Source organism: Chrysemys picta, chromosome 15, assembly GCF_011386835.1.
Source record: "Chrysemys picta bellii isolate R12L10 chromosome 15, ASM1138683v2, whole genome shotgun sequence".
Taxonomy (NCBI): Eukaryota; Metazoa; Chordata; order Testudines; family Emydidae; genus Chrysemys; species Chrysemys picta.
This window is the reverse complement of record NC_088805.1, coordinates 599,360-882,384: the sequence shown is the minus strand read 5'-3', so window position 1 is coordinate 882,384 and position 283,025 is coordinate 599,360. Positions and strand designations below refer to the sequence as shown.

General features: G+C 51.6%; 6 protein-coding genes, 1 long non-coding RNA gene and 1 pseudogene across 19 annotated transcripts; 4 read left to right on the top strand and 4 right to left on the bottom strand.

The window, feature by feature from the left end:
* The first annotated feature begins 17,254 nt into the window (after window positions 1–17,254).
* On the top strand, window positions 17,255–19,169 carry LOC135975828 (olfactory receptor-like protein COR8; annotated as a pseudogene).
* A 37,561-nt stretch (window positions 19,170–56,730) lies between these two features.
* LOC101938039 (TBC1 domain family member 10A) lies at window positions 56,731–108,226 on the bottom strand. Of its 2 annotated transcripts, XM_065568411.1 has the most exons (9): window positions 107,898–108,226; window positions 82,823–82,922; window positions 73,503–73,610; window positions 70,384–70,490; window positions 68,706–68,820; window positions 66,265–66,330; window positions 64,034–64,223; window positions 59,878–60,032; window positions 56,731–58,827 (listed from the first exon to the last, which is right to left on the bottom strand). In XM_065568411.1, exons 1-9 carry the CDS (start codon window positions 108,089–108,091, stop codon window positions 58,447–58,449), a joined length of 1,416 nt encoding a protein of 471 aa, XP_065424483.1. In that variant the 5' UTR covers window positions 108,092–108,226; the 3' UTR covers window positions 56,731–58,446. The 2 variants fall into 2 exon arrangements, with proteins under 2 accessions (XP_065424483.1, XP_065424482.1); XM_065568410.1 differs by lacking the exon at window positions 73,503–73,610 and having other exon boundaries at window positions 107,898–108,219.
* Window positions 108,227–128,562: 20,336 nt separating this feature from the next.
* Window positions 128,563–152,268, bottom strand: SF3A1 (splicing factor 3a subunit 1). Its single transcript, XM_005278800.5, has 16 exons — window positions 152,126–152,268; window positions 142,119–142,231; window positions 141,481–141,685; window positions 140,308–140,565; window positions 139,774–139,848; window positions 138,144–138,294; window positions 137,382–137,575; window positions 135,128–135,245; window positions 134,821–135,006; window positions 134,130–134,251; window positions 133,725–133,967; window positions 132,712–132,922; window positions 131,813–131,964; window positions 130,768–130,869; window positions 130,469–130,540; window positions 128,563–129,345 (listed from the first exon to the last, which is right to left on the bottom strand). Exons 1-16 carry the CDS (start codon window positions 152,186–152,188, stop codon window positions 129,244–129,246), a joined length of 2,367 nt encoding a protein of 788 aa, XP_005278857.1. The 5' UTR covers window positions 152,189–152,268; the 3' UTR covers window positions 128,563–129,243.
* Window positions 147,102–152,126, bottom strand: LOC135975821 (uncharacterized). The gene is made up of 2 exons (XM_065568412.1): window positions 148,530–152,126; window positions 147,102–147,723 (listed from the first exon to the last, which is right to left on the bottom strand). Exons 1-2 carry the CDS (start codon window positions 149,065–149,067, stop codon window positions 147,221–147,223), a joined length of 1,041 nt encoding a protein of 346 aa, XP_065424484.1. The 5' UTR covers window positions 149,068–152,126; the 3' UTR covers window positions 147,102–147,220.
* CCDC157 (coiled-coil domain containing 157) lies at window positions 152,216–179,260 on the top strand. Of its 7 annotated transcripts, none has more exons than XM_065568408.1 (11): window positions 152,643–152,784; window positions 153,531–153,839; window positions 157,821–157,992; window positions 160,923–161,631; window positions 162,661–162,738; window positions 163,661–163,851; window positions 165,513–165,689; window positions 166,411–166,579; window positions 170,317–170,456; window positions 177,370–177,458; window positions 178,679–179,019. In XM_065568408.1, exons 2-11 carry the CDS (start codon window positions 153,592–153,594, stop codon window positions 178,947–178,949), a joined length of 2,244 nt encoding a protein of 747 aa, XP_065424480.1. In that variant the 5' UTR covers window positions 152,643–152,784; window positions 153,531–153,591; the 3' UTR covers window positions 178,950–179,019. The 7 variants fall into 7 exon arrangements, with proteins under 7 accessions (XP_065424478.1, XP_065424480.1, XP_065424477.1 ...); XM_065568404.1 differs by having other exon boundaries at window positions 152,652–152,784; window positions 153,485–153,839; XM_065568409.1 differs by having other exon boundaries at window positions 152,662–152,784; window positions 153,513–153,839.
* Window positions 179,261–181,939: 2,679 nt separating this feature from the next.
* Window positions 181,940–190,676, bottom strand: RNF215 (ring finger protein 215). Of its 3 annotated transcripts, XM_005278839.4 has the most exons (10): window positions 190,343–190,676; window positions 189,574–189,702; window positions 188,393–188,464; window positions 188,207–188,292; window positions 185,995–186,049; window positions 185,035–185,139; window positions 184,535–184,651; window positions 184,313–184,450; window positions 183,699–183,801; window positions 181,940–183,132 (listed from the first exon to the last, which is right to left on the bottom strand). In XM_005278839.4, the coding sequence occupies exons 1-10, from the start codon at window positions 190,577–190,579 to the stop codon at window positions 183,110–183,112; spliced, it is 1,065 nt and encodes a 354-aa protein (XP_005278896.2). In that variant the 5' UTR covers window positions 190,580–190,676; the 3' UTR covers window positions 181,940–183,109. The 3 variants fall into 3 exon arrangements, with proteins under 3 accessions (XP_005278896.2, XP_042711981.2, XP_065424485.1); XM_042856047.2 differs by lacking the exon at window positions 188,393–188,464 and having other exon boundaries at window positions 190,343–190,674; XM_065568413.1 differs by lacking the exon at window positions 183,699–183,801 and having other exon boundaries at window positions 182,939–183,132; window positions 190,343–190,674.
* Window positions 190,677–217,483: 26,807 nt separating this feature from the next.
* Window positions 217,484–228,745, top strand: LOC135975824 (uncharacterized). 2 transcript variants are annotated; one of them, XR_010592873.1, is made up of 4 exons: window positions 217,516–217,590; window positions 219,126–219,238; window positions 225,737–225,894; window positions 227,599–228,743. It is a non-coding gene; the product is annotated as an uncharacterized LOC135975824 (long non-coding RNA). The 2 variants fall into 2 exon arrangements; XR_010592874.1 differs by lacking the exon at window positions 219,126–219,238 and having other exon boundaries at window positions 217,484–217,590; window positions 227,599–228,745.
* A 4,403-nt stretch (window positions 228,746–233,148) lies between these two features.
* Window positions 233,149–282,389, top strand: SEC14L2 (SEC14 like lipid binding 2). 3 transcript variants are annotated; one of them, XM_065568047.1, is made up of 13 exons: window positions 233,425–233,486; window positions 242,053–242,128; window positions 255,258–255,328; window positions 255,920–255,963; window positions 265,656–265,715; window positions 265,840–266,028; window positions 266,756–266,851; window positions 269,491–269,551; window positions 270,086–270,169; window positions 274,441–274,547; window positions 274,805–274,944; window positions 275,450–275,619; window positions 279,634–282,389. In XM_065568047.1, the coding sequence occupies exons 4-13, from the start codon at window positions 255,952–255,954 to the stop codon at window positions 279,786–279,788; spliced, it is 1,074 nt and encodes a 357-aa protein (XP_065424119.1). In that variant the 5' UTR covers window positions 233,425–233,486; window positions 242,053–242,128; window positions 255,258–255,328; window positions 255,920–255,951; the 3' UTR covers window positions 279,789–282,389. The 3 variants fall into 3 exon arrangements, 2 of the variants coding, with proteins under 2 accessions (XP_005278854.3, XP_065424119.1); XM_005278797.5 differs by lacking the exon at window positions 255,258–255,328 and having other exon boundaries at window positions 233,149–233,486; XR_010592799.1 differs by lacking the exons at window positions 255,258–255,328; window positions 279,634–282,389 and having other exon boundaries at window positions 233,149–233,486; window positions 274,805–275,006; window positions 275,450–275,582.
* Window positions 282,390–283,025: the final 636 nt, after the last annotated feature.

Sequence of the window (283,025 nt, the reverse complement as noted above, 5' to 3'; positions counted from 1 at the left end):
GTGCTCCAGACCCCTAATCATGTTTTGTTGCCCTCCGTTGGACTCTTTCCAATTTTTCCACATCCTTCTTGTAGTGTGGGGCCCAAAACTGGACACAGTATTCCAGATGAGGCCTCACCAATGTGGAATAAAGGGGAACGATTCACGTTCCTCGATCTGCTGGCAATACCCCTACTTATACAGCCCAAAATGCCAATAGCCTTCTTGGCAACAAGAGCACACTGTTGACTCATATCCAGCTTCTCGTCCACTGTGACCTCTAGGTCCTTTTCTGCAGAACTGCTACCTAGCCATTCGGTCCCTAGTCTGTAGCAGTGAATGGGATTCTTCCGTCCTAAGTGCAGGACTCTGCACTTGTCCTTGTTGAACCTCATCAGGTTTTTTTTGGCCCAATCCTCTAATTTGTCTAGGTCCCTCTGTATCCGATCCCTACCCTCTAGTGTATCTACCACACCCCCTAGTTTAGTGTCATCTGCAAACTTGCTGAGAGTGCAGTCCACACCATCCTCCAGATCATTAATAAAGGTATTAAACAAAACCGGCCCCAGGACCGACCCTTGGGGCACTCCGCTTGAAACCGGCTGCCAACTAGACATGGAGCCATTGATCACTACCCGTTGAGCCCGACGATCTAGCCAGCTTTCTATCCACCTTACAGTCCATTCATCCAGCCCATACTTCTTTAACTTGGCGGCAAGTATACTGTGGGAGACCGTATCAAAAGCTTTGCTAAAGTCAAGGAATAACACATTCACTGCTTTTCCCTCATCCACAGAGCCAGTTATCTCATCATAGAAGGCAATTAGGTTAGTCAGGCACGACTTCCCCTTCGTGAATCCATGCTGACTCTTCCTGATCACTTTCCTCTCCTCTAAGTTTTTCATAATTGATTCCTTGAGGACCTGCTCCATGATTTTTCCATTGCACAACTCCAGTAGGGGCAGAACCGGGCCAGGATCATGTAGTGAGGCCATGGTTCACACCTGGAGTGATCTGGCTACTTACTTGCAGAGAGCCTGCTTTTATGCAAAAAGTTGCACAACCTGATGTCACATGCTGCATCTGATAATTAGGTCCAGTGGTAGGAGCCTAGGTCGCAGCGAGGTGCAGGATGGCACCTAGGCTAAGACTGGTTTCAGAGTAGCAGCCGTGTTAGTCTGTATCCGCAAAAAGAAGAACAGGAGTACTTGTGGCACCTTAGAGACTAACAAATTTATTAGAGCATAAGCTTTCGTGGACTACAGCCCACTTCTTCGGATGCATATAGAATGGAACATATATTGAGGATATATATATATACACACATACAGAGAGCATAAACAGGTGGGAGTTGTCTTACCAACTCTGAGAGGCCAATTAATTAAGAGAAAAAAAACTTTTGAAGTGATAATCAAGCTAGCCCAGTACAGACAGTTTGATAAGAAGTGTGAGAGTGAGGCTAAGACTGGTGCTAGAATCAAGATCCAGGGACACACCAGGATCAAAACCGAGATCAGAGTCCATCAACAAAGCAGAAGCAGAAGCAGAGCCAGTGTCCAAGTCCAGGCTATTACCCCATGCTGTGAATCTCACAATTGTTGGCTCCCAGGAAATCTGCAAAGGTTTTCCTCAAACTTCATCTGCGAGGATTTCCAATCTAACACTCATTTGGGCACGGGACAAATGGAAGACAGATTTCAAAACACACTATGGACATTTTAACTGTCTGATATGCTATTGGAGCTAACTAACAGTCACCGGACCTTGCAACCCTTCATCAGTGATGTATCTGGGAACAGTGTCATCTATTCAGGTGACATACTCCTCTTTTCGGAGAACCCAGAGCAGCACACACACCTCATCCGGACCTGGAGAGGTTTCGGCAGCGTGGTCTCAACACAGAATTGGTAAAGCCTATCTCCAGCGAACTCTCCACAGAGTTTAGGGGGTACATCCTCTCCCCAGAAGGTGTTACGATTGATGCAAATAAGGTGGAAGCCATTCATAAATGGGACAAAGTTTGAAGTCCTCAGCGCTTCCTAGACTTCACCAGCTTTACTGCTGCATCGGCCCAGGGTTCTCAGAGCCAGTAAACCCCGAGAGCTTCCTCCACAAAATGGCCACATTCGTTTGGTCATCCAAGTTCCAACAAGCCTGCAAACAGCTCAGAATTGCCTTCACCACTGCATCTATTCTGACGCACAGCATTCATCATGGAAGTAGACGCATCTACTATGACCACCAGGGCCTGCTTTGTTTGGTGCTGCCAGAGGTGGACTGAAATTCAGACTTAGCTTGACACACGTGACTTCTGCGCTTTCACCAAGGCACCACGCACCTAACTTCTTGGCATCTCAGGCCTCTGAAGACCCTGCTCCGTCCATGGCAGCCATTGCCAAGAATTTCACTCATTCAAATGGCCACATGATGGAACTGACTCTCATAGATCACCTGACCAAGATGGCGAGCTTCATCCCTCTGTGCACGAGTACCTTCGGCTAAGAGGACAGATCAGCTCCAAATTTCCAAAGGCCAATGACACCTTTGTTTTGCTAATTATAGATTTCCCACTGATTTCATGCCACACTACGAATAGTCACTCCGCACTTCCCAGCTATCGAGCTGGGTCAACGAATCCACCACATTCAAGAAGAACGAAGGGAGCCCCTCGAGGACACTAGGAAGGAGTCAGATATTATACGGACTGCTGATGACAAGAGGGAAGCCATTTGCTGAAGGGAGGTAGCAAGTCCCTGGCACTGACCGAATCCCTAAGCCCCGTCTGTTGCAGCAGTTCCTGACCCATCCCCCTTGGATGACCTTCTGATCCCATCCTCCTCCCCTGGCTCTAGGGAGCAAACTCTGGGTCCCTTCCCTCACTCTGGCACAATCCGTGCCCAGAGGGACCGAGCCCCTCACAGACAATGGGACTGTCCTACCTTCTCCTCCTTGTGGGGGGGACTACTACCCCCATTTTACAGACAGGGAATGAAGATGATGAAATGACCTCTCCAAAGTCACACCTGGAAATGTGGAGGAGATCTGGGAACTGGACTGGGTTTTACAGGAGTGCCCTCCCCACAGAGGCAGCTTCACTTTCTGCCCTTCGTTCTCTCCTCCCCCCTTGGCCCGTCTTCGATGGGGATCTCTGAACCGGGAATGAGCAGGGGCTTCCTCCTCCTCTGTCTTTGAATGTCTGGGATCTGTCCCCAGCAATGCAGCCTGCAGCTGGCCCAGCTTGGGGAGCCATGACCTCATCCTGTGAAATCGAGACGTGCTGGCTCTCAGTCATGCTTCGACGGAAAACCACGCACCCCACACAGAGGTAGGAACCGCCCATTCCCAGGTTGTTCTGAGGAGCCAGGATTCCTCCAGGAGCTGGGGAAGGGCACAGTGAGCAGTCTGTCAGAGGTAGGGGAGGATCGTGTAAGGGGAGGGTCTAAGAGAGGAGGAGGGTGAGCTAGGCTCTGTATTTGGGCTTGGCAGGGATCAAGAGAAGGGACGGGGCTATTAGAGGCAATGCGAGGTGCAAGGGGTGTCGGAGATGGGGGCAAGGCCTGAAAAGTTCAGCTACTTTAGATGAGTTGTGCCAGAGAATCACCGGTTGAGGTGACTGAAAGCTCTGAACTGGGGCTGGCCGAAAGCATCCTCCTCAGATGGGAACATCCCAAAAGTCTGCAGAAGCTCAGCCTCTGAGGTGAACGTTGTGGCCCAAACCTCTCTCTGCTCTGTACCTCGCAGGATTCCAGCCGGCTGTTCCAATCCAGGAGGAAAACTCTGCCACTGAAATCTCACAGCCCCTGTGCAGTGAAGTGCCACTTAAACCCGCTGTGATGCACAGACCTTGCCCTGGCTGTCTGCACAGGCCTGAATTTCACCCCTTCAGAGTGTAAGGAAATAATTGGCTGAAGGCCTTTTTTTCTTTTTGGATGGCTGTCTAGTGGGGAAAAACTATGGGGATTTTTAACCTGTTTGGCTCCCATGACTGGTGCTTCAATGATGCAGACAAGTGCTGATGCATTGGTTGATTTCCCCACCTTGTAATCTACTCTCTTCTTCTCTTTTAACAGGTATTCTAAGGGCACCCCGTGCTTCATATGGGCATTCTTGGGTGGGCAGATTGCATCAGACCTGCACTTGAATAAATAATAGTGAATGAAATATGCAGACACTAAAGTTCTGCAGCCAAATTCTCAGAAACCTTCCTCTTCAATGGAGGATCAGGATTTTGTTTCTAATTGATTTGTTTAAAAAGTGCTAAGCAGATGCTACACTGTAATAAGAGGAAACAGAAGCAAAAACTGAAAGAATGTTACTGAAACCAATGAACAGATGCGGAGAGTGGAAACACGGCAAAGCAAACAAATGACTACTATGAGTAAATAACCTGAAAGCAAATGGAGAAGAAAAGCTCATCTGGGTAATTGTGGCTCTTGGGACAAAAATCAGGTTCCTGGTATGTAGCCTGGCTGAGATCATACCTTTTCCCTGGATCCCAGACCTGGGCTACAGACGTCATTCTCTGTGTGATGTCCTTATTTTATTCCTAGGGAAAGGATCCCCAACAGAGATGTAAGGATACTGAACTCTAATGTCTGCAAGAAGCTTCAGCCACCTTCACAGGTAGAAGTCACTGTCTTTCCTACAATGCCACTAGTGCTCTTTCTGCTCTCCAGATCTGCTCCCTCCAGCAGGACAGAGACGCCCCTTAACTCCCCGAGTCCTGATTTCCTACAATTCAAGGGGCTGAGGGTTTGCATTGCCTCCACCATCAGAGACTTTTTCCTATGGGAATCTCCCTAGAGCAGGGGAGAAATCTGTTCTTCCATTAGAATGAGACTGCTCAGTAAATCCACTCACACTGACCTCATCTCAGCTGCTTTGTTTATCCGAGATTAGTGGTATCTTTGGAAAACACTTAGGGTGCCGGGGTGCGAGGTGGAGCAGGGGAGACGGGCGCTCCAGCAGATTCCCCTGAAGAACACCACCCTGTCTTTCTCTGGTCAAGCTCAGACTCGCCGTCCATTGTGGAAGTGAAGACCGGATGGGTGCTGCTGGATTGACCTTGATGTGCCATGTCCTTGTGTGGATGAAGGACCTACATCTCAGGGATGGCCAGCAGCAGATGTAACACATGTTTCCAGGAATAGGCTAAACAACCTACACTGATAGGTAAGTAAAATCATGGCCATGTGTAGACATCACAGGAATTGGTGGGGATTGAACCAGGGTCCTTCAGCACAAGCCCCTCTCACTCAGTGTCAACCAATCCAGCTCCACCCACTAGATTACATCCCTGTCCATTGTCACAGAACCCAGGAGCCCTGATTCTCAGACCCGGGCCTTACATCACCAGGCCAAACCGCCTCCCATTATGGGCGTTGTAGAAGGGACCATTGGCAAAAACCCCTCTTCATTCCCCCTGTCAGAGACTGCAGCCATGGGTGACAAGAGAATGAGCTGAGATCTCCCCTGTGGGAATCCGAGGGGCTGCACATTTGGGGTTTCACAGGGAAGGCCTCTGGCAGCCGTTGACAGAGTGTTCCTGGGAGGAGATTTTCCGTCTCTAACAAAGGGTTTCTGTTCCCCCAGATCTCAGCCGCTCAGCAGAATGCAGGAGAGCCGAGTGCTGATGGGCTAGAGGGGTCCCAGGAGTCGCTGTGCGGCAGGTGCAGTGTCTGCAGTCACCATGGGCCAAACCCTGCGCTCCAGACAACCCAGGCTGTTTCCCTGGATTGCGAAGGGGACTTTGGCTTGGGGAATCAGTTCTGGTGCCTGTGTCTACAACTGGGATGTTTTCACGAGGCTACTCAATGGTCCATGAAGCACCATGCGAGCAAGGGGAGAATGGACATTAGAGAGCGAGGCTGGGACCTCTGCAGAGCTGCTGCAGTCGAGCATCCACAGCCAGAAGAGAGACGACGGGAAACTCGCTTAGATGGGGGCCACAGCCGCAGCAGCTGTCTCATCAAGCTCTGCTCACGCTCTAGACAGCAGAGGCAGGACAAAGAGCCACACAATGAGAGCCTGGGTTGCAATTAGCAATACGCCATTTTTTCAGTGGATTATGCTGTCCTGACTGTCTATTTCCTGTAAAGTCCACATCCAGCCTCCCTGGCTGACCTCAGTGGGAGTTAGGTTCTCCGTGCCCACAGGACAGGGCTGGCCTTACCATGAGGCGAATTGAGGCAGCTGCCTAAGGTGACAGACTGTGAGGGGCGCCACTAGGACCCAGAGTGTAGAAAATTGTGTCTGCTCCTGGTACATATGTATCCTCTCTGCTCTAGACGCACAGAGATGGTGGCGTGCTGGGCTGGAGGAAGGAGGGCACAAGAGATATAACAGGCAGGCAGGAGAAAAGGTGAGATGGAATAACAGAAAGCAACAGGAGCTGCAGGAAGAGAGAGGAGGAGGAGCCTCTTATGTACCTCTCCAGCACCCCCAGGAGCCTGGACTGATTCACACCAGCTTCTCAGGGAGCTTCCTGTTTCCTGCTGCTTCCCTGAACCCACTTGAAGAGAACAGGCAGTGAATTGAGATAGTAGGAGCCAGTTAGGCCCTTAAGACGCTGATATCTTCCCTCACTCAGGTCCTGCTACCAGCCTGCTTATTTGTCCCCTTCAACTGAGTGTTGAGAGCCACTCTAGCTGGCACAGAACAGCAGTCATGAGTGAAAGAAGAAAACGCCCCTCTGGGGCAGCATTCAGAAAAAGAAAGAAAGCAAAAGAAGCTTTTCTATCTAAGCAGGAAGGAGCTCTCCTGAGATGCATAGACCCAAATGTTCACGGTGAGCCTTCCGGCCCCAGTGAGGATGTGAGTGGTGAGGAGATGCCTGATCGTCCAGTTAGTCAGAGTGCAGGTGACCTGGCAGCTACTGCAGCATCCATATCTCCATCTCCAATGGATGTAACCCTAAACATTCCTGAAGAAAAGTGTAGATCAGAGAAGAGTGTGGTGGAGGTGCAAGAAACAGCTGCTGCTGAGTTTAGTTCCTTAAATCTAGATGATCCAGGACGGTGGACCCACTTGAGCAGTAGCCTGAGGGACTTCCTTGTACTGCATGGGCCACAGCAGGTGAAAAACGTCATGTTCCCCAAAGACAATGAAAATAGAAGTTTCCATCCAACACATTACTGGTGTGAAATCCCCAATGGTGACAAAGTGGAGAGGCCATGGCTTATGTACTCAAAAACCCAGAATGCTGCATACTGTTTTTGTTGCAAACTCTTCCAGTTTAATGTTCCAGCCACATTGGGTTCTACAGGAGCAAAGGACTGGAAAAATCTGGCTAGAAATCTGGCATGCCATGAGAAGGCAGCAAATCAAGCGAGAGCATTCCATAGGTGGAAAGAACTTGAGATGAGACTAAGGTTAAAGGCCACCATAGATGATCAGCATCAAGAGAAGATTGCATCAGAGTCTCTTTACTGGCAAAATGTTCTGAAAAGGCTCATTGCCATTGTGAGAATGCTTGCTACCCAAAACCTAGCACTGCGTGGCACTTCAGATCAGCTGTATGTGCCAAACAATGGAAACTTCCTTAAAATTGTGGAGCTGATGGCTGAGTTTGATGCTGTACTGCAGGAGCATCTAAGAAGAGTCACCACCCAAGAAATGGACACACCCCACAATCTTGGAAAAATAATTCAAAATGAGATCATACAATTACTGGCAACAAAAGTCAAAGAGAAGATTGTGGCAGATCTGAAGTCAGCAAGATATTACTCTGTTATTCTGGACTGCACACCGACATCAGCCGTACGGAACAAATGACTTTAATGGTGCGTGTTGTAACAACAACAGAACCTAGTGAAAATGTCCCTGCAATGGTGGCTGTCAGAGAGCATTTTCTAGAATGTACTGACATTGATGATACTACAGGAGCTGGAATGGCAAATATGCTTCTTAAAAAGCTGGAAGATATGGGAATTGCGATAGCTGACTTGAGAAGTCAGGTCTACGATAATGGTGCCAACATGAGAGGAAAGAAGAGAGGAGTGCAGACACTGATCTGAGTGTTAAACCTTTTTTTGTCCCATGCAGTTCTCATTCATTGAACTTGGTGGTCAGTGATGCAGCATCAGCTTCTAGCGAGGAGCTGAATTTTTTAATAAAAGAACAGGAGTACTTGTGGCACCTTAGAGACTAACAAATTTATTTGAGCATAAGCTTTCGTGAACTACAGCCCACTTCATCGGATGCATAGAATGGAACATATAGTAAGGAGATATATATACAAACAGAGAATATGAAAAGGTGGGGGTTGTATCACAGGCTGTAGGTGCTCTTCCTAATTTGAAACAGGTACGTCAAAACTGAAGATCTGAAAAACAAGTCCTAGGTTAGAGAATTGTCTTTTGTAACTATAAAAGTAACCTACAAGCTTCAACCAAAGACATGCTGGAGGCATCAGCTCATCCACACATCTTCCCAAATCTAGCCTGGGAAAGAAGATGTGCTTGACCACATTCCCAGAATGTTAACACATCCAAGGGATTGTGGACCAAAGTAGAAGCGAGTTTGAAAGCTGGTGACTCTCTGTCCCCAAAAGATGCTCTGTCCCTAGCCCTCAATTTGAATCAAAATATTTCCAGAGTAAAATTCTTCTTCAGAAGATACCAAGAGGAACGGCCCTCTTTCAAAACAGCTTGCATCTTCTATTCTCAAGGACGGCTCTCTGTGCGGACATGGACTACCAGCTTCTGTGAGGGCAGCTTGACTTTACTGCTTTGGAAATAATGGCAGAGGTGTTCATATTGAAAGAGGATGTCTTTCCTTAAAGGCAGCTTTAGCCGCATTCCTGTCAACAATTATGAGAGCTGGTGGCCATTTTGAAAGGCTGCAATTCTCTGAAGAAGAACGATTCACCATTAAAACTTTTGGAACATGTTCCCCTTGCCTATGGAGTTTTTACACACATACACATAAATTCTTATGCATTAACCATTTTAGCAGAAAATTTCAGCTTTTTCTCAAAAAAAAATAAAGCTTGAATGCTGGACATTTTTATTTCGCTTCTCTGGACTTTTTCAATTCTAATATATCTTTTTTTTTAAGATAGGGCAACCAGAACTGCACAAAGTATTCAGGGACTGAGGATACAATGTATTTATATACAGGCAATATGATCTTTTCTTTCTTATTATTTATCCCTTTCCTAATGGTTCCTAACATTAAGTTGGCTTTTTGAACCACCACGTCACTTAGTTTTCAGAGAACTGTCCACATTACCACTCAAGAAAGAGATCTTGGGAGTCAGTGTGGACAGTTCTCTGAAAACTTTCTTGAGTGGTAACAGCTAATTTAGACCCATCATTTTGTATGTCTAGTTAGGATTATGTTTTCTAATGTGCATTACTTTGCATTATCAACACTGAATTTCATCTGTCATTTCCTTGGCTCATCATCCAGTTTTGTGAGGTCCCTCTTTAACTCTCTGCAATCAGGTTTGGACTTAACTATCTTGAGTAGTTTTGTATCATCTGCGAGCTTTGAAACGTCCCTCTTTGCCCCTTTTCCCAGATAATTTATTAATATGTTTAATACAGTTCTTTATGGAGCCCCGTTGTTTACCTCTCACCATTGTGAAAGCTGGCCATTTATTCCTACCCTTTGTTTCCTGTCTTTTAACCAGCTACTGATCCATGACAGAACCTTCCCTCCTACCCCATGACTGCTTAGTTCGCTTAAGAGCCTTTGGTGATGGGCTTAATCAAAGGTTTTTGGAAAGTCCGGGTACACTATATCCATTGGATCACCCTTGTCTACAGGTTTGCTGACCCCGCTCCAAGAATCCTAATAGATTGGTGAGGCATGATTTCCCTTTATGAAAACCATGTTGACTCTTCCCTCACAAATCATGTTCATCTATGTATCTGATAATTCTGTTCTTTGCTATAGTTTCAACCAATTTGCCTGGTAATGAAATTAAACTTACTGTTGTAATTGCTAGGATCATCTCTATCATTTTTTGAAATCAGGGTTATATTAATTTTCCTGCAGTCATCTGGTACAGAGGCTGATTTCAGGGATAGGTTACATACCACAGTTAGTAGTTGTGCAAATTTCATATTTGAGTTCCTTCAGAACTTGTGCGTGAATACCATCTGGTCCTGCAGTAAAGACCAATGCAAAAAGTTCATTGAGATTCTTCACAATGACCTTATCTTCCTTGAGTGCTCCTTTAGCACCTCAATTGTCCATTGGTTGTTTAACAGGCTTCCTGCTGCTGAGGTACTTAAAAACAACTTTCTGTTTTTGTGTCTTTTGCTAATTGCTCTTCAAATCCTTTTATGGCCTGCCGGATTTTATTATTACACTTCACTTTCTCTTAAGCTTAGTTTTCCTCTGCTAGCCTTGGGACTTGCTCATGCAAAACTCCAGGTGACTATGAAATGCTACCTTGCTTTGAAAAGGCTGCCCCGGGTCACTGTAAACACTTGCTGGGTTGCATCACCCCATAGGAAGGTAAAATCTCCCCGGGAGTCTGAACTAAGGTGGAGTTGCTATAGGAGCTCACAACGGGACACAGTGGGTGCTGGAGCTCCACCAGCCAGTCCCAGAGCATTTGAGGCTGTGTGTCCTGCCCTTGGGAAAAGTGGCGACCCTTTAGACAGTACTAATGAAAACGAGCTTGCATGCACAGTGATTTAGAAATAAATTACTATGGGAATTGTTTCAAAGACTATAACACTATCAATAGTGGTTTGTTAATACATCTTGCTGTGAAGGGGACATTTTCAGTTAAGTAAAATAACAGGGAAAAAGACCTAAAAAGTTCTTTTCAAAAACCACCCACTGCCCCAGATCCACCCAAGACTTAGTTCTTTGGTCATTTCCATTGAAATAGGGAGGACCTGGGTTGGGTTATTTAGGGAGAAATAAATGGATTGACACTCTGTTAAATTTTTAAAGGACATATTTTTAAAATTAATTTTAACTCAGAAATTAATTAACAGATTCACTAGCAAATTCTCAGAAAATTTATTCTTTAGTCAGGGCGTAGTGCTGTAAATACAAGGAGGACATGGCTTAAATATGTCAAGAGGGAACAGCTGGACACAGACAGATTAATAGGGGAGTACAAGGAAACAAGGAGTTAATATTATCAGCATGAAAGGCAGTGACCTCAGCACACCACCATCAGATCTCTTGATGACAGAATCGCACAATTAAGTAACTAAGACTCATGTTGCAGACAGACATTTTGGGTACAGAATAATTGCCCTCCGATCTATTGTTCTGTTGGGAGCGGGGGTGCGAGAAGAGATTTTTACTCACATGCCCACTATTTCTATTCCCGTTTTCTTGCACAAGGATCATTGATCTTCCACATTTGGGTGGAAGGAGGCCCAAAATAAAGCTCCAATTTCTGATTCTAGTCTATATAGACTTACATCACCATAATATCTGAGCATCGACCAGCAGTGTATTAAGTGACATGATTATTTGTTCTCACTTCTTCTCCCCATTGTTCCTGGGGGAATTCTGTACCATTGCACAGTGCAGAATTCACACCACATTAATATTCTGTGCAGAATTTCCGCCCTTTCCCCCAGATTTGGCATTGCAGAGCTGCTGGCTGCCACTAGGGGCCTCTGGACCCAGCAGAGTCCAGCTCCCAGCTTGCACATAGGAGATGCTGCCAGGGTAGGGAGATGGAGATGAAGGGCTCCTGGCACACCCTGAAAGGAGGAGGTGACATGCAGGAAACTCCATACAAGCACAGGGCCCAGCATCAGGTTGTTTCTCCCTCTGGCTCCCTGGACTTTGGAAAGGGAGGGGTGTGAGGGTCTGGGCTTGGAAGGCTGCAGCTGGGCTCTGGGGGATGGGAGGGGGTGCAGGTGTCTGGGCCAGGGGGGCCCTGTGGCTGGCAGGTATTTTGAAAAATTACCAAAATAATTGAAACCGGTGTGATTATATAGTGTTATTTTGACAAATTAAATACGCAGAATTTAAAAATATTGTTTTGTTGCAGAATTCCCCCAGGAGTACCCCATGGAGAAAGCTCTGTACAGTGGAGTATATTGTTGTGGTTGAGGTTTTTATTATTATTATGATTATTATGATCTGGTTTGCACAGGTTTTACATAGATGGAACTCCAGGGGATTTCAATGCAGTTCCTCTTGATTTGCATCTGTTTATAGCTGTTTAAGAGAGACCTGAATCAAATCTGACTTCAGATTTCAGTTTTCAGTGTAACGGCCTCGACACCCGCCTGTCACGAGCACCCCCTCTCTGGCCGATAAGTGCCTACGGTCACTCCGTTTGGAATGGGGCAGCACCCACTGGTTCAGATTCTCTCTTTAGAAGGAATTTGGTCTGCAGAAGCATTTGGATTCACCGGTCTTTTTATGAAATCCTGGATAAACACATAGAAATTGCCAGATTGGATCAGACCTGAGCTCCATCTAGTGCAGTATCATGTCTCTGATAGTGGCTAGTATCAGAGGTTTCAAAAGAAGGTTTAATAGCCTTCAATAGGCAGATGTGGAATAATCAGCCCTTCCCCACATCCTGCCATGATCTCTAATAATTAGAGATTGGTTTACGCCCTGAAGTGTGATGTTTAGTATCCCTTAAGCAACCGCATCCACACACTGTGCCATATAAAGCTGTCAAATCCCTCCAGTTTCTTTGCAGTTCTGCTTTAACAGCTCTCCTAGGATCTACAGACATTTCCCAACTTCTCAGCTCACCCAGAATAAGAGCTCAGACCAGCAAGGTACTGAGCTCGCTAACCCCAATCCAAGGAAACGTAAGCACATGCTTAACATGCTTTAGACTGTAAGAAGCCCCATTGAAATCAAGGACTCTGGGGCTCTGGTCTCAGTTTGCACCTCCAGTCGCTACTGTAAAACTAATAACATTGAGCTACGGGCAAGTTTCAACCACATGCCAGGCTCCTTCTAGGATCCTTTGGTTTTATATGTATGACCCAACAGGGCTCTCCTCAGGAATGGAGAGATTGAAGTGGTCTGAGGTATCACAGCCTAACCCCTAGGCCCGCTGCCTTTCAGACCCATGACGCCCAGTCAAACATTTCCCCTCTTTTCCATGCAATTTGCTCCCTTCTGCCTCCTGCTGCTGCCACTCCCTTTCTGCCCTCACCCAAACACCGTGGAGTTTTCATCTCACTCCCCTGCCCCCAACACAGCTCAGACCCAGGGCAGGGGGAAAAGCAATTCTAAAGGCTGGGGAGCCTGCTGCGTGGCCTATAGAAGCAGCGGTATCCGAGAGCTGAGAACTGTGCTGGCAGAGGAAGGGGGCAAAAAACAGAGCCATACCCAGCTACTAGCACCAGCCATCTTAACAAAAAGCATCACTTAACCCATGACAGAATCATAGGACTGGAAGGGACCTCGAGATGTCATCAAGTGCAGGCCCCTGCACTCATGGCAGGACCAAGCACCATCAAGAACATCCCTGACAGGTGTTTCTCTAACCTGCTCTGAACAATCTCCAATGATGGAGATTCCACAACCTCCCCAGGCAATTTATTCCAGTGCCTAACCACCCTGACGATTAGGATTTTTTCCTAATGTCCAACCTAAACCTCCCTTGCTGCAATTTAAGCCCATTGCTTCTTGTCCTATCATCAGAGGTTAAGGAGAATAATTTTTCTCCTTCCTCCTTGTAACAACCTGTTAGGTATTTGAAAACTGTTATGTCTCCTCTCAGTCTTTTCTTTTCCACACTAAACAAACCTAATTCTTTCAATCTTCCCTCATAGGTCATGTTTTCTAGACCTTTAATCATTTTTGTTGCTCTTCTCTGGACTCTCTCCAATTTGTTCCCATGTTTCCTGAAATGTGGCACCCAGAACTGGACACAATACTGCAGTTGAGGCCTTATTGCAGCTGTGTAGAGTGGAAGAATTACTTCTCCTGTCTTGCTTACAACACTCCTGCTAATGGTGGATTGTCTGTCACTTGAAGTCTTTCCAACTGGATATCTAGCTAAAAGATGTGTGAGAGCTAAAAAAAAATAATAATTATGGGCTTGATACATAAATTATTGGGCAAGGTGTTGTTATGCAGGAGGTCAGATTAGATGATCACATTGACCTCTTCTGGCCTTAAACTGTATGAAAAATCAGTTTGACCCAATCAGGGGCGGTAAATTGTAAGGCACTATTAGGCACTAATTGTAAGGGTAGGGTGATTTCTTGGCATCTACACAGAACAAAGTTACAGTTGTTTGTTTGCTGTAACTGCGCTTTTTCCATAGTTTAACATGTCTGGATTTCTTTTAAGCCTAACGTTGACGCTGAATTCACTGAGTGCTCCCTACGGAAAGAAAGACTGAGCCATTCCTTTGCAGTTACACTGCTCTTGAGAGTTCTTCCTGTGGCTTAGCAAAACAGCGAGAGCTTTCCGTAAAACTAAGCAAAGGCAAATAAACAAATCTACGTAGCATGTTAGGGCACCAAGGAGGGCATTGTAATGAGCCCCTCTGTGCCTGGCTTGAGACTGTAATTGGAGGTGTGACTTCAGAGACGTGATCTCTAAATGACACAGAGATGAATATATAAAGGTATTTGGTGCCCTAACATGATCCCTTAGGGATGAAGAGTGATTGAACTCTCTCTTCCACCAGTAGCTATGATACAATACTTCTTTCCTTCAGTGGAGGTGGGATAGCTATTTTCCTTCTGTTCTGATTCCTGGACATAACTTTCCATTTTCTCCATTTACTTGGAAATGTGCTGTTTTTGCAACATTTTTGCAACTTGAGACAGACATTGTTCATTTTTCTGTCTCAGGATAAATTACAGGGGCAATGGATATGGTTCATGGAAGACCCTGAAAGGTCCAGTTGGATATTAGGTAAGAATCCGGTATTATACATAGAGATGAATCTGACTTACACACTTCAGATCTGGAATCAGATTCAGATCCGACTTCTGCAACCTTTGAGGATTTTCAGATTCTGGGCTTTGGCTACAGCCAATTATAGAGATAAGTCAGGGCTGTAATTTATTGTTGTTGTGTTATCAATTAGAGGTCAATGCCCCACTGTACTAGGTTCTCTGGAAACACACAGTAAGGGAGAGTTCCCCCCCTCAAGAGCTTACAGTCTATTAAACAAGACAGAAGAGGGTGGGCGAAAGGAAGGATTATTACCCAAATTTTACAAAGAGGGAATTGAGGCAAAGAGGAAATCTTTGCTTTGTCCAGAATCACATAGGAAGCCTGTAGCAGAGCCAGGAATTAATGGCCGATCTCAGAATCGTGCCCCTAGTGCCAGTCTGACCATTATCCAGTGTCGTGTATGCGTGTGAGTGGGGGAGGGGGGAAGATGGACACTGGGATCCGGTGGGCTCTGGTGTGGCTGATCTCTAACCATAAGGGGGAAATAACAATAATTATTTGCACTGCGGCAGCCCCAGTCATGGCCGTGTTTGTTTGAAAAATGGAACCAATGGGTAGCATTGGAAGGGCGGAGGTGGTAGATGACACTGCAATAGCAGATGAGCCTCACGGTGTTGATAGCCTGTGAAGGGCCTTGGATTGAAAACAAGCTGGTTGTGTTTGATAAAATGGGGAAGGGGGAGCCAGAAGAAGGAAACAAATGGAGAAAGTCTCACTTTTGAGGCGTTACATAGTTTTGCCTTCATGTCTCTTCAGCCTTATTTCTTCTTTCTTTCTCTCTCCACTCTCCTCACACTCCTCTTCTATACAGCAATTTCTCCTTTTATCTCATTCTCTCACCTGTGGCTTCATGCAACCCCCTATGCTCCCTCTTCAAGCATCCTCCCTCCCCCTCCTTCAGATCCTTGCCTTGCACATTGCTTTCCATTGTCGCTTCTGTGCCAAAATTATTTCTTCACCATTTCCCACCTGTATCATATTCCTGTGTCACGGCGAATGACCTAGAGAGATGAAGGACCTGGCAGTGTGTACCACTAGTAGGCATAAGAAATTGGGACTGGAGTCAAGTGGCCAGAAATCTCCTAGAGCAAGGATAGCATAGATTGAAGGCACAGTTGCCAATTCTCATGATATTTGGTGCTTCTCTTAAAGCCCCAGGTCCTTCAGTCATGTGATCAGTTAAGAATCTCCGATTTTTTTTAAGTATGTTTCTAGCCCTAAGGGTTGCTAAGAAAAGCTTGAAAACGTGACTCTCTCCAGGGCCCAGAAACATTGTTCCATTGCAATTTGCTGACTGAGTGAAATTGGGACATTTTGTGAAGAAGGGCCAATTTCACTGCAGCACCATGGAATTGAGGAAACTCTGCCTGCATCCAAATCCTGCCTGGTTTCTGCTAGTTCACCTGCCCAGCTCCTTTGCAACCTGCCCAGTGGCCTGCTAGCAACCTCAGAGCTTCCAGAGTCCATGGCCTTGGAGCAGACACACATGCCGATTGCTCTGGGGGCTGGGAACATCCAAAATTGTCAGTGTCCATGACTCCAGGGATCCGTTCCCTTTTTCAGAAACTTTTCAAAAACTGTGGGTTTGTTCCTAAACCAAATTCTGAAAAATAAAAATCTTGCACAAAACAGAATTATCCTTCCCTGCCCCATCTCTAAACCCCGTGTGTATTATTTTTTAAAGATCTCAAGATTTTAAGCCAATTGCATGATGTTTGGAAGCCTGATTCATGGTTTCCAAATGCTTGAGATTAGCAACACTGCCAGGGGATGTGTTACAAAGCAGTAGTAACCAAGTGACTGGGACATAACAGACATTGTAGTCATCTAAAAGGATTATCTGGAATAGGGTGACCAGATGTCCCGATTTTATAGGGGACAGTTCCGATTTCTGGGTCTTTTTCTTCTATAGGTTCCTATTACCCCCACCCCCGTCCCGATTTTTCACATTTACTGTCTGGTCACCCTAATCTGGAAGGATTTAAAGTATGAGTGCTTTCTAATTTACCCTCAGTGAGCAGACAATATAAAGTACCTAGCTCAAACTCAAACACATGCCAGGTATATTTCATTGAAGAACATTTGTGATAATGGACATGAATCTGGAAACTCCCTATGGGGAACTTGATGCCTAATTCCAGTCAATTTTATGGAGACTTGGATGTCTAAATCTCCTAGACAGCCTTGAAAATCTCAGCCCTATTAAAAAGTGAGTGTAAATCTAAAGGTCCATCCCAACTCTTCCCAGACATCATGGCAGTTGGTTTCCTGTAAGATATTCACTACCCACATTCAAGCCCGGCGGTGTCATTCAGATTTAATTCATGCCATGAAATTTCCTTCTTCCATGCAGCTCACTCTTGTTATCCCAGCAGGTATGGTTTCATGCACCCCTGTATAAATGGCTGAGGGCAATCACAGCATGGTGACCCAGTTCATACTCCTGGGGCTGACGGATCGTCAGGAGCTGCAGATACCCCTCTTCGCGGCGTTCCTGGCGATCTACATTCTTACGCTGGTTGGGAATCTTGGGATGATTGTGTTGATCAGGGTTGATCCCCGACTCCATTCCCCCATGTACTTCTTCCTCAGTAACCTGTCTGTGGTTGACCTCTGCTACTCCTCAGTCTTCGCTCCAAGGATGCTGGTGAATTTCTTAGTGGGGAGTAAAAGCATTTCTTACTCTGCCTGTATTGCCCAACACTTCTCTTTTGTCGTGTTTGTGACCACAGAAGGGTTCCTGCTGGCCGTGATGGCATACGACCGCTATGTAGCCATTTGTAACCCTCTGCTCTACACCGCTGTTATGTCTAAGAGAGTCTGTATTCATCTAGTGGCCAGCTCATATGTAGGGGGGCTCGTGAACTCACTGACCCACACATGTGGCTTGCTGAGGTTGTCGTTCTGTGGGCCCAACATCATCAATCATTACTTTTGTGACACTAACCCATTGCTGAAGCTTGCCTGCTCTGATAACCACATCAATGAGATTTTGCTTGTAACGTTCTCTGGAGTTATTGCCATGTCCACCCTTCTGTTTGTCATAATCTCTTATCTGTACATCCTCTTCTCTATCCTGAGGATCCGCTCCGCCAAGGGCAGGCTCAAAGCCTTCTCCACCTGTGCCTCTCATCTGACAGCTGTCACCATGTTCTATGGACCTGTGAGCTTAAGCCACATATAACCCAGTTCCAGCTACTCACTGGAACAGGAGAAAATCTCTGCTGTGTTTTATACCCTGGTGGTCCCCATGTTGAACCCCTTGATCTACAGCCTGAGGAACAAGGAGGTTAAGGATGCTCTTAAGAGGGTGATAGACTGGAAAAACATTCCCAGCTAATTTGTCACCATGACAATTCCAGTCAATTGAGAAGAACAATTGGAAGAAGGGTAGGAGTATGCTCTATGTGTTACTGCCTTGATTTGTGTATCACAAATGTTGTACAAGAATTAAATGAAACTCAAAGAACTGATGTAGCATGTGGAAATTATGTTTTACAATTGCTTGAGAGGAACAATGTTACCTAAGGTCCTGTCATTATGTGGCTGTTGGAATATAGACACCTTTCCTTGTTTCTTGACCATTAATCTATTTGAAATGGTGCCCTGCAAGGTTATCTGAGATTAAAAATAAAATAAACTTGCTTCTAGGTTTAATTTCTTAATGTGATGCTTTAATTAATGCTCAGTATGTAACTTGCACTATGAGAATTCAACGCTTTTGCTCTCTTTAGTGTCTGGGCCTCATACGGGCTGCCACAATTGATCTCTATCCCCTTTATAGCAGCCCTTAACCTAGTTGAAGACTGTTATCAGGTCCCTCCTCGGTCGTCTTGTCTCAAAACAAAACATGCCCAATTTTTTTAAAACTTTCCTAATAGATCAGGTTTTGTAAACCCTTTTTGTCATTTTTGTTTTTCCCCTCTGGACTCTCTCCTATTTGCCCACGTCCTTTCTAAAGCGTGGCTCCCAAACCTAGACACAGAACTTCAACTGAGGCCTCACCAGTGCCAAGCAGAGCCATACAATCACTGCCTTGGTCTTACACACAACACACCTGGTAATACACCCCAGACAGCCCTTTTCACAACTGCAGCTCATTGTTGGCTCATACTCAACTTGTGACCCACTTGAACTCCCAGATCCATCTCAGCAGCACTTCTCCTAGCCAGTTATTCCCCACATTGTATTATGCATTTGATTTTTCCTTCTAGAGTGAAGTACTATGCAGTTGTCTTTATATTGATCACATCTGTATTCATACTAGTGCTATATCCATCTATTCTTAACCAGTGTTATCGTATATACTTAGGCTTGGAAGGAATAGATTTTTCTCAATAAATGTTGGTCATTATTGATTTCACCATATGCCCACAAACCAATGAAAAAATTATTGCCATCAATAATAATTGAAATTTACAGATAGGCAGAATGAGAAAAACTGCAGCTTGAGAATGTATTAGCGTTTGATTTAAGGATATTTATTTTGTATATTTTGACATGTGATGTTGACAATTTGTGTTTTAACATTTATAAAGCTTTAACTTTTTGAATCTCAGTGTCAGCTGTCATTAACAAAATTATGTCTGACCTCCCATTGTCTGATCCCCCATAATTTCCCGCAATTGTAAAGATTTAAACATTTAAAATAAAAAAGGCTTAAAAATAAAACATTGATATTATCAATTAAAATTATAAAAAACTTAAAAATCAAATTCTGACAAGGCTCTAGCAACTTGTTATTCAGCTTTATTCTCAATCATCTTGTTGTCACCTTGTGTTGCTCCCCATCTGTTTGTCATCTGTACCGTTGTCTCTTATTTTCAGCTTACATTACAAGCTCCTTTGGCCAGAGGTTGTTTTTTTGTTATATGTTGGTACAGCACCTAAAAGAATGGGGTTGGGATTAAGCCCAATACTAATGAATTAATGAAGTAGTATCAATAATAATGGTCATGTAATGTTACTCCCACCAATGCTATATATTTCAGAGGGGTAGTCGTGTTAGTCTGTTTCAGCAAAGACAACAAGGAGTCCTGTGGCACCTTAAAGACTAACAAATTTATTTGGGCATAAGCTATGGTGGGCCAGAACCCAGAAGATTCCAACCCACGATAGCTTATGCCCAAATAAATTTGTTAGTCTTTAAGGTGCCAAAGGACTCCTTGTTGTCAATGCCAAATAGTGATTTTATAGGTTTACTTACAGCAATGCTATAAATTGATAATATATATTTAAGGGCTAAAAAGGACAATGACATCGTTTAGTCTGACTGTATAACTCAGGTCACAATTCTATACAGTTATCCTCTGTATTAAGCCCATTAACTGGCATTTTATTAAGTGTATCTTCCAGAGAGCCATCGGGTCTTGATTTCACAGCAGCTGTAGCTGGATAAACCATCACTTCCCATGGTAGTTCATTCCAGCCATTAACCACCCTCACTGTTGAAAATGTGAGCCTCACGACTAATTTGAATTGGGATAGTTTTACTCTGAGCAACACGATATATTGTTCATTAGAACTGGGGGGAGAGGGGAGTTGGACCAAAATACTTTTTTTCTGAGGAACGCAGATTTGGGTTAACTGAAATATTTTATGAATCTGTGTCAAATGAGATGAATTGTTTTGCTTTGATCTAAAATCTCAGAAAAATCTAAAAGGTCTCAATATTTTAAGTTTCCCATTTAAAAGACTTTTTGTTTCAAAATTTACTTCAATTTTATTAAAAAAAATAACAATTGCAAAAACAGCAACTGATCAAACAAAACATTTCATTCAACTTGTCAGTCAGCCAAAAAAATTGAAATTTTTGAAAAAAAAAATCAATTTGGATCAACCAGAAACTAAATTTTTCATTTATGTTTCAGACTAGCCAGCAACCCAAGAAATCAGCTATTCACAGAGCTCTTTTGATCATACAATTTTTTTTCTCATCATTGCTATACACTGATTAGCCCTATTCTCACCAATGATACAATTCTATTGCGTTAGGAACCGGACTCTACAGCTAGCTAATGTGACTCCCTACATGACCGCATAGAAGAATGCCATTTTCCGGTTTAGTTTAATCCAGTAAATGAAGAGTGTCCATACCAGGAGCTATTCAGGAATAGCTCTAGTGCCTTAAATTCACATATTACCTTGCTCAGGAATAGCTTCCCAATGCAAACAAGCCCCTGTTCTCACCAACACTGATTTAGAGCTTTACTTTCACCCCTCCATGCAGAGGTGGGACACTGAACAGCAAGGTTTAGCAGTGGGGAAATGAATTTATTTGATGTTTTTCCATCCCGAAGAACCCAATACAATTGGGCAAACATTCTGGTGTAGCTGAATGTGCATTTTTCTCTGAAAAAAAGTTTCAGCCAAAGAATTTTGGCCAGCTGTAGTTAGGATACTTTCTACCCCATGGAAATGCCTTACACTTAAACTCTGCGAGGTAGACTTGAGCCAAGGGATAATAGAGTTTAGCCCATTGTGATTAATGGTGAGGGGACATAAATCCACTGAAGCACACTCAGATGCAACTTCCTCCGGGATTCAAGAGTTGACCCGCTACCCAACCCCATTCACGGGGGTTCTTTTTATCTTGCATTAATAAAGTTTCAATGAAAAATATTAGAGCGCAATATTGGATCAATCATAGAATCATAGGATTGGAAGGGACCTCAAGAGGTCATAAGTCAGTCCCCTGCACTCATAGAAGGACAAAGCACCATCTAGAACAACCCTGACAGGTGTTTGTCTAACCTGCTCTGAAAAATCTCCAATGATGGAGATTCCACAACATCCCTAGGCAATTTATTCCAGTGGTTAACCACCCGGACAGTTAGTAAACTTTTCCTAATGTCCAACCTAAACCGCCCTTGCGGCAATTTAAGCCCAATGCTTTCTGCACTGGAAAATACTGATTCATCAAAAATGAAATATTCTTGTGGGAAAATTCCAGTTTCAATGAATTACTCATTTAAAAAAAATTGAAAGAAAAAAGAAGCTTAAAATTGTCTAAATGTTCATTTTTGACATTTTCAAAACGAAAAGTTGCCTTTTTTTAGTTCAAAATTAATGTTTCAAAATGTTAATTAGTTCATTATTTTGTTTAATGTTCATATAATTTGAACTATTGGAACAAAATATTTTGATTGATCAAAATCAACTTTCCCCCAGCTTTTTGGTTTGTGGAAAAAAGGAAAATATCAGCTTTGGGGATGGGACATTTTTAAAATCTCCAAAATTTTCATGGGACAGGAAAACCATTTCCTGCCCAGGTTTAATCTTTGGTTCCAAACTAAAATAATCCACTCAGTGAATAAACAAGCATCTCCCCCAGCCTCCACTAGTAGAGGTTTTATACTGTATTCAAACCTGAAGCCAATTCCTTATGGAAAATTTCCATATAATTTTATTAGAAAAATATGTCAACGTTCTATAATATTCTTACACCGACTGTAACTGAGCATGCGGCTGTATCCAGTCAATGAGTGTTATGTATTGCGGTATTAATGTTAATGGAATACATGGGCCAAGCAGCTAGCTACATTTCAGGGCCCTGGGGATGTTCCAGTTGGAAGTAGAAACTGATGGGCTCTGGTATTTTGTTTTAATGCAGTCTCCTGTTTCCCTGAACTCAGGAGGTCCTAAGAAAGAAAGGACCAATTTTTTACTTTACCACCCCCAGCTTATGTAGCCGCAGTGACAGAAGCTCTCTCTAGCTTTTTCCGGGGTTATGCTGTGCTCATGCCTACTGCATGGCTCTCTCACTTTTTAGTTAGTTGAGATGGTCTGGAACTGTTATTAATGCTGCTGTTGTTGAAGTCTGATCCTGCTTTTTAGAAGACAAAACAAGAAAAGACTCCGATTGACTTCAGTCAATATTGGTTCAGACTGCAGGAGTTTAAGTGGGGATATAAAGGCACCAAACTCCCATTCCAGGGAGTTGTCCAGGGAACTGGATGTCTAACTGCTCATTGAAAATGTGTATTTGCTCATGGGCAGTGGTTGATTGCACGATGGGGTTTCCAATCCTGTACAGGTATTAAAGTGTTGAAAGGAAAATAGTCCTTTTATGTTATGGCACTATAGCGTCATTCCATTTTGTACATATATGGAAAAATCATAAGCAGTATTCCTAGGAGCACAAGAAGTGGATTTAAGTGATCGATGATTCAGACAAAACTTCCCTGGACTAACCAGAGCATATCCAGTATGAATATTCAAATGTCACCGTGTGTAGGAAGCTTGCTGGTGCTATGAATATTGATAGCCGCATCACACTAGTACTTCATAATGTGTACTAGTACATCACAATCGTACATCATTATAAATTGATTGGACTACATTCATTCTTGATCTGTCCCCATATCATTCTCTCAAGACAAGGGAGTTACTTCAGGGACGAACCTGTCTCACTGTTTACAAAGTCCAAAGAAAGCCAAAGAAAGCAGACCATTGATATACACCTCTACCCCGATATAATGCGACCCGATGTAACACGAATTCAGATATAACGCGGTAAAGCAGTGCTCCGGGGGGGGGGGGGGGGGCAGGGCTGCACGTTTCGATGGATCAAAGCAAGTTCAATATAATGCGGTTTCACCTATAACGCGGTAAGATTTTTCGTCTCCCGCGGACAGCGTTATATTGGGGTAGAGGTGTAATTTCAGGATTGCCAGAGAAACTCTTTCATAGGTTGGAGAGAAGATAAATAAACAAAAGCCCTACATAAAACGGCAACAGTTTTCAATGAGTAAAACCAGTGGTTCTCAACATTCTCCAGCCTGTGACCCCATGTTAAACAGAAAAAAAGGTTTGAGATCCCTCTTAAGTTTTGGGATGCTCCCCTTCCATCTAACCGTGAAGACAGGGAGGCTAGTTGTGATGACTGGAAACAACCTCCTCTGTTGAGAACTCAGGAGTAAAACAACGTCCTCTTCATGTCGGCATGATGCAGCGGTGAGAGAAGATACTCTGATTTGGTGCAGGCTAGCTCTGCATGACGAAGGTCAACTCTGCATTATTCAGACTAAGTCCCTAAGCTCACCAGAGAGGACTTTTCTGGGGAATTTATCATTACACATTCCGAGAACATGGCCGATCGACCTAAGCTGAGCTTTGATAATCGTTACCTCAGTTCTGGTTGCTTTGATTCAGTATGTTTAACAGTGCCCTCCACTGGATGAAATCTCAGAACCGAGGAAGGATACATACAATCTTCTCATCCTCTCACCTGAACTCCAACCTGGCCTAAAACATAACAGGCAACGGCAATTGTCCTTTAAGCCAAATATCAGAGCATCTTGCTGATTCTGCATAGTGTCACAGACCCTCATTCATGGATCTTAAAAAAGCATTGATGGGCTCCATTTGCCCTGATAGCGTTCCTCTATTGTTGCAATGTCCTGGTGAAATTGCTCGCCGTGCTCGTCGCTCACTGCTCCGCAGTTCGGTGGAAAAAAATCTAGATGAGAGTGCAAAAAATTTATCTTTAGTGACATGTTACAACCAAGGCTTTTGTATGCCTTGAGGAGGTTTTCCACCAACAACCTGTAGTTGTCTGCCTTGTTGTTTCCGAGAAAATTTATTGCCACTAACTGGAAGGCTTTCCATGCCGTCTTTTCCTTGCCACGCAGTGCATGGTCAAATGCATCATCTCGAAGAAGTTCACGAATCTGAGGACCAACAAAGACACCTTCCTTTATCTTAGCTTCACTTAACCTTGGAAATTTTCCACGGAGGTACTTGAAAGCTGCTTGTGTTTTGTCAATGGCCTTGACAAAGTTCTTCATCAGACCCAGCTTGATGTGTAAGGGTGGTAACAAAATCTTCCTTGATTCAACAAGTGGTGGATCCTGAACACTTTTCCTCCCAGGCTCCAATGACAGTAGGAGTGGCCAATCTTTCTTGATGTAGTGGGAATCTCTTGCACAACTATCCCATTCGCAGAGAAAACAGAAGTACTTTGTGTATCCAGTCTGCAGACCAAGCAAGAGAGCAACAACCTTCAAATCACCACAAAGCTGCCACTGATGTTGGTCATAGTTTATGCACCTCAAAAGTTGTTTCATGTTGTCCTAGGTTTCCTTCATATGGACTGCATGACCAACTGGAATGGATGGCAAAACATTGCCATTATGCAATAAAACAGCTTTAAGACTCGTCTTTGATGAATCAATGAACAGTCTCCACTCATCTGGATCGTGAACGATGTTGAGGGCTGCCATCACACCATCGATGTTGTTGCAGGCTACAAGATCACCTTCCATGAAGAAGAATGGGACAAGATCCTTTTGACGGTCACGGAACATGGAAACCCTAACGTCACCTGCCAGGAGATTCCACTGCTGTAGTCTGGAGCCCAACAGCTCTGCCTTACTCTTGGGTAGTTCCAAATCCCTGACAAGGTCATTCAGTTCACCTTGTGTTATGAGGTGTGGTTCAGAGGAGGAGGATGGGAGAAAATGTGGGTCCTGTGACATTGATGGTTCAGGACCAAAAGTTTCATCCTCTTCCTCTTCCTCATCTGACTCAAGTGAGAATGATTCTGGTGCATCAGGAACCGGCAGTCCTTCTCCGTGGGGTACTGGGCGTATAGCTGATGGAATGTTTGGATAATGCACAGTCCACTTTTTCTTCTTTGACACACCTTTCCCAACTGGAGGCACCATGCAGAACTAACAATTGCTGGTATGATCTGTTGGCTCTCTCCAAATCATTGGCACTGCAAAAGGCATAGATTTCCTTTTCCTGTTCAACCACTGGTGAAGATCTGTTGCACAAGTGTTGCAGCATATGTGTGGGGCCCACCTCTTGTCCTGATCTCCAATTTTGCAGCCAAAATAAAGGTGTTAGGCTTTCTTAACCATAGTGGTTATACTGCGCTTTTGTGATGCAAAAGTCACTTCACCACAAACATAGCAGAAGTTATCTGCACTGTTCACACGAGTACGAGGCATCTCTGCTCACTTTGGCTAAACAGAAATGTGTCCCTTTGCAAAATCAAACAATGACAAATAAGAGAGCACAACACTGTATGATTTCTAGAGCTGATATAGGGCAGTTTGTTCAGCAGAGCGATGTAAGCTTCGTTATGATTGCATCATCCATGACCTCTAGGAATAACATGATGCAATTCATATCATGTATGACGCAATACCAGCTTCAGATTGCATCATTCATTGTTTTGCCTAAAAAGCAAGTACTGTCCAAACCCAGTCATAGATTTATTCATAGATCCAGTCAAAGATGTATTTTAGTCATTTCTGGTTTAAATTGAGATCCCTTCCCTTTATAACTCACTTATCCTCCGCCATTCCCAAGTCAAGGGTTGTATAGACTGACCCAATAGCATATCTTGAAAACTAGAGCCAATCAACAATTTTAAGCATCATTTTCGTTCTCAGTGACCCAGAATTAGTAAAGTTTGACTACATTTATTTCAGAAGCATTTTGGCTGTAGAGCAGTGTAATGGCCAATGGCTCTGCAATCACATCAGCCAACTCCCTCAGCACCTTTGGATGCATTAGATCTGGACCCATGGACTTGTGCATGTCCAGCTTTTCTAAATAGTCCTTAACCTGTTCTTTCACCACTGAGGGCTGCTCACCTCCTCCCCATACTGTGTTGCCCAGTGCAGCAGTCTGGGAGCTGACCTTGTCTATGAAGACCAAGGCAAAAAAAGCATTGAGTACTTCAGCTTTTTCCACATCATCTGTCACTAAGTTGCTTCCCCCATTCAGTAAGGGTCCCACACTTTTTCCTTTCCCTTTCTTCTTGTTGCTAACATAGCTGTAGAAACCCTTCTTGTTACCCTTCACATCCCTTGCTCGCTGCAACTCCAATTATGCCTTGGCCTTTCTGCATGCTCTAGCAATATTTTTATACTCCTTCCTAGTCATTTCCACTTCTTGTAAGCTTCCTTTTTGTGTTTAAGCTCACCGAAGATTTTACTGTTAAGCCAAGCTGGTCGCCTGCCATATTTGCTATTCTGTCTGCACTTCGGGATGGTTTGTTCCTGTGCCCTCAATAAGGCTTCTTTAAAATACAGCCAGCTCTCCTGGACTCCTTTCCCCCTCCCCTAAGGAAGTCGAAGTCTGCTTTTCTGAAGTCCAGGGTCCGTATTTTGCTACTCTCCTTTATTCCTTTTGTCAGGATCCTGAACTCAACCATCTCATGGTCACTGCTGCCTAGGCGGTTCGGTTTTGTGCAAGAAGAAAGTTGGCAACGCTAGCCTCCACTGCAGGAATCCCTTGATGAAATACCATGGCCTGAACTATGCAGGACATCAGATCACAGTGGTTCTTTTGGATCTTAAAATCTGTGGGCCTGATTCTCATATACAGCAAGGCCCCTGTCAACCAGTTTGGCACAGTGAAGTGGGGACTTTAGTGTAAAGAGTTTCAGGCCTTTTGAAACATACAGTCTCCTCTCCTGGTCTAGAAAATTTCAAAATGTAATTTTTAATTTTATTTTATTCTATTTTTTCATGTTTATATTATATTATTTTTACATTATTTCATAGCATGTCAATGGTAGTGGTGCATAACTATGTCTGACATGTCATAATACAACACAATAGTTGCGATAGTCTATTATTATTTTTGTTTTTAAAATCATTAAGTGTCTAAAAGTTTCACAAAGTGTCAAATAGTTTAATTACAACACAGACATTTGTTACCTTCCTTAGAGGTTTTTTAAGGTCAGGCTTGACAAAGCCCTGGCTGGGATGATTTAGTTGGGGATTGGTCCTGCTTTGAGCAGGGGGTTGGACTAGATGACCTCCTGAGGTCCCTTCCAACCCTGAGATTCTATGATTCTTCCAGATTTGCCTGTTACTTTGGGGTACGCTCATTTATTAGGGTTACTCTTCTGGGAGGGAGGTTCTGTAATTCTATCAATGTACTGCTTGTGTCACTTGTGTTTTCATATGGAGCTCTGCTTCTCACTTCTGCAAGTCCCCTCCCAACGGACCTATCCTGCAGAACCTAGGTTCCCCAGGGCTGGGTTCCTCCAGCCCCAGAACCAGATGAACACACACACACACAGAGTCTGAACTTTCAAGCTGACCCCTTATATGCCCCTGGACTCTGGTCTGGGTCGAGCAGCACTTTCAAGCTATCACAGGTTCAGCACATCCCTATCCCCACTTTCATGTTACAAGTGTTCTGGCAGTAACCCATTTGATGAGCAAATCCCACAGGATTTTTGGGCGCTACAGGGATCTTTAGCTTAGGTAGGAGAAGCGTTGCTGTAGAGTAAATGGGGAAGCTAAAAACACAAATGAGTAAAGTTCAGAGAGAGAGAGAGAGGGTAGCAACCAGCCTAACCATAAAAGTTATTTATTGAATAATAGTGATAAGTATACAAGGAGCCTAAACCAACATAACATACATTATTAAAGGTTACAAAAGTCATATATAGAAAACTATACCTGCCTGAGGTAGAAAAGAAAACAGAGAGAGAGAGAGCTGGGATCTCACCAATCCATGAAGCTTGAACTGGTCGGGGTTCCCAGGTGAAGGTCGTAGCTCAGGGTCCTGAGTGCTGGAGATAGTTCAGAGCCCTCAGCACGATCAGTCATGAGAAGATGAAATTCCAGTGGAACTGATGCAGAGTTGTATCCAAACAACAATGGTTCAAGGGAGAACACTAGATTTGTTTATGGGTAAACTGATGCCTCAAGGGTTTTCTTTAGGCAAGACAATAGGAACTGCTCATTCCTGGCTGTGGATGGTGTTCCTTCGAGGGAGCTCACAATGCAATTAGGCTGCTTCAGTATTTTGGATCTCAATCAAAGATTTATTACTAGAATTGGTCTGATAACTGCTGAGCTGGATGTGTGCAGGAGTAGGTTCATTAACATCTGGAGCAGAGATCCCCCAGCATGCAGTGCATCCCTCTTTACTGGTCTGGGAGTTCAGTGCGGTTCTTGCCTTGGAATCTCTGCTCTCCATTCTGTGTGCTAATGGAGATGCCTCCCTGTCCTATCTTTGATGCAGATGAGGCTAGGGGAGTTGCGTTAATCTTGTCACCCTTGTCAGGAGGGGTCAAGGTGTGTCTCCCACCACCCTTCACTGCTCTCTGCAAGTCTTTTCTCTGATCAGTTTTGGTTCAAGCAGAGGATGGGGGAGGGGGTGTCCTTTCATGAGTCAGACAGGCTGGATACTGCACCCTGGTTCCCCAAGAACACAGAGCTGACTGGTATCACGTGAGACACTTTGATCCAGAAAAGCAGATAAGATGTTTCCATCAGAACTAAGTAGCAAGCTGCCCTTAATGATTTTAAAAATAAAAGAATATTTCAGCTATCATAGTATGCTGTGGCAGTAGTAGAAGTGCATATCATGCACTACCACTATTGATATGTCATAATGTAATGTAAAAAATAATACAAATAATATAAAAATGAAAAATAAAATAAAATAAAATTCAAAGAAAATTGGAATTAAAAAATAATTTTGAAATGTCCTCCCACCCCTCCACCCCCAAAAATGTAATCAAAATCAGTACAATTTGGGGGGAAAATTGGTTTGGTTGAAATAGCTTTTTCTGCCAAAAAACTCTTTCAATGAAAATTTTCCAACCAGCGCTATCAATATACCGCTCTGTGCCTCAGTTTCCCCATCTGCAAAATGGGGTTAATACCCCTCTCGTGCACAGTGCTAGGAGATCGAGAGAGAAAGAGAGATGCTAAGGTCAGAGGGGACCACTGTGATCATCTCGTCTGACCTCCTGCATAGCACAGGCCAGAGAACTGCCCCCCAAATAATTCCCAGAGAAGAGCTTTTAGAAAACCTCCCATCTTGATTTAAAAATGTCATTGATGGAAACTCTACCATGCCCCTTGGTAAACTGTTCCAGTGGTTAACGACTCTTACTGTTGACAAAAAGAGAGTGCGAGCGCTAGCTTAGGGGATTTCTTCCTAATTTAAAGAGATGAGCCAAAATCAGGGTACATCTCTCTGAGCCCCAGACCCATCTTTCACTTAACTTTGAGAATTCAGCTAAAGTGGGATCTGAATCTTAATGATCCCTGGTTTGCTCAGCTCTCATTCAAATGTTTCCAATGACCGGTGGGGGTTTGAGGCTAAGAAGACCAGTATCCAAACCACCAAAACCACACCCAGTTTAAAACTGTGCCAAATAGGCCCTTTACTGAACATTTCTCAGTGCATTTGGACTCAGGCCCTGCTGGAGGGCACCAGAGACTGCTCCATGCCTTTTCCCAAACTGCCTAGCTGTCTCCTTGGTTTAGGGTGACCAGACAGCAAATGTGAAACATTGGGATGGGGGGGGGGCTTAATAGGAGCCTGTATAAGAAAAAGACCCAAAAATCGGGACTGTTCCTATAAAATTGGGACATCTGGTTACCCTACCTTGGTTGAACTGAGATGACCCCAATCAACTAGCCCAAATATCTTAAGGCATTAGTGGCAACAAATTTTCCTTCAAGATCTGGATCCAGCGCTGATTGTGCCCTCCTAGTTCTGGGGGTGTTTGGATCTGGGGTTCTGAACCAGGCCCATCTTCAGTTCAACCTTTTCCAATCCTCTTATCTGATTTGTTCCTTCCCAGAATATCACAGGATCTGTCTGGTTCATTAGACAGGGCTGTTGCAATCCTTATCTGTGCCTTGGTTCTTTGGAGGACTTATGATTGCCATTCTTTTTGTTTTTGCTAATGGCCTTCCTGATACGGTTACGTCAAGACAGAAGCATGTTGCAAATCTAGCAGCTCACATTTGGGCTTACCCTGATAGGAGAGAGTTCTCGGATTTTTTCTGGCCATTGCCTCTTGGGCTGATGCCAGGACTGCTCCCCTCCCCACGGGACAGTAGTGGCAGTGTTTAAGTAGCGCATGGCCTTTCTCTTGCTTATCTCTCCACTCTTTCATAGTGAAAAGTGTTTGGGTTGTCATCGCTGTTCACTGGGTAGTGAACCACCAGTTTGGGGTCCTGCACAGGGAAAGTGCTGTCATTAGAGCTTTGCATTGATATACACTGGGCAGCTGTAACAAACCCGACACTGACCGTCCATGCCAATTGCATTCCATCGCCCAGCTTCGGACCCTGTTGTTCTTTCACTCCAAAGCTCCCTTTGTGTGTCCTTAGCCTCTGCCCCAGCACTCCCCAGCTCCTACTGCCCCAGGGAGTGAGACAGTCCCAGGTCTCTCATTATTCAGCTCCTACTGCCAGAGTTTTCTGATTATTACCAGACAACAGGTACAACACTGGCCATGTTGGTGCAAGCTCCTCCTGTCTCGCCCTGCCTGTCCAAAGTGCCTGAATGCTCACCCAAAGAGATCCCTGCCAGCAGTGAGAGGGGAATTGACTCTTCCTGGTCCTTTCTGTCCTGGGCTGCTACACTGAGGGTACCAATTGGCATCAGGGCCAATTGTGGTGAAGTCTTTCGTGATGTCACCACCTGTCCGTGAGGCCCTGGATTGGGAACTGCTGGACTCGTTTCACAAGTCACTACATCGCCACCAGATGGTAGTGACTGTCAGTCACTAACCTCAGCTGGACTCCGTAGAATCTAGACAATGACACACTAGGGCAGGGCCAGTCATGCCAGCCATCCTCCAAATGTGCTGTGAGCTGGACATTCAGAGGTGAAAGGGTTTGTAGCTCGTCCAGCCCCCCCGCGATGCCTAAAGTCTGGGAGTAACACGTGAGTTGGATTAGGAACAATGGGCATCACTGAATAGTAACCATTTACTGCAGCTCAGGAAAGAGCCTTCAGTACAGGCCCCAGTCTAAGCCCAGGTGACTCTCGGCTGCTATGCACCCGCCGCAGAACTGTCATTTTCAAGGGGTGAAAGGGTAATGCCACAGAACTTGCCTGAAGTCTCTGCAGCCTGGTCCCTCCTCACATGTCTGTGCATTTGCTTTTAAAAATGGCCCAAACCCTCAATTGGTGTAAATCCTCCCAAGTATCTACCTCCTGAAACTTATGCCCCATGAAATGGCCCAGCAGGCCAAAGGAAGCAGTCCAGACTCTGCCCACTTTCCACGGTTGGGGAGATCCCAGGTGAGCCAGATTCCCCCCTCCCACCATAGGCGCCGACTCCATGGGTGCTCCGGGGCTGGAGCACCCACGGGGAAAAATTGCTCTGCACCCACCGGCAGCTCCCCGTCATGCCCCCCCGCCCCAGCTCACCTCTGCCTCTGCTCCGCCTCCTCCCCTGAGCATGCTGCATCCTGCTTTTCCCCCCTCCCTCCCAGCGCTTGCCACTGCGAACCAGCTGGTTCGCGTGGCAAGCGCTGGGAGGGAGGGGGGAGGAGCAGGAACACGGCGCGGGGGGGAGGCGGGGCCGGGGTGGGGATTTGGGGCAGGGGTCCAATAGGGGCAAGGAGGGGGCAAAGTTGGGGTGGAGACTTTGGGGAATGGGGGCGGGGCAGGAAGAGATAGGGCAGGGGTGGAGTTGGGGCAGGGCCGGGGGTGGGAGGGCAGACCCACCGGCGCTGGGAAAAGTTGGTGCCTATGCCTCCCATTCTGGATTAGGGATTAAACTGGTTGGGAATGAACTCCATTAAAAGCACTGCAGCAGCAAAAGTGACAAGAGGGTAGAGGAGGAAACAGCCCATGTACAAAGGAGACTTTCCTGGATGGACAGAAGCTGTTCTGTCTCTGCTGTGGCTGCTCGGTTTGTGTTGTGTTCCTGGGATTATGTGCTAATTTCATTCCCCCCCCATAATCCCAATATATCAAACCATTTGGGCAAATTTCTCTGTAGATTCTGCTACAATGCCCCTTCCCCCACCCCCCGGTTCCTGGAGTCCATTGTATAAGGGTCACTCCTGTTCCTCCTGAGGCTCTGTCACCTGGCAAGTTGATTTGTCATGGATGGAGGAAGGACATGCGATGTTGCCAGGGCCGGGACTGCAAGGTCTCTGCTGGATCCATATCTGCTTCTGGGATAAATATTTACACAGTGGAGAGGGAGAGCTGCCATCATTATTGCCAATAGGAAACCACATTGTGTAAATAATGTCGGCAAGTTTGGGTCTGTCGGACTGTTATTTTGGGGAGAGTAAATTAAGTGCTCATAAAAGTGACAGATTGTCCATGCTAGCCAGAGCTGGGAATAGGGCAGGAAGGGTTCCCCCCCATGTTAGGGGGCTTATTCCTTCACCCGCTCGCTTCCCTGGCCCTTCTCGCATGAACAGAGAGCAACAATACCCGAAGTCCAAAGGTGCAAACAATTCGATGTTTATTGGGGTGAACTTCCAGCAAGCATGATTCCAGTTTCCTTTCTCAATGTCCCTTTTCCCAGCTTTGACACCACAGAGCCTTGCCTGTGTCCCTATTCCCATTTCCCTAGCAAAACATGATTCCAATTCCCCCACCCCCATTCCCTGTTCCCATTCCCCACTTACTTCCTGATTGACTGCAGACTATATAGTAAAACTTGAGTTTTGCTTAGCTATACCTTAACCAATCATTTTACAAAATTTAACTAACCAACTCTAACATATTGTAACATGATTATTTAACCAATTATATCCTACCTCCTTAATTGGTTTACACCCAACAAAATTAATTATACAGCAGACAGAAACAATCCCAGAACCAGACAGAGATTATACAGACAAACAATAGGGAAGTGGAGACTACAGTGATAGAACAATACAGAAATGAGGATTTCACATCCCAGCTATTGATAAGTGAGCTCTTGCCAGGCAGGATGCTATCAAACTAAGTTTCCTTTTACATCTTCTAGGCTCTTCCCTTTCTCTGGAGGTGATAGATCGGATCTCCTTCCTAACAGCCCCAGATTGACTTATTTCAATGTGACTAGTTTGTAGGGTTACCATATTTTAATTTAAAAAAAGGAGGACACTCCACGGGGCCCCGGCCCCGCCCCAACTCCGCCCCTTCCCCAAAGTCCCTGCCCCAACTCTGCCCCCTCCCCTGAATGCTCCGCCTCCTGCTCCTCCCCCTCCCCTGCTTCCCACGAATCAAATGTTCACGGGAAGCCTGAAACAGGAAGGCAGCAGGTAAGCTGGGGCAGGGGCGGGGTGCGGCACGGTCCAGTCCGGCCTCCCTGGCCGAGCGGCTCCCTCTGGCGGCTGGCCGGCCCAGGCCAAGAGGCTCTGGCCCTGGCGTCTCCCGCCCGGCTCGGCTCGGGCCCTGGGGCGCCGGCCCCCGGCCGAGCACCCCTGGCCCCGGCCCGGCCCCCGGCCGAGCATCCCCAGATGAGCATCGCCAGCCCCGGCCCCAGCCCGGCCCCTGGCTGAGCACCCCCGGCCGAGCACCGCTGGCCCCGGCCCTGGCCCCCGGCCAAGCACCCCCAGCCGAGCACCACCGGCCCCGGCCCCGACCCCGGCCCGGCCCTGGCCGAGCACCGCCGGCCCCGGCCCCAGCCCTGGCCCCGGCCCTGGCCGAGCACCGCCGGCCCCGGCCCCAGCCCTGGCCCCGGCCGAGCACCACCGGCCCCGGCCCCAGCCGAGCACCACCAGCCTGGGCCCCGGCCCCGGCCGAGCACCGCCGGCCCCGGCCCCGGCCCCCGGCCCCCGGCCGAGCATTGCTGGCTCCGGCCCAGCCCCAGCCCCAGCCCCCTGCCCTGCACCACCGGCCCCGGCCCCCAGCCCCGCACTGCCGGGCCCTCCCTCCCTATTTTCCCGGACATATCCGGCTTTTTGGGATTTCCTCCCAGATGGGGATTTGAGGCCCAAAAAGCCGGACATGTCCGGGAAAATCCGGACGTATGATAACCCTACTGGTTTGGAATGTGAGGATGTGACTGTCCACTTCCCAGCTTATGGCTGCCTCTGCTGCTTAGCCAAAGGCCTTGGCCTAAGAACAGGGCCTCAGACTGTCCCAGTGGGAGACGGCCCTATCACAGATTCTTTCCTTTATACCTCTAGAACTAGCTAAGTGATCACAATACACGTAAATTCCTAAAGTATAGGCCTTTGCAGACAGGCCTGAATATCTATATCCTAACACCCCACACCTCTGATGATGGACCTCAGTCCTGACCTGGCCAAACTCTGCCATTCATCCTGGGAACCCCTTACATCTTTGGTAACACACCCTAGTTATGTCCTGTAGCAAGCCCTGCTATTTCAGTCCTTAGCAGAAACTATATGCAATGTCGTAGCCGTGTCGGTCCCAGAACCAGAATAATAGAGAGACAAAGTGGGTGAGATAATATCTTTTATTGGAACAACTTCTGTTGGTGAGAGAGACAAGCTCCCTGTAAGCTTGAAAGCTTGTCTCTCTCACCAACAAAAACAACAAGGAGTCTGGTGGCACCTTAAAGACTAACAGATTTATTTGGGCATAAGCTTTTGTGAGTAAAAATCTCACTTCTTCGGATGCATCCGAAGAAGTGAGGTTTTTACTCACGAAAGCTTATGCCCAAATAAATCTGTTAGTCTTTAAGGTGCCACCAGACTCCTTGTTGTTTTTGTAGATACAGACTAACACGGCTACCCCCTGATACTTCTCACCAACAGACATTGCTCCAATAAAAGCTATTACCTCACCCACCTTGTCTCTCTTAACAGAAGCTGTCGGTTAAGTCAGATCATGCAGCGAAATAAGTAGGAAGTAAAACAACAGTGGTAGGTTGATCTGGGGAAGCACTAGTCCACCTAAAACTTTGCATAGGCTCCCGCTGCTTCAATGAATGATGCCCCTGGGAAACAATATAACAATCACAGGGATGCTAAAGTACTGCTCAGCAGCACGGTTAGAGAAATGCTAATCAAAGTATATCTATTTCTGCCACTCATGCAGTGTGGTTGACTAGATAAGGTTTGTGTTAGAGATCCCTTCACCCTCTCCCTGGGATCTTGTCATGCAGACAGGAAGCAGAAGACCAGAAGTCCGGAGTGCAGACAATGCAATGTTGTTTGGGGTTAGTTCCAAGCAAGCATATCCAGAGCTTTATACACCAGCAGAGTCTGTTTCCAGTGTTCAGGTCCAGCTCTGACACCACAGAGCATTTACCCCATGCCTCTTTCCCAGCTCTGACACCACAGAGCATTTACCCCGTATCCACCTTCCCAGCTCTGACACTGCAGAGCGTTTACCTCGTGTTCCCCTTTCCCAGCTCTGACACTGCAGAGCATTTACCCCGTGTCCACCTTCCTAGCTCTGACACTGCAGAGCATTTACCCCATGCCTCTTTCCCAGCTCTGACACTGCAGAGTGTTTACCTCGTGTTCCCCCTTCCCAGTTCTGACACTGCAGAGCATTTACCTCGTGTTCCCCCTTTCCAGCTCTGACACTGCAGAGCGTTTACCCCGTGCCCCTTTCCCAGCTCTGACACTGCAGAGCGTTTACCCCGTGCCCCTTTCCCAGCTCTGACACTGCAGAGCGTTTACCCCGTGCCCCTTTCCCAGCTCTGACACCACAGAGCATTTACCCCGTGCCCCTTTCCCAGCTCTGACACTGCAGAGCGTTTACCCCGTGTCCACCTTCCCAGCTCTGACACTGCAGAGCGTTTACCTCATGTTCGCCCTTCCCAGCTCTGACACCGCAGAGCCTTTACCCCATTTCCCCCTTCCCAGCTCTGACATCTCAGACCCTTGCCTGTGTCCCCGTTCCCCATTCTCATTCCCCATTCTCATTCCCCATTCCCTATTTCCCACCTCCTCCTTCTTAGTAGGCCCAAATACATTGCCATGCATGCCCACAGTCCCACCCCTTACAACTTAGGGTCATGTTCCATTTTGGGTCTGGGGTCTTCGTTCCACCTCTTTTGTATCCCATGGGAGGGGTAAGGAGTGAGGTTGTGCTGCAATCAGGGATGGGCATTTCTTTGGTCTTTTAGTATTTTATACATTCCCCCGAGCCTCTTTGCCCCTCCCGACTGGTTGTTTGACTTGCCTTGAGATAGGGATTGAGACAATCTTAAAGTGTGCTCAGAGTAACACTTTAACCACTCTTATCCTATCTAACAAATTCAGCTGGCTAGGCAGACGCAACATCACAGTGTCTTTGTCCTTTGTATACACATATAAGAGTATCAAAAAGTCAAACCCAAAATTCTATCCCAGGCTAACAAACAGATCTCTATACTAACAGTTTGTATCTGTCATAGTAAAGACCTGGGTTCCATACCCAAGCAGCTTGAAGTTACCTAGTGTAACCTTTCTGTTCAGGTTTCAGTGATAGCAGTGTTAGTCTGTATCAGCAAAAAAAATGAGGCGCCCTTGTGGCACCTTAGAGACTAACACATTTATTTGGGCATAAGCTTTCATGGGCTAGAACCCACTTCATCAGATGTATGAAGTAAAAAATACAGGAGCAGGTATAAATATATGAAAGGATGGGGGTTGCTTTACCAAGTGTGAGGTCAGTCTAACGAGATAAATCAATTAACAGCAGGATACCAAGGGAGGAAAAATAACTTTTGAAGTGGTAAGAGAGTGGCCCATTTCAGACAGTTGACAAGAAGGTGTGAGTAACAGTAGGGGGAAATTAGTATTGGGGAAATTAAGTTTAGGTTTTGTAATGACCCAAACACTCCCAGTCTTTATTCAGGCCTAAGCTGATGAATTGGGTTTGGGTTAGGGTTAGGTTCTAGCCCACGAAAGCTTATGTCCAAATAAATTTGTTAATCTCTAAGGTGCCACAAGGACTCCTCGTTTTCTTTCTGTTCACTTATTTGTAAAATGGGAGGAGGTAATGTCTGATCACTGTCTAGGGCTGCGATATGAGGCCTTGATCAGTAATAAGGGCTGTGAAATGCATGGAAATATAAACAGTGGTCAATAGAGATTAGCTCTGAATTCATGATCTCTTGCTTCCCAGCTCAGTGCACTTTCCTCTAGACTATGGTGCGAAAGTAGAATGAATTATATTGTAGAAGTAGAATGAATTAAAGAAATGCTGTATGTTCCTTTAAGCAGGAATGAGGAATGTTGAAATAAAGTTGTCAGGAAGAGGAACATTAAGGTATTAAACAATGGGTCCACTTAAGCTGATGGTGGGACATTAACAGGAGATTGGTGAGAGTTAATAAGGACATGAGATATGTGTCTAGTCCCAGGTAAATTTATCAGTTCTGCTCCCTTTGTAATCTTGTTAATCTCACGCCCTTTTATCTGTATAAATAAGGTGGTTTGAGCCTTGTATGGCGCTCACATTTTCTGGGTGTATTAGCAGAGCGCTTTTCCTAATAAACAGAGTGGTCTGACAAATTGTGAATCCTGAGTCTGACTTTGACAATTTGGAGGTCCCACTGAGCTGGCAACCATCTTCGCTGGAGCTGTGTGATTCCTGACCATTTTTGCAGGCTGACCGTGGCAGCCGGCACCTGGGCATTTGGCCCGAGCAGTCCTCCGCCGGAACGGAAAGGTGCACGACCACAGTGAAGTCTATGCCATTGAAGCTGTTGGTTCCCATTCTGTTCTGGTAGGGATCCCGGGATCTGACATCAGGAATCTGGTCAGGTAATTATTTCTGTGTTTTGTCCAGACTGAGGACTGTCCTGTCTCTGTGTCTATCCATCCTCCCTGTGGAGTGTTTGAGTCTGGGTGCCATCTCCATCCGGGGATCGGCCGACCAAGGGGTTCCTGTCCCCTGCCTGAGTGAGTGAAACTGCACAATCGCAGCCGCACTGCGCCTTGGGTAAAACCCTTGGTGTGAAAGCAAGGGTGCTTGAGGCAGTAGCCTGTGGGCTCCTTTTGTGTGTTGCACCAGGCATCGCTCTGACGAACCCGAATTTCCTTCTTGTGCGATTGGTGTGTGTGAAGTCCTCCTGTATGGGTAACCAGACGTCTAAGTCGGGACAGTTCCCTAAAGGAACGCCGGCTCATTTTATGCATTTTAGGAAGGGTCCGGACTCCTGTACATTTCTGGAAAAATGGTCTAGGTTAACTCAGGGGAAATCCAAAAACTCAGTGGCCACTGTTAGGATCTTGGGACAAAGACCGAGTGGACGTCTTAAAAGACAAACTCGGCCAACCTAAAGCTAAATTGGCTAGAAGAGAGGTTGATTGTTTCATGCAGTGGTGGGAAGAGGCAAATCGTAGGTGGACAGAATCGAAACTCGCCTCTCTCAAAGATTCTAATAATAAGTTAAAAGTTTTATTGGAAGCCTCCTCTCCCACCACCAGACCGAGCGCTCCTCTTTACCCCGTTCTCCGAGAAGACTCGGATCGATCCCAACCCCCTTCTCATTGTGGAAGAGGACGAAGAAAGCCCCTTGTTAAATTCTGGAGACGACGATGCAGAAGACGTATTAATTGGCTTAGCAGCCCTGCGTCGGATCAATAGACGGTCACCAACCTCCCCAGTTCAGGAACAACTCTCAGAGGTCTCCAGTTCAGGCCAGTCCGGATCATCCGATACCACCCAGACCCATTCCTCTGGTACCGCTCAGACCCGTAAAGAAAAACCCCCCGTTCTCCCAAAATCCTCCAGTTTGCCTGACTCCTCTGTTTCCCTCATACATACGAAGATAGCCTGGATAACGATTGGGCCCACCGCTTGTGCTCTGGCTCTAAAACTATCCAGGCTCCCCTCTGAATCCTGCATACTGGGGGCCAACAAGGGGGTCCCACTTGGAGCTATAAATCCTGGACTCATACAGAGCTCCATTCAATTGTAAAAGGCTTTCCGAAGCCCCTGGAAAATCCTACCAAATTCACAGAGGAATTTTTGTTAGTGTGCAACACCTATGAACCCTCTGAGGCAGACCTCCTGCAGCTGTGCAAGCTACTTGTAACCCTTAGCGAGCATGAAAAATGGCTCACAGCAGCAAATTGGCCCGCCAGTGAGCGCCACTCTAATTTGCCAGACACGGGTCCTGACGCTGCCTACCAGAACAAATGTAAAGGCCGAGCTAAACACCTGCATGAGGCCATTCCTCGAGTATGGACTCCTAAAACCAACTGGACAGCCATACATTGCTGTAAACAGCGACAGGGAGAAAGCCCGGGCGACTATCGCACCCGGCTGACTGAGGTTTTTCTGCAACATTCTGGTATACAGCAACCGGGTGAAAATGGACAGGGCGCCCTGGCTCATGCACTGCCACCGCACTCTAAAAGGAAAGGAGGAACAGTCCTCCCAAAAGTTAATGGCCCTGCAAATACAGCATTATTCAGGGCAGGGCAGACAGTACCGGGGATGGGGAGGGTTCCCAAGGATGGGGACGTGGTTGCGGGAGGGGCCGTGGAACTGGATTTTTGGGTTATGGGGATGTTTGTAATTACTGTAAGCAGCCCGGATATTGGAAGAACGAGTGTCCGAGCCGGCCTGATAGCTCTGTAAATAACCAGTTAGACCCCCTGTCGGCACAGCCAGTCAGTCCCCAGCCTTACTTTGTCCCACAGCAATGACGGGACGCCAGGGAACCTCAGGAAATTTTAGCTCCTTTACTACCTCTCACTCCCACGGGTGAGTGTGTTTTGACTATCAATGATCTTTCTCTCCCTTTCCTTGTTGATACGGGAGCTTCACTCTGTGCAGTTCGTAGTACCGACCTGCCTGCGGTTCCCCGCTCCGGAAAAACCATGTCCGCTCTGGGCAATACGGGAGTCCCAACCCCTTATCCTCTTTCAAAACCTCTACCGGTCCAGGTTGATCCCCTTTCCGTGGATCATGCCTTCCTTCTCTCTGATTCCACTCCGGTAAACCTTTTGGGTCGGGATCTGTTGTGTAAACTTGGCTGTACCATCTACTGTTCCCTGGATGGGGTCTACTTACAAATTCCCCAGTCCTCTCTGAGTGATTCTGTGGCCTCCCTGCTGTCTGAAACTTCCCTTTCCACTCCGGTCCCCTGTTGCCCATTGATCCCATCCCTTGAACACCTAATTTCACAGGTCCCATCCTCTCTGTGGCCAACCCACCCATCTGAAGTGGGCCGCTTAAATACTGACCCCGTCTGCATTACTGTTGATTCCTCCAAACCCCTGCCTTGACTGTCTCAATACCCTTTAAATCCCGAAGCAGAGGCTGGCATTGCTCCGGTCATGACTACCCTGCGGGAACAAGGCATTATTATTCCCTGCTTCAGCCCCTGTAACACCCCTATCCTCCCATTTCGAAAAGCTGATGATGAATCGTGGGAGTTTGTTTAGGGAGGAGGGATAGCTCAGTGGTTTGAGCATTGGCCTGCTAAACCAAGGATTGTGAGTTCAATCCTTGAGGGGGCCATTTAGGGAACTGGGGTAAAAATCTGTCTGGGGATTGGTCCTGCTTTGAGCAGTGGGATGGACTAGATGACCCCCTGAGGTCCCTTCCAACTATGATATTCTAGGATCTTTGAGCCATTAACCACATTGTCATACCCACCTTTCCTGTTGTCCCTAACCCAGCAATGATTCTGGTTCTGTCCCACCAGATGCAACTCATATTACTGTTGTTGATTTGTGCTCTGCTTTCTTTTCTGTCCCGGTTCACCCTGACTCCCAGTATCTTTTTGCCTTTTCTTACAAGGGGCAGCAGTACACATGGACCACACTCCCTCAGGGGTATACTGAAAGCCTATCTTACTTTTCCCAAGCATTAGCCCAAGACCTCACTGACCTTGTTTTCCCATCTGGGTCCACACTGGTCCAATATGTAGCTGATCTACTCCTCTGTTCCCCTTCGTTATCTGTCTCAGAAACTGATTCTTTAGTGCTCCTTACTGCCCTAGCAAACAAGGGTCACAAGGTGTCTCGCTCTAAGCTATGAGCCTGTCAAGCCTCTGTCACATACCTTGGCTTTCTCCCCTCCTAGGGTTCCCATACACTTTCTCCCACCTGCATCCAAGCTATCCTTAGCTTTCCCCGACCCCGCTCCCCATGCCAGGTCCAAAAGTTTTGGGGGCATGGCTGGATTTTGCAGGCAATATGCCTCCCTTGCAAAACCTCTCCAGGAGCTCACTTGGTTCTCTGTGCCTGACCCCATGCCGTGGCCCCCTGAGGCCGACTCTGCCTTTGTTTCCCTCAAACAGGGTTTGGCTTCTGCCCCCGCATTAGGGCTGCCTAACTATTCTAAGTCTTTTACCCTTTTCTGCCACGAACAATCTAGGTGTGCACTTGGAGTTCTCACTCAGGTGCACGGAGGCAAGAACCGCCCAGTGGCTTATTTCTCTGCCACTTTGGACCCTGTTGCCCAAGGCTTGCCCTCTGCCTGCGCGCTGTGGCTGCCGCGGCTCGCCTAGTCGAAATGTCTGAATCCCTTGTCCTCCACTCTCCTCTTACCCTCATGGTCCCTCACTCTGTGGAAACTCTGCTGCCACAACGTAACACAACCCACCTCTCCTCTGTCCGCCTCACCAGGTACGAATTTTACTGCTGTCGGCATCGCATATTACTGTGAAGCATTGTTCTCAGTTAAACCCTGCCACTCCCCTTCCTTTGTCTGACGACGGTGAACCCCATGACTGCCTTGCAACTGTCTCTGCTGTCACCGTCCCGCTCCCAGACCTTTCTGATGTCCCTCTCCCTAATTCTGACCTTGTTTTGTTCACTGATGGTTCCTGTTTTCGAGACAACCAAGATCATCCCCTTGCAGGATACACTGTGGTGTCATTCTCTGAAACCATAGAAATCCTTTACCTTCTGTGAACTCAGCGCAAGTCGCCGAATTAGTTGCCCTCACGCCTGCTTTTTGGCGGAGGAACGCTCCGCCACCATTTACACTGACTCCCGCTACACTTTTGGGGTTGTACATGTCAAAGTTAGACTCAGGACTCATAGTTTGTCAGACCACTCTGTTTTATTAGCACAGCGCTCTGCTAATACATTAAGATAATGTGAGCCCCCATGCAAGATTTAACAGCCATCTGGATAGTAAGCAGTACCTGATGATTCTTTGATGTCCTTTAAGTCTCTTTACTTCTTCTTCTTTGATTCTGGCTATAACAATGGTCTTCACACCTTATCTTTTCCTGATGCATACATTTCTTATTCACACAGATTGAGAATACAAACAGTAGTATTTTATATCGAGTAAAAAGACATTGCAAATTAAACCTTGCTAAGTTTTACAATCAATAACCAAGACAATTTACATTGAGACCCAGGCCTTCAATATTCCTCTAATCTACTTAACATAGACACAATAGAGAATCCTGTTTCTTACTTACTAAACCTTAAAACAAAGAAATGTATATATAACTAGAGTGCCTACTTTGTAATACATATAGGAAACCATAGTAGACATTATAACTTATTCTAAAACAAAAGGGTGACCATAATCAGTCATAAGGATTGTTCTGGTCTGTCATTCCTTTCTGCTATTCAAAAGGGGTGGCTGACAGGATGAAATCAAATCATACATTAATTCTCATAGTATATTATAAAATCCAGCTCCTACATATCCCCCTTTTGACACTAAGATTATTAATCGCCAGTGTCACTTCTTATTTAGTCCACATAATAGAAAATACTGGGAGGTGATTTGGGCCTGTGGCTCTAGCTTTGCATACATTTGTCTTATGCAACAACACATTTCAAACATTACAATTAAACACATACAATTTAAAACCAAAACCAATTAGGGTTAGTAACATTAGTACGCCAGTAGTTGTGGGAGACCATTCAGAAAATATGTTATACCAATGGTAAGCTGTTATGTCTTTCTGCAGTGGCAATTCTTAACATGGCCCCATTTGTGTGTATAATATGAATGGTTCGGTTTCCCACATTGCCTTTTAACAGATGATTGGTAACTTTCTGCCATTCAATGCCAAGATTGAGAGAGAACTCAGCTAAATCAATGTTTACAGTAAGCTGAGACTTTTTGTTTGTTTCTGTATTAGGTTGTCCTGTAGCTGGTATTAGCTTTTTCTGAAAGACAAAAATAATATTTTTCTACCCCTTTTGGGGTGGCATTTATTATTGCTTAAAATATTCCTTTCTTTTATAAATACCCTTGCTGATTTCAGGCAAAACAAGAGGAATTATCTCCATATTTTCCTGTGTTTTTGTTTTATAGGCAGGCCAGGTTTTAATGGCTTCTATCTTTTAAGGGTTATGGGGAAATTATTTTACTGTTCAGTCATTAAATCCATGAGGTGGTGTACCTCAGTTTTTCCTCTACAGCAGACCAAGTTTACAATGTCTTTCCAGCTGTGTTAAGCTTTAAGTTTGTTCACAGGTAACACTGGTCTACAATTTTTGAGAAGTCGTCTGCTTCAGAGTTAAAATGTGCTATTTATTATGTATTTTGATGTGCTGAAATCAAATATGACAATTAAAACAATTGATTGGCTACTGTTTCTAAGATATTTAAGTTTTTACATTTTATGTCTATGTATATTGTGTAGATAGTAGAGTTTTAATCATAAATTGTAAACCTAAGTCTTTTCATGTGTTTATGGTTGCTTTACATGATAATATTTCACCTGTCCTGTTTATGTAACACTTTAAAAATCAGCAAAAGGGTTACATAAATAAAATTTATTATAAAACAAAAGGCAAAAAACTATTCTGTAAATAGTTTATTCCTATTCAGTGTCTACTCGGTGCTTCTTGGCTTGTCTCTTGTATTCATTAAATGGAGCATCTCTTGTCACTATCCAGCAACAGTCTGCAAGCATTGATGGGCTCCATTTGCCCTGATAGCATTTCTCCATTGTTGCAATGTCCTGGTGAAATCGCTCGCCGTGCTCGTCGCTCACTGCTCCGCAGTTCGGCGGAAAAAAATCTAGATGAGAGTGCAAAAAATGTATCTTTAGTGACATGTTGCAACCAAGGCTTTTGTATGCCTTGAGGAGGTTTTCCACCAACAACCTGTAGTTGTCTGCCTTGTTGTTTCCGAGAAAATTTATTGACACTAACTGGAAGGCTTTCCATGCCGTCTTTTCCTTGCCATGCAGTGCAGGGTCAAATGCATCATCTCGAAGAAAGTTCACGAATCTGAGGACCAACAAAGACACCTTCCTTTATCTTAGCTTCACTTAACCCTGGAAATTTTCCACGGAGGTACTTGAAAGCTGCTTGTGTTTTGTCAATGGTCTTGACAAAGTTCTCCATCAGACCCAGCTTGATGTGTAAGGGTGGTAACAAAATCTTCCTTGATTCAACAAGTGGTGGATGCTGAACACTTTTCCTCCCAGGCTCCAATGACAGTAGGAGTGGCCAATCTTTCTTGATGTAGTGGGAATCTCTTGCACGACTATCCCATTCGCAGAGAAAACAGCAGTACTTTGTGTATCCAGTCTGCAGACCAAGCAAGAGAGCAACAACCTTCAAATCGCCACAAATCTGCCACTGATGTTGGTCATAGTTTATGCACTTCAAAAGTTGTTTCTTGTTGTCCTAGGTTTCCTTCATATGGACTGCATGACCAACTGGAATGGATGGCAAAACATTGCCATTATGCAGTAAAACAGCTTTAAGACTCGTCTTCGATGAATCAATGAACAGTCTCCACTCATCTGGATCGTGAACGATGTTGAGGGCTGCCATCACACCATCGATGTTGTTGCAGGCTACAAGATCACCTTCCATGAAGAAGAATGGGACAAGATCCTTTTGACGGTCACGGAACATGGAAACCCTAACGTCACCTGCCAGGAGATTCCACTGCTGTAGTCTGGAGCCCAACAGCTCTGCCTTACTCTTGGATAGTTCCAAATCCCTGACAAGGTCATTCAGTTCACTTTGTGTTATGAGGTGTGGTTTAGAGGAGGAGGATGGGAGAAACTGTGGGTCCTGTGACATTGATGGTTCAGGACCAGAAGTTTCATCCTCTTCCTCTTCCTCGTCTGACTCAAGTGAGAATGATTCTGGTGCATCAGGAACCGGCAGTCCTTCTCCGTGGGGTACTGGGCGTATAGCTGATGGAATGTTTGGATAATGCACAGTCCACTTTTTCTTCTTTGACACACCTTTCCCAACTGGAGGCACCATGCAGAAGTAACAATTGCTGGTATGATCTGTTGGCTCCCTCCAAATCACTGGCACTGCAAAAGGCATAGATTTCCTTTTCCTGTTCAACCATGGCGAAGATTTGTTGCACAAGTGTTGCAGCAGATGTGTGGGGCCCACCTCTTGTCCTGATCTCCAATTTTGCAGCCAAAATAAAGGTGATAGGCTTTCTTAACCATAGTGGTTATACTGCGCTTTTGTGATGCAAAAGTCACTTCACCACAAACATAGCAGAAGTTATCTGCACTGTTCACACAAGTATGAGGCATCTCTGCTCACTTTGGCTAAACAGAAATGTGTCCCTTTGCAAAATCAAACACTGACAAATAAGAGAGCACGACACTGTATGATTTCTAGAGTTGATATAGGGCAGTTTGTTCAGCAGAGTGATGTAAGCTTCGTTATGATTGCATCATCCATGACTTCTAGGAATAACATGATGCAATTCATATCATGTATGACGCAATACCAGCTTCAGATTGCATCATTCATTGTTTTGCCTAAAAAGCAAGTACTGTCCAAACCCAGTCATAGATTTATTCATAGATCCAGTCAAAGATGTATTTTAGTCATTTCTGGTTTAAATTGAGATCCTTTCCCTTTATAACTCACTTATCCTCCGCCATTCCCAAGTCAAGGGTCGTATATAATGACCCAATAGCATACCTTGAAAACTAGAGCCAATCAACAATTTTAAGCATCATTTTCGTTCTCAGTGACCCAGAATTAGTAAAGTTTGACTACATTTATTTCAGAAGCATTTTGGCTGTAGAGCAGTGTAATAGCTGAAAAGCATCATTACAATAAAGGATTTTTCCAAAAATCATACACACTATACATTGTTACAGGGGTACTTATTAACATTACATTTATTTTAACTAAAGGTATCTTGTTATACCATGCCTTTTATTTAGACAATTTGTTTGCTGATGAGGTATGTCCTTTATTTGCAGTTTCTTTGTGCTGGCAGTTTTCTCCTTCCTTTACCAGTTAGGTAATTTGCATCAACACAGGCTTGGCTTTTGGATTCAAAGCCATCAGCAGAGCTCAGAGACTCTGGCCTTGGCTACACTTGGGACTTCCCAGCGCTGTGAAGTGCGAGTGTAGTCGCGCCGCCAGTGCTGTGAGAGCTCTCTCTCAGCGCTGTATGTACTCCACCTCTCCGAGGGGAATAGCGTGCAGCGCTGCAGGCTCTGATTACACTGCCGCTTTACAGCGCTGTACTCGCTGCGCTCGGGGGGGGGCGGCGTTTTCACACCCCCGAGCGCAGCAAGTTGCAGCGCTGTACAGCGCCAGTGTAGCCAAGGCCTCTGTCTTAAAAGGAACACAATTAACTTTTACCAGAGTTTTGATTACTTTTAACTCTTGCTTCCAAAACACACAGAGACCTGAAAAAGAAAACACAATCTATTGTGGCTCCTTTGGAGCCCTAATAGGATTTTAATTAAGTAGCATGTTTCGTTTGCATTTCTTTTACCCCCTCTATAATATACACTGCACACGTCTGCACATTCCTTCTATACTTTAACTTTTAAAACATTAGCCATATTAGTTTTTACATAAGGTGTAACTGTTTCTTTTGTTCTTACAGAGTTTTATGTACCCTTATCAAAGTGACAGTCTGATTACACAGAGCCATTTTAAGGCTCAGTGTTTCTAACATTGCTTCTTTTTGTTTTGTGCACCTCACCCATGCTGTTGCTTCAGAGGGGCACTGTCTTTATTCTTTTACTACAGCTCATCTGCTATTTTGTTACAAAAACAAACTAAACAAACAAAAAGAATCCAGAATCTCTCCCTATTCTTCTGATTTTGACTGCCCTGCTGCAGTCATGACTTGGTCTTTATTTAAAAACATTTAAATTTTGTAAAGAATCAAGTTACCCCTTAAGGGTTAAATACCAAATCTCAAAGCCAACCAACACTGAGTATCTGTGTCTGGCAAAAAGGTCTGTCAGTTTTGCAACTTTGAATTAAAGAGTCAAATGGATTTTTAGTGGCATTATAAACAAAACAAAACAAATTTATCTTAAACTTACAAAACAGGAGTTTACAAACCTCACATATTTCCACTTTATTTATTTGATAGACAGATACATACACATTTTCTTTTCCTTAACATCCCTTTTATACTGCTCTGTTTTTACATAGCTGTACATAGATTACATTCCCTTTATACATTTGGGGCAGTTAAGTTCCAATAGAACCCTCCCCCCTTATGTTCTTTTAGCAAATTAGACTAAATTGTTCATAGTCAAATGATTTTAATTAGATAGTCTCTTTACCTGGATTATTTACAGACATTCCCGGAAAAGGGCCCATTTTTAGGGTTACCATATTTAGCAAATAAAAAAAGAGGACCCTCCACGGGCCCTGGACCCGCCCATTTCCCCACCCCAGCCCCGCCGCAACTCCGCCCCTTCCCGCCCCAACTCCACCCTAACTCCGCCCCCTCCTCCCTCCCACTCCCAGCCACGCGAAAAGGGCTGCCCGAGCACTACCAGCTTCACGGTTTGCCGGGCAGCCCCCAGACCCTGCGCCCCCGGCCGGCGCTTCCCCATCACAGCTGGAGCCCGGGAGGGGAAGCGCCCAGCCGGGGGTGCAGGGTCTGGAGGCTGCCCAGCAAACCGTGAAGCCGGTAGCGCTCGGGCTTCGGGCAGCCCCTATGCCTCCGGACCCTGCGCCCCCGACCAGGCACTTCCCCTCCTGGGCTCCGGCGGCGCAGGGTCCGGAGGTATGGGGGCTGCCCAAAGCCCATAGCGCTCGGCTCTTAAACAGAGCCGAAGAGTCAGGGGAGGAGCAGAGCCGCCGCAGCCGGAGGCTCTGCTCCTCCCCTGACTCTTCGGCTCTGTTTAAGAGCCGAGCTGCCCGAGCACTACCGGCTTTGGGCAGCCCCCATGCCTCCGGACCCTGCGCCGCCGGAGCCCGGGAGGGGAAGTGCCCGGCCGGCGGCTGGGGTCCGGAGGCAAGGGGGCTGCCTGAAGCCCATAGCGCTCGGGCAGCTCGGCTCTTAAACAGAGCCGAAGAGTCCGGGGAGGAACAGAGCCGCCGCGGGAGGGGAAGTGCCCGGCCGGCATTTTCCCGGACATGTTCGGCTTTTTGGCAATTCCCCCCGGACGGGGGTTTGATTGCCGAAAGGCTGGACATGTCCGGGAAAAACCGGACGTATGGTAACCCTACCATTTTCCCTTTAGAATGGCTGCAAAGAAACCAAGAATTTTTTTAACAAGGTCCTTTTAACATTTTCACAAAGTTTAACTGTTTAATTCTCTCCAGCCTCTGTAGAGTTAACTTTTCACTCTCTTTCCTTAAATCACTTGTTAATCTTCCAAAATGACACCATTATCAACTCAGATTTCACCATTTTAAGTATTGTTCCAGGGGTTCATACTTGCACTTATTCCTGACACTATGCCCTTAGGGCTTCCAACCTGTTTTTCAGTTTCTTTATCTGTTGCTTGCCTGCTTGTCTGGGCCCGATCCTGCTTTTTCCAATGAACCGTTTTTGGTTTTTTGTGTGAATGATATTGTGGTCATTTCACAATTTTGAAAGAAATGTTTAAGGAAAGGGACCAGGAAGGGTGGGGGCTAATTGAGGAGCCCATCCTCCTTGCTGAATTGGTAATGGAACACTAAAGAATCAGTTTCTGAAGCAGACAACGAAGGGGAACAGAACAAGGGGCGTTTTATCCTTTTTACAATGAGAGGGGAGTATGAAGGGGGTTGGGATTGATCCGCGGTTGTTGTTTTTTTCTTTCGGAGAACGGGGTAAAGAGGAGCTCTCGGTCTGGTGGTGGGAGAGGAGGCTTTTAATAAAGCTTTTAACTTATTATTTGAATATTTGAGAGAGGCGAGTTTTGATTTTGTCCACCTAGGATTTGCCTCTTCCCACCACTGCATGAAACAATTAACCTCTCCTTTTCCAATTTAGTTTTAGGTTGGGCGAGTTTGTCTTTTAAGACGACCACTCAGTCTTTGTTCCAAGATCTCAACAGTGGTCACTGAGTTTTGGGATTCCCCTGAGTTAGCCTAGACCATTTTTCCAGAAATTTACAGGAGTCCGGACCCTTCCTAAAATACAGAAAATGCAGAGCCGGCGTTCCTTTAGGGAACTGTCCCAACTTAGACGTCTGGTTACCCATACAGGAGGACTTTACACACACCAATCATACAAGAAGGAAATTCGGGTTTGTCAGAGCGATGCCCGGTGCAACACACAAAAGGAGCCCACAGGCTACTGCCTCAATCGCCCTTGCTTTCACACCAAGGGTTTTACCCAAGGTGCGGTGCAGCTGCGATTGTGCAGATTTCGCTCACTCATACCGTGGGGACAGGAAACCCTTGGTCGACCGATCCCCGGACAGAGACAGCACCCAGACTCAAACACTCCACAGGAGGATGGATAGACACAGAGACAGGACAGTCCTCAGTCCGGACAAAACACAGAAATAATTACCTGACCAGATTCCTGATGTCAGATCCCGGGATCCCTACCAGAACAGAATGGGAACCAACAGCTTCAATGGCATAGACTTCACTGTGATCATGCACCTTTCCGTTCCAGCGGAGGACCGCTCGGGCCAAATGCCCAGGTGCCGGCTGCCACGGTCGTCCTACAAAAACGGTCAGGAATCATATGGCCCCAGTGAAGACGGTTGCCATCTCAGTGGGACCTCCAAATTGTCAAAGTTAGACTCAGGACTCATAGTTTGTCAGACCACTCTGTTTTATTAGCACAGCGTTCTGCTAATACATTCAGATAATGTGACCCCCATGCAAGACCCAAACAGTCTTATTTATACAGATAAAAGGGCGCGAACTAAACAAAGGGACAAAGAGAGCAAAATTGTAAAATTTGCCTGGGTACAATATGCATATCTTGCTTCCTTATTAACTCTTATTGATCTAAGGCTAATGCTTCACCAATCGCCCTTAAATGGAGCAATTGATTAACAGTTAATGTCTGCTTTCCTGACACCTGGATCGCAGCATTTCTCATTTCTACTTAAAGGTACATACAACATTCTTTAATTCATTGTATTTCTTTAATATAATTCATTTCACTTTCACATACATTACTTTAGCACCCTCTGGCAAGCTCGGGGTTTCCTTTCCTCCCCCAGTACCCCTATCAAAAATGGCCCCTACATCGCTGCTCTCCTGTATGCAGTTTTACTTCCGTCTGCCCTAGCTATTGTTAAGCACCCTGGCCACTCGATGGCGGATACTGATGTTGCTAAGGGTAACGCATTTGCTGACGCCTCTGCTAAACATGCTGCTGCCATAGAACCTTCCCCAGATGCGTTTCTAGGTTCCCTTTCTGTTTCTATACCACCACCGTCCCTCACTGACCTCACCCTGCTCCAAGACTGCCCCAGAAGCCGAAAAAGACTCCTGGGTTGCCCAAGGTTGCGCTCTACATCCTGATTCCCTTTAGCATTCACCTACTGGTGCCTTCGTGGCCCCCTTTTCACTCTACCCGTCTCTGGCTGCCCTGCTACACGGTGTTTCACATGCTGGAAAGGAGGGGGATGATCTCTGCTCTAACTAAGGCAGGATGGTGGCCCCACCATTTCAGCTCTTTTGCAGCCCACCACTGTGCTGCCTGTACCACTTGCCAAAGCCACAATATTGGTAAACCTGTAAAAGTGGCTCAGGGGTTCCGGGGCCTGCCCCAGGCACCATTCTTGCATTGGCAACTTGATTTTGTACAAATGCCTAAGTGTCAACGATAGGAATTTATTTTGGTTACGGTATGTTTATTTTCTGGTTGGATTGAAGCCTTTCCTTGTCGCAAGGCTGACTCACGGTCTGTTGCTAAATGTTTGTTAAATCATTATGCCTGCCAAGGGAATTCCTGCCACTCTGTCCAGTGATCGGGGTACACATTTTACCGGACAACTTGTTCAACACCTGGATCGTGTGTTACATATCACACACCTGCTGCACTGTCCCTACCACCCACAGAGCGCAGGTGCTGTGGAAAGGCGAAATGGTGTACTTAAGAATAAGCTTGCTAAAATTTGTGACTCTACAGGGTTAAGCTGGCCAGCAGCCCTACCACTGGCCCTTATGGAAATGCGATCCACTCCATGCCAAAGGCATAAATTGAGTCCCTTTGAAATTGTTATGGAACGCCCTATGCGAGCTATGGCTACCATTACTCCAGTCCCAGACTTGAACTTGACTCACAGTACACTCCTTCAATATTGCAAGGGACTAATGCAAGCCGTAAGTCACTTCCATTCACAGGTTTGAGCCGCCTGGCCGACGGAACCCACTTCTGACGCTTGCCACGACCTCGAGTCAGGTGACTGGGTCTACGTACGACATGGCCATTGAAAACACGCCTTGGAGCCCCGGTGGAAGGGTCCTCATCAGGTACTGCTTACTACCCAGACGGCTGTTAAACTATCTGGCATCGCAGCATGGATACATGCTTCGCAATGTAAAAAGGCACCACCCCCAGCGAACCAATCATCACCTCAGGACCACGCAGGGTCAATTTTGACTCCAGAAGAAGACATAGAGGAACAGCCTGCAATACCTTACTATCTACGCTCTCGTAAGGGTTCCCAGAAGCAGACGACGACCTAAAGCAAGGCCCGAGAAGGAGCAGTAGCGAACCTGGCACCTGCTGCCTGGTGGACGTAAAACCGTGACTGTGGTTCCTTCAGTTGAGGTTGTCAGAACCAGAAGGGCCTTGCCTCCAACATGCGGCTCTGGTGGTGCCTGTTCTTCAGCTGCTGGTGTCTTAAGGTCTGGAGAGTCCACAATGACAATTCTTTTATCCAGCAGCAAGTGTGGATCGCTCAGACCCTTAATATCTCTAATTGCTGGGTCTGCAGCCACATCCGAGCCCACTCTCAAGCTGGTGTTCCTGTCCTGACAATCCCACTCAATTCCCCAGACCTCACTGGAGGACCTCGTCCGTTTAACAAAACATGGAACAGCAATGACACTTGGGAAGCAGTGGGAATAAATGTATCTAAATGGATAAGTGTGGTGGAGGGAAAAGTTCATTGGTGTTGGGTGTGTAATGGGACAGGGCTGGATCTGGGAAGGAGCAGTTGCCTTCAGCATATTGTGGCCACTTGTGTATGGGATTATTCGAACAAAACTGAAGAGTGGTGGGCTGGGTATGGAAATATGACTTTTTCTCAACCTGGGATCAAACAGAGAAATCAATCTCATGTTCCCCATACAGTAACCGTAGTGAGAACAATACAGTCTTTCAATGCCATGCAAATAACACCACTCCTCATAAGGAGAATTACTATGTGCCCTTTGGGAGATATTATTCCTCCTTTGCAGGCACCTACATGGCAAATGGGTGCAACCAACACTTTCCGGCCGTGATAGGGCATCATTGGGTTTGTGGGACCAAAGCTTATACCGTGTTACCAACTAACTGGTCAGGTATTTGTTATCCTGCCCAGCTCGTCCCACAATTCCGAGTGCTAGAGTCCTTCCCACAAGAACGCCTCCGTAATTTCAGGCGGAAAAGAAGGGACTTATCAGATGCACAATGGTATGTAAATAACATAAGCCTCTTAACCTGGGAAGAGGCTATTGGCAGTTCCTTTATCACATTTGGGGGAGTAATACACCATGCAAAAAGGCTCCTGAGGTTACAAGCAGTAGTTGAAATTGTGGCAAATGAAACCAGAGAAAGTTTAAGAGCCCTGGCCAAAGAAACAGGGGCGATCCGACAGATGGCCCTCCAAAACCGTCAGGCATTCGACATAGTGCTGACGGCCAATGGAGGGACCTGTGCTCTCATTGGAAAAGAATGTTGTGTGTATATACCTGACAACGCCAATGAGGTAATAGATCGCCCTAGCCACTTAGAACAGATCGCATATCTTCCCCATGAAGAGCCAAGTTCTTTATGGAAGTGGCTAAGTAACCTGTTCAATTTCTCTGGCACAGGAGGCTGGTTGTTTCAGGGAGCCTAGACTATCCTGTTTGGAATCCTAATGATTTTTGTATGTTTTCAGTTAATCTCCTGTTGTATCCAAAATTGTGTAAGACATGCCACGCAGGTAGCTGCCCCAAACCAGAGTGCTAATATGATGATTCTAAATACCGCTGATGAACAAAAAGACAAAGAACGGTTGATATGTGGAACCCAGTAATTGTTGGTCATCATGTAGCTTGACCAAAAGGAAGGATTGTGAAAGTAGAATGAATTATATTGTAGAAATAGAATGAATTAAAGAAATGCTGTATGTTCCTTTAAGCAGGAATGAGGAATGTTGAAATAAAGTTGTCAGGAAGAGGAACATTAAGGTATTGAACAATGGGTCCACTTAAGCTGATGGTGGGACATTAACAGGAGATTGGTGAGAGTTAATAAGGACATGAGATATGTGTCTAGCTCCAGGTAAATTTATCAGTTCTGCTCCCTTTGTAATCTTGTTAATCTCACGCCCTTTTATCTGTATAAATAAGGTAGTTTGAGCCTTGTATGGCTCTCACATTTTCTGGGTGTATTAGCAGAGCGCTTTTGCTAATAAACAGAGTGGTCTGACAAATTGTGAGTCCTGAATCTGACTTTGACAATGGGCAGGGGAGTTGCTCTAGGTAGCATGTCTGGATGTGCCTTTGCAGTGAAGTGGAAAAGGCAACCTAACTCAGCTAAAGAGTGGAATGACCCACAAGCTCCAGTACATGTGTGAGGTACATTCTGACCACCCTTACCCTGTATCAGATGAAGGTGGAAAGTGTGGTTGAAGTACTTGGCTGGGATGATTTAGCTGGGAATTGGTCCTGCTTTGAGCAGGGGGTTGGACTAGATGACCTCTTGAGGTCCCTTCCAACTCTGATATTCTATGATTCTATGATTCTACTTTGTTAAATGTAAGGAGCAGGAGCTGGAGGAAAAGAGGGACTGTATTCACACAGTACAGAACTAACATTGTTGAATTGCTCATCAGCTGCTCCCTTGAGGCAGCTGGCCCCGCCTGGAGTATTGCGGAGTGTAGGAGCACCACATCCCATAACAGAGCTGGCTATGTAGAAGCACCAACTTCTTTCTTCCTGACGCAGGAGAGGGATCTCCCCCACCCTCCTGTTGGCGCTCTCTCTTCTGCTGTAGGTTCATCCCCACCCTGTGGGTCAGGTCTCATTAGTGGGGTGCAGCTTGTGAGTTGTTCCCTAGGGCTATGCTGGAAAATACCCAAGGTGGCCCTGGCTGGGTCTCTGAGCCCAGCTCCTTTACTGATCAGTGCTTACGGTCATGGCCCTGGCCTCACTGTGGTGACACTGGCCAGCATCCAGGTAGGGCTTTAGCCTAGCATCACGCAGGACAAAGCTGTTCCCATCCAGGGCAGGAGCTGGTTTACAGAGTACCTGGGCCCTGGCCCATGTTACAGTTTAGCCTCTTCGGTGCCAGATTCCTGCCAATCCCCAGCCCAGTCCTGCCAGCCTCTAGTTCGGAAGCACAAGCCAGGTCCAGAAACTGCCCTCACAGGAGTCTGGCTGCTGACTGAGCTCAGGGGGTGCTGCCTATAGCGCTGCAGCAGAAAAGCACATGCTCTTGCCCCCTCCAACCCCAGCTTCCCAAGCAGCAGCCAGGCTGCAGGACCACCCTGCTTTTGCTGACACACCTGGCTGGTGGCTCCTCCTGGGAATCCCTCCTGCCTCCCCGCCAGCCTCCCTCAGAGACCTTTGCCCTGAATTTATCCCCAGCAGAGGAGCTGGGGCCAGTGGCCAGGAGCTACAGGCAGCACTAGATCCTGCTTGCTGAGGCAGTGGAGTGGAGGCCTGTGGTGGCCAAAGCATACTGCAGCCACTGGAATTTAGGAAGCCTCCAGAAAGTGCTTGGGGAACCAGTTGGTTGAAGAGCCCAGAGCAGCTGGGTTTGGAGCATGCACTCGAGCACCAAGCTGCCTGCTCTGCCCAGGACAGGCTAGTTAGAATTGCCCAGTGATTAGGGCACTAGCCTAGACCTTGGGTACCAGTTCCTGTTCTGCCAGAGTCTCCACTGCCTTGCTGGGGGCCCTGGCTGACTCAGTCTCTGCGTAATGGCCCAGCTGTATCAGCAGGCCAGCAGTGACCGACCTCACCAGGGAAAGGACAGAGGGAGAGTGATGTCTAGAGTAACAAGGAAAATAATCAATTCTCCCCCCGCACCCCCCAGTCTTTCATGCCTTCAGTCAGAGAGCAGCAAGGGACACAAAGGGTACGTCTTCACTACCCGCCGTATCAGCGGGTAGCAATCGATTTATCCGGGATCAATATATCACGTCTCGTTAAGACGCGATATATCGATCCCCGAACACGCTCGCCGTCGACTCCGGAACTCCACCAGAGCGAGCAGCGGTAGCGCAGTTGGTGGCAGAGCCGCGGCCATCGATCCTGCGCCGTCTGGACACCAGGTAATTCGATCCAAGATACTTAGACTTCAGCTAGGCACGTATCTTGGATCGATCCCCCCCAGCATAGACCAGCCCAAAGCTCCAACCGACCCTCTGTTCCCAGATCAGCACCCTCCCCCCGTTTCTGACAGAGGCAGGAATTACCCTTGAAGTGATAGCGCCCCAGCGTGGCTCCGACACAACACTACCCTTCTGGCCCTGGCTGCTCTCCCGTAACATTGCTCCTGCCTTGCACAGCCCCAGAGGTAGCCGCATTCAAGTGGGACATGAGGCTTTAATAAATGGAAGATCATGGGGACAAGGGACCTCTAGGGCAGTCAGTTGGTCTGGAGCATTTGAAATGTGAGGTCCAAACATGGAGCAGCCATGAAATTGCTGGGGAGTCCTGGCTAGGCCCATGTCCCTGCTGGGCTCTGACATACCCCCTGGTGCAACAATTAACTAGTGTAAGTACCCAAGACTTGCAACAAGTTCATCCTGCTGGGGCTTAAGGATGGACTTTATGCAGAGAAGTCGTGGCCAGTGGTTTGAGCTCTTACGAAGCTGAAGTGAAAGCAGTCACTGGGCCAGGTGAATTAATGCCCCTGGATCCCAAGATGGGGGATGGACTGCACCCCAGGCTCCTCACTCGAGGGAGGCAGAGAACCCCACTCCCAGCAGCACACGCCTTCTTTACACAATCTGCTTTATTGATTCTCTGTACAAAAACATTGCAACTTCATTCACTGATTTATTTTACAGAGTCTCACCCACACGGGCACATTGTCCAGCATTGTTGGGATGGGCAAGGAGAAGCCCCTCCAGTCAGATCCCTTCCACCCCCAGGAGGCAGTCTGCAGAGAGGCTAAGACTGAGTGAAGAAGAAGAAGAAGAAGAGGGAAGGATTCCTAACAGACCCCTCGCCCCCGGACTCAATGATGCAAGCTGGAAAATAGATCCGCCTTCCCTTTCACCTTTGCCATCAATATCTGGGGTTCCCCAACTTCAGTCCACCCGAGGCTGCACCAGAATCAGCTAACACTGCCCTCTTCAGTGTGGAAGTGCAACCTGCAGTGACTAATGCAATATGCCAGAGACTTCCTGGATCGAGAGAGCACTACAGTCTGGGATCTGCAGGCTGCATCCCCATTTAGGAGGCAGTGGTTGTTGCCCTTCCACATCTGGATTAATCCCTGAATATACCTGTTCTCTCCCAGCATTCGGGGCTGAGATGCCAGGCCTAGCACTAGCTTTAATCAGACAACACGTGCTCCAGGTGGCCTCACTTACCTTGCCAAACAACCCCAGGAAGGGCTTCCCCTGCAAACCCAAAGCAGCAGGCTCAACTCAGTCCCCTGCAAGCAGTGCTTTCACCCAGGTCCTGAGCAACCAGTGCCAGCCCTGCCTCATGCAGACCTTGTCCCCAGCCCCTTGCATCCTGCCCAGAATTTGCAGGCGCCCACTGAGGCGGATCTAACCTTTCCTATATATTGGCAAGGCTCCTTTTGAACAGTTATGCTACACAAATAAATAGGCTCGCTGCAGTAGAGAAAGTCCAAATAAATGCTCAGGTGCAGCTCTATAGAAATGGAGGAGCAGGGTGGGTGGGAATGTCAGGTCATTTCCTCCTTAACCCCCTGCCCCAACCAGATACAGCCTCAGTTTGGAATCCGCCGAGCTCAGGCCAACAGAGCCACCCCTGTTGGGCAATACAGAGACACTCCTGCAGCACTGGCTGGGGCAGGACAGAACAACTCAACTCTTCCTCCACAGCTCAGGCCAAGCATGTGCAGCAGCTGAGCCTAGGATGCACCTCCACGACTGCTGGGTACACACTCCTCCAACCCACTCAGCGACGGAGGATTGGCCCAGCCAAGACAGCAGCTGGGATCCTTAGAGGGAACTTCAGCATGGAAAGAAGCCACCTGGGCTGGGAGGAGATAGATTCTGCCCCCTGCTCTGCCTCAGGTCAATTCATCAGCTTATTTCAAACATCAGCCAGCCCCCGTTGGAGCAGCCAGCCAGGCTCCAGACCTTTCTTGGGAACAGGGCTTTGAACCTCCCAATGGAAGGAAGAGACGCATTCAGACCTCGGGCAGACGCACGATCACAGCCCTTTGCCTACAGGTCTGAATGATCACCCCAGGCAAAGCCCGGCTCCCTTGGTCTCTGCTCTGCAAATCAGCTGCAGCCAAACAATAAATAAAAACTTAACTCCCACAGATAAGGCTCCTCCCCCCAGCACCCAGAGTGACAGGCGAGAGGCCCCCAGACACACCCTACTCCCCACTTGGCTGCAGCAGGGAATCAATCCTGAGTCTAGGCCCAGCTGGCTGGCCCTCTGGTGCAGAGGTGGCAGCCCTGGGCGCTCTGCCACCGTGGAGTCAGAATGTGCTGTGACCCCATTACAAGTAGGTGTCCTCGCTCTCGCGGGAGCTCAGGCTGTCCTTGGACTGGTGATGCGGGGAAGCCCCAGGCTCAACGAAGGCCTGGTCTCTGGTCTCCTCAGGGATGGGGCCATTGGCCGGCCTGACTTTTCCTTGGTCTCGTTTCTTGTCCTTGTTCTTGCGGCCCTTGGGTGGGAGCGCCTGGCCGGGGGGCAGGATAATGGAGGGCGAAGGGTCCAGCGCCTTGCGGGAATGTGGCTCCGAGTCGCTGATGGCTTTGGCGCCATGCAGGCGTGGGGGAGACCTGCACTGCAGCTCCCCACGGGTCTCCTTCCACTTTTTCAGCTGGATCAAGTGCTCCCGCTCAATGTGCCGCTCCGTCACCGGCAGCTCTATGATCTGTGGGGACAGCACATGCTCCTCAGGCCCCTGCCCAGCAGGCTAGGCCAGAACTGGGGGCTGCCAACACAGCTGTCTCCCCAGGGAGCAGTCACAGCCACATGTGACATGGGTGGGGTGGGGCGGGACCTTAGGGAGAAGGGCAGCATGAGGGCAGGGGCACAGTTCGGGTACTGGTGGCCCCCCCCCCACACTTTTAGGGACCTTCCGTTGCTCCTGGACCAGCATCCACATAGTTCATGGTTTCCCTGGAAGGCCTGCAGTACCCTGATAGAGGACCTGCTTGTTATCCAAGCCTTCACCAGCAGAGGGCAGCACTGCACTGAACACAGCTGCTTCACTCAGTGCCCGGAGAGAGGGGGGAGGGGGGTAGCCCTTGGATTTGAACTTGCTTCTAAGTCTGGGGTTCCTGAAAGCCCTTCACAGCAGAGCCCAGGGCCCCTTCCCCAGCCAGGGCTCTCCCACACTGAGCACCTGCCTCCTGCACAGGGCCCCTCCAGAAGGGGCTCTGCAGGAAGCTGATGATCTTGCCCCCAAAGCTACTTTCCCAGGGCTGGGGGATCTGAGCCAAGTGCCCACCCCAAGGAGTGTTTAGCTATTGACAGCCCCTCCTGGGAAATGCCACAGAGCAGCCTGGGGCAGCAGCATAGTCACTGTCCCCAGGAACTGGTAGATCCCCCAAGCCAGGAGCTGCCCATCTGCCAGGGCGGGATGTGGGCTGTTTGCCCCCATTAGGGAGCTCCCTCGCCTGCTGAAGCAGCAGACTGGGGGGGGGGGGGGGGAGAGCAGCAGCAAGGTGCACTGGGAGGGAGAGACCCCAGCCCCCTTAGGCCCTCTCCACACCCCAGCTCACTTCCATTAGAGGGAATGTGAGTGCCGAGCGCCAGCCAGGCGGTGCCAGGCTTTGATCCCTGGATGAAAGGCTCAGGCCATGGTTCCCATCCAGTCACCGCTGTGAGGGGGGAGAGGGCTGGTGAGCTGCCAATTGTGGACATGTCTGTCGGGGGAGAGGTGGGATCCCAGGCTGCCCTGGCACACGCATCTCCTCACCTCCTGCACCAGGAAGGCCTCTTGCATGATCTTGGGGTTCAGCGCCCTCAGCCTCTCCATGGTCTCGTATTGCCCCTGGCAGGACTTGAGCTTCTCGGAGGAGCCGAGCGTGTGTTTCAGCAGCACCAGGCCGACCCGGAACAGGATCTTCACCCCTGGAAGAGCAGAGCCGCCAGCTGGTTAGCACCCGCACAGCCCCAGGGCTCGGCCACATGCCAGCCCGCTCCAGCCACAGGGACTGGAAAGATTCTTTGCCCTGCTCTTCCCCATTGGTACGTGACCTAAAACAGGGACCCCCACCCCCATGTAGGCCAGCTGGGAGTCAGCAGCCCTCAGCCTCTATTAGACTCCACACGCTGCAGCATGGCATACTGGGACGGGACGCTCTGAAGAGGACAGTGAGTGCAACAGTGATAGTTTAGGACAGTGACCCTCGGAGCTGTCCCCACGCTCTCCACTGGGCAGTCTGGGGTTAAAGGATGGCGGGAAGTTTCTCAGAGCCAGAGACACAAAGGCTCAGATAGGAGGGGAAGATCCAATGACTGCTCCCCTCCCCTCCCCCACCAACTCCCAAACCTAAAATTTACCCGGCCTGCTGCCCCATTTGCCTTTGGGGCAAAGTGTGGGCCCCTTAGTCCCAAACCAATGTCTTGCTTGTGACCCGACACCAGTCTGGTCCCAGGCAGAGACAAGGAATTACCAGCACCTGCTTCATGGACACAATCCCCCAAGAGCAGGCTGCAAGGCAGCACCGGGATCAGCACCGTCCTTCCAATGGCTCCCCTGCCCTGTGCTACATTAACCCAATTATCAACCAGATCGCTTGGCAGCCTGGAGCCCGGTGCCCGACGCATCTTCCCCGGCAATGCTGCCAGGAAAATCATCTCTTCTCAGAAACTTGATCTGCAGAGGTGCAAGAGACAAGCACCCCCGGGGCCCAGCTGAGGTTACACTGGAGCTGCCCCCAAACTTCGCTCCAGCTTGAAGTAGCCATCCAGTGGTATGCTTTGAAATGCTGTTTGTCGGAGAGCTGGCTCCTTGGCTGCCTTCTCTACACCCGCCAGCGCTCTCCTCCCGGTAGCTCCTTTGGGCGCAGTCTGAAGCCAGCCTGCGCAGAGACCCCAGCTGAGATCAGGGCCCCACGGTGCTGGCATGAGACACAGCCAGAGACAATCCCTGCCCTGGAGAACTGATGATCTGAACAGGCGAGGCAGGCAGAGGATCCAGGGAAACCAGAGACCGTGAGGGGAAACGAAGCGCCTCTGTGCTGGGACTGCCTTTCAGATCCATCCATCCCACAGCATGACCCCCCACCTCCCTACCAACCCTAGGCCACAATCCGGTCTTGCTGCACATCCCTTCCAGAAATGAGCAGGGAAGCTGCAGCACCTCCGCCCAGCAATTAGCACTCAGAGGCAGAAAGCACCAGCAGGTGCTAAGAGCTGGTTGTTTTCCTGGGCTCTGACAGACTGAGAACCCTCCTGCAGTGACAATGCCCTTGAACAGGGGCAGCCCTGGCCCCTTCCTTGGCAATAAGGCAGGGTTTTTAGGTACACAGAGAGGATAATGAACCAGCACGACTCATCCAGGGCCGGGGCAGATCCGCCATCACAGGTGATGTTTGCCAGCCAGACTGGACGTGTAGCTACGAAACCTGCTCTAGTTCAAACAGGCATTACTTCGGGGGAGTTCTCTGGCCCGTGTTCCACAGGAGGGCACTGGTCATTGACTCAGCTCAGGCGTGAACACCCCACCCTCCTGTCCTAACAGGGGGAGGGGCCCTCCACTGACGTTGCCCCGACGGAGGCGAAGGAGGGTCAGGGCCCCCCAAGCCTAGCCCAGGGGCACAGCTTAGCAGCAGCAGCGTGGAGACAAAGGGGGCATATTCAGAGCCCTCTCTGGAGGGGTTGCGCAGCTAGAGCCCTCAGCAGAGGGAGGGAGACTGAGACTTGCGACCGTCTATGTAATTCTCAAGCTTCAGCTCCAAGTGAAGAGGGGGCAGTGTGGAGAGCCCAGTGAACCTGGTGCAGGGAGACAGGCTGCCAGCAGGGGGCAGGAGGGAGTGGAGCGAGTTTGGACATGCATCACTGCTAGGGTGACCAGATCACCCAGGTCAAATATCGGGACAAGGGGGTGGGGGTGACGGGCGTGGCAGGGTGGGGAAGATGGCAGAGAAAAAAAAAAAAAAAAAAAACACACCCTTCCTCCACAAGTGCTGGAGGGAGGCCCGGGAGACGCAGGGGGAGCGCGCGGCCAGGGTGAGTGAGAGTCCGGCCTGGCCTCGAGCGCAAGCAGGACTCAGTCGGGCGGTAGGGAGAGTAGGGAGGTGGCCCGCAGGGCCAGGCGGTGGCTGTTCTCCTGCCCTGGACAGCGGGACTTGGGAGCAGCCGCTGATGCAGCTCCCACTGCCGGAGGAAGTGGCCATGGCGCTTGGCCCCCCGGGCTCTGGTCTGTTGCGGGGACCCAGCAGTGCGCACACTGCGCCCAGCCCCTGGCCAGTTGCGTCTGTGCTGCTGCCCAGCTGGTGCTATCCCACGGCGGCCCCGGAGTGGGGGCAGCAGGCTCCAGCCCCCCTCGTCCCACTCGGGTCCCGCAGGGGAATGAATGGGGCTGGGCTGCCGATGCCTCCGCCCTGGGGCCACTGCGGGATTGCACCCAGACGCGACTGGCCAGGGGCTGGGCGCGCGCAGCATGCGCGCTGCTGGGTCCCCGCAACAGGCCCAAGCCCAGGGGGTTCGGGCCCGGGCGCCAGAGCCGCAGCCGCCGAGCGCCACGGTCGCTTCCTCCCCCCGCGGCAGTGGAAGCTGCAGCAGCGGCTGCTCCCGAATCCTGCTGTCTGGGGGGAGAACAGCCAGCGCCTGGCCCCGCGGGCCGCCCCCATACTCTCCCTACCACCCAACTGAGTCCTGCCTGCGCTCGGGGCCAGGCCAGACTCTCACTCACCCTGGCCCCGCGCTCCCCCTGCGTCTCCCGGGCCTCCCTCCAGCACTTGCGGAGGGAGGAGGAATGGTGAGCCTGGGGAAGAGGCGGGGATTCGGGAAAGGAGGGGACGGAGTCGGGGGGGGGGGAAAACGAGCACTTCCGGGCTCCGGAGTATTTGCTTGTTTGTCCAGTGTCCCGACCTAACGTTGGTCGGGACGTGGAACAAACAAGGAAATATCGGGACAGCCCCGATAAAATCGGGACGCCTGGTCACCCTACATCACTGCCCAGTGCAGACACTTGAGGGAGGCCATGCAACCCCAACCTTTTACCCAAGGATTGAGTCCAGTCAGACCCTAGCCACAGTGAATGTCAGACCCTATCCTCCCTGGGGAGCCCTTTGAGGGTGAGGGGCCCTGCATCTCTTACCCAGCGGCCAGACTCGGGGCCACTGCCTCCAGAGAGACGGCTCTCCACAGCTGCCCGTGAGCACCAGGGCTGGGGGATGTGGCCAGAACAAGCCGGAGCTCCCAAGCAGCCCCACCGATGAGCCAACCCCAGCAGGGATGAGTTCCCAAGACAGCTCAGCCAGGCCACAGTACCAGCTCCAGGGACCCCGAGGAGGGACCCCTCTGCTCAGGATGATGGGGGAAGCAGCACAGGGAAGGCGAGAGCCCAGCCCTTTGGAACAAAGATCCTCAGTGTCATGGGGACAGGAAGGGCCTGGGATGCTGGTAGATGGAGTACATAGGATTCTGCTCTTGCCCTGGCCCTGTTCAGCACAGGGAGACGCCCAGCACTAGTGATCTGTATCCCCACGTTAAACGGCCAATCCAGTTTGTTCCTGAGACGCACAGAGGCTCCTGTCCTTCCAGGAGCGAGACCAAAGAGCTGCTGTAGCCCAGCTGAACCTGACAGAAAGCAGCTCCCACTGCACTGTTACCTGCCAGCACAGGCAAGCTGAGCAGGTGTGTTGGTTTGATCATTTCCACTTCTGTAGCCAAAGATCTCGGAGTACTTGGTTACAGATGGGGAAACTGAGGCAGAGAGGCAGCCAGTGGCAGAGGCAGGAATAGAACCAGGCCCCATGGGTTAGAATTCTACGTCGGGGCCATGAGAACATGGCTCCCCTCGGTGCAGACAGCTGAACTGGGGGCCAGGCTGGCAAGTCCCCCAGATGTCCCCAAGCTAGGTCCCAGTCTGAGCACAGAGCAGCCGGGGACCCATGTGCTACCTTCACAGAAGAACATGTCCCAGACACGCAGCACGGAGCTCCACGGCAGGGTCCTGGAGAAGGCGCACATGAACCACTCAGTCATGTACAGGATGGGGTCGATCTTTTGCTTGCTCAAGTGCTTGTAAGCCATGGGTGCGAATCTGTGCAGCAGTGAGAAGAGGATCTCCCCATCCAGCTGGATGGCCTCCTGCAGGGAGAGCAGCAGATTACGAGAGGGGAGAGGCGCTGCTGGGGAGGGCTGATAGAGCACTGGATTGCAAGGAGCAAGGTAGTTTCTGCTCCTGCCTTGCTGTGACCTTGGGCACTTCATTTCCCCAAACAGTGCCCACCCGCCATCCACACACTTATAGTCACCAAGAAACAGCCAAACAGCTGCCGTCTACCAGCAACAACCCAACGGGAGAGGCAGGGCCAACTGCACCAACTCCCGGCTGGCTACGGTGGTGCTACTATGCTCCAAGTTACAGGGCTTTCCATTTATCATCCTCTCCAGCTGGGATCCTGACAGGCTGCTGAGGCAGAGGCTGGGTATTTGGGGCTGACCCCATGTGCCAAGAGGAAGGTGTGAACAGCTGTGAAGGCAGCGTGCCACCAGCAGCAGCACAGAAGTAAGGGTGGCAATGGGGCGCTAAGTCTGCTGGGAAAAGTGATACTAACAAAGTTTCTTTGCGTCCCTCCAGTATTAAAACAGTAACTAGTTACAAAATAATTTTTTGCTTATAACAATTCAATAAAAATGTATTTTAGTCTTGATTTAAAAGTGGTGAGAAAAGGTAAATTCAGTTTAAACAACAAGGTTATAAGTTTAGCATGTAAAATAGTGTTAAATATAAAAATGAGTTTTTAATTTAGAAGGGGGGGCGGACGCACTCAGAGGCTTGCTGTGTGAAATGGGCTGCCAAGACGTTTGAGAACCACTGGTCCAGGTTCACATGCGCCCCGCAGCTGGGTCAGCATCACCCCCATTGTACAGGAGGGAACAGAGGCAGGGGGTGAGCAACTTGCTAAGGTCGGCAGGCGTCTGGCAGAGCCAGAAATTGGACCCAGAGCCACAGAGTCCCAGTTCATGGTCGTCCTTCCTAGTCCACTCTGCATGGCTGCTGGAGCTCAGTCTCTAGGGCTGCCAAGCCAGAGGCACGTCCTACCAGTGCAGAAACACACTGGGAAACCCCAGTCCCCCTGCAACTCCCCCCTCCCTTCCTCGGAGTGACCCACTCCCGATGCATTATGGGAACACGCTGCCCTCCTAGTGGGAGCAGATACTGCAGAATGGGGGGGGGGGGGGAAGGAAGAGAGGAAGAGAAGGGGTTTGTCCTCCAGAGGACGAGCCAGTCCTTGCTAAGAGTCTGGTGCAAGCCAGTGGCCCCGCCCACAGTGGCAATGCAGTCTAAGTGGGGTGCCCAGGGCCATGTGCGGTGGGAGGGGACTGGCAGGACTTCTGTTTGGGGAGGGGGAGAAATGGAGCCTGTGAACAGAGCCTTTTGCTGTGTCAGATAAAGATCTCAATATGTGAGCGGGATTCACACTCTGCTGCGACTACACAGCTACTGCAAGCACAGGGTCAGCTCACGGCACTCGGCTCCCCCCTCTCTCTCTCTCTCTCCCCCCCCCCCCCCCCCCCCCCCCGGCATGAGCAGTCACTGCCCCAGGCTGGACAAAAGAAACCCAAAGCAGCTCCCCATGGGTGCTCTAGACATCCCTGTGATGGGCATGGAGCAGCTGCTCCCGGCCTAGCCACAGAGCTGCTTTTGGAAGGCTGGAGCATCCACCTGCCTCTCTGATCTATCCAGGACAGGCCCTTTCTGGACTAACCCGACACATAGCTCAGAAGCACCCGAGGCGCCCAGGAACCCATTGGGCCAGGGGCAGAACAGCCTCTGCACCCAGCCAGCGAGGCAGGGCCAAGGAAGCAGCATCCCCAGGACCCAGCAACACAGTCCCGCAGAGCTGGGGACTGAACCCCCATCTCCCAGCCCAGAGCCTAACCCTGTGGCTACCCTCCCTCTGGAGCAGGTGGCCCAACAGGCCCTTTGCTACAGAGCCTCCACACTCGACCCTCTCCGGGATCTGCTCTGGTAGAGGTGTCCACCTGCAGCCCCTGGTGACTATCGCAGGCAGAGGAAGCCAATTGTCCTCCTACTACTGACCCAGGCAGCTACCAGCTGCTTTCTGGGGGGAAGGCTCAGAGGTGTCAGAGGGACCTCTCCCTCCCGCCCACCCTCACTCACCAGCTTCTCGCTGTAGTAGCCGGGGAGGTACTTCTCGCAGATCTGCACCAGGCACCAGAAGGCTTGCTGCAGGAGGGAACAGGCCGTCAGTGCAGGACAGGGTGGCATGTGCTGCAGCCCTGCTGGAGATGCCCTCCATGCGCTCACTGCTGTCAGTGCAGCCCCAGGCCCCCCCACTTGCCAGTGCTGCTCCTCCCAAGCCACGGGGCCCAGCAAGGGGAAACGCAGCCCTATGGGCACCCTGCTTCTGTGTAGCGGTACTGCTGTGCCTAAAAACAGGGCCAGCCTGCGCCCAAAGGGCCTGCCCCCTTCCCTGCGGCCATGCAGCAAGCTTCCCCCTGGGCCCTCACCATCCCTTTCCCAGGCCTGCCCAGAGGCACCTCATTCCTGATTTTCAGAGGGCTGGGCACCCAGCTCCTACCCATCAGTGGGAGCCCAGGTTGAGCACACCGGAAAGCCAGGCTGGTCAATGCTGGTGGCGGGGACCCATGTCTGAGATGGGAAGGGCTCAGGGGACAGAGCCCCAGGAAGTTCGAGACCGTGCCCCGTGCTGTGCAGCCCAGACACAAACGTGGCTGCGCTCCAGGAGGAGTTTATTAATCCCAGCTCTCTGCTAGCGCTCATTACCAGCCGATCCCCAGCGCCTCACGGAGGTCAGGCTCACTATCCCCATTCTACAGATGGGGAAACAGGCACAGAGTGGTGAAAGGTCTTGCTCAAGGTCACCCAGCAGCAGAGCTGGGCACAGAACCCAGGTCTGAGTCCCAGGCCAGCACATTAGCCATTATGCCACACTGCCATAACCCAGAGTGGGGGCGGGAATCCCCACAGCAGGCAGCTCTGGCAGTTACGATGTCTCGGGTGCAGGGAAGCCCCATCCCCCGGAGGGCAGACAAAGTCCCTGGCATTCTCAGGAGGGGGGAAGATGTGGCAGAGCATAAGCCAGAACCAATGCCAGTGGGATGCCTGCTTTAGTGTTTCCCTAGGCTGACTCCATACCCTCCAGGGCCTGGAGCACACAGCACTTCCGATACCTTTGGGGGGGGGGGGTGCGGCAGCCCAGTGCAAGGGGCAGTTGGCTGTCTGTCTGCCCGTCTGAATGAGCACTGCCCAGGCCGCCCGCTTAACAAGCAGGAGGAATGGGGGGGGTCCTTTCTGCGGAGAAAGGAACACGCCCTACACGCTGCCTCCTTAGCTCAGCCTGAGCAGGCACCAGCCAGCCCTGGCACACATTACTGGGGAGAGGAGAGGCTCTACAGCCAGCACCCAGTGAGATAACCGCTGCTCGCTGGTGCCCCTGGCTGGCTGGCTGCAGGCCAATCCACATGCGAGCAAGGTTGTCTGCAGGGGCCAGACATGTTTGGGTTTCCACCCGCTGAGAATTGAGACAAGGCAGCAACAGCAGCTCCTCCACCACAATCAAAAGTTGGGGAGACCCAACAGCCCATCCCCTGCCGGCACAGGGTCCTGCAGTCCCTGGCGAACCCCCTAGGAAGCTACTCCACCCCTTGGGCTGAAAATGAGGGTAACCCCCCATTACGAGAGCTCCTTTCCCCTGCAACTCCTACTTCTAGGCACAACCAGCACACCCCAGGAAAGGCCCCACTCGCTGGGGTTTGCTGCCACGGCCCCTTGCCCTGCCTCTCCTCCTTGGGGGGTGTCAGCCCTGCAGTCTCCAAACACAGCCGAGTCCTCGGTCCCTTCCCAGCCACCTAACTGGAGGACTGGGAGTCTCCCGAGAGGACTAGAGATTCCCTCTCCTTAGCACGGGTCAGATCCCGCTGGAGCCATTACACCGGACACCAGCCAAACCAGCCCTCGGGACAATCTGTGCAGGGAGCACGCAAGGAGGGCCAGCTCTGTTGACAGAACAAGGAGCAATGATCTCAAGTTGCAGTGGGGGAGGTCCACCTTGGATATTAGGAAACATTATTTCACTAGGAGGGTGGTGAAACACTGGAATGCGTTACCTATGGATGTGGTGGAGTCTCCTTCCTTGGAGGTTTTTAAGGTCCGGCTTGACAAAGCCCTGGCTGGGATGATTTAGTTGGGAATTGGTTCTGCTTTGAGCAGGGGGTTGGACTAGATGACCTCTTGAGGTCCCTTCCAACCCTGATATTCTATGATTCTGTTGTGCTAGAAGATGCCCTCCCCGGGATCCGAGATCACTGCAAGCAGGAGCAAATCATCCGTGGGACAGAAAGAAAGCAGGGACCTCTCCTCACTCTCTCACAGCTGCTCCACCCCCAGCCTCCTCGACCACCTCCAGGGAACTAACTGGGCTCTTCCCAGTGCAAGGGCCAATCCAGGTGGAACCGGTACCAACAAGGCAGGGGGATGGGCCATGATCTGGGCCAGAGGTGGGTGGGTGGGGGGTGTGTCTGTGTCAGAGCCCTCCCCTGGCCCCAATGGTCCTGTCCGAGGTGTTGTGCAGTCAGTACCTCCACAGGCATATGCATGAGCAGCACTGCTGCGACGGGAGCCTGGGCCTGGCAGTAGCCCTCCTCCGGCCGGTACAGCGTGTAGGCCTTCAGCACCCGGAACAAGTCTTGCTGCCTGCAGAGAAACAGCACCCACTGAGCAACAGGGAGCAGGGACATGGACAGGAGGCACATGAGGGTGGTGTCTGATCTCCCACCTTTAGGCTCTCGAGCCCCAGAAGGACACCATGCCCCAGCACCTATAGGTGGGCAGTCACACAGTACCGGGAACACAGAGATCTACTTAGAACCTCACCACTAGAGTCCCAGGAGCTAGAGGCAAACACTGGTTGGGGCCCTGCAAGGGGACACCTCCCAGTCCACAGCAGCAAATCAAGTAGACGCCGACCTCAGTACAAAATCACTTTTCATTCAGTCGGACACCAGGCACTAGTCTACCAGTTCCATGCTGCTGAGGGCCTGAGTTCGCCCAGCCAGATGACTCCAGCCCATCTCAGCATGGTTCCTGTACCAGGAGGGCAGGACACAGGCCAATGCAGTTTGAGTTGGCTGTGGCACGGAGCCTTCCAGGCACAGCAGATCGCAGCCCAACGAGGCTCTGCACTGGGTTCTGCTCCACCACTCTTCTCAGAACCTGCCCAAGCCCTGACACCTGTAACGTCCTGCCCCAGACAGGCAGCTGGTTACGGCGGTCACCTCACCGGGGCCTGACATTTCCCCACCAAGATTAAACTCTTTGGACGGGGCTCTTACGCACACACACAACAGGGCCATGCAAGCACTACTGCAATGCAGATAACCAGACTGAGGCTCTGATCTCATCAGCAACACTCCCCAGGGAGCTCTGGTGTCTTATTCTCACTGGGTGCATGCAAGGCTGTTAGCCCCGTCATCCTCTCAGACCTGGAGCCCTTCAACAAGGTTAGTCATGTTTCATCAAGGGGCTTACAACCAGCCTCCGCCTCCCACCCTCACTGATCTGGCTGGAGATGCTGACTCAGCAGCTGACTCCGGCGCCTCTCCAGATGGGAGAGGGAGAATCTGCCTTGCACTGGGAGCCTGGCACTGGTGTGATGGAGACCTGGGCTGGCGCGTGCAGCACTCACAGCATGGGAGATGACTCAGCCAGCTACTCAGTCACGCTCTATTGGCCGACGTGCCCAGGCCTGCAGCTATCCGCACAGAGGGACACAGCTCAGGACATACCTGGTTACCAGGTAACCCGGAGAGGCCTCTCCCATTGCTACATACACATCTCCCTTTCACTCCATGCTTCGTGTGAATAGCCAGCTCCCCCTCCCTCTGGTGTTTGATCACGTGTCCACATCCTCCCACCCCATAGCGTCCCTCTTGCAAGACCCTTCCCCAGGCCTGTCAAGGGGCTCTAGTGCAACCTGCACAAAGACTGAGTGCCAACATGGAGCTAGACAGCCAGCAACAGGTGATGAGCAACAGAGGGAGCCGGCCCACCTAAACTCTCAGCCCATGTCCATTACTGCTGGGTCTGAGTACCAGGGTGGGCTGGCTGCTAGAGGCAGATGCGACATTGGAGAAGGGAGTAAACAAGACTCTACTGAGCTGATCTGCAGGTAACCTGGCTCAGCCCAGAGCCTCAGCTACCAGGCCCTATGGATGCTGCAAACAACCAAGTCACATGGCAGAGAGTGGGAGCTCTTACCCGTGTCCTCCCCGAGACACAAACATTTCATGGAATGGGAACTGCCTGTGGAGATCCCGCTCAATCACATCCAGCCACTTGGGGTCCCCCGCCGAGAGATCCAGCTCCTAGGAAGGAGAGAGCACATGAGTAACCACAGTATGCTGGGGGAGCTCACCACACACTGGCCTCAAACATCACGTTCACCTCTCAGCAAGGCCTTAGTTCGGCTTGGAAGGATGAAGCCGACGAAAAACATTTCCATGGATGATAAAATTTACAGCTAGGCAAGTAAAAAAAACACTGTTTGAAACCAAAGTAAAAACCCAGCGTTTTTGACTTTTGAATGAGGCTTGTTACAAATGAATAGTGCAAACAGGTGTGATCTCTTGATCAAGGGTAATAACTTTGTCAACATCACATGTCAAAATATACAATGTGTGTTTTAACCGTTTATAAAATTTAACTTTCTGAATCTCAGTGCCTGTCACTAAATAACTGTCAAATGCTCCCATAATTCCCTGCAACTGTGAAATTTAAAAATCAACAAACATTGAAAAAGAGGCTCAAAACCAAACACTGATATCCACCAAAATCAGACAATGTTAAAAACTCAATTCTGCCAGCCCTAATCTTAGTGCAGCTATGACCCGCCAGCGGCAGTATGAACCGGGGCAGCCTGTGCATGCACCAGGACCTACGGTCAATGGCTCATCTCAGCCCCAGCCAGCAATACCACATTATTTGGTGGCCGCCTGTTCTGAAACTTCGAGTGCAACCTCAGTAGGGAGAGGCTCCTGGCGCCCTGCAGTCATTGCTCACAGCATGGCCTGAATGAGCTCCAACTTATGGTGAAGCAGCTTCTGTCTCCCTAGATCATCCCAAAACAGGGTCAGAGGACAAGAACCCCAAGTGCCTTGCCCTGCACCTGCGCGGGGAGCCACGAGAGAAGAGATTCCAGCTGCACAATCCAAGGGACTCCCCCTAGCCCTTATCAGCTGGGATGGGACAAGGTTTCAGATCCACATTCACTCTCCCACACCTCAGACACCTGGGTCCCTTCCCTGCAGCCCCTACGGGTGGGTGACAGAGTCTGAGTCAGATGGCGGCTATGGAAACCTGAATCCATGAGGAGGTGAGGTTTGGCATTTCTCACTCCCAGCTGTGGTGTCAGCTCTGCCTTCAGGCCATGTCCCACACGCAAGCCCTGGCAAGTCAAGGGCTGTGACTCCGAGGGCTGTGGGAATGGCTCCAAGCAGGTGAGCCATAAACAAGAACTGCCCTGCGTGGCCAGACTGGGACAGCCAGCTCAGGTTGCATCCGCTCCACTTGGGAGTTCCTCTGCTCTTGTCAGCCCCCGGAACCGCACTACCAGCATCCCCACTGCTGCCATACTTCTCCCCTTGTCATCAGATCAGCTGCCACTCCCTAGTGACGGGTGAGGGCTTCCCCAACAGAGCCACCAATCTGGTGAATTGGAGGCCAGCAGCAGGAAACTTGACAGAAGGCCTCTCCGTAAGGCTGGCTGGAGCTCACCTGTCCTGTCAAAGCAGGTGGCCACAGGAGCCACAGCTACACCTAGACCCAGCACTTGCTCTTCTGAGATGGTGAGAGGGAGTGGAGGATGAAGTCCTAGCTAGCCTCGGCCCAAGTACAGCACACAGCAAGGGCCTCCTCCTGCCCCCCAGCCTGAAATGTGGACCTCAGCCCTGACCTAGAGGGATCAGTCTCATCTTCTACAGTAGCACCCACCTGTCCACACTACAAGAGTCACCCAGCACAGACTGGCAGCTGAACGTGTTCAGTTGCTCCCCAATAGGTAATCTCTGTAGCAGACACAGCTGCAGTGTGGATTCCATTTAGAGCAGCTCTGACCTCTTTGTTTCACTCCATTCAATTCAATTTCTTGTGCTAATCCCCCTGGAATGTGTTTATCACCGGCTGATCAGGGTTAAGTGATCCATACCCAGGGATTAGCACAGCCCAGCAGGAGGGCAGCTGGCATTATGGGGAAGTGGGGGGAAGAAGAGCCCTGGCTTTCAGGTTTGCTTCAGCAGTTCCCAGCAAAGAGCGGAGGGGAGACCAAAAATCCCCCTCCCCCACCTCTTCTTCGAAGTGGTGGGGCTTGTTTGCCAGTTAGCCCCTTCTCCCGAGCAACATTCACTGCATAGAGGGAGTGCCGGGGAGCACTTGTGGGTGGCTAGTCGCACTGAGTTCTTTGAGGCAGGGCCCCTCGGAGCGGTGTCTGTACAGCACCTGGCACAGTCCTGGGCCACAACTGGGGCTGCTATGGGCGACGGTACTAAAAATAGATCTAGTTTGCGCTGGCTCTCCTTGTGTCCAGCTGCACATGCTAAGCAACCCCTAGCTTTACTGATGCCAGGGCAGCAGTTGCTGGAGGTGCCTGTAGGACATGATGGCTGGGGCAATGGGGTGGGATTGGGGCGATGGCCACAAGACACTAGCACTACCAAGCCCTGATTTTGGGATTGCCCCTTTGTGTTTCGGGCCATGTGGGGGGGAGTGCAGAAAGCTCTGGGACAGGAGGGGCAGTCGGCCACCTGATCGGAAACAGACACTATTCTACAGCGTCTACCCCATTGCTACTGCTATACCGGCACTAGCCTCGGTACCTGCCTCGACTGTAGCCACACGTGTCTATACCCAACATTTAATACTGAACTATGGAGCTGCCACAGAGCCATTCACCTCGGTGAGATCAGGCATGTGCATTCTGCATTCTTACCAGAGAGCATTAGCAGGGAAGGGGGAACCGACCGCTGCACCGATACAAGATGGGACGCTCACACTGCATCTGGTGGGGTTAGTGTCTGCCGGATACAGGATCACGGCCACCAGGGGTTTAAAACAGGAGATCAATGCAGCTTTTCAGCCCTGCACAGCAGTAGCTGGGCGAGCAGCGATCCAGTCCCAGTGGTGCGAAGGGCAATGTGGAAGCGAGAGCTGCTATGACCTGGTGCTGCAGGCAACGGGCAGGTCATCCCAGTTCGGGTGGCCTTCCTAGATGTCAGCAGCGTCCCACATGGGCACATCCTTTGGGCTCATTTTGCAGTCAGCACCAGCTAACCTCTGGGAAGCTGCAGATCATACAGGAAGAGGAGAAAACGAGAACTGCTTACATCAAACCTGCCAGTGTTCTGTTCCAGCTTGACCTTGCCCCCTGAGAGGTACTGCCAGGCCCGGCCCCGCAGGGAGGGCGGGATTCCCTTCTGGCAGCGCAGCCGGATCTGAAAGGCAAAGGGGGACAGGCACTGAAACCCAGCGGGGCAGATATGAACGTGGGGGCTAGCCACAGATAGGAGAGCAGCAATCTAACATGCATCCAGCAACTGGCACCCCAGAGTGATTCACTAGCTAGATGCTCACAGACTTGCTTCACCCAAAGAGCAGCCACTAATGGGCGAGAGACAGCAGCTGATTGAACAGAGCACTGCAGGACAGCGAGTGAGGCACACTGCAGGGCGACTGGAAAGCAGCAGAAGGCAATTTGGCGCAGAGGCCGAGGCTGGCTCCCCAGCTCTGTGGGAAGCACCACAGGCTTGGGTTTACATCCAGCTCCAAGTTCTGGCCAGGCTGGGCTAGCACCTGACAGAGGCAATGGGACGAGCATGCAGACACAATGCTGGCCGGCACTATGGCATCTTGCCAACACTGGCACTGTACAGCTCGGAGCACGCTATGGGGTGACCCTCAGGCACACTGAGAACCAGAGCACTCCCGCCCTCCTGCACCAACACTCAGACTGGGGATCAAACTCACAGCTTGGGGCAGCTGCAGTCAAGGCTTCGAGTTGCTCGGGAAGCTCAGAGGAAAATTCCTGCAGCACCAGGAACCAGTTCACATTAGGAACCCTCACATTGTGCGAATGATCAGCCCAGCTCCATGCTGGGATCTTGGGGGCGGCAGCCCCAGGGTGCCAGCAGAGATGCCAGGCTGCCTGCAGGGGTTGAGGGCTTGCAACTGCTTTGGTGGCTCTTCTGTCCCCCCAGCCCTGCTCCTGAATGCGGCCTCAGCTTTGGGAGAGGGACCTGGCTGCTGCAAGCCCAGGTAATCCGAGGGAGCTGCCATTTCACGCCAGGAACCAGAGGAACAAGATTGTGTTGCAGTTTTGTTTTTGCAGCCAGCTGAGCTGTGGCCAAAGAGCTGCTCGAGCCCTCTTAGTCCAGGAGGTGGGGATCTGGAATCTGCATTTTGGAAGCGTCCATGGGGGGGAAGTGTCAGGGCGGATAACGAGCCACTTCCCTGCTCCCTGAGCAAAACTAACAGGAAACCCCAGGAATTCAATTAGGCCATTCACCGGTAGAATGGAGCCACCAGGGCTTCCTTAATGATTTCAAGGGAACCATGCAAATATGCTAACTCCCAGAGCCGGCTCTAGCTTTTTTGCTGCCCCCCCCCCAGCCGAGCGCCGCCCACCCCCCCAGCCGAGCGCTGCCAGAACCCCCCGCCGAGTGCTGCCAGAACCCGCCCCCCTGCCGAGCGCCGCCAGAACCCGCTCCCCTGCCGAGCGCCGCCAGAACCCGCCCCCCTGCCGAGCGCCGGAGCCCCCGAGCTGGCTGTCTCCCCCCACCCCCGAGCGCCGCCGGAGCCCGCCGAGCACCGCCGGAGCCACCCCCCCTCAGAGCGCCGCCGAGCGCCGGAGCCCGCCCCCCCCGCCGAGCGCCGCGCCACCGGAGCGCCCACCCCTGCGGAATGCCGCACCGCGCTCCCCCCGCCGCCCCTTACCAGGTGCCGCCCCAAGCATGTGCTTGGGTGCCTGGAGCCAGCCCTGCTAACTCCTCAACCTCAACTGCTCCCTGCAGCTCCGGGGAGGGGCGGCTGCCTCTGGGCAGCACAGGGGAAAGTTTAAAGGTTCAGAGACAGCAGCCGGAGCTGGGGATGGTTGCAGTTTCATAGTCCACGTCAGCAGCAAGACAAAGCAGGGTATATACCAGGATCAGCCCTCCCCAGGACTCAGCCACAACACAGACTAGGCTGGGGATTTGTATTATGAAACAAAACAGAGCCCTTCCCGGCTCCTGGGGCGCACTGATCCTCGCAGCCTTCATACAAGCTCTGCAATGACAGAGAACAGCTGAGTGCCTGCACACAGAGGAAGAGTGGAAGGCAGCCAGACATATGGAAGCTGCTTCCTCCTTGCAGCCCTGGTGCTGAGCCAGGGCTAGGCTGCTGGGCACGAGGTGGCACACTCCAGGGAGGAGAGGCAGCAGTGTTGCAGGAGGCGTCTCCCCCATTAGGGGAGGGGAAGCTTGACTCTACTATAGCTTTGGTGCATCCAAACCAACATAGTGTTTGAGTGAGCTCAAATGATCAGCCCCACTCCCCCACTGACAGCAGTGCGAGCTGGCTTCCCACCACAATGCCGACCTTCGCAGCCAGGAAGTGGAGGGCCCCAGTGACCCTTTCTTAGGAGCCTAGGAATTGCCACAGCACATCAGACTTGAGACCCATCTAGGCCAATACCCTGTCTCACAGCAGACAGCTCCAGCTACTTCAGATGCAGGTGCAAAAACCCACCAGCTGGTAGTTCAGGAATAACCTGTCTCCCCAGGAAGTTTGTTCCCAACCTCCATCAATTAGTAGTTGGAATGAGGGTTTCTCTCTCTGACCCTGTGTACTGCAATAGTAGATAAGGATTGGACACTTGCCCCAATAAGTGTCTGAATCTAAGCAGCTCTTGGCCACATCTTGTGGCAGTGAATTCCACAGGTTAACTGGGCATGGTGTATCAAAAAAGACTCTGCTGAGCTGGACCATCTTGTAGGAGCCAGACAACTCTCAGTAGCTCTGTGCAAGAGGAACAAGGGAGCGCTTCCATCAGAACATCCTTTGGCTAAGTCAAGGCTGCAGTATAATGGCAGTGGCTGGAGCCAGGCAAGAGCAGTGACAGATACCTTCCCATGCCAGCGCATTCCAATCTAACCAGCTGCAACACCCCCTGCTACCCACAGGCCGGGCCAGGCCTGAGGGGTAGCAGCAGCCCCCGCAGCTGCCAACTGTGTCAAACGTCCACAACCTGCAATAGTTTTTGGATGCACGTGTTCAGTTGGGACCAAAGTCCAAATCACGAGGCAGCTGCCTGCCTCCCCACAAAGGGGAGAATCAGTAGAGCTCTCTGGCTGCCAGGAAACAGGCTGAGGCAGAGACCACTGCCCAATGAGCTATTCAGCCAGATGAATTTAGAGCCCAAGAATGATTGCAGTGTTAGAAAACACCTTAGAGCAACAGATCCCAGGAGCTCTGTGTTTAGCTTAGAGAAGGGCAAGGGGTGACGTGATCAGTCTAAGTCCCTACATGGGGAACAGATATTGTCAGTGCGCTCCGCAGGCTAGCAGAGGAAGGGATAACACGATCCAATGGCTGGAAGCTGAAGCTAGACAAATTCAGACGGGAAAATAAGGCACAATTCTTTAACAGCGAGAGTAACTAACCACTGCAACGATCCACCAACGGGCATGGTGGATTCTCTATCGTGGGCAGTTTTTAAACCGGCGTCGGAAGCATCTCCAACAGCCACTCCAGGTCAGACAGGAATTCATTCAGGGCAGTTCTCGGCATGTGTTAGGTCATAGGGTCCCAGGGGTCCCTTCGGATCAAGGAAGTGGATCGCAGTGGGGCTGCTCCAGTCGCCCTGCCACATGGAGGCAGCTCTGGCAACGCAGGAAGACGCCCTGAGGTTTCCTTACGCAGCCCTCCCACAGTACAGGGTCTGGCCGGGAACCTGCCACACATCTGCCACTAGGGCTACCAAAGCCGACCTGTCAGCCTCTCCAGTGCCCTAGAAGCACCCACTGCTCCCAGCCAGGACTTACTCCCCAAAACCCTGAGCTGCCACTCAGATCTTGACACTTAATGATGCTAGAAACAGCTTCTCTGTACACAACAGCGAGATTAGGAGGAGACGGGGGTGGCGGTAGGGGGAGCGCAACCCCGGGCTATGGCCCAGCCGGGGGCAGAGGGTAGATTTAGGGGCACCTCTCAGCATGGCCCAGTCACTTTGTAGCAGCTGCTTCCGTCAGGAGTCCAGCTGTTTGAGGCTGTGCTGATCAGCCCAGCAGACACCTCCTCTACCAAAGACCCCAATGCGCCACTGACCAGGCAGGGGGACATGTCCAATAGGGGGAAAGGCAGCTAATGCTGGAATCGCAGCCCCACCCACAGCCCCACTGGTACTGGGGAGACTGGAGGGGTGCAGTCAGCTATGTGAGAGCAAGAATCCAAACCCAGTGACCCCTCTATATAATCAGAAACCTCTCATCCCATACAGGGTTCTAGACCCTGCTCTGCCATTGACTTGTGACACCTTGGGCAAGTCAGTATAAATAGGGAAACTGAGGCACAGAAGTTGACCACTGACCCCTTGGAGAGTTCTGATATGGGACATTATCCAGCAGGCTGCCCAGACCCCAGACAAGAGGAAAGCACAGTCCTGCAATCCTCAGCTGGCTGTGCTCCAGCTGCATCCCCATAGGCTCTGCTTCTACTCCCTGATGGGCGAAGCTCTGGTCAGCTGTCATAGAATCACAGAATCTCAGGGTTGGAAGGGACCTCAGGAGGTCATCTAGTCCAACCCCCTGCTCAAAGCAGGGCCAATCCCCAGACAGATTTTTACCCCAGTTCCCTAAATGGCCCCCTCAAGGATTGAACTCACAACCCTGGGTTTAGCAGGCCAATGCTCAAACCACTGAGCTATCCCTCCCCCTCCCCCCCATAAAAATTTTTTTTAAATAAAATTTTGGGATCTGTCAGGAAAGCTCAGGAGGCAGATTGTCACCAGAACGAGCTGGAACTGGGCTTGTTTGCTCTCGCTCTAAGAACTGCAGTGATCTGTCCACCCAGCACCCGCCATTCTGTTTTGCCACTGAGCTACTGACCAGTCACATCTAGCCTAGCAGAAGCTGCTTTGGCTTAAGGCAGCATGGCGGAGACTCCTCAACAATGGGCAGTAACTGCATGTGCTAGCCCCCACCCCAGGTGAGAACCGTGTTCCTGGAAACACAGGACTTCCTGGTCTACGGGCCAGGGCAGCTTCCAACACAATCAGCCTGAACAAACAACTCCCCAGCAGAGCAAGGCCCTGGGCAGCGTAGGCCTTCACACTAACAGGAAGCACTAGGCACAGCGCCCAGAGCAGCAGGCATCTCTGAAACGCTGACGGCTTCTTTTAAAGCCACAGTCCCCATCCCACTGGTTTCTCAGGCAAGGAGGAAGCAGAGCTGGGAGCAAGAACACCTTCAGGTCAGCTATCCCACTGGATAAGTGGCACCCGGGCCAGGCCCTGCACAGACAGCTAGAGGCTGAGGGATTACCCGTGCACTGGCTTCTACTCGGCTCGGCAGTGCCTGTGCAGCTGTACAGTCACCGCCAAGCTCCACTCCCCTCTCCCATGCACAAGGCTGCACACAGGGACAGTGGGAACAAGGCCCAGGTTCCCTGCGCTGCAGGGCTTGCATGAGGACGCAAATCTGGGAGCTGAACCCAGCCATGAGGGGATGGCAGCCCAGCCAAGATGCCTGAGATTTTTAGGCCACGAAAGCTCACCTGGATGCTCATTCACCGCAGCCCTTTGTGCCAGGGATGGGAAGAGCCGAGGCCAGAGCTGCAGCATCCCAGGCTTCACAGATACTGTGCCTCAGGCTCGAGGGCTGAACTGGTTTTGGCAGGCAGGATTTTAAGCACAAGTAACGTCCAGAGTCCTGCTGTTTCCATACCACACTGGGCACTACACTGGTGGGCAGCCACTAACTCTGCACTGTCTTCCCACGTCTCCCAGCACCAGCGCTGCCTGCTCGCGCCATCCCTCAACAGTGCTGCCAGCTGAAAGCTAGCCTTTCACCTCCTCTAACCTCAGCCCACTGCCCCCCACAGTGAGGATCTCTGAGTCCCAGCTCTCCACTCCAGCCTGTGCATAGCTCTGCCAGCCACCCTCTTCCGCACAGAGCTGTCTCCTTCCCCACTTGCGGCCCCGCGTCTTCCCCATTCAGACCAGGAGCCAGTTCAGAATCACCCCCTGCCTGGCGCTGAGGTCCGCTGAGCAATCCCTTCTCCTTCCCACCCTGTCCCTGCCAGTGGAGCCCCTTCTCTGCACCTGCCCTTGGGAACAGCCCAACTTCCCTTTTCAGGATCCCCACTGATTAAGTCTTGCCAGTTTCACTTGTTACCTTAACTCTAGTGTTCAAGCGGTATCTGCAGAACGAGAACCTCTCCCCGGGTCACCCGGCCTGATCCTTTCTGGGGGCAGTGAGACAGGAAGGGGCTCTGGATCAAATGCCTGGTGGGCAAAGTCTGACAAGGTAGGAAGCGATGGACAGCAGGGAGAAGGTGAAGCCGGAGCAACGTGCCAAAGCTGTGTGTCTGGAGGGCCCACCGGGAAGGAAGAGCAGGGAGAAGCAGAAGTGAGGGGTCCAGGCGGCTGGGGTGTGCTGCTGAGCAGATTCTCCAGAGCACCTGAGAAGGGCTGGGCGGGAACAGGCCCAGGAGGAAGTCTCGGCATGCCAGGAGACAGAGAATCCTGGTTAACACCATGGGCAGCAGGGAAGTCTTGGTGACAATGATTCGCACTCCCCACCCCCCCCCGAATTCTACGCACACCTGACAGAAGGCTGCAAAACCAGAAGCAGAGCAGTGAGGGGCCCCAGTGCTGAGATTTTACAGGGAGCCCCCACCCCAGGAACAGACTCGCTCCCCCCAGCCTTAGCCCTGCCACTGACGTTCAGCAAGAGGTGCTGGCAGCCCTCTGTTATTCATGGAACGCAGGCCAGAGCCTCTGGTCGGCTTGAGGGGAAGTGTCATGTTCTGGGGCACTGCAGATGGGAACTGGCTTCTGCCTAAGCCCAGTGAGCCCTCCCCAGCAGAGACCCTGGGCTTATCAATCATCTACCAGCCCTTGCAATGGGATCTGGACAAGTGCTTGCTCCATGGAGACACGTGACTCCGCTGGGCTGCAGCAGAGCCAGAAATGCTGAGCCTGGCTGTTGGCTTCATGCTCTGGCTCCATTCAATCATCTCACAGCACTAGCATTAGAAGTTCCCCTTCCCTGGATTGCTCTGTACAGAGGAACAGTGGAATGGACGGGTCAGGCAGAAGCAAGGAATGGGAGCTCAGTTCAGACCTGCCTGTGCGACTGCCCTTGCCCAACCCCAAAATCGAAGAGAGGATTTGGAGAGTTCGGTGCTTGGGAATGGTGTAGAGACTAAGCAGCCTGTTTTCTCCAAATGGGATGAGAAGGGAGGGCAGGCTTTGGACTAAAGCAATGGGACTCACTCTCCAGTAGGACTTGTCCATTTCAGGCTGTCCTACCCTGGAAGAGTGCACAGGAAGGCAGTGCTCATGTACAATGCCCAGGCCGATCGGTTAGTCTGGGGAGGTTTGAGGGGACCCTTACCACGGATGCACATGTGCAGCGTGTGATCACGTTTCCCTTTAACCAGTCCCACGAGGTGAGAATGAGGTGACACTAAAAAGGAACGCTGAAGCCCAAGGCATGCACAGCATAGCATGCGCACAGTTGGATTTCACCAGGCCAGGATAAGGGACCATTGACATCGGCAGCTAAAGATAATAAGAGCTGTTCAGTCTTGATGCTTCAGGGTAGGGAGGTCTGCATGAAGGGAGTTACCCCAGAACCGCATTGCACAGACTGGACAGCTGTGGTGCCGCCAAAGAACCACTCCCAGCCTGGAAGCATGCTGGGACTCTTCTGCTCCTGACAGCTAGCCCTAGACATTCGGCCCCAAGTGCAGCACTGGAAGGCTGCTCAGCGCTTTCAGTCAGACCCTGGGCACAGTGCTGCAGAGATCTGCACAGGGATCAGTCCTAGCTACAAGGAGGAAGTCTCAGGCTTGCAAGCATGCAGGTGGGGCACCACCGCAGGGCTGGAGCCTGCGTTACTAGCAAGAGGCCTTAGCGCAAGCAGTTCGATTGCCTGGGAGCTCGCCTGGCCTGCTCACCTGCCTTCTCCTGGGAGCTCTGTGGACTTGACTCAAGCAGTAGAATGAGTGATTGCTCTGCTCAGAGGAACAGCACAAGAGTTAGGAAAGATGCTGCCAGAAGCATCCTCAACTGCATCTGGTTTTATTAGGGTCGGTAACAGAGAAACAAGTAGGAGCCAGGTGGGCTCCACTCCAGACAGAGCTGTGCTGCCAAGGGGCAAAAGGAGACCAAGACAACATTGTTTGCCCTTGTACAGCCCACGAGTAACAGCAGGGCCCATCTCTTAGATCCCAGTGACAGGGATGGATGCAGATTAGCAATCTATGGGAAACCTCACTGACCTAGATAGAGATGATGTAGGAATCTAAGTTCAGGGCAGAGCGCCAGTCCACGTTTGAGCCGGGCGCTGCTCAGTAGGGCTCCAATTGTCACTGAGCTTTTGGGCACTGCAGCACTATGGACACAGGCCTAGCTAAGACACTGCACTGAGCTCTGCAGGTCTGTTTTTCATTTTTAAAAAGTTTGATCCCCTCCCAAGGATGACAAAGCAGACTCTGGCACAAGAGGAAATGGCTCCTCCGAGAGGGGTTCAGCCAGCGAGTGGCTATACTGTCGCCAAGCCCTTAGCCACGTCCATTCAGGTCCAAAAAGGAAAAGTTACAGACAAAAGCTCAGAGTTTGAGATTCCCATGATGCCAATGAAATTAAAGATGTCAATGAAAACATCGTTTGCGTTCCCGTTACTCTGTACTTGCAATGCAAACACTTCAGCACAGGCGTAGGGAACAAAGCCATAAGTGAAACTGACTAGCATATTTCCATTGTCCGAGCAGACCACACAGTGGAGCAAGCAGCATCGGTGAGGAAACGTGGATTTCAAACATTCAGGGTTAAGTCAAGTGTTAGACTGGGAAGGAATTTTGTTTTTAACCTTTAAGTGCGCTCCCCTTCCCCCCCCCCCCCCCCCCCCAATGCTTGGCTCCCCAGAGCTGATGTCTGAACATGGAGCGCTGCCTTTGAAGACCCAGGGGAGATGGGAACAAAGTGGGCCAGGCTCCTCTCCCCTTCACATTAGGACACCCCCCAGTGGGGGAAAAGGAGGCTCTGCTAAGGCCAAGCTGCCCCACCACTAGCTGCTCCAATACAGTGACACTTCGGCAGCTAAAGCCAAACAGCTCCCAGAAAGGCAGAGAGGGCACCACCCAACCCCACTGTTCTCTCCCTGAATGAGAGAGGCCTGGGAGAAAAACTCCCTACCCAGCTCCCAGGATGAGTCAGCTCACAATCAGTCCTCTGCTCACACCTCTGAGCACCCTGCTTGGATGAGCACAGCTGAGGTGTCGGGAGAGGGTTAGGCAGAGGGAACTCACACCAAGGAAGGAAACCCCCAACCCCGGGGGCATTTACACAGACCCTCTGGGTCCCAACACCCCGAAGTGAGAACTGCCAGAGCCAGGGTTACAGGACAGCTGGGAGAAGAGCACTAGAGCTCTCAGGTACACTTACCTTCTTGTGCTTCTTGGCCATCCATTTGTCCCAGTTATTGAGCATATCCAGCCATTTGGACTCCCTCTGCCTCAGCACCTCCAGCGGCACCTCCTCCAGCCTAGGGGACGGGGGAAAGAGAAGAGAACATGTCACACGGGGCAAAGCCACCAAATCAGGATTTAGCATCGCTCCACTCACAGCAAGTGGAACTGGGAGCTTGCAGCCCTTCCAGAGGATTTCATCTCCAAGAGCACCTGCTCCATGCGCCCCATCCCCCTGCGCTGCTCCCTGCCGCCTGGAGCACGGCTCTAACCCGCCCAGGCTCCCTAGGACAATGGGGTTGGACAAGTGCTTGCTGAGAATCCCCCTCACATACAACCCTCCTACTCTGCATGCTCACGACACAGACCTCTAACCCGGGGCTCAGCTTAGACTCCCCCGGCCCTCTCCTTGCAGCCCAGCATCACCACACCTTGCTGCATTCCTACAATCCAGGCTGTTCTGTCCTGGTCCCTGGCGCTCCACCTTGTCCTTCCAGTGTGCGTGCAGGTTCCTCTTCCCGGCCTGCTGCTCTGCTACCTACACCAGCTCCCATCATTTCACCACCGCAGATGCCAGCGCCTTGGCCCCACCTTCAAGAACCCTCCCAGGTGCCCCTTCTCTACCTAGCCTTGCATCTTGCCAACCCCCCACCTCCACCGCACCAGCAATGACGCCATTCTGGAATGCCTATTCCTCTCCTTCCACCCTTCCTGACCCACTCCCAGCCAGCTTCCCACGTCTCTGCCAGTCAGACACTGGCCAGCGATGGCCTAAGGGGAAGGCAACAGCTGCCACTAGTCAGACTGTAAGCTAAGCAGGGCAGGCACTGCGTCTGGACAGATTTATACAGCAGCTAACACAATGGGGGCCCAGGCCTGATTAGGCCCCAAGTACTAAACCTTTAACAGCAGCAATGTAAGTCAGGGTCTGGTTCCTGAGCCAGAAGCAGTAGAAAGAACAAGATACAGGCGCCATCAAGCTACTCCAGAACCCTGAAGCATGTGGGCCACTCTGCACACAGAAACAGGCAGCAGCCCTTGCCCTGCTCTGCTGGGCAGGAGCGTTAACTTCAGAGCTCTGAAGAACAAAATACGGCAGGGTGCTGCACTAACAGACTCTGGACTGGCAGCCGGTGACAACTGGCAGCACCAGTTTCTTAGGGTGCATCTACACTGCAGCAGGGAGATGCAATTCCCAGCTCAGGTAGAGGAAGATTGTGCCTGTGTTCTACAACCAGTGGTGTGACCATGGTGGCCCAGGCTAACCATCCAATAGGGACTGGACTTGGGTGGTTAGTCTGAGCCATCACCCATACCACTGTGGTCACACTGCTGGTTTTAGCGCACTAGCTGGATCCAAGTTAGCGCATGCATGTCTATCCGAGCTGGGTGTTACTCACAGGGAGCCACTGGCCAGATCCTGACCTCGGCAGCTCAGGCAGCCTTCCAGGTCCTCTACAATTCCTACCAGTCATTTTCTGCACTGCCTCTGCTCCCTGAGTTTGGGGGATGGATTTCGAGAGCCTGGGTTGGAGTCAAAGCCAGCTACCAGACATCGCCCCAACCCCCTTTTAACAGCTTCAAGTACTGCCAAGGGGATGCTTCAAAGCCAGGGTCCAGGTCTGCCAGAGATCTACCTCCCACCAGCCCCAGACTGTCCTACAGAGCAATATCTGGGCTCAGGCCTGGGGATCCGATGGCAGATCAGCCCTGGTTCAGAGGGATGCGCTTGGGACAGGATGGACTTGAGAGCTCATGAACTTGGCAGCGGTTTTACTCTCTCCACCGGTATTAAGACTTTTACTGGGTGTAAAGCAAAGCCATAGCCCTCTTCCTCCCAGACCAGCCCCCATCCAAATGAGACCAGCCAGCACTACAGATACCATCCCTCAGTGCGGCACAAGCCCTGAGCCCGGGAAGCTAAAGAACTGGCACCAACCCACTGCACAGAGAGGCAAGAAATTGAGTTAGATCCTGCATCCAGGAACGGCCTGTGCTGCGCCCATAGGAGCAATCCACATGCAACTTGGATGGCACCTGCAATGGAAGGGAGATAGGCCTTTCACATGGGCTCCTTGCCACGGGCCTGCACCATCCTTTAACAGCTGTGTGCTCCTCCACCAACTCAGGTAAGATGGAGCCCAGCAGGCTGGGAACAAGCAGCATGTCATGAAAAACTCGATTCAATTCAGATACCCTGGGGGAGATTTTTAATGCACATCAGGAAAGTGACAGCGCACCACAGCCTGTAACGCAGCCTTCCCCCAACAAGTATTACTGTACACTGCTTCCTACAAGCGATACAGTGCGGTAGTGACACTCGAAATGCTAGTGCCTGTGTCACCCTAATAGCACTGAGCTGTAGCGGATACTGGAAACCTCAAACCAGCACAATCTGAGTTTAGCCTAGATCTGATTTAGCCCTTGTACTACACAAGCTCAGGCAGAAGGGAGGCAATTCGGTCACCACGCAGAGCCAGCAGCTACAGTCCCAGTCCGTGTGGAATGAGCATGTCCCCCTTTAACCTTCAGCAAGAACCACGCTCACCACAGCCACGGTCACACCCTCACTTCTGCTTTCAGTGCGGAACCATCATGACCAGGCTGTGCCTCTGCCTCGCGCCACATGGGCCCTGGCTCCGCATTTACTGGCTTTGCCTATACTAGAGCGATTGACTCCAGCTCTCCCCTACCCACCTCTGTTACACAGCCCTCCTCACAACCAGCCACTTCTTCCTCCCACGGGAGGAGGGGAGAATTACCTCCAGTTACACACTGGGGCTCTAAGGGACTAGCTCACGGTTACCCAGGATGTCGTTGGCAGAGCAGCATTTGAACCCAGGGCAGCAGGGTTTCAGACATGTCCTGAGCAGGGTGAGAGGCAGGGGCAGCCCTACACCAATGCTGCTCCCACAGTGCAGCTGCACCAGGCATAGCACAGAGCAGGGCAGGAAGTTTGGTGCCGCCCATGGAATGATGGGCGGGCCTTGCTCCCAAACGACCCCAGCCCGATCCGACGGACAACAGACCCACCAGCTTTCCAAAGGCCTGTCCTCCCAACAGCGGGACTCAGTGCTGCAGTGACTCGGGGGGAAGAGTCAGTTTGGTCCAGTCACAGACCGGGAAGCTGAAGAGGCAGCCGCCAGCTGGCCCACTCCCCTCCACGGATTCCACATGCCTGGAGCACACAGCCAGCAGCTTTGGGAATGAGTGGGGAGCAGGGGGGCTTGGCTGGACCCTTTGGGCTCTTCACCACCCGCGTTCCAGCAAGATCAATAGCTCCCACCACATGGGGAGAGACAGAGTCTGCACTAGCTGAGCTAGCCCTCCCTACCCACACACCTGCTAGGTTAGAACCTCCCCACGGCGCCCTGGGGCACAGGCCCAGGGCACCTGCGTCTAGCAGTCAGCGCTGTGGGAGCCAGTGGAGGCGTTACTGGGTACCAGGGTCAGGAAGCAGGACTGCCCCATAAGAGGAGACGCAAGCTGGCTGGCCAGCTCCTAGAAGGGAGGCCAGGCAAGGCTGTCCCTGAGGAGGAGACTCAAACGCTGGAGTGAGGGGTGGGGCTGGAAGGGCCCCATGCAGAAGAGGTAACTGGGGAGGTAAGGCATGTGGAGACCACATCAGCACCTCTGTTCCAGAGAGACAGGGGGTGGATTGTTTGTGCAGGGCGCATGGTTAAGTGCCCCCCACCCCGTGGTCAGAGCTGTCTGTGCAGGGTGACCCAGCGAGCCAGCCGTTGTCACCAGCCCTCACACTGTGCGCACAGGGGCACATCACCTCCTCCCCACACCACGTGAGTCCCCATGGCAAGAAAGTGATGCGGCCACAGCAGAGAAGCCAGCACTGCCAGGACAGGAGGACAATTCAGCCCTCCCCTCGCTCCAGTGAGCCGATACCAACTCACGCTGCAGCTGCCTTGGGCAACGGACTTCATTCGCTGGCACAGCCCAGAGGCAGTTACCCTGGCAAGCAGAGCCTGTCAGTCTACAGCCCCAGAGGCCAGCAAGGCTGGCTCCTCGTGGGCGGTCTGCCCCACACCTGCAGGATTCAGATCCCCAGGCCACCAGGGCAGTGCAAAACCAGCAACTGGCCCGTGACAGCTGACTCGGGCTAAGGGACTGTTTAATTGCGGTGCAGATGTTCAGGTTCAGGTACCTGTGAAGTGGGAGGGTCCCAGAGCTGCAATTAAACAGCCCCCTAGCCCGCCCCGCAAGCCTGAGTCAGTTAGCACGGGCCAGATGCAGGCATCTAATTGCAGTGTGACATACCCCAAGTCTATAGCTCTTAGAGAGGGGTCAGCTGCCGTGACTCCAGCTGGCAATGAGCATGGGCCCAGGGCACAAGGGAGCCTGGGAACACCCTTCAGAGGAGGGGGAGATGTTTTACCAGGTCAGCAGGGACACTCATCCCCTCTCCTGAAACCCACAGCCCAAGCAGTCCCCTTTGCAGCCTCCCGTGCCGCAGCGTCAGACAATAGCAGGCAAGGTCACTCCAGGCCAAAACCATGGTTTTAAAATAATTATGCAATCTTATTCCAAAACTCTGCTTCCCTTGAACAAAACAAACCCCTGGCCCCCACACAGCTGCACAGGATGCTCCCTTAGTCTCTCTCCCCCACCCACAGCCCAGTGACTGCTCCCCTCTGCTGGGTAGTGAATGGGATTAGCTGGCTCACCTTCGGCCAGATGTTTGGAAGGCTGTTATCACAGGCTCCTCCAATGCCCAGCACCACCATGTAAGAGGCCTGCGAAGAGCATGCCAGCGCCACGCTGAGCACACGCCAGGCTTTCTGCAGGAGCCAGGACTCCAGGAGCAGGAGGTGCCAGGGACTGGTCACTGGATACAGAGCCTGTGCTCTAGCCCCCTGGGCCCAAGCCAGCACAGGCTGGAAATCGTTACCATCTGATGGCTGTTTGGCAGCCTGCATGAAGTGAGTTTTGTGGCATCTCAGTCCAATTCCTAGTGGGAGGAGTCACAAGGCAACCCTCCCACAACCATTAGTTGGCAGGCTCAGCAGAGACTAGGAAGGAGTGGGTGGAAGGACAGCCTAGGGCCTGGACGGGGACTCTGGAGACTGGGTTCAATTCTTTGCTTTCCGTGAGCTGGGACATGTCATTGCTGTGCGTTGCTTCCCCAACTGCAAGCCAGGAAACATACTGGCCCCCTTCTCCACCCCTCTCTTTGGCTCCATAGGCTCTCCGGGGCAGGGGCTGTGTCTTGCATTGGGTATGTACAGCGCCAAGCACAATGGGGTCCTGATCTTGGGGGCACCATAGGTGCTACTGGAATACAAGCAATGAGACTAAACTCCCCCTTATGGGGGGCAGCGCAGAGGGATAAACAGACCTTCAGTGTAGCACCTTTCACCAACACTAAATCTACTCTGGAAGAGCTCTGCAAGACAGGCATGAGGACCAGGGCAGAGCAGAGGCTAGACCCTTGACTCTTTGCAATCAGGCTGGCGCTTCAGCACACCCCTGCGCCTCGCTGCTCTTTGCTGATGCTGACTGCACGCTCAATATGACACCACCAGAAGACATGGCTGAAAGCAGGGAGGGAGAGCTCCCTACCCCAGCAGATCAGCACTGCTTCTGGGGCAGGCACAGGGGGCCCCTGTATCGCTTTGCAACCCTGAACCCACCCCAAGCCTGGCAGAACAAAGAGACATTGTGCAGCAGCTCCTGGGTCACCTGCCCTTGGCGCCAAGTGACTGGCTAACCTGTCTCAGAGATACACAAAGGGCTGTTCAGTCCGCATTGAGGCACAGCAACGGGGGACTTGGCTGCTCAGCACACAGCTGGGAGCTCTGCTCAGCTAGTGAGCGTAGAGCTTCATCCCGTGGACTCTGCGACTTCAGCCATCCATCCAGAGGGGGGTGCTGTGACCACGACCCAGCCCAGGGCCTTGCTGCCAGGCCCCTGAAATGGCAGCAGATGGCATCGCTGATCCAAGTGGGGCATCTATGGGAGATGAAGGGTCAACCCCAGAGGTGATGGGTGACCCCTGCTCCCAGCTGCCATCTGAGTCCACTTGGACCAGCTTGGGGATTCAACCCTGTTATCCAGGCCAGCTGGCCCCCAGCACCCAGTCAAGTACCGGGGTGAGGAGGGTGCTCAGGAAGTTGGGCCCTGTCTGTTGAGCTGGAACAAGCTCACATAAGGGAGTGCAGGGTCCAGATCCATCTCACACAATGAGGAACCCGCCACAGCAGATCAGGACGGTGGGCGGGGGAGGGGAGGACTCGGCAGTTGCTGCTGAACGCTCTGTAGGCTGGGCCCCTTGGAAGGCTCGGGTGTCCCCCAAAAGGCAGCTGGCACAACTGTGCGCACTCAGGGATTCCCGCCTTTGCATCTGCTTCTCCATGGCTGCCTGACCCTGACACCAGCACGTCAGTACATGGCACTTGAACCAATGGGACGGGGCCACAGGTTTAAAGTTCCACACGCATGTCAATATTTTGCGGGACCAGGATGATATAGCACATGCTACCCAATCCACCAGTTCAGGGGATCCCAAAGTTCCCCCCACAGCCCATTCTGATACCAGCTGACGTTCAGGGACTGTCAAGAACCATCACCCCCCCAGCGAAGTCGTCTCCCCGCTGCTCTAGAAACTGCCCTGCGCATGGATGCAGCAGAGGGAAGCCTTTATTACAGGGCAGCAGCTCTGGAACTCTCCCTACAGAAGAGCCCCTCCAGCTAAACCATGTATAATGCCAGCTCCCCACTGCCAGGCCTCCTGCACATGGCAGCAGCCTCCCGCTGGGTGCACAGGAGGTAGTGAGCCACCTCCATTAGAGTTCTCTTAAAAAGCATTAATTTGTGGGGGAGGGGACCTTTGCTCCTGGAAAGAACTAAGGGTCCTTGCACAGCCCTGACTCCATAGGGATGGGCACATGAGAAGGGGGGGGGGGGGGGGGGTGGGAGGAGTCAGTGCGACCTGGCAGCTGGTTGGATGGTTTAAGAATCAGCCTTTGCCCTGACTCTGTGCCAGCACCCATTCCATACTGAAGAGCTCTTCCATTCCTAGCCTGGAGGCTCAGACGCTACCCCACACAAGGGACGCTACCCAGAGCCAAGGGCCCCCTTTACAGGCCAGGGCAATCCCCTCTCACCAAGGTGCACTGGAATGGCAGAGGAGCCTGTCCATAAAATGCTGCCATGCACCAGCCCAGAGTCCTGTTTTGCTGCTCCCACAGCATGTTGCAGAGGCAGCAGCTCCTTCCCTGAGGAGTGAGCCCCTCACCCCCACCCAACGACACTGACTGAAGGAGCAGCACTGAGGGTAGGTGGGAAGCATCTCCAGCGATCCTAATGACTGCAGGGGGGGATCTGAAGGGGAGGAAGCAATGAATCTCACCTATCCCCCATCCCCAAAAGTAAAGACCCCATGAGTTGTTCCCAACTCATTGGATTACTGTATCCTAGCCCAGAAACTAACACGTCAACAGCTTTGGACCGACATCAGTCCTTTCTCACCCACAATCCCAGCAAGTCAGGAACACAGGGCCAAGGCTGCGCCAAATGGAGGGCCAACGACCAGGAGAACAGAGCATTAGCTGAAGTGGATTAACAGAAACAGTTACTGGAATTCAACCATGTGCCACAAGCAGAAAAAGCTCCCTGTATGGAAACAGGAGCAGCATGCGAGAATGCCATCAGCCATGGGCAGGGAATAACGTTTACGAGAGTCACAAGAGCCCTACGACTGTTCTCAGCAGGACTGTCACTGATCAGGTCACCTGGAGGGGGAAATTGTAAAGCCCAGAGCCAGCAGTGACAAATCTCCTGCCCCTGCGTCAGGCATGCCGGTTCCTATGGGTCCTGGTGAGGATAAGGGAACTCGAAATCCAGGATGTAGTATCTCCCAGGGGAGGTGATGCCTCACACTGCCTGATCCAGCACAAGGCACTTCCAATTCCCTTGGCTCCAGCTAGCAGAGTTATTGGAGCCACCCATGCACCTTCCAGGGATGTCACAGCCATCTGCAGAAGCACTCCTTGACGGCTGGCTGATTCTGATGGGGGTTCATACAACTCAGCAGCCTCGATCACGGTCTCAGACCGAAAGCTCTTTGATACAGCGCTGAGCACACTGATGGCCAGAGGCCAGGTTCAAGGATGGTATTAAACAATGAGTTAACATTGGGTGGGAGGGATAGCTCAGTGGTTTGTGCATTGGCCTGCTAAATCCAGGGTTGTGAGTTCAATCCTTGAGGGGGACATTTAGGGAACTGGGGTAAAAATCTGTCTGGGGATTGGTCCTGCTTTGAGCAGGGGATTGGACTAGATTACCTCCTGAGGTCCCTTCCAACTCTGATATTCTATGAACACCCTCCTACAGGCACACAATCACAGCAGCATTGCGCCACAGCAGCATTGCGCCAGGAGTCCCTTTACAAGGGGAAAAGGATCTAACGGGGCTGCTGTGTTTAAAAAAAAAAAAAAAAAGCCATGAGACCCTTCCCCCCCCCTCCATTACTACATCAAGGCTGATGTGTGGGTATTAGGCGTGCCCTTACTGCTCAAGAGGACACATATACCTCCATTTTACAGATGGGGAAAACAGGCATAGAGCAGTGATTTTCACAAGCCACAGTGAATCTGTGGCCAGGGCCGGCTCCAGGCACCAGCCCACCCAAGCATGTGCTTGGGGCGTCACGGCGCTCCAGCCAGTCGGGGAGAGCAGGGCCCCGGCCGGGCCTCGCTGCCCTCCCCCCGGCACTTCCGGCCGGTCGGGGAGAGCGAGCCCCGCGGTTGGACTCGGCGCCCTCCCCTGCTGCGCTCTCCCCGCCAGGGGCAGGGGGAGCCTTTTTTGCCTGGGGCGGCACAAAAGCCAGAGCCGGCCCTGTCTGTGGCAGAACATGGACGAGAACCTGAGGGTCCCAACTCCCAGCTGTACCCACTAGACTGCACTGTTTGGTATTTTAGAGAACTTTACACTCACATTCAGAGTTCTAAGGATACACTCACACCAAGGGGTTATATATATATATGCATCCAAAGAAGTGGGCTGTAGTCCACGAAAGCTTATGCTCTAATAAATGTGTTAGTCTCTAAGGTGCCACAAGTACTTCCTGTTCTTTTTGCGGATACAGACTAACACGGCTGCTACTCTGAAACCAAGGGGTTAAACAACCTTACCAGATGCCCTAGCTGCTGACCTCTGTGCCAGGCTAGATTGGCCCTCTCCGCTGACCCACTATCCACCCCATCAGAAGCAACGGCGCAGCAGTACAAAACAAATGGGCTGCTAGCAGCTTATCTCATGCCCACAAATTACAGAGGTGCCGATCACGGGTAGCTACACAGCTAGAGGAACATGCTGTAATTTCCACTCCGGCCCCAAATGAGATCACAACTAACAGATCCTGCCCAGCTCACTTTTTCTGGGTGTTGCCACAGAAATCACTCTGGAAGCAATCATGCTGCAAAACCGGATTGCAATTAAAGTGGGGCAGGCAGAGCACATTCCTTAGCATTCTACAGCACAGTCAGGGCCATTCCATCTCTACGAGAGGTGCAGCCCGCAGCCTGCAACACTCCACCATGAGCAGAGGTCACACTGCATGCTGGGATATGGAGTGCATCTTTGCTAAACAGGAGAGAATCCAGCCTGTTCTATACAAACTAAGTGCAGCCTTTGGGCTCCCAGCAAGCTGTCAATGCTGCCCCTCAGCTGGGCAAAGTTTGAGCGGCTCCTGAAGAAAGCTGAGTCAGTCTTAAGCAGCCAGACTTCCTAGTGGTAGATCAGCTGCAGGAGTTCAGGGGGGTGGAGTTCAGACAGGTAGCTGGCTTGCAGAATCTTTCTTCTGCAAGTGGGAGCCCTGACTGTCTGCTTCCCCGTTACCGCAGCCCCTCTGGATCACTTACAATAACCTCTGGCTCTTACAACAGCTACAGATGTACTGTTCTCCTCACAGGAAGCCAGCACCCACGGGAACTAGATGACAAGACAGTCTCCCCAATTACACTATGGCCAAAAATATACAGCCATCTAGTGCTCAGAATTCAAAACAGGCCTCAAAGTAACCAGAAGTTGCCGTCATGGATGGAAGGGGAACACACAGGCCTTGAAATTATTTACAAATTTAACAGAAGCCTCCTCTATTCCCAGCTTCCTCCAGCAGAGCCAATACTTTACTGTTAAGACCCTCCCTGAGTTTGCTCCATCCTCTCATGTAGGGCCCACCTCCTCTGTTCCTGCAGAGTCCCACCCCCGAGGGCGAGAGTGCCTTCTCCTTCACAGCCTTTGTCGATCTCCAAACTTCTCCTACTCCATCTTTTCAAGGCTTGGCCCTTCTTTGCATTGCAACGTGGGTGCACTTGGGAGCACTGTCCACACAATGATACCAGCCACAACAGAATCATAGAATCATAGAATATCAGAGTTGGAAGGGACCTCAAGAGGTCATCTAGTCCAACCCCCTGCTCAAAGCAGGACCAATTCCCAGCTAAATCATCCCAGCCAGGGCTTTGTCAAGCCGGGCCTTAAAAACCTCCAAGGAAGGAGACTCCACCACCTCCCTAGGTAACGCATTCCAGTGTTTCACCACCCTCCTAGTGAAATAGTTTTTCCTGATATCCAACCTGGACCTCCCCCACTGCAACTTGAGACCATTGCTCCTTGTTCTGTCATCTGCCACCACTGAGAACAGCCGAACTCCATCCTCTTTGGAACCCCCCTTCAGGTAGTTGAAGGCTGCTATCAAATCCCCCCTCATTCTTCTCTTCTGGAGACTAAACATCCCAGTTCCCTCAGCCTCTCCTCATAAGTCATGTGCTCCAGACCCCTAATCATTTTTGTTGCCCTCCGCTGGACTCTTTCCAATTTTTCCACATCCTTCTTGTAGTGTGGGGCCCAAAACTGGACACAGTATTCCAGATGAGGCCTCACCAATGTCGAATAAAGGGGAACGATCACGTTCCTTGATCTGCTGGCAATGCCCCTACTTAGACAGCCCAAAATGCCGTTAGCCTTCTTGGCAACAAGAGCACACTGTTGACTCATATCCAGCTTCTCGTTCACTGTGACCGCTAGGTCCTTTTCTGCAGAACTGCTACCTAGCCATTCGGTCCCTAGTCTGTAGCAGTGCATGGGATTCTTCCGTCCTAAGTGCAGGACTCTGCACTTGTCCTTGTTGAACCTCATCAGGTTTTTTTCAGCCCAATCCTCTAATTTGTCTAGGTCCCTCTGTATCTGATCCCTACCCTCTAGTGTATCTACCACGCCTCCTAGTTTAGTGTCATCTGCAAACTTGCTGAGAGTGCAGTCCACACCATCCTCCAGATCATTAATAAAGATATTAAACAAAACCGGCCCCAGGACCGACCCTTGGGGCACTCCGCTTGAAACCGGCTGCCAACTAGACATGGAGCCATTGATCACTACCCGTTGAGCCTGACGATCTAGCCAGCTTTCTATCCACCTTACAGTCCATTCATCCAGCCCATACTTCTTTAACTTGGCGGCAAGAATACTGTGGGAGACCGTATCAAAAGCTTTGCTAAAGTCAAGGAATAACACATCCACTGCTTTCCCCTCATCCACAGAGCCAGTTATCTCATCATAGAAGGCAATTAGGTTAGTCAGGCACGACTTCCCCTTCGTGAATCCATGCTGACTGTTCCTGATCACTTTCCTCTCCTCTAAATGTTTCATAATTGATTCCTTGAGGACCTGCTCCATGATTTTTCCAGGGACTGAGGTGAGGCTGACTGGCCTGTAGTTCCCCGGATCCTCCTCCTTCCCTTTTTTAAAGATGGGCACTACATTAGCCTTTTTCCAGTCATCTGGGACCTCCCCCGATCGCCATGAGTTTTCAAAAATAATGGCTAATGGCTCTACAATCTCACCCGCCAACTCCTTTAGCACCCTCGGATGCAGCGCATCCGGCCCCATGGACTTGTGCATGTCCAGTTTTTCTAAATAGTCCCGAACCACTTCTTTCTCCACAGAGGGCTGGTCACCTTCTCCCCATGCTGTACTGCCCAGTGCAGCAGTCTGGGAGCTGACCTTGTGCGTGAAGACAGAGGCAAAAAAATCATTGAGTACATTAGCTTTTTCCACATCCTCGGTCACTAGGTTGCCTCCCTCATTCAGTAAGGGGCCCACACTTTCCTTGATTTTCTTCTTGTTGCTAACATACCTGAAGAAACCCTTCTTGTTACTCTTAACATCTCTTGCTAACTGCAACTCCAAGTGTGATTTGGCCTTCCTGATTTCACTCCTGCACGCCTGAGCAATATTTTTATACTCCTCCCTGGTCATTTGTCCAATCTTCCACTTCTTGTAAGCTTCTTTTTTGCGTTTAAGATCAGCAAGGATTTCACTGTTTAGCCAAGCTGGTCGCCTGCCATATTTACTATTCTTTCTACACATCGGGATGGTTTGTTCCTGCAACCTCAATAAGGATTCTTTAAAATACAGCCAGCTCTCCTGGACCCCTTTGCCCTTCATGTTATTCTCCCAGGGGAGGTGCCTGGGGTCTATGCCTGGTTCTGTGATCTTGGGCATGTTAAACCATCCATTTGCAGAGTTGTCAGACAGCAATACAACTTCACAGGGGCAATGTGTGGCTTAGTCCATCTGTGTTTATAAAAAGGCTTGGAATTCCTCAGACTGAAGGAACTGGGCAAAGCATTATTAGGTGTGAAGACAAGAACAGCACTGCTAGATCTAAAAATTCAGTTGACGTGTGGTTACCACGGCCTTAAAGCTAACTCCATTACACCACGGGGGCCACTGTGTTACACCGTTATGCCAGCTAGCAACAGCAGCCAGCCTTAGGGAAAGGCAGAGCCTCCTGGATGCTTTAAATGTTGACTGTAAACATTAAATATCAGTCCATCGGATGGCACTGGTGGTGAGCGAGCTAACAGGTGGCTGAGCTATGGATTCCTAGAAGTTAGTGCACAGCTGTGTACTCTCCCAGCTAAGCCAACTACATCCACACACACCTACACAATGCGGATGTAAGATCTTTAAGTCTTTGTTAAAGGAGGTTAGTGACAACCCCTCTGCATCAGAGATAGGGTTACCATATCTAATAAATAAAAAAAGAGGACCCCCCACGGGCCCTGGCCCCGCCCATTTCCCCAACCCATAGCCCCGCCCCAACTCCGCCCCTTCCCCGCCCTAACTCCGCCCCCTCCTCCCTCCCACTCCCAGCCATGGGGAAAGGGCTGCCCCAGCGCTACCAGCTTCACGGTTTGCCAGGCAGCCCCCAGACCCTGCACCCCCGGCCGGCGCTTCCCCAGCGCAGCTGGAGCCCAGGAGGGGAAGCGCCCAGCCGGGGGCGCAGGGTCTGGAGGCTGCCCAGCAAACCGTGAAGCCGGTAGCGCTCGGGCTTCAGGCAGCCCCCGTGCCTCCGGACCCTGCGCCCCCAGCCGGGCACTTCCCCTCCCGAGCTCCGGCGGCGCAGGGTCCGGAGGCACGGGGGCTGCCCGAAGCCGGTAGCGCTCGGGCAGCCCGGCTCTTAAATAGTCGAAGAGGAGCAGAGCCTCCAGCCGCGGCGGCTCTGCTCCTCCCCGACTCTTCGGCTCTGTTTAAGAGCCGGGCTGCCCGAGCACTACCGGCTTCGGGCAGCCCCCGTGCCTCCGGACCCTGCGCCGGGAAGTGCCCGGCCGGGGGCTGGGGTCCGGAGGCAAGGGGGCTGCCTGAAGCCCATAGCGCTCGGGCAGCTCGGCTCTTAAACAGAGCCGAAGAGTCAGGGTGGCAATTCCCCCCCAATTCCTCCCTAACAGGGAGTTTCGCAAGGGAGTTCTCCAGGTGAAGGAGAAGCAATACAGCACCCTTGGGGTAAGTGACTGTCTGTAGTGTGTGTGTGTTTGAGGATTACTTGCTGTGTGCTGAGCTTGTGTTTGTCAGTCTGTTTGGTTGTTCGAAGGACTGTGTGCTGTGGCTGGCAGTTGGAAGCTGTGAGCTTCAAAGGAAGGTCTGAAAGCTAGAAGCCTCTGGTAATTGGCTGAGCCTTAATCAGTGGGCGGGGCATTCACACAGGCCAGGACTTTATAAAGCAGCGCACAAGCGACCAGGGAGCTTTTGCGAACGGGGCTGCTAACAGGGAGTTACGCAAGGGAGTGGGGGTCCCTTTATTCCCCTTAAAACCTATAAACCAAACTACATTCAAAACCTTTTGCTTAAACAACCCTTTCATTAACTAGGAGAAAATGCAGGCAGAAGCCCAGCTGCAGAGTGGGGGCTATCCAGTTTATTGCACTGAGTGCAGCATGTATGATTACCTGCCCAGTGGGCAGGTGGTGTATGTGTGCATTCAGCACAAGGAGCTCCTGGCCCTCAGAGACCACGTACGGACTTTGGAGGCCAGGGTAGCGGAACTGGAGGAGCTAAGGGAGGCAGAGAGGTATGCTGATGAGGCTTTCCGGGACACTGTAGAATTGTCCCACTTCCAGTCAGACAGCCCCTGTGCTGTTGAGGAGGATGAAAGGCCCAGGGAAGCAGAGCAGTCAACAGGAGCAGAGGGAAACCTTCCCATAGTTGGGACCCTCCTTCCAGATGGAGCTGGGGTTACCTCTCGCACTGAGGTTACCTCTCCGGGGGAGGGAACTCCAGTTGCTAGGAAAAGGCAGGTGTTAGTAATGGGAGATTCGATCATTAGAAACGTAGATAGCTGAGTTTGTGATGACCGGAAGAACCACATGGTGACTTGTCTGCCTGGTGCGAAGGTTGCGGATCTCTCGAGGCATCTAGACAGACTTATGGGTAGTGCTGGGGAGGAGCCGGTGGTCGTGGTACATGTAGGTACCAATGACATAGGGAAGGGTAGGAGAGATGTCCTGGAGGCCAAATTTAGGTTGCTAGGGAAGAGACTGAAATCCAGGACCTCTATGGTGGCATTCTCAGAAATGCTCCCAGTTCCACGCGCAGGGCCAGGTAGGCAGGCAGAGCTTCAGAGTCTCAATGCGTGGATGAGACGATGGTGTAGAGAGGAGGGCTTTACATTCATTAGGAACTGGGGAAACTTTTGGGATGGGGGAAGTCTATACAGGAGAGATGGGCTCCACCTAAACCAAAGTGGAACCAGACTGCTGGCACTAAACATTACAAAGGTTGTAGAGCAGTTTTTAAACTAGGAGATGGGGGAAAGCCGACTGCTGCAGAGGAGCATGTGGATCGGCCAGAGACTTCTCTTAGAGGAGAGTCTAATGATAGAGAATCTCCAGGTTATAGTCAGGAGCAGAGGATGGAGGAGGAGGATAATGTAAGGGCCAGATTAGATGATAAACATTCACATAAAAAAGAATCTGACACATCAGAAAAGGGCAGACAAATAAACAGTGACAAGTTTTTAAAGTGCTTGTACACAAATGCTAGAAGTCTAAATAATAAGATGGGTGAACTAGAGTGCCTCGTGATAAAGGAGGATATTGATATAATAGCCCACCAGGTTTCTGTGATGCCTGAGAGCAATCAATGGGACACAATCATTCCGGGGTACAAAATATATCGGAAGGACAGAACAGGTCGTGCGGGGTGGGAGTGGCACTATATGGGAAAGAAAATGTAGAATCAAATGAAGTAAAAATCTTAAGTGAATCCACATGTTCCATAGAATCTCTATGGATAGAAATTTCATGCTCTAATAAGAATATAACATTAGGGATCTATTATCGACCACCTGACCAGGACAGTGATCGTGATGATGAAATGCTAAGGGAAATTAGAGAGGCTATCAAAAGTAAGAACCCAATAATAGTGGGGGATTTCAGCTTATCCCCATATTGACTGGGAACATTACACTTCAGGATGAAATGCAGAGATAAAGTTTGTCGATACTTTAAATGACTGCTTCATGGAGCAGCTGGTACGGGAACCCACAAGGGGAGAGACAACTCTAGATTTAGTCCTGAGTGGAGCACAGGAGCTGGTCCAAGAGATAACTGTAACAGGACCGCTTGGAAATAGTGACCATAATACAATAGCATTCAACATCCCTGTGGTGGGAAGAACATCTCAACAGCCCAACACTGTGGCATTTAATTTCAAAAGGGGGAACTATGCAAAAATGAGGGGGTTAGTTAAACAGAAGTTAAAAAGTACAGTGACTAAAGTGAAATCCCTGTAAGCTGCATGGGTGCTTTTTAAAGACACCATAATAGAGGCCCAACTTCAATCTATACCCCAAATTAAGAAACACAGTAAAAGAACTAAAAGAGAGCTACCGTGGCTTAACCACCATGTAAAAGAAGCAGTGAGAGATAAAGAGACTTCCTTTAAAAAGTGGAAGTCAAATCCTAGTGAGGCAAACAGAAAGGAGCATAAACTCTGCCAAATTAAGTGCAAGAATGTAATAAGAAAAGCCAAAGAGGAGTTTGAAGAACGGCTAGCCAAAGACTCCAAAGGTAATAAAATGTTTTTTAAGTATATCAGAAGCAGGAAGCCTGCTAAACAACCAGTGGGGCCCCTTGATGATCGAGATACAAAAGGAGTGCTTAAAGACGATAAAGTTAGTGCGGAGAAACTAAATGGATTCTTTGCTTCAGTCTTCACGGCTGAGGATGTTAGGGAGATTCCCAAATCTGAGCCGGCTTTTGTAGGTGATAAATCTGAGGAACGGTCACAGATTGAAGCGTCACTAAAGGAGGTTTTAGAATTAATTGATAAACTTAGCATTAACAAGTCACCGGGACCAGATGGCATTTACCCACGAGTTCTGAAAGAACTCAAATGTGAAGTTGCGGAACTATTAACTAAGGTTTGTAACCTGTCCTTTAAATCGGCTTCTGTACCCAATGACTGGAAGTTAGCTAATGTAACGCCAATATTTAAAAAGGGCTCTACAGGTGATCCCGGCAATTACAGACCGGTAAGTCTAACGTCGGTACCAGGCAAATTAGTCAAAACAATAGTTAAGAATAAAATTGTCAGACACATAGAAAAACAAACTGTTGAGCAATGTCAACATGGTTTCTGTATAGGGAAATCGTGTCTTACTAATCTATTAGAGTTCTTTGAAGGGGTCAACAAACATGTGGACAAGGGGGATCCAGTGGACATAGTGTACTTAGATTTCCAGAAAGCCTTTGACAAGGTCCCTCACCAAAGGCTCTTACATAAATGAAGTTGTCAAGGGATAAAAGGGAAGGTCCTTTCATGGATTGAGAACTGGTTAAAAGACCGGGAACAAAGGGTAGGAATTAATGGTAAATTCTCAGAATGGAGAGGGGTAACTGATGGTGTTCCCCAAGGGTCAGTCCTCGGACCAATCCTATTCAACTTACACTGCTCTACAGCCAAAATGCTTCTGAAATAAATGTAGTCAAACTTTACTAATTCTGGGTCACTGAGAACGAAAATGATGCTTAAAATTGTTGACTGGCTCTAGTTTTCAAGATATGCTATTGGGTCAGTCTATACGACCCTTGACTTGGGAATGGCGGAGGATAAGTGAGTTATAAAGGGAAGGGATCTCAATTTAAACCAGAAATGACTAAATTACATCTTTGACTGGATCTATGAATAAATCTATGATTGGGTTTGGACAGTACTGGCTTTTTAGGCAAAACAATGAATGATGCAATCTGAAGCTGACATTGCGTCATACATGATATGAATTGCATCATGTTATTCCTAGAAGTCATGGATGATTCAATCATAACGAAGCTTACATCGCTCTGCTGAACAAATTGCCCTATATCAGCTCTAGAAATCATACAGTGTTGTGCTCTCTTATCTGGCATTGTTTGATTTTGCAAAGGGACACATTTCTGTTTAGCCAAAGTGAGCAGAGATGCCTCGTACTTGTGTGAACAGTGCAGATAACTTCTGCTATGTTTGTGGTGAAGTGACTTTTGCATCACAAAAGCGCAGTATAACCACTATGGTTAAGAAAGCCTATCACCTTTATTTTGGCTGCAAAATTGGAGATCAGGACAAGAGGTGGGCCCCACACATCTGCTGCAACACTTGTGCAACAAATCTTCGCCAGTGGTTGAACAGGAAAAGGAAATCTATGCCTTTTGCAGTGCCAATGATTTGGAGAGAGCCAACAGATCATACCAGCAATTGTTACTTCTGCATGGTGCCTCCAGTTGGGAAAGGTGTGTCAAAGAAGAAAAAGTGGACTGTGCATTATCCAAACATTCCATCAGCTATACGCCCAGTACCCCACAGAGAAGGACTGCCAGTTCCTGATGCACCAGAATCATTCTCACTTGAGTCAGACGAGGAAGAGGAAGAGGATGAAACTTCTGGTCCTGAACCATCAATGTCACAGGAACCACAGTTTCTCCCATCCTCCTCCTCTGAACCACACCTCATAACACAAGGTGAACTGAATGACCTTGTCAGGGATTTGGAACTACCCAAGAGTAAGGCAGAGCTGTTGGGCTCCAGACTACAGCAGTGGAATCTCCTGGCAGGTGATGTTAGGGTTTCCATGTTCCGTGACCGTCAAAAGGATCTTGTCCCATTCTTCTTCATGGAAGGTGATCTTGTAGCCTGCAACAACATCGATGGTGTGATGGCAGCCCTCAACATTGTTCACGATCCAGATGAGTGGAGACTGTTCATTGATTCATTGAAGACGAGTCTTCAAAAGCTGTTTTACTGCATAATGGCAATATTTTGCCATCCATTCCAGTTGGTCATGCAGTCCATATGAAGGAAACCTAGGACAACATGAAACAACTTTTGAGGTGCATAAACTATGACCAACATCAGTGGCAGCTTTGTGGCGATTTGAAGGTTGTTGCTCTCTTGCTTGGTCTGCATACTGGATACACAAAGTACTGCTGTTTTCTCTGCGAATGGGATAGTCGTGCAAGAGATTCCCACTACATCAAGAAAGATTGGCCACTCCGACAGTCATTGGAGTCTGCGAGGAAAAGTGTTCAGCATCCACCACTTGTTGAATCAAGGAAGATTTTGTTACCACCCTTAAACATCAAGCTGGGTGTGATGAAGAACTTTGTCAAGGCCATTAACAAAACACAAGCAGCTTTCAAGTATCTCCGTGGAAAATTTCCAAGGTTAAGTGAAGCTAAGATAAAGGAAGGTGTCTTTGTTGGTCCTCAGATTCGTGAACTTCTTCGAGATGATGCATTTGACCCTGCACTGCGTGGCAAGGAAAAGACGGCATGGAAAGCCTTCCAGTTAGTGTCAATAAATTTTCTCGGAAACAACAAGGCAGACAACTACAGGTTGTTGGTGGAAAACCTCCTCAAGGCATACAAAAGCCTTGGTTGCAACATGTCACTAAAGATACATTTTTTGCGCACTCATCTAGATTTTTTTCCACCAAACTGCAGAGCAGTGAGCGACGAGCACGGCGAATGATTTCACCAGGACATTGCAACAATGGAGAAACGCTATCAGGGCAAATGGAGCCTATCAATGCTTGCAGACTATTGCTGGACTGTGACAAGAGATGCTCCCTTTAATGAATACAAGAGACAAGCCAAGAAGCGCCGAGTAGACACTGAATAGGACTAAACTATGTACAGAAATTTTTTTTGTCTTTTGTTTCATAATCAATTTTATTTATATAACCCTTTTGCTGATTTTTAAAGTGTTACATAAACAGGACAGGTGAAATATTATCATGTAAAGCAACCATAAACACATGAAAAGACCTAGGTTTACAATTTATGATTAAAACTTTACTATCTACACAATATACATAGACATAAAATGTAAAAACTTAAATATCTTAGAAACAGTAGCCAATCAGTTGTTTTGTCATATTTGAATTCAGCACATCAAAATACATAATAAATAGCACATTTTATCTCTGAAGCAGACAACTTCTCAAAAATTGTAGACCAGTGTTATTTATAAATGATCTGGAGAAAGGGGTAAACAGTGAGGTGGCAAAGTTTGCAGATGATACTAAACTGCTCAAGATAGTTAAGACCAAAGCAGACTGTGATGAACCTCAAAAATCTCACAAAACTAAGTGATTGGGCAACAAAATGGCAAATGAAATTTAATGTGGATAAATGTAAAGTAATGCACATTGGAAAAAATAACCCCAACTATACATACAATATGATGGGGACTAATTTAGCTACAACAAGTCAGGAAAAAGATCTTGGAGTCATCGTGGATAGTTCTCTGAAGATGTCTGTGCAGTGTGTAGAGGCGGTCAAAAAAGCAAACAGGATGTTAGGGATCATTAAAAAGGGGATAGAGAATAAGACTGAGAATATTTTTTCACTTGACCAGAGCTCAGAGAGTATTATTGCCCTTATATAAATCGATGGTACGCCCACATCTCATATACTACGTACAGATGTGGTCTCCTCATCTAAAAAAAGATATATTGGCACTAGAAAAGGTTCAGAAAAGGGCAACTAAAATGATTAGGGGTTTGGAACAGGTCCCATATGAGGAGAGATTAAAGAGGTTAGGACTCTAACTTGGAAAAGAGGAGACTAAGGGGGGATTTGATAGAGGTATATAAAATCATGAGTGATGTGGAGAAAGTGGATAAGGAAAAGTTATTTACTTATTCCCATAATACAAGAACTAGGGGTCAACAAATTAAATTAATAGGCAGCAGGTTTAAAACAAATACAAGGAAGTTCTTTTTCACGCAGCGCACAGTCAACTTGTGGAACTCCTTACCTGAGGAGGTTGTGAAGGCTAGGACTATAACAGGGTTTAAAAGAGAACTGGATAAATTCATGGTGGTTAAGTCCATTAATGGCTATTAGCCAGGATGGGTAAGGAATGGTGTCCCTAGCCTCTGTTTGTCTGACGGTGAAGATGGATGGCAGGAGAGAGATCACTTGATCATTGCCTGTTGGTACACTCCCTCTGGGGCACCTGGCATTGGCCACTGTCAGTAGACAGGATACTGGGCTAGATGGACCTTTGGTCTGACCCGGTACGGCCGTTCTTATGTTATGTTCTTATGACATGGATTCTAATCCCAGACTCCTACTGACTCACTTGTGTGACTTCAGGCAGGACACTTAATGGCTATGCCCTAGTTCTCCAGACCTCTCATGCAGCAATGCCAGCCTTAAGCACTCAAAAGTCAGGAGATTTTAAAAATAGCATGTTTGTGGGGTTTGTGTGTCTTCTGCTTTTGAAGCTTCTCCACAACCTAGAGACTTATTTAAAAAAAACAAAAGCTGAGATTCTCAGGTGATCATATGACCCCAGAAGCAGGGGATTTAAGAAAAGCACTGTGTCACAAGAGCTGGCAAAACACTGCCCCTGTGATGCATGTGATTCTACCGGCCCTGCAGGAGTGTCAAGGTGCCAGTTGTGTTTGCAGAGTAGGTGAAAGGTGCTACAAAAGGGCAAAGTATTATTAGTTATCTATTTCTGCTATGTCAGAAATGGGAGACTGTCCCTCATGGAAAATAGCAGAGTATCACACGGGCTCCTTCAGCAAGATGGAGCGATCCACTCAGTCCTTTTAAGGCAAGTAAAGCAGCTAATTACCCAAATGCAAGTAGTAAGGAACAGCCCATAGCCAAGGAAACGCTAACATCAATGGAGTTAAAATTATGAGAGAGACACTTTCAGGAAACCACTGCCAAGATGTGGGGGGTAGGAACTGACCCTCAGAGTGCAACTATCCCCGGAGTGCCAGCTCCAAGATAGAGGAAGTGACTGGCATCCATTCTGAGCAGGATCCTTTGACTGAAGGAGCTGCCCTGAAAGGCCAAGTATGAGCCAACTCCAGACCCCCTAAAGGTAGTGCCCCTAACATACAACTTCTAAGGACACAGTATGAGGGTCACAACAGGCTGGTTTCACAGCACTTGTGTGTTAGACATGCTCTCTCCCAAGGCAGGTCCTGGGAGGCTCCCATAGACTGGGAATTTCACTGAATTTCCCCTGAATGAGGGTCTGCATCGATACAAGGTGCAGCTAATGGAGACTGCTTGCCTTAGTGCAGGGGTGGGCAAACTTTTTGGGCCAAGGGCCACATTAGGGTTGCAAAACTGTATGGAGGTCTGGGTAGGGAAGGCTGTCCCTCCGCAAACAGCCTGGCCCCCGCCCCCTCCTACCTCCCACTCCCTGACTGCCCCCCTCAGAACCCCCAATCCATCCAACCCCCCTGATCCTTTTCCCCTAACTGGCCCCAGGACCCCACCCCCATCCAACCCCCCCCCCCATTCCCCATCCCGACACCCCCGCCCCAGACAGGCCCCCCGGGACTCCCACGCTTATCCAACCCCCAGAACCTCCACCCCATCCAACCCCTCCCTGCTCCCTGTGCCCTGACTGCCCCCTTATCCAACCCCCAGGCCCCAGCCCCCTTACCATGCCGCTCAGAACAGCATATCTGGCAGCTGTGCCTCCCAGCCTGAATGTGGCCCACAGGCTGTAGTTTGTCCACCTCTGCCTTAGTGCATGACTGTCAGGCTTGATTCAGGCTCTCTATTAGAGGGCTAACGGGGGCTGCATAGTAGAACTGCAGGGGCCACGCTCTGACCACTCAAACTCTCCAGTACAGAGCTCAATCAGATACCCACAATCAATCAGCCTCTTCCAATCCCAGCACCCAGATTGGAGATGGAAAGCACCTATTACATCACCGCAAGACCAGTGCAGGATTCATCTCTACAGTATGTTTTCCCATAAGTTAGTGCTTTGTCCAGTCTAGTTTTAAAGCATCTTAACAGCTGGGACTTCCACCGCTTCCGTTGGGCAATCAGCCAAGCTCATTCAGCCTCCTGAACTTTTATTTGGTGCTTCCCTAACTCCTTTCAGTTCAGTCTCTTTTCTGGAAACAATGTGCTTAGAAGCAAATAATCGTTCAAGAGCAGCTGGGCCCAAACTGTGCAGAAGGGCTGTCCCCTTCCAGCTCAGGACGGTCTCTAGAAAAGCCCTGCAGACGCACACTGCAGAGTTAATAGGATCCATGCTTCCTCCAATACACTCTTCACTGATGTTTTACTTCCCCATTTTATAAGCCAGGGCTGCCAAGAACAGCATGCTGGCTGTGGAGCTGCGATCATGTTACAGATGCAAGGAAGGGCTGTCTGCCCCACACTCCTTTTGTTTCCCACTCTTCCTCTCAACCAGGATATGAATCAAGGCAGGAAAGTTAGCAGGTTTGCACCCAGTTGGTCCTGGGATTGTGCTCTGATTTGAGACAAGCTCCCGAGAGCCCCCCTCTCAAATAAAGCCAGGACAATCTTTGAGAAACAAGACAGCCCAGACCCTTTCCACTACCCAGAGCGCAGAAACTCCCAACTCCACTCTGCTGGCAAGAAAGCTGAAGGGTGGGGTTCACGCTCCTCCACCCCTCCCCAAATACCAGAAGTGGTTGTTTATTTCCCTGCCTCTCACTTATCTCCTGTTATGTGCTCCAGACTTCTTCAGCATTTGCATACGCTTTCACCACCCAGAGAAAGCCTTGGTGCGGAGCCCCTTCAGCCCCTTCCCCTGGAGCCTGTGCCAGCATCGCACCCAGGCCCTTCCGACGTCAGACCTTGCCAGACATAAGCCACCCTCCCACTCTTTAGTTGCATGCCCCCCCACCCCACTCCTTCCTGGCCACTTACCCCCTCACACCCTCCAGGGTTACATGGCCTCCAGTCAAACATGAGCTCCCCACCCCCAAACGGGTCATCCCCTTCCTAAGAAACCCCCCCAGTTACACCCCCACAACAGCATCAGCCTCTGCCAAGAGGCGGCAAGACCTCCTCCCTTGCCCATCATGATCAGGAACAGAGGGAACCCCAGTTTCCCAAACCCAGGCCAGACCCAGACCTTCCCCCCCAACGAGGGAGCTTCTCCCTACTGAGCCAAGGGCAACAGGTCTCAGGAGGGGCCTTGGCCACAGGGCCATGCAGGCAGTAGAGAGAGCAGAGAGTGACCCCGTGTGGCAGTGTCTCCCAGGGGGTATAGGCAGGCTTGGGGTGTCCAAGAACAGAGGAGGTCCCTATGTGCAAGTGGCAAGGCCCACCCAGAGCCACCCCAGGACTATGCTGAGGGCAGCATGGGGGTCCTATTGTGGTCCAGGACAGTGCTCCCCACAGGAGTCTCCCTCGGGGCAGAGGCTGAGCAGGGTGTAGGGGTCCCCCAGGTGGGGCAGAAAGGGTTCCCGCGCAGGGCCAGCACACTCTGCTCCTCAGCATTTGGCAGGGTGGAAGGGGGGGTTCAGGGGGATGGCGCCGGAACGGGGGGGGGCGGGGAGGGGAGAGAGCTCTTCAGCCGCCACAAGGTGCTACTCGTCACCTGCCCAAGGCTTCCAGTTAGGGGGACAACGCTGCCCCTCCCCCAAACGACACTCATGTTAAAAAGTGGGGGCATAGTCCCCTGGCTCCGGCAATGGTGCCCCCCACTTTTACAAAGGTTTCAGCGCCCTTTCCCCCCGAGTAGGAAGTCCCAGCACTCGCGGCCCCTTTGCACACTGGGGAGGGAGATCCCCGTGAGAATGGGAGGTGGGGGGTCCCGGCACTCCCGGCCCCTGCGCCACCCCCAGGGAAGGGGGGACCGGGGCGGATCCCAGCACTCAGACCCGGGGACTATGGGTCCCGGGAGAATGGGGGGCTCCCGGCCCGGGGGGGGGGGGGGGGGGAGTTCCCGGCAGGAGGGGGGGTCCCGGCAGGATGGTGGGCTCCCGGCCCTGAGGGGGGTGGGGAGGTGCCGGCAGGATGAGGGGCTCCCGGCACGGGGGGGAGTTCCCGGGAGGAGGGGGGTCCCGGGAGGAGGGGGGGGGTCCCGGCCCGGGGGGGGGAGGTCCCGGGAGGAGGGGGGGGTCCCGGGAGGATGAGGGGCTCCCGGCCCGGGGGGGGGGAGTTCCCGGGAGGAGGGGGGGTCCCGGGAGGATGAGGGGCTCCCGGCCCGGGGGGGGGGGGGAGTTCCCGGGAGGAGGGGGGGGTCCCAGGAGGATGAGGGGCTCCCGGCCCGGGGGGGGGGGGGGAGTTCCCGGGAGGAGGGGGGGTCCCGGGAGGATGAGGGGCTCCCGGCCCGGGAGGAGGGGGGTCCCGGGAGGAGGGGGGGTCCCGGGAGGATGAGGGGCTCCCGGCCCGGGGGGGGGGGGAGGTCCCGGGAGGAGGGGGGGTCCCGGGAGGAGGGGGGCTCCCGGCCCTGGGGGGCGGGGTCCCGACACTCACGGCCCCTCGGCGCTCTGGCTGCCCACGATGAAGCCGAACTTGTCCACGCGCCGCTCCCCGCCGCCGCCGTTGATCTCGGAGTCGGAGCCCAGCGAGCTCAGCTCGTCCCCGGGGCCCGCCTCCCCTGGGGCCCCGGCCAGGCTCTCGCGGCTCCCGGGTGCGTCCAGCCCGTTCACCCCACGGCTCTTCGCCATCCCGGCTCCGCCTCCGGCTCCGGCTCCGGCCCTCTGCGGGCGGGGAGAGGCCGCTCCACGCCGGCCGCCGCCGCAGCGACCCCGCCACCGGCCAATGGGCGTGGCCCGGAGGAGCCGGCGCCCCACCCCGATGTGCCCATTGGGTGGTGGCGGCTAAGGGGGCGGGTTCACCTGACCCGCTCTGCACACGCCTCCTCAGCCACTACCAGCCAGTAGGAGAGCAGGGCTCGCCTCTGCAGGACTCTGATTGGCCACTCGCAGAGGGAAGCTCACCAATCATTCACTAATTGGGGTGTCAATCAACAAACCTTCCATTCCCTCTCCTTCATCAACCATCCGGGGTTCGTCCGGCTAACAGCGAGGGGTAGGGGCTAGACGTGGCATGTGGGCAGGGGCCCCTCCAGAAAAGCTTCTTTCATACCCCATTGAAATGCAGCCACCTCTGGGGTGGGACGTGGCAGCTGTTTAACAGCAGGGGGTGGGACTGCAGGGCGGAAGAGAGCAGCCCGCTGAAACTGGAGGCGGCATGGGGGAGGAGGTAATTCCTTGGGTCAGGTGGTCTTGGGTCGGACCCAGTGGCGTCATCCCTGACACTTCAGAAGTAGCATTTACAAACAAATACATTCTGAAAAGGAAACCTCTGGAAATCAGCCCCACCCTAATCTCAGTACCTGAGCCCTGAATTCCAGGATCTGACCAGCACTCTGCATGAAAGGTGATGGAGAAAGGACTAGGAGTCAGGATACATAAGAACAGCCGTACCGGGTCATACCAAAGGTCCGTCTAGCCCAGTATCCTGTCTACCGACAGTGGCCAATGCCAGGTGTCCCAGAGGGAGTGAACCTAACAGGTAATGATCAAGTGATCTCTCTCCTGCTATCCATCTCCACCCTCTGACAAACAGGCTAGGGATACCATTCCTTACCCATCCTGGCTAATAGCCACTAATGGACTTAACCACCATGAATTTATCCAGTTCTCTTTTAAACCCTGTTATAGTCCTAACCTTCACAACCTCCTCGGGCAAGGAGTTCCACAAGTTGACTGTGCACTGTGTGAAGAAGAACTTCCTTGTATTTGTTTTAAACCTGCTGCCCATTAATTTCATTTGGTCGCCCCTAGTTCTTGTATTATGGGAATAAGTAATTTGCTTATTCCCATCTCTACTTTCTCCACATAACTCATGCTTTTATATACCTCTATCATTTCCCCCCTTAGTTGCCTCTTTTCCAAGCTGAAAAGTCCTAGCCTCTTTAATCATAGAATATCAGTGTTGGAAGGGTCATCTAGTCCAACCCCCTGCTCAAAGCAGGACCAATCCCAAACCAAATACCCAAATCCCTAAATGGCCCCCTCAAGGATTTGAACACTCAACCCGGGGTTTAGCAGGCCAATGCTCAAACCACTGAGCTATTCCTCCTCATATGGGACCCATTCCAAACCCTTAATCATTTTAGTTGCCCTTCTCTGAACCTTTTCTAGTGCCAGTATATCTTTTTTAAGATGAGTCCACATCTGTATGCAATATTCAAGGTGTGGGCGTACCATCAATTAATATAAGGGCAATAAGGATCTCCGGATGCCCCTCACCACTAAACTGTGCTATGCGTTCCTACAAGTAAACTAGTTCTAATACCTGTTCGCCTGGCCCGGCTGTTGTGAGGCTAAATGAGTATTTGGGTTTGGAAGGTGCTGTGAAATACTCGTAGGAAGACCCTGTATGAGTAACATGATGTTATCTCTAGGCAGCCTGAGCTGAGGCCTTGGCAGGTGAAGATTTGAGGCTAATTCAGCACTCCAGCTGGAACATAAAACATCAGTCTGGGGAGGGGAACTTGAGATTTTGATATCTGCAGTTTTAGCCTTTGAGGGGGTGAGAGACAACACCTCATCCTGTGGCAACCCCTTTAGTCAGTTCAAAAATGTCATTCACAGCCCAGCGCCCCTAAACTGGCAGTATTTACTGCTGTCTGAACAGTGGGGAGTGGAGGTAGTACAAGGGAAATCAGGGGTGGGGCCAGAGGATTTCCCACTTCTCCCCAAGAAAAGCAGAAGTTCCAACAACTGCATAGTCAAATTAGGGCAGGGAAGGAAAGGGATGGAAGCAGGGATGTGTTAAGGGGAAACAATGCCCAGATCCACCAAAATCCTATGGCATTCTGGAGAGACTCTTCCTTTCACCTTATCCCCAGTGGACTCATGTTTTGCTCCCGAGTCCTCGATCTTCCTCCCAGTCCCAAGTAAGGAAAGCTCAACTTGCCCACCCCAAGAAGCCTCTGGAATCCTGCTCCTCCCTGACTGATTCCTTGCTGCCTGGAGGCCAAGCCTCTTGTGAGAATTGCCTGACAAAGATCCACTCCTGGCTAGGATCAAAGTCCAGCAGGTCCTTTAAAGTTTTACAGTGTGGATAGAGAATAAAGTCCTTGTTTGTGTTCAGAGTATCCTCCTCTAGAGCAGTTCTTCTAGGGCTGATTAAAAAGATACACACAAATGAGCAGCTATGTACCATGTGCTCTCATTGGATGCCAGCCCAAGTGACTTCAGGGAAAAGGCTGCAAACTAATGGCTTAGATGAATTCAAGTCAGTCTATGAAGTTGAGTTTTTTGGTGCCAGTCCTGGAGCCCCCAGAGTCATGCAGGAGAGCAAGTCCCTCCTCTACCCTGCCACACCCTGGTCTCCAGGGACTAACCCTTCATATGAGAAGTCCGTTCAATTTCCATGACATTTTGATCCTCTGAGACTACCACCCAATTGCTAATTAGTACTTACTGGGGGTATCCATCTGTCTCCCCCTGTTTCCATTCGCATAGACCCAGGCCTATTACACAGCTCCCCTCTTTCTCACAGCTCCCAAGCAGGACCGATGAGCAGGGCCGGTGCAACCTATTAGGCGACCGCCTCGCTAGCATTTGGGGGGCAGCATTTTCTTTGGCCGCACCGGTCATCGTTGGCATTTAGGTGGAGGGAGCTGGGGCAGGGGAGCGCGGGGAGAACTGTCTGCAGCAAGTAAGGTGGGGGGGGGGCGGCACGCAGAGGAACTCCCCACTGCAGTTCACCTCTGCTCTGCCTCTTCCCTGAGCATGCCGCCCCGCTCTGCTTCTCTCCCTCCCAGGCGTGCAGCGCCAAACAGCTGATCGGCGCCACAAGCCTGGGAGGCGGGAGAGGTGGAACAGGATGGCTGCTCGGGGAGGAGGCGGAGCAGAGGTGAGCTGGGGTGGGGAGCTGCCACACGGCTCCCCGGGCGGAGGGGGGAGCTGCCATGGGGGGGGCGCCTCAGGGCGGGGGGGTGGGAAGCTGCCGCAGGGCTCAGGGAGGGGGCAGAGGTGAGCTGGGGTGGGGAGCTGCCGCGGGGGGGGCGCCTCAGGGCGGAGGGGGGGTGGGGAGCTGCCGCGGGGAGGCACCTCAGGGTGGGGAGAGGGTGGGGAGCTGCCACAGGGCTCGGGGAGGGCGCAAGAAGGAAGTTTCGCCTAGGGCGCAAAACATCCTTGCACCGGCCCTGCTGACGAGAGGGGGGGGAAGCTGGTACAAATTACCAGGGCCCAGCGGTCCGGAAGGGGGCCCGGCTTCCCCCCTCTCTCATCGGCCCTGTTTAGCTGGTCCGCCCTTGCTGGGAGGCCCGAAAAATTTTTTCACCGGGGCCCAAACCCGCTCTTGGCGGCCCTGCTCCCAAGTCAGGCATGGTGGGAGGACAGTGCTGGGTGCTCTCATTCCCCCACACCCAGGCCAAGGGAGGCAGATTGCCTGATATCGGAGCTCCCATGTACACCCTCCTTGCTCTGGGGCTGGTGCAGGTGGAGCCCTGTAAGCACAGATCAGAGCTGCAGGCAGCTGCTAGTGCCTTCTCCTCCCCCCATAAATCAAGTATCTGGCAGGGGATGCGATGGCTGGGGCAGAAGTGCCCTTTCACTGCTCCCAGACTTTGAGTCAGGCCGCTCCCCTCCTCTCAGTGGGGCCAGCGACAGTGGCTGGCTGGGAGCCAGCCAGAGACGTAGCTCTGTGGGGCTGCAGAGGCTCCCCAATGCCCCCGGTGTAGGCGTTACATGGCCAGCTCAGGGGGCACCGCTGGGGCTCGCTGCGAAACGCTGCCGTGAATGATTCCACAAGATACAAGACAGTGAAGAATCAGGGCCTGGGGCCAGATCTGGACAGGGAATTTACAAATTCAAGGAACTTTCCATTTCCGGGACTAAGTGCAGGAATCAGAGTGACAGTCTCTAGCCAGTGCGATACAGGAGGTCAGAAATTATCACAACAAAACCTTCTGGCCTTAGAATCCCTATAAGTAAAACACCACCATGGATCCCTTACCATCCCTCCCCCCAACCTTGGGCAATGAGAGTCTGTTTTATCATTGGCTGTAATTAATACATACAACAGTCCTTTAATCAAAACTGCAACTTCAATGAACGGGAGCTTGTGCATTTCTATAGCCCAACGTTAGGTTAGTCTTTATGTGATTCTTTACCCTAACCCACTGTGGTAGGTCAAGTTCAAAGCACCTGTGTGAAGCAATCTGCAATCTTTCTCACCATCCTAAACCTTTCAGGGTTGATATTAACAAGTGTGTTCTGAAAGTTGATGCTTTAAAACTGGGCCGGCTCCAGGGTTTTGGCCGCCCCAAGCAGCCAAAAAAAAAAAAAAAAGCCGTGATCATGATCTGCGGCGGCAATTCAGCAGGAGTGAGGGACCGTCCGCCCAATTGCTGCCGAATAGCTGGACGTGCCGCCCCTCTCCGGAGCGGCCGCCCCAAGCACCTGCTTGCCAGGCTGGTGCCTGGAGCCGGCCCTGCTTTAAAAGCACAAGGGCAGCTCAAATCTGGCCCCAAATTTTGCTTGAAAATAAGCTTTTACAAAGCTGAAGCCAATTGGACATGTTTCCATCTGTTTTCCCCCCTTCACATTCAAATGGAAATTGGCTTTTTCATCTATTAACAAGCAAAGATTTCCCCACAGAGTGTAGGCAAGCCAAACATTGCAGCTTTGTGTTAATGCACCAGAACCTGACAGCAAAATTGACTGTAAACCATAAGGAAACCAGTGTTGCCAACTCCTGTGATTTTACTGCAAGTCTTGTGATATCTGAAAGTTTTCTTAAAGCCTCAGCTCCAGGATTCATGTGATTACATGAGAATTTCAGCTATTATTTAATAAAAGAGTAAATTTTGTCAAAGTTAGACTCAGGACTCACAGTTTGTCAGACCACTCTGTTTTATTAGCACAGCACTCTGCTAATAACACCCAGATAATGTGAGCACCATCCAAGACCCACACTACCTTATTTTATACAGATAAAAAGCGCATGAACTTAACAAGAGGACAAAGAAAGCAGAACTGACAAGTTTACCCGAGGCTAGACATACATATTCAATTTTCTTACTAACTTTTACAGATGTCCGGCTGATGTTCCACCATTAGCTTAAGCGGACTCATTGTTTATGCCTTAATATTCCTTTTCCTGACACCTGTATTTCAGCATTCCTTATTTCTGCTTAAAGGTACATACAGCATTTCTTTAATCCATTCTATTTTTACAATATAATTCACTCTACTTTCACAATTTCTAGCCCTCATGGTTGCAGAGAAAAACATGGAGACATGGACCTAAAGGCTATGACACCAGAAGACAAACTAAAAGACCCCAAAGTTGTTATTTTTTTATATCCCATGATTTCCAAGTCAATCTCATGATTTTGGAGGAGCTGACTCATGATTTTTGACCCCTTGGGCTTGCTAGTGCTGGGAAGCAGAACTATTCTTGGTGTCCAAGCAGGGGGAAATGTAAAAAGGAAACAAGGGGAATTAATGACAAAAAGGTAATTAATTTTTAAAAATGTATTGTGCTAACAACCTACAGCTTTGTAACATAGCTAAGAAAAGCTGGTTGGTTTTTGTTTTTTTAATTCTTATTTTCTGTTTGTATTGCAGTAGGGCCTAAAGGTACCAGTCAGGGATCAGGGCCCCCTTGTGCCAGGTCCTGTACACGCAAATGAGAAAAATACTTGTGAATGATTTTTAACCTGACACTTTAAATGAGTGAGCCCTCCCAGGTTCAAAATCTGTAACTGCTGTCTCAGTGCTCACGGTAGAATGAGAATAAGAATGTATACTAGGGCTATGTTTAAACACCCCGCCTCCCCCGCACACACACACATACACGCCCCCGATGTGGTTCTCCAGGGCCACAATGATTACCAAGTGCATGCTTTTACAAAAACAGAGACGTAGGCTTGTGCTCACAATAGAGCACTGGGGTTCAGACCTGCCTGAGTTAGCAGTGAAAGACAGATGCACATATCAATGTAGAGAACAATTATATGAATTTGAAGACATTTGGACCGCTTTTCTTGACACATTTGGACAAGGAATGCTGAGATAGCTCACATAATGCCAAACTTCCATTCCATCTGACCACTCTGCGTTTTCCCTCCCTCTTCCCTCTTTTGCCCATTTGTAGCTGTCTTTTGAAAATATTTTTTGTTATTGTTAACACTTCCACCCTAACCTTATAGATTCTCTGATTTTGTATTGTCTGGTCTTGCTCCTTTGGCAAGTGGTAAAGTTGCATGATTGCACCATTTATTGGCTGTCCTGTGAAATGGGCAGTATTCGGTAACATACACAAGCTGTAAGTCGTTTACCCTTTTGTATTTTGTATTGTTTGTTTCTTTATGAAAATTAATTAAAAAATTAACCACACACACCAAGAGAATGTGTAATAGGATCACAGATCAGTATCACACTCGCAGGGCTCTAGCGGCATGGGGGGGGGGAGCCTAACACCAGCCCAGGGGATTGCTTTCAATGACAACTGAAGCACACGTGCAATGAGTTTGAGGTTATCAGCCTAGTCCCACATGAGTCTGATTCTCAAAACCCTTTAAAGTTATCTTTCGTGCCTGTTTCGTTCCGGGGGTGGTGGGGGTAGGAAGGTGTCTGGGTGAGGAGTCTCAAGGTGGGGAGCAAGGTCAGGGGGTCTGGGTCCAGCTCCATATTCCCAATGGCAGGACAAAATGCCCAGCAGGTGGCAAGGGAGAAGGGAGGGCAGGTTGGAGCAGCTAGGCCATTGCTGAGCCTTTCCACCTTTAAGGCCTGGTCTACACTATGACTTTAATTCGGATTTAGCAGTGTTAAATAGAATTAACCCTGCACAACGAAGCCATTTATTTCGAAATAAAGGGCTCTTAAAATCGATATCTGTATTCCACCCCGACGAGCGGAGTAGCGCCAAAATCGATTTTGTCATTTCGAATTAGGGTTAGTGTGGCCGCAATTCGATGGTATTGGCCTCCGGGAGCTATCCCACAGTGCACCATTGTGACCGCTCTGGACAGCAATCTGAACTCGGATGCACTGGCCAGGTAGACAGGAAAATCCCCACGAACATTTGAATTTCATTTCCTGTTTGCCCAGTGTGGAAAGCACAGGTGACCATAGATAGCTCATCAGCACAGGTAACCATACAGGCTGATAATCGAAAAAGAGCACCAGCATGGACCGTACGGGAGGTACTGGATCTGATCGCTATACGGGGAGAGGATATTCAGTGCTAGCAGAACTTCGTTCAAAAAGATGAAATGCCAAAACTTTTGAAAAAATCTCCAAGGGCATGATGGAGAGAGGCCACAATAGGGACTCAGATCAGTGCCGTGTGAAAGTCAAGGAGCTCAGACAAGCCTATCAAAAAACAAAGGAGGCAAACGGTCGCTCCAGGTCAGAGCCGCGGACATGCCGCTTCTACGCCGAGCTGCATGCAGTTCTAGGGGGGGCAACCACCACTACCCCACCTCTGACCGTGGATTCCGAGGCGGGAATAATCTCATCAGCTACACCTGAGGATTCTGCGGATGGGGAAGAGGAGGAGGAGGAGGAGGAGGAGGACGAGCTTGCAGAGAGCACCCAGCACTCCGTTCTCCCCAACAGCCAGGATCTTTTTCTCAGCCTGACTGAAGTACCCTCCCAACCCAGTATCCAAGACCACGGCCCCATAGAAGGGACCTCAGGTGAGTTTACCTTTTAAAATATAAAACTTGTTTTAAAAGCAAGGGTTTTTAATGATTACTTTGCCCTGAGGACTTGGGATGCATTCGCAGCCAGTACAGCTACTGGAAAAGTCTGTTAACGTGTCTGGGGATGGAGAGGAAATCCTCCAGGGACATCTCCATGAAGCTCTCCTGGAGGTACTCCAAAAGCCTTGCCACAAGGTTTCTGGGCAGTGCAGCCTTATTCCGTCCTCCATGGTAGGACACTTGACCGCGCCATGCTTGCAGCAAGTAATCTGGTATCGTTGCATGACAAAGCCTGTCAGCGTATGGTCCCGGTGTTTGCTGGCATTCAAGCAACATCCGTTCTTTATCTCTCTGTGTAATCCTCAGGAGAGTGATATCGCTCATGGTAACCTGGTTGAAATACGGGAATTTAATTAAGGGGACAGAGGTGGCTGTTCCTACTGGGCTGTTTGCCTGTGGCTGAAAAGAAATCCTTCCCTGCAGTTAGCCAAGCGCGGGGGGAGGGAGCGGGGGGAAGGGAATTGGCCCAGAGCTTTTCGCGTTTGGCTAGCAGGGATTTTCCCTGATACCAGCCACGCGATAGGGGGAGGGGTAAAGCGATCATCCCAGAGAATTCATGGCGGGGTGGGAGGTGTTAGTTTGGTTCCTGCAGGGATCTTCCCTGATAACAGCCATGGGTGGGGGGAGGGATAAAGCAATCATCCAGAGAATTGGATGGGGGGTGGTGGTTAGTTTGTTTTCTGCTGCTGAAGGTTAACAGGAAAACCGCAGCACTCAACAGGCTTTGCTTGGTATGTGGGAAAGGAGGGCACAGAAGCCGAAAGACAATGGCTTACCATGGCCGCATACAAGCCGAATTCTGTTGCCCGGACCTGCGTCTGTGATCTCTAGCAGCAAAGCCACAGGCACTCAATATTAAGAGGCAAAATGCGACCTTGCACAGAAATCACATGTGCTATGTAATGTGAATAGTGTTGGTCACCATGAAAGAGTATAAGCATTGTTCTGCAAAATGTATCTTTTTAAAAAATTCTCTCCTTTTTTCCCTCCCTCCAGCAGCTGCAAATTCTTCAAGCCTCCCTCCTCCGTCCCGAAGGCTATCACAGATAAGGCGTCAGAAAAAGAAGACGTGAGACGATATGTTCGCAGAAATCATGGAATCCATCCGCAGTGACAGAGCTCATCTGAATGAGTGGAAGGACACGGTTTAAAAGTATAGGAAAGAAGCCAGTGAACGTGAGGACAGGAGGGACCTACATGAGGACATGAGGGACCAGGGCCGGCCTTAGCAAGAGCGGGGCCCGATTGCCCGCCGGCAAGCCCCGCCCCCAGGAATCAGGCCCCGCTTGGGCTGGGGTCACGGGGTTTGGGTCCGGGCTGGAGCCACTGGGGCCGGGGCCAGGCCGGAGTCGCTTGGCCTGGGGCCGAGCCGGCGTGCCGGGGCCTGAGCCAGAGCTGCCGGGGCCGGAGGGGCTCGGGCCGGGGCCGCTTGGGCCAGTGCCCCAGGGCCCGAGCCGGGCCGGGGGTGCTCGGCCAGCACCGCTCGGCTGTGGCCAGAGCCGGCGCCCCGGGGCCTGAGCCAGAGCTGCCGAGGCCGGGGCCTGAGGTGTTTGGGCTGGGGCTGGGCCGGCGCCCCGGGGCCCGAGCTGGGGCCGGGGGTGCTCGGACGGGGCCGGAGCCGTGGGGCCGTGCTGGGGGTGCTCAGCCGGAACTGGGGCCGGGGCCCGAGCCGGGCCGGAGCCAGAGCCGCTCGGGCGGGGCCGGGCCGTCGCCCCGGGGCCCGAGCCGGGCCGGAGCCAGAGCCAGAGCCGCTTGGCCGGGGCCAGAGCCGGAGCCGTGGGGCCGGGCCGGCGCGCTCGGCCGGGGCCGGTGCCCCGGGGCCCATGCCAGGCTGGAGCCAGAGCCGCCGGGGCCAGGGCCGCTCGGCCAGGGCCGGACTGGGCCGCGCCTCCCAGGAGCCCTCCTTGCGCCCCCCCCGCTTACCTGTTGCTGCCGCCGCCTGCCCCTTTTCAGACTTCCCGCGAACATCTGATTCGCGGGAAGCAGGGGAGGGGGAGGAGCAGGGGGCGGAGCATTCAGGGAAGGGGAGGAGGGGGAAGTGAGCTGGGGGCGGAGTGGACAGCTGCGGGGCCCTCTTAGGCGCGGGGCCCAATTCAGCCGAATCGGCTGAATTGGCCTAAAGCCGGCCCTGTGAGGGACCAACGTGAGGACAGGAGGGACCAACGTGAGGAGAGGAGAGACGCTCGAGATGAGAGGTGGCGGCAGGAAGATCAGAGGAGGCAGGATGCAACACTGGTGCTGCTGCGTGAGCAAACAGACATGCTCCGGTGTCTGGTGGAGCTTCAGGAACGGCAGCAGGATAACAGATGCCGCTATGGCCCCTGTATAACCTCCATCCCCCCTCCCCATATTCCATAGCCTCCTCACCCAGAAGTGTAAGAACGCGGGCGGGGGGGGGAGGCGCCGTACACCTTCTCATTCCACCCCAGTGGACAGCCCAAGCAAAAGGCTGTCATTTTTTTAACCTTTTTTTAGTAGGGTTACCATTCATCCGGATTTACCCGGACATGTCCTCCTTTTTGTGTTAAAAATAGCGTCTGGGGGGGAATTTGTAAATGACTAAAAATGTCCGGGATTTCCCCCCCCATGCAGAGCGAGGCGCGGCTGGGAGGGCTGCAGGAAAGTCAGCCGCTCGCATGGGGCTCTGGCAGCCAGAGCCCTTCCCCTACAGCTTGCCGGGCTGGACTCCAGAGCAGCTGTAGAGCTCCTTCTCCTCCCCCCCCCTGCATTCTGAGCCGGCCGGCCTGCCGGGCCGTTTGCATCAGGCCTCGGCAGCTCCTCCTCCCCTGCAGCCCAGCGCCCCACTCCGGCAGCACTGTGCAGGGTCAGGGACCGGGTTGTGTGTTGCGCTGGGGAGCGCAGCCATGTGTCCGGCTCCGCACAGAGCCCAACACCATGTTCTGAGCAGCAGGGTAAGGGGGGCAGGGGGCAGGAGAAGGGGCAGGGAGATTTTGGAGGGGGCAGTCAAGAGACGGGGGGGTCGGGAGTTCGGGGGGGGCTTTGGGGGGAGGTGGAGAAGGTTTTGGGCAGTCAGGGTACAGGTAGGGGGTAGGGTCCTGGGGGGCAGTTAGGATGGGGGGAGGGTCTCAGGAGGCGGCAGTCAGGGGACAAGAGGCAGGGAGGCTTAGGTAGGGGGTGGAGTCCTGGGGGGCAGTTAGGGGCAGGGGTCCCAGGAGGGGGCAGTCAGGGGACAAGGAACGGGGGGGAGGGTTGGGGGTTCTGAGGGGGGCGGGAAGTGGGAGGGGCAGGGGCTAGGGCAGGATGGGGGCGGGGCTCCTCCCATCCTCTTTTTTGCTTGCTGAAATATGGTAACCCTATTTTTAGTGGCCTTTTCCTTCCTGCAGATCCTCCTCCCAAACCCCACCCGGGTTCCCTCCCTCTTTTTATAATCTATTAATAAAGAATAAATGATTTTTAAATGATAGTGACTTTATTTGGTTTGAAAGCAAGCTGGGGGAAGGGGGAGGGTGGGTTCCTTACAGAGAATGAGTCAATAAAGGGGGCGGGTTTTCATGAGGGAGAAACAAACAGATATTTCACACTGTAGCCTGGCCAGTCATGAAACTGGTTTTCAAAGCTTCTCTGATGCACAGCGCTTCCTGGTGTGCTCTTCTAATCGCCCTGGTGTCTGGCTGCGCGTAATCAGCAGCCAGGCGATTTGCCTCAGCCTCCCACCCCGCCATAAAGGCCTCCCCCTTACTTTCACAGAGATTGTGGAGCACACAGCAAGCAGAAATAACAATGGGGAGATTGGTTTGGCTGAGGTCTGAGCGACTCAGTAACGATCGCCAGCGACCTTTTAAACGGCCAAATGCACATTCTACCACCATTCTGCACTTGCTCAGCCTGTAGTTGAACAGCTCCTGACTCCTGTCCAGGCTTCCTGTGTATGGCTTCATGAGCCATGGCATTAAGGGGTAGGCTGGGTCCCCAAGAATAACTATTGGCATTTCAACATCCCCAACGGTTATTTTCTGGTCCGGAAAGTAAGTCCCTTGCTGCAGCCCTTTAAACACAGTAGTGTTCCTGAAGACGCGAGCGTCATGAACCCTTCCCGGCCAGCCCACGTTGATGTTGGTGAAATGTCCCTTGTAATCCACAAGTGCTTGCAGCACCATTGAAAAGTACCCCTTGTGGTTTATGTACTGGGTACCCTGGTGCTCTGGTGCCAAGATAGGGATATGGGTTCCATCTATCGCCCTACCACAGTTAGGGAATCCCATTGCAGCAAAGCCATCCACTATGACCTGCACATTTCCCAGAGTCACTACCTTTCGTAGCAGCACCTGAGTGATTGCTTTGGCTACTTGCATCACAGCAGCCCCCACAGTAGATTTGCCCACTCCAAATTGATTCCCGACTGACCGGTAGCTGTCTGGCATTGCAAGCTTCCACAGGGCTATCGCCACGCGCTTCTCAACTGTGAGGGCTGCTCTCATCTTGGTATTCTGGCGTTTCAGGGCAGGGGACAGCAAGTCACAAAGTTCCATGAAAGTGCCCTTACGCATGTGAAAGTTCCGCAGCCACTGGGAATCATCCCACATCTGCAACACTATGCGTTCCCACCAGTCTGTGCTTGTTTCCCTTGCCCAGAATCGGTGTTCCATGGATAGAACCTGCCCCATTAACAACATGATCTTCAAAGCACCGGGGCCCGTGGTTTGACAGAATTCTGTGTCCGTGTCCGTGTCCTCATCACGCTTGTCGCTGCGCTGCCGCCGCCTCCTCGCCTCGTTTTTCTGGTCCTAGCTCAGCATAAACTCCACGAGAACGCGCGAGGTGTTTACAATGTTCATGAGTGCTGTCTTGAGCTGAGCGGGCTCCATGCTTGCCATGGTATGGAGTCTGCAGTGTTCACCCAGGAAAAAAGGCGCGAAATGGTTGTCTGCTGTCCGTTGCTTTCATGCAGGGAGGGAGGGAGGGGTGAGGCTGTACCCAGAACCACCTCTGACAATGTTTTTTGTCCCATCAGGCACTGGAATCTCAACCCAGAATTCCAATGGGCGGGGGAGACTGCGGGAACTATGGGATAGCTATGGGATAGCTACCCACAGTGCAACGCTCCAGAAATCAACGCTAGCCCCGGTACATGGACGCACACTGCCGAATTAATGTGCTTAGTGTGGCCGCATACATTCAACTTTATACAATCTGTTTCCCAAATTCGAATTATATAAATTTGGATTAATCCCGTAGTGTAGACATACCCCAAGACAGGGAAATAGTTGTGTCCCGTCTACCAAAGTACTTCCCTGTTCTTCAGGACTCGGTATCTGAACACTGCACAGTCATGAATGGATTTATCCTCACACCGCTGCTGAGAGGCAGGGCAGGGATCCCCAATTTACCAGTGGTAACAGGGTTCTTAACTCCCATGGAAATCAATGGAAGCGAGGCACCTAAATACCTTCGAGGATCTAGACCAAAGGGACTTGCCTAGCAGGCCAGGGGCTCAGCCATGAACTGAACCCAGATTTCCTGAGTACAATTCCAGACCAATGAACCATCCTTCCTCCCTCTCCCCATTAGGTTTTGTAAAAGCCTCTTTCCCCTGCCCCCTGTACATGGGGCCTAACCTGAAACCAGCAGGGGAAAGAACCTTGCACAATAAGATCAACAGGGGTGGAACCAGACTGAAGATGAGGTGGAATCCAAATCTCTGGAGTCCTTCAGCTGTGATAAGGAGCCATGGGAGAGGGGTACGTGAGAGCTCCATAGAAACTAGGGAGGAGGCTGGGCTAGTTCAGTGGCTCCTAAGCCTTTTGGGCCCTGCTGTCTCCCATCCAACTGCATGTGATCTGACCTATAGTAACACTCTAGGTTGTTACATTTTACAGCATATGAACATATGCTAGACAAGGGGTCTCCTGACTGATTTATAACTAGTGTGCAGTTGAGAGGACATGAAGTCTGAACTATTTGTTTTTCAAAAGTCTGTATCCCAGAGAAACATGCACCAGCCAGGGTTGGAAGGGACCTCAGGAGGTCATCTAGTCCAATCCCCTGCTCAAAGCAAGACCAACCCTGATATTCTATGATTGTAGTTTGGCTTCTTGGTAACCAGTGTGGTATTACAGAAGCTGTATTGTTACTTGAGTGGTGAATCTAATCATAGAATAAACCTCCAGTTTGGGGGATTGTCTGCCTAGTCTTTGCGGCCCTGAATAAGCACTCTCAGTGTGGCCCTCCAGGCAGCGCGGACACACTGGTGCCGCCATCTCTGTGGGAACTGCAGCCATTACTCACCCAGAAAAGGAATGTAAGGAAGATATTTTGTTGTTTTATGCACTTGCCTCCAGTCCCCGAGGGCAGCTCCTGTTTCCTTCTCCTATTTAGCAGCTACTAGTGGAGGCAGCTAGTCTGGCTTTGCCTCCTTGTTTTCATTTTTTACCGGGATCCAGGTTTGTCTTTGCAATGAACTCTAGGAGGGACAGCAAACAAGGAGCCTGCCCCTTGTAACATGCCCATTCCCCACAGATCACCAGCAAGTCAGGTACTGCCTTCAGCTAGGGTTACCATTCGTCCGGATTCCCCCGGATATGTCCGGATTTTTGAACTAAAAATAGCGTCCGGGGGGAAATTTGTTAATGTCCGGACTTCCCTCCCTCCCCCCACAAGCAGAGCACTCGCGGCTAACAGGGCAGCCGGATGGTGCTACTTACGTGGGGCTCCGACAGGGAGAGAGAGTCCCTCCTCCACTTCCCCCTCCCCCCCCTGCAGCATAGCTCACTCCCTCCCTCCCTCCCTGCATTCGCCTCCGGCAGGCTGGAGCTCCTCCCCCGCTGCTGGCCAGCGTGCCGGAGAACGGCTCAGACTCAGCAAGCTCCCAGAGAGCCCTTAGGTGAACCAAAGGGCAACGACAAGGGAGCCAGGGGGCAGGAGAAGGGGCAGGGAGTTCGGGGGGGGGGCTTTCTGGGAGGTGTGGGTAAGGTTTTGGGCAGTCAGGGTACAGGTAGGGGGTAGGGTCCTGGGGGGCAGTTTGGGGGGGGTCTTAGGAGGGGGCAGTTAGGGGACAATGCACAGGGAGGCTTAGGTAGGGGGTGGGGTTCTGGAGGGCAGTTAGGAGCAGGGGTCCCAGGAGGGGGCAGTCAGGGGACAAGGAGCGGGGGGTGGGTGTTTGGGAGTTTTGGGGGGGCTGTCAGGGGGCAGGGGTGGGGAGAGGGATCGGAGCAGTCAGGGGACAGGGAGCAGAGGGGTTTAGATGGGTCGGGAGTTCTGGGGGGGGGCTGTCAGGGGGTGGGGAGTGGTTGGATGGGGTGTGGGAGTCCCAGGGCTCTGTCTGGGGGTGTGGATAAGGGTTGGGGCAATCAGGGCACAGGTAGGGGGTAGGGTCCTAGGTGGCCAGTTAGGACTGGGGAGAGGGTCTCAGGAGGGGGCAGTCAGGGGACAAGGAGCAGGGAGGCTTAGATAGGGGGTGAAGTCTTGGGGGGGCAGTTAGGGGCAGGGGTCCCAGGAGGGGGCAGTCAGGGGACAAAGAGCAGGGGGGGGAGGATTGGGGGTTCTGAGGGGGGCGGGAAGTGGGTGGGGCAGGGGCGGGGCTAGGGCAGGACAGGGGCGGGGCTAGGGCGGGGCTCCTCCCGTCCTCTTTTTTGCTTGCTGAAATATGGTAACCCTACTTCAGCGCTGCATAGGCTACAGGTTGAGAACTGCTGATCTACCTAGTCCAACTCCATCTGCCACTGCAGAAATAGTCCTTCTAGCCCATTTTCTAGTGCTTGGTCTGATCTCACATAGCTCTGGCTTCCATCCCTTCCCCAATGGGAAACTCACACCCTCGTAACTCTCTCTGTCAGGAAGCTTTTGCTGATATTTAACCTCAATTTCCCCACTAGTTCTATGGGCCCATAGGCTAGAACCCAGCTTCCAAACCTGGCTTAAGCATAGCTTGACCCATCCATACTGCCCCACCAAATGCATTTAAATCAAGTAACCAGAACAAAATCACATTTCACAGCAATTCAGTAAACCCAGCTCCAGCCCCTGGGAAGATAGAGCCTAAGATCGGACCTCACTGAAAATGTAAAGGTGGAGATGTGACCAAGCATGATTTTTTTATGACTCCTACGTGATCCTCACTTTCCCTCTGTACTTTGCATTGTTACCCAGTGGAGGAAGAAGGGTTAAGCCTACACTTGGGGGCAGCACAGGACCTGAGGTGGAAATGTCATCTTAGTCTACATCTACACTACGGGGGGGGGGGGGGGTGTCGATTTAAGATACGCAAATTCAGCTACGCGAATTCGACGTATTGCAGCCGACTTACCCCGCTGTAGGGACGGCAACAAAATCGACCTCTGCGGCTTCCCGTCGACGGCGCTTACTCCCACCTCCGCTGGTGGAGTAAGAGTGTCGATTCAGGGATCGATTGTTGCGTCCCAACGGGACGCGATAAATCGATCCCCGAGAGGTCGATTTCTACCTGCCGATTCAGGCGGGTAGTGTAGACCCAGCCTTGGTGTCTGGGCCAGTTAAGGAAGTGGCTGTGACCTACTGAAGGCAACTCTTATCACTGCAGAATCTAAAAGAGACAAGGGCAAACCCCAGTCACCGGAACATTCACCTCTAGCAAACCACCCCCCACTGGAAGGTTTCCCCACCTTGCAGTGGGGAACTGAGCAGAAATGCTAGCTCAGGGACAAAGGATAGAGACACGACCAGACGGCGGGGGGGGGGGGGGGGGGGGAGAAGTGTGGTGGTGTGGTCTGGCTCATCTCATTTGGCTGTTCTTATCTGGGTTTGACTAGGGAGTCAGAGACAGAGCCTGAAATTGAGTTCAGTGCAGCTTGGCTGGTGAATTGTGTTGGCCTGGCCAAAATGGATGTTTCACCTTCATTCCTCTGTGCTAACCTGAGGACTTCCCATGCTGTGGCCAGTGGACTAATAAAGCCAGCTCTGTTTTGAAAAGGTTGTTTGTTGTCTCTGCAAACACTAGCTGAGGTGCATTAGTTCCTGAAGAGTGTATAGGTCTCTCACCAGGAGTCTGGCTCAGTGAATCTCACTGGGCAAAGCTTATGCTGTGAAGCAGGACTAGATTCCAGAAGCTGTCTCAGAGGTGGTGAGGCCACGTGGCCTGCCCTGGATGGGGAGGGAGCTCCTTGGGGGTCTGGCACACTGAAGGGGTTCCCTCCAAGATGGTTTAAGAGTTGGGGTGTAGCACAGATCCCAGGAGACAATTTTGAGTTCTCCTCTTATTAGAGGCCTTCCAGAAGGCAGGAGCACCTCATTCATCTGAGCTCACAGGCTTATAATTGGATGGTACCTGTCATCACCTGTGCAGCCCTCCCCATCACCAAGGCGGAGGATCAACAAGCTCTCCCCTCAGAAGCATGCGAGCCTATTAAGCAGAGAACTACTCCACAAACAGGTCAGAGATAACTGGTTACTAAATCTGTGAAGCTGCCACAGGTCAGCAGGCAAATAAACAAATCATTAGCTTAAGTAAATGGTGCATGTTTCTCTGGGATACAGACTTTTGAAAAACAAATAGTTCAGACTTCATGGCCTCTCAACTGCACACTAGTTATAAGTTAGTCAGGAGACCCCTTGTCCAGCATAATCTGGACTGAACGTCCAATTCCACAATTCCAGAGACACCAGCCTGTAACTAATGTTATACACTTGAGCTGGGTTTGAACCAGTGACAGACAGGTGATCCCATTACCAAAGCTCTGAGCCAGCCATGTATTTCTACTGACCACAGATTAGGGACCATGCCCATTGGAATGACATAAAACTAGTGCATTAAACAAACCCCTTTGGTTGCCACCAAGATCTGAGGATAGCACTAGAAAGATTGAATTTCCTGTAGGAGAGATGTATCACCATCTGCTTCCTATGTCTCAGCTGTAAGTTAGGGAGACATCCAAGGATCCTGATGCCATGAGGACAAGTATGAGAGTGAAGTCAGTTTGAGTGGTTTCTGATGCCAAAAGATAAATACAAACCCATAGATTCCAAGGCCAGAAGGGACCATTGTGATCACCTCATCAGACCTCCTGTATAACCCAGGCCATAGAACTTCCCCAGAACAATTCCTAGAGCAGATCTTTTAGAACAAAATCCAGTCAATTTAAAAATTACCAATGAAGGAGAATCCACCATGACACTTGGAACAAAAATTTAACAAGGGGCAATTACTCTGTTAAAAATTTACACCTTATTTCCAATCTGAATGTATCTAGCTTAAACTTCTGGCCATTGGATCATGCTATATCTTTTTCTCAACAGCCTTAGTTTTCTTGTGCTGTCCTTTACATTACAATTGAAGGACAAGATATAAGATTTTAACAAAAGTTGCATTTTTAAATCATATGCAATGTTTCACTTTTTTTCCCACTTAATAAGAATGCACGTACCATGGTCTCTAGGTGAATGTATCAACAATGGTAGAACAGATCTTTCTAACACTGAGCCAATGACGATTGAGAATGGATGTTTGTACAAAGCCTAGAACAAGAGGGTCCTAGTGCACGACTGGGCTTGTAGACATTACAATAATACAAATAAAACTGCTCATTGCCCCAGCTAAACCTGTTGGGCCACCTCATCGCTGTTTCCTCAAGAGCAGTCTCTGAAAAATAGTCCCTACAACATACTTTGAAGGTCAGCAAACTCGGGCTGTGCCCAACCAAGTTCCAGTATCATAGGCCTTCCACTACAAACACTGCTCCAGGCATAAACACTGGGGAGGTCAATTTCAGTGCTAGAGTACTTCTCAACAGCTGGGATGGAGCATGCAAGGAGAGGGGGTCACCAAGATGGAAGCCATAAAAGGCTTTCTAGATCAAAGCCAACACTTTGAAGTGCACCTGGAAAAGAATCAGAAGCCAGGGAAGTCTAAAGCACCCAGGTCTCTCACTCCCTGCATAAGAGTGAGGAGGCAGCCATGTTCTGCACTAATTGGAGGTTTCCCAGTGGTATAGGGTAGTCCCAGAGAGCACACATTGAAATAATCCAGCATGGCAGTAACCAGAAAGTGTAGATCACTCGTGGAAAGGTCCCCAGCCAACAGGTGTGGGTGCAATCTCCTTGCCAGGTGTAGATGGAGTAAAGCACTTCTGTTTCCAGACTAGCCAAGGACCCTGCAAGAACCCTAGGCATGATCAGTCCCCAGAACTTCAGTGGGATTTAGAGGTGGTCAGGCCATCAGATGGCAAATACCATTAAGGAAAGACAGGAGCTTCTTCATTCCTCTGCCCAGATACTCCCAGCCTACTGTTAGTCACAGCTTCACAATGACATAATTCCCACCAGACCGTAATTCTCTCCCCCCCCCCCCCCAGCTGAAAATGGGTTTTATAGATGTGACTCTCCAAATCTGTAATGAATAAGGCTGTACAAGGTTGTAGGAGATTAAAAACCCCAGAGAGTGAGCCAAATTCTTACAGCTGTTACACCAGTGTCTGTTGGTTGATTCTGGGGTAAACCCCACCCCCAGCTATGCAAGTTGTTTTAGCACCCAAATCTAGGCCCATCAGACCTGACCTAATGCTCTCTTCCTGAGTATGCCTCCCCTGCAGCTCTGTGACCTGGGGTACTGCTCTCTGCTTTCCCCAAACACCGAAGATCTGAGACACCCATAATTGGTTACTGACCAGGCACCGAACTACGATCTTTTTGTTTTGCCTTTTTAAAAAGGCAGTCAGAACTATATTCCTCCCGGATAGAACCATGAATCTCCTCCATCCATAGTGAGCCCAACACCACCTTCCCCCCGGCTCTCAGCAGCCCTGAGCACAGGTCCCTCTCCTACGGCATAGGTCACATTGGTCTAGTGCATCCAGCTCACTACCGTGCTGCTCTACTTTCTCATCCACACATGACCAGCTGAAGAGCAGTTGGCCACCAGTAACTGCTGGCTTCCATGGGCCTGGAGTGCTGCCAGCCACCTGTTGGGCTCTGGCCATGCCCATTTTCTACAACAATATAATCTGCTCTTGTCCACCCCTTTGTGGGCTGGGAGTATGAAGGATGTCATAGGTTGTCCTTGACCCGATGTAATGGGCATGAAAAGACAAGTCTCTTTTCTCATGCTGCCACCTCTAAGAAATGAAGAGCTGTTTTCTTTCATATAAAAATAAGACTTAGAGGATATGGCTAGTTTTGTTTTTCTTAAGATGTCTGAGCAATAGATACGGATGATTTTAAAAAGCTCAGAATTTACTATCGAACAATGAAGATCTCCTGAAGCACCAGACAACAACTGACTGAAGGATCCAATGACACAGACAGATATGCCCTCCTGGAAGTACACAGTTGGCTCAAATATGGTCTTTTCAACATAGAGCTTAAAGTGCTTGCATATAATTAGCCCAAAAGTCTTTTGAGCCATGCGCAGGAGTGCTACAGAGTTGGGTAGGTCTCAATATACAGGACATCCACAACTAAAAAATGAAGAGTCACTACTGAGATTCCCCACTGTGATTAGAATTTTATTAAAACAAGTCACATACTGTACAGTATGATCAGAAACAATCTTAGAGCCTCTTTATCAAAACCAGCAGCAAAGTACAGTTATTCCAAAGGATAAAATCCAAAAACAATCACTGCAGGAGATTCTTACATGTACATTTCACAGAGAAGGAGCAAGGGGTTTATTATACTAAATAAAGGAGTTCTCAATTACAAAAAAGATTAAGTGAAACGGCTAACATTTTAGTCAGGCAGGTGATATTCCCTGTGTCATAACAAACAGGGCTGCAAAATGAAGATGGATTTTTAATGTCCAATCTGGACAAGATCTCAACTGAAATGCTGCCACTGCTGCTGTAGGGAATGAAATGAAAATAGTGAGAATTAAGAACAGCATTCTAGCAAAGTGTCACAAGAGCTGTGAAATTACATGCAAGGTCACAACATTTACATGGCTTTGTCTGGGTGATATGAATTCTCTCCAGCCCTGTAACAGTCTGATTTTTGGATACAGGACTAAGGACTAAAATACAGTCAATAGCTCCAAAGTGGGGATTAGTAAAGTATCACAGGTTGATGTTTCATCTTGTCACAGTGTCCCCAGAAGCTGCAGGATTCTAGTTGTTGGGTTCACACAAATGGCAGAGCATCCGACAGTTGTAGGCACCCTGACTCCTACTTCTTTCTGCCTCCTCTTTCTTTGAGTGCCAAGTGAATCACAGAACCACTTATCATGTTGTAGTAAGCCAGAGAGTTGGAGTCCTTGATGAAAATGCCCTGCAAGAAACAACAGGAGGTCTCAGTGCTCCCTCCAGAAAGATTCAACAATCTGGGCAATCAGGAAGTTCACTACTAAACTAGGAGGGACCCAGGGTGGTTCGGTGTACAGAGGAGGGACCCCAGTCTCCCAGAGAGAAAGATGATGTGGAGGAGCTGGGTAATAAGAGTTAGGCTTCAGTGCTGTCACAGTATTTACACATTGCAGCCGGAGTGCAGAGACAAGTGTTTACTCTTTTTCAGGATGAAGTTTAACAGATTTAGGTTTTGCCCAAAAGTGAATTCTTTGAAAGATTAGAGCAGAAATATCACTGTTTTTTAAGAAGCTAGATATTGTGTGAGAGAGAGAATACATATCTGTCATTATAAAAGAAAGGTGTTTTCCCCCTCTTTTTTAAATAGCTCTACAGCCTTGGCAGGAAAGGCTGAAATTTGGCAGGGATATGTTCCTTTTGGTGTTCTAGCAAAAGTCACTCTAGAGTTGGCTGGGTTACGATGGCTTTAAAATCCTACTGCATGCATGATTGTACTTTGTAGTAGCAGTGCTTTTTTTCCCCTTTCTTTCTTTCCTTTTTTTTTTTAAACTTCTCAATATTTTGATGTTCTGCACATACATGTGCAGGAGTTGTGGAATTTTCATGGGCAAACCCTGTAAATCAACATGTATATGGTCTTTGGAGTAAAGATTAGAAAGCAGAGGGAGACCGTCTCATTCAGTGCACACAAGAATACACTCAAAGCAGCAGGGCTCTGAAGAAGCTACTTCAATGGTACAGTGTCCAACCCCAATACACACAGAGGGCTCAAATCAGCTTAGTTACACCAGTGTAAATTCACAGAAAGCCCATTGGCTTCAACAGATTTATACTGCAGTGGTGACAAGATAAGAGCGAATCCACAGAATCACTCTCATTCACTGTCTGCCATCCAGCCTGTGCACTGACTGGGGAAGGGCCTCTGCACAAACTGTGTGTGATGTAATTAAAGACTGCCCTGTACTGCATGCACACAAGAGGCAGAGTGAGGCAGCTCTCAGGGCCTTGTAATTTTTTTTTACTGTACGGAAAAAGTGCAGGTAAGTGGCAAGGCAGCATTTGAAGGGTTAACACTGTCACATACTCACCTCATACTGCAGCTTCTGTTTCCCTGCTGGCATCCCTGTGGCCTCGTGGATCTTAACCTTTATAACAGAGACCTAAAAACAAGCACAGAGAGCTCAGTCCCTCCAGCGCCCAGGGCAGTGCAGGGCACGGCACAAGTGGCCAGCTCCACCCACTTCCGTCCCCCATGAACTGTACACAGTTGCAATGTGGGGAGAGTCCAGAGTTTACAGCCTCAGCCAGGCAGTTTAGATGCTGTCCTGCCAGCAATCACACAGCAATGGAATAGCAGGAGTTAAGGCCAGGTTAACAAGTCACGTACCTGATCGGAGAGTGGAAGGGTGAATACCAGCACCTGGCCATTCAGTTTCCATTCAGTCTTGTCCTGCATGTTGGGAACCTGAACTTTAACTGTGACTGGACCCTAGGAAAAGAATTAAATGTAGTTACACACACAGATGGTCCTTAATGCATACAGACAGATGTGGGGTCAAGAGGCAACCACTTTGCTGTTCCTTTGGGTGCCGCCAACTTGCACCTTTCAATTCCCTGTTGCTAGGGAGTCAACATTAATGTGTTTTATTTGCTTCATTACTCTTACTTGGCAAGTCATTTTGTCAAAAGTCAGTTAAGAGTTCTGGCTGCCCCCTCTCACCCCCCAATTATTCCTTATTAACTTCTGACTGTTCATTAGGTGGTTTGACTCTAGTGACATGGGGAACACTACCAAGATCCTTCTACAATCAGCATTAACTGTACTGTATGCATGCATACAGCACTTACCACAAAGGGCCCCTATTGTGCTGTACAAGTACAGGACAATAATATTCACTACCCTGAAGAATTTACAACTCAGTTTCAGAGAAGATGCAGTGAGTGACAGACATGGGGAAGGAATTATAAGTCAGTTTAATATCCAAGTCACCCTTGATCTGGGGACACTTCCTTGTAGGGAAATGGACACATTTTAACAGGTCTTTACCATGTGTGTGTTAACTGGAGAACTACTAAAAGCTACTCTGCATACTTAGCCTTTCCTTAAGATTGACTTTCCCATGCTGCCCTTCTCTCCAAGAGAGGAAGTCTTAAGTTTGTGTATACAGTCATATAACTTTCCAGGTAAATTTAAATTAACTCAATTGCTCTAGGGAGAGTGACAGGAAGGAGCTACTTCAGAGATGCAGAGTCAATTTCTCATGGGGCACTTGGGCCTGCCAGCTGCCCTCCTGAATGTCCGTCCATTGATTCAGGTACCATTTTAGAGGAGATGGCCTCTTTCAGGGAGAGACTGAATACTCCAGTGTGGTCAGGAGTTCCCAGCACTACACAACAAGCTGTTGGACTTTGATGCTACTCAAATTATATACCTTGTTCCTGCGCAGGAACTCCTCCTCTGGCATCAGGCTGTCCTCACTTTTCGGTTTCTTAGACACAGGTTCATCCTCCATGGGTGGTGGGGGGTGAGGAGGCATTGGTGCTGGGGCAGGGACTGGAGCCACAGGAGGGGCTGGGACAAATGCTGAAACAGGAGGGGAAAAACAGCTACATATACACCTACACATGACATTCAACAACAGTTCCCTTAACATGTTTCTGCAGTAGGCTGGCACAGACCCTAAAGGAAACACCACTAGACAAGGAGGAAATAACATATGATGCTACTAAAGGCCTTCCCATGTGGGGAAAAGATGGGGGGAGCCAATAAACGGCACATGATATTTTTGTGGCTCACGTGGTCCCAGTCAGGCGCACACATCTCAATGTAGTTGTTTGAAAGGTACTCTGGTATGTTATTGCAGTAATTAGAGTGTTGTAGCTGTGTCAGTCCAAGGATATTCAAGAGAGAAGGTGGGTAAGAGAATATCTTGTATTGGGCCAACTTCAGTTGGTGAGAGAGACGAGCTTATACAGAGCTCTTTTTTCGGTCTGACCTAAAGAAAAGCTCTGTGTAAGCTTGACAGCTCGTCTCTCTCACCAACAGAAGTTGGCCCAATACAAGATATTACCTCCCCCACCTTGCTTGCAGTAAGAGGCAGTTACAGCAGCCATTATTTACTCAGCAATAGCTCAGCCACAGGGTTGGAAGTTAGAACTGATTTTAATGACAAGAAATGCGAGCCAGGCCCTTAGGTCTTTCTGACTCATTCAGAAAGCACCATAGAGCTTTAATTTTCACTGGGATGGCCCACCAGAGAGGGAGAGGAGGGATAGTCATATAAGCATCTTCCAGGAGCAATTACGTTGAAAAATGATTCAACTCACTGACCTGTTGGTACTATCATGGGAGGCGGGCGAGGAGCCATCATGGGGGGACCAGATGGCGGCATCGGGACAACATTGATGCGCGGGGCATGTATTATTGGTGGCATGGGGGCTGCGATGACAGAGCCTGGGGGTATACGGACCACAGAAGTCATAGGGGGGCGAGGCATGACAGGAACTGCAGAAACAACAGTGGTGCGAACAGGAGGCGGCATCTAGAAAGAAGACATTTATTACCAGGTGCAGCTCCAGGAGATTCAGTCTCTTATACTGTTCACAAGGGCTGATCAACAGCTGCAGAGGGTCACATTCTGAATCTTTTGGCTGGTCATATTTAGGAATATAAGCTTAGGTGGTTGGGGGTATGTGTACTTCTAGTTGCTACTGCCGTTCTTCCAAATTCCCAGGAAGTTTGGGATTGGGTGTAAAAGCCTCAGTAGTAGCAAAAGTCAGTAGTTACTTTCCCCCCACCCTCAGGAGCCACATTGCACAGCCATAAAACAAGAGAGTAGCCTCAGAGACAGAAGCTCTTTGAACAGAGCCACATGAGCAGAATGCTGTCGACCTCAAACATTAGAACAACTTCAGTGGGGCTGACCGAGTGAGCTGCACACTGTTATTACCATTTCTCGTGCCTACGCCTCTGCCTAGGATTGCTACTTTCACCCTTTAATCTAGTTCACCTTCCTGTCTCTCTGAGCGCTTCCCCAGCTCACATTTCCTTCCTCTCTGATTTGTCACGGTCTGAATTTCTCTCCTCTCTAGTTCATCATCATCTCTTTACAATACCTCAGCTGCTGGAAAACTCTTTCATAACGTATTTTCCATTTCTAATATATTTTAAACTTACTTCTAGGATCAATGTTATCATTTACAGCTAATTTGGCAAAGTGATCTCTTAATTTGCTAATCCCATTTCCAAGCAGCACCCTACCATGACCCATTTCAGCAGCAGTAAAACCTACTTCCAATTTAGCATCAAAGCAGCTGTTTGTCCTTGGCAATAAGAATGCTTACCGATGGAGGGCGTGGCACAGATGTGATTGGGGGAGCATTAGATGGGGGATTCGATGCTGCAGAGGGAGGTGGTGGCTGGGGCATCTCATTGGGCTTGCTGGGACCAATCTTCTCCTTGCTGTCATCTTCTGGCACCAGCCCCTTGGCCTTATGGATAGCTTCAATTTGCTCTTGCAGGGTGATATTGGCCTGAGCAGCCTGCTGTGTGCGGGCCATGCTGCCAGAGTGGCCATCCCAGGTCACCTGGAAAAAGATAATCAGAAGAACATAGACTGTCAAAACTCTGATCAGATTAGCAGATAAGTGAGGGCTGCTGTTTCACAGCAAGAACAAGGCCCTGGAGACTCCCATTCCTACAGGTTAAGGACAGCAGATGGCGAGGTTACAGCAGGATTTGCACCGCACCTTTTCCTCTGGTTTCTGGATCTCCTCTTCTCCAATCTTTTTACCGATAGCAGTCTCTTCCACACCAAAGATATCGGTACGACGCTCAGCCAGCTGTTTCAAGCTACTCTCAATATCCAAACCTGCAGACAGGCAGAGACAGGAAAAAAGATGTTAGACATTTTCTCTCATATGACAAAACAGAACAAGATGACTCAGAGTCCTGCTTAATTCTCTAATTCAGTGGTTCTCAACCTATTTACCACTGTGGATCTCATATGCAGCTCTGTGTGTGTTATGTGAGCCGCATCCACACATTATATATACTGCCTGTATGGCCCAGAGAATGTCACATGGGCCGCATTTGTGTGCTTATGGGCTGCAAGCGGACCACAGCCGCGGTTGAGAACCACTGCTCCAATCCCTTGTTTCACAGAATATTTTTGGTATTGGACCCATTGGTACCGCTGTTACTAAAGAATGAACTTCAGTTAATATGGTGGGTGCAGAACAATGTTTACAGGAAAGCTTCAGTGTTCTTGATGGCTACCAGAATATGTATACTAAATGAGCACAGTACACAAATCGGCATTTCAAGATATGTCAAAGTCCCCATTGATACAGATTAGTTTGACATGATTAAATTAGATTTAAACTATACACTGCGTTTTTAAATGAGTATCTCTTGGAGCCTTGTGAGAGGCAGACTAACCTGGGGCATAGACCTCGTCATCACTCTGTTTCTCACGGATAGACCGATCCCGCTGCTCCAGCCAGCGGGGATCCAGAAGGCCGATTCGCATGTGTTCTTGCATTTTACTGGCAGGAATCTTCTCTCCAGTGATGGGAGACACAAGATATTCATCTGGGGCTGGTGCCGGTGGTAATGGCTTGGAGGCTGAAGGAACAAAACCACATTGTTAAAAATGCCTAACTTGACTGCACATCTTAGAAGCAAGGTCTTGTGTGACTATTCAGTAAGAAATTAAATTGCTCATTGTCACCAAACTCTAGTTTACCTTTGGGATCGTAGTCTTTCCGCACAATGACCTGATCTGGAGTTGGAGGAAGAGGTGGTGGCATCGGGGTCTCTGGAGGAGGTGGAACTTTCTGACTCTCATCTTCGTCATCTGAGCCCTTACATTAAAACAATGCTTACAAGTTATTAACAGCAGATCAAATATCTTAGAACACAGAATATGCAGCAACAGCACTGAAAGTCATAAAGGGCAAAAAAAAAAAAAATCTATGCATCGAGTGAACAGGGCTTATGCAGTCACTCCACGACTGAAACAATCTTGGCTCTAGAGTACAGATTATAGAAGTGAAAAAGGCTTTCTTCTTTGCATACCTAAGCATCTCATTTTTCATTTGTTGACAGTTTCTCCATGGGAAACCTCAAGCCACTTGAAATATCTTTATTAGCAGGTTGTATCATGGGACCCCACCTCATTCCAAAAAATGGAAGTGTCAGAACACCACACTTAGGGTTACCATACGTCTGGATTTTCCCGGACATGTCCGGCTTTTTGGTGCTCAAATCCCCATCCGGGGGGAATTGCCAAAAAGCCGAACATGTCCGGGAAAATGCCGGCATCCCTGCCCCAGTCCCCTGCTTACCTGAGCGGCTCCGGCTGCGAGCTGCAGGCGGATTTCCCGCTGCGGTGGCAGCTGCTGCTGCTCCCCCCAGACACCTCAGCTCTGTGTAGCTGAAGAGCAGAGCTGCCCGAGCGCTACCGGCTTCACGGTTTGCCGGGCAGCCCCCAGACCTCCAGACCCTGTGCCCCCAGCTGGGCGCTTCCCCTCCCGGGCTCCGGCTGCGCTGGGGACGTGCCTGGCCCAGGGTCTGGAGGCTGCCCAGCAAACCGGGCAGCCCTTTTCGCATGGCTGGGAGGGAGGAGGAGGGGGAAATGCAGGGTGCTCAGGGGAGGGGGCAGGGTTGGGGAGGGGCCGGGGTGGGGCCAGGGCCCCGTGGAGTGTCCTCTTTTTAAAAACCTTTAATATGGTAACCCTAAACACACTCCAATCAAGCAGCTTGCACTATGTATCTACAGAGATTTTTAAAATAGCGGAAAGGGTGCCAGCACTAGTGTTGCTGTAATTTAAAGAGAGTGGAGAGTCTAATTATATTTCCCAAAAAAGAGGGAACCAGATACCCCATTTCTCTCTAAAATAACTGCATCTCTCATCTTTAGTTCTGGCACCATGGGGGCTATGGTTTACCAAAGCTAGGGCCCTACCAAATTCAGGGTCCATTTTGGTCAATTTATGGTCATAGGATTTTTAAAAAATCATAAATTTCATGATTTCAGCTATTTAAATCTGAAATTTCACAGTGTTGTAATTGTGTGGGTCTTGACAAAAAGGAGTTGTGGGGTGGGTGGGTCACAAGGTTATTGTAGAGGGGATTGCAGTACTGCTAACCTTACTTCTGAGCTGCTGCTGGCGCAGCTTTCAGAGCTGGGCAACGGCGGCTGCTGGCCAGGATCCCAGCTCTGAAGGCAGAGTCACCACCAGCAGCGGTGCAGAAGTAAGATGGCATGGTATAGTATTGCCACCCTTACTTCTACACCGCTGCTGGTGAGGCACTGCCTTCAGAGCTGGGTGCCTGGCCAACAGCCACTGCTCTCTGGCTGCCCAGCTCTGATGGCAGTGCAAAAGTAAGAGTGGCAATACTGCGACACCTCTAAAATAATCTTGTGATCCTCTCTGCAGATCCCTTTTGGGTCAGGACCCCCAATTTGAGAAACGCTGGTCTCCCCCATGAAATCTGTATAGTATAGGGTAAAAGCACACAAACAACCAGATTTCACGGGGGGAGACCCAATTTCACAGTCCCTGATGCATTTTTCATGACTGTGAATTTGGTAGGGCCCCAACCATAGCCCTTTCTCGTCTCTTCTCCTGTAAGGCAGCTAGTTTGACAACAACTAACATCTCAGGGGCTTCTGAATGCGTCAACTGTACAATGAAAAGTGATCTATTTAATAGGACAATCTTTTAGGTTTTCTCTACAGCAACATTCCTGGAATTCTCTCATGGAGTTTGTACTTTGTTAGAGAACATGCAAACACAGCCCTCCTCATTGGTTCAATGGATGAGAAGGGTTTCTGGCCAACAGATTAATGGGCCAAGATTGAGCTCATTTTTAGGGATAACAGTCATTGAACACCAAGAAGCACAGGGACGCTATGAAGTGAGAGCTTGCAGAGCCCCATATGCCACATTAAAGTCCTATCAATGAAAGTACCCTTTATCACACCAGCTACTTACCTCATCCATATCCTGCACTTGCGTGTCTTGGTCTAGTTGAGATGGGGTCTCCTCTGTCTTCTCTTGCTTTTCATCTTCTTCATCTGACTCCACCTCCATCTCTACTTCCTCACTTTCACCAAACTTCTCATAGCGCTCCTGGATCAGTATGCGAGCCCCCAGCTCCTCAGGAGTGGTGGGAGGAGGGAAGTTCCCTGCAACAAAGAAAAGCAGCAAACATGACGGCTTCTTTAGTACTAGTCATTGCTCAAAATGCAGACACAGGTACCAGTCCCCTTTAATGAAACTAACTTGGGGGGTGGGGGAAATCAGACTGTTGTATTGATGGGCTCACGGGAGCAAAGGCACATAGAAGGGAAAGGCTAGGGATAAGACTGGTCTGAACACCAACATGAAGATATGTGATGAGACAAACTGAAGGCAACGAAGAAAGGGAAGCAGCTACCACAATGGGGTGCTAATGCAGCAACGGAGTTTGGGGGTCTTGATTTTCAGTGGAACAGTTGATAACACCGGAAGCTGCTAGTCACAAAGAAAGTAGTACCAATTAAGCATCAGTGACATCACTAACTGCAGAAGAAACAGGACCTGAACTCAGCAGATATAAAGTTTTTCATAAAATGGACATCATCTGCTTCTGCCTTGCACCCATCTAATATTTTTTACTTACAGCATTTTCCAGCAGCTCTCAAGAGGCATGTATCATCCCCACTAAACACAGAACCTGAGTCACACAGCGGTTATGTCACTTAGTTTTCCTACCTTGCTCATTGGGCTGGAAGTCCACTGTTTCCACAACTACAAAATCATGCCAATCAATCTGGGCATAAGCAACACGTTCCTTCTCCTTCTCCTCCTCTTCCTTCTTTCTCTCTCGTTCCTGGAACTTGGCCCACTCCACCCTGTAGCACACCTGCACAAGGAGGCATAAAGCACTGAGTCACAGAAGTGGGAAGCATGTCACAGTATACAAAGGAGAACCCATTAGGAACCATAAAACAAGTCACAACCCTCAAAAGTGTTCACCTCTATTCTCCAAAATATGTAAGACCCAACATAATCAGTGCCTCCAGGGTAGCCACAAGGGCAACCCCTGGAAGTCAGTTAATTCGAAATTTAGAAATTGAGTTTGATCCTGCATCAACCTGGAAAAACTCCCACTGCCTTCAAGGAGTGGTTTGCTTGAGTATGGGCTGCAGGTTCAGCACTGTGCGGATATCAAACTTTTTCCAAAACACAGATCTCAAATCCTGACAGATTAACACCTGGAACTGTTTGACATACATGCAGTCATGTTCCAAACTGCAAATATAGTCTGCTAGAGGAAAACCTTAATTTTTAAAGATCTGAGGTACTGTATATTAAGAAACCTACAAATAGACTTGACTATGAGTAGCAACTGAGATTTTAGATTGTAAGCTCTTTGGGATGGGAAATGCTTTATGCAGTAAAGCTTCATGAAGATATTACTCCCGGGTGAATTCTGCACCACTGCACAATGCAGAATTTTGCAGAAATTAATGTTGTGCATGCAGAATTTCCTTCTCCCCCGCCCCCACAGAAATGGGCTGCAGAGATGTTGGACACCAGTGGGGGCAGCTGGACCTGGCAGAGCCCAACTTGCAAATGGAAGACAAGGCTGGGGGAATGGGGAAGGAACTGGAGGATTCCCAGCATGCTCTGAAGGAAGGAGATGGCAGCATGCAGGAAATTTTGTGCAAATCCGGGACCCAGCATCAGACTGGATCCCTCTGGATCTCTAGGCTCTAGGAGGGTAGGGGGTGAGAGTATCTGGGCCAGCTGGGGGGGCCCCACAGCTGGCCTCTGGGGGGAGTGGGGGTAGAGGTTGTGAGTATCTGGTTCTCTGGGCCGGGGGGGTGGAAATAGAGGGCATAAGTGTCTGAGCCAGGGCACCCCCTGGCTGAGCTCTAGGGAGGTGGGGGCGGAGAAAGAGGAACTGGGTTGTCATAGGGGTATCTTTTACTCTTTACTCCTGGGGGAATTTGTGTGTGTCTGTATTGTTACAGACATACTTGCTCACAGGTATTCTGAAATAATTTATCAAAATAATTGAAACTCATGTGATTATATAGTGTTATTTTTACAAATAAAATTTGTAGAATTTTAAAATATTGTGTGCAGAATTTTAAATTTTTTGGTGCAGAATTCCCCACAGGACTAAGATATAAAGCCTGCTACACAAGTGGTTGATCAGATCAGCTTATTTTCCCATGCTTGGAAAACTGTTTGAAATGCCCTGTTCCCACACTTTGTTCTCGTTGTGCTTACACGTGATGTCAATAATTAGAAAGATGCTGAGCTCAAAACCAGAAATAATTCAGAACAAGACTGAAATGCTTCAGTCGTTTTGTGGAAATTAGTCACAAGTTACCTGATCCAGGACTTCTCTAGGGTTTTCAGCCTCCTTCTTGAGTTTGATAAGTAAGCCTTTAGGTGGGATCAAGATCTGAAACACATTTTCAGGAGATCACTGATGACTATCATATAAATTGGTTCATAATTAAGGAAGCTGTCCTAATTATCTTGTTTCTACACCAGACAAAAATGAATCTTATGACTGGATCCCCTGAAGCTAAGCTCCATTTCTCCTGTTACCCTATTTTTAGCTATCACCAATACTCAGGTATAGTATTCTCTCACACTGCCATTTCACCTGCTTCTCTTGCTATAAAGGAACAACTTTTATCTGCATTAGAGTAGCACTCAGAACATCCAAATCAAGTTTGGGGTCTCATAGTGTTAGGCACCATACACGTTTTTCTGACAATGAGCAAAACATTCTCTCCCTGTACACAAAGACAGGCATTTAAAAGAGGACAGCTAGAAGTTTTTCTTTCTTTCTAGACTGGCTATTTCATAATGCTGAAATAATGCTTTCAGAAGAAGAAAGAAGCCCAGAGAGTACCTTGGTGTACTGCTCAACCAGTTTGGTGAAGTAGTTAAAAAGGCTATGCTGTGGGCGCAGGAAGTCAAACTGGTAATTCCTCTGCTCTTTCTGCATCAGCTGAGTCAGGAACTGCCGGCCATTCCGAGCTACGAACTGTGCAGTCAGCTTCACCACGTCCAAGTCGAAGGCTGAGATTGAGGGAGGATCTGCGATGAACTCAAACTCTGGAGGTGGCTCCTTTGGAACGACTGTCTCCTGGATCACCTGAGCCTGTACCTACAGAGGGGAATTCGGACAGCTCACTAATTTCACCCATGAAAGCCATTACTCACTCCTCCTAAGTAACTGTTTGGGAAGGCCAGTGGCTTTCATTAACTGGAGGGAAAAAATGACTAAAACATAACTGCAAGGAAGGGAAAGGTATTAACATAATATAGTTCATGAGTGAGTCATTTAAATAGGCTCACTGCAAAAAGACAACAAAAGTTTACTCAGACATAAAACATAGCTGGAAGCAGAAATGGGTTGTAGCTATAATCTCCTAACAGACATAACCACAAAACATCTGATCACTAACTGTATAGAGTACACAAAGCAGGTAGGTTCAGCGAGTGGCCTCTTGCTAGCTAATGCATACCTGACCTACGTCCCTACTATGTGAGATTATCTCAAAGCATGGAGTACAAAATGTTGCTGAGACGCCAACATAACTGGAGAAAACAGTCTTGGAATAAACTCCTTGGAATTAACAATGCATACAAGCCCAGCAAAATCTTGCACTGTATGCAGGGTGCGGTCAAGCAATTTACTTCTGGCAGGATATTCCAGATATATACAAGACTAGCGATCACATGAATATCTGATCAGGAACATTCTTAGTCAAACCAGCATTCAATTGTGATCAATACCTGCAGCAAATTACCTTTCTTTGAGATACAAGCAGGCTTCTCAGCTTTGTCAAGTTTCAGGGCATATGAACCCTGGGCACCGAGGGGCATACATATGTGCACCAAAAGGAAGAGGCCTGGGCATTCATAGAATTCAAAGTCTCTCAGTGTTGATTTCCATTGTGAAAATGTGAACACACAGATCAAACCCACAGCTTGTCTGAGCAAGGAGGTTGAAAGACCAAGATCAGAACTGACACCCTACGAGCCAACTCCCGGCTAACAATAGACATGAACAATTTACCTTCTGGGGAAGCTGTTGCTGAGCACTTTGCTGCTGTTGCATGACCTTGGGGATGGCAGCCGAGGGCTCCTGTGCCTTGCCCTCTTTGAACTCACTGACTTTGTGCCGGTAGTATGCATGGTAGGGATCGTTGGGATTCAAGAAATTGAACTTGGGGTTATTTATTTCATTCTGACGGATTCGAGCTTCAAACTCTGGGCCATTTCTGAGGCAAAAAAAGTGAGTTGAGAAGAGTCAGCATCAACACGAAAAGTAATGTTAGTGCACCAACTTCCCTCTTCCCTTCTGAGTGATCCACCATAAAAACAATTATACAAACTGCTAAAGCACCCTTAGCAAATTTTACTCACCAGCTTACCTTGAAGGTGTAATTTTTGACAGAGAAGTAGAATCTTGTTTTTGTCTACCATCCTCCTTGTGGCAAAGACAAGTAAGTAGATTTTGCACCTCAACTGGTAAACTTTCATTAGGATTTTGCAAGGCCGCACAAAAACATTCCCCAGCCCCACCAAATGAACAGCACATTCTGATGCCAATTAACATGGAGATCTGCTCGTTTCTGGATCAGTGCAGTGAGTGGCATTCCCAAGAGGGCTTTAAAATCCCATTAAATGAGAGCCCAATGTAGTTTTACTTACCTGGCTACAAAGCTGGCAGTCTTGTCCACAATATTCCTGACTTCTGGAGGAGGGTAAATAATTCCCACAACAGGTTTGGCTGGTGCCGCTTCCTCTTTTGGCTCATCTTCTGGCTGCAGTAAGAACAAATGAGAGGTTTTTTACAGTCTTACCATATTTCCACCTCATTTAACCAGAACAATAGTCCTGCCATCCAACACATAGCGGTTACATGGAGATAAGATGATGAGGTATGGAAGCATCTCTCTTCACTGTAGAATTTGCAATCAGCATGTCAGGATATTAAATTATAGCAAACAAGACCCAAGCTGGTGATAACAGAAAGGGAGATTTTCATCATCTGTTAATCAGGTTCTGAGACAAAGCACAGCAATCTGGATCAACAGGTTTCCCTTTGCTGTTGGAGCTTGGGAGACAGAGACGAATCAGCCGTGTCAAGTAGTAGTCCAAGCCACTGGACTGTGATTCAGGAGATTGGGTTCTATTCCCAGCTCTGATATTGGCCTGCTGGGCGACCTTGGGCAAATCACCTCAACTCCCGGTGCCGCAGTTTCTCCATTTATAAAATAGGATAATGATACTTACCTCCTTTGAAAGCACATTGCCATCTACCAATGGAAAGCTCTATAGAACAGCAAGGTATTATTAAAAGCCTGAAAGGATCAAATGCTAGATTGTCAAATGCTTTGCTGAACAAACTCAGGTTACTGATAAAGTGATTTTTCCTTTTTGCTCCTACTCATTGAACAATCTGAACCATTAGGCTCTAAGTAACAGCATCAACTGGTTCCCCTGCTCTTTACCAAGCAACAATACTGAGCACCAACCTGCCTAGGACATCTGCTGCAGAGGATAACACATCAAGGGAACAGCGACGCAAGACGTATATGAAAGGCCACCAGGTGGCAGCCTTAAACAATCCTCACTGAAGGGAGAAGTCCCAACATCATATACAGAATACAGGACTTTGACCATCTAGCTAGGGCAGATCTGGAAGCTTTGAAACTTTTTTGGAGACACTTTCAGATCCCAAATAAGGAGCTAAAATCTGATGAATTCCATGTAAATGAGACTTAAGAGTTTTGACCCTCTCCAAACTGTGCCAAAAGTCCTTCTGTAAGAAAGCTTGTAAGTCAATTTCCTGACTGAGATGAAAGAAAGACCTTAACTTGAGCACCACCCCTGGAACTCTTCCTGAGAGCTGCTTTAACCTTGTTGAAGACCAGAAGCAGTCATTTACTGGAGTGGACAGACCTCTCTCCAATATGCCTGAACAAAGGGAAAATTGCCATAGAAAAGCTGTTTTGGAAAAATGAAGTGTAGAGGGGAGAGTGGTCAGACTCAAAAGGGAGGAACAAGGAGACTTAAAAATATGAGTACTCTAGACTACAGAGGGACTGCAGGGTGAAAATGGTTTCAGATGGATAGAGCCTAAATAGAACATATGATACAGGAATAAGACTCTCATATAAACCCTTCTCTTTCCTTCCTGTTGCCCTGAGAACAAGAATTTGACCGTAGAATGCTCAAGCCAACAACCCAAAATGCAACTCTAACTCAATCTTACAGGTCTTTCAAGCAAATGAGCCCCATGTTCAGAGAAATGTATGTGTCCGAACAGCACTGAGAGAGCTGCCCACAGCCTATAAAGGGTGTGAAGAAAACTGGATGTCTACTAGACACTAGTCATCCCAGGGACAAAACCTGGTAACCCTGTATCACAACGGATGTGCCACTTAGTCTCCAAAATGCTAAGGAAAGGTGGAGGGAGAGAAAGAATTCTGAGGCAGAAGGAATGGGGGCAACTAGACAGATGATTTTAAGCTCCTGGTTAGGAGCAGGAAGTTGGAACATAAAGTCTCGCAAAGTCACATTGGAGTGGTGAGTTTAACAAGTATTCCATCTTTTCTTTTTAATCTTCTGAAGGATCCCTGAGATGAGGGAAAGGGCAGAAATCCATATTTCAAGCTCCCTGCCCATCTCATACAGGCAGCATCCACTGCATGCGCCCATGGCTTCTTGAACCTGCTAAACAATTTGGTAACTTTCTAATTTATTTGAGTATCAAAAGAATCTACTTCTGGCATCCCCCAGTCTTGAAGACCTGTGGCCTTGAAAGTCATCTTTGTGTGTTCTTGACTGGGCAACCTTCCTTTCTGCTATGCTAATGACAGCTTCCAGGTGACAAATATATCAAGAAGGAGCTCGAGAACTTTCTTCCATGTTTGTCACAAATTCCAGGTTAGAAAAGGAACCAAATGACCTGGGCCACTGCATCTCAACTGGATGCATTGTAGGGAATTACTTGGATTTTGCTTTTGCTGCTACTTTTAGGGTCTTTGTGAGTAATCTTAGGGTATGTCTACCCTACAAAATTAGTTCGAATTTATAGAAGCCGGTTTTATAGAAATCGGTTGTATACAGCCGATTGTGTGTGTCCCCACATAAAATGCTTTAAGTGCTCTAGTCGGCGGACCTCGTCCACAGTACGAGGCTAGCGTCGGCTTCCGGAGCATTGCACTATGGGTAGCTATCCCACAGCTATCCCACAGTTCCCGCAGTCTCCGCCGCCCATTGGAATTCTGGGTTGAGATCCCAATGCCCGGATGATGCAAAACAGTGTCGCGGGAGGTTCTGGGTACATGTCGTCAGGCCCCTCCCCCTCCGTCACAGCAACGGCAGACAATAGATTCGCGCCTTTTTACCTGGGTTACCTGTGCAGACAACATACCACGGCATGCATGGAGCCCGCTCAGCTCAGCTGAGCTCACCATCACCATATGTCCTCTGAGTGCCGGCAGACGTGGGACTGCATTGCTACACAGCAGCAGCAGCTAACTGCCTTTTGGCGGTAGACGGTGTAGCATGAGTAATAGCCGTAGGGCTGCATTGCACCAGCCCCTTGCCCTTTGGTAGGAGATGGTATATTATGACTGGTATCCGTCGTCGTCATACTGCAGTGGCTGTCAATCATGGGCACCTGGGCAGACATGCTACTGTCTCGATGATGATGGCTATCAGTCGTAGTATACTATTTTCTGCCAATTGCCCAGTATTGTCTGCTAAGCACCCAGAAGAGGCCGAGGGCGATCTGGGTGCTGGCAGACGTGGGGCTGGCAGACGTGGGGCTGCATTGCTACATAGCAGCAGCCCCTTGCCTTTTGGTAGACGATGGTATATTACGACTGGTATCCGTCGTCATCGTACTGCAGAGGCTATCACTCATGCTGCACCGTCGGCTGCCAGCTTAAGATGTAAAAAATAGATTGGTTCTGTATTCATTTGCTTCCCCTTCCTCCGTGAAATCAACGGCCTGCTAAGCCCAGGGTTTTCAGTTTAATCTTTGGGGGGACCATTCTGTGTGACAGTTGTTTGTGTTTCTCCCTGATGCACAGCCACCTTTCTTGATTTTAATTCCCTGTTCCTGTACGCCATGTCGTCACTCGGCCCTCCCTCCCTCCCGCCCTCCCTCCTTCTCCTGGTCCATCAGATACTACTTTCGCGCCTTTTTTCTGACCAGGCGCCATAGCTAGCACTGGGATCATGGAGCCCGCTCAGATCACCGCGGCAATTATGAGCACTATGAACACCACGCGCATTGTCCTGGAGTATATGCAGAGCCAGGACATGCCAAGGCGAAACCCGGACCAGCCGAGGAGGCGATTGCAGCGCGGCGAAGAGAGTGATGAGGAAATTGACATGGACATAGACCTCTCACAAGGCACAGGCCCCAGCAATGTGGAAATCATGGTGTCACTGGGGCAGGTTCATGCCGTGGAACGCCGATTCTGGGCCCGGGAAACAAGCACAGACTGGTGGGACCGCATCATGCTGCAGGTGTGGGACGATTCCCAGTGGCTGCGAAACTTTCGCATGCGTAAGGCCACTTTCATGGAACTTTGTGACTTGCTTTCCCCTGCCCTGAAACGCCAGGATACCAAGATGAGAGCAGCCCTCACAGTTGAGAAGCGAGTGGCGATAGCCCTGTGGAAGCTTGCAACGCCAGACAGCTACCGGTCAGTCGGGAATCAATTTGGAGTGGGCAAATCTACGGTGGGGGCTGCTGTGATCCAATTTGCCAGGGCAATGAAAGACCTGGTGATATCAAGGGTAGTGACTCTGGGCAACGTGCAGGCAATAGTGGATGGTTTTGCTAAAATGGGATTCCCAAACTGTGGCGGGGCCATAGACGGAACCCATATCCCTATCTTGTCACCGGAGCACCAAGCCACCGACTACGTAAACCGCAAGGGGTACTTTTCAATGCTGCTGCAAGCCCTGGTGGATCACAAGGGACGTTTCACCAACATCAACGTGGGATGGCCGGGAAAGGTACATGATGCTCGCGTCTTCAGGAACTCTGCTCTGTTTCGAAAGCTGGAGGAAGGGACTTTCTTCCCGGACCAGAAAGTAACCGTTGGGGATGTTGAAATGCCTATCGTGATCCTTGGGGACCCAGCCTACCCCTTAATGCCATGGCTCATGAAGCCGTACACAGGCAGCCTGGACAGGAGTCAGGACCTGTTCAACTACAGGCTGAGCAAGGGCCGAATGGTGGTGGAATGTGCATTTGGACGTTTAAAAGCGCGCTGGCGCAGCTTACTGACTCGCTCAGACCTCAGCGAAAAGAATATCCCCATTGTTATTGCTGCTTGCGGTGCGCTCCACAATATCTGTGAGAGTAAGGGGGAGACCTTTATGGCGGGGTGGGAGGTTGAGGCAACTCGCCTGGCCGCTGATTACGCGCAGCCAGACACCAGGGCGGTTAGAGGAGCACAGCAGGGCGCGGTGCGCATCAGAGAAGCTTTGAAAACGAGTTTTGTGACTGGCCAGGCTACCGTGTGAAACTTCTGTTTGTTTCTCCTTGATGAACCCTCCAACCCCCCCCCCCCCAACCCGGTTCACTCTACTTCCCTGTAAACCAACCACCCCACCCCACCCTCCCCAATTCGAGCACCGCTTGCAGAGGCAATAAAGTCATTGTTTTTTCACATTCATACATTCTTTATTAGTTCCTCACAGAAGTAGGGGGATAATTGCCAAGGTAGCCTGGGATGGGTGGGGGAGGAGGGATGGAAAAGGACACACTGCATTTTAAAACTTTAAGTCTTATTGAAGGCCAGCCTTCTAATGCTTGGGCGATCATCTGGGGTGGAGTGACTGGGTGGACGGAGGCCCCCCCACCGTGTTCTTGGGCGTCTGGGTGAGGAGGCTATGGAACTTGGGGAGGAGGGCTGTTGGTTAAACAGGGGCTGTAGCGGCGGTCTCTGCTCCTGCTGCCTTTCCTGCAGCTCAACCATACGCTCGAGCATATCAGTTTGATGCTCCAGCAGACGGAGCATTGACTCTTGCCGTCTGTCTGCAAGCTGACGCCACCTATCGTCTTCAGCCCGCCACTTGCTCTTTTCATCCCGCCATTCAGCCCGCCACCTCTCCTCTCGTTCATATTGTGCTTTTCTCATGTCCGACATTGACTGCCTCCACGCATTCTGCTGTGCTCTATCAGCGTGGGAGGACATCTGCAGCTCCGTGAACATATCGTCCCGCGTCCTACGTTTTCTCTTTCTAATGTTCACTAGCCTCTGCGAAGGAGAAACATTTGCAGCTGGTGGAGGAGAAGGGAGAGGTGGTTAAAAAAGACACATTTTAGAGAACAATGGGTACACTCTTTCATTACAAGGTCGCATTTTTCCTCTGCCTGCCGGTTTGGTATGAGAGATCACTCACGCAGTACCCCAGGCAACATATTTTGGCTTGCAGGCAGCCATGGTAGGCCACAGTGTTTTGGCTTTTTTAACCTTAACATGCGGGAAAGGTTTCAAACAGCAGCGCATTTCCCATATCAAGGATGAATTGGGTTGTCCATTTAAAATGGGTTTTCAATGTAAAAGGAGGGGCTGCGGTTTCCCGGTTAACATGCGGCACAAACCCAAGTAAACCACCCCCCCCCCCCCCACACACGATTCTGTGGGATGATCACTTCACCCCTCCCCCCACCGCGTGGTTAACAGCGGGGAACATTTCTGTTCAGAAGAGCAGGAACGGGCGCCTCTGAATGTCCCCTTAATAAAATCACCCCATTTCAACCAGGTGACCGTGAATGATATCACTCTCCTGAGGATAACAAAGAGAGATAAGGAATGGCTATTGTCTGCATGCCAGCAAACACCGGGACCATACGCTGCCATGCTTTGTTATGCAATGATTCCAGACTACGTGCTACTGGCCTGGAGTACATGAAGGAGAGCTTTCTGGAGATGTCCCTGGAGGATTTCCGCTCCATCCCCATACACGTTAACAGACTTTTCCAGTAGATGTACTGGCCGCGATTGCCAGGGCAAATTAATCATTAAACACGCTTGCTTTTAAACCATGTGTAATGTTTACAAATATTTACAAAGGTACACTCACCAGAGGTCTCCTGTGTGTCCTGAGGGTCTTGGGTGAGTTCGGGGGTTACTGGTTCCAGGTCCAGGGTCACAAACATATCCTGGCTGTTGGGGAAACCGGTTTCTCCGCTTCCTTGCTGCTGTGAGCTACCTACAGTACCTCCATCCTCATCTTCCTCGTTCCCCGAACCGTCTTCCCTGTGTGTTTCTCCATTGACGGAGTCATAGCACTCGGTTGGGGTAGTGGTGGCTGCACCCCCTAGAATGGCATGCAGCTCCACGTAGAAGCGGCAAGTTTGCGGCTTTGCCCCGGACCTTCCGTTTGCTTCTCTGGCTTTGTGGTAAGCTTGCCGTAGCTCCTTAATTTTCACACGGCACTGCTGTGTGTCCCTGTTATGGCCTCGGTCCTTCATGGCCTTGGAGACCTTTTCTAATACTTTGCCATTTCTTTTACTGCTACGGAGTTCAGCTAGCACTGATTCATCTCCCCATATGGTGAGCAGATCCCGTACCTCCCGTTCGGTCCATGCTGGAGCTCTTTTGCGATCCTGGGACTCCATCACGGTTACCTGTGCTGATGAGCTCTGCGTGGTCACCTGTGCTCTCCACGCTGAGCAAACAGGAAATGAAATTCAAACGTTCGCGGGTCTTTTCCTGTCTACCTGGTCAGTGCATCTGAGTTGAGAGTGCTGTCCAGAGCGGTCACAATGAAGCACTGTGGGATAGCTCCCGGAGGCCAATAACGTCGAATTCCGTCCACACTACCCCAATTCCGACCCGCAAAGGCCGGTTTTATCGCTAATCCCCTCGTCGAAGGTGGTGTAAAGAAACCAGTTTAAAGGACCCTTTAAGTCGAAAGAAAGGGCTTCGTCGTGTGGACGTGTCCAGGCTTAATTCGATTTAACGCTGCTAAAGTCGACCTAAACCCGTAGTGTAGACCAGGCCTTAGTGCTAAGGTATTGAGCCTTGCTGTAACAGGATGTAACAGACCCTTCTGCCTTGAAGGAGAGAGGATTCCAAGCCTTGGACTTCTTCATTTGGATTAAAAGAAAAGCAAGAGAGGCCATCGCAACTGCATCACCATGAGCCTTTCACTGAAAGAATTCTGGCTCATACACAAATGCAGCATTTTTTGCTTGCCTAGCTGATTGACTGCCTCATAAGGAGTTGCAGGTGTCTGTTGGGAGCTTAGGCACAAGATGAATTTAAGAACGTGGGGACCAGTTGTCTGTAGAGGGAGTGCAAATGGGCAGGCAGGGAAAAACATTCTTAAGAGCAAACAATCAATGTTTTCCAAAATTGACCAAAGTGAAACTCCTTAGTCCACACTGTCAACTGTGCAGGAGCAGAAAGCACCAAACAGAATTTTACCAACCTAGAAAAATAAAACCTTTACAATGAGAATTAAGCTTAAGTAATTTGAGCCAAAAAGATTTTTTTTTTCCAGAACTGTAAGCACCAGAACGAATTTCTCTCTCCCTTCAGTCAACCATAAGGCACTGCGATGTTTGCAGATCCTCTCTTCCGAATATCAAATCATTCTACACTGTGTGCAGCCATATCTAGTTGCCACAAGCTAAGCAAAGAGAGGACAGATCAGTACTTGGATAGGAGATTCTGTAGGTGATATTCTCCCTCTTCCTCCAGTACAGAGCCAACATCCCAAGCAATTATAAGCTTTTCATAAATCCTGATTTCCTGTCAAATTCCAATTTGGATACTAATTCTGTTCCCCGTTCCTCCTTCAATTTCCAGTGGATAAACGATTCTTCTTCACATTCTGTCCTGAACTAGCATCAAGTAGGGTTGCAGTGAGCTGTTCGACAGCTTCCGCCTTCAGGGGTTGCATTTTAGTGGTGGGTGAAGCAATTCCCTATTTAGTTTGCCAAGCACTGAGAGAAACCTTGAGATAACTCACTTCACACAATGCTGAAATGCAACCAGTTCGAAGGTAGTAATAATAATAGCTACCTCATATAATGGTTTTCATGAGTGGATCTCAAAGCACTTTACAAAGGAGGTTTCATTACCCCCCTTTTACAAATAGAGAAACTGAGGCATAGGGCGGGGAAGTGACTTGCTCAAGGTCACCCAGCAAGCCAGAAATAGAATCCAAGTCTCCTGACCCAGTGCTATAGACTCGAGGCCACAATGCCTCTCTAGAAGAAGACAGTAGCTTTTTAACAGAGCACAGCAAAGCTAGACAAAAGTTTAAGACAAGAAATAAGGAAGATTATGTGCACTAAAACGCCACAAAGAACTCGGGGAGCTGGGACATCGAGACAGAAAAGGCAGTAATCCAGGACACAGGACTCAAGCAAAGGGAGCCCGGGAGCTTTTAATACCCACAAGTGAGGCAGTGCCTGAGTTTTATTCATGCCCTGCCCCAGGAGCACAGCACCCCCTAGGTTTCTTTGTTGAGAGAGAAATTAGCACACACACCCCCCGCACTCCCCAGAGTCTTGCAACACTCCCTGCAGCACACCTCAGCACAGCGCCCCCTAGCAGAGCACTGGAACAAAAAACTTAATTGGCTTCATCTCTGACCTAATAAATTTATTGAGTTGATGGTATGCTGAGACTGCCTATAATGGCATATAGCCAAAATGCAACTGGTAACAGTAAATATCTCCAATAGCTGGAAATGGGACACTAGATGGGGAGGGCTCTGACTACTACAGAGAATTCTTTCCCAGGTGTCTGGCTGGTGGGTCTTGTCCACATGCTCAGGGTCTCTCAGAGGTCCCAAATGAGTGGGGTGCTTCCCCTGGGGGGCGGGCACAGGGGAACATTGGAGGAGTGTGTGTGGCAGGGCAAGCCCAGCCCCCATGGGGGAAAGGAAGGGACTGCCACCCAGCCCCTTCCCGCCCGCAGCCCCGCCCCTAGCCTGGGCTGAAGCTGGGAGCAGAGTTGCACCCGGCCCCCACCGCAGCCCAGCTGTGGCGCTGCTCCTGCCTTGGTCCCTGGGTATGGCTTTGGCCCAAGATCCACCCCCAGCTGTGGGCCCGTTACACCATCTCTGCAGGGGGTGGGAACAACCATCAAAAGCCTGGGCACCGCTGGTCTGATTGCCATATTTCGGGTTGTGAAGGAATTTCCTCCCAGGTCAGATTGGCAGTGATCCTGAGGGTTTTCTCACCTCCCTCCACAGCATGGGGCACAGACCTCTTGCAGATTTAAACTAGTGTAAACAGTGAATTCTCTGTAACTTGACATCTTTAAACCATAATTTGAGGCCTTCAATAACTCAGCCAGAGGTCTATTACAGGAGCGAGTGGGCAAGGTGCTGTGGCCTGCAATGTGCAGGAGATCAAACTCCTTCTGACCTTAAAGTCTGTGAGTTGGCACGGACCGCAGCCCCGCGTGGGGGTTTCCCTGGCGGAGGGAGAGGGGCCAGGCCCCGCGTAGCTTGACAGCCTACTCGGATCACAGACCTCTGGTGCCCAAGGAAACTACGTCTCCCAGCATGCACCGCGCCGCTTTGCATGTTGGGAGCTGCCTGCTCGGGACTCGGGGGAGCCCGGCTCCGCAATGGTGACCCGGGCCGGCTGTGGTGCGCGGGGCTTCCCTCCTCGCCGGGCCCCGGCCCGCCATACCCGCCTCCGGACAGCCCAGTACCTGTTTGCCTTCTTGGGGTGCTGGCTGCGCGGGCGGCAGCACCTGGACCGGACCGGCCGGCATGGTGCCTCCTCAGCGGCCCGCTGGAGTCTCTGCTTGTCCCGGGGCGGCAAGAACCGAACAGCACACAGTGACCGACACCGCCGCGCACAAAATGGCAGCGACTCTCTTCCCCCCCCCCCGGGCTGCGCGCGCAGCACGGTCGGGCTCGCCTACGTCAAAAACACAGGCGAGGAAGCGGGTTGTGGCGGCTGCGCGCGTAGCCCAGTTGGAATGTTCTACTCTGGGGACGGAGAGAGGGTGCCCGCAGTCCAGGGATACCAGCCGCGGTTGGTACAGTCGTAAAGCATGCGCGCACAACTCATCGGGCTCGTGTCACTGGGATTGTTCCCAGCAAGTCAGTGTATTTCATAGGGAGCGAGGGCGGCAAACTCGGAATGTTCCATTGAGGGAACTGGGAGGTACTCTCGTGACGTTTGATTGTGGGGGAAGGAGCAGGAAGCGCTCCTAACATTCTATTGGGCAGATGGTTCACTTCGCAAAGAGGAGGGCCAGGGCCTGTGCGATTGCCATGGTAACGGGTAGCGCAGGGCAGGCGGTAACGGAGGCACCGAGGCTGCGGGTTCGCTCCGAGCCGGGGGACGGCGGCCGCTCGGCAGGTGGGTACCCCGTCCCCGACCGTCCCGGGGCCCCGTATCCATGGGGTCCCCATCCAAGCCCTCTGCCAGGCTTGGGGCGTCGGGTGTTTGTCCTTGTCCAGCGTCGTGTAGCTAAGGATCTCGGCGTGTCTTGTGAGCGTTACACGAGCTGCACAGCACCTCTAGCGAGAGGGACGTAGTGAGCGAGGCCTTCCGAGCTACGACTGCGGGTTCCATCTCTTTTTCTCTCTGGCTGTGTGACTGGCTCGGAATCTCAGCTCCCCTTGTAATAATACCGTCCTCTGGTATCTCCCGGGGGGCTGGGCTTGAGTCTGTCATGTTTTTAGAGCACCTTGAGATCCTTGGTTGGAAATGGCTAGAGGCAGGCAAAGTGGAAAAGGCACTGTCAGACTAGGTTTAATGGTCCCTTCTGTCCTTAAACTCTATGGGACCAGTATCATAGGCTCTATACAACTAACACAACTAAAGGGGATTCTGTGATTTGGAACAACAGGAAATGAGTTTTATTCCCGTTGTTGTGAAGTTCCAGTGGCACAGCATGCAGTATAATACAGCTGTGAAGTCTTAGGACTTGTTACAATGCTGTACACGGGGCCATAACTTTTAAGCCCTAGCAGAAGTGACAGCACTTTATCCCATAGTCATGAAGAGCTGAGATGTACAGTAATGAGTCTGACCTGCCTTGATTTTCTTTCCCTAGGGGATCTGCTAGTTAATTTGATGTTCAGTGTTGTTGTCTGCTGCAGATCTATCCATCCTGCCAATGAGGGGCCTTTTCCTATTTGTGGCCTAAAGTCAGCTGACAGAATGGCATACCTGCTGGGCAATCCAAACTGTATGGAGAGCTTGAGGAAGGACATCACCGATCTACAAGGAGCCATCATTGATGTCTTTTCCCGGGCTGGGGCAGTGCGTTATCCCTCCTGGAAGTTTCCCAATAAAGTGTCCTGTGATCTGGATCTGGTGGCTTTGCTGGAGCATTATGACTATGTGGAGAATGACCCTGAATTTACCCAGCATTCCCATGTAATGCTCCTCGAACTGGTGATTGACAGGTGAGAGGATGAATACATCTCAGATCTGTTAAAAGGTTGATCAATGGACATCCCCAATTCCTTTCAGAAATGCCTGTTGGGAAAACACTACATGCATACAGACAACATATCTGTGTTCAGGTCTTTAGAATCACATGCATCTGGAAAACACGGAAGATGTTTCTGTATGCAGCCACTTATCGATGGCTGAGCAGCTGTATTTCTTCTTTGAGAAATGTCTCTGCAGATTCCTACTGATAGGATATCTGCCCCTGGCACCATGAGCATAGATCTGCAGGTGAAGTAAATTCAAAGAACTTGAACGGCTTTTAGCTATCTAGCAGCATTTCCCTGAAATTCTCTTCTTGGGGGGGAGGAGGGGGTTGGTAGCAACATATTTTAAGGTTGCCTGACATTTCCCATTTTAAGAGCCAGTTTTTAGTTTCAAAGAGTCCTGTGGCACCTTATAGACTAACAGATGTATTGGAGCATAAGCTTTCGTGGGTGAATACCCACTTCGTCAGATGCATGACGTTTCCAAGAATAGGGAAAAATGTGTTGTTTTGGCAAAAACAATTGTTGACCTTTGAGAAATTCTGACATCCCCATACTTTGGAGTAGGGACTTGAAATTTGGCCTGTGTCAGGGAGGTGCCTTTTGCTCTTTATATGAAAATCTGCCCAAATTTGGCTGTTATAAGTCCTTGAAAAATCTCACTTTGCACATGCTCAGTGGAGACTTTTTAGAGTTTAACTAAAATCTCTGAAGATTCCATTCTCACTGAGTATGCTCCAGCTCATCACTGGTTTTGGTGCTGACCAGACTGTGCACGGGTGATATCTACAGAGTGACTGAGCATGCTCCATCCCCTCACAGTTCCCAAGTGTGACTGGACTGTGCATGCCTCATTCAGTGGACAGAATGGACCTGCTCTGGGGATGAATCAGGACTGTATAATGAAGGAGCCTGTTGTCTCATTTGTGGAAGAAGTTGTAAGGTGTTTAGTGAGTGAGGCAGAGGATTGTGGGAAGAGAAAGGAGGGCTTCGTGGTTCAGCGAGTTGAATGCTACCCTGGAGAATTGGATTCTATCCCTCCCTCTCCCACAGAGTTCCTATGCAGTGTTGGACAAGTCACTTAAACCAAAGTTTTCACAGGTGGTCCCTAAGTGTGCTCCTCATTTTCGGGGTGCTCAACATGAGAGCCTGGGGCTTGATTTGCATTAGTGCTGAGCACTCCCAATTGCAACTGACGTCAATGGGAGCTGTGCTTTGAACATCTAAAGTGCTATATAATGGTAAGTATTTTGAAAAATCAGGTCGTAGGTGTCTCAAGTTGGGCACTTAAAATTAGTGGATACTTTTGCCCTGTGTCTCAGCTCTGCAGGAGTCTTTTGAAGAAAAGTGAATGTTTGCACAGCAGCTACTGTCGTGCTGAGCGTCATAGAAAAGTCTATGAGGAAATTAATAATTCAGTCTTCAGAGCAGGGTTTGAATGATGTGCAGTGAACAAGGCCTGGGCCACACGTTGAACAACAAGGATAAAACAAAATATTGAGTAACAGCTCACCCAGTGAGCACTGTCCATCATGTACACTGAATGAGGCAGAGGTTCTATGGAAAAAATGGCAGGAGATCATGTAATTAAGGACTGTGCATTGGCATAAGGGGGCCAAATTAAGAATATGCAGACAACCTTCATTTTGGCATTTCCTAACTTTTGGGTGCTTGACTTTGCAACCTTGACAATGTTCTTTTATCATATATTTTGTATGCAATGTACAGAGGGTTTGTGAGTAGAGATTTGACAGTTGCTTTGTATTTCTAGAACACTTAATTTGTTCAAAATGTTTTACAGCCATGAACTAATTAATCCTCACTTATTGTAGATGAGTGTTGTTATCCCCGCTTTGCCAATTGAGAAACTGAGGCACAAGTGAACTCAGTTGCTCAAGGCCACCCAGTTAGTGAATGGCAGAGCGGGAATTAGAACCACATTTCTTGAGTACCTCATCCACTAGCCTGCATTGACTTTTGGCATATATAGTCATCAATACAGATGTCAGTTTTATATTTTTAATCATGGCTTAATCACTAGGCATTTGGGAAGTGAAGGTGGTTTTTCCATCGGCTTGAAGTAAAATGGTGCTTAATTTTAAAAAAGTAACTCTCAGTGCAGCTTCTCAAGGCTGGGCCCGAGGGGTTGGCCTGTGTGGGAGCTTTGGGGCTTTACCTTTGTGAATCTCCCCTCTAGACAAAACTTTAAAGTTACAAAAACAGAGATAAACCTCCCTCTTAGCACAGGGAAAATTCACAAGCTAAAACAAAAGATAATCTAACACATTTCCTTGCTATTACTTACTATTTCTGTAATAAAAGATGCTTAGTTCAGATATGGCTTAGGGAGATGTTCTTTCCCTGCCCTGGTTCCTCGCTGACCCGGAGAGAACACAAAGGAACACAAAACAAAAACCTTCCCCCACAGATTTGAAAGTATCTTCTCCCCTTATTGGTCCTTTTGGTCAGGCGCCAACCAGGTTATTTGAGCTTCTTAACCCTTTACAGGGTAAGGAGGGATTTTATGCTACCCTTAGCTCAGGGGTTGGCAACCTACGGCACGTGTGCCAAACATGGCACGCAAGCCGATTCTGAGTGGCACGCTGCCTGCCCGGTGAGAGGAGGAGGAGGAGGGGTGGAGGGGCTGGAAAGCGCCACGCTGGGGGAAGAAGGGGGAGGAGGGAAGCTTGGCTGCCGTAGGACCAAGCTTCTGCCTCCTGCCCCTGCAGGGGAGAGCGGGGGGGGGGTGTCCTTGCCCCCCCGCCCCACTCAGCCCACCGCTCTCCCCTGCGGGGGCAGGATACAGAAGCTTGGTCCTGTGGCAGCCAAGCTCCCTCCCCCCCATTTCTTCCCACAACATGGTGCATTCCGGCCCCTCTCCCTGCCGGCGATGGCCCTTGTGAGGGGGAGCGGAGCCGAGCAGAGTCGAGTGGCAGCGTGCTCCCTGCTCCATAGAGGAGGCAGAGAGAGGTAGGGACGGGCCTTGGGGAAGGGGGTGGAACAGGGCATATCCCTGCCATGAGCCGCTCAGGGCAGGGGGCTGGGAGCACCCCCACGGGGAGCCAAGCACCCCAGCCTTCTGCCCTGCCCCCCCACACCCCTTCCAGCCCTCTGCCCTGACCTCCCCCCAACACCCAGCCTTCTGCCCTGCACCTCCACACACACCCCAGCCCTCTGCCCTGACCTCGAGTCGCCCTGCTCAGCCCTCTGCAGGCCTAGGTGAACAGAACCCCAGGCTGGAAGCGGGCTGAGCAGGCTGGCGGCGTAAGATCAGCATTTTAATTTAATTTTAAAGGAAGCTTCTTAAACATTTTGAAAACCTTGTTTACTTTACATACAACAATAGTTTAGTTATATAATATAGACTTATAGAGAGAGACCTTCTAAAAAACGTTAACATGTATTACCGGCACGCGAAACCTTAAATTAAAGTGAATAAATGAAGACTTGGCACACCACTTCTGAAAGGTTGCCTAGCCCTGCCTTAGCTGTAAGTTTATGACAAGGCTCATTTGGGATCTCCTTGAATTCACCCACCAGCTGGAAGGCCTAATCACTGGGCCAAAGGGGGACCTACCTCCACGTACCCCATCTACATCCAGTGGCACAGGTTCAAAGCCATGCCCTCTGCGAGAGGACAGTCAGGCCCTGAACATGGAGGAATGTTGCTCCATAGAGTGACCCAAAACTGGAGAGTTGCACAAGTGGTGACCCATGACTGTCCAGCCCCCTGGGGTACAGAGGGTCCCTCTGCCTTGTTTCCACCCCTAAACAGCCTAGGAAGCTGGGGTTTCCCTCTGGGGTATTTTGTGTGCCAAATGCTAACCCTGGGCCACCTCCTTATATCGTTCCTCAACTTGCAGGGTAGTAGTGACCTACAGTAGAAAGCCCGCTCCCAGAGAGAAATTTCATGCAGCTCTAAGCCGTGGTTTGTTTCTGTCAAAAAAGGCTGCTTTTGCTGCTTCAGAGCTTCACAGGCTACATGGAGAATCTCATCAGCAAACAAGCTGTGCCCCCCTCCCAGGCAGTGGGAGCCTGCATGTCCATTGGGCTGGCTGTGAGGAAGTACTGGAACAGCACACTGAAACTGGGAGTGCTCCATCAGCAGCTAGTGACTGAGGTAGGATGTGCCCTAGCGATGCTGGGACCTATGTCATATCTATACATTTGCTATACTAAACCAGATTGTGGTTGAACCTTCAGTGATCAGATTACACTTTGAAGCATGGCCTTTGATGAACCTCATCTAATCCTCAGAACTAGCTAAAATGATATTAATGGCTGTAAATATTAGCCAGCCCCTTTTAAAATCCAGCTACTGTATTTAGCTCTCTGGCCTGCTGCAGCAGGGAGGTGTGCTGGCTGCCTACATGCAGTGTGATCAAGTAATGCCTTTTGTTTGAAATTTTTCAAGTGACCCTTTGTTCTCCTATTATGGGGCAAAAAAGGGGCACTGATCATTGTCCCCTTTGCAACCTTAACACTGTTCCTCAGTCACGTTCCCTGGAATAATTCTCTTTCCCAGGATAAATAGTCCCAGTATTTGCCAGACCACCTCCCAAGGGAATCCGGCCAGGTCTCTTTGTAGCCCCACTTTGAACCTATTCAATCTCAGAAAAATGTAGCAAAGGTGAAGCTACCAAACCTGATCGCAGACTCCCACTGACATTCCCTCCAGTGAGGATGTGCCAGGGTTCAGTTAGGCTTTATTGGTGTTGTACTTTTGGTCCTGTCACCAGCAGTGAAGCATAGGGGTCTCTATTGAGTTAGAGGAATTATTTGTTTCCCGTTTCCTGTGTTCCATTTTTAAAAATGGGCACCATTTTACAGGCTTTCCAGACCAATTTTAGAGCATCTGTTCTGTGAAGATAGTTGAGAATAACACTGCTCTACAGCCAAAATGCTTCTGAAATAAATGTAGTCAAACTTTATTAATTCTGGGTCACTGAGAACGAAAATGATGCTTAAAATTGTTGATTGGCTCTAGTTTTCAAGATATGCTATTGGGTCAGTCTATACGACCCTTGACTTGGGAATGGCAGAGGATAAGTGAGTTATAAAGGGAAGGGATCTCAATTTAAACCAGAAATGACTAAAATACATCTTTGACTGGATCTATGAATAAATCTGACTGGGTTTGGACAGTACTTGCTTTTTAGGCAAAACAATGAATGATGCAATCTGAAGCTGGTATTGCATCATACATGATATGAATTGCATCATGTTATTCCTAGAAGTCATGGATGATGCAATCATAACGAAGCTTACATCGCTCTGCTGAACAAACTGCCCTATATCAGCTCTAGAAATCATACAGTGTCATGCTCTCTTATTTGTCAGTGTTTGATTTTGCAAAGGGACACATTTCTGTTTAGCCAAAGTGAGCAGAGATGCCTCGTACTTGTGTGAACAGTGCAGATAACTTCTGCTATGTTTGTGGTGAAGTGACTTTTGCATCACAAAAGCGCAGTATAACCACTGTGGTTAAGAAAGCCTATCACCTTTATTTTGGCTGCAAAATTGGAGATCAGGACAAGAGGTGGGCCCCACACATCTGCTGCAACATTTGTGCAACAAATCTTCGCCAGTGGTTGAACAGGAAAAGGAAATCTATGCCTTTTGCAGTGCCAATGATTTGGAGAGAGCCAACAGATCATACCAGCAATTGTTACTTCTGCATGGTGCCTCCAGTTGGGAAAGGTGTCTCAAAGAAGAAAAAGTGGACTGTGTATTATCCAAACATTCCATCAGCTTTTGAGGTGCATAAACTATGACCAACATCAGTGGCAGCTTTGTGGCGATTTGAAGGTTGTTGCTCTCTTGCTTGGTCTGCAGACTGGATACACAAAGTACTGCTGTTTTATCTGCGAATGGGATAGTCGTGCAAGAGATTCCCACTACATCAAGAAAGATTGGCCACTCCGACAGTCATTGGAGCCTGGGAGGAAAAGTGTTCAGCATCCACCACTTGTTGAATCAAGGAAGATTTTGTTACCACCCTTACACCTCAAGCTGGGTCTGTTGAAGAACTTTGTCAAGGCCATTGACAAAACACAAGCAGCTTTCAAGTACCTCCGTGGAAAATTTCCAGGGTTAAGTGAAGCTAAGATAAAGGAAGGTGTCTTTGTTGGTCCTCAGCTTCGTGGACTTCTTCGAGATGATGCATTTGACCATGCACTGCATGGCAAGGAAAAGACGGCATGTAAAGCCTTCCAGTTAGTGACAATAAATTTTCTCTGAAACAACAAGGCAGACAACTACAGGTTGTTGGTGGAAAACCTCCTCAAGGCATACAAAAGCCTTGGTTGCAACACGTCACTAAAGATACATTTTTTGCACTCTCATCTAGATTTTTTTCCACCGAACTGCGGAGCAGTGAGCGACGAGCACGGCGAGCGATTTCACCAGGACATTGCAACAATGGAGAAACGCTATCAGGGCAAATAGAGCCCATCAATGCTTGCAGACTATTGCTGGACAGTGACAAGAGATGCTCCATTTAATGAATACAAGAGACAAGCCAAGAAGTGCCGAGTAGACACTGAATAGGAAGAAGTGAGGTTTTTACCCACGAAAGCTTATGCCCAAATAAATCTGTTAGTCTTTAATGTGCCACCAGACTCCTTGTTGTTTGACTAGGACTAAACTATGTACATAATAGTTTTTTGCCATTTGTTTCATAATAAATTTTATTTATGTAACCCTTTTGCTGATTTTTAAAGTGTTACATAAACAGGACAGGCGAAATATTATCATGTAAAGCAACCATAAACACATGAAAAGACCTAAGTTTACAATTTATGATTAAAACTCTACTATCTACACAATATACATAGACATAAAATGTAAAAACTTAAATATCTTAGAAACAGTAGCCAATCAGTTGTTTTAATTGTCATATTTGAAATCAGCACATCAAAATACATAATAAATAGCACATTTTATCTCTGGAGCAGATGATTCCTCAAAAATTGTAGACCAGTGTAATTTGTTTAAATGTGATAGCAAAATAGCAAATGTCTTCATTCTCCTATGTTTTCTCTCTAATAGAAGAAATCTAACAGGAGGGACATCTCTGCACTGAAATCTACCCTGCAAGACGTGAAAGCTGAGAATGAGCATTTGAAAAGCTGCTCACCCATGATTTCAGAATCAGGTGCATCATTAGCCAGTGCCCAGTCAACCCTCTCATGTCTACAACAAACCATCCATGGGCCAGACTGTGATTTCTCAGACACCTCGCAGCCACGGTCTGCATATGGTGTCACCAAGAATGTCTGTAGTGTCCATTCTCAGACAATTGAGTCATCTCTGGTGCCCTGCGATGCATGTGCAAGTGGCCAGGCCAGCCTCCGGGAGGTCGGTAAAGCCATCATCAGCATCTGCCACAGCCAGAACATCCCCTCATCCCTGGGCAAATTCCAAGAGATGGTTGAGGAGACCCTAGGCAACAAGCCACTCACCGCTATGGACATAAGTTTCTGGGCATCAGAACAGAGCAAAGACCTCTCCCGTATCAACAAACATCTTGGGGGGCTGATGCAGCTGATAAACCCTTTGAAGGCAGAGCTGGAAGAATCTGAGAAACAGAAGGATGAACTGAGGAAGCAGGTTGAGGACTTTGACAAGCTTCTTCAGAAGGAGAATGAGACCCAGGAACGGCAGAGGAAGGCGGCTGAGCAGTACTTGGAGGAAAAGATCAAAGAGAATTTGCAGATCACAGCCAAACTGGAGAAGGACAAGGAAGATCTACGGACAGGTGCAGTGCCAGTCCCAGCTTGTCCCTAGTCAGTAGGTGTTTTCATTAGACACAACCAGAGTCCCATGGAACTCAGTGGGAGTTTTGCCATTGACTTCAATGGGATTAGGATTTCACCCCTTGGTAGTTGATTATTCCCTTTAAATTAACTCTTCTGTTCACAAATTTCTTCTTTCTCTGTATTTTTGGTGGCCGAGAGGGCAGATATTGCAGACTCCCTACTTCACTTCTGCTTCTGGAGGGGTGGCTGTTTCCTACTCACTCACCTTCTGGGTCCTTTTATTCCCTTCTGCTCTCCATCCTCTGGTCATCAGTGCTTGCTCACTGCGTCTGGCAAGCCGCTAATGCTCTACATACAAGCTGATGGGGCGGGCGGGGGGCTTTTCAGAACAGTACAACAGGCTTTTCTGTAATGTATCTAACTCACTAGCTCATAAAGGGGCCATTCAAAGGGAGGGAGAAATCCTCCCTAGGGGTCAATATGGTATCTTCACAATATGCTTGATCATCTAGCTGATTCTCACCAACCTAAAGAGTGAGAACACAGGTGACCTGAGTCTGTGGATGCAGCTGTGCCAGTGGGTGACATCTCTCTCGCTCTCTTCTCCCCCCTCCCCCCACACCCACACTTGGTGTGATGATATGAAGTGTTTATTGGGATTCTGGCATTGGTAATAAGTGGTGCATTATGTAGCTTGTCCCTAATGAGTGTCAATAAAATCTTGGCCCCATCCCATCCTGTGTTCTGTATGTGTCACATCTGTTTCCAGAAAAACTATTTCACAATTTTTTTCAAGAGTTTTTTTAAACACACAAATTTTCCATATCCCTCTGGCTGGAAAGTCAGGCATCTTAAGACCAGAAGTTCAGTAAATAATAAAGATGATCAGCAATGTTGTTTTTCCAGGCTCCTCCATTTGTGAAGCATAGAGTGATGCACTCATTTGATGAGAAATGCCATGGTGTGATTGTTATGTGTAGATAAGTGCTGTAAAGGACCTGGGAGGTTGTTTGTTCTGGTTGCTTTAGGAGCTGTTGTGCTGGAGGAGAGAATTTCCATCTTGAAAGAAGAGCTGCTGTCACAGCAAGCTACCATGCGAGAGCTGGGTAAGAATTCTCATGGGCTCATCCATCCAACTGATCTCATCCATAGACTTTATTCTCCTCTCACGCTGTTTTTAAACCAGTGTAGTTCTGTTGACTTTAGTGGGGTTGCTCCCAATTAGCACTGCTGTAAGTGAGAGGAGGATCAGCACCAATGTATTTAAATGACCTCCATCATTGTAGTATCTGAGTGCCTTCTAACCTCCACTGCCCAGGTAACACACTAGGGAGAATCCTGGGGGCTGGGGAAAGATCCCTTGAGCCTCTCAGAATCTCAGACACTTCAGCACAGGGAACAGCAAACTTGAATCCCTAGGAAGAGAAGCCTTGGGGCTAGGTTATTCCTTACAGGTTGTGGGGAGAAGCTATGCTGCAGTGGGAGCCACAAATGGCTGACTTCCAAAATTCCTCCCAGGGCTCTTGGTTGACTGTTCTCTGCCACCCATCAGATGGGTATAGCAGTGCTCCCCCTGCACCAAGCCAGCTCTTGGTACAGAGGTAGGCCCGTGGCTTTGGGAAGACTAATGCCAGCATGATGCAATCTCTCTGCTCCCTGCTTACACAAGGGGAAGGCTCCATGTGCCACCTTCCCCCATCTCATGCACCCATGCAGAGCCAGCCACAGTGTGGCCCTTAAAGACTAACAGTGAAGCCTGTCTACCAGGCTGATACATGAATGTGTTTGCCCTGGGGTGCTAGCACCATGTGTTGGGACTCACAAGGTTGCAGGCCCAAGTGAGGACGGTGGCTAGCCTTCTGGGAGGAGATCTATTAGAGAATTTAAGTCATGCCAGAAAGCTTCCTCTCTCCTAGCTCATCCACTTCCCACAGGATCATGGAACCTGGGGAAGGAAGAGCCCATCTTTCCCCCATTATGAGCTCCTCCCATCCACAGCATTGGTTATAGGATGTTGTGTATTCACAGAGCTGACCAAAAGCACCCTGCTGGAGGAGATGAGGACTAAGATGGCCCACAAGAGCCAGATGACGAAGCTGGAAGACCAAGTGCAGCTGCTAACCAGCCAGTTGGAGAACGCAAGCCACACGCTCAGTGGGGCCACCACCCAGCTGGACAAGGAGAAGGCCAAAGTGGAAAGCATGCTCAGGCATGAGGAGGTGTGGCCATGGGAGGAACCAGACCTGTTGCTCCCTACCTTACCCGAATCTAACTCCCTTCTACTCTCCACTAGGCCCTCTCTGGCTGGTCCTTGTCCATGCTGCTCTATCCATACCTCTCCCGTCATCCCGTCTCTTCTGTTCTGCTCCTTCTGCTGCTGCCCAGCCTTGTTTTCATTTAAGACTTATGCCAGGATTGTAAACAGGGTCTCTGTGGGAAGCTGAGGGCTCAGCTCAGTGTTCCTGCTCCCCTGCCCGCCCCGCGTTGCTTTGCTTGTACTTCCCTGGCAATATCTTGTGCTATCCCTTTGTTCAAGAAGTGAGTATCGGACAGGTAGAGAGGAGCTGTGCACCTGAGCAATGTTGCCATCTTACTTGTGCACTGTCACCCTTGCCTGCGGGGGAGCTGCCTTCTGAAAGCAGCCTGTCTGATGGATGGTTGCAACTTACTTACCTTCGTCAGTATCCCCTTTGTGCCTATTTCATACCCTCAGCGCAGGGGCATTTTGCTGTCAGTAACAAGCTCACTTTTGAAAATGGCCACTGATCAATTCCAGCATTCCAGGGAGCGCTCTAGGCACAGGTGGGCAGGACCCCATGCTTTTGGTGAAAGCTGGAGAAGCCTGATCTCCCCTAGAACCAGGCCCACTGGCAGACATGCCAAACCCACAAAAAACTGCAGAAATTGTTTTTGGCTTAATTGGCTTGTGAGTTGCTTGTTGGCTAGTTTTTGGCTTGTAGCTTTTTTTTTTTTTTTTTTATTAGCTCCCGGCAAGCAGGGGCAAGGTGGGGGACAGAATCAGGGCTGCAAGCGGGCCCACCATGGTCCCAGACTGCACACTGGGAGGATCTAGTCACAGAGTATTGTGCTTCTTAGGGATTGGCTTGTTTTGAAATGGGATTAGCTTGATTTTTTGCTTATTGTGCAATTCGGGGTGCTTATTTACTGTGTGAAAGTTGGCAACTGTGCCCACCGGTGCCCATTTGGTGCTGCAGGCAGAGGAAACTCTCTCGTGCCCTCTGCTGCTACCTACACATATCACAGGCCATAGGCACCGACATCCCCTCTGCCCAGTGGATGCTCCACCCCCCCTCCACCCGTCCCCACCCCTACACCACCCTTGCCCCACCCCGATTCCACCCTTTCCCCAAAGTCCCCACCCACCCCGCTTTTTCCCACCCCCATTCCACTCCCTTCCCCCAAGTCCCTGTCCCTGTCCTGCCTCTTTGCCTCCTCCCTTGAGCACGCCATGTCCCTGCTCCTCCCCCTCCCTCCTGGAAAGTCCTAGCACCGCCAAACAGCTGTTAAGCAGCGGGGGAGGAGGAAAGCAGGGACGCCACATGGCGGGGAGAGCAGGAGGCTAGGAGGGGGGAGCTTGGCTGCTGGTGGGTGCGGAGCACCCGCTAATATTTCCCCACGGGTGCTCCAGCCTCAGAGCACCCACGGAGTTGGCACTTATGTCACAGGCTGTGGCATACTAGTGGGTCACACACTTCCTTGGTAATGTGGGCCAAGCTGAACACCCAGGTAGGCTCCTCTTGCCTCCCCCCATCACACACTTTTGCCCCTCTTCTTTATTATTACCCTTCCTGCTTTAAAGCTACTTGAGCCGCTGAGGGTGACATCTGTACATATTATCTGCCTTCCTCTTTCTGTGAAGTCGCTCCAGGCCAAGCAGAGGGCCCTGTTGCAACAGCTGGACTGCGTGGATCAGGAGTGTGAGGAGCTGAGGGCCAGCCTAGGCGAAGCGGAGGACGACAAGGCTAAGCTGGAGCAACAGCTGAAGGAGACACAGGCTGAGAAGCAGCAGGTTCAGAGCCAGCTCGAAGCCCAGCAGGTCAGCGTTAATGTCCCCAGAGCAGCAAGGAGTTCCTTCAGCAGTAGGGGCTCCCCTGAGAGGCAGTGAAAGGGGAGTTAGAGCTGAACTGCTGAGGTCCAGTGGGGGAGGGGGCCATTAAGGGGCTCAGAATGAATGCCCCCCACTTGGGTACACCGTGGAGTGCCAGTGTGCTTGGGGGTGGGGTGAGGGTGAACAGGCTACACTGCACAATGATGGAGGGTTGAGAGAACAGTGAAGAGCATTGAGATGGCTTCCTCTTGCACTGGCTCCAGCCAGGCCATCTGTCCATGGTTAGCATCGCTGGGCCACTCCTGAGAACGCTACTCCATTTTACTCAGTCCTTCTCCCTCTGACTGATGGGAGTGTGTTCCAAGCAAGGAGCAGGGGCCTCAGGGACTGGCCCTCTCAGCAGAGCCCTGTTAGGCACTGAAGTTTGTGGGCATTCCGGGACAAGTGCCACATCTGTCTGGTGCTGGTGCTCCCACATCACACGGAGACCCAATGGTTCATCACATTGGTGTGCCACTCACTGGACAAGGAGATCAGATTCAGCCCTGAAGGCAACGTTACAGCTGCATGATGAACTCTTCTCCTCTCCTAGCCACTTTGCAGCACCCCCCTCCCTCACCCTCTCCCCTGGGCAGAATCACTCTGAGCTGGGACCACAGCAGGGAAGGAGCTTGATGAAACTTAGCCATACTCTTCCTGTCCAGTGCAGCAGCTAATGGAGAACCTGCAGCAGGAGAAGCTGAGCTTCGAGCAGTCTACATCTGAACTACTCAGGAACATCTCTGAGCTGGATGAGCTGCTCCAGGAGCTGAAGGAGAGGGAGAGGCTGCTGGTGTCCTTTCCAGACCTCCACATCCCTGCTGAGGCGCAGTTTGAGAGTAAGAGAGGGCATGGGGTGGGGCAGCAGACAGTAAGAGCCTGTGCAGGGGGTAGCACACACCAGAATGGACAGCAACAGACTTCTACCCCCCACCCCCACCTCAATAGTGCTCATGCACTGAGTGCCCTAGAGGGCACGTATCCACCAACTCATATACATGGGAGTGTGCGATTCCAGCAGCTGTTTTAGAATTACACAAATATAAAAATCAGACTTTCAATTAAACAAACTATCCCACTGAAAAAAAATCAGAGTTGCAGTCCAGAGGGATCGCCCACGAGACAAGTGACTATGAGATGTGACCCATAACATAGCATAGAGTCATGTGGTCATCTTAACCCTTTACAGACTGCAGCTGTGTATTTAGGGGGGAGGGATAGCTCAGTGGTTTGAGCATTCGCCTGCTAAACCCAGGGTTGTGAGCTCAATCCTTGAGGGGGCCATTTAGGGATCGGGGCAAAAATCTGTCTGGGGATTGGTCCTGCTTTGAGCAGGGAGTTGGACTAAATGACCTCCTGAGGTCCCTTCCAACCCTGATGTTCTATGATTCTGTCTACATCCCCCTAAACCCACCTTTGGCTAACAGTCAGATACAGCTGATCTTGGCCATGTGTCCATAGGAGAGATGTCTGGTAGGATCTGGAATAGAGGTTCCTCTGGTCACACAACATCCCTGCAGATCAGGATGGCATGTTTTTAGTACAGTGGGACAAGATAATTCCACCTGGAAAGGTTCTGCTAGCAGCCTACCTGCCCCAGTGTTCTGCAGTTGACGGGTTGCATGGTGCTTAGTGAAGTGTAACTGGGCACAGCCCTCCATAGTTCCTCTTGCTACCCCATGTCCTTTTATAACAAAGAGCTCAGTTCTCCACTGTATCCAAGCTTGGTCTGGTGCAGGGAAGAAGGAGGGAGCATCCTCGGGAAGTGAGCATCAGCTCCACCATCCTGCAGGCCTAGTCCCAGTGTAAGGTAGAGTTGCTGTGGAGTAAGGTAGTCAATGACTTTATGCCAGTGGAGCGCCACTCTACCATGCCCTCTTCTTCCTCCCAGCCCACCTCCATCACCCAATGGGACCTATTGGCCTCACATGCCCCTAGTGCTGGAGGGTGGGCGGGGGATGCAGCTGGTGCAGGTACTAAGTGGCCATATCAGCCAAAGAGTCTGTCCTAAAGCCTCCAGCTAAGGGAAGAGATTGGTCTGTGGACATGTGGAAGCTGCTTGAATGTAATGGGGTGGGGGAGGATGCATCTCGGTTCACTTGTTCAGCATGTTCCACTTTGTGGTGGGATGTCACATCACTAAAAGGGGAATTCAGCAGCATGCTTCCAAGGGAGACTTTTGCTGGGCACCCAGGTAAAATGGCTGGCCCTTTGGAGCTGAGACTGGTCTATGGTTCAAGAACACAGCCTGGTCTCCAGTGCTGACACTAATGCCCAGAAGGTGAGGTGAAGCGCAGAAGCCACTGACAGACAGTTGAATGAGTGTTGGGCATGGGTGAGGGCTGTGGGTTAGAGCAGTGGTTCTCAACCAGGGGTCCAGGGTCCCCTGGGGGGCCTCAAACAGGTTTTAGGGAGTCTGCCAAGCAGGGCCAATGTTAGATTCACTGGGGCCCAGGGCAGAAAGCTGAAGCCCCACTGCATGGGGTTGAAGCCCAGGGCCCTGAGCTTCACCACTGGGAGCTGAAGCCAAAGCCTGAGCAACTTAGCTTCACGGGGACCCCAGGCAATTGCCCTGCTTGCTACCTCCTAACTGGTCCTGGCTTTTATAAGCAGAAAAGCCATTGTTGTGGCACAGGTGGGCCATGGAGTTTTTATAGCATGTTTGGAGGGGGAGGGGGCTCAGAAAGAAAAAAGTTGAGAACCCCTGGGTTAGAGGGTGGCTGATGGGCACAATGGGAGATTAATGAGGACAACATAATCCTGGCAAAGTGGCAGAGACAAACTTCAGCTAAGAATGAGTACCCTTGCAATTCTTGCTGTCCTTCAGAGTAGCATGGCAGGGTCAGAGGTGTAATGGGATGTGCTACTCACTGCTCAGCAGTGCCTCCTCCTGGTTCAGCTGGGGAATTAGTTCACCGTAGTCTGTTCCATTGCCTCAGTCACTTGCTCTACAGCCTCTCTCACTCATCAGGAGCTGTAGCCTCTCTCCAACCAAGTCACCATCATCCTCCCCTTTGGGGTCTCATCAGTCTCTTCCCACAAAGTCTCAGGCAGTCTCCATCTCCACTGCACCACTCCCACAGCAGCTGGTAGGGGAACCAGGCCCACTCTCTGCACCAGGTTCCAATCCAGGGACCCTCAAACCCACAGTCCAGGTCTGTGCTCTCTTGGACTTTACTGCTCCTTCCCTGGACAGCTTCCTGTGCTGCCTTTTCAGGCTCCTGCTCTCCCCCTTGCATCAGGGGTGCATCTGCAGGCTTATCTCTCTGCCACCTCTGCTAGCCTGCTGTCCAAGGTTCTCTGCTCGGTTTCCCAGTCTGGTTCACTTCATTTGACCCTTTGACCTCACTCCTGTCCCTGTTCTTTTATTAGTTGTCCCCTGTAATTTTTTGGTCTCCAGGTCCTGTGGACCCCCGCTTAGGCGGGGGGGGGGGATCCTTTAGTAGTGGGCGGGCTTTGCCCATTGACTTCCTGAATCCCAATAGGACCTCTGTTAGCCTCAGCTCCTCAGTTTTGTAGATACTCCCACTTGTTCCTGCCCAGATGAACTTCATTCTCAATTAGAATCATTGTCAGTTAGCTCCCTCACAGGTGCAGCCTATGGCTAATTGGTCTCCCTTGCCACCTTAACCCCTTCAATGCCAGTGTGGGGTGAACACACCATCACAGGAGGTCAAGTATCAGAGGAGTAGCCGTGTTAGTCTGAATCTGTAAAAAGCAACAGAGGGTCCTGTGGCACCTTTAAGACTAACAGAAGTATTGGGAGCATAAGCTTTCGTGGGTAAGAACCTCACTTCTTGCATCTTGACCCTCTGTTGCCCATCACAGGAGGGTTGTGTCACATGTGGCTTGCGACTAGCTGCCCCTGGGGTACGATTTTTCTTCCTAGCTTTGTACCCATGGGAAAGTCACTGGTTGGAGGCTGGTCTCCCACTCCTCCTCCTCCTCTATTTCCCCACTGCCTTACACACAGCACAGACCCTGCACTCACAAGCGGTCACTTTAGTTACCAGAGGAATCACATGCTGGTTAACGAGAATACAGCTTTCTCACTACCATTGCTGCATCCTTTCTGCTTTGGCCCTGCAATGTCTGTGGCATAATTATCATCCCTAGACTACATGAGAGGACTGGACCAGCTAGTCTGCTTGTGCTTTATAGCAAGGGTTCTCAAACTGGGGGTTGGGACCCCTCAGGGGGTTGCAAGGTTATTACATGGGGGGTCACGAGCTGTCAGCCTCCACCCCAAACCCCGCTTTGCCTCCAGCATTTATAATAGTGTTAAATATATAAAAAGTGTTTTTAATTTATTAGGGGGGAGTCTCACTCAGAGGCTTGCTGTGTGAAAGGGGTCACCAGTACAAAAGTTTGAGAACCACTGCTTTACAGCATTACTAGTGGTTACCTGCACATGCTCCAGGACTGTCAGTGCCAGGAGGCGAAGGGAAATGTCCTTCTCAGGAGGAGTTAGGGACAGACATGCACGCATGCATGCGCCAGCCCTGCTGTATCCAGAGGATTTGTGCACACCCACTCCCCTTGCCCCATTGTGAAGGAGAATCCTGTTTCATTGCAGGCACTGGGGACATCGCTGATGACATGGAAAAGCAGCTGCAGGCGAACAACATCCGCATCAGCGTTCTGGAGGAAGAGAACTCGCGGCTCAGGACTGCACTAGCCAAAATGAAAGAAACGGCCCAGGAAGGAGTGTTAAGGGTGAGTCTGTTCACAGGTGGAGAGGGCACCTCTCAGTGCAAGGGGGGCAGCTGTTGAATATCAGTAGGCAGTTGGCAGTGCAGGCAGAATCGGGGGTCAGTGCAACAGTGGGATCCCTACTGGACATGGAGGGTCCGTGACCCATCCCATGGCCCCTGGGACTCTGGAGCAGAGGGGTTGGAGGCCAATCCCATGGTCTCTCTAGACTTTGGGAATGGGGGATTGAGGCTTATCCTGTGCTCTCTCGAGACTGTACAACAGGGGGACTTAGGACACATCCCACTCTCAGTAGACTTTAGGGCTGGGGAATAGGAGACCCGTCCTGTGGCTCCTGGAGGTGGTGGAGCTGGGGAATAGTTGACCTATCCCATTTGGGGCTGGGGAATAGGAGACGTGTCCTGTGGCTCCTGAAAGCTGAGGAATAGGCGATCCGTCCCATGATCCCTATGGGGGCTGAGGGACACCCCCCACTGTTCTTGGGGGCTAGAAGCACAGGACCATTTTCACACAGCCTGTGCTCCAGGACTAATCCCCCTACCTCTGTTCTCTACTGCTGAAGGTTTGATTCTGCCTCCCTGTACATCTCAGTGAGGCTTATATGCCCCATTCCATTCCCCCTTGCGGCAATGCAGTCTAGTAACGAGAGCACAGTTGTAGGTCAGAACCAGTATGAGTCTGGGCTCTAATTTAAAATAGAAATGAGTGCAGACTGTTGGAATGTGCCAGAACTGCTGTGAGGCCTTGGGTGGAAGTCACATGACTTCCTTGCTCTATAGCTGGCTCAGCTGGAAAACTGGATCTAAAGAGCCACTGCGTTTGGACTGAGGTCTCCTGAATAACCCAAATCTGGAAATCTCTGTTGTCACTTCCCCAGCATGGGCCTAGGCGGGGGGCATGAGCAAGGCTCTCTGCTGAGCATGGCGCCTGTTCCAGAGAGCAATTACTGTATTAATATTCTTCATGTGGGCCTGCAGCTAATCTGGGCTCTGTGATCACAGGGGGGCTCTGGAGTCCTTCCTGGGGCTGATCCTGGGCTCTGGGATCACAGGGGGGCTCTGGGGTCCTTCCTGGGGCCAATCCTGGGCTCTGGGATCACAGGGGGCTCTGGGGTCCTTCCTGGAGCCGATCCTGGGCTCTGGGATCACAGGGGGCTCTGGGGTCCTTCCTGGGGCCGATCCTGGGTTCTGGGATCACAGGGGACTCTGGGAACCTTCCCTGGGACTGAGTCAGTTTAGCATCAGTTTTGTATTTCACAAACAAAACCCTGTGCTGGCAAACGAGCAGTGGGTGCTAGGACTGACCCCTCTTCCCAGGCCCTGGCAGAGCACGTGAAAGAGCGAGCAGCTGAGCTGAAGTGGGTCAGCACCACATCAGCATGTGACACGTAAGCCCTTGTGCTCTGCTCAGCACATGCTGCCAAACCAGGCTCTAGGCATGCTCACTGCGCTGGCTGAGCGCCAGCAGAATTAGGAGTTACAATAGAGTCATTCACTCAATCGAAGCAAAAGCCTAAGTGCAGCCCTGGGCTTCCCATGACCAGGGAGCTGTTTGTAGGCTGTGGTGAGAGCAGCCTTTCTCTTCCCAGAGCAGGCTCCTAGAGGCTGCATAGAAAAGCAGACAATGAGTGCTGCTGAACCCATGCCTTGCTCTGCCTGGGAATGGGACATGGGCTGCAATACACTGCAATAGCTCAGGCCATGTCTGACTGTCAGTACAGTCTGTTCTTTGCTAGGCTTAGTCCAGTTCCTCATTTTTCCCTCTGATTTTGGAAAGGGAAGACCCTTCCAGCTAAATGTCTGGCCAGATGCACAGGGCAGTGGTTCTCTGGTAGCCGTGGACACTATGGCTATTTTCAGTGACAAACAGCAAAGAAAACCCCCGTCTGGAGTGCAGCGAAGACACATACAGCGCCTGACCCAAAACCCATAGGGGTAGGAGGGGGATCTGTCCAGTGGTGTAGCCAGGTTCTAACAGCAGGGGGAGCGAACACAAAAAAAGGCGCCACCCGCTGCAAAGCAGCGAAGAAAAGGAGAAAAAAAAGAAAAAAGAAAAAAGTCTTGCTGCCAAAGACTGAAGACCCCACTGCCGAAGTGCTGCTGAAGACCCCGCTGCCAAATTGCCCCGAAGACCCGGATGTGCCGCCCCTGCTGGGAAGCGCCCCTGAGTGAGTGTAAAAATTAGAAAAGCGCCACTTTTGGGGAATGTGCTCAGTGGGAGCGGCCGCTCCCCCTGCTCCCCCCCAGCTATGCTACTGGATCTGTCTATGCCTTTAGAGAAGCACTGCTAGGGGGCTCGTCCATCTGTCTGAGATTTAATTGTGAGCTCATTTGGAACTCACAACAGTGAGGAATTAATCTCACCCCTCGGGACAGGGAGCAGTAAGACAGGAGCTGTAGAGAAAGCTAATGCTCTTCCCATCCTGGCCTCTCCGCCCAGCTTTACTAGTGCCCCCCAGGCACACCCTACAGCAGCCCTTCTTGCTGTACACTTGTCCCGCTCCACTCATCGTTACTTAGCTTGTAAATCTTGGGGCAGAGATCCCTTTGTTGGGGCGGCGCAGACCAGGACAGTACTATACCAATACAAATAAATAAGAATGCCAGGTTTGGCCAGACTGAGGCCCCCCAGTAATTGCACATAGGACGGTCACCCCTCTCATTTAAGCCCTCCCACTTTTCAACTCAAACCTGAGCCCTACTCTTGGAAAAGGCTGCTGCAACCAGATGATGGAGTTGCATGTTAGTCAAGCCTAGCGATTAAGGGTTCCTTAGCTGTATTACCAAGGCAGAAGAATACACTGGTCTACAATTTTTGAGAAGTAGTCTGCTTCAGAGTTAAAATGTGCTATTTATTATGTATTTTGATGTGCTGAAATCAAATATGACAATTAAAACAACTGATTGGCTACTGTTTCTAAGATATTTAAGTTTTTACATTTTATGTCTATGTATATTGTGTAGATAGTAGAGTTTTAATCATAAATTGTAAACCTAGGTCTTTTCATGTGTTTATGGTTGCTTTCCATGATAATATTTCACCTGTCCTGTTTATGTAACACTTTAAAAATCAGCAAAAGGGTTATATAAATCAAATTTATTATGAAACAAAAGACAAAAAACTGTTCTGTACATAGTTTAGTCCTATTCAGTGTCTACTCGGCGCTTCTTGGCTTGTCTCTTGTATTCATTAAAGGGAGCATCTCTTGTCACAGTCCAGCAATAGTCTGCAAGCATTGATGGGCTCCATTTGCCCTGATAGCGTTTCTCCATTGTTGCAATGTCCTGGTAAAATCGCTCGCCGTGTTCGTCGCTCACTGCTCCGCAGTTCGGTGGGAAAAAAATCTAGATGAGTGTGCAAAAAATTTATCTTTAGTGACATGTTGCAACCAAGGCTTTTGTATGCCTTGAGGAGGTTTTCCACCAACAACCTGTAGTTGTCTGCCTTGTTGTTTCCGAGAAAATTTATTGACACTAACTGGAAGGCTTTCCATGCTGTCTTTTCCTTGCCATGCAGTGCATGGTCAAATGCATCATCTCGAAGAAGTTCACGAATCTGAGGACCAACAAAGACACCTTCCTTTATCTTAGCTTCACTTAACCTTGGAAATTTTCCACGGAGGTACTTGAAAGCTGCTTGTGTTTTGTCAGTGGCCTTGACAAAGTTCTTCATCAGACCCAGCTTGATATGAAAGGGTGGTAACAAAATCTTCCTTGATTCAACAAGTGGTGGATCCTGAACGCTTTTCCTCCCAGGCTCCAATGACAGTCGGAGTGGCCAATCTTTCTTGATGTAGTGGGAATCTCTTGCACGACTATCCCATTCGCAGAGAAAACAGCAGTACTTTGTGTATCCAGTCTGCAGACCAAGCAAGAGAGCAACAACCTTCAAATCGCCACAAAGCTGCCACTGATGTTGGTCATGGTTTATGCACCTCAAAAGATGTTTCATGTTGTCATAGGTTTCCTTCATATGGACTGCATTACCAACTGGAATGGATGGCAAAACATTGCCATTATGCAGTAAAACAGCTTTAAGACTCGTCTTCGATGAATCAATGAACAGTCTCCACTCATCTGGATCGTGAACGATGTTGAGGGCTGCCATCACACCATCGATGTTGTTGCAGGCTACAAAATCACCTTCCATGAAGAAGAATAGGACAAGATCCTTTTGATGGTCACGGAACATGGAAACCCTAACATCACCTGCCAGGAGATTCCACTGCTGTAGTCTGGAGCCCAACAGCTCTGCCTTACTCTTGGGTAGTTCCAAATCCGTGACAAGGTCATTCAGTTCACCTTGTGTTATGAGGTGTGGTTCAGAGGAGGAGAATGGGAGAAAATGTGGGTCCTGTGACATTGATGGTTCAGGACCAGAAGTTTCATCCTCTTCCTCGTCTGACTCAAGTGAGAGTGATTCTGGTGCATCAGGAACCGGCAGTCCTTCTCCGTGGGGTACTGGGCGTATGGCTGATGGAATGTTTGGATAATGCACAGTCCACTTTTTCTTCTTTGACACACCTTTCCCAACTGGAGGCACCATGCAGAAGTACCAATTGCTGGTATGATCTGTTGGCTCTCTCCAAATCATTGGCACTGCAAAAGGCATAGATTTCCTTTTCCTGTTCAACCACTGGCGAAGATTTGTTGCACAAGTGTTGCAGCATATGTGTGGGGCCCACCTCCTGTCCTGATCTCCAATTTTGCAGCCAAAATAAAGGTGATAGGCTTTCTTAACCATAGTAGTTATACTGCACTTTTGTGATGCAAAAGTCACTTCATCACAAACATAGCAGAAGTTATCTGCACTGTTCACACAAGTACGAGGCATCTCTACTCACTTTGGCTAAACAGAAATGTGTCCCTTTGCAAAATCAAACACTGACAAATAAGAGAGCACGACACTGTATGATTTCTAGAGCTGATATAGGGCAGTTTGTTCAGCAGAGCGATGTAAGCTTCGTTATGATTGCATCATCCATGACTTCTAGGAATAACATGATGCAATTCATATCATGTATGACGTAATACCAGCTTCAGATTGCATCATTCATTGTTTTGCCTAAAAAGCAAGTACTGTCCAAACCCAGTCATAGATTTATTCATAGATCCAGTCAAAGATGTATTTTAGTCATTTCTGGTTTAAATTGAGATCCCTTCCCTTTATAACTCACTTATCCTCCGCCATTCCCAAGTCAAGAGTCATATAGACTGACCCAACAGCATATCTTGAAAACTAGAGCCAATCAACAATTGTAAGCATCATTTTTGTTCTCAGTGACCCAGAATTAGTAAAGTTTGACTACATTTATTTCAGAAGCATTTTGGCTGTAGAGCAGTGATATTAATGTAAGTTATTTTCTAGCAAGTTTTTCTGCTTCTTTGCTGCTCTTCAAGCCTGTGCCATCCCTCGGGCCACAGTTGCATCATGTGTTCTGTAGACTGCCTCCTTGAGGAAGGGTTGGTTTAACATTCTCCTTGTTAAAAGACAAACACTAGGCTGAAGGCATGAGACTCGGCGGGCCTGACTCACCATTGGCTTGCACCTTACGCTGTCACTTTCACCAGTGCCAAACGCTACCAGACGGGGAGCATTTCACACCCATTTGCACTGGATAAGGAGCAAGGCAATGGGGAGGTAGGTACAGCATGTTTGAAGAGGTGACAAGCTCTGCAATGGTAGCCTCCATGTCAGCACCCTGCTTCTAGCGCACTGCTGCTGGGAGATGCCCACAGCTGCTAAGAATTAAGTCCTAGCTGAAAGAAAAGCTTGGGCCTTTTGGAGCCTCTTCGTGGAGATGAGCCCAGCATTACAGCAGTGGGGAGGCTGTGTGGTCCGGTCATGGGCCACAGCAATCAGGCTCAGGGCTTGTTGAAAGGAACATGAAGGTCATGCCTACACTTCAGCAGCTACAGCTACAGCATGGCAGCTGTGCCACTGTAGCGTAGAAGCTTCCTATGTCGACAGAAGCTTTTACGTCGATGTAGTTAAGCCACCTTTCTGAGAGGCAGTAGCTAGGTCAACGGAAGGATTTGCGGAGTGCAAAATTTTTCACAGCCCTGAGTGCTTTAGTCAGGTCTATCTAATTTTTAGGTTTAGACCAGGCCCAAGTTCGCAGCAAGTCAGAGTGTGAATCTACCTCGCCCTAGCCTGCTGTGCACAAACTCCATAGCCCATTTTGATCTCCCTTGCATGGAAACAGGATGAATCAGAGCTCTCTGTGGAACAGTTGGTCCACAGGGGTGCTCAGTGCATGGTGGACTATTGCAAGGGAGATTGACACCAGGTTTGTTGCGAACTTGGTTTTTGTAGACAAGAACAACAGTAAAGGTCTGTTCTTGAGACCAGTTTCCATCCTGTGTCCAGACAGCATCTCATGCACTGGTCCCAGCCTGCTGGGGTGATCCAGCAGAAATAGCCCTACATCTCTGGACCAGCGGAGCACAGGCCTTGGGCTGGCCCTCTACACAAGGCCAAGTTTCAGTCATCTTGTCAGTGCAAGGCCCTTTCCACAATGGCCCAGCCCATTCCGGTCATCAAACAGGAGCATCCAAAGCCACGGCCTCCAGCTGGGAGAAGACTAAGCCCAGAATGGTTTCTCACCAGACAGATGGTAGGAGAGACTTTCCTCACCCCCTGGAGCTCCTTGGGCCCAGTGCAAGGAAAGCACTTGACACTAGATAACGCAGACACCCACAAGCACTGGAGGCCTTTGGGGCCTAGATGTCACCCATCCAGTTCTCAGTCAGTCCCTGACAGACACCAGCCATGATAGCGCCGTGAATGAGGTGCACGATGGGGAGGAATGTTCTTTCTGATGCATCCCAGCCATGGCTTCCTGCAGATGCAGGGGGAGCTCCCAGCATCAAGCAGTGACCAGAGAGGTTCTAACCCTGAATTCTCCTCTCCCCAGCTCATCCCACAGACCCAGCTCTGGGCTCGCTCCTCCTCCAGGACTGGCTCCAAGGATGGCATGATGGACCCCCACAAGGCTTCCACAGGGTGAGGAGGCCTGCTCTAAACACCCCCCGTCCCTCCCCAGCGAGGAGCTGTAGGGCTTGGTTTGCATGGAGACTTTGCATGGCAGGAATGGTGTCCCTAGCCTCTGTTTGCCAGAAGCTGGGAATGGGTGACAGGGGATGGATCTAGGGTGACCAGATGTCCCGATTTTATCGGGACTGTCCCGATATTTCCTTGTTTGTCCCGCGTCCCGACCGACGTGCGGTCGGGACACTGGACAAACAAGGAAATGCGCCGGAGCCTGGAGCCCGGAAGTGCTCGCGCCCCCCCCCCCGACTCCGCCCCCTCCTCCCCCGATTGGCTCCCTCCCCGAATCCCCGCCTCTTCCCCAGGCTCACCATTCCTCCTCCCTCCGCAAGCGCTGGAGGGAGGCCCGGGAGACTCGGAGGAAGCGCGGGGTCGCGTCTGGGCTGCCCAGCTGGTGCTATCGCGCGGCGGCCCCGGGGTGGAGGCATCAGCAGCCCAGCCCCGTTCGTTCCCCTGCGGGACCTGAGCGGAACAGGGGGGCTAGGGCCTGCTGCCCCCGCTCCGGGGCCGCCGCGGGATAGCACCAGCTAGGCAGCAGCCCGGACGCGCCTGGCCAGGGGCTGGGCTGGGCGCAGCGTGCGTGCTGCTGGGTCCCCGCAGCAGGCCCCGGCTCGGGGGGTTCGGGGGCGTCAGAGCCGCAGCCGCCGAGCGCCATGGCCGCTTCCTCCCCCCGCGGCAGTGGGAGCTGCAGCAGCGGCTGCTCCCGAGTCCCGCTGCCTGGGGGTGAGAACAGCCGCCGCCTGGCACCGCGGGCCGCCCCCCTTCTCTCCCTACCACCCAACTGAGTCCTGCCTGCTCGGGACCAGGCCGGACTCTTACTCACCCCGGCCCCGCGCTTCCCCTGAGTCTCGCTTCCCCTGAGTCTCCCGGGCCTCCCTCCAGCGCTTGCGGAGGAAGGGTTTTTTGTTTTTTTCCCTCCCCCCCCGCCACGCCCCCCCCTACCCCCCCGCGTCACCCTCCCGATATTTGACTTGGGTGATCTGGTCACCCTAGATGGATCACTTGATGATTACCTGTTCTGTTCATTCCCTCTGGGGCACCTGGCACTTGCCATTGTCGGAAGACAGGATCCTGGGCTAGATGGACCTTTGGTCTGACCCAGTAGGGCCATTCTTATGTGACTTTCTCTGCCTCAGGGGCTGCATCTCTAATGCCTTGTCCTGCTTCTCCTACAGCAACCCTTCCCTCGCACACAGACCTCCAAGCAGCACAGTGCCCCATCGGCTTGCGAGTGGCCAAGCCAGCAGCCAGAGCACAGCACTCCAGAGACCGCCAAGCAGCCATCTAAAGCCATCCTCCGCAGAGGCCACGTGGAAGGCAATGTCCTGCGTCTCCCTTCCAGTCGAGAACTCGGCCATCAACACTTACGCCAGACTGAAAGGGAAAGGCAGCGCAGCCAGAGTCCAGGCCCGCTCAGCTCACAGCCCCAAGAACCACCAGAAATAGAACCCCAGGAGAGCAACCCCTGCTGGAGGTGTTCAGCTAGGGACACAAATAAAGCTGTTTACTGTTCATCCCCAAGGCTCCCTCCGAGTGCAGGGCTGCTGTCTGTGACAGTGAAAGAGCCGCAAAAGGGCTGTGCCACGTGGGAGCCCAGGGCTTCTCTGCCACTCACTGCTTCCTAACTGAGATGGGCCACCTGCTGGAGTCAGGTAGGTCAGCTTGTGGGGGACGCAAGTTTGCAGATGACACTAAACTGGGAGGAGTTGTAGATACACTGGAGGGTAGAGATAGGATACAGAGGGACCTAGACAAATTAGAGGAATGGGCCAAAAGAAATCTGATGTGGTTCAACAAGGACAAGTGCAGAGTCCTGCACTTAGGATGGAAGAATCCCATGCACTGATACAGACTAGGGACCTAATGGCTAGGCAGCAGTTCTGCAGAAAAGGACCTACGGGTTACAGTGGACGAGAAGCTGGATATGAGTTGACCAGCGTGCCCTTGTTGCCAAGAAGGCTAACAGCATTTTGGGCTGTATAAGTAGGGGCATTGCCAGCAGATCGAGGGATGTGATCATTCCCCTCTATTCGACATTGGTGAGGCCTTATCTGGAGTACTGTGTAGCCCCGCTACAAGAAGGATGTGGAAAAATTGGAAAGAGTCCAGCAGAGGGCAACAAAAATGATTAGGGGGCTGGAACACGTGACTTATGAGGAGAGGCTGAGGGAACTGGGATTGTTTAGCCTGCAGAAGAGAAGAATGAGGGGGGAGTTGATAGCTGCTTTCAACTGCCTGAAAGGGAGTTCCAAAGAGGATGGACCTAGACTGTTCTCAGTGGTACCAGAAGACAGAACAAGGAACAATGGTCTCAAGTTGCAGTGGGGGAGGTCTAGGTTGGATATTAGGAAACACTATTTCACTAGGCGGGTGGTGAAGCACTGGAATGGGTTACCTAGGGAGGTGGTGGAATCTCCTTCCTTACAGGTTTTTAAGGCCCGGCTTGACAAAGCCCTGGCTGGGATGATTTAGTTGGGGATTGGTCCTGCTTTGAGCAGGAGGTTGGACTAGATGACCACCTGAGTCTCTTCCAACTCTGATATTCTATGACGTCACGCCTTGCAAACAGCATCTCCTCTGGTGGCGGAAGAATCATTGGCAGCTCCACAAGGAGAACCAGCCGGACCTCCCGGAGCAGCAGGATGGCTGCTGTGAGGGAGGCTGTCCAGGAGGAGGTGGGAAGGACGAAAGGACTGAGGGATCTTCTCAGGGATCTAGAGGATCTCATGAAGACAGAACCCATATAAAAGGCTGTGTGCTTTCCCACCTTCCAGCAGGAGAGATCACTCTGTTCCCACATAGGAGCCCCTTAGGGGGGCTAGGAATAAAGAACTCCATCACAGCCTGGATCATACCCCCCTCCTGTGGTTTAACATCCAGTGCTCGCTGCACACCCCTGCCCCATCCTGGTTGGGTTTTGACAGCACATTGTGCTGCAAGGGCAGGAGGAAACAGAGCAGAGAGTTGAGTTGCAATAAAAGATTCAAGAGTTAAGACTTTTAACCAGTAAGATTGCAATTGGCAAATGACTGCGAGAAAAGGGGTGGGGAGAACAGGAAGGACTGTATTGAGTGACTGCTATATAAAAGCATCCACTGTTCTATTCATTTTCAATGGGTCTGTTACCAAGTTAGGCTCTGAGAAGTTAGAGATGAAAGACTAGCTTAGATCAGACCGTCCTTGCCCCTACAGGGAAAGGACTTGGTTTCCAGAGAGAGGACAGAGCTGTTAGTAAACTAGTATTTTACATTTAAGCTTAGCCACTCCTTAAAGAGCCTCTGACAATTACTTTATTACAATTCGTGAGGCTTCCCACCACCTATTTTATGTTGGTCAACACCCTCTTAAGAAATTGCATGTGCAATTTCTCCTCCCTCCTTTATCCCGCATTAGGCAATACCATTTGTCTGAGGGCTTTTAATAAAGCACAACCAACATGCCTCCTCGATCTGGGTAACAGCACAGATTAGCAGCAGGGAGAGCTCTGTGCATCTGCAGGGGGCATGTGCCCATTTCATATCTCATGCCATAGCACCAGTTTACTGGACTGAGGGAGACTAAGTGTCATTGGAACCCACAATAAGATTCATCATCAGCAGAGATGCCTAAAAACTGAACCAAAGTGAGGCTCAGCAGATGTGCATTAGCCTAGTCTAGAGGACTAAGCCCATGCCACTGCATTCTACGCTACATTCCACACTCCCAGGCTTGAGTCATGGCATGCAGCCTGTGGAAACTACAGTGTCCAGCATGCAGTGGGCTTCTGGTGGAATTCTCTGTACTATACTAGGCAGAAGGCAGGCTAGATGATCATAATGGTCCTTCTGGCCTTGAAATCCATGATCCTTCATCGGACTAGCCAGGCTGCATTGCATGCAGGTTCCTGTAGTCCTCACCAGTGTGGCCCTTGGGTAGGTATATTTGCATATCCAGATGAAGCCGGGGAAGGCAAAGGGAGCTGGCTATGTGCCCAAAGGTTTGCTCTAGGAGAGAGGCATGGGCTAGCAGCCTAAGCATAGGACTGGGAGTCAGGGCCTCTTGAGCTCTGATACCAGCTTGGCCACATCCACCCTCTGGCAAGTTACTGGACTGCTGTGTCCAACTTGGAGATCACACTATCCCTGCGCTGTGAGCAAAGATTACTGTCTGGCATGTATCATGGCCTGATATTTTTATGGACCCTGAACCTGCAGCCAAGGCAGTAACCAGGTCACCACCTTGAACTCACAGCAAGAATCAAGCCAGGCTCTTTTCCATGGCAAACACCCCTTTCAACTTTTCTGTTCTTTTGGGAGGGACCCTTTCTAAATGGCAGCTGGAGACTAGGAGAGAAAGGGGCTTGCTAGCCAGGCAGAGGGAAACTGAACCCATGCAGGGAGTAGGGGGGGGAATCAGTGCTGGATTGTTCTGTAAAAGAAACAGCAACAAGAGCAGTGCAGGTTTCTCCTTGCTCTAGCTTTAATAGCGCAGGCGGCTTTACAGACATGTACAGTGCATCAAATCCAGCAATCTCTGGCTGCTGAGTGGGGCTGGGACCCAGCCAGGGCTCCCAGCAAAGACCTGGACACTGCAACACAGCCACGGATATTGTTCCGCCCCGCAGCTACCTCATGCCATTCTCTCTAATAAGTTAGTATAAATAAAGCAAGCATTCAAACCCTCCCCACTTCCTGCCCCTGCCCTTCAGCAAGGTGATCTGCCAAGGGCCAGTGAGAAGGGAAGCACGTTGAAAGATGGTAGATCAACGCAGCTTCCAGGCCCCCTCCCCTGCTCCAGGTGCGGGCCACCACTCTGTGAGGGATGAGAGGGGCTCAGCGCTGCCTTCGGTTACACCCGAGCCACCCTGCTGAGATAGCCAAGGAGTAACTGAGAGCTGAGCCAGCCCAGGGGCTCCTAGCAGCAGTCATGGGAGTATAGAAAATAGAGATTTATAAAAGGAGAGAGTAATTGTCCCTTAGGAGCACTGGGCGGGGAAAAACTAGCCTGCCCCAGGGAGCACAGGGAAATCGACTTACAGCAAAGTGCTCGCACCAGCCACATGGACCAGCCTCTCCCATCGTCGCTGGAGCTTCCCCACTAACCCTTTAAGACTTTGCCTAAGAAGTCTGGCATCCCCTCCTTATTCCCCTGAGGGGGTCTCAGATGCCTCCTTAGCTTCTGCCCCCCACAACCCCCACCCCTCCAAAGACGCTACACTAATACTGACAGATCAGCTGCCCAGATGCACCCCCTCCCCCTACACACATACTCAGAGGCCAAGTTCTGCCCTCCCTGATCTCGGGGGGCTTGCATGGATTTAAGACAGGTCAGAATTTGGCCACATCCATCCCTGCCTTCTACCCCTGCCAAACAGGGCCGTCTGAGTGCACTCTAAAGGGAGTAGAACCTTTTCTCCACCGCAATGCTCAGGTTCTCACTCTGCTGCCTGGGGATAACTGCTGAGCTGAGCATACAGCGCTGTGGGTCTGCCCAGCCCTGGGGACACATGCACAGTGCTGCTGCTTCCCCCTGCTCAGCCACCTGCTGTGCTGATGGAGCCACTTCCCTGGTGCCCCCATCCCCTGGAGTGCAGGTGACTCTATCCCCGCAGTATGTCCATAGGCCAGCTAGCTCTCACCGCAGCAGTTACCTGGAAGGGAGATCAAGAGGGTCAGTAACCCCTTCACTGCCAGTGAGCTCTCTCTAGGGAAAACAGGGCAAGAAGCTGCCACGGGATCCTAAACCCAAGCATGCAGTTATTGTGTACTTAACACACCTCCCCAGAGTCCCTCCGCCCCCCCAACACCGCACCCCTCTCCCAGAGCCCACAGCCCCCAAACCTCCCAGACCCCCTACTGCAAGTATGCTGAGATCACCAAGGTGGGGCCTGGGGAGGCAGTGGCTGGGAGACCTGGCCTCACATTTATGCCACAATGTGTGGACAGCCTGTTATCCCAGCTATGAGGCTCATTTACTGGGTCTGTCCCGTTTCTGCATGTCACTGGGGGGGGGGGGGGTGTCAAAGGAATCCACAGCCAGGTCAGCCCCAGTCTGACGGTGCTGTGCTGGGATAAGCCCAACAGTCACTGCCCTCCAGCAGCCGCCCCCAGGAACTTGCAGGGCTTTGCCCACATCACAGTGAGAGGCCTGAAGCCTCAGGGCCAGCACAGGCAGCTGTAGAGGGGGCCACCCTCTGATGCCACCCTCCACTCTCACCCAGGATGTTGTGCTTGCACAAAGGGCAGGTCTGTTGCAGGAGCAGCCACGGATCCACGCAATCCCGGTGAAACTCGTGTGAACACGGCAACACCCGCAAACACTGTGGGCAGGAGGCGAAGCAATGAATGTCCGGGACAAATACATGCATCACAGCAGCCATCTTAGCACCCTGCCTTGGAGATGTGTCAGGCCAGAGCAGCGAGCCAGATAGCCCAGTATCTGCCTCCCTGCTGCAGTGGAATGCACTGATAGGCCAGCTGGGGAGACATCTAACCACCATGCAAGTATTTGAAAGGGGCAGGCACAGCGGAGCTGCTGGCAGCCTGCTAGGTGAGGGCAGAGGGTGGGGATTGCTCTAGGCAGGGAGCACTGGGATGGAGCTGAACATAGCCAGGAACTCTTGTGCCCAGAGGAGAATCCATACCCAGGTTCTGCCCTGGGTTAGGGGCGATAGCTTTAACTGGCCTATGACTTTTCAGCCCAGCTTCTGCCACTGGCTAGCAGGCTTCTCGCAGACCTCCTGTGTCTGTCCCTAGCAGCAGTCTGGCAAGGCTGGTGCACAAGTCACTGGTCCCAAGACCCCAGCACGTCTCACCCCAGCCAGGCTCTACCTGGTTCTTGTGGAACTGGTCCAAGCAGACAGCACAGCTATCAATGTCACGGGCCTGGCTCCAGGGGTGTTTGCCAGGGTGGTAGCGCCGGGTCTTCAGTGCCGACAGCCTCCGCAGGATGTGCTGCTTGAGGTCCAGCTGGGAAGGCAGAGCACAGAGTCAGTTCCCAGCTGCACGTCCCCAATGGGAGCGAAGAGGAGAGGAGCAGAGGAGTGAGCCCACCTCGGTGTCCTGGTCTTGCTGGCCCTGCCGGGACTGCCGCTGGGCCTGCACAATCACACCCGTGCACAGGATCAGGGCGATGAACAGGATGGTGTTCCACAGCTGCTGAAGGTACTTCTGCAGGGCCAGCACACAGGAGCCATTAGGACACACTGGGGACTCCATTCTCCCCTAGCTCAGCTGCAGCACCCCCCTTAGGATGGGATCCCCTTTGGTACTTGGCTCTACTGCTCTTTCATTCACCCCTAGGGGTGCTATTGAGGAACATCTCTCCCTCCCTTCACTACCTGAGGCTGGGACTCTGCCCCGTGACGGGAGTCAGAGCTGATCCCCTGGTTGACAGAGCACCACGCTAACCAATGGGCTGCTCCAGACACCAGATAGAATGGAGCTCTTTATCTTGCTGGAGCTCAGGGAGCCCGGGGTCATACATGTAACCACTTGCAGGCACTGTGTGCCTGGAACCCCAGGGACACCCTTCAGCCAGCAGCAACACAAACCTGGACCCGCGAGCTGTTCTCGCCTGTGCAGATAACTCCTTGCCACTCTCCATACAGCCCACCCCGGGACAGGCCACAGGTCGACCACAGCGTGAGAGTCACTCCCTGCAGAGAAAACACAGCACCATGCATCAGCCAGCGACAGGGCAGGGCAACACCAACACATGGAGGCAACAGTGAGACCACGCAGGGGCAACAGGAGATAGCAGCACGACATGGCACTGGGTACAGGCCATACACAGACAGCATCATGTCACAGAGCAAAGAGGGCAGGATCCTGCTCTAAGTGGCTTGCCTGGCATCTGGTCACCTCAACAGGCACTGCTTTACCAGACAGATCCTGACAAAGCGAAGGGAGCCTGGAGTAGAGCAGTGAAAGCGGCCAAGTTAGGAGGGAGCCTATGTCTGTCTATAATGTGGCTAAGTGACAACAGGACATGAGTCTGCAGTTAGTTGGGGCCCCCTAGGGAACAGAAAGCCGGGTAATGGGGTGAAGTTAAGGGAAAGTTGGGGCTGAGATGGAAGGAAGGATGGCCTAGTGGGTAAGGCACTGACCAAGGATTTAGGAGACATAGGTTCAATTTCCGGTTCAGCCCCAGGCTCTGTGACCTGGGGTAAGTCATTCAAGCGACTCTGTGCCTCAGTTTCCTCCATCTGTAAAATGGAGATAGTGTTTCCCCATCTCTCAGGAGGCTGAGGATAAATACATTCAGTAACGTGTGCCCAGATAAATTGCGTATCGAGGTAGACAGTTGCTCCTTGGCAGTGAGGTGTGTCTGGCTGTGGAATCAGCTCGCAAGGGAAGTGGTAGAAGCCCAGCAGGGCCGGGCCATTTCACACTGGGTTCGAGAAAGCATGAGGCCAGGATGCTATGATCTCACACACACATTCCCCAGTCTGAGCACCCAGCCCTGAGCATGCATGTACGCACGCCATCCCCTCCCTGCTGAGACTATGTACCAGGTTCTCCAGCAGCATCGCTTGGTACGTGATCTTGGCCGTCACCCGGAGCCCCCTGTTAGCAAAAGTTGAAAACAGCGTTAATCCCACAGGTTCCCTGGGCACAGGCGCCTCAGTCATGCAGCCCAAAGGGGCATGGACGAGGAGAGCTCAACGTTCTGTGGGTGGGGGATCCCAGCCCACAACCTCATCCTACCACCCAGGCTGCAGCTTAGGTGCCCCAGGAATATCCCCTAGCCTGCCTCTCATGTAGAGGATTGCCTGTGAGCTATGGGTCACAGGACAGCACAAAAGCCCCCAGGAAGCCATGGAACCCACATAGGAAATAATCAACAGAGGGTCCTGTGGCACCTTTAAGACTAGCAGAAGTATTGGAAGCATAAGCTTTCGTGGGTAAGAACCTCACTTCTTCAGATGCAAGTAATGGAAATCTCCAGAGGCAGGTATAAATCAGTATGGAGATGACGAGGTTAGTTCAATCGGGGAGGGTGAGGTGCTCTGCTAGCAGTTGAGGTGTGAACACCAAGGGAGGAGAAACTGCTTCTGTAGTTGGAAAGCCATTCGCAGTCGTGTGGTGTGACCGGGGTGGAAGCTGGAGGCATGAAGGTAGGCGTAGCGGTCGGTGGGTTTTCGGTATAGGGTGGTGTTATGCTTATGCTCCCAATACTTCTGTTAGTCTTAAAGGTGCCACAGGACCCGCTGTTGCTTTTTACAGATTCAGACTAACAAGGCTACCCCTCTGATAGGAAATAATGGAGCCCAAGACACATACACAGAGGGCAAAAGGGAGGCAGTAAGAGAATGGAGCACTGGGACTGACTCCTTGAGTGACCTGGGGCAAGTCACTCTGTGCCTCAGTTTCCCCACCTGTAAAATGGTGGCAACGACACTGACCCCCCCCCCCACTTGTGGGGGGGCTGAGAGGTGAAACAGATGTCTGCAGAGTGCTGTAAGTGCTCAGTGTTCTACCCCATGGGGCCCCCACCCCAAGGCAGTCATGAGGCCCCATCACCAAGGGAGCTGCTCTCCCAGGCCCCACCAACACTTGGAGGCAGCTGTTAAGCAAAGCCAGGCTCCATAAAGAACATGGAGGACAACTTTTTTCATCTTAGCCCATCAGCTGAGCATCATGGTCCAGGATCCTCTCAGCACTAGTGCTCTGGGCCTCATTTTCTTGCCACTTCAGAAGATGCCTGCTACAAAAACGCTGGCAGGAAGCAGAGCTGGCCACTCCTGGTGCCTTTCAGCATTTGTTGTATAAAGCCCAGTTCTCAAAGGTGGCCTTTGGGGGCACTGTACCAGGTTTGAATGGCTTGGAGAATGAACAGGGCTGTCCCTAGGAGGGTGTGGGGCCCGGGACAAAACAGCCTGTAGGAGCCCCCCTTAACATTTTTTATGCAGGTGAAATCTGGTGTGAGGAGGGGACACCAGTACTGGGGGGCAAGGGACGATGGAGTCTCACAGGGAGGCACCTATGCTAGGGGTGAGGGGACCCCCTGTGTTGGGGGGTCCCAGAAAAGGGAGGGGTTCGGGGCGCAAGGGCAATGGATGGAGTGAGTCTGGCGCTGGTGTGTTCTGGCGGCGCTAGGACGCTGGTGGCCAGTGCAGCGGCAGGCGAGCAAGAAGAAGAAATACAACGTGTGCTTCCCGCTGGTGAGTGCGGGGCCGAGCCCTGCTGATGGTGCCAGGCCCCCCACTAACTCCCTGAGCTGGCCTGGCCCCCCAACCCCCCCCCCCCCCCCCCGAGCTGGCCTAGTGCCCCACGCATGACACATGCACACTGAAGCGCAGGTCCCCCCAAAGCACAGGACCCGGAGCGGTCACCCCGATTCGCCATACCCAAGGGACACACATGTGAATGGGACGACAATGCAGCCCAGACAGCACCACACACAGGCCGGCAGGGCCCTCAAGGAGGCTGAGGAGAACACACAGAGGCCTGGCTGGGTCCCAGGGTAGCGTGTGTATACCAGCACAGGCACTATGGGGCTAAGGCTCACCCCCCACACACACTTTTCTGGAGCTCGGGGTAATGCGTGTGCACATGCACACACACACACACACACACACTACAAAGCCTAAAGATCACACACACACAGCTTTGCTGAAGCCCTTGACAGTGCTTGTGCATGCACACACACCCCGAGCCCTGCAAGGCCTCGGCATTCTCCAGCTGCCCCCACCCCCCCAATTCCCGCCGGCGGTCTCTTACCGTAGCAGAGCCCCGAGAAGCCGGGTGACATTGTCTGAGGTCTGGATCACAATCACAGGCTTGGAGAGCACCTGGGACACATCCATCTGCAGCAGGGTGGAAAACGACAGACATGTCAGCAAGGCCATGGAGCCAGCCACTGAGCCCCCACGGCAGGGTCACGGGGAGCCGGCACAACGCTCCTACCTCTCGGATCGTGTTCTGATTCAGCACGAGAATGAGCAGGGCTGATGCTCCCAGAACTAGGGCTCGCTTCATCTGTGGGGGGAGAGTGCACAGGGCCAGGGAGAGAGACAGTTGCACACGCTATGGACCACACACAGACATGGAGGTCAAGGGAAGGAGATAGGAGGCTGGGCCCAGCAGCCTCAGGACAGGGTGGGTGGGCAACCAAGCCATTCCCCCCCAAACCCAGGAGATTTTCCTGAGGGTCACCCTCTGACTCAGGTTCAGTGAGCCAACCTGTAGTGATAAGAGGAGTCCTGGTCTCCCGCCCGCTGCTGGCGTTCCAGGAAGTCACTCCAAGGCAGGAGTAGCCTGGCTCCAGTTTGCCCTCGCTGAGCGGCTGCAAGGATCCCCTGCTGCCAGGCAGTCCTAGGGAACATGGGACTGACTAGATAAAAGGGTTGCCACTGCCAGAGGGGCACACTGCGGGTCCCAAGGGGGCACTGTCATAGGACACACCCAGTGCTGGAGACCCTGGCACCAGGGGTGAAAGTAACTTACAGGATTTACCGATCCTGCTGGAGTCCTGAGGGGATCGTGGCCTCATCCGGAAAAGGCGTGGCCTCAATCGTAAGAGGTGGGGCCTCTCAAGATTTAAAGGCCCTGGGGCACCGGCTGTGGCTGGGAGCCCCAGGGCCTTTAAATCAACCTGGGGCTCCCAGCTGCAGAGGTGGCTGGGAGCCCCTGAGGCTCATGGGCAAATTAAAGGGCCTGGGGCTCCGGCCACCGCAGCGCTCTGGGCCCTTTAAATCCCCACCGCAGCTCCAGCTGGGATTTAAAGGGCTCAGGGCTCCCTGAGCCCTTTAAATCCCGGCCCCTGCCCGGCCACCGGAACTGCGGGTGGGATTTGAAGGGCTCAGAGCTCCACACCGCTGCGGGGAGCCCAGAGCCCTTTTAATCCCGGCCACGGAAGCCGGTGCGATCCGGTACGACGTACTGGCTCTTACCGGTACGCCGTACCGGACCAGCTTACTTTCACCTTTGCGTGGCACACACAAAGGGGCACATGGGGAGGAAATCCCTACTGCCATACTCCAGTGGGTACCCAGGGGGCAATGCCATGGGGAAGCTACTGCTGCCGCTATCCCCAGGAGAGCACTGCTGTGGCCCAAGGATGACCCACTGAGGCAGCAGGGAGTCACCTTGTTGACCATGGCTGCGGTGAAGGACTCCTCCTTGCTGCCCCTCGGGATCTCTGCCTGCTCCTCCCCCACCGGCACCACCGCAATCCAGCTGTTCTCTCCCTCCAGCTCAGGCTCGGCATCTCCCATCTGCAGGAGAAGAAGAAGCTGTCAGGGGGCTGCCTAGCCCATCTCAGGGCCCTGGGCCCAGCCACTCGCCTGCAGGTTCCTAGCAGCCAGCTCCCCAAATGCAGCCCATGAGCAAGGCATCATGCTCCCTTTGCCGCACTCTTGGCAGGGGCTCCATGTACCATCCACAAAGCCACGCGGCCTCCTCTGCCTCGCTGCCTGCCAGACAACTGGCAAGGGCTGGCCGTGGGGGCTGAGCCCGCTGCCCACCTTGCCCAGCAGTTTGTCTCATTGTGTCCCAGGGTCTGGCTGGCTCCACCTGTTGTCTCTTGTCCGGTGCTTGCTCCCGGGCAGGGCCCTTCTCTGTGCTGGGTTGTATAGCGCCTGGCACCGCAGGGTCCGGGCCATGCCGGGACCAAATCCAGCCTGGACCTGCCCAGGAGCCACTGCCCGCCCCAGCCTGCCTGGGCTCGGCTGGAGCCCGTGTGCCCTACAGGTGACAGGCCCGTGGGCCGGCCCCCCCAGCCAGCCAGCCCGCCCCTTCCCTGGGGACAGGGGCAGCGCCCCCGAGCCGCTCCCCAGCCAGCCAGAGAGCGCGCTCCCCCCGGCCCGCGCTCCAGGGCTGCATGGGGCCCCCGGCGCGGAGCGGCCAGGCCCGTACCAGGAGCAGGCTCCCCTCTATCGCCTCCTCCCGCGGCGGCGGGCCCCGCTCCGGGCCCGGGCGGCCCCCCAGCAGCGCCCCCTGGAGCGTGTAGCCCCCGGCGGCCGGGGAGCGCGGCTCGGCCTCCTCCGGCTCCCGCAGCGCCAGCACCTCGACCCGGGCGGCCGCCGGCCCCGCCAGCGAAGGGCCCAGCGCCGCCACGTGCCCCAGCAGGACCGGCAGCAGCAGGCGGGCCATGGCCGCGCTCAGTGGGGCGACGAGCCGGAGCCGGAGCCGCCGAGCGAGGAGCCGCCGCGCGCGCCCGCCCGCTCCCTCTGCTGGGCCTGGAGGACTCGCCGGGCCGCCGGATGCCTCCCCGGGCCTCGGGAGGACACCACACGGGGTGGGACATAGCCCCGGGGAACCCCAAGCAGAGAGCCCCCTTAGCCACGGGGGGTGGGAGAGGGCCCCCCAGGCAGAGAGGGGAGAGGAGAAACCTCATAACCATAGTGGGGTAGAGACATGCCCCTGTACCATGGAGATCTACACCCCTAAAACCAGAACCCAAATGGGATAGTCACCCCACCCCACACTCCCACAGGAGCGATACCCCAATAATCAACCCCCCAGAGCCCTGTTAGACCATGGGAGACACATCAGTCGGAGCAGGAAAGTGATGTCTTCCCTCCCCCCCCCAAAATCCCGTCATGGCGCAGAGAGCCACCCCCTCAGGCACAGGGCAGACAGCCCTGATCAGCTCTCCCACAACCACTGGTGGGGAGCCATGCCATGTCCCCAGGGGGAGAGGGATCACCCTGCTCTTGCTCCCTGCAGTTCTCATGGCTGGGGGTGTCCACCGTGCAATCATGGCAGGTGCCCCACAGCCACAGTTGAGAGAGGGACTCCATGGTTACAGAGAGAGAGGGAAGGGTGGGATCACTGGGGGTAGGGTGGAGAGGGACACCCCAGCATCACGGGGAGGGGGTGAAGAGATACCCACAGCGGTGAGGCAGCAAATAGGGTCATCAAGCAAGGTGGGATGGGCTGAGGAGGGGACGCCCCCTTTTGGGCCTGAACAGACACTATGTCTGACGGAGGAGTCTCTGGCTCAAGGGGATACACTTGGGCCCCCCAGACCTTGGGGGCTTGAAAGAGGGAAACCTTTGATGCCACCAGGCTGAGCACCCCACTCGGAGCCAGATGGTGAGGCTGTGGGCCAGGGTCAGAGGGGACAATGAGAGGGAACATTCTTTGGTGGAGCATGGGCAGGAAGGGATGATACCCCCAGTCCCCGTGAGCCAGGCTGACTCTCCCAGGAGGCCATTCCCACCTCTCCAACCCACTGAGCCCTGCCTGTGCCACGTGTGCCCTCTACATGTGACCCATTCAGCCCTGCTAACCCATTCACACATAGGGCAGCTCTAAGGTGTCACGCAGGCTGCAGGGATTTGCAGTGGATTGAGAGGGATTAGCCCCAAGATTGGCCTTGAGGGGTAGGGCAGGAGCCAGGATCAGGGGAAACAGCCTGGCAAGGGGGGAGCAGGAGGGAGGACTGAGATAAATGCTGGGGGCAGGGAGTGAGGCATGACCTGCTTTTGGCCTTGGCAGGAAAGGGAGGGTATAGCTTGCTGCAGGTCTTATCGACAATGGCCGAGCTGTGGGAACTCTAGCGCATGCGGATGAGCTGGAAAGGGGGGAGGAGACACAATCAGCACCCGCTATTTAGGGCTGAGCAGAGCGATCTTCCCATTCTCCCATCTGGGATCCCCCCACTCCACTGGTAACTCCCCCCTTCCAACTTGGAGATAGGATCTGGCAGGAGAATTTTTCTGATGCGCCAAAGAACCCCCCACCCAGCCATCAAAGCCCTCCCCTGCCCCAACTGCCCAGCACCTTGCAGCTTCTTTACAGACAGCTGGTCACTTCCAAAAGCGACAGGGGTTGTTTTCATTGTATTTATTTCACCTTTGGCTCCACTTCCAATTCATAGAATCTCAGGGTTGGAAGGGACCTCAGGAGGTCGTGTAGTCCAACCCCCTGCTCAAAGCAGGACCAATCCCTAGACAGATTTTTGCCCCAGATCCCTAAATGGCCCCCTCAAGGATTGAACTCACAATGCTGGGTTTAGCAGACTAATGCTCAAACCACTGAGCTATCCCTCCCTATTCCATCCAAGTCAGGGGACCTGGGTCCAGCACAGGCCCGGTTTGTAATGAGATGGCATTCAGAGGCATTCTGTAACCAGGCTAAGACCTTGGCTGTGAGCCTGGAATTCAGGTTTCAAAATGCAGCTTAGGGCCATGTACACTAAAGTTTGGTATGGGGTTGTAACTGGGCCATGGCACAATTGTGTTGTAGTTGGCTAGATTGTAATTGTAGGGTAGGTTGGTCTTCCCTCACATCATTAGACTCTGTTTTGCTTTGTTCCACTGATGCACAGACACACTTGGTTGATAGTATCAGAGGGGTAGCCGTGTTAGTCTGAATCTGTAAAAAGCAACAGAGGGTTAGTCTTAAAGGTGCCACAGGACCCTCTGTTGCTTTTTACTTGGTTGATGGATGCCTTAATGAAGCTTTGGGAAAGGAGTTGCTTACAATCAGCCATATACACAGTAGGTAAGACATTTGCCCAGTCTAGACCAGGGTCAGTAGGAAGACACATGAAATACATGGCGAATTTAGGACCTGTAATTCACCTTGTTGCAATGCCATTATAGCTAGTGTAGATGGGGCTTTTAACCTCTGTGTCATTGATACCAGGTGTTCTCAACCTGGGGGGTTGCAAACAGGTGTCCGTGAGTCATGACCGTTCTGCCATTCCCATATTACTAAGTGGGAGAAGAATTCAGGTAGATCTTGGAAAGCCTGGAAGAGGAGATCTATGGTGAGGTGTGTCACTATGGAAAAGCGAGGTGGAGCATGGAAAAGATTGAGAATTGCAGATCTAGACCTACTCTGAGCGGGGTTAGACAACAAGGTGATAAAGACACCTGTTTTCCATCTAGTCTAGTGCCCCCAGTATAGCCGCAGTGGTGGTAATGCAGCAGCAGCAGGTTTCGTGAGTGCAGATGAACTTGTGGGGCTGATATAGATTAGGAGGGGAATTATGGCTAATCTAGTGTCCTCAGATCTCTGAGGATAAAGCAAATGTGTGCTTTTGTTTTGCTGAAGGGAGAAGTATACTAATCAAAAGCTAATGGGTGCTGGGGCTTCGCGCAGCTGAGAGCTGGGTCGTTTATGAAACCTGTTGGGATCAAAACTTATTTTCTTTCTACTTGTTTTGTTTTTTTTTAAATGAGGTCGCCTTGCCTCTGGCAGACTGTGGGCAGCTGGAAATCCAGTAGGACTGTGACAGCAGATATACTACGCAAGAACCCTGTGATGAATAGGAAGAGGAAGTAATTTTTACTCAGACTTTTAAAATATTCAATAAAGTGGGTATTGATTTTGGGTACCCAGCATGAGACACCAGATACCAAATTATTTGGTCTGGCTGAGCTGGACTCAACACAGGGCCAGAGGGGTGAGGGGCAAAGGTGATTTTAAGCACTTTTACCCTCCCTGATCCTGAGACTGGATGGGACCTGGGACCGTCCACGGCAAAACAGTCTCAGGACTCTCTAATTTACACCCAGTTGCCCATAGTATATTTCAAATAGTATATAGAAATAGGTTTCAGAGTAGCAGCTGTGTTAGTCTGTATCCGCAGAAAGAACAGACACTTTAGAGACTAACACATTTATTTGAGCATAAGCTTTCGTGGGTTACAGCCTACTTCATCGGATGCATAGAATGGAGCATATAGTAAGGAGATATATATACACATACAGAGAACATGAAAAGGTGGGAGTTGTCCTACCAACTCTAAGAGGCTAATTAATTAAGAGAAAAAACTTTTGTAGTGATAATCAAGATAGCCCATTCAGACAATTTGGCAAGAGGTGTAAGAATACTTAACATGAGGAAATAGATTCAATGTGTGTAATGGCTCAGCCATTGCCAGGCTCTATTCAAGCCTAAATTGATGGTGTCCAATTTGCATATTAATTCAAGTTCAGCAGTTTCTCGTTGGAGTCTGTTTTTGAAGCTTTTCTATTGCAAAATTGCCACCTTTAAGTCTGTTACTGAGTGGCCAGGGAGGTTGAAGTGTTCTCCTACTGGTTTTTGAATGTTATAATCTACAACCTATCCTGAAAGATGATCTCTCACTCTCACAGATCTTGGGAGACAGACCTGTCCTTGCTTACAGACAGCCCCCCAACCTGAAGCAAATACTCACCAGCAACCACGCACCACAGAACAAAAACACTAACCCAGGAACTTATCCTTGCAACAAAGCCTGTTGCCAACTCTGTCCACATATCTATTCAAGGGACACCATCATAGGACCTAATCACATCAGCCACACTATCAGAGGCTCGTTCACCTGCACATCTACCAGTGTGATATATGCCATTATCTGCCAGCAATGCCCCCCTGCCATGTACATTGGCCAAACCGGACAGTCTCTATGTAAAAGAATAAATGGACACAAATCTGACATCAGGAAACATAACATTCAAAAACCAGTAGGAGAGGGTGAGTGGTGTTGCAGCCCAGCTACACTAGAGCTATGATGTTCACGAGAGCTGGTCATGAACCAGAATTTCCATTCCACAGCAAATGCCAACATCTGGGAAAAATTCCCTTCCAATTCCAAACAAAAAGACAAAATTTCCTGCAAAACAAAAATTCCAAAACGCTTTGCTTTGATAGTGTTGTTTTGATGAATTTAATCTTGTATATTATACTGAAATATTAAATATAATATAGATTATGTATTCCTAATATAGATGATATAGAATCTTATAAAAGTCTGAATGTTTTGACTGTCAAAATGAAATGTTTAATCTAAAATTTATCAAAATCAACATGTTCCCGCAAAACATTTAGATTGTGAAAAAGCTGCATTTAAAACTGTTCCACTGACATTTTTTCAACCAGCTCTAATTTTAGTATCACTCCGTGGAAGTTTCACGGGAAGGAAGAAAGAGTACAATAATGTCCTTAACACTTGCTTCCTTCTGCTGCAAACCGTAGGCAGCTAACGTAACTCCTAAGGGAATGTCAGAGCACCCAGATCTTTGATTGGCACCAGTGGGTGCTACTGCAGTATGAACTGCACATTGACCTTTGATGTGCCTGAAACCCCACCCCCTCAGCAAAATCAGCCAGGGCAGTGTGGGAGAGGAAGGGAGGGAATGGTTTATATCAGTGATTCTCAAACTTTTGTACAGGTGGCCCCTTTCATACAGCAAGCCTCTGAGTGCGACCCCCCCTTATAAATTAAAAACACTTTTTAATATATTTAACACCATTATAAATGCTGGAGGCAAAGCGGGGTTTAGGGTGGAGGCTGACAGCTTGCGACCCTCCCCCTCCCCCCGTAATAATCCTGTGGTCCTCTGAGGGATCCTGATCCCCAGTTTGAGAACCCCTGGCTTATATTTGTCAGAAACTGAGACGCTGAAGAAACATTTCTGTAATCAAAATTCCAAAGGGTTCTGGTATTTCGTCCATCTTGCTTGTATTTGCTTTCATTTGATACACACACGCTATGCTGAGAGATGGTTAGTATGTATGATGATTACCTTGGAAAGGAGACTGATGCCTGGATTACATGGGCAGAATGTTATGGGAAACAGGGTGTTTTTACAGAGCAATAACTCCCAGCTGAGGAGAATGCCACTGAGGGGCAGTTAAACACACCACTTCACCAGGAACCTAATCACTGGGCAGCCACAATATGAGGCACCTGACCATGGAAAACAACCATTAGTGCTATCTTAGAAGTCTCAAGTGGACAAGTGTCCACGTTACAAAGTCATCACCATTAATCAGCCTTTTGTTGGCAATCTCAGCGAGAGGCTAAGGATTGGATGGACAACAGAGACCAAACTCCCCTCCCATTATGTAGGGATATTAAAGAAGGTACTAAAAGTGATTCCCCCAAGTGACAGTGACCCCCCAATGATTTGTCCCCCATACTTTAAAATCCAACAGTTTCACCAAGTACAAAAATATCTTGGGTCTTCTGTTCAAACTTGTAAGCTACTGTCTGTAGAAACCATTGATTGTATCTGTCCTGTGAAAGATACTTTATCACTATGTAAAACTTACAAACAAGTTAATTGACTTTGTTCTTGAAGTAATTAATACAATGTAAACAAACGCTATAAGCCTTTAAGTGACTTTCACTTCATTGTAACAACAACGGCTCCTAGGAACAGACCCCCACCCTCTGTGATTAAAGGGCCGGGAGTCTCAAATGAATTAGCACACACCCCGAAAGTGGTGGAGACAGTAAATTAAAATATGGTTAAGATATGGAATGTATGTAAATGAATGCTTGATGTACATGAATGGTTAGGGAGGTGTCAGCCTAGAAAGGGAGTATCCATTGGCCGAAGAATGTGTAAAGTGGACCACCAAAATCTTTGGAGGGTAAACTGGGATCCACCCCATCACCTGGAAGGATGAGAAACACAAACTTTGGACAGTGTGGAGCCACCAGGAATGTGCCATCCACTGATTGAGTCAGCAACAGCAGGATGAAACAGCTCCCATAGACTAACATAGGAATTAATTCCTATAAGAATGGACTCTCAAGACTGAAGTTTTTGAGTCTCTGGTTCTGCTGCCAACCTCCAGGAGCATCAGGTGCACCTGACACAGACTCGGCTCCATCCTTATGACCAAGATACTGGCCAGTAACTTGGCATGAGCAACTTCTAGACTGGTAACTATAACACCTATACAGAACTTGAATGAATGATTGTGTGAATGAATATGTGTGTGTGTGTGTGTGAAGAAATAAATAGTGATAGGAATAAGTATTCAAACAACGTTGTTTACTTTTATCTTTTGCTTTATCATTATATGTACAATAAATGTGGCATCTTTGCCTTACCCCTCTTAATAAGATCCTACTGGTTTTTATTCTATTGGTATAACAAGTGTACATTCCCATTGCGTCAAGTGGATTTTGGCCTGGTGGAAAGTGCTGGACAGCTTGCCCTGGAGTCTGTAGGCCTCCCCTGATCCACTGAATGAGTGGTGCACAGTGGGTAGAGGCTTCCTCCCACCATCCTGCCATTGTCTGTAGGGTTGGGAAGATAGCTCAGTCTCGGTGTCCCGTTCAGGCCTTGGCCTCTCCAACATGGTATTCAGTGAGTTCCAGGAAGTGGACACATGGCACCAGATTCAGAATCAGCAACTAGTGATGTGTGCCTCAGATTTTGGGTGCTTAACTGGAGACTTTGGCCTGATTGTTGGAGCTTGAGCACCCGCAGCTCCCTGTGACTTCAGCACCTCTGAAACATGTCCCGAGTTGGGCAGATTCGAAGTGGTCAGATTGGAACGAGCTGGCTCTGGTCTTTAACAGACACCATTCAAGTCAGTTATCAAAGAAGGTGCCAAACAGCCAGCTCAGGGTCCCAACTCTCAGTCGCGACTGATCAATTTAAATTCAAACTGTTGAATCCCTCCATTCCCCATCCCCCCAGCTCCCTGGCCACCTTCCCAGCTTCCTTCGCTGGAACTCCCCTGTGATAAATGAAGCAGGGGTGGGAGTAGCTCCCTTTTATGGACCCAGCCAGCCAGTTAGCTATAAAATCCCTCTTAGTAGCTGTTCTCTACTTGCTTTACTTGTAAAGGGTTAAAAGTCTCACTGCGATGCATAGGTAAAAGAAAGTGAATGGGCACCTGGCCAAAAGAGCCAATGGGAAGGCTAGAACTTTTAAAAATTGAAACAAGACTCCCCTTTTGTCTTGCTGTTGTTCTTGGGGAGAAGCAGACAGGGAGTAGTTATGCTGTGAGAAGCTTGGGCCAGGTATGAAAAATTATCAGTATCACACCTAGAAACTACTCAGCAAGTTTGCAGATGACACTAAACTAGGAGGCGTGGTAGATACACTAGAGGGTAGGGATCAGATACAGAGGGACCAGGGCCGGCTCCAGGCACCAGCCCACCAAGCATCTGCTTGGGGTGGCACCTGGAGGGGGGTGGCGTGGCACTCCGGCCCGAGAGCGGAGCCGCAGCGGGCTCGCTGCCCTCCCCTGGCGCTCTGGCCACTGGAGAGAGCGGAGCCCCAGCTGGCTCTCCACCCTCCCCTGGCGCTCTGGCCGCTGGGAGAGCGGAGTCCCGGCCGGGCTCTTCGCCCTCCCCCGGTGCCCCGGCCGCCGGGGAGAGCGGAGCCGTGGTGGACTCTCCGCCCTCCTCCCGGCGCTCCGGCCGCCGGGGAGAGCGGAGTCCCGGCCGGGCTCTCCGCCCTCCCCCTGGCGCTCTGGCCGGTCGGGGAGAGCGGAGCCGCAGCGGGCTTTCCGCCCTCTTTCCGGCGCTCTGGCCGCCAGGGAGAGCGGAGCCCCGGCCGGGCTCGCCGTCCTCCTCCCGGCGCTCTGGCCGCCGGGGAAAGCGGAACCCCAGCCGGGCTCTCCAATCTCCCCCCGGTGCTCTGGCCGGTCGGGGAGAGCAGATCCCAGGCCGGGCTCTCCGCCCTCCTCCCGGCGCTCTGGCCAATGGGGGGGGAGCGGGCCCGCGGCCGGGTTCGGTGCCCTCCCCTGCCGTGCTCCCCACCGGGGGCTGGGGGGGGGCGGCGGGAGGCTTTTTTGCCTTGGGCGGCAAAAAAGCCAGAGCCGGCCCTGAGAGGGACCTAGAAAAATTAGAGGATTGGGCCAAAAAAATCTGATGAGGTTCAACAAGGACAAGTGCAGAGTCCTGCACTTAGGACGGAAGAATCCCAGGCACTGCTACAGACTAGGGACCGAATGGCTAGGTAGCAGTTCTGCAGAAAAGGACCTAGGGGTTACAGTGGACGACAAGCTGGATATGAGTCAACAGTGTGCTCTTGTTGCCAAGAAGGCTAACGGCATTTTGGGCTGTATAAGTAGGGGCATTGCCAGCAGATCGAGGAACGTGACCGTTCCCCTTTATTCGACATTGGTGAGGCCTCATCTGGAATACTGTGTCCAGTTTTGGGCCCCACACTACAAGAAGGATGTGGAAAAATTGGAAAGAGTCCAGCGGAGGGCAACAAAAATGATTAGGGGTCTGGAGCACATGACTTATGAGGAGAGGCTGAGGGAACTGGGATTGTTTAGTCTCCAGAAGAGAAGAATGAGGGGGGATTTGATAGCAGCCTTCAACTACCTGAAGGAGGGTTCCAAAGAGGATATTAGGAAACACTATTTCACTAGGAGGGTGGTGAAGCACTGGAATGCATTACCTAGGGAGGTGGTGGAGTCTCCTTCCTTGGAGGTTTTTAAGGCCCGGCTTGACAAAGCCCTGGCTGGGATGATTTAGTTGGGAATTGGTCCTGCTTTGAGCAGGAGGTTGGACTAGATGACCTCTTGAGGTCCCTTCCAACCCTGATATTCTATGATTCTATGATTCTATGATACTCATCTAGAACTCCAGATATGTAAGTAGATCAGGAAATGTCTAGGAAGATGCGATTAGGTTTCTCTCTTTTATTTTTTTGTGGCTCGTGGATTCCTCTGTGCTAACCCCAGATGCTTTTGTTTTGCTTGTAATCTTTAAGCTGGACCTTAAGAGAGCTATTCTTGATGCTTAATCCTTGTAACTGTTTTTTTTTAAATCTAGCAAAAGCCTAAGTCCCAGATGTATTTTCTTCTTTTGTTTTTTAATTAATAAAATGTATCTTTTTTAAGAACAGAATTGGATTTTTGTGTCCTAAGAGGTTTGTGCACATGTTTTTAATTAGCTAGTGGCAACGGCTAATTTCCTTTGTTTTTCTTCTTAGCTCTTCCCCAGAGGGGGTGAAAGTGCTTGAAGGTACCCCACAGGAAGGAATTCCCACGTGCACTTGGGTGGTGGCAGCATCTACCAATCCAAGGTCAGAGAGAAGCTGTAACCTTGGGAGTTTAATACAAGCCTGGAGTGGCCAGTATTAATTTTTAGAGTCCTTGGAGGCCCCCACCTTCTGCCCTCGAAATGCCAGAGTGGGGAATCAGCCTTGACAAGCCTGTGAGGCCCCCATTCTCGGCCACCTCTACCAGGGAGTTGCACACATTGTCACCTGTGTGGGCTGATCTCATTGCACAAACCCAGGGCCCCTTGCATCCCTCCATTCAGGGCCGGCTCCAGGCACCAGCTTGGCAAGCAGGTGCTTGGGGCAGCCGCTCCGGAGCGGGGTGGCAGGTCCAGCTATTCGGCGGCAATTTGGCGGATAGTCCCTCACTTTCGCTCGGAGCGAAAGACCTTCCACCGAATTGCTGCTGCAGATCGCAATCCCGGCTTTTTTTTTATTTTGGCTGCTTGGGGCAGCCAAAACCCTGGAGCCAGCCCTGCCTCCATTCCCCTGCTCCCACCACCCCAGCTCCCTGGCCACCTTCCCAGCTTCCTTCACTGGAACTCCCCCATGCCAGGGGCTCTGTGTACCTCAATGTTCCCCTCCTACCATATCAGGGTCCCTCATCCTCCCCCCAAATCAATGGTTCTGTGTGCACACCCATTCCCACCTCCCCCATGCACTCCATGGCAGGGGCTCTGTGTGCCCCGAATCCCCAAAAGCTAGGGTCCCCCATTTTCTCCCATGCCAGGGGCTCTTTGTACACCCCTATTCCCCTCTTTACCACATATCCCCATTCCAGCCAGGTCCCCCATATCCCCTCTCAGGGGTTCTGTGTTCTCCCCTTGCCCTCTCCCTACATAGCTGGGTCCCCCATTCTCCCCCCATGTCAGAGGCTCTTTCTGTCCCCCATTCCCACCCTTCCTCCAGGTTAGGGGTTCTGTGTGTCCTATTTCCCCCTTTCCCTATACCAGGGACCCCCGTGCCACAGTGGCGTAGCTAGGTCCTAAGTGCAGGGGGAGCAAACCTAAAAAAGGCGCCCACCCTAGGCTCCTCCTCTGGCCACGCCCCTCCCCTTGGCTCCTCCAGCCACGCTGCGGCCATGCTGCGCCCCCCCCCCCCTCAGAGGGGCTCAGTCTGGGGGGAGGGGGCCGGGGGCGGGCTGGTGGCGAGGGCTAGCTGGGGCTGGTGGCTCCTCCCAGCGGAGCAGCAGGCACAGCCTTTGGGGAGGCCGGAGGGCTCCTCATGGCAGAGGTGGGGGGAGAGCCGCACGGCTCCGGCCACGTTCCGGGAACCGGGGCCGCCGCCCTGGGGCCCGAGCTGGGCCGGAGCCGCTGAGGCCGGAGCCACCGGGGGCGGGGGTGCTCGGCCGGCTCCACTCGGCCAGGGCCGGGACCGGGCCGTGCGCTCGGCCGCAGCTGCTGGGGCCGGGGCCGGTGCGCTCAGCCGGAGCCGTTGGGGCCGGGGATGGAGCCGCTGGGGCCGGGGACGGCGCCCAGGGCCCCGAGCCAGGCCGGAACCGCTTGGCCGGCGCTGGAGGGAGCCACTCGGCCAGGGTCGTGCCGCACCGCGGCTCCCCGGAGCCCTCCTCCTCGCGTTCCCCACCCCCGCCCTAGCTTACCTGCTGCTGCCGGCCTGCCCCTGCTTGATTTCAGACTTCCCGCGAACATCCGATTCGCGGGAGGCAGGGGAGGGGGAGGAGCAGGGGGGGCGGAGCGTTCAGGGGAGGAGAGGAGGGGGAAGTGAGCTAGGGGAGGGGTGGACAGCTGCGGGGCCCTTTTAGGCACGGCCGGCCCTGCTCAGGCGCCGCTTTTGAAAAATGTGCTGAGGGGAAGCGGCCGCTTCCCCTGCACCCCACTAGCTACGCTACTGCCGTGCCACCTCCATGTCAAGGGCTATGTCCATTCCTCCTGTCCTGCCCATTACACTGCTCTACAGCCAAAATGCTTCTGAAATGAATGTAGTCAAACTTTACTAATTCTGGGTCACTGAGAACGAAAATGATGCTTAAAATTGTTGATTGGCTCTAGTTTTCAAGATATGCTATTGGGTCAGTATATATGACCCTTGACTTGGGAATGGCGCTCCATCAGCAGCTAGTGACTGAGGTAGGATGTGCCCTAGCGATGCTGGGACCTATGTCATATCTATACATTTGCTATACTAAACCAGATTGTGGTTGAACCTTCAGTGATCAGATTACACTTTGAAGCATGGCCTTTGATGAACCTCATCTAATCCTCAGAACTAGCTAAAATGATATTAATGGCTGTAAATATTAGCCAGCCCCTTTTAAAATCCAGCTACTGTATTTAGCTCTCTGGCCTGCTGCAGCAGGGAGGTGTGCTGGCTGCCTACATGCAGTGTGATCAAGTAATGCCTTTTGTTTGAAATTTTTCAAGTGACCCTTTGTTCTCCTATTATGGGGCAAAAAAGGGGCACTGATCATTGTCCCCTTTGCAGCCTTAACACTGTTCCTCAGTCACGTTCCCGGGAATAATTCTCTTTCCCAGGATAAATAGTCCCAGTATTTGCCAGACCACCTCCCAAGGGAATCTGGCAAGGTCTCTTTGTAGCCCCACTTTGAACCTATTCAATCTCAGAAAAATGTAGCAAAGGTGAAGCTACCAAACCTGATCGCAGACTCCCACTGACATTCCTTCCAGTGAGGATGTGCCAGGGTTCAGTTAGGCTTTATTGGTGTTGTACTTTTGGTCCTGTCACCAGCAGTGAAGCATAGGGGTCTCTATTGAGTTAGAGGAATTATTTGTTTCCCGTTTCCTGTGTTCCATTTTTAAAAATGGGCACCATTTTACAGGCTTTCCAGACCAATTTTAGAGCATCTGTTCTGTGAAGATAGTTGAGAATAACACTGCTCTACAGCCAAAATGCTTCTGAAATAAATGTAGTCAAACGTTATTAATTCTGGGTCACTGAGAACGAAAATGATGCTTAAAATTGTTGATTGGCTCTAGTTTTCAAGATATGCTATTGGGTCAGTCTATACGACCCTTGACTTGGGAATGGCAGAGGATAAGTGAGTTATAAAGGGAAGGGATCTCAGTTTAAACCAGAAATGACTAAAATACATCTTTGACTGGATCTATGAATAAATCTATGACTGGGTTTGGACAGTACTTGCTTTTTAGGCAAAACAATGAATGATGCAATCTGAAGCTGGTATTGCATCATACATGATATGAATTGCATCATGTTATTCCTAGAAGTCATGGATGGTGCAGTCATAACGAAGCTTACATCACTCAGCTGAACAAATTGCCCTATATCATCTCTAGAAATCATACGGTGTCGTGCTCTCTTATTTGTCAGTGTTTGATTTTGCAAAGGGACACATTTCTGTTTAGCCAAAGTGAGCAGAGATGCCTCGTACTTGTGTGAACAGTGCAGATAACTTCTGCTATGTTTTTGGTGAAGTGACTTTTGAATCACAAAAGCGCAGTATAACCACTATGGTTAAGAAAGCCTATCACCTTTATTTTGGCTGCAAAATTGGAGATCAGGACAAGAGGTGGGCCTCACACATCTGCTGCAACATTTGTGCAACAAATCTTCGCCAGTGGTTGAACAGGAAAAGGAAATCTATGCCTTTTGCAGTGCCAATGATTTGGAGAGAGCCAACAGATCATACCAGCAATTGTTACTTCTGCATGGTGCCTCCAGTTGGGAAAGGTGTGTCAAAGAAGAAAAAGTGGACTGTGCATTATCCAAACATTCCATCAGCCATACGCCCAGTACCCCACGGAGAAGGACTGCCGGTTCCTGATGCACCAGAATCATTCTCACTTGAGTCAGACGAGGAAGAGGAAGAGGATGAAACTTCTGGTCCTGAACCATCAGTGTCACAGGACCCACATTTTCTCCCATCCCCCTCCTCTGAACCACACCTCATAACACAAGGTGAACTGAATGACCTTGTCAGGGATTTGGAAGTACCCAAGAGTAAGGCAGAGCTGTTGGGCTCCAGACTACAGCAATGGAATCTCCTGGCAGGTGATGTTAGGGTTTCCATGTTCCGTGACCGTCAAAAGGATCTTGTCCCATTCTTCTTCATGGAAGGTGATCTTGTAGCCTGCAACAACATCGATGGTGTGATGGCAGCCCTCAACATCGTTCACGATCCAGATGAGTGGAGACTGTTCATTGATTCATCGAAGACGAGTCTTAAAGCTGTTTTACTGCATAATGGCAATGTTTTGCCATCCATTCCAGTTGGTCATGCAGTCCATATGAAGGAAACCTATGACAACATGAAACAACTTTTGAAGTGCAGAAACTATGACCAACATCAGTGGCAGCTTTGTGGCGATTTGAAGGTTATTGCTCTCTTGCTTGGTCTGCAGACTGGATACACAAAGTACTGCTGTTTTCTCTGCGAATGGGATAGTCGTGCAAGAGATTCCCACTACATCAAGAAAGATTGGCCATTCCGACAGTCATTGGAGCCTGGGAGGAAAAGTGTTCAGGATCCACCACTTGTTGAATCAAGGAAGATTTTGTTACCACCCTTACACATCAAGCTGTGTCTGATGAAGAACTTTGTCAAGGCCATTGACAAAACACAAGCAGCTTTCAAGTACCTCCGTGGAAAATTTCCAAGGTTAAGTGAAGCTAAGATAAAGGAAGGTGTCTTTGTTGGTCCTCAGATTCGTGAACTTCTTCGAGATGATGCATTTGACTATGCACTGCGTGGCAAGGAAAAGACGGCATGGAAAGCCTTCCAGTTAGTGTCAATACATTTTCTCGGAAACAACAAGGCAGACAACTACAGGTTGTTGTTGGAAATCCTCCTCAAGGCATACAAAAGCCTTGGTTGCAACATGCCACTAAAGATAAATTTTTTGCACTCTCATCGAGATTTTTTTCCACCGAACTGCGGAGCAGTGAGCGACGAGCACGGCGAGCGATTTCACCAGGACATTGCAACAATGGAGAAACGCTATCAGGGCAAATGGAGCCCATCAATGCTTGCAGACTATTGCTGGACAGTGACAAGGGATGCTCCATTTAATGAATACAAGAGACAAGCCAAGAATCGCCGAGTAGACACTGAATAGGAAGAAGTGAGGTTTTTACCCACGAAAGCTTATGCCCAAATAAATCTGTTAGTCTTTAAGGTGCCACCAGACTCCTTGTTGTTTGAATAGGACTAAACTATGTACATAATAGTTTTTTGCCTTTTGTTTCATAATAAATTTTATTTATATAACCCTTTTGCTGATTTTTAAAGTGTTACATAAACAGGACAAGTATCAGAGGGGTAGCCCTGTTAGTCTGAATCTGTAAAAAGCAACAGAGGGTCCTGTGGCACCTTTAAGACTAACAGAAGTATTGGGAGCATAAGCTTTCGTGGGTAAGAACCTCACTTCTTGCATCTGAAGAAGTGAGGTTCTTACCCATGAAAGCTTATGCTCCCAATACTTCTGTTAGTCTTAAAGGTGCCACAGGACCCTCTGTTGCTATAAACAGGACAGGTGAAATATTATCATGGAAAGCAACCATAAACACATGAAAAGACCTAGGTTTACAATTTATGATTAAAACTCTACTATCTACACAATATACATAGACATAAAATGTAAAAACTTAAATATCTTAGAAACAGTAGCCAATCAGTTGTTTTAATTGTCATATTTGAATTCAGCACATCAAAATACATAATAAACAGCACATATTATCTCTGAAGCAGACGACTTCTCAAAAATTGTAGACCAGTGCTTCATTCTGCCTGGTGATACAAGTCATTCACGGTGTCAACACATGAAATTCTGTTGGGCGGATGAGCAGGGGCACTGCAGTGTTGGAAGAGTTAATGGATGCCATCTACCAGCTGTTTGCCCTATACACAATTGCAGAGGTGCATGAGACAGGGGCTATGGCTACACTACAATTCATGGAGGCGCAGCTGCACTCAGTACCAGGTTTACCATGGCGCCAGGCCCAGAGTCAGAAGGGGCCAGAGCCAGCCCGATCCCCCAGCTGGCTGAGCCAGCCAGGAAAGCTGCCTCTTCCCACCCCTGCTCTGCCCTAGCCCTGCCCCCACTCCACCCCTTCTCCCTAAACCGCCTCCCCTGAGCTACACGTCCTGGGGAACTGCAGCAGGGGTCGGATGCCCTGCACTCACTGGGCGGCAGGAAGTGGAGTGACCCAGCCCCAACCCACTCCGCTCCGCTGGCTCGTGCTGGGGGCGCTTTCCTCCCTTCCCCACAAGCCTGGGGAGGAGATGGGGCAGTGGGGAAGGGCATGGGATGGGGAAGAGAAGGGGATGGGGCAAGCGGGGGTTGGGGGAAAGAGGCAGTGGGGACAAAGGGGGTGGGATGGGGAGGAGAAAGGGATGGGGGAAGTGGGGGCAGGGGGGAAACTGGAGCCCAGCATGCGGCATCCCCTTGGCAGAAGCTGGGGCTCCCCTGTTAAGCAGGCCCATTGAACCCTCACCCTGACAAGCCTCACCTCCCCTGCATATGTACCACCCCAATGAGCTCCCCCAGACACCCTCCCCACTGAGCCCCAAACACCTTCACCTGGATCCCTGCAGAGTCCCATTGCCCCTGCACCTGGAACCCCCCAACGAGATTCTGTGCATCCAGATCCCCCCACTGAGCCACCCGCACCCAGATTGCCCCACAGAGAACTCTCCTACCCCCACCTGGATCCCCCCACACTAAGTCCCTCTGCACTGGGATCCTGCTGCCGGGCTGAGCCTGCTCACCCACACCTGGTGCGCCTGGCACAGGCGGGCAGGGCCCCAGGGTGTTTCTGGGGCAGGCCTGGCCCTTGCACTGTGTCAGGGTCGGGTGCAGCCTCACTGATGAGTCCCTGACCCGGGGTGGGGTGGAGTTGGGGGAGGCTGCAGGGTAATCTCCCACCTCCATGCAACCAGTGGCCTGCGCTCCCCACTGCCATGTTGGAGCCTCCACGTTTATTTATTGACAAATAACATTTGCAGAATTTTAAAATATTGTGCACAGAATTTTTAATTTTTTGGTGCAGAATCCCCTCAGGAATATGGGGTGCTGTGCAGCTGTGATGGTGGGACTGTGAGGAAGGTGGTGAGCAGTGGGGAGGTCTATGGGCAGGGGGCACTGGGAGAGCGATGTGGGGTGCAGGGTGCTGTGCAGCTGTAGTGGGAGGCCAGCGGGGGAGGTCTCTGGGAGGGGTGGGGGCTGGGCATAGAGATCTGTGGTGGAGGTCTCTGGGCAAAGGGGCACTGGGCATAAGGGTGGGGCACTGGGCAGGGGGGCGGTGTGGTGCGGGCCCGCCCTCAAGGGGAAGGAGCATGCTGGCAGCACAAGGCTGGGCAGGCCAGTGTGCGTCTGGCAGCTGCAGGTTTGTAAACAGTGCCCTCCTGCTGGGCTGCGCAGAGCGGGGCTGCTCCCGCCAGCTGTGCCTCATTGCCTCCAGCCCGCCCTTCACTCTGGACACTGACCATCCTGTTCCCCTGCACCTTGCCCCATGGGGGCCCACAAATATGTTTGGCACCGGGCCCACAAAAAGTTAGTGCAGACACTCTAAGCTGACTGGAGAGAGCTCTCCTGGCCAGGCAATCACTCCAGCCCATGGGCATGGGGTAGAATAGGCCAGGGGAGCTCAGCCTCCCCAAACAGGACGCAGCGCCCCTCCCTTTGGCAGCATGCAGCAGGCCTGATGCCTTTGGAGCGCTGCTGCCAAAAGGGTGCCGGGGCTGTGGGTCTGCCCACACTCCGCCCGGAGTGCTCCTGCATCCCACTCTTCCCCGGTCAGCTGGAGAAGCTCTCTGTAACTTATGTTGGTGGGAGTGTGTGTGGCTTAGTCACACCCCTGAGTGCCATCACTTATCCCGACGTAAGCTGTAGTGTGTACATCATTCATGCCTGTGCTAAGGAGCTCTTCCCTGTTTCCATTTTCCAATTTCCTCCAAATCAACAGGGCTCTGCCCGTGGATGCCTGGAACATTCCCTGACATTTTGCAATGTTGGAAAGTTACCATGTTACACGCAGACAGACCAATACCGAAACGCTGACGAGTTGGGAGTACGGCCTGCCGCAGCTCAGACAGTGAGGCCATGGAAGTGGCAGCTTTAGGCACCTGTAGCCATGCAGTCGCAGGGCCCCCCCCGAGATGACTCAGTTACTTGTCCCCGGGGACAAACACTGTTGTGGAGCTGGAACACACCCTACCTGGGTGGAAGATGCCACCCTCTATGCGGCGCACACCTGGTGTGTGTAAGGCACAGCTAAGGGCCCTGGAATTGAGCTTTGCAGGATGCTCCTGGGGACAGACGCTGCCGCTATGTGCTCCCAGCATTCCTGGAGCCACATACGGTGTGGACACAGGACTTGCTATTTTGCAGCGGGGCTGCTTTTCCTCATGAGAGACTAACCCCAGGGGAAGCACCTCGAGGCTGGATCGTGCAAGTTCATGCTGGAGCGTGGATGCAGCCTGTATCTTCCTGTTTGGGTCCTGCAGCCATAGAAGAGCACCAGGAACTGAATGACCTGAAGACCCCTGTCTACTCCTCCCCATCCACACATTCTCTGCTCTGCCTGCCCACCCCAATCCTGCAGCGGAACTAGAGGCCACAAAACTCTAAGGATCCACCATTTACATCAAGTCAGGAGAACTAGCGTCTCTAGCAGAGTGACAGAAATGCTATGGAGAGTCAAAGCCAGACAGCAAACTTCTCATGCCAACACTAAAAAGCAGGAGCATCTGCCCAGTCTGTGGAGTTACGGTAGGAATCCCCAAAAGCTGTGTTAAGAGAATGTGGGTTTGTCTGCTCTCTAGCAGTAACTGGCCCTAGTTACTGCACTTGCAGGAATACATAAAAGGGAGAGTGGTGCTCAGATATTACAGTAATGGAGGCCATAAAAATACAATAGGCAGATACAGAATTATTTCCCAATTCTGCCGAAAGATCCCAGTAAAATAAAACTACTGCTGGTCATTGCCACTTCACATTAGAGACCACAAGCACAACTCCGCCTCCCCGTTCCTCTCTAAAGGAATCCTTCAGATCAGTGATTTACCAGCTGGAAAGAATTCTGTCACCCAGCGAGATCCGCGCTGGTTATTGTCTATAATCAAGGCGTATCGACCTTGCTAGCAGGTCCCTCTATTGCATGTCTAACAGACCTTTTGCTATCCTTGGGTGCGTAAGCAGGGGAATAGTGAGTAGGATACTGTATACAGCATTAGTGAGGCCATTACTGGAGACTCTGTCTAGTTCTGGGGTCCAGGCTTTAAAAAGAATGTTGACAAGTTGGAAAGCTTTCAGAAAAGAGCGATAAGGATGATCTGAGGTCAGGAAAGCTGCCCTACAGTGAGAGATTAAAGAGGCTCAGTCTATTTAGCTTAGCCAAGAGAAGGTTAAGAGGTGACTTGATCACGGTCTATAAGTCCCTACCTGGGAAAGAGATTTCTGAGGGTAGACAGCTTTTTATTCTAGCAGACAAAGGCTCAGAGCGATCCAGTGGCTGGAGGCTGAACAAATTAAAAGTAGAAATAAGGTACAGATTCTGTTGCTTACAGTGAGGGTAATTAACCATTGGTACATTTTACCTCAGGGGTCTCAAACTCCCAGCCCGCGGGCCATCTGCGGCCTGTGAGCTTCCCCAATGTGGCCTGCGGGGCTCCAGCAGTTTTGGGGCCAGGTCTCTCCTTAGGCCCCACCTGCTGCCCCCGGGCGCTCCCCCCTCAGGGGCCCTGGCAGTGCAGCGGAGCTGAGCAGCTTCTGCCTGCTCACTCCAGTGGCTGCCGGCCCCTCCGTGCGGCCCAGGGGTGGGACGGGGCTGTGCCTCCGCGCGCTGCCCCCACCCTGAGCGCCCCTATGGCCACTGGGATGCTGCAGGGGCAGTGCCTGGGGGCAGAAGCGCACGGAGGCCCCCCCGGCCTGCCCCTCCTTTGCTACTTCCAACTGCTAAATTCCCAGCTTATAGTAAAAACTCATTGTTAGTCCTGTGACAGACCCAGACCAGTGGGGTACAGGAGTCTGGTAGAGGGCAAATATACTGGTCACTGGATGACTAGTTTTCTGTTCCCTGAGTGACCAGACCTATTGGGATCCAGGAAGTGGGCGGGGCGATTCCACAGGACCTGGAGACCAAAAAATTACGGGGGACAACTAATAAAAGAATAGGGACAGGAGTGAGGTCAAAGGGTCAAACGAAGCGAACCAGACCAGGACACCAAGCAGAGAACCCCGGACAGCGCCCACTGCTCCTCGAAGGCGTCAAGGGAGCCAGTGGATGCCACCCAGAGGAACTCTGCCCGGATACGTGAAAGAATGGAGGACCTGAAATACGCCCCACAGTCACAGGAAACTCCATCGGCCAACCTCCTCACTCTGGTTTTATAAATGGCCAGTTTCACTAGGGCCAGAAGGAGGTTGACCAGGAGGTCCCGCGACTTTGTGGGGCGACCGATAGGGAGTGCATAAATAAAAAGGTGAGGGGAAAAGTGCAACCAAAATCTTAACAAAATATCCGTGAGGAGCCGGAATAGGGGCTGCAGCCTGGCGCACTCCAGCTAAACATGCGCCAGGGTCTCCCTCACGCCGCAAAAGGGGCAGGTGTCTGGGATAGGGGTAAACCGCGCCAAGTACACTCCCGTGCTCACGGCTCCGTGAAGGAGCCGCCAACTGATGTCCCCGGTGGGCTTCGGGATCAGAGCAGAATAAAGGCTGGCCCACCGGGGCTCCTCACCCTCCAGAGGTGGCAGAAGGTCCCGCCACTTCGTATCGGGGCGGGACGCGAGGGTGAGGACATGAAGAACATGGAGCACGAGCATGTATTGATGTTTCCTTGGCGCGGTCCGGAATGGAACCGGCTGCAGATGGTGCAGCCGGCTCATGGCGAATGGACGGGGAGGGGGCTGGTTGGGTCCACGGGGCAGGGGCCCGATGAAAAAGTCTGGAGGGCTCGGAGTGAAGGGTGGGCGGGGCGTGCCCTGTTGCAGGACCCGGTCGAGATAGTCCCGAGCAGCGGGCGGCAAAGCGGCCCTCACCTCCTGAAGTACGCGCCGGGGAGTACGAGGTCTGGAGAGCCCCATGCGCTGAGCGAGCGTCAGGGGATCCAGCCAGTCTCCCCGGTCGTAGTCCAGGAGGTCTCCGACTTTGGTGACTTCTGCTAGGACCAACCTCCGGCGCACCATGGGGGACTCTGCCACCTGCACACGAAGCTGGGGGTTGTATAGCAGGGGCTCCGCGAGGAGATCTGCCCCCACGGTGGCCGCCATGGACCTGGTCACTGAAAACAGTTTCCAGGTCCGGAGGAGGTCCTGGTAGAAGACCGGCAGCTCGGAGAAGCCTCGCGGAAGACCTCTCGGATGGAGACAAAGGAGCTGCCGGTCATATCGGAGCCCTCGGAAGCGGCGCAGGAAGGCATGCGCCAATACGCTCCATGCCGGACTACCTGCACCATAAAGGAGCCTCTGCAGGGCCTGGAGGCGGAAGACGTGGACCTGAGCGTGCAGACACTTCAGGCCCTGCCCTCCCTCCTCCAGGGGTAGATGGAGAACCCCCGCAGAGACCCAGTGCAGTCCTGACCAAAAGAACTCCAGAATCAGCGTCCGGAGGGTGGTCAGGAAGCCCGGGGCCGGGACCAGGGTGTTGAGCCGGTACCAGAGCATGGACAGGACTAGTTGATTGAGCAACAGTGCTCTCCCTCGAAGGGAGAGACACCGGAGTAGTCCTGTCCATTTCCGGAGCCGCTCCGACACTCTGCCCTCTAAACCTAGCCAGTTCTCCGGCGGAGACGGATGCGTGGCAGAAAGGTAAACGCCGAGATAGAGCAGCGGACCCGCGCTCCACCGGATGGCCTGAAGCGCGGGTGGGAGGGAGCTCGCCTGCCACCCGTCCCCTACCACCAGGCCAGAGCTCTTGACCCAGTTAACCCGGGCGGAGGAGGCCGCCGAATAGATGGTCTGGCAAGCCTCCACCCGCACCAAGTCGCCCGGGTCCTGGACCACGAGGAGCACATCGTCGGCGTATGCCGACAGGACCAGCCGCAGCTCCGGCTCCCGCAGCACCAACCCCGTCAACCTCCTGCAGAGGAGACAGAGGAAGGGCTCAATCGCCAGAGCATACAGCTGGCCCGAGAGGGGGCACCCTTGACGTACTCCTCGCCCGAAGCTGACCGGTTCGGTCAGGGTCCAGTTGAGCCTGACCAAACACTCTGCGGAGGCGTACAGCACCTGGAGAAAACCCACAAACTGGGGCCCAAAGCCAAACGCTCGCAGAGTGCCCAGGAGATACCCATGGTCCACCCTGTCGAACGCCTTCTCCTGATCCAGGGACAGGAGGGTGAACGACAGACCATCCCTACACCCGAGTTCCAAGAGGTCCCGGACCAGATACAAGTTGTCGAAGATGGTGCAGCCCGGGATGGTGTAGGTCTGGTCTGGGTGGATCACGTCCGCCAACACGGACCCTAGCCGCAGCGAGATGGCCTTCGCTACGATTTTATAGTCCGTGCTGAGGAGCGAGATGGGACGCCAATTCCGTAAATCGCGGCGGTCCCCCTTCTTCGGCAATAAGGTGAGCACGGCTCGCCTGCACGAAAGAGGGAGGACCCCGCCCTGCAAGGACTCGGCCCAGACGGTGACAAGGTCCGGGCCGAGGATGTCCCAAAACACGCGGTAGAACTCCACAGTCAGCCCGTCCATGCCCGGAGATTTATTGGTGGTCATGCGGCGGAGGGCTTCCGAGAACTCGGCCAGAGTGAGAGGCAGCTCCAGCCGGTCTCGGTCGCCCGCGCTGACCGTCGGGAGTTCATCCCAGAGCATTCTGCAAGCGTTAGGATCGGTCGGATCCGGGGAGAAAAGGCCTGCGTAGAAGGCCCTGGCCCTCCCGCACATTTCCGCCGGATCCGTGAGGGGGGTGCCGTCCTCTGCTAGAAGGCAGGTGACATGCTTTTTAGCCCCCCTCTTTTTCTCCAAGGCGTAGAAGAAGCGGGAACCGCGATCCATCTCCCGAATGAGGCGGATGCGGGATCAAACAAAGGCACCTCGGGCCCGATGGTCCTTGAGGGTCCGCAGCTCTTCCCGCTTCTCCCGGCACGCTCCGCAGAGGGATGGATCACCGGGGCTGGCGGCCAGACGCCTCTCCAGCTCTAAGACCTCCCGTTCCAACTGCCCTATCGCCGCATCCCTCCGTCGGCTGGCGCCCCGGGTGTAGTCACGGCAGAAGAGCCGGGCGCGCACCTTCCCCAGGACCCACCACCGTCGCGCTGAGGGAAAGGCACGCCGCTGCCCTTGCCAGGCTAGCCAGAACTCCCGGAAGGACGCCACGAAGCCCACATCCTCCAACAAGCTATTATTAAAGTGCCAATAGGCCAGCCCCGGCCTCTCCGCGCAGAGAGAGGCTGTCACGGTGGCTAGATGGTGATCTGAAAAAGGGGCCGGCCGGACGCTGGAGGAGTGGGCCCGGGAAAGATGGAAGCGTGACATATAGATGCGGTCCAACCGGGAGTGGTACGACCGATGGACCTCCACCCGGACAAAAGTGAATGTCGAAACGTCATCCGGGTGGTGGTCGCGCCAGACGTCCACCAGGGAGTGATGTTCGACGATCTCCCGGAGGACGGCCGTGGCGGCCTGATGCTGCTCGGTCCCCGAGCGGTCCCGTTCCTCAAGGGTGGCGTTAAAGTCCCCGCCCAGGACCAGGCACTCGCGAGGATCCAAGGTGCCGAGGAAGGCGGACGCCTGCTGATAAAAACACAACCTCTCCGGGCCCAATGTCGGGGCGTAAACGTTGACGAGATTAACCACAAGCCCCTCCATGCGGACCCGGAGGTGCAGCAGGCGGCCCGGCACAGCCTCGGTGACCCCCAGCACCTCGGGCCGTAGGTCGGGGGAGAACAGGGTAGCCACTCCAGCCATACGAACTGTGAGGTGGCTAAAATAGACCCTGTCCCCCCACTCCAGCCGCCAGCTAGCTTCAGCGGCCGGATCCGTATGGGTCTCCTGCAGGAAAATCACAGAGTACCCCCCCTCCCGAAGGAAGGAGAGCACCTGGCTCCTGCGGAGACCCATCCTACAGCCCCCGCTCCTTGGGGGTCATCCTCTGGGATATGGAAGGAGACAACCCCAGGGGCGGCAATAGCATCATGGGAAGTGGAGGGGACAGGGACGGGGTCAGTGACAGGGGCAGGGTCGGAGTCAGGAATAGGGACAGGGGAAGGGGCGATAGTGGGATCGGGGGCCTCAGCAGCCAGGCCACTGGGTGGGGGGGGTGGCACCCCACAAAGGGGCTCAGGGATTTGCAGGGAGGGAGGTGGGCCCTCGGGCTTCGATCTCCTCATAAATGGAAGGGAGATCACCTTCCACCACCCCAGGGCTCTCCCCTCCTGCACCCGAAGCGAGGCTCGCCTTGGTGCGTACAGGGGCTTCAGATTGTAAGGGGGCGAGAGGGGCTCCATCAGAGGTTTCCACAGGAAGGGACACCGGAGGAGGGGTAGTGATTTCCTCCGATGCTGCCACGTCTTCCCTAGCCGGCAATGGTGGACAAAACCCACCCTGGGGCAAAGCGGAAGGCTCAGCATCGGTTCCCCCCTTCCTGGTCTTCCGGGGGGCTACCGCATCAGATGGAAGGAGTGGAGCTCGAGCCTTCCGCTTGCCCCGCTTCCCCTGCACTAAGGACCAGCCCTCCATGGCATCATCCGGGGGCTGGCTAACAGGAGTTGGGTCAGGGAGCAAGAGCGAAGGCTTAGGGACTCGGGGAGGCAATGGTGGGGGCAGCATGTAGGAGGGAGGATTCTCTCTGGGGCATGCCCTCTTCTATGCCCGGCGATATCCCTACCTCACCCTCCTCCACAGGCCCCGCCAGATCGCAGGCGGCAGAAGCGGGGCCCTCTCGGGGAGATACCCCTTGGGCCCGAGCTGGAGCATTGGTGGGACGGAAAGGAGGAGGGGCGGCTTCGGGCGCCGGGCATCTAGGGGCGCCGGCGATGACGGGGCCGGCGCCCTGCCGGGGTTTGGGGGTCCCAGATGTCCCTCAGGACGTGTCCCATCGCCCGGCAGAGGTAGCACCGGGCCTCCCCCGTTGAATAATGTACCCGGTAGCGGGTCCCCTGGTAGGGGACCAAGAAGGACCCCTCGAGCGCCTCACCGTCACGTGCCGCCGGCGGCAGTTGTAACTGTACCTGCCGGCGGAACGAGAGGACGTGACGGAGGGCGGGGTCTTTGCAGCCCAATGGGAGAGGGCTGACCACAGAGATCGGCCTCCCCAGGGTAGAGAGGGTGGGTAACAGGGCGGCATTTGGAAGGAAGGGAGGGTCAGAAGTCAGGACCAGTCGGGCGCCCAGGTCTTCTAGCGGCTCCAGGGGGACATACACGGCCCCCACCGCCAGGCCCTTCTCCACTGCCTCCTGGGCGGCGGCCTCCGATGCTAGGAAGAAGACGACCTTTCCGTACATCTTGGAGGCCGCCAAAATGGCCGTGGGCCCCACCACCCTCGCCAACGCCCGCACGTAGGTCTCCACGTGGGGCAAGGCAGGTACCAGGAGGCAACGGACACCATGCTTCCTGGTCAAGGTGGGGAAGGGGCCCCGGCCGCTATAGATGGTAGCAGAGGCGGTGGATGGGGGAGATGACGTAGCGGCAGGCGGGGGGGCCGCCGCCACCTGGGCATATGCCCTGGGAGCTGGGGGTGGGACACCCATAGAGCTGGTGGAGGGAACAGCAGGGAGGGACGCCGCGGCTTGTTGCGGGGCCGCGGCAGTGGGGGCACCCCCTGCCATGGAGGGCCTGGCTTTTCTAGCGGGGCCTTTACCCTTCTTCGTGCCCTGGCCCTTCCTGCCGGCTGGGGGGACTCCCCCAGAGTCAGAGGGGGCGAGAGACGTGGCAGCAGCGGAGGTCACCTCGTTACCCCTGCTGCCGGCGCTCCAGCAGGGATGGTAGTAGGTGGCTCGGCAGCGGCGGTTGAGGTAGAGGCTAGGGGGGGTGATGGTGGGGTGGGTGGAGGAGGGGCAGCAGGGTCTGCCCGAGGGGTCTTACTCTCCTCATCCCCTGCCATAATGAGGATGGGGGGAGAGCAAACACTGGAGGGGGGATAGGGAAGGGGGAAGCAGGTCGACCACTCCTCCCCGCTAGGCTGTAGGCAGGGGAGGAGGGCACCAAAAAACAGGGGGGTGGATGGGGGGCTATCAAGGACTAGGGGTCAGTCACCGACTCAGGGAAGGTTTCTGGCTCCTCTTGTTGCACCAAGGAAGGGAGGAGATAACAGCATTGGGGTGGGGGGTGCAGTGAAATAGAATCAAACTAAAATGGGGAGGGGCACAAGCGCATAGGAGGGGACATGGGCGCACGAGGGGAGGGGCTAATCAGGGTAAGGGGACCGCAGGGGGAAGGGAGCAACCAGGTTGGAAATGGGGCAGAGAAACCACGGGGCTAGCTTCGGAAGCTGGGGCAGGTCAAACAAAGGCTGCAGAGGGAAAGGGTGGGGCAGACAAACAAACTGGAGCTAGCGAGGAGCTGGGGCAAGGGGAAGGGGCAAAAGACAGCAAGGGGCAAATGGGTAGGCAGCAGGGGCAAAGCTGTGGGCTTGTTGCAGGGGGGAAAGGGTCAATCCAAAAAGAGGGGGCACGTGCACCCACGTGCGCTTGCAACAAAAAAGAAAGTCCTTGCAAGCTGGCTGCTGCATCAGGCCCAATGGTGGCAACAGGGTGTAGCAAGCCTTGGGGAGCAGCTGAAATCCCCGAGGCAGGAGCTCAAGGTAGATGATAAGTAGCCAGAGGGGGTGGTGGAGGGGGCAATGATGATGGTGGTGGGGGGAGGGACACGGATGGACCAGGGGGCAGGCTCCAAGCCACACCCCCTGTGTCCCCACAAACACAGTCTAGATCCCCACCACAAGAGCACAGTTCAAAAGTTACTCAGTCCAGGAGGGCCCACTCCACCCAGGTGGAGGTGGTGGTATTCCCAGCAGCATGAGCAATGGTTGGGGTCTCTCCCTCCCCTCCTCTGGGGAGTGGGCCAGCAGGCCCCCCCCCCCCCCCCCCCCCCCCAAGGGGCTGTAGCTGGAGCAGTAGCACCCAAAGGTGTGGGTGGGTCTAGCAGCTAGTCAGCCAGCAAGCAGGTAGCAGAGAAAGAGGAGGAGCAGCCCCCTCCCTCCAGGCCAGAGGGTTACAGGAGAGTGATCTATTAGTCCCAGGTCAGACAGGGTTTCTGTTCCCTGAGTGACCAGAACAGGGGCTGCCCTAGAGTAATCAGGAACCTGCTAGAACCAGTTAAGGCAGGCAGGCTAATTAGGACACCTGGAGCCAATTAAGAAGAAGCTTCTAGAATCAATTAAGGCAGGCTAATCAGGGCACATGGGTTTTAAAAAGGAGCTCACTTCAGTTTGTGTTGGGAATGTGAGGAGCTGGGAGTGTGCTGTGGGAGGACTGAGGAGCATAAGTGTTATCAGACACCAGGAGGAAGGTCCTGTGGTGAGAATAAGGAAGGTGGTTGGAGGAGGCCATGGGGAAGTAGCCCAGGGAGTTGTAGCTGTCATGCAGCTGTTACAGGAGGCATTATAGACAGCTGCAGTCCACAGGGCCCTGGGCTGGAACCTAGAGTAGAGGGTGGGCCTGGGTTCCCCCCACACCTCCCAATTGACTTGGACTGTGGGTTCTCCCTCAGGGGAAGGTCTCTGGGCTGTTCTCCAACCCACATGGTGAATCTCTGAGGCAAGAAAATCCACCACTAAGTGCAGGACCCACCAAGATAGAGGAGGAACTTTGTCACAGTCCCTAAGTGCATGGCCTTGCACTTCGCACTATTAAATTTCATCCCATTTCTATTACTCCAGTGTTCAAGATTGTCCAAATCTTCTTGTATGATATTGCAGTCCTTCTTTGTACTGGCAATCCCTCCCAAATTTGTGTCATCCACAGATTTTTATTAGCACAATGCCACTTTTGGTGCCGTGGTCATTAATCATAGAATCATAGGAATGGAAGAGACCTTGAGAGGTCATCTAGTCCAGTCCCCTGCACTCATGGTAGGACAAAGTATTATCTAGATGAAAATTTTAAGTAAGATTGGACCCAAAACTGATCCTTGAGGAACTCCACTAGTAACCTCCCACCGGCCTGACAGTTCACCTTTTAGTATGTAGTGTCCCCTGTAACCTTGGGATGGAGTTGATTTCCCCATCACTTGAAATCTTTAAATCAAGACTGGATGTCTTTCTAAAAGATCTTTGTAGCTCGGCTAGGTATTCTGAGCTTGATGCAGGAATTGGTTGGGCAAGTTCTCTGGCCTGTGCTGAGCAAGAGGCCAGACTTGATGATCTTCATGGTCCATTCTGGCCTTATGTAAAACTCCAGCGGAGACTTTGGCCAACCGATAGCGCTGTAACCATAGCAACCATTCAAGAGTGCAAGTATCAGGGGTAGCTGTGTTAGTCTGTATCCACAAAAACAACAAGGAGTCCAGTGGCACCTTAAAGAAGTGAGTTTTTTTACCCACGAAAGCTTATGCCCAAATAAATCTGTTATTCTTTAAGGTGCCACTGGACTCCTTGTTGTTTTTGCATTCAAGAGGACTCATCTGTCTTAGTTTCACTCCAGGCTCATCCTTGCATTCCTCTTCCAAATGCTCCCCCACCCCTTGGGACAGTGAACACTCTCTCAATGGAACCAGGCACAGCATTTACTTGAGCACAAGGTTCCATTTGTTCTGAATTCTGGCACAGCTACAATGTAGGAATCAATTTATCCAGTTGGTTACATTTCTGGGTGCTGCTCCCACAGGGTGTTGTAAGAAAGAACCAGCAAAATTCCCTTTTATTTGACTCTATAAGCAGGGGTGCCCATTATGCCCTATGCTGTGACACCATTAGTCATGTCCTTCTCAATACTGCATTGCAGGTATGAACTATGTGACCCTCCCTTCCCTCTTTGCTGTGATACCCTCACCTATTGATACCCTCAATCTGTTAGTCTTTAAGGTGCCACCAGACTCCTTGTTGTTTTTGTAGCTACAGACTAACACGGCTACCTCCTGATACTGCTCACCTACTGTAAGCCACCAGTCCAGCATGTTCATTACTCACCACCCTTGAAGTGATGACAACCCCACCTGTGGCCGAAGGTAAACTGGAATGTAACTTGCATTTGTTCCCGTTGGACTCAACAGCAATTTCACACCCAGATAATTTATAGCCATTGGGTCCAATTCTCTTTTCCACTAAACGGGGTGGAACTGCCCTGTAGAACTGCCTGGGTGTAAATGGTTTCCCTGGCTGAGAGAGGGCTATTTAAATGGTTCTGTTCTGGCCCCCCAATCCAGATTCTTGGACAGGATGTGGCCCAGGGATGAAGGGGGCATGGGCATAGCACACGGGAATGCAGCTACCCTTGCTTGGTGGATGACTCATAAGGAACCATTTCAGCTCTATTAGCGGTAAATATGCCCTCTGGCCTGTGATGGGACACTAGATAGGGTGGGATCTGCATTACTACAGAGAAATCTTTCCTGGGTGTCTGGTTGGTAAGTCTTACCCAAATGCTCAGGGTTTAGCTGATCACCATATCTGGGGTCGGGAAGGAATTTTCCTCCAGGGCAGATTGGAAGAGGCCCTGGAGGTTTTTCGCCTTCCTCTGGGGCACGGGTCACTTGCTGGAGGATTCTCTGCACCTTGAAGTCTTTAAACTACAAGTTGAGGACTTCAGTAGTTCAGACATAGGTCAGGGGTTTGTTACAGGAGTGGGTGGGTGAGATTCTGTGGCCTGCGTTTTGCAGGAGGTCAGACTAGAAGATCATAATGGTTCCTTCTGACCTTAAAGTCTGTGAGTCGGACAGAACATTGATTAAGGCACCCTCAAGGTCACTCTAAGATATTGTACACTGGGGGCTGGGAAGACCTCTGGTTGACTGGAGCATTCAGGAGGTGCAAGCTGGTCCTTTGTCTCTCCTCAACCTCCATCCCTTAGCCAAGTGCAGGAATGGAGGGACAGAATTTGGGCCAAAGCATCCAATCCTTCTGATGGAGGCAAAACTCAGGTGGAATTTGATAGGGGATTTATCTGTGTCTGGGCTGCAGGATCGGGCGTTAGTCACTGTGTAGCCTGAGCTATAGATTATGTATTAATTATATTGATTACTTAAGAATTCTCAATTATCACTTTGAGGGTTGACAGGTTCTTGCCCCAAGATCAGGCCCAGTATTATTAAAATTACTATATAGTTGGGAACCCCGATGTGCACAGTTGCAACACTCACACTATAAAAACAACGAGGAGTCCAGTGGCACCTTAAAGACTAACAGATTTATTTGGGTATAAGCTTTTGTGGATAAAAACCCCACTTCTTCAGATGCATGGAGTGAAAATTACAGATACAGGCACATGAAGAGAAGGGAGTTCCCTTACAAGTGGAGAACCAGTGATGACAAGGCCAATTCAGTCAGGGTGGATGTGGTCCACTCTCAATAACTGAGGAGGATGTGTCAATACCAAGAGAGGGAAAATTGCTTTTGTAGTGAGCCAGCCACCCTCAGTCCCTATTCAAGCCCAAATTAATGGTGTTGAGTTTGCAAATGAATTGTAGCTCTGCAGTTTCTCTTTGAAGTCTGTTTATGAAGTTTTTTACTTGAAGAATGCCTACTTTTAAATCTGTTGTTGAATGTCCAGGGAGACTGAAGTGCTCTTCTACTGGCTTTTGTATGTTACCATTCGTGATGTCTGATTTGTGTCCATTTATTCTTTTACGTAGAGACTGTCCGGTTTGGCCAATGTACATGGCAGAGGGGCATTGCTGGCACATGATGGCATATATCACATTAGTAGATGTGCAGGTGAATGAGCCCCTGATGGTGTGGCTGGTGTGGTTGGGTCCTATGATGGCGTCGCTAGAGTAGATATGGGGACAGAGTAGGCAACAAGGTTGGTTACAGGGATTGGTTCCTGGATTAGTGTTTCTGTGGTATGGTGTGTAGTTGCTGGTGAGTAATTGCTTCAGGTTGGGGGGCTGTCTGTAAGCGAGAACTGGCCTGCCTCCCAAGGTCTGTGAGAGTGAGGGATCATTTTCCAGGATAAGCTGGAGATCGTTGATGATGTGCTGGAGATTTTAGCTGCAGGCTGTACGTGATGGCCAGTGGTGTTCTGTTATTTTCCTTGTTGGGCCTGTCCTGTAATAGGTGACTTCTGGGTACCTGTCTTGCTCTGTCATTCTGTTTCCTCACTTCCCCAGGTGGGTATTGTAGTTTTAAGAATGCTTGATAAAGATCTTGTATGTGTTTGTCTCTGTCTGAGGGATTGGAGCAAATGCAGTTGTATCTTAAGACTTGGCTGTAGACCATGGATCATGTGATATGTCCTGGATGGAAGCTGGAGGCATGTAGGTAAGAATAGCGGTCAGTAGGTTTCCAGTATAGGGTGGTGTTTATGTGACCATCACTTATTTGCACTGTAGTGTCCAGAAAGTGGATCTCTTGTGTGGACTGGTCCAGGCTGAGGTTGACGGTGGGTTGGAAATTGTTGAAATCCAGGTGGAATTCTGCAAGGGCCTCATTCCTGTGAGTCCGTATGATGATGTCATCAGTGTAGCACTAGTAGAGTTGGGGCACTAGGGGACGAGAGCTGAGGAAGCGTTGTTCTAAGTCAGCCACAAAAATGTTGACATACTGTGGGTCCATGCGGGTACCCATAGCAATGCCGCTGACTTGAAGGTATAAGTTGTCCCCAAATCTGAAGTGGTTGTGGGTGAGGACAAAGTTACAAAGCTCAGCCACCAGGTGTGCTGTGGCCTCATCAGGGATACTGTTCCTGACAGCTTATAGTCCATCCTCATGTGGAATATTGGTGTAAAGTGCTTTTACATCCATGGTGGCCAGGATGGTGTTTTCAGGAAGAACACCAATACATTGTAGTTTCCTCAGGAAGTCGGTGGTGTCTCAAAGATAGCTGGGAGTGCTGGTAGCATAGGGTCTGAGGAGAGAGTTCAAATAGCCAGATAATCCTGCTGTAAGAGTGCCAATGCCTGAGATGGTGGGGCGTCCAGGATTTCCAGGTTTATGGATCTTGGGTAGCGGATAGAATACCCCGGTCGGGGCTCTAGGGGTGTGTCTATATAGATTTGTTCCCATGCTGTAGCAGGGAGTTTGTTGAGCAGATGGTGTAGTTTCTTTTGATACTCCTCAGTGGGATCGGAGGATAGTGGCCTGTAGAATGTGGTGTTGGAGAGTTGTCTGGCAGCCTCCTGTTCATAATCCGACCTGATCATGATGAATACAGCACCTCCTTTGTCAGCCCCTTTGTTTATGTCAGAGTTGTTTCTAGTATCAGGGGGTAGCCGTGTTAATCTGTATCTACAAAAACAACAAGGAGTTTGGTGGCACCTTAAAGACTAACAGATTTATTTGGGCATAAGCTTTCATGGGTAAAAACCTCACTTCTTTGGATGCATAGAGTGAAAGTTACAGATGCAGGCATTATATACTGACACATGGAGAGCAGGGAGTTACTTCGCAAGTGGAGAACCAGTGTTGACAGGGCCAATTCAATCAGAGTTGTTTCTGAGGCTGTGGATGGTGTTGCATTCTGTACAGCTGAGGTTATGGGGCAAGTGATGCTGTTTGTTCGCAATTTCAGCCTGTGCATGTCTGCAGAAGCACTCTATGTAGAAGTCCAGTCTGTCATTTCGACCATCAGAAGGAATCCACACAGAATTCTTCTTGTAGTGTTGGTAGGAGGGTTCCAGTGGATCAGTGCACTGTTCAGTGGTGTGTTGAAAATATTCCTTGAGTCGGAGACAGCGAAAGTAGGCTTCCAGATCATCGCAGAACTATATTGTAGCTCTGCAGTTTCTCTGTAAAGTCTGTTTTTGACGTTTTTTTGTTGCAGGATGGCTACTTTTAAATCTGTTATTGAATGTCCAGGGAGATTGAAGTGCTCTCCTACTGGCTTTTGTATGTTACCATTCCTGATGTCTGATTTGTGTCCATTTATTCTTTTATGTACAATTCATTTGCAAACTTAACACCATTCATTTGGGCTTGAATAGGGACTTGGAGTGGCTGGCTCACTCCAAAAGCAATTTCCCCTCTCTTGGTATTGACACCTCCTCATCAATTATTGGGAGTGGACCACATCCACCTTGACTGAATTCGTCTTGTCAACACTGGTTCTCCACTTGTAAGGTAACTCCCTTCTCTTCATGTGCCAGTATATTTATGCCTGTATCTGTAATTTTCACTCCATGCACTAGACGGTGACCAGCCCTTTGTGGAGAAAGAAGTGGTTCAGAACTATATAGAAAAGATGGACGAGCACAAGTCCTTGGGGCCAGATACACTGCATCCGAGGGTGCTAAAGGAGTTGGCAGATGTGATTGCAGAGCCATTGGCCATTATCTTTGAAAACTCACGGCGATCAAGGGAGGTCCCAGATGACTGAAAAGGCTAATGTAGTGCCCATCTTTAAAAAAGGGAAGAAGGAGGATCCGGGGAACTACTGGCCAGTCAGCCTCACCTCAGTCCCTGCAAAAATCATGGAGCAGGTCCTCAAGGGATCAATTTTGAAGGACTTTGAGGAGAGGAAAGTGATCAGGAACAGTCAGCATGGATTCACCAAGGGCAAGTCATGCCTGACTAACCTAATTGCAACAGAGTCCTGTAGCATCTTAGTCTCTAAGGTGCCACAAGTACTCCTGTTCTTTTTGCGGATACAGACTAACACAGCTGCTACTCTGAAAAGAGTCCTGTGGCACCTTATAGACTAACAGACGTATTGGAGCATAAGCTTTCATGGGTGAATACCCACTTCATCAGATGCATGTATTCAAGCACAAAAGCTTATGCTCCAATATGTCTGCTAGTCTATAAGGTGCCACAGGACTCTGTCACTTTTTACAGAACCAGACTAACACGGCTACCCCTCTGATATGATGAGAGAACTGACTCTGTGGATGAGGGGAAAGCAGTGGACATGTTGTTCCTTGACTTTAGCAAAGCTTTTGATATGGTCTCCCACAGTCTTCTTGCCAGCAAGTTAAAGAAGTATGGGCTGGATGAATGGACTATAAGGTGGATAGAAAGCTGGTTAGATCATTGGGCTCAATGGGTAGTGATCAATGGCTCCATGTCTAGTTGGCAGCTGGTATCAAGCAGAGTGCCCCAAGGGTTGGTCCTGGGGCCGGTTTTGTTCATGTCATCCTCCAGATCATTAAAGAAGATATTGGATTGCACCCTCAGCAAGTTTGCAGATGACACTAAACTGGGAGGAGTGGTAGATACGCTGGAGGGTAGGGATAGGATACAGAGGGACCTAGACAAATTAGAGGATTGGGCTAAAAGAAATCTGATGAGGTTCAACAAGGACAAGAGCAGAATCCTGCACTTAGGACGGAAGAATCCCATGCACTGCTACAGACTAGGGACCGAGTGGCTAGGCAGCAGTTCTGCAGAAAAGGACCTAGGGGTTACAGTGGATGAGAAGCTGGATATGAGTCAGTGTGCCCTTCTTACCAAGAAGGCTAACGGCATTGTGGGCTGTATAAGTAGGGGCATTGGCAGCAGATCGAGGGACGTGATCATTCCCCTCTATTCAGCATTGGTGAGGCCTCATCTGCCCATATAAATCTGTTAGTCTTTAAGGTGCCACCAGACTCCTCATTGTTTTTGTGGATACAGACTAACACTGCTACCCCTCTGATACTCACACTATAGGAATTCTTCTATATTTACAATAATTTATTAGTTCATTTAGCAAAGTCACAAACTCTCTATCCCAGTAAGGTGGCTAGAGATAATACAGAATGTTACATGCACAGCCACATACTCACACCATGCCTTGCAGAACAACCTGAATGTTAGCCATTATCTTCCTCATCACCATCACCTTCCTCATCATCGCCAGTGGCCAACACCCTGGCACCTCCCAAGGGCTACATCTCTCTCTTCTCTCACTCACAGGCTGGATAATATGTTATCCTGACACCACTATGTCTAATGCATAGTCACTAGGGGTTTCTCCCCTCTTCCTTATTTGTATGTCCTCACCCTACTAATGTTGGGGTGCCCTTCTCCTGTAGATAAGTTGAGATCATTAATACACTAATTATCATATACATCAATTCGTTGCCATGGCACTCTTGTAGCAGACATTTGCGGATGTTCTATCCAAAAGCCAGTGTTCGCTCATACTCCTGTGGCTGGCTGATGTCATTAGGGACCAAATTCCCCCTGCCACTCTATTTCCAGTTCCCCAAAATTTAGGGGTGACTGTTAGGTCATTTATCTGTGCCCAAGTTCATAGGCCTCAAGCCTGATGCTAACTGCTGAAGCCAACATCTTACAGGAGACAAGTTTGTAGGTTCTGTGCGTTACTGTTCAATATAATGAAGGCAAGCTAGCCCTGTGGGCTACAACTGAAACCCTTTCAATAGCTGGGGATTAATGAGCACAACAACCTTGTGCTTTTACTGGCTCTGCACTGTGTCCTAACTCAAGCAATTACTGATTTGAGCATCTGGAGAACACACAACTCATTTAAGCCGTGGCAGGATTAATACAGTCCTAGAGGGCACACTCTCCTGGCCTTCTCCAAAGCCTCCCCATTAATCCTCTCCCATGTCTCTCCATGTACGCAGGTGAACAGAAGAGACGACGCCAGGCTGCGCCTGCAAACTCAGCAGCTGCCCATCCGGAGGAAGCTAGCTCTCCCAAACTCCTTTCAATATTATTTGGCAGCACAGCTCCAGTTCACATCACTCTGGGCCTATCCTGAGGCTGGGACTCCACACCCAGGGTAAGCCAGAGGACTGATCCTGTTCCCCATATGCCACTCCAGCAGCATAGAGGGCCAGACCTGTGCAACGGGAGGCCGGGGTAGAATTCCCCTGGCACAGGCCCTCACAAGGATCTACTGAGGGCATGAGAGGCGAGGGCCATAGTCCCTCCCCGAGGGGATTCCTAGGGAGCCATCAGGAGATGACTGTAAATCAGGGCACTTCTGCAGCTGCTCATCTACACCAAGTACCCTGCCGGCCCCCAGCCAGCTCATAATCCAAAGGCACAAATGTGGCGTGAAGTTGGTTTGACCCTCCGCCCCCTGTGCTGCACTCTATAGGGGCAGCGTGCAGAATCTCAGCCTAGAAGACTCAAGGGGAAGAGCCCCTGGGCTGCCCCTACACATAGGAGCCGAGGGGGACATGCCCTGGATCCCACTCCCTGGCAGGAGCTCATGGGCCAAATTAAAACATCTGGAGGCCCCCAGATGCGGCCTCCGGGCCGTAGTTTGCCCACCCCTGGTCCAGTTCACCAGGAGGGGATGATAAGCCATGCCTGTGGACTGCTTTAAAAGCATTGTTCTCTAAATCTTTATTCCTACTGTTAAAACAACCGTACTTTGGTTTAAGCCGTCTGTCGGGTCACTGCTCACCCCGGTCGGACTCCTGAAGGGAAGAACCACAGGTGCTGCGCTCAGTCAGCATGGTAACACACAGGTGCTGTAGCCCAGGAGAGGGAGAACGGCAGGATTCTGCCCCAGGAGAGGAAAAGGCACAAGGCTGACAGCTGAGGAGGTGGCCCAGAGAGGGAACGGGGGTGCCGCTTGCCCTATTCCCATGACACAGGTGACCATCCTTGCTTACCCTGCCGCCACCCTGAATGGTTAGAATAGGCAAAGAGGAAATAACAAGCCAACCCCTGCAGTCTATACCCGCAGCCATCCCCTCCAACATCAATAACAGGAAACAGCCACTTAACAGAGAACCCAGAGGAAACAGGACTAGAAGCCTAGATGGGTTACCCCAGCCCTCTGCTGGCTCCAAGCGGCAGCCAAAGCCCAAGCTTTGCTCCAGGGTAATCAATGGAGCTGCACCATCTTCAGTGGCTGATTCCCAGAAGCTTCGGTAAAAGACAGATCATTTGTTCTAGCTCCACTCACCTGCCATAGCTCGAGGTTACAAGATGTGTCACTCAGTGACACAGCAACAATAGGCACAAGAGAGAAACGACCCCTTCCTAGAGAGCTTCCGGGTTCTTGGTAGCGTCTCACTATTGGCTCGCTCTCTTAGGTTCACTATTTTCCCCAGAATGCCTTTCTAGGGGCGGCCCTTTACATTTGGCAGAACCAAGCAACCACAGCGCTGATGTGCCTCTTTCGCAGGAGGTTGGATCTGTTTCCCTTCCAGCCAGTTTAGACGTCTGTCAGACTTGCCCTTTCCTATTACTAAGGAGCTGGCCTAGGAGGTGGGACCTGTTCCAGGGCAGGGAACTATCCATTCATGCCAATGGCTACAGTTCCAGCTTTGTTTTCTTTTTTTAAATCAAATGCAACTAAATCGTAACCTTAGCCTAGCCCCACAGCTGCAAACACACACAAGAGGTGACTATATCCCTGACAGACGAGACGACTGAGCTGCCTCTGATGGGATGTCTGAAAACAGTTCCCATCTCTGACCCTCCATGGCTTCCTAATGGCATGGCTGCTTCTCTTGTCTGTCTGCAGGGGCCTGTTTGGTTGTTGAGGCTGATACACCACGTGGGGCCTGGATTTGCTGCTGCTGTTTCCCACCGTTAGTGGCTGTGCACTGTTGCCAACACAGGACCTGGCGCTCTCAGAGCTACTCTCCTTGTTCCTGCCGTAGGATGGACCTTTGGGGTGTCTGGGACATAAAACCGCAGGGTGGATGTGATAGCTCTTCCCAAGGGGAAGCCAATGAGATTTGGGCACCAAACTTGCTTGTAGCCCATGCCCCGGTCACATGGCAGGGGCCAGTATCCATTGACGGCAGCAGCTCCTGTTAGAGCCAGCCAGGCAGAGTAAGGGTAACAGAATAGCTTCCCCTCTTGGCTTTGATAGTGGAGACAGCCTGGTAAATAAGTAGGGTTGCCAACTCTCCAGGATTATCCTAGAGTCTCCAGGAATTAAAGATGAATCTTTAATTAAAGATGATGTCATGTGATGAAACCTTCAGGAATATGTCCAACCAAAACTGGCAACCCTAATGAGTAGCCCAACAGGTTCTAAGTTTTCCCTGATTAATGACTATTCACTCTATCTCAAACCATTTCTGTCACAGCAGGGGGCCCTGACTTACATCCCTGCACCCCACACAGGGTGTAAATCGGGCAGAATTAGGCCCAGGGAGTTCAAGAGCAGCCATGTCCCAATCACATTACCCCCAAGCCGAGTGATTCTGGTTGCCTCCCAGGGGATAGTTGGGGCAGAAGGGGTTTGTAACAGTCCTTACATGTTTTGCTGGGAGGATCATGCACGGATTACCGTAGTAACAGCTGTAATTGTCCCAGGGAAGCTAGGCCTGGTTCTCTGCTGTCTTGTGCAGTCACTTACACCCGTGCCAAGAAAAGTCATCGGCATGGATGCACTTCATGCCCACTCGGCAAAGCTGTAATTGGCTACATGAGGTGCCAAGCAGTGGAGAAGCCAGCCTGGCATCTTTAGGTAACATCCAAGCCAAGAATTTCCCCACTTTGGGTCTGATCCAACATCCACTGAAGACTTCCTTTGACCGTAATGATCTTGGATGAGGCCCTTAACCCCTGGCCATTTGCAGCACCCTGCTGAGCTTTAGGTCTCTCTGTGGGAGCAAAGTATTGATCAAATGCAGTTTGTATCAGTTTTCAGGTTGTATCAGGGAATGATCTGGGGGGCTCATACCATAAATAGCTAAACACCCCTCAGTTTCCCGCTGCAAACAATGTGAGTCGAGACCCCTCTGCATCAAGGTGGATCAATCCCCGATTTACCTGGCTTCCATTTGAAAGCAGAGGCTTTTCATTACGCTCTTTTGGATCAGGAATTAAAAGCTCGCCTGGTCTGAGGTTCAGAGTCTTGCTAGATTAGCTTGTGGACCACTGGCAAAAAAGCCTTCAGGGTCTCATCAATGCAGCTGGATGAATACTTCTGAAATATCAAGGAAAACATTTTGTGTGTGTTATTCCAACCAACTTATCGAATGGTTGGCATTTTTTCTTTACAAAAAAATTGAAATTGACACTTTAAAAAAAAAATCTGCAAAAATATTTGTGACCTTTTCAACCAGCTCCCAGACTAGAAATGAATGGGGAAACTGAGGTACCAATGTTACAGTGATGTGCCAAAAATTACACAGTAAATGTGTGCGTGCACCAGGTATCCGAAATCCTAGTTCTCTGGTCCATTGTTTATAATAATAATTGGCCGAGCTGTCTGTCTGTCTGTACTGTGATAGCTTTGAAAAACACATTGGATCAATTCCAGAATGTCAGGGGATGTTCTAGGCATCACTGGGCAGAACCCTATTGATTTTCAGGACAATCAGAAAACCAGAAAAGCCTGATTTCCATTAACACCACCGTTGGGTCACTCAGGATACAGTGGTGAGAGTTAGGGACAGGGTTAGAGTTATGGGCCCCTCATCCCACTCTGGTCAGCTATGGTTGCCAACTTTTTGACTGCAGAAAACTGAACATCCTTGTCCCACCCCTGCCTGGAGGCCCCGAATCTGCCCCCCACTTTACCGAGGCCCCCCTGTTCACTCCATCCCCCCTCCCTCCATTGCTTGCTCTTCCCCACCCTTGCTCATTTTCACCAGCCTGGGGCAGGGGGTTGGGGTTTGGGAGGGAGTTTGAGCTCTGCCTTTGGGGTGCAGGAGGGGACTTGGGGGTGGGGCCGAGGGGTTTGGCGTGTGGGATGGGGCTCTGGGCTGGGGCAGTGGGGATTGGGGTGCGAGGTAGTGTGAGGGCTCTGGCTGGGGGTGCGGGATCTGGGGTGGGGCTGGGAATGAGAGATTTGGGGTTTGGGAAGGGGCTCCAGGCTGGAGCAGGGGTTGGGGTGCATGTGGAGCTGTGGGCTCTGGGAGGGAATTTGGTGCTGGAGGGGGCTCAGGGCTGGGGATTGGGGTGCAGGAGGGGGTTTGGGGTGTGGGTTCTGGGCGGCTTTTATCTCAAATGACCACGGAAGCGGCTGGCATATCCAGAGGCAGATTACGGTTTTGTGGGGCCCTGGGCCACTGCAAGTGGCGGTCCCCCCAACCCCTGGCGCTCAAACTGAGGAAATGGGGTCAGGCCTGGGGGCTTGCCCTGCTCTGCCCCCCGACGCTCCTGTCAGGGAGTGGGGTCCAGCCCAGGGGCTTGCCCCGCTCTGCCTGCCTGGTGCTCCTGCCACCACGACAGGAATGCCAGGCGGAGCGAGGCAAGCCCCCATGCCCCAACCCTGTTCCCCAGCAGGAGCGCCAGGCGGGTGTGGGTGCAGCAGGTCAGGGCACAGGGGTGCCCATTTTTCCAGAGCCCCCCCAATTGGCCAGGGCCCCCGGGTACAGACCCCATTGGCTAATCCGCCACTGGGCATGTCCCTCTGGTTCCTAGGCAAAGGGGCAGCCAGGGGGCTCTGCACTACGCTGTCCGGCCAATGGGAGCTGCAGAGACAGCGCTCGGGGCGGTGCAGCATGTGGAGCTCCCTGGCTGCCCCTCTGCCTAGGAGCAAGAGGGACACCACTGCAGCCAACTGGACTTTTAACCGCCCGGTCAGCTGTGCTGACCAGAACTGCCAGGGTCCCTTTTAGACCAGGCATTTCAGTCGAAAACCGGATGCCTGGCAACCCTATGGTCAGCGCCCCCCACCACTCCCAGCTGGGCCCTTCAGGTCCCCATGCCAGCGGGCCCCTGATTTCCTGCTCTGGGCAGGAGTGAGGCAGTGTGACCTCACAGAGGCCTTGGAAACAGGGAGGGGAGGTCCCTGGATACAGGGGTGTAGCACTGAGCTCACAGAGGAGAGGAGCAGGGTCACTCTGGGTACAGGCGGTGACCTCAGAGGCCTGTGGCTGGGGAACAGGGCCGTTCTGTATACGGGGTGAGGCAATGACATTAGGGTTAGGTTAGGATGCGCCACTTATCCCACTCCATCTGGGCCTGCCCAACTGGGACCTTCATCAGGGGACAAGAGGCTGTGGGGAGGTTATTAGCGCAGACAGCAACATCTGAAGCATTCCTGGGTGAAGTAGGGCTTCAAGGCAAGATATGAAGGTGGGGGGGAATGGGTGGCTCTGAATCACAGAATCATAGAATATCAGGGTTGGATGGGACCTCAAGAGGTCATCTAGTCCAACCCCCTGCTCAAAGCAGGACCAACCCCAACTAAATCATCCCAGCCAGGGCTTTGTCAAGCCTGACCTTAAAAACCTAAAAATAAGGAGATTCCACCCTCTCCCTAGGTGACCCATTCCAGTGCTTCACCACCCTCCTAGTGAAAAAGTTTTTCCTAATATGCAACCTAAACCTCCCCCACTGCAACTTGAGGCCATTACTCCTTGTTCTGTCATCAGGTACCACTGAGAACAGTCTAGATCCATCCTCTTTGGAACCCCCCTTTCAGGTAGTTGAAAGCAGCTATCAAATCCCCCCTCATTCTTCTCTTCTGCAGACTAAATAATCCCAGTTCCCTCAGCCTGTCCTTATAAATCATGTGCTCAGCTCCCTAATCATTTTGTTGCCCTCCGCTGGACTCTTTCCAATTTTTCCACATCCTTCTTGTAGTGTGAGGCCCAAAACTGGACACAGTATTCCAGATGAGGTCTCACCAATGTTGAATAGAGGGGAATGATCACATCCCTCGATCTGCTGGCAATGTCCCTACTTATACAGCCCAAAGTGGGAATCTGTTCCAGGCATCTGGGTGGGTGAGGGGGGCAGCAGGTAAGAAGCTAAAGGTGGGAGAAGACTATGGAAGGAGCTGCACCAGGCCTAGCACAATGGGGGTCTGGTCTATGATAGGGGTTTCTAGGTGCTACTGCAATACAAGCAATAATAGCCTGTACCAGGTTAGATACCATGGGGCTAAAACACCTGGGTTCAGTCCACATTAGTGTGTGTGTCCACTGGGCAGCTGCGCTGGCTCTAGCTCAATGGTGCAGGAATTTTTGATGATTGCCAGGCTAGATGCAGTTCTGGTGTCTCTGCCATGGACACCACAACCCTGCTCCCCGGTGCCTGGCAATGGCCTCTCTAGCACTTGCGGCCTGAGTCTAGAAGCTGCCTGATAGCTACAGAAGGACCTAGGCCCTGATTCTGACCTTCACTGTGGCCCATGTACCCCAGCTCTGCAGGAGTAAAGAAGCCAGTAGCCCCTGGCCTGGCTGCTGCAGAGCCAGATGAATGGCTCAGAACTTGCAGCTCCCAGCATGGGGCATAACTGTAGGAGAGGGTGTTTTGATATTTTTAACTATTTGTAGCGCCTAGGAACCCCAGTCAAGGATCTGGGCCCCATTGTGCCAGGTGCTGTACAGAGCAATAACAAAGAAGACAGCTCCTGCCATAGAGAGCAATCACAACCTACAATGGTGGAAGTGCCCTCTGCACACTTCTTGTTGCTGGAATGGGGATTTGGGTACCACTGCAGCTAAGCATAAGTAAGAGCAGCCCTCTGGTTGCTCTAGCTTGTGCCAGGGGCTGACCCACTCCCTGGAGGGCCTCAGACTCAGGCAGGAAGGTGGCATAGGGCTGCTTTTCTCTTCTCCCCATCCTCTAAGCTGCACGGAGTTTAGCTCAGCCGCCACCCAAGGGTCAGGACCCTAGTGCCTGACCCTGAAGGTACTTGGCCTGGAGTCAGTGGGAGCTGTGGGTGCTCAGCACTGCTCAGGGACTGCTGAGAGACCTCCGATTCCTTGGGTTCTTTGACTGGAGAATGCAAGGGAACAGTGTGTCTGCAAAATAAAAACGACAAAGGGGAGGGGGAGAACTCTGGGCTGGGACAAGGGCATTCAAAGTCAGCCGTGTCTGGGGAGTGGGGCATGTCCTGTGTGTTGGCAGTGCAGACACTGCGGGATCTCTGGGTGAATTCATAATTTTGATCCAAAGGAACAAAACGAAAACTTGGCATCAAAATCTCCCATCTCTTCTCAGTGCAAACACACTCCTGCAGGGACCATCAAAGCTTTCGGCAGCAGCTGTGCCCGGGCAGGACAGGGTTAGTGACCGAGAGGGCAAACTGGGCAATGGAGCAGGAGTCCAAGGCCAGAGGCACAAGTTACCGTCTATTATCACAGGTCGTCAAGGGGCAGGGGCCGTACCAGACAGTGCCAGCCACGCACGGGGGTGGCTGCTCCCTGCCCAACACCTCTGCCACAGCACTCTGGCTACAATGCCCTCTCCTTCCAGCAAAACTGGTCCTGCCTGGCCTCCTACATGCTTCCTGCGTGTCTGAAACCCATCAGGGCTGCCAGGGAGCAGTCCCCTTTAAGAGGTGGAGCTTGCAGCCTGGCACAGGAAGATCAAGTCTGGAATGAACTGCCTTGGTCGGAGGAGGTTGCAGACAGAAGCCAGCTGGTCAGCACAGAAGAGACCATGAGTGGCAGGGTGGGAGATCTGAGCCCCAAGCAGGCAGAGGCGTTAGCCAAGGTGAGATCTAGCAACAGTCCCTATTCTTCAGCAATTCTGATTACTTCCTCCACACCTCCTCCAGTGGGGGAAGGGCGGTCTGGACGGGGTGTTAATTTTCTCCCCAAGTGTTGTGCCTTTGAGATGCTGGGATCCTGCAGTGATGGGGACTGTATAAGCATCTAGATAGAAGCAGGGATCTTAGAGGGGTGCAAGGGACTGGGAGAAAGCGCATCTGTGCCCCCAGGCTGACCGGGAGGCAGTTTACCTGACCTCACCCGCAGGCCGTAAACGAGATTTCAAATCTCCCTGCACCCAGCTTTCCGCAGGACTAGGGTGACCAGATGTCCCATTTTTAAAGGGACAGTCCTGTTTTTTGGGACTTTTTCTTATATAGGCACCTATTACCCCCCATCCCCTGTCCTGTTTTTTCACAGTTGCTATCTAGTAACCCTACACAGGACCATCCTGCGAGGAGATTTCTCCCGCTCCTCAGCACCCAGCACCTGTGGGACTTGGTGCCCGGAGCAGCCCAGGCCAGCTCCAGGAGCTGACTCACACAGGAGCCTGTTTGGGGAGTGAGTGGCAATCCCAGCCGTGATTAGCACAGAAAGCGTTGGCAGAGGCATCGGCTCATGGGAGCGTGATCATGCTGGGTTTCTGGGGGCTGCCGAGCCTCTAATGAGCTCCTTCTAGACTGCAGAAGGGGCAGAGGAAGCTCTCAGGGTGACTAGGAATAGGACCCCCCCACACCCTCCGTACCCTGAGATGTGTCATTAGTAGGAAATGGGACGCTGCTGGGTCCTTGAGGTGACAGAGCTGGCACCTCCACTGGGGCATGTGGTTGCCTGGCGACTAGCAGAAGGGACTGGACACAAGGGAGTATTCATGGCCTGTGTCTGGTGGAAAAGCCTCAGGGCCGCAGGCTGATTACTCGGCAATTGTTCCTTAAGCAGCTTCTGAATGAAAGGTGACTGAGTGCACAGCTGCGGGGTCCTCGCTGCACAAAGCGCCACTACCCTGTTCTCCTGCAGGGAGAGGCTGGGAGCTGCCCCACAGCCCCCACCATTCCTGCAGTGCCAATTCCTCCCTGGGCAGGAGTAGCTGGGCCTTTGCATAGTGAAGCCTAACGTCTTGTTCCCTGCAGCTCCTGGAGAGAAGGGTTTGGACTGGAGTAGCTCTGAGACCCTCCACAGCCAGTGCTCCTGCCCCATGTCCTAGTGCCTCTTGCAAGGCCAGATGGGAAGAAATGGTTAACTCACATGGTTGCTTCTTTGCCCCCTCTTTGTTCCTCTCCTTGTAAACCTTGAACTTTTCCTGCCTCCTGTGAGCTTTCACCCCCCCTTCCCATCTTCCTCTCCCTTGCCCTTCTGCATGCATTTGCTCTTTCCTATTCTCTGTCCCAACGTGCATCTGTGGGGCCCTTTTATGAAACTGCTCTTCCTTTGATGCTAACTCAGACGCATCTGTGCTGAACTTAGGAAGGGGAGAGAGGGCTGAGAGGGGTGTTAAAGGAAAAGGCCCCTGTTCTGCTATCCGGCATTGTTGGATCCATACTTGCATACAACCCCCCACCAGTATTACAAATACCTGGGAAGTGTGAGCATTGCTGGTGGCAGCCACTGGTTCAGAGCTCCCTTTATGGAGCAAGGGAGTTTTCTCAGCTGGGCTGAGAGAACCTCTTCCCCAGTGTGTTCAGAGGGAAGAGCTGTCAGCTTTGAATGAGCGTTTGTCAGTCTGGGGGAGCAAAACATGGCTTTGTCATACAGCACGTGCTTCAATGTATGTACAGGCAGGTAGGGGCAGGCTTCTGTGCATGAAGGCAAACTGCACCCACCCCCAATGAGCTCTGGCTAGCCCCCTTCCTGCAGACCCTTGAGCCAGGTGTGCAGCGTGAGCAGGAAGTTCCACCACAGGTGTAAATGGGGAAGGGAATTTTGGTAGCATTTTTACATGCACTGGGCATAGGTGCTAATGACGGCACAAGGTGGTGGAGAACCAGCCCCCACTGCATTTGAAGAGCACCTGTGCTATAGGGGTTTAAACCTGTTCCTCTAAGGAATAAAGAACAGCCTTGTAGGTAAGGTGTGTGAGTGGGTCCTGGGAGATTTGCAGTCTGTTTGCAGCTCTACCTGCATGGACTTTGGCAAGTCACTTAACCTCTGTGCCTCAGTTTCTCCAGCTATAAAATAGGGACAATTCTATTTCCCTACTTCTCTGGGGAAGCCATGAGTGTTAATTAGTGCTTGGGGAGCCTTAGCAGCCCTAGAAGTGCCGTGTGTGATCAACAATTCTATTTTGCATTCTTCTCATCAGCTGGTTTTCATGACTCCTCCTGTCAGTTTCAATGGAACTTTCAAATTAAAATAAAAAGAAAGCGAGAGATGCTGGCTGGCAGGGAAACCTCTCCCCCATCCCACTTCCTGGCATTCAAGGGAGAGGGAGGCTGTGGGTTAAGAGTGGGACGTCCCAGGAGCTCTCTGTGGTGTGGTTGTGTGGGAGTGAGGGAGGGATTGCAGCTAATCATCATGTACAAGTCTAGGTCCTTCTATCTGTCTAGAAAGTAAACCAGTCCAAGTGACAGTAACTTAGTGTAGTACTACATTCATAGCTCCCCTAAAGATCATCTGAAAGTCACCTCAAAACAGCATTCAAAAGTGGCTGCCTTCCCCATTGAAATCTGCATTCATCAGAGGAAGTCTCAGCTCCACAGATTTCACAGGGCTATGGAGACTGGCACAGGAAAGGTTTCTGGTGTTAGACCCGGGAGCCTGATTCTTGCACCTTGCATGGCCATTGACTCCTGTGCAAAGTTTCTGGGCAGCATTTCACACACACCCTTTTTGCACAGGTGTCAGCGATCTCACAAGGGGCAGGGCAGGGGAGAATCCGATTGCACACTGATTTATTCTGGATGCAGTTCAGTTGGCTTTGATGCTCTGTTGCATCATTCCAAACAACGATACGTGTCTTCCTTTAAAGGATCATGGAACATGGGTCCCAGGATCCCAGCTCAGTAGCAACTAAGAGTCACTGTTGTCTAACAGCCGCGCAGGGCCCTCTGTGAAATGCATCAGTGTCCACATGAAACCCAGAATGATTCAGCCTCAGCAGAGATATGAAAGACTGCCTGGCCACAGTTGCCAACTTTCACATGGTAAATAAGCACCCTGACTTTCACAATAAGCCAAAAATCAAGCTAATCCCATTTCAAAACAAACCCAAAACAAGCCAACCCCTAAGAACCCCAACGCTCGATGTGACTAGATCCCCCCGGCGTGCAGTCTGGGACTGTGGTGGGCCCACTGTGCACCCCTGACTCTCTCCCCCACCTTGCCCCTGCTTGCCCGCCCCTGCTTGCTGGGAGCCGATCAAAAAATAGAAGCAACAAGCCACAAGCTAAAAACTAGCCAACAAGCAACTCACAAGCCAATTAAGCCAAAAACAAGCCCAATTTCTGTGTTTTTTTCCCATGGGTTTGGCATGTCTGTGCCTGGCCCAGTGACTGAATCCTCCCTCACACCAAGAGGTGAATTCCTGGCACATTGGCATAGTAGTGAGGGGGAAGGGGGCAGTTTATCCTGTCGCTGGCTGTTTGACCTCTTCTGTGGCTAAATGTAGGGCCTGCAGGGTTGTCAAGCTAATAGCTTGCGCTACTGCTTACAATTGATTTTAAATGTGTAGACACAGAAACTTCAAACAAACCAAGACCCCAAAAGACAGGCTGGGGATGTCCAAGTCTCTCCCTTTGAGGTGAAGCTGGAACCTGCCATGTGCCATAATGTCAGGGGCAATTTGGAGACTGCTTTGCCTTTTTGACTCGGGCTGTAGCAGGACAGAGGAGTTGCTAGCCTGGAACAGACCCGAGGTCCCTCTAGTTCAGTGTCCTGGCTCTGGCAGTGGCCAGCATCAGATACTTCAGAGGCAGACATCAAAACCCTTCCATAAGGGACAATAATGCCACATTTTCCAAAGTTGCCTCCCAGACTGTGGGCGCTGAGAGATCTGAGGCCAAATTTCCAGGGATGCTGGAGGCCCAAAGCTCCCTTGGTTTCAAATTAGGTTGGCAGTGCTCAGCACTTGGAAAATCATGTCTCAAATCAGCACCCAAAATCAGGGATGGTCTCGAAAATGTGGCCCTTAAGAATAACAAGCCCATTGGGGACCATTTCTAGCCACAGATTTATGGGTGTGCGGTTATACCTTGGAGCAGGAAGGTTGATCTCCTTTACACATTTTTATTCTTTCCGATCATCACTATAAACACCTTACACTTCTTTCAAAACTCTATCAAACTGTTTACCTCACCCGTGTCTTCTGGCAGCGAGCTCCAGAGATGAATTAGACGTTTAAAGTGTTTCCACCTATCAGTTTTAGCTGTGATGCCTTTTAATGTCTTGGGAGGTCCCCTTGTTTTTATATTATAAGAGGCAAACTGGGACGAGATTAGTGAGGATGGAGGGGGTATTTTAGATGGACAGTTGAATTAGAGAGAGAGAGATTTTAAGCACTGGGAAGGTTGGGGAAGTTTTGCCAACTGAGAAGTGTTATAGTCTCTGCAGAGGGTCTGATCTGATGCATAGTTGCACATAATTGAAATCTCTATTGTGCAATATCTTTGGTTCAAGGAATCAGAGCTGGGGCACAGCATTAATTGACAACAGATCTTTGGAAATTCTCCTCTCCTGCTTCCCAGAGCTACTGCTGGGCTTTCATCTTATCCTCCCTTCGCACTGCTCCTCCGTGGTGCTGTTCTCAAGGCAAAGGAATTAATCTCAGATTTAATTACACCTAATTTCAGACCACAATAATCTAACCAGCCCCATTAAGAAGGGACGGGAAGGACTTAGAGTGCTCTGCCCCTCTGAGATTTATGCTATTCATTGCCCTGGTGCAGCCGTGGCTGACCCTGGTGTGTGTCCTGGGAAGAGGGGGGGATCAGCTGACCTGCAGGCTCAGGCTTAACTCTCACATCTGTTATTTGGGACTGATTCCTCCCCTGCCCTTTGCACCCCCATGTTGGGTTTGCCATTGACCCAAGGGCACCTGCTTGGGCTCCCCTGCTGCCTCTCAAACTGATGCCAATGTTGCGCTGCACAGCAGCCTGCAGGGGGTGCATGCATAGCAATTCCCAGCCATTAACGCCCCCCCCCGCCCCCCCGTTCTCCATATCTTGGGCAGGGGCCAGCTCTGTGATTCAGATGAGAATTGCCGGCCCAAGGAGAGAAATGCTGCCTCCAACACAAATTGCCCACATGCCTTTGTGCCCTATGCTAGCACCTGAAGGTTCCCTTCAGGAACCCTAGAGACCCCTTTAGACCCCTAAAGATTGCTTTAATGCCTCCCCTTTTGGGAGACTGAGATCAGGGCTACCCTGTAGCACTGACCCCCGTTTCCCTTCCAGCTCAGCTGTGCTGTTCCTCACTTGGCCAGAAGGAGCCACTGTTGAGCATGACAGGCATCTCCTCTCCCGGGCTGGGATGTGCTGCCCTGCCCTCAGCACTGCAAGGAATTAAACAGGCTCCAGCACCCCATCTGGCTCCCCTCACAGCCGCATCCAGGGCTGAGCTGGTTAGTTAGCCAGGTGTAGAGAGGCCCCCAGTAGATTTCATGCTATCTTTGGCCCCTCCAGGAAGCTCTGCCTAGGGAAGCATTGGGGAGTGTTGTGGTGACTGGCAGTCCAGCTAAGGCAGGAAGGCTTGATCCCAGAGGCGGGCCCCGTGCACTCCCCCATGGACGGTCAGACCCTGGGCTAGGTCTCACGGGGAGCTTGGTTCCATAGCCAGTCTGGGTCCCATCTCCCCCCTGCCTGGGCTCTGTGCCAGCACTTCCCAAGGAGCACAGCGGGCTGAGTGACCAGTGGCCCTGCTTCTTCATTGCTCGCTTCCTGCTTGTGCCTTTAAACTGCCTTGGTTTCCCCCTATTCCCAGGGCAGTCTGGGCCTGGGCAGCCCCCAGTTTAAATTACAGGAGCCCCAAGGCTGAGGACAAGCCCCCTTTCCCACCACATCTCTTATGCTGGCCAGGGAGTTCCCTTACGCAAGGGCTATTCCCAGGAGCAGCAACAACCCCGTTGCGCTGCCCAAGTGGCAGAAGGGTCACGGCACAAACGATCGCTGGGAAACGGTCCTTGATGAGCTGGCTCCTCACTGGCTCATGGCTTTGACGATCAGGACCAAGGCCTTGATCTGGCAGTGGCAGCATGAAAACCAGAGCTGTGTGCCGAGCGCGATCGATGAAAGCACTGAAATGCCCTTGCAAATAGAGACCCAAGCTGAAAGCAACTGGAGCCCCAGCCTGAACGCCAGGGCACTGAACCTCAGGGATGGGGATGGGGATGGGTCACAGGACTGAAATATCAACTTGTGGGTGGGGGGTGCTGGGTTTCTAAAGGACGTGAGCCCCACATGCAATTGTACTGCGTAGGTTGCTGCGTGGCGTGGGGTGGAAGGAGCTGAATGCCCCCTTGGAGTGATGCGTTAGAAAGGAGTAGCAGGGAAACACCCCACCAGCAAGATCTCCGGAGCTGCGGACAGGCCTGCTGGGGAGGTGGTGGAAGTGCCTCCCATGGGATCCTGCAGCTAGACTGGAGAGAGAACAACCCTGTTTCCAGCCCAGAGGGCTGGACTAGATGGGACCTAATGGGACTCTTCCACCTTTACAGCGTCTTCCCTGAAACCCTGATCTCTAGGGGGCAGGGGTACATTGCCATGGTGAAGAGCTCCTCATTAGACAGCTCCCTGCCCCCCCCTCCCCAAATTCCCCAATACTCCTTCTGTGCCTGCAGCCATCCTGGCCTGTGGTATAAGCAATGGCAGAAAGGGAGAGGGCTAGGGTTACCATATTTCAGCGAGCAAAAAAGAGGACGGGAGGAGCCCCGCCCTAGCCCCGCCCCTGCCCCTCCCACTTCCCACCCCCCCTGACCTCCCAACCCTCCCCCCGTTCCTTGTCCCCTGACTACCCACTCCTGGGACACCTGCCCCTAACTGCCCCCCAGGACTATCTAAGCCTCCCTGCCTCTTGTCCCCTGACTGCCCCAACCTTTATCCACACCCCCACCCCCAGACAGACCCCTGGGACTCCCACGCCCCATCCAACCACTCCCCACCCCCTGACAGCCCCCCCCCCAGAATTCCCAACCCATCTAAACCCCTCTGCTCCCTGTCCCCTGACTGCTCCGATCCCTCTCCGCACTCCTGCCCCCTGACAGCCCCCCCCAGAACTCCCAACCCATCTAAACCCCTCTGCTCCCTGTCCCCTGACTGCTCCGATCCCTCTCCCCACTCCTGCCCCCTGACAGCTCCCCCCCAGAACTCCCAGCCCCCTACCCCCCCCGCTCCTTGTCCCCTGACTGCCCCCTCCTGGGACCCCTGCTCCTAACTGCCCTCCAGAACCCCACCCCCTACCTAAGACTCCCTGTTCCTTGTCCCCTAACTGCCCCCTCCTAAGACCCCCCCCCAACTGCCCACCAGGACCCTACCCCCTACCTGTACCCTGACTGCCCAAAACTTTCTCCACTCCCCCCAAAAAGCCCCCCCCATTTCTTGACTGCCCCCTCCAGAACCTCCCTGCCCCTTCTCCTGCCCCCCTTACCCTGCTGCTCAGAACAGGGTGTTGGGCTCTGTGCGAGCCGGACACGTGGCTGAGCTCCCCAGCACAACAAAACCCGGTCCCTGGCCCTGCACAACAAAACCCGGTCCCTGGTCCGGAGCGGGTTGCAGGGGAGAGCTGCTCTTGTATCAGCACAAAGTGCTCTCGCTCCCGTTTTGCTACGCTGCATGGCAGAAACCGCTCCCAGTTGCAAAAGGGGAGGGCTGCACTTTGTGCTGAGACACTTGCTCAGAATGCAGGGCGGAGCTCCTCTCCAGCTGCTCCGGAGTCCAGCCCGGGACTTTCCTGCAGCCCTCCCAGCCGCTCGGTCTGCTCTGCCTGTGGGGGAAATCCTGGACATTGTGAGTGCTTTACAAATTCCCCCCGGACGCTATTTTTAGCACAAAAAGGAGGACATGTCCGGGTAAATCCGGACGAATGGTAACCCTAGAGAGGGCCCTTCTCTCCAACCCACAAGTCACTGCAGTCTGGGCATCTCCACTTGGGGCCCAAACATTGGGTGCAGGCCTTTTGCTGTTCTGCAGCCCCCAGCTCCGGGAGCGCGAAGCCAATGCAGGAAACACATCCTGCTGTAGACATGCTCAGCAGTCACTTTGCCCTTCGGTCTTAGTGGTTGAGGGAAACAGGTCAGACTTGTGAGAGGCCTTGGGCAGATGGCAGGACAGGCATGGGGCTGTCTGCAGCCTGGCAGCTGGGCACTTCCTGGGCAATTGCATGCAACGTGCCCCTTGGGAGTCTACCTCCTCCTTGCCCCTGCCCTGACTAAAGTCTAACTGTGGGATCAACCTTGGGAGTCCCAGGGCCTAGCACCTGGGGATGAGGTGGGGCGGGTCATGGAGGCTGGGTGAGAAGTTCTGGCCTCTGCACTGAGACACTGAGCTTGTGGGCCCTGCGGGGCCCAGTTGGTGCCTCCAGCTTTGCTGATCCTGCACTGGGAAGTGCCCATGACGCTGTCCCTGCTCCTCTTCTCTCTGCAGTTCCGCGAGAACCTCCAGGACGTGCTGCCCTCCCTTCCCCATCATGACGACTACTTCCTCTTGCGCTGGCTCAGAGGTAACAGGGGCTGGAGGAGGGAGGAGATGCGTTGTGGAGCCAAGCTAGCCCTAGTTGCCCCCCAGCACCCAGCCCCTTGAGCCAAGATCAGCCGCAGGCACTGAGCCACTGCTGGAGCTTTCTTCTTGTTCTCACTCCTGCAAGACAGGAAGAAAATGGATGGGCCTGAGTTTGCCTGGGGTGTTTTAGGTTTGCCCCATAGAGGGAATGGGGGTGTGTCACCACTGAGCAGGGAAGGGTGGAAATGCCTGCTTGGGCACAAGAGGAGGGAATGGCTAGTAGGGGGAGATTCCCCTGCTGAGCTCCTGGGAGGAGGGGGAAGAGGAAATCCCTTAGCACCACTTTTGCTGTAGGATTCAGACCCCAGGCTCCAAGCAGCCCTGGGATATCGGGTTTATCTTTAAGCTGCTGGTTTCTCTCAGAGTCAGAGAACAATAGAGCAGTCTGACCCCCTGTGGGGGTGGTGGCAGAACAGGTAGGGCAGCCCAGGATTAGGGGCCCCACACAGGTGGATGCAACACCTGCCAGTGTCTGGGTGCAGTGGAAGATGGTTCAGGTGTGGGAACTGGATTGGGGGAGGGAGAAGCTGCTCTTTTGTCTGGGGCAGCTGCGGTTTTGGGTTACACACAATCCCTGTGAGCAGGTGCAGGGAGCTAGCCACATTTCTTGGTTGCATTAGCTGTGGCCCGAGCCAGTCCTGCAGCGGGGAACCCAGAGGGGAAAGGGCTAAGAGCTCAGCTCTGTGAGAGGTCTGGGCCCTGGCCATGGCAAAGCCAGCCTGCTCTGTCTGGGGCATGAATGGGCTGACTTGGCTTGTGGGGGCACATGGCTTCCTGAGCACTCAGGCCTGAGTGTTTCCAGCCCGCTGCTCCTCTCACATGGAGCCTGAGTCCTGGGGGGGATCCCCAGGTCTGATTCCCAGCTGGGGGCACCAGTGGGACACCCCACAGTTAGAGCCAAGCAGGGAACAAAGACTGACATCATCTGCAGGAAGCTGGGTGGGTTGGTACAGATCAGGCCGATATCACAGGCCGATGAGGGGCCTTATCTTGGCAGGGGGTGGGGCAGTGAACTGTGAGCTCGGTTATCACAGAGAACTCCCTCCCTCCCACTTTCTCCTGCTATCTGTTTTGGAAAGTCCAAAATTCAGAGACTTGTCCAGCCCTGACCTGGGAGATTTCTATCCCCGTGCGGCTGGGCAGGCCCAGTGTGGCTGGGGCAGGCAATGCCAGATCCGGGGCAGGCAATGCCAGATCCAGGGCAAGTCCCAGTACAAGGGGCTCTGTGGGTCCTGTCTGCTTGGCCTCAGTGTTAGGGGGAGGCTTCTAAAAGCACAGGGGTGCCTGCCTCTCCTTGACTGGCCCACCCACCCTTCCTACCTTTGCATAGCTCCCCCATAGGCTCTGACCTCCCAGGCTCTCACTGTAGCAAGCCCCAAAGAGGGGCCCTCCAAGATCAGGATCTTTCCACTTGGCCCCATGAAGCCAGGACCCTAAACACACCCACAAGGCCCTGAGATCACTCCTCTGGTCTAAGGGGGTGTGGAGAGCAGGAGGGGCTGGGGGGGATCAGTCTGTCCAAGCAGTGGGCTGCTTTTAGTTTATGGGTGGACGGTTGCTCTGTAAGCACCCAGCTGGACAGCATGGGCCCAGGCAGCTTAGCCCCAAATTTACATTGTTCGGTCATTAAAATACAGGGCTTTTTACAAACCTCAGTGTTGGGACCAGCATTATAACAAAAGGAACTCCTTCCCCTGCAGTGTTGGGGATCCACTTAGATGCCAGAGTAGGCCAACTGGCTTAGGACTCCTGCTTCCTATGCTAGAGGTCATGGGTTCAAATCCATCTGATGCCATGGGGTGGGGGACGAAGAGTGCATGAATGGGGCAGTAACCTTAGATTAGGGTTACCATATTTCAACAATCAAAAAAGAGGACAGTGGCCCCTGCCCCTCCCCCTCCCACTTCCTGCCCCCCTCAGAACCCCCAACCCCGCTCCTTGTCCCCTGACTGCCCCCTCCTGGGACCCCTGCCCCTAACTGCCCCCCAGGACCCCACCCCCTACCTAAGCCTCCCTGCTCCTTGTCCCCTGACTGCCCCCTCCTGAGACCCCCCTCCATCCTATCTGCCCCCTAGGACCCTACTCCCTACCTGTCTCCTGACTTTCCAAAACCTTATCCACACTAGGGTTACCATACGTCCTCTTTTTCCTGGACATGTCCGGCTTTTCGGCAGTCAAACCCCCGTCCGGGGGGAATTGCCAAAAAGCCGAACATGTCCGGGAAAATGGCGGCTCTGCTCCTCCCCGACTCTTCGGCTCTGTTTAAGAGCCGGGCTGCCCGAACGCTACCGGCTTCGGGCAGCCCCGTGCCTCCAGACCCTGCGCCGCCGGAGCCTGGGAGGGGAAGTGCCCGGCTGGGGGCGCAGGGTCTGGAGGCACGGGGGCTGCCCGAAGCCGGTAGCGCTCGGGCAGCCCGGCTCTTAAACAGAGCCGAAGAGTCGGGGAGGAGCAGAGCCGCGGTGGCTGGAGCCTCCAGCCGCCGGGGCTCTGTGTAACTGACACAGTGTCAGTTACACAGAGCCGCAGCCCTTGGAGGCTTTGCTCCTCTTTGGCTCTGCTCCTCTTTGGCTCTGTTTAAGAGCCGGGCTGCCCGAGAGCTACTGGCTTTGGGCAGCCCCCTTGCCTCCGGACCCTGCGCCCCCAGCTGGGCACTTCCCCTCCCGGGCTCCGGCGGTGCAGGGTCCGGAGGCACGGGGGCTGCCCAAAGCCGGTAGCGCTGGGGCAGCCCGGCACTTAAACAGAGCCTAAGAGGAGCAGAGCCTCCAGCTGCGGGGGCTCTGCTCCTCTTCAGTTCTGTGTAACTTATACAGTGTAAGTTACGCAGAGCCGCCGGAGCCCCGGAGGGGAAGTGCCCGGCTGGGGGCGCAGGGTCCGGAGGCATAGGGGCTGCCCAAAGCCCGAGCGCTACCGGCTTCACGGTTTGCCGGGCAGCCTCCAGACCCTGCGCCCCCGGCTGGGCGCTTTCCCTCCCGGGCTCCAGCTGCGCTGGGGAAGCGCCGGCCGGGGGTGCAGGGTCTGGGGGCTGCCCGGCAAACCGTGAAGCTGGTAGCACTGGGGCAGCCCTTTCCCCCTGGCTGGGAGTGGGAGGGAGGAGGGGGCGGGGTTAGGGTGTGGAAGGGGCGGAGTTGGGGCGGGGCTAGGGGTGGGGAAATGGGCGGGGCCAGGGCCCGTGGAGGGTCCTCTTTTTTTATTTATGAGATATGGTAACCCTAATCCACCCCCCCGTCCCCTGACAGCCCCCCCCAGAACTCCTGACCCATCCAGCCCTCTCCCTGTCTCTTCTTGACTGCCCCCTCCAGAACCCCCCTGCCCCTTCTCTGACCTCCTGGCCCCCTTACCGTGCCACTCAGAACAGCGTGTCAGGCTCCACGCCGAGCCCGACACACTGCCGCGCTCCCCCACGGAGCACATAGCCCGGTTCCTGCCCTTGCAGAGTGCTGCGGAGTGGCGCGCTGGGCAGCAGGGGAGGGGGAGGAGCTCCAGACTGCTGGAGGCCTGATGCAAATGGCCGGCGATCTGCGAATGCAGGGAGGGGGAGGGAGGGAGAGAGAGGAGGGGAGTGATCTGAAGCTTCAGGGGAGAGGAAGGGGAAGCGGAGGAGGGGCTCTGGCTGCCGGAGCCCTGTGCAAGTGGCTCGATCTGACTGGCTGCCCTGTCAGCCGTGCATGGGGGAGGAAATCCGGACATTTACAAATTCCCCCGGGACGCTATTTTTAAACTCAAAAAGCCGGACATGTCCAGGAGAATCCGGACAAATGGTAACCCTACCTTAGATGGAAGCGTGCGTGCGTGTGCGCGTGTGCGTGTCCTCTCTGCCTGACCTGCAGCTGATCTGAGTCTGGTATAGCCCCAGCTCTTTCACTCAAGCTGCAGCAGCTCATGCTTTTAGCTCAGGAGGTCACTGCCTCAGTGCCTATGGGCTGGCCAAGACTGCGCGGCTTTCACATAATGGTCCTTTTGGGTGGATCCACTTATGGGGTTGGGTCTTCACCCGTGTCTCTACAAAGCCGAGACATCTGCAGTACTGGTTCCACACCCTGCAGCAGTGAGCCAATCCCATGTGTTAAACATAAATATTAAATTAAAAAAACCACAATTGCCTTCAAAATCACCAGACTTAATAAGCTTTCTGAGCAACTAGGTGGCTGAGGTAATATCTCCCTGGACCAGCCTCTTTTGGTGAGGGACAAGCTTTCAGGCTTCCACACAGCTCTTCTTCTGTGTAAGCTCAAAAGTGTCTCTCTCCCACCAACAGACTTTGATCTAACAAAAGATATTCCCTCATCCCCTTTGGCTCTCTAGTATCCTGGGACCAGCACGTCTGCACCACCACTGCATCCAATCAACTTTCTGTTTCTTTTGTTTGCCGTCTGCTTTCAGAGCCTTTAGGGCAGGGGTTCTCAAACTGGGGGTTGGGACCCCTCAGGAGGTCACGAGGTTATTACATGGGGGGGTCACGAGCTGTCAGCCTCCACCCCAAACCCCGCTTTGCCTCCAGCATTTATAATGGTGTTAAATATATAAAAAGGTATTTTTAATTTATAAGGGGGATTGCACTCAGACGCTTGCTATTTGAAAAGGGGTCACCAGTACAAACGTTTGAGAACCATTGCTTCAGGGGACATTGGGGTCTGAGTGTCAGGCTATTCTCCACAAACCCAAGGCCAGAAACTTACTTAGGGGTGATTCTCACCTAATCACTTGACTTTGGAGGCTGGGACTTGCCAAAATGACACCGAATGTCATGAGCTCAGGGATAAAGTCCTGACAGTTGGGGACACTGCCCCAGCAAACACTGCAGGGCTTGGGAGATAGCTGCAGTGCTTTTTCTTAGGGCAGATTCCCCCACTCGACAAGCTACCAAGAAGGCTCTGCCTGTTGGACTTTACAAAGCAGATAAGCACTGCGATTGGAAAAAGGGCAAGTGACAGAGCTTTCTGTGATAAAAGGAGCTCACAGTTCACCCTCTCTCCTGCAGAGGTGCGATAAAGCTGCTCTGGGACAGAACCCAGGGGATTTAAGCCCTAGCAGCCCTTCATAGAGAGATCATAAATGGAGCTATTAAGGGGGGAGGGATGTTGCAAAGCCATTGATCTGTGCACCCCTGCACCACAGGCCAGTCTCCTTCGTTTGAGCCTGGGGTCACACTCCAACTCCTCCTTCCAAACAGCGGAGCCTGCTGGCTGTGGGGGCGGGGGAAAGAAGGTACTTTAAAGAGATTTTACACATCAGTAGAACTTGCCGTTTATCTCCCATTCACTGAGAATCCTGGGAAACCCCTGGCACCTCCTGAGCCCGCTTCCTCTTCAAAGCTCTTTACCAGTACTAGATAAGGAGAGGCAGTGTACCCTAGTGCACCAGACTGGCACTTAGGGGACCTGGGTTCTAGTCCTAAATCTACTGCATGACCTTAGGCAAGTCATTTAACATCTCTGCACCTCAGTGTTCCCATCTGTAAATTGGGAATAATGACACTGACCTCCTTTGAGAGCTACTGATGAAAAGAGCACTAGTCCTTATGCCCACTCCTGTTATAGGAGTCAGGCTGCTCCTGAGTTCTAGTCCTGGCTCTGCAACTGACCTCACCGGTCTGTGCCTCAGTTTCCTTATCTGTGACCTGGGGGATAGTGATACTTCCCTACCAGGTAGGGGCGCTCTCAGATTAAGTTTAATCACTTTAGTGCTGAGTAGCTGTAATGAGTTACACATGAGCGTATCGTCCTCATGATTGTGCTTAATAACCAACCCTTCCCAAGTCATATAAAGCACAGTCCAGCCCCTACCCAGAGAGAATCCTGTGTCACGTCTGGCTCCATCGTGCTGGGTGCTGTGCACACACTTCAAAGACAGACATTGCCGCAAAACTGGGGAGATGTGTCACTCCCAGGTTTGGGCCTGTGTTTCCCTGAATTCAGGCATGAGACTAGTATTTCTAGTACTTTGCGAGAGCACAAGCCATTATTACTATGGATGCAAAATTAGGGCAGGAATGTAAATAGTTGCCACAGCAGGCTGAGGAGCCCAGGGCAGGATCAGGCAGGAGGCAGCGATAGGCAGGGAGGGAACTGGCCCGTACCATTACTTCTAAATCTGGGAGCACAGGCACTCAGCGCTGGAGAGCAAGGTCGTAACCAGCTATTATCCCAGCCCAGAAGGGCAACGTCCCAGCACCTGGCCAGACAAATGCAGAGAGCTCCCGTGGCAGGAATCCTCTGTGCGGTATAAACTCGCTCGTAGCTGGAGGTACAGTCCTAACTATGGTGATAATAGGTAAACCGCAACCTGAGTGTCCCCTCACAGCCAGGGGTGGGTCTGAGGTACTGTGCCTCAGTTTCCCCATAAATCAGTAAGCTCCACTAGAGGCTCTCTGGTGGCCAAAAATACCCCTCCTTGGGGCCTGGCTTTATGAACAAAGTAAATCTCAAAGTCCAACACTACAGCCATTACAGCTATCCTTTAACCTGCGCTCAGGCCTTCTTGGCTGGAGTCTTTTTCTGCTTTCCCTGGCCCTCTAGCCTGGTTCTGCTTTCCAGACCCAAAGATCCCCTGCAGGAGTGCCCTGTTCACCACAGCTCTAGTGCAATCTCTGCCATAGCTTCCTCACTAAATGTCTGTCCCCCCACTTCTTCCAGCTCTTACTCCTGAGGACATTCTGCACCAAAAAATTAAAAATTCTGCACACACTATTTTAAAATTCTGCAAATTTTATTTGTCAAATAAATGTGGAAGCTCCAGCATGGCACTGGGGAACATAGGCCACTGACTGCACGGAGGTGGGAGATCACTGTGCAGCTTGCCCCTGGGACACGGACTCAGCAGTGAGGCTGCACCCAACCCTGACACAGTGCAAGGATGGGGCCTGCCCCAGAAACACCCTGGGGTCCTGCCCCTCTGTGCCAGGTGCACCAGGTGTGGGCAGGCAGGCTCAGCAAGGCCAGGCTCCAAGTGTAGAGGGGCTTAGTGTGAGGGAATCCAGGTGTGGTTAGAGAGAGTTCTGTGTGGGGCAGCCTGGGTGCGGGCAGCTAAGTGGGGGATTCAGGTGCTGGGGGGATCTGGATGCACAGGGGATTGTTGGGGGATTCTGGGTGCAAAGGGACTCTGCAGGGTGGTCCAGGTGAAGGTTATTGGGGCTCAGCAGGAAGGGTGTCTGGGTGTGGGAGGGATAGAGCTTGGCAGGGGGTCAGTGTGGGGAGCTCAGTGGGGGGGGGTCCAGATGCTGGGGGAGTGGCGCTCAGTGGGGTGGGGGATCCAGCTGCAGCTCGTTGGGGCTCAGTAGGGTGGGGGTGTGGATGGCTCGTTGGAGTGGTGCAGGGTGAGTGGGGCTCATCGTGGGGATTCTGAGTGCAGAGAGATGAGGCTCAGCAGGAGGGTCTGGGTATGAGGGGTCTTGGGCAGATGGGGGAGTAGCTCCCTGTACAGGGATCCCACCCCCTGCAGCTGAGGAGCAATGGGTGCAGGAAGCACACACGGGGGGGGGGGGGAGGAGGCAGTTTGCAGAGCTTCCTACAACCAGGGGAGAAATCTGGGCATGGGTCTGACACAGCCCCAGAGGCCGTGCAGGAGAAGAGGAAGTTCTGTCCTCCCCAGCCCAGTCATGACTAGCAGCTGAGCCTGGCACAGGGTAGGAGGCACCAGCCAAGTCTTCCCCAGGTCTGCCTCCTGCCCCAGAATGATTTACCTCTCTGCCGGCTGCTCTGGGCACCCAAAACATACTGCTGAGGAGAGTCGCATGACCACTCTTGTGGCTTCCCTTTGCTTCTGTCACGGAGTGTGTGGGAGTCAGGGCCCTGCACCCCCCCACTTCCTGCAATTCACCATGACTCTCAGCTAGCCAGTAAAACAGAAGGTTAACCTGCAACATTACCAGGTTAATACTCCCTACTCCGTCACATCTCTCCCCCCTTCGAGACTGAACTGAGCAGGGTCACTCTAACCAGTGACCTGGAGAAGTCAGGCCCCCTTCTCCAGGACCATGCATCAATTAACACATTAGGCACTCCCCTTCCCATGGACCACTTCCGTATTATAATCCTGGAGGAGCAGGCTCCACCTCAGGAGCTTGGCATTGGCTCTTTTCATCTGACCTGGCTCCACCAGTCAGTGTACACAGTGAAGTGTCGCCCAAATAGCTATGGCTCTAGTTTCTTAAGGGCTCCTACCATAGCCAGGCATTCCTTCTCTATGGCTGCGTTTAGTGAGTCCAGCACGTAGTTTTGCTCCTGAGGTAACGACTTCTTGCTCAGGTACACGATGGGGTGTCTCTCCCCCTTTTCATCAACCTGCATTAAACACTGCACCCAGCCCCGTGTCTGAGGCGTCAGTGACACTATAAGGGCTTGTCAAAGTCTGGGTTTACCAGAACTGGGCCACTGACCAGAGCCTCCTTCAGGGCACAGAGAGCCTTCTGGCACTGCTCAGTCCAGACCACCTTGTCTGGCTCCCTTCTTGCATAGCTCAGGGGGTGGCTATGGCGCTAAAGTGGTGCACGAATCTTCGATAATACCCTGCCATCCCAATAAAGGCCTGGACCTGCTTCTTGGTTTGAGGAGTGGGCCAGTCTCTGATCGCCTCCACCTTGGCTGGTTCTGGCTTTAGGCAGCCACTCCCCACCCAGTGGCCCAAGTAAGATACTTCGGCCATCCCCACCTTGCACACTCAGCTTTTATGGTCAGCCCAGCCTCCTGGAGTCGGTCCAGCACTTGTTTAACCTGGGACACATGGTCCTCCCAGGTCTGGCTAAAGACACAGATGTCAATGTACATCATTGGCAAAACTCTCCATCCCCCTCAGTATGTCCACAGCAGGGCCAGCTCTGGCTTTTTTGCCACCCCAAGCAAAAAACCAACCAACCAAAAAAACCTGTGGGGTGTCCCGAGCGGCAAAGCGCACACACACACACACACACAGAGCAAGGTGGCCTGAGCAGCAAAAAAATACCAAAAAAACCTGCAGGGCAGCCGGAGCCAGGGTGCAGGGGGACTCCCTGTGCTGCAGACGTGCCCCCAGCTAGCGGGGGGAAGGGGGAGGGAGCCGGGGGGAGAGAAAGAAGGGGGGCAGCCAGGGCTTCAGCAGGGCGTGCACCACGCAGCCCCTCTCGCTGCGCCACCTGCCGCTCCAGTCGGCTGGGAGGGAAGGACGCAGGCTGCCCCTGCCGAGTTTGCTGCAGGGCGCTCCCCTCCTCCGTTCCGTCGCCCACTACAAGGCAGCCGGAGCAGCAAACCAAAAAAGAAAAGGGTGGCCGGAATGCCCCTTGGCTTGCTCGGCTGGTGCCTGGAGCTAGCCCTGGTCCACAGCCACCTTCCCGAAAAGCCTCCTCTATGATGGCAAAGGTCTCAAAACTGCTTTCCCCTTGTCCTGGGCCTTCTCCACCCGCTGACAGGGGCACAAGATCTGCAATACTGTTGGACAGTATTAAATGACTCCAGGCCAGTAAAAGTTCTGTAGCAGCCTCTGCCTGGTGCGCCAGATTCCCTGGTGTCCTGTGAGAGGGATGTCATGGGCCAGATACAGTAGCTTGCAGCGATACTCTGGGGGACCACCAGCTGCCTCCGGATCCCCCACAACTCCACTTCCCCTGGGGGATCCCATTCTTGGTACAGGAATCCCTTCTCCCCACAGGAACCTCTCCTGGCAGCCTTTCCCCATGGTCTGCGGCCAGCCAGGTCCCTTAGCTTCTGCAAGGAGGGATCTTTCTGCAACTTGGCCTGGAACTCAGCAGCTGGGGAAGGGATGGGGGCCTGCTCCCTCTCGCTGGCTGGGTCTGAAGCTTGCAGCCCCCATGAGCCTTGTCTCTGGGTGCTCCCTCCCCTCTGGGGTGGGGTTCTGCACCTCTGGTGAGGTACCCTCCCCGATGTCAGGGCGTTGTGCCCCTCGCCGGCTCTGGGTCACGACCAGGGCGTTCTGGGGATTGCTTGGCCAATCCTCTAGGTCACCCCCATCAACACCTCAGTGGGCAAGTTATGGTGCACCCCCACATCCTTGGGGCCCTCCTTGGCCCCCCATTTCAGATGTGCCCCTCACCACAGGCACCTTGAATGGGGTCCTGCTCAAGCCCATCAGGGTCAGGTAGGTATTGGGCACCACCCGATCTGGGGGCACCACCTTGGGCCAAGCCAGCGTCACCTCAGTGCCCGTGTCCCAGTATCCATTGACCTTCCTCCCATCCACCTCCAGAGGAACAAGGCACTCGCTCAGCAGGGAGAACCCTGTGCCCACCCTGTAAACTGAGAACCTTGAATCCGGAACATCAAGCCCCCCAGAGGAGCTGGTCTGGGAAACTCCTCCCTCCTCAGCAGTTGGTTAGCTGCCAGCCCCTCCTGTCTGGAAGCCTGCCCCTCCTCAGGCGGGTCTCTACCTAGTTAACCCTGCGAGGGTTCGATTTGCTCAGTCTGTCTTTGAGCTTGGGGCACTGGGTCCATATGTGGCCTCTCTGCCCACAGTAATAACAATTCACGCTCCATTGGTCCCCTCGAGCCGGTCAGTTGGTCCTGGTGCCAGTTGTTCCCCTGGAGAGGGGGTTCTCCACATTGCCAGGGTGGCTCACTCTCTGCACCATGGTGGGCTTATTCTTTTGGGACTCCTCCATTCTACCCCCTGACCGGCTGTCCACAAACTCGTCAGCCAGCTGCCCTGCAGGTCCTCTGGCTTTTTGTCCTCCAACCATATCCTCAGGTCAGATGGGCAATGTTCATACGGGTGCTCCAGTACAACCAGTTTAACCATGTCCTCCTTTGTCTGGCCCCATCTGCCCACTTGTGAACATATCCCTCCATTCGGAGGATCAGTTCCAGATATGTGTCCGCTGACTCTGGAAATTTGTCAGTATGTCTCGGGAGTCATCCCAAACTTGCATAACAGGGCCTTTTTGAACAGTTCATAATCCTCTGCCTCCACCCCTTCCATTCGGTTGTACATCCCTATGGCTTTGGGGTCCAGTAAGGGGTGAGGAACCGGAGCCTGTCTGCAGGGTCAACTCTGTGCAGCCGCAGACCTTCTCAACGGCCAGCAGGAATTCATCCATGTCCTCCCCTTCCTTAAACTGGGACAGGATGCGCTTATCAAAGTTACATGTAGTCCTGGGTCCCCACTCATTCACTGCAGCAGGGGGCTCTCTGCTCCTCAACTTTGCCAACTCCAGTTCATGCTGCCGCTGTTTCTCCCAATCCTCCAGCTCTTTCACTTTTAGAATCATAGAATATCAGAGTTGGAAGGGACCTCAGGAGGTCATATAGTCCAACCCCCTGCTCAAAGCAGGACCAATCCTCAGACAGATTTTTACCCTAGTTCCCTAAAAGCCATTTAGGGAACTAGGGTAAAAATCTGTCTGGGGATTGGTCCTGCTTTGAGGAAGCCACCCTCAAGGTTTTATCTACTTCTCCCATTCCAGCTGCCTCAGCTCCAGCGACAGGGGAGCTTGGCCATGAGGATCCCCTGCTGGCTGCGGGGGTCACAGTGTTCGCCTGGCTGCTTCTAGCCACTCCCCTAGCCATAAGTAGGAGGGGCCTTGGAGTGCCCTCAGCAGCAGTCTGACCACTCCCAGCTGGGACAGACACCGGTGCCAGCACTGCATCTGCTGGGCTGCTTCCCTCAGCGATCCTCCTCCTCCAGCTGTGCTTTGGTGGCCTTCCCTCTGCGAAGCCCTCTCTCCTTGCACAGCTCTACAAGGTCCCTTTTAAGGAGATAGTTATACATCTCTCCACTGTTCTCAAGTTGTTGTGGACTCTCAGGCCTGTGTGCTCTCAGCTCCCCTTGGTTTCCAGGAAGAACCTCTACTGTGCCAGCCCTTCTCCAGGTCACCACCTCTCTCCCAGGGTCAAGCCACAGACTCCTCCGCCCCTGAAACCGCTCACTGCAGTCCCCAGGGGGACCCCGTTACTGCAACAGTCCTTCTCGCTGGTCACACACTCCCAGGGGTTAAATGTAACTCCTCTGCCTCCTGAAACCGGTCCTCTGAGCCTTCAGCACGCCTGGTTCTTGTTAATCCCCCTTCATTTTACTGCTCCCCAGTCACTTACTGCAGGAAGTGTCATCCATGGGATGCAGTACATCCCACCACTACCACCAGTGGTCACAGAGTGTGGGGGAGTCAGGGCCCTACACTCCCCACTTCCTGCAATTCACTGTGATTCTCAGCCAGCCAGTAAAACAGAAGGTTTATTAGACGACAGGAACACAGTCTAAAATAGAGCTTGTAGGTACAGAAAACAGGCCCCCTCAGTCAGATCCCTCTTGGGGGGTGGAGAGCCCAGACCCAGGTTCTGGGCCTCCCCCCATGTCTCCCAGCCAGCTCCAAACTGAAACCCCTTCCTGCTGCCTCACCCAGCCACACCCCTGCCCCCCCCTCCAGCCTTTGTCCATTTTCCCAGACAGAAGGTGGCACCTGGCCCCAACCCCTTCCTGGGCTCAGGTTATGAAGGGCAGCCGCCATCACTTACATGCTGGCCATCAAGTATCATCCCTCTGTGAAGTCACACCCTTATTTCCAATCACCATCTAGTATTGGTGCAGTACCCCAGGGAAACAGAGGCATGCCCCGTATTAGCAGAAGACAGTAAACTAGTAAAACTCCCATGCAACATTACCAAACTCCCTACTCCATCACAGCTTCCCTCTCAGAAAGTCATTTTTCTACAGGGAAGTAAAGAAATCTGCAGGGAACATAAATTCTGTGCATGCGCAGTGGTGCAGAATTCCCCCAGGAGTATCTTCTAGGGGAATCCTGTTCAGGTGTGTCTACTCGGTAACTAAAGATAGCTGGTCCCAGGTCTCTAGCTCTTAAATGGGCATGTCACCCTGTTCCAGGCCCCTTGTTGCTCCCTGCATGTATCAGACTCAGAGCTCCTGGCTTCCATGACAGGAAAGCGTGGCCACCTGTTGGTTCCTGCTAGCCCTGCGGAGCTAACTCAGCTAAGTGAGAGGGAGCTGGAGTCTATTCCATCCTGTGCAATGTCAGCAGAACTGTCCAGCAGTCAGTGACCTCTGCACATCTCCCTGGAAGCCCAGAGGCTGCCCCAGTGTGGCTGGCATCACTGGCTGCAGAATAATAACAGGAAGGAACGTTTCCCTTGTAGGTCTCTGGTTTGGATGCAGCCCAGGGAGTGGTGGTGGAGAGTGGAACTCATCAGCATCTGATGGCAGGCAGGTGGCTTGTGTGTAATGAGTTGGTGGGCCTCAGCTCAGTTTGCAGCAGGCAGATAGCCACATAAAACAAATTGCCACCCCAGCTGGTGCTATTCACTCCAATAGTGGCAGCTCAGTTGAGAAGCCATGGACTGAATGGATCACATGGACTGATCCCAGGAGTTCAGTCCCTCTGGGAGAGGGGCCAGGAACAACTCAGGGGCTGATTTTTCCTGCTGATCCTGTACCTCACCGGCGCTGTGCTCCAGCCCCCAGTGCTGCCGTGCTGGCATCATTCACCAGCAGGCAGGGCCGGCTCCAGGGTTTTGGCCACCCCAAGCAGCCAAAAAGAGAAAGCAGCCGCGATCCCGATCTGCGGCGGCAATTCAACGGAAGGTCCTTCGCTCCGAGCCGGAGTGAGGGACCATCTGCTGAATTGCCGCCGAATAGTTGGACGTGCTGCCCCTCTCCGGAGTGGCCGCCCCAAGCACCTGGGTGACAAGCTGGTGCCTGGAGCCGGCCCTGCCAGCAGGAACTCCCTGGGGCAAGCTGTTTAGATGGGTAATAACAGAATGGGCCTAGCCACGAGCATAACCTCCCCGTTCTGTTGCAGCTCGATGTTTCGACCTTCAGAAAGCCGAGGCCATGGTCCGGAAGGTAAGAGACCCTCCCAGCCCCCGTCCCTGGGGTTTCTACATCCCCAAGGGGGGTGGAAGGGAAGAGAACAAAAGTAGTCCCCAAGCCCTGTGCCCCTGCACTCCCCACCGCTCTGCACACACATGCAGATTCCAACAGGATCCAAGCCCATGATCCCATGTGTGCAGCCATTCATAAACCTGTCCAGGCCCCCTAGCTACACAGCAGGCACTCCTCCTCTGGTTCCACAGAGTCCAGCTCACACCAGAAGCCTTTGAAGTATTTATTTAATTGCTCTTATCTTGTTTTTCATACAAGATATACATTCCTTCCCCCTCTTCCTCACTTCCTGCTGCCCCACCCCCTTGCTCCAGTACACCCTGTGACAAAGTTCCTCCTCTATCTTGGTGGGTCCTGCGCTTATTGGCAGATTTTCTTGCCTCAGAGATTCACCACGTGGGTTGGGGAACAGCCCAGAGACCTTCCCCTCTGGAAGAACCCACAGTCCAGGTCAATTGGAAGGTTTGGGGGGAACACAAGCCCCCCCCTCTACTCTGGGTTCCAGCCCAAGGCCCTGTGGACTGCAGCTGTCTATAGTACCTCCTGTAACAGATACATGACAGCCACAACTCCCTGGGCTACTTCCCCATGGCCTCCTCCAACCACCTTCCTTATTCTCACCACAGGACTTTCCTCCTGGTGTCTGATAACACTTGTGCTCCTCAGCAATCCCAGCTCCTCACACCACAACTGAAGTGAGCTCCTTTTAAAACCCATGTGCCCTGATTAGCCTGCCTTAATTGATTCTAGAAGCTTCTTCTTAATTGGCTCCAGGTGTCCTAATTAGCCTGCCTGCCTTAACTGGTTCTAGCAGGTTCCTGATTCCTCTAGTGCAGCCCCTGCTCTGGTCACTCAGGGAACAGAAACCCTGTCTGACCTGGGAATCATAGATCACTCTCCTGTAGTCCTCTGGCCTGGAGGGAGGTAGGGGACTGCTCCTCCTCTTTCTCTGCTACCTGCTTGCTGGCTGCTAGACCCACCCATACCCTTGGGTGCTACTGCTACAGCCCCTTGGGGGGGGGGCCTACTGGCCCACTCCCCAGAGAAGAGGAGGGAGAGACCCCAACTATTGCTCCTGCTGCTGGGAATGCCACCACCACCTCCACCTGAGAAGGGTCCTTCCTGCTGGCCACCAGACTGCCGCCTGGAGCTGCTACGTTTGCAGCTGGGGAGCCGCTGGAGCCCTAAGGAGAAGAAGAGGACCATCTGCCAGTGGGGGAGCGTGTAGGAATTCTACAAACCACTGTGGAGGGGGCCCTCCCAGACTGAGTAACTTTTGAACTGTGCTCTTGTGGTGGGGATCTAGACTGTGTTTGTGGAGACACAGGGGGTGTGGCGTGGAGCCTGCCCCCGGTCCATCTGTGTCTTCCCCAACCCCCCCCCCACCACCATCATCGTTGCCCCCTCCACCACCCCCACTGACTACTCACCATCTGCCTTGGGCTCCTGCCTCTGGGACTCAGCTGCTCCCCAAGGCTTGCCATGCCCTGTTGCCACCATTGGGCCTGATACAGCAGCCAGCTTACAAGGACTTCCTTTTTTGTTGCAAGCGCACGTGGGTGCACGTGCCCCCCCTCCTTTGGATTGACCTCCTACCCCCTACAGCAAGCCCCCAGCTTTGCCCCTGCTACCTACCCATTTGCCCCTTGCAGCCTTTTGCCCCTTTCCCTTGCCCCAGCCCCTTGCTAGCTCCAGTCTGTTTGCCTGCCACGCCCTTTCCCTCTACAACCTTTGTCTGTTTGACCCGCCCTAGCCTCTGAAGCTAGCCTCATGGTTCCTCTGCCCCACTCCCAGCCTGATTGTTCCCCTTCCCCTGCGGTCCCCTTGCATTGATTAGCCTCTCCCTTCGTGCGCCCATGTCCCCTCCTATGCGCTTGTGCCACTCCCCGTTTTAGTTTAATTCTATTTCACTGCCCCCCCCCCCCAATGCTGTTATTTCCTCCCTTCCTTGGTGCAACTAGAGGAGCCAGAAACCTTCCCTGAGTCAGTGACTGACCCCTAACCTTGATAGCCCCCCATTCACCCCTCCCCTTTTTTTGGCGCCCTCCGCCCCTGCTTACAGCCTAGCAGAGAGGAGTGGTCGAACTGCTTCCCCTTTCCCTACCCCCCCCCTCCAGTGTTTGCTCTCCCCCCGTCCTCATTATGGCCGGGGACGAGGAGAGTGAGACCCCTCGGGCAGACCCTGCTGCCCCTCCTCCACCCGCCCCACCATCATCCCCCCTAGCCTCTACCTCAACCGCCGCTGCCGAGCCACCTACTACCATCCCTGCTGGAGCGCCGGCAGCGGTGGGTACCGAGGTGAACTCCGCTGCTGCCACGTCCCTCGCCCCCTCTGACTCTGGGGGAATCCCCCCAGCCGGCAGGAAGGGCCAGGGCACGAAGAAGGGTAAAGGCCCCGCTAAAAAAGCCAGGCCCTCCATGGCAGGGGGTGTCCCCACTGCCGCGGCCCCGCAACAGGCCGCGGCATCCCTCCCTGCTGTTCCCTCCACCAGCTCTATGGGTGTCCCACCCCCAGCTCCCAGGGCATACGCCCAGGTGGCAGCGGCCCCCCCGCCTGCCGCTACGTCATCTCCCCCATCCACCAACTCTGCTACCATCTATAGCGGCCGGGGCCCCTTCCCCACCTTGGCCAGGAAGCACGGTGTCCGTTGCCTCCTGGTACCTGCCTCGCCCCACGTGGAGACCTACGTGCGGGCGTTGGCGAGGGTGGTGGGGCCCACGGCCATTGTGGCGGCCTCCAAGATGTACGGAAAGGTCGTCTTCTTCCTAGCATCGGAGGCCGCTGCCCAGGAGGCGGTGGAGAAGGGCCTGGCAGTGGGGGGCGTGTATGTCCCCCTGGAGCCGTTAGAAGACCTGGGCGCCCGACTGGTCCTGACTTCTGTCCCTCCCTTCCTTCCAAATGCCGCCTTGTTACCCGCCCTCTCTACCCTGGGGAGGCCGATCTCTGTGGTCAGCCCTCTCCCATTGGGCTGCAAAGACCCCGCCCTCCGTCACGTCCTCTCGTTCCGCCGGCAGGTACAGTTACAACTGCCGCCGCCGGCACGTGACGGTGAGGTGCTCGAGGGGTCCTTCTTGGTCCCCTACCACGGGGCCCGCTACAGGGTACATTATTCAACGGGGGAGGCCCGGTGCTACCTCTGCCGGGCGATGGGACACGTCCGGAGGGACTGCCCTTTGGCCCGGCACGGAGGGACATCCGGGACCCCCGAGCCCCGGCAGGGCGCCGGCCCCGTCATCGCCGGCGCCCCTAGCTGCCCGGCGCCCGAAGCCGCCCCTCCTCCTTTCCGGCCCACCAATGCTCCCACTCGGGCCCAAGGGGTATCTCCCCCAATGCGCCTAGACGAGCGAGAGGGCCCCACCTCTGCCGCCTGCGATCTGGCAGGGCATGTGGAGGAGGGTGAGGTAGGGATATCGCCGGGCATAGAAGAGGGCATGCCCCAGAGAGAATCCTCCTTCCTACATGCTGCCCCACCGTTGCTTCCCCGAGTCCCTAAGCCTTCGCTCTTGCTCCCTGACCCAACTCCTGTTAGCCAGCCCCCAGATGATGCCATGGAGGGCTGGTCCTTAGTACAGGGGAAGCGGGGCAAGCGGAAGGCTCGAGCTCCGCTCCTTCCATCTGATGGGGTAGCCCCCCGGAAGACCAGGAAGGGGGGAACCGATGCTGAGCCTTCCGCATTGCCCCCGGGTGGGTTTTGTCCACCATTGCTGGCTAGGGAAGACGTGGCAGCATCGGAGGAAATCACTACCTCTCCTCCGGTGTCCCTTCCTATGGAAACCCCTGATGGAGCCCCTCTCGCCCCCTTACAATCTGAAGCCCTGCACGCACCAAGGCGAGCGTTACTTCGGGTGCAGGAGGGGAGAGCCCTGGGGTGGTGGAAGGTGATCTCCCTTCCATTTATGAGGAGATCGAGGCCCTGGGTCTGACCCCAGTTACCCAGGGGGAGGACGACCCTCTGCCAGCGGGCCTCGATCTGAGCGACCTCGCCTCGGCCTCCCTTTCCCCGTATTCCGTCCCCTTACCCACTGCTTCCACTCCCGCCTCCAAGGAGCCCCTGGACTCTTCCACCATCTCAGCTGCAGATGGCACCCCGCTAGCGGCCTCCGAACCTCTTGAGGCGACGGCCAGTGCCACGCAACTGGGATCCGAGTCGCCAGGGGACTCTCTCATGGCTGAGGGACAGCCGACCTCCTTTCTGGGTGGGGGCCCCATCGTTGATTCTCCACCTACGGATGCCGTGGCCTTACCATCTGCCTTGGAGCACGAATCCGGCATCGCCGAGGGCCCACCTCCCTCCCTGCAAATCCCTGAGCCCCTTTGTGGGGTGCCACCCCCCCCACCCAGTGGCCTGGCTGCTGAGGCCCCCGATCCCACTATCGCCCCTTCCCCTGTCCCTATTCCTGACTCCGACCCTGCCCCTGTCACCGACCCCGTCCCTGTCCCCTCCACTTCCCATGCTGCTATTGCTGCCCCTGGGGGCGTCTCTTTCCATATCCCAGAGGATGACCCCCAAGGAGCGGCCTTTGTTTTTCCCTGTCCCGACCCACCAGGGGCTGCTATTTTCCCTCCGCCGCCCCCCATTGAGCCAGGGTCTGAGGCGGGCCACGTGGCGCCAGCCCATCGGACGCCACGTCGAGGGTCTGCCCCCTGCTTGCCCGTCTCGGTGGGCCACGGGGCTGTGACAGGGGCCCCGCTGGGGGATAGCCATAGATCAATAACCCCACCCCCCCATACGCTGAGAGAGGAGCTACGGGACTTCCTTGAGGATGTCCGTGGCTCCCGCAACAAGGTACAGCTTGCACTCCAGCGATGGGGGGATTTCCATCAGATCCTCCGGGCCGCGAGGGCCCTCATGGGGGAGGGTAAGAGGACTGGGAGGCAGGCCGCCGCGGCCTACCAACGGGTCCGCCTCTTCCGTGACTCCTTAATCGCTTATGGGGCAGCCCGACGGAGGCCGTGGGTGTCTCTGCTAGCGAGGATCCCCCCAGCCCTCCTCATGGCACCGATCATCTTCGCAACATTAAACACCCGGGGCTGTAGGATGGGTCTCCGCAGGAGCCAGGTGCTCTCCTTCCTTCGGGAGGGGGGGTACTCTGTGATTTTCCTGCAGGAGACCCATACGGATCCGGCCGCTGAAGCTAGCTGGCAGCTGGAGTGGGGGGACAGGGTCTATTTTAGCCACCTCACAGTTCGTACGGCTGGAGTGGCTACCCTGTTCTCCCCCGACCTACGGCCCGAGGTGCTGGGGGTCACCGAGGCTGTTCCGGGCCGCCTGCTGCACCTCCAGGTCCGCATGGAGGGGCTTGTGGTTAATCTTGTCAACGTTTACGCCCCGACATTGGGCCCGGAGAGGTTGTGTTTTTATCAGCAGGCGTCCGCCTTCCTCGGCACCTTGGATCCTTGCGAGTGCCTGGTCCTGGGCGGGGACTTTAACGCCACCCTTGAGGAACGGGACCGCTCGGGGACCAAGCAGCACCAGGCCGCCACGGACGTCCTCCAGGAGATCGTCGAACATCACTCCCTGGTGGACATCTGGCGCGACCACCACCCGGATGACGTTTCGACATTCACTTTTGTCCGGGTGGAGGTCCATCGGTCGTACCACTCCCGGTTGGACTGCATCTATATGTCACGCTTCCATCTTTCCCGGGCCCACTCCTCCAGCGTCCGGCCGGCCCCTTTTTCAGATCACCATCTAGCCACCGTGACAGCCTCTCTCTGCGCGGAGAGGCCGGGGCCGGCCTATTGGCACTTTAATAATAGCTTGTTGGAGGATGTGGGCTTCGTGGCGTCCTTCCGGGAGTTCTGGCTAGCCTGGCGAGGGCAGCGGCGTGCCTTTCCCTCGGCGCAGCGGTGGTGGGACCTGGGGAAGGTGCGCGCCCGGCTCTTCTGCCGTGACTACACCCGGGGCGCCAGCCGACGGAGGGATGCGGCGATAGGGCAGTTGGAACGGGAGGTCTTAGAGCTGGAGAGGCGTCTAGCCGCCAGCCCCGGTGATCCATCCCTCTGCGGAGCGTGCCGGGAGAAGCGGGAAGAGCTGCGCACCCTCAAGGACCATTGGGCCCGAGGTGCCTTTGTTCGATCCCGCATCCGCCTCCTTCGGGAGATGGATCGCGGTTCCTGCTTCTTCTACGCCCTGGAGAAAAAGAGGGGGGCTAAAAAGCACGTCACCTGCCTTCTAGCAGAGGACGGCACCCCCCTCACGGATCCGGCGGAAATGTGCGGGAGGGCCAGGGCCTTCTACGCAGGCCTTTTCTCCCCGGATCCGACCGATCCTAACACTTGCAGAATGCTCTGGGATGAACTCCCGACGGTCAGCGCGGGCGACCGAGACCGGCTGGAGCTGCCTCTCACTTTGGCCGAGTTCTCGGAAGCCCTCCGCCGCATGCCCACCAATAAATCTCCAGGCATGGACGGGCTAACCGTGGAGTTCTACCGCGTGTTTTGGGACGTCCTCGGCCCGGACCTTGTCACTGTCTGGGCCGAGTCCTTGCAAGGCGGGGTCCTCCCTCTTTTGTGCAGGCGAGCCGTGCTGACCTTATTGCCAAAGAAGGGGGACCTCCGCGATTTACGGAATTGGCGTCCCATCTCGCTCCTCAGCACGGACTATAAAATCATAGCGAAGGCCATCTTGCTGCGGCTAGGGTCCGTGCTGGCGGACGTGATCCACCCAGACCAGACCTACACCGTCTCGGGCCGCACCATCTTCGACAACTTGTATCTGGTCCGGGACCTCTTGGAACTCGGGTGTAGGGATGGTCTGTCGTTCGCCCTCCTGTCCCTGGATCAGGAGAAGGCGTTCGACAGGGTGGACCACGGGTATCTCCTGGGCACGCTGCGAGCGTTTGGCTTCGGGCCCCAGTTTGTGGGTTTTCTCCAGGTGCTGTATGCCTCCGCAGAGTGTTTGGTCAGGCTCAACTGGACCCTGACCGAACCGGTCAGCTTCGGGCGAGGAGTACATCAAGGGTGCCCCCTCTCAGGCCAGCTGTATGCTCTGGCGATCGAGCCCTTCCTCTGTCTCCTCCGTAGGAGGTTGGCAAGGTTGGTGCTGCGGGAGCCGGAGCTGCGGCTGGTCCTGTCGGCGTACACCGACGACGTGCTCCTCGTGGTCCAGGACCTGGGTGACTTTGTGCGGGTGGAGGCTTGCCAGACCATCTATTCGGCAGCCTCCTCCGCCCTGGTCAACTGGGTCAAGAGCTCTGGCCTGGTGGTAGGGGATGGGTGGCAGGCAAGCTCCCTCCCACCCGTGCTTCAGGCCGTCCGGTGGAGCGCGGGTCCGCTGCTCTATCTCAGCGTTTACCTTTCTGCTACGCATCCGTCTCCGCCGGAGAACTGGCTATGTTTAGAGGGCAGGGTGCCGGAGCAGCTCCGGAAATGGACAGGACTGCTCCGGTGTCTCTCCATTCGAGGGAGAGCACTGGTGCTCAATCAATTGGTCCTGTCCATGCTCTGGTACCGGCTCAACACCCTGGTCCCGGCCCCGGGTTTCCTGGCCAACCTCTGGACGTTGATTCTGGAGTTCTTTTGGCCAGGACTGCACTGGGTCTCTGCGGGGGTTCTCCATTTACCCCTGGAGGAGGGAGGGCAGGGCCTGAAGTGTTTGCACGCTCAGATCCACGTCTTCCGTCTCCAGGCCCTGCAGAGGCTCCTTCATGGTGCAGGTAGTCCGGCATGGAGCGTATTGGCGCACGCCTTCCTGCACCGCTTCCGAGGGCTCCGATATGACCGGCAGCTCTTTTGTCTCCATCCGAGAGGTCTTCCGCGAGACCTCTCCGGGCTGCCGGTCTACCAGGACCACTTCCGGACCTGGAAACTGTTCTCAGTGACCAGGTCCGTGGCGGCCACCGTGGGGGCAGATCTCCTCGCGGAGCCCCTGCTACACAACCCCCAGCTCTGTGTGCAGGTGGCGGAGTCCCCCATGGTGCGCCAGAGGTTGGTCCTGGCAAAAGTCACCAAAGTCGGAGACCTCCTGGACTACGACCGGGGAGACTGGCTGGATCCCCTGACGCTCGCTCAGCGCATGTGGCTCTCCAGACCTCGTACTCCCCGGCACGTGCTTCAGGAGGTGAGGGCCGCTTTGCCGCCCGCTGCTCGGAACTATCTCGACCGGGTCCTGTGAGAGGGCACGCCCCGCCCACCCTCCACTCTGAGCCCTCCAGACCTTTTCATCGGGCCCCTGCCCCGTAGACCCAATCGCCCCCCCCCCCACCCCCGTCCCTTCACCATGAGCTGGCTGCACGATCTGCATCCAGTTCTGTTCCGGACCGCACCAAGGAAACATCTATACACGCTCGTGCTCCATGTTCTTCATGTCCTCACCCTCGCGTCCCGCCCTGATATGAAGTGGCGGGACCTCCTGCCACCACTGGAGGGTGAGGAGCCCCGGTGGGCCAGCCTTTATTCTACTCTGATCCCAAAGCCCACCGGGGACATCAGTTGGCAGCTCCTTCATGGAGCTGTGAGCACGGGCGTGTACTTGGCGCGGTTTACCCCTATCCCAGACACCTGCCCCTTCTGTGGCATGAGGGAAACCCTGGCGCATGTTTACCTGGAGTGCGCCAGGCTGCAGCCCCTATTTTGGCTCCTCAGGGATATTTTGTTACAATTTTGGTTGCACTTTTCCCCTCACCTTTTTATTTATGCACTCCCTATCGGTCGCCCCACAAAGTTGCGGGACCTCCTAGTCAACCTCCTCCTGGCCCTAGTGAAACTGGCCATTTATAAAACCAGAGTGAGGAGGTTGGCCGATGGAGTCTCCTGTGACTGTGGGGCCTATTTCCGGTCCTCTGTCCGTTCACGTATCCGGGCAGAGTTCCTCTGGGTGGCGTCCACTGGCTCCCTTGACGCCTTTGAGGAGCAGTGGGCGCTGTCCGGGGTTCTCTGCTCGGTGTCCCCGTCAGGTTCCCTTCTTTTGACCCTTTGACCTCACTCCTGTCCCTATTCTTTTATTAGTTGTCCCCCATAACTTTTTGGTCTCCAGGCCCTGTGGACCCCCCCTTAGGCTGGGGGGGATCCTTTAGCAGTGGGTGGGCTTTGCCCGCCCACATCCTGGATCCCAATAGGACCAGACTCCTGTACCCCACTGGTCTGGGTCTGTCACAACCCCTTCTTGTCTTGTTCTCACAGAGTCACAGGGGGTTTAAGGCCAGAAGGGACCACCTGCTATTCCAGCCCTGAGTCCCCAGCACAGTGCAGAGGGTGCACTTCAACCCAGCCTGCTGCTCCAGCCTTACCCTCCACACACACCCAGCTCTACTGATGCCCCACAGTCCTGATGTGCAGCCTCCTGCCCCCGCCTCCATTCCAGTCCTGAGTCCCTTTTGGGCAGAAGCTGTCAGTTACATGCAGGATCTTTCCTGACGCTGCAGCCATACCTCGCTGCTCGCCTTGCTGAGTTTTGTTCCACAATGTCAGTGTTCATCGGAGGAGGGTAGAAGACGTACACAGATTCCTGTATTTCCTGTCCCTGCTTGAAAGTGACCCAGACGTAGGGTGACCAGACAGCAAATGTTAAAAATTGGGACGGGGGTGGGGGGGTAATAGCCTATATAAGAAAAAGACCCAAAAATCGGGACTGTCCCTATAAAATCGGGACATCTGGTCCAGACTGTTTTCCCCCCACTCTCAACAGCTCCCCTCTGGTTTGTTTTAACAGTATGTTGAGTTTCGGAAGCACATGGATGCTGACAACATCATCAACTGGCGCCCCCCGGAGGTGAGTTCCCATTTGCCCTCTCCCTCCTGTCCTCGGGGATGGATTTCTGCACCTGTTCTGGGTGCGGCCCGCGAACAGCTGTGCTTAGTGGAGGGACTCTAAGGCCTGTGTCTTTTCTGTGCAGGTGATTCAGAAGTACATGTCTGGGGGGATGTGTGGGTATGACCGGGATGGCTGCCCCATCTGGTACGAGATCATTGGGCCCCTCGACGCCAAAGGCATCCTCTTGTCAGCCTCCAAACAAGATCTGCTCAAAAACAAGTACCGTGACTGCGAGATGCTGCTGCAGGAGTGTGACAAGCAGACCCAGAAGGTGAGACCTCGCTGCCTCCATGAGTCATTGTCATCTGGGCCTGGAGAGCCCAGGGCAGGGAAGGAGCCTGTAGCAGTGGCCAGGGACTTTCTGTCTTGAGGTCTAGGGTCCTAAGCCGGAGCAGGGCACAGGAGAAACCAGCATTCAGACTTGGCTAGGATCCTAGTAACTGAAATACATTACAGGCTCTCTGTACCAAGACCACTTTGCCCACCACTGAAATGCAGCCACCTCTGGGATGGAAGAGAGCAGCTCTTTAACAGCACACAGCAACACTGCAGAACATCTCAGAGCAGGTAGTGAAGAAGAAAACTGTGTCCAGTTGAAACAGTGGGTGGAATTCAGGGAGGCAGAATGTACATTACCTGCCTGTGTTAGAAGATGCTCAGAGCCCAGCACTGTTGGAACAGCTTTGGAATTTTAGATGGCCGCCTGAAGGATAGGATCTCCTGCAGTGCCCCGTCTCCACGCTGGAGCATTGGGGCCTGTGCTGGGACAGGAGAGCATCCCCTACTGAGCCACATACACCACTCTTCCAGGATGACAGCCCAAGGGGTCATGCAGGAAGGCACTATGCCCCAGGGCCCAAGCAGGAAGCGAATAGGAGAAAGCCCATCACCTAGTAAAACAGAGTTTTGATTGAAGATGGCTGTGTTTCCCTGGGATGTTACCCTGCAGATGGTTGGAATGGTGTCTGTCTGAATCCTCTTGCTCTGTTCTCTTGCAGCTGGGGAAGAGAGTTGAGATGGTCATGATGATCTATGACTGCGAGGGGCTGGGCCTGAAGCATCTCTGGAAGCCAGCCGTGGAGGCGTATGGAGAGGTGAGGAGGTAGGGGTCAGGGGAGGGGGTCTCTGTTTACATGTTGCTTATTCTCCATCGTGCAGAATGGTCTGGTGCATGGGTTTCCTCAGATCATATGCTTTCCCCACAAGTCCACTTCATGGTGATTTAAGGATTAGTCCTCAGGTCTATGACGGAGGCAAATAGATCTTCCCCTGTTTGTTTGTTAACGAGTGTCTACAGGCTAAAATATGTGGTTGGTGGTTCCTTTCCCGGGAAGGAATCCAACTGGACTTTCATAGATTACACTGGCATTGGCCAGACCCAGTATTCTTCTCTTATTGAGGATGTGACAGGATCACAGATACCTCAGTAGATGTTTGCGCTGAGGGCCTCGCTTTTGGTTATCGGGTTAACTAGCCCAGCTGACAAAGGACATAGCTGCACTGCAGTCAGGAGGTGCGATTGCAGCATGTGCAGACGTAGCTTTGATTTAGCTCGAATAGCAATAAGTGAAGCTGGCAGCTGCTCCAGTATGTACCCGGGGACCTGGGCAAACTAGCTTTGATCTACCTAGCTAGCTTTGATCTATGCTATATATTCAGCAATTACATCTCCTGATTACATCTTGGATAAGTGTCTGAATTGGAAGGTTGAGCTAGATAGTTTTAGAAGGGCTTCCTGGATGTGTTCAGTGGAGTGTTTGATGTCTTACCTTGGCTCTCCGATCTTCTAGATTTGAGGTGCTGAAGGCTGACTTTGGTTGCTTCTCTTGTTCGTACAAAATCCATGGAGTTTGGGTAGTTTTCCAGTGTTGCCAACTCTGAGTTTTATTGTGTGTCTTGTAGTCTTTGGTGTTTTTTCTTAAAGCCCCAGTTCCTGGAGTCATGGGAATATGTGAGAATCTCAGCTCTCATTTACCAAAATAATGGTTTCTGGCCCTTATGGCAGTGGAAAAAACCTCAAAAACGTGATCCCTAAAGGTTCAAAGAAACCCAGAAAGCAAATACAAATAATTCCAAGTTATTTTTTAAAATCTCATGAATTTCAAGCCAATCTCATGATTTTGGGAGATCTCACTCATGACTTGCCAACCAATTGGGGTTGGCCATGCTGATGGTGCCTTCCAGCGTAGCTGATTTGGAATGATTCTGGTTTATCCTTCAATACTGGCCAATCCCCAACCATTTGAAAAATCATGTCAGGGCCCCAAAAATCATGAGATTGCTGTAGAAATCATGAGATATGCGTTCTCCTATGGTTGTGGGGTTCTAATAAGCATGGAAAGGCTTTAACAGTGTTATTCTTTCGGGGTCAAATTCCACCCCATGCAGAGGGCTATTGCTCAGGGCCTGGGCACTGCAGGAGTCTCGCTTCAGCCCTACGGGTGCTAAAGCCCTCTGCACAGGGGTGAATTTCCTCCTCTCTGCAGATGTCATAGGATGACCCCACCTAGGGCACCTTTCACGGGCAGGTTGCGACACAACAGGCATGCCTAGCCTCAGTTTCCCTTTTAGTCTAGCCCTGAAAGGATTATCATCTCTCAATGTGCACTACCAAGCCCACCTTTGAGTATAGCTTGCTCACATACACCAGTGCAGTAGTTCCCCTAAAGCAATTCTCCAATGTGCACAGTAAATATAAAGGTACCGTGGTTTCTCCATTCCCCACTCCAGGGGAATCACCTCCACCCACCCACTCCATAGCAGCACATTGTTCCCAGTTCCTTTCACCCCTGATGCAAGTCCCCACTCTCCAGGCCATCCACTTGAGTGGCCAGTCTCCACAGCCCACATCAGGTGTCCTCAAGAGAGCTCCCCAGTGTCCCACTCCCCAGGCCTCCCTGCCAGGGAGATCCACCCTCCCTCTTGAGCCTGGGCTCAACTTCCCCAGATAAGCTGGATCTTCCCCATTTGCCAAGGAGCCACTGCCTGAGCCTTAAACTCCTCAGGGTTCCCGAGCTTTGGTCAGTTCTCGCTAGCAGTGCTGTTCCACACAGCTCTCTCTACCTGCTGCATCCCCGCCAGCTGGCCGATTCTCCCAGTCTCCTCCCCTCTAGGGCCCAGGTGCCCTCTCTTAAGCCCAGCTGGGGACGGGGAGGGGTCAACTGGCCTGTCACAGGTGCACTGGCCTCTTTTCTCCCCCTGTTCCCCCATGACAGCAGAGCTAGTGGGTGTATGTTTTAATGCCCTTTTGTGGATCTGAATTTGGGGGCTCCCTGACAGCCTGTCCTAGACTGATCCCTCTTTCCTGAGGAACTTGGATTTGAATTGCTTGCCAGTCCTTTTTTTGTACTTATGACTGGCCTTTGCTCTTTGATTTCTGTTCCTCTCTGTTTCTGGGGTGGGCGGGGGGGGTGGAGATTCAGATTGGGGGACGAGAGGGTCACTGGGGTTTAAAGCAACCAGAACACCTCTCCTTTGGTGCAGAAGCCTGGAGGGGGAGGAAGAGACAGGGAAGGGCTGTCTCCTGTCTGAAATCATTGCAAGCTTTGTGCAGGTGTCTGATGTGGATCTGGTTCCGTCTCCTCCCGCACAGCTGTTTGCTACTACAGCCCAGGGCTGGCTGGTGGGGGCTGAGGCAAGGTCCCAGACATGAGATACTGGGGTTGGCTGGGGGCAGGGAGAGCTTGGGATAGGTTTCTGTCTCCCTGACTGACAAGCTCCTTTGGATTCACAGCTTCTGTCCATGTTTGAGGAGAACTATCCCGAGACCCTGAAGCGCCTGTTTGTAATTAAAGGTGGGTTTAACTGCAATGCAGGACAAGGCTTGTATGCTTCCCCTCCCCGCCCAACTGTGCAGTTGCATGCACATGCACACATACACGCATGCACATGCATGCATATACATGTGTGAGCTGGGACAGCAGACTTGCATTTGGAGGAGATGCTGCATGCACATCTCTGCCCCCTGGGGACAGAAACACAGAATACCCAGTCTGGAAGGTGCTCTGTGCAGACCCTCTACCTTTGCCACCTGGGGTACAGTGCTAGTATCCAGCTGGGGAAGCATGGTTGTTTGTGCCATGGCCCAGTAGGAGACACCACAGTCAGCCCAGGAGATGCACAATGTTGTTGGCCATGTTGTATGTTCTCCCATCTCTATCACATTGGCACAGCACTGGCGCTGCATGGCAGGGATCGGTGAGAGACATGAGGAAGGCATTGCAGATCCCTGGCAGGGGGTGGCGCAGGAGGTAGAAGGCCAAGGTGAGAGGATGGTATGAAGGATTTCTTGCCCATGATACTTTGTTCTCTCTGTACCATCCTTGCAGCTCCCAAGCTCTTCCCTGTGGCCTACAACCTCATCAAGCACTTCCTGAGCGAAGATACCCGTAAGAAGATTGTCGTTCTGGGAGGTGAGTTTGACCCTGCCCTCTATCCCTGCCTTGCACCTCCTCTCCCAGCCTAGCCCATGGGCCCCCAATGACCAGGCCCCCAGTCCCAGATCCCCTTTTCTAAGGGGAATTTGCTGCCCAGCCTGAGTCTAACCCCCTCTGCTCAGTGCAGGGACATCACCAGACTGCTGCTTCCTGTTGCCTAGTTGATGCCCCAGTCCCACCATTCACAGAGAGTTGTTACATTTGGGCACGGAGGGTCTCGTGATGATCACAGTGCTGGGCAGGATAAATGAACCCATTCAAAGCGTCTTCGTACATCTCACTGGCTCAGCAGGGCTGGGTCTGATCAGCAGCTGGATGGGAGACCTCCCAGGAAGACTGAGGCGGGTGTGAGTGATGCGGTGCAGTGCTGCTGCCAATGCCCCTGCGTGGCACTAGGGGGCAGCGCGCTGCTGGAAGGGCCATATTTCAGATGAAATGTAAAACGGAGCTGGGGTGTTTAACTGCCTGTGGGTCTCTTTGTAAATCGATCCACCCTCTTGGCCAAGTTTCAGGGCTACACCTTGTCTCCCTAAATCTCCCCCACCCTCCCTTCACTGCCTGTCCTACAGGACTGCCTAGTGGTGCTGTGAATGATTGTAAACAGCTGTCACCTGTGGTCCTCCCCAAAGGCTGGTGCAGTGATGTACATAGTCTGTAAAGCCCTTGGAATTAGAGCTGTCAAGCGATTAAAAACATTAATCACGATTAATCATGCTTTTAAATGATAATAGAATACCATTTATTTAAATATTTTTGGGTGTTTTCCACATTTTCAAATATATTGATTTCAGTTACAACACAGAATACAAAGTGTACACTGCTCACTTTATATTTATTTTTATTACAAATATTTGCACTGTAAAAAACAAAAGAAATAGTATTTTTCAATTCACCTAATATAAGCACTGTAGTGCAATCTCTTTATCATGAAAGTTGAACTTACAAATGTAGAATTATGTACAAAAAATAACTGCATTCAAAAGCAAAACAATGTAAAACTTTAGAGCCTACAAGTCCAATCAGTCCTACTTCTTGTTTGTCTGAGCGATTGGCTGAACAAGTTTGTTTACATTTGCAGGAGATAATGCTGCCGGCTTCTTGTTTACAATGTCACCTGAAAGTGAGAACAGGCATTCGCATGGCACTTTTGTAGCCGGCATCACAAGATATTTACGTGCCAGATACACTAAAGATGCATATTCTCTTCATGCTTCAACAGCCACATGCGTCCATGCTGATGACGGGTTCTGCTCGATAATGATTCAAAGTAGTGCAGACTGACACATGTTCATTTTCATCATCTGAGTCAGATGCCACAAGCAGAAAGTTGATTTTCTTTTTTGGTGGTTTGGGTTCTGTATTTTCCACATCTGAGTGTTGCTCTTTTAAGACTTCTGAAAGCATGCTCCACACCTTATCCCGCTCAGATTTTGGAAGGCACTTCAGATTCTTAAACCTTGGATTGCATGCTGTAGCTATCTTTAGAAATCTCACATTGGTCCCTTCTTTGCGTTTTGTCAAATCTGCAGCAGAAGTGTTCTTAAAATGAACAACATATGCTGGGTCATCATCTGAGACTGCTATAGCATGAAATATATGGCAAAATGCGGGTAAAACACAGAGCAGGAGACATACAATTCTCCCCCAAGGAGTTCAGTCACAAATGTAATTAACACATTATTTTTTTTAATGGGCGTCATGAGCATGGAAGCATGTCCTCTGGAATGGTGGCCGAAGCATGAAGGGGCATACGAATGTTTAGCATATCTGGCACGTAAATACCTTGCAACACCAGCTACAAAAGTGCCATGCGAATGCCTGTTCTCACTTTCAGGTGACATTGTAAATAAGAAGCGGGCAGCATTCTCTCTTGTAAATGGAAACAAACTTGTTTGTCTTAGGGCTGGTCTACACTTGGGGGGGCGGGGGGCTGTCGATGTAAGATATGCATCCTATTATATATATATATATATAAGTAGCCTATTCGACTTACCCCGCTGTGAGGACGGCGGCAAATCGACCGCCGCAGCTCCCCCATCAACGCTGCTTACTCCTCCTGACAAGGTGGAGTACGCGCGTCGATTCAGGGATCGATTTCTACCCGCCGATCCAGGCGGGTAGTGAAGACGTGCCCTTAGCAATTGGCTTCACAAGAAGTAGGACTGAGTGGACTTGTAGTTTCTAAAGTTTTACACTGGTTTTTTTTTTTTTTGAGTGCAGTTATGTAACAAAAAAAAAATCTACACTTGTAAATTGCACTTTCACAATAAAGAGATTGCACTACAGTGCTTGTCTGAGGTGAATACTATTTCTTTTATCATTTTTACAGTGCGAATATTTGTAATAAAAAATATAAAGTGAGCACTGTACACTTCGAATTCTGTGTTGTAATTGAAATCAATATATTTGAAAATGTAGAAAAACATCCAAAATATTTAATAAATTTCAATTGGTATTCTATTTAACAGTGCAATTAAAACTGCAATTAATCGCAATTATTTTTTTAATCCCCATTCACTCTTTTGCATTAATCGCATGAGTTAACTGCGATTAATTGACAGCCCTACTTGGAACCCTTGTGTTAAAAGGATTAAAGAAATGTCAGATCATTAATCCATTGCTATTAAAGGGAAACAGTCAGGTGAGCCAGGGGCACCTTAATATTGTGACCGGTGTATTTCCTTCTCCACTTCTTGGCTTTCTTCTTGAAACAAAACCCAGTGTGACAGCTCCCTCTGCTGGCTCTGTGCTGCCACTGGGCTAACAAAGCCTGTTGCCAGGCTGGCAGTGCTGACGCCACTGGTGATGCCATGGAAGCAAAAAGCCATCATTCAGTTGAGCCCCATGTGCATCAGTGGAGGGAAGGAGGTGGCAACCCAAACTCAGCGCATTTCCTGTTGTGACACTGGCTTGAGAGCCACGGGGAGTGGAGTCCACAGCTGTGGCCAATGCACCTCGAGCTTCACTCTTTATTATTTAATAATAACCACCAGGGTCCCGGCCCAGAGCTTACAGTCTGAACAGACAAGCCAAACCCAAGGGGGGTGTTCTCAGCCCTATTTCATGGTGGGGGGGGAGGGGGGGTGCACTGAGAGCCAGAGAAACTCAGTGACTTGCCCAAGAGCTGGGAATTGAAGCCAGCTCTCCTGAGTCTCACTCTAGCGCCTTCCCCCCAAGAGCTCACTGCCTCTCTCCTCCGAGCTGAGGGCGTAGCCCCTCCAGTGGGAGCCAGGTGGTCACTCTACATGGCCCATTCAGTCATTGGCCTGTCTGCTAAGTCTCCCCCCGAGGGAGCCAGTGAGGAGATGGGTGCTGTTCTCTAAACTGGCAGGCTGGGTTAGGCAGAGGTCCAGGCAGTCGCAGCGGGCCAGAGCCAGGTGCTGTTGGGATAACACCATCCTATGCTAATAAGGCATCTTGGCCAGTGCCTCTGATCCCTCCCCATTGTCACAGGACTATATGCACACCTGTGTCATGCGGGGCTGGGCTGACAGGCGCCAGCTTGCTCCAGCCATTGGCCATGGGGATGGTGTTCGATCCCTGCTAGCCCAGGCTGGCTTTGGACCTCAGCTGTAATGTGATGACACAAGGCGGAGAGTGGAGCCAAACATTCGGGCCTGGCCTATTCTGGAGCAGGGACAAGCTCGGCAGCCATCACTGTCCTGGCCTTTAGTGCTGTGTGTTCTGAGCACTGGAGATCGCTGCCAGAGACTCACCCTTTGGCTCCTAACTCATGTGCTCTGTGCTGAGCTCCCTGCACTTCTTAGCTCAGCTGGCCAGACATGGTAAAACTACAAGGCTGACCTTGGTTCCATTTCCCTTGGTTAACTCAGCTCCCTGGCAGGATCCCTGTGGAGCAGAGAGCGTTACTTGTCTCCACCCCTCCTCTCCTTGTCTCGGCTAAGGTGGGGGGCCGGCTAATGAGTGGGTCTGCTATGCGCCAAGCCAGTCTCCACCATGCCGGAAACTGCGCCACCCCAGCTCCATGGCATCACCACTCCCAGTGCTCGCATGCTGGGATGGAAAGACATAGGGAGGGACTGGAAGCGCTAACAGATCTTTTCCACACCTCACCTCTCTGGTTCTGTTCCCCCACCCCAAGGAGCTCAGCGTGCTGTAGGTACCTGTGTTCCCTTCTGCCCTGTGATCCCAGCAGAGCAGAGAGTCCCCCTGCCCCCCACTTCAGCTCTCTAGCCAGAGGGCAGCTCCTGCAGATGTAACCTCGCTGCTCCTCTCTCTTCTGCCAGCAAACTGGAAGGAGGTCTTGCAGAAGTACATCGCCCCTGAGGAGATCCCTGTGGTGTATGGGGGAACCCTCCAGGACCCAGATGGGAACCCCAAGTGTGTGACCAAGGTACAGTGACCCCATCCTGAACACCAGCATCGCCCCACTTCCATGCTGGGGTGTCAGCCACCGCTCTTCCAGTCTCAGCCCAGCTCTGCTAGTGCAGCCACCAGCTGGGGAGCCCAGTGGGAGACATGGCAGGGGAGAGGCCTCTGGACTCCAATGCAGGAGTCCTCTCCGTCATCTTGTGTCTGTGATCCCAGGGTAGGAGCGATGTCGGGGAGTGATGCCCTCGTGGCTCAGGGCCTGGTTCTCTCTCAATCCAGATTAACTACGGCGGTGACATCCCCAAGAAGTACTACGTGCGGGACCAGCTGAAGCAGCAGTATGAGCACTTAGTGGTAGTGAGCCGGGGCTCCTCCCACCAGGTGGAGTATGAGATCCTCTTCCCAGGCTGCGTCCTCAGGTAGGGAGAGCTGGTGCAGAGCTGTCCCCGGGGCTACCAGCAACACATGGGCCCCATCTGGGGTGAGCAGATAACAGGGGCTGCGTGAGGGTGAATGGAGGGAGGGGAGCAGTGCCAAGACATGGGTCACCCCAGCCATTTGGGGGCAGGGGGTTACTGAGGCCACCTGGGCAAGCCCACCTACTCAGATGGAGGTGGGGTAGGAAGGTACCAAGGCTTGGGTCAGACGAGCTAACTAAGGTTAATGAGTTCTAGGTCATAGCAACTACCCAGGCATGACACTGAAGTCAGGGTGAGCCCACTGTGAGTATGTGTGTGGGGGTAGTTACTGAGGCATGAGTTAGTCCCACTGTATTAGGGGAGGATGGATGGCAACATCTGGGTCAGCTCCACAGGCTGCGGGATGGTATCAAGGTCTAGGCCAGCCTCATTCTATTGGGGTGGGGTGGTTATGAGGGGAAGGGGTCATGGGAGCCCCCTGTGTCTAAGGCCTGCGTCCCGCCAGGTGGCAGTTCATGTCCGAGGGGGCCGACGTGGGCTTTGGGGTCTATCTGAAGACTAGAATCGGGGAGCGGCAGCGAGCTGGCGAGATGACGGAGGTGCTTCCAAACCAACGCTACAATGCCCACCTGGTGCCCGAGGATGGCTCCCTCACCTGTTCAATGGCTGGCGTCTGTAAGTGGCTCCCTCTCACTTGCCGCTGGGAACTTCCCCATCTGTTGGCTGCAGAGACCATGCTGAATCTGCTGGGGGGAGGAGTTGGGGCTTAAAGGGCACCATCTCTCTCAGCATTTATGGAAAGAAAATACAGAGAATTCCCCAGGTAATTGAGACGCTAATTTCATGGCCAGTCTCGGAGCTTCCCTCCAGCTGCAAGTTAATCTGCCAGCTGGAAAAGCCTCCCTGAGCACAAGTTTCTGCCCTGTCAATACCCAGGGCCTGTTCTGGCCCAAGGCATCACAGACACCACTTCATGTGGGCTGGGGAATGGCTGGATGACGTGGCAAAAATGAAGCTGGCTAGTTAAGCCTGAATAACTCATTAGTCTGCCTGATCTTACCCATGTAACAGAATCAGCCAGTTCAGCCAAAAACCCATTCAGGTGATAAGTAGCCTTTGCTGGGATTACTTTGTAAACTAGCACCTCAGCAGGATTTCCAGGAGGAGTTTTCTGGGCTCTCCTGGGAACCCATTCTGCTGAATTAAATGCAAAGAAGGAGCAGTCAGACTCCTGCAAAGTTGTATCTAATCTCTTTATATAGAACGATTTCATACATGGCCCTTTAAATAAGAACATAAGAATGGCCATACTGGGTCAGACCAAAGGTCCATCTAGCCAGGTATCCTGTTTTCCGACACTGGCCAATGCCAGGTGCCCCAGAGGGAATGAACAGAACAGGGAATCATCAAGTGATCCATCCCGTCGTCCATTCCCAGCTTCTGGCAAACACAGGCTTGGGACACCATCCCTGCCTATCCTGGCTAATAACCATTGATGGACCTATCCTCCATGAATTTATCTACTTATTTTTTGAACCCTGTTATGGTCTTGGCCTTCACAACATCCTCTGGCAAGGAGTTCCACAGGTTGACTGTGTGTTGTATGAAGAAATACTTCCTTTTATTTGTTTTAAACCTGCTGCCTATTAATTTCATTTGGTGACCACTAGTTCATGTGTTATGAGAAGGAATAAATAACAGTTCCTTATTTACTTTTTCCACACCAGTCATGATTTTATTTCCCCCCATGTCATCTCTTTTCCAAGCTGAAAAGTCCCAGTCTTATTAATTGCTCCTCATACGGAAAACATTCCATACCCCTAATAATTTTTGTTGTCCTTTTCTGAACCTTTTCCAATTCCAATATCTCTTTTTTGAGATGGGGCAACTACATCTGCACGCAGTATTCAAGATGTGGGTGTACCATGGTTTTATATAGAGCCAATCTGATATTTTTTGTCTTATTATCTATCCCTTTCTTAATGATTCCCAACATTCTGTTGGCTTTTTTGACTGCCGCTGCAGATTGAGTGGCTGTTTTCAGAGAACTATCCACAATGACTCCAAAATCTTTCTTGAGTGATAATAGCTAATTTAGATCTCATCATTTTATATGTATAGTTGGGATTATGTTTTCCAATGTGCACTACTTTGCATTTATCAACATTGGATTTCATCTGCCATTTTGTTGCCATAGTCACCCAGTTTTGAGAGATCCTTTTCGTAGCTCTTTGCAGTCTGCCTGGGATTTAACTATGTTGAGTAGTTTTGTATCCTCTGCAAATTTTGCCACCTCACTGTTTACCCCTTTTTCCAGATCATTTATGAATATGTTGAATAGGACTGGTCCCAGAATAGACCCTGAGGGGCACCACTATTTACTTTTCTCCATTCTGAAAACTGACCATTTATTCCTACCCTTTTTTCCAATCTTTTAACCAGTTACCAATCCATGCGAGGACCTTTCCTCTTATCCCATGACAGCTTACTTTGCTTAAGAGCCTTTGGTGAGGGACCTTGTCAAAGGCTTTCTGAAAATCTAAGTCACTATATCCCCTGGGATCCCCCTTGTCCACAAGCTTGTCAGCCCCCTCAAAGAATTCTTGTGGATTGGTGAGGCAATGATTTCCCTTTACAAAAAACCACATTGACTCTTCCACAACAAATTATGTTCACCTGTGTCTGACTATTCTGTTTACTATAGTTTCAATCAGTTTGCTCGGTACTGAAGTCAGGCTTACAGGACTGTAATTGCCGGGAACACCGCTGGAGCCCTTTTTAAAAATTGGCATCACATTAACTATCCTTCAGTCATTTGGTACAGAACCTGATTTAAATGATGGGTTACAGACTACAGTTAGTAGTTCTGCAAGTTCACATTTGAGTTCCTGCCAAACTTTTGGGTGAATACCGTCTGGTTCTGGTGATTTATTACTGTTTAGTTTATCAATTTGTTCCAAAACCTCCTCTAATGACACCTCAATCTGGGACAGTTCCTCAGATCTGTCACCTAAAAAGAATGGCTCAGGTTTGGGAATCTCCCTCACATCCTCAGCCATGAAGACCAATGCAAAGAATTCATTTAGTTTCTCCGCAATGGCCTTGTCGTCCTTGAGTGCTCCTTTAGCATCTTGATTGTCCAGTGGCCCCACTGGTTGTTTAGCAGGCTTCCTGCTTCTGATGTACTTAAATTTTATTTTGCTGTTACTTTTTGAGTCTTTGGCTAGCTGTTCTTCAAATTCTTCTTTGGCCTTCCTAATTGTATTTTTACCCTTCATTTGCCAGTGTTTATGCTCCTTTCTATTTTCCTCACTAGGATTTAACTTCCACTTTTCAAAGGATGCCTTTTTGCCTCTCAGTGCTTCTTTTGTTTAGGCACAGTGGCTCTTTTTTGGTTCTCTTACTAAGTTTTTTAATTTGGTGTATGCATTTAAGTTGAGCCTCTATGGTGCTGTCTTTAAAAAGTTACCATGCAGCTTGCAGGGATTTCACTTTTGACGCTGTACCTTTTAACTTCTGTTTAACTAAACTCATTTTTGTGTAGTCCCCCTTCCTGAAAGTAAATGCTACAGTGTTGTGCTGGTATGGTGTTTACCCCCCACAGGGATGTTAAATTAAATTATATTATGGTCACTATTACCAAGCAGTCCAGCTATATTCACCTCTTGGACCAGATCTTGTGCTTCACTTAGGACTAAATCAAGAATTGTCTGTCCTCTAGTGGGTTCCAGGACAAGCTGCTCCAAGAAGCAGTCATTTAAGGCGTCAAGAAACTTTATTTCTGCATCCCATCCTGAGGTGACATGTATCCAGTCAATATGGAGATAGTTGAAATCCCCCATTATTATTGAGTTTTTAACTTTTATAGCCTTTCTAATCTCCCTGAGCATTTCACAGTCACTATCACCATCCTGGTCAGGTGGTTGGTAATATATACCTACTGATTTTTTATTATTATTATTATTATTATTTATTAGAACAAGGAATTACTATCCATGGAGATTCTGTGGTACAGTTTGGTTCATTTAAGATTTTTACTTCATTTGATTCTACGCTTTCTTTCACATATAATGCCACTCCCCCACCAGCACGACCTGTTCTGTCCTTCCGATATATTTTGTACCCTGGTATTACTGTGTCCCATTGATTATCCTCATTCCACCAAGTTTCTGTGATGCCTATTTTATCAATATCCTTATTTAATATGAGACACTCTGGTTCAGCCATCTTATTATTTAGACTTCTAGCATTTGTATATAAGCACTTTAAAAAGTGTCACTTTTTAGCTGTCTGCCATTACATGATGTAATTGAATGGGAATCTTTTTAATTTGACTGTTTCTCATCAGATCCTACCCATATTTTATCATCTTCCAACCTCTCCTCCTTACTAGGACATAGAGCATCTCCATTAAGGGATGCCTCCAGACGAACCATGTGCTCCTCCGCGCCTGTCAGCTTTCTCCCAGCCCTTAGTTTAAAAACTGCTCTATGAATATTTAATACCAATAGGGTGTTAATGCAACCTCCCTCTGGGGAGCTGATATCTCCCAGATCTGTATCCTCCAGCCACTAATGGGCAAAATAACTACACACATTCACAGATCTAGTTCTGTCCAGCTGGGGGCAGTGCCCATGGATCTCTCCTTCGCACTGAGTGTGGAGTAACCTCTCTCCCCTCCTCCCGCAGATGTTCTGCGGTTTGACAACACCTACAGCTACCTCCATGCCAAGAAGGTCAACTACACAGTGGAGGTTCTGCTGCCAGACAAGAAGTCGGAGGAGCAGATCCAGCAACTGGAAGAGACCTTGAATGAGTTGGACCTCAACAATTCCCACCAGTGATGGCTCTTAGAGCCCCCTCATCGTCTGACCCCCACCACCAGCCCCACTCCCAGCTCTCTCTGCACAAGCAAACCTAGGGCTTCTCCCAGACCTACCCAGCCATGGGGAAGTGAAAGTGGAACCATTCTCCAGAGAACCTCTGCTAGTTGCTATTAGAACGTTCAGGCAGCTTCTCTGGAGTGATCTTTTGGGCATTCCCTCACCCTGGGCTGGCCGTGGGGCATGGAGGGGGTGTTTGTAGGCAGGGGCATGGACTCTGTAGAGTGGAAGGTTTCCCATCTCTTCCTTGCAGCTGCCTAGAATGAACATAGCTGAGCGGGGGAGTCAGCGTCTGCATGGCCAGGGTCTGGGATCTAGCACTCTGTGCCTAGGCATGCACCAGTTCAGGCTGCCAATCCAGCCAGCATTTGCCAGGTTAATCTGTCCCTGATCTGAACTCCAGGCTTTAAGCACCTGGGGCTAGATGGAGGGTTATGGGGTGTTCAGGAGGGAAACCCCTCGTATTATCGTTGGATTTGCCTTCCAGCTGGGCTGAGCTGAAAACAGGGTGGGAAAGGGGCACTTCTTGGCATGTCCCCTATAGCACAATGATGTGCAACAGCTGAGAGCCCAAGTCTTGGGGTGGTAGCAGCTGGTGTTGGTAGCAGGGCCCTGGCTATCCAGGCCAGCACAGAGCTTTGCAGGAGGGCAGCGTGCCCCTTCTTTCTCACCCCTCTGAAAACCTCCCCAGCACTTGTCTGTGTAATTCACTGCCTTGCTCATTAACATTCACACCTAACAAAGGGCTGGAGCTTCCCTGGGGCCAGTGGATCCAGGCTCCACAGTCCCAGGGGGTACCGCTACCCATAGCGCCGTAGTGAGGCTTGCACTGGGCTCCGTGGCCCAGTGTGCCCTAGAGGGGCAGGGATCTATAAAGACCAATCAGCTACAAGGGAGTGGGGCAACTTGAGAAAGCAAATCACAGTGGGGAGGAGGGACAGGGCCTGGGGAGTGGGAAGCACAGACATAGTGGGAGGGGAAGTGGGATGTAAGGGCTTGTTTGGGGCATCTTCCACCTTAACATCAAAATCAATAATACAGAGCAAATCCCAGAGACGGCAATATCACCGTTCATGCTCCCCTCCCAGCCCCCAGGGCTTGCCTGAGGCATAAACACGTCACTGCACTTTAAGGAGGACCCAGGCATTCAGAAGGTGGCCTGACCTATCTTCCCCCGCTGGGAAGGAAACTAATGGTTCGCCTCTCCCTTCTGCAGTCCCGGCAGGAAGCCTGGCCCCTGGCAATCATAAAGCCCATCCTGGGGCACCAGGAAGGGAGGTTCCCATGAGACTCATACCCAGCGAGGCTTTCAGGAATCTCATTTTCCAGGTCAGCATCAAGAGACGGTGGGGTGCTCCAGGGCCACTGAATTCCTGACCACTCAGCTGGCCCAGAGTTACGTGCAATAAGGACGTTGGTTCTGAATGCAGCTGTTGCCCATTTCATTGACTTCCCAACCCTCAGCCTGCAGGACCTGCTCCCCATCCACAGGGGAATGGGAGCGGCACTAGGGGTGGGGTAGGAAAAAGACTGCACAGGGGGGCCAGGAGCAGGTGTACACTGCAGACTGTACACTGCGTTAAGGGTGCAAATGGAGCAAATGGAAATGCCTGAGTCAAAGACATATCAGAAAGCCAAATGGAACCAAGATGGCTCAAGCAGCCACAAGCAAGTGGAGGTCTCCCATGCAGTTGCACTGTGTTCTGGAACATAGAGAAACAGCCAGTGCAAATTTTATGTGCAGCAGAGCCCAGAGACAGCAAAGATGGGATACAGTCCCTGTGCAGCTCTGATTTTCGAGGACATCTCTAGAACAGCCAAGCATGGTGTCAATATGGGAAAGCACTGACCATAAAGGGGGGGAACCAGTGGATTTCATGAAAGACAAATTCCTCCCAAGTTTTGAAGGAGTCCCAAGGCTGAAGCACTCACTCAGCTGTCTGGAAAAGATATGGTACTTTTTTATTCTTTGGATCATGGACAGTAGAAGAAAATAATAAATAAGTTAATATGTGATGGGTGGGCATTATGAGGCTATGCAGCCTAGACTGTATCACCCCATCTGTGCCTCGGGCTCTGACCATCCTAGGTGGGCCATACTGGGTGATACAGCCCAGCTTGTGTCGGCCCATCAGTGCCTTACCTAGGTTGCACTGGTAATAGGAACTCTAGTCTTAAAGGGGAACCAGGTCTCTTCTTCCAGGGAATGACTAGCTCTGTAGGTTGTGTTTCTTTAGAAGGGATGTTTACAGGACCATGAGTATAGCATGATTGTTAGCAGGGGGCAAGGCCATCAGGTGGCTGCTGGCTCTGCCGCCTTTACAGAAGCTCCAGGCTGGAAATGTAACAAAATGAGAGTAAATTCACATAGGAAAGGGAAAAGGAGCCTCCATCATAGCCACTAGCTCCCAGCCCACGTGCCCTTTCAATTCCTTGTGTGCCAGGATAAACATCAGAGGTGAGATGGTTTGGAATAACAATGGATAATTATAGGATGGAATAATATATATTTTGTGCTATTTCATGGTGTTCGCAGGCTTTATTAGTAAATGGCTGAACAGATCATTGTCTCATCTCTTCTTTTGGGGGTGTGGGGGTTCATAAATGCTCCAGGTGGCCAGACCTCTGTGCTCCTTGCCTTCAGCCCTCGCCATTGTGCTCACACTAGCTGAGAGTCCTTCCCCTCTCCCTGCAGCAAGAGAGCCCCACATTGGTTTAATATCATGGGGCTTTCAGCCAATCTCAGGACTTAGGGGGGCTTGTTATGAATATTCAGGTTTGTCAACAGCCACTGCTGCAGCAACATCTGACTTCCTGCCACACCCAGCATCCCCCGACCATGGCATCTCCTCACCCCCACCCCACCCACCATACAGCCAGTGTCCCCTCACCCACCCACACAGCCAGAGTCCCCTAAACCCCCACAGCAGGGGTGGACAACCTGTGGCTCCGGACCCACATGCAACTCTTCACAAGTTAATATGCAGCTCCTTGTATTGGCACCGACTCCGGAGCTGTAGCTACAGGCGCCAACTTTCCAGTGTACTGAGAGGTGCGCACAACTCAACTAGGGTTACCATACGTCCAGTTTTTCCCGGACATGTCCGGCTTTTCAGCAATCAAACCCCCATCCGGGGGGGAATTGCCAAAAAGCCGAACATGTCCAGGAAAATGCCGGCCAGGCACTTCCCCTCCCGC

Bases quoted from the DNA above. Each gene is read 5' to 3' on its own strand.
- LOC101938039 (XM_065568411.1), bottom strand. From the start codon at position 108,091: ATGGCGAAGAGCCGTGGGGTGAACGGGCTGGACGCACCCGGGAGCCGC. The intron at 60,033-64,033 runs GTAGCACATGGG...CTGCTCTTCCAG, and splicing joins GGACATGTTCTTCTGTGAAG to GGGTGAAGATCCTGTTCCGG. The intron at 58,828-59,877 runs GTGAGGAGATGC...CTGTCCCCACAG, and splicing joins AGGCCTTCCTGGTGCAGGAG to ATCATAGAGCTGCCGGTGAC.
- LOC135975821 (XM_065568412.1), bottom strand. From the start codon at position 149,067: ATGGAGTCCCAGGATCGCAAAAGAGCTCCAGCATGGACCGAACGGGAG. The intron at 147,724-148,529 runs GTGAGTGTACCT...CTCCTCCACCAG, and splicing joins GGACACACAGGAGACCTCTG to CTGCAAATGTTTCTCCTTCG.
- SF3A1 (XM_005278800.5), bottom strand. From the start codon at position 152,188: ATGCCGGCCGGTCCGGTCCAGGTGCTGCCGCCCGCGCAGCCAGCACCC. The intron at 134,252-134,820 runs GTTAGTCTGCCT...GCCTGTCTGCAG, and splicing joins TGACGAGGTCTATGCCCCAG to GTTTGGATATTGAGAGTAGC. The intron at 133,968-134,129 runs GTGCGGTGCAAA...ATCTTTTTCCAG, and splicing joins TCCAGAAACCAGAGGAAAAG to GTGACCTGGGATGGCCACTC.
- CCDC157 (XM_065568403.1), top strand. From the start codon at position 152,652: ATGGTTCACTTCGCAAAGAGGAGGGCCAGGGCCTGTGCGATTGCCATG. The intron at 152,785-153,484 runs GTGGGTACCCCG...TTCTTTCCCTAG, and splicing joins GGACGGCGGCCGCTCGGCAG to GGGATCTGCTAGTTAATTTG. The intron at 157,993-160,922 runs GTAGGATGTGCC...TCTCTCTAATAG, and splicing joins ATCAGCAGCTAGTGACTGAG to AAGAAATCTAACAGGAGGGA.
- RNF215 (XM_005278839.4), bottom strand. From the start codon at position 190,579: ATGGCCCGCCTGCTGCTGCCGGTCCTGCTGGGGCACGTGGCGGCGCTG. The intron at 186,050-188,206 runs GTAAGAGACCGC...TTTTGCTAACAG, and splicing joins CTTCTCGGGGCTCTGCTACG to GGGGCTCCGGGTGACGGCCA. The intron at 184,652-185,034 runs GTTTGTGTTGCT...CTGGCCCTGCAG, and splicing joins AGAACAGCTCGCGGGTCCAG to AAGTACCTTCAGCAGCTGTG.
- SEC14L2 (XM_005278797.5), top strand. From the start codon at position 233,274: ATGCTTCCTGCGTGTCTGAAACCCATCAGGGCTGCCAGGGAGCAGTCC. The intron at 265,716-265,839 runs GTGAGTTCCCAT...TTTTCTGTGCAG, and splicing joins TCAACTGGCGCCCCCCGGAG to GTGATTCAGAAGTACATGTC. The intron at 269,552-270,085 runs GTGGGTTTAACT...CCATCCTTGCAG, and splicing joins GCGCCTGTTTGTAATTAAAG to CTCCCAAGCTCTTCCCTGTG.